Source organism: Pleuronectes platessa, chromosome 2 (assembly GCF_947347685.1).
Source record: "Pleuronectes platessa chromosome 2, fPlePla1.1, whole genome shotgun sequence".
NCBI lineage: Eukaryota > Metazoa > Chordata > Actinopteri > Pleuronectiformes > Pleuronectidae > Pleuronectes > Pleuronectes platessa.
The window spans coordinates 29,837,056-30,103,478 of NC_070627.1; the positions used below are offsets into that span (position 1 = coordinate 29,837,056).

The 266,423-nt window shown below is 40.8% G+C and overlaps 5 protein-coding genes across 7 annotated transcripts; 2 read left to right on the forward strand and 3 right to left on the reverse strand.

Annotated features, from left to right (window-relative positions):
• Positions 1 to 2,534: 2,534 nt before the first annotated feature.
• fezf2 (FEZ family zinc finger 2) lies at positions 2,535 to 5,957 on the reverse strand. The gene is made up of 4 exons (XM_053445071.1): positions 5,199 to 5,957; positions 4,837 to 4,971; positions 4,609 to 4,741; positions 2,535 to 2,782 (listed from the first exon to the last, which is right to left on the reverse strand). Exons 1-4 carry the CDS (start codon positions 5,955 to 5,957, stop codon positions 2,535 to 2,537), a joined length of 1,275 nt encoding a protein of 424 aa, XP_053301046.1.
• An 11,117-nt stretch (positions 5,958 to 17,074) lies between these two features.
• Positions 17,075 to 192,270, reverse strand: cadpsa (Ca2+-dependent activator protein for secretion a). 3 transcript variants are annotated; one of them, XM_053441612.1, is made up of 27 exons: positions 191,920 to 192,270; positions 154,686 to 154,799; positions 151,647 to 151,979; positions 131,846 to 131,926; positions 131,226 to 131,462; positions 127,842 to 127,963; positions 119,986 to 120,097; positions 119,759 to 119,898; positions 111,491 to 111,557; positions 104,575 to 104,683; positions 99,414 to 99,626; positions 92,213 to 92,349; positions 86,894 to 87,081; positions 81,847 to 81,948; positions 81,689 to 81,752; positions 81,285 to 81,408; positions 72,564 to 72,670; positions 69,405 to 69,561; positions 66,305 to 66,446; positions 61,759 to 61,914; positions 61,029 to 61,176; positions 56,395 to 56,469; positions 55,927 to 56,010; positions 54,561 to 54,593; positions 51,737 to 51,844; positions 23,253 to 23,357; positions 17,075 to 21,316 (listed from the first exon to the last, which is right to left on the reverse strand). In XM_053441612.1, the coding sequence occupies exons 1-27, from the start codon at positions 192,268 to 192,270 to the stop codon at positions 21,143 to 21,145; spliced, it is 3,783 nt and encodes a 1,260-aa protein (XP_053297587.1). In that variant the 3' UTR covers positions 17,075 to 21,142. The 3 variants fall into 3 exon arrangements, with proteins under 3 accessions (XP_053297587.1, XP_053297595.1, XP_053297602.1); XM_053441620.1 differs by lacking the exon at positions 191,920 to 192,270 and adding an exon at positions 175,711 to 175,779; XM_053441627.1 differs by lacking the exon at positions 191,920 to 192,270 and adding an exon at positions 175,251 to 175,385.
• Positions 192,271 to 198,937: 6,667 nt separating this feature from the next.
• Positions 198,938 to 213,575, forward strand: nampt2 (nicotinamide phosphoribosyltransferase 2). Its single transcript, XM_053440304.1, has 11 exons — positions 198,938 to 199,254; positions 202,052 to 202,187; positions 203,258 to 203,361; positions 203,475 to 203,603; positions 204,335 to 204,493; positions 205,538 to 205,668; positions 206,578 to 206,803; positions 207,698 to 207,817; positions 208,160 to 208,300; positions 208,787 to 208,912; positions 210,554 to 213,575. The coding sequence occupies exons 1-11, from the start codon at positions 199,207 to 199,209 to the stop codon at positions 210,713 to 210,715; spliced, it is 1,482 nt and encodes a 493-aa protein (XP_053296279.1). The 5' UTR covers positions 198,938 to 199,206; the 3' UTR covers positions 210,716 to 213,575.
• An 11,647-nt stretch (positions 213,576 to 225,222) lies between these two features.
• Positions 225,223 to 233,854, forward strand: ldlrad2 (low density lipoprotein receptor class A domain containing 2). Its single transcript, XM_053444633.1, has 5 exons — positions 225,223 to 225,493; positions 227,127 to 227,612; positions 228,749 to 228,898; positions 229,152 to 229,292; positions 230,888 to 233,854. The coding sequence occupies exons 1-5, from the start codon at positions 225,403 to 225,405 to the stop codon at positions 231,190 to 231,192; spliced, it is 1,173 nt and encodes a 390-aa protein (XP_053300608.1). The 5' UTR covers positions 225,223 to 225,402; the 3' UTR covers positions 231,193 to 233,854.
• A 64-nt stretch (positions 233,855 to 233,918) lies between these two features.
• LOC128459776 (uncharacterized) lies at positions 233,919 to 246,988 on the reverse strand. The gene is made up of 2 exons (XM_053444644.1): positions 239,667 to 246,988; positions 233,919 to 239,521 (listed from the first exon to the last, which is right to left on the reverse strand). The coding sequence occupies exon 2, from the start codon at positions 236,824 to 236,826 to the stop codon at positions 235,828 to 235,830; it is 999 nt and encodes a 332-aa protein (XP_053300619.1). The 5' UTR covers positions 236,827 to 239,521; positions 239,667 to 246,988; the 3' UTR covers positions 233,919 to 235,827.
• Positions 246,989 to 266,423: the final 19,435 nt, after the last annotated feature.

A 266,423-nucleotide genomic window follows, 5' to 3' on the forward strand; every position in this document is an offset into this window, starting at 1 on the left:
TCTCCTCCGCGGCCTCCTGCCTCTAATCTCCCCCCGCGTGGGCGCGCCTTAATTAAAGCTCCCGTTCGTCAATGAACGTGTTTGTGGATGTGGAGGCGGTTGCTCAGATGCTGGAGGTGCAGAAAGGGGGGAGGAGGAGGAGGAAGGGGAAAAGTGCAGAGAAAAGGACAACCTGCTCGCCTTTAGGTTGTTTACTGCTCCGACATTGTTGTTTGTCATGTCCCGCAGCCTGTGAGTGTGTTTGTGCGTGTGTGCGTTAGTGTGTGTGTATGTGTTTGTGTTTCTCACCACAATCATTGTTGGATAACAGTAAAACGTACAGGCTGATGATGTGGAACATCATTTCTCTCTCCGTGTGCTCAGCAGTAAATGCTGCTGCTGCTGCTGCTGCAGAACAGATAAGGTGCAGTGTGTGGATTCTCTCCCACAGAGAAATGTATGAAGATGATCCGTACGGCATCGAGTTCGTGTTGGTTTCTGTGAAAGGTTTACCTCACGGAGACATTCTACCATTTCAATATCATGTTTTCATTCTACATATCAGGGCACTTTTCCAGGCTCCCCTCTTCCCAGGAGATTTCTTTTCTTCGTCACTTATACAAGTTCTCGGATGGTGTTGGAATTAGTTTACTTGTTGTCATTCACCACTGACACTTTTAGGATTGAACAGTTAAATAAAAAAAAAAATACAATTCACTTGTGAACTAAATTTGATTTTTTTAACGAATGCATACAACTTGATGCAACTTTGCAATAAAGCAAAGTTAAGAATCCAGCTTGGAATCAAGTTCCAATGAGTTTTTGGACCAATATGTTGCGAGGCTCAGTAAACAGCCGAGAAAATAACACTGTACATTTGAATGTTACTGGAGCTGCAGTGACTGATATTGCCAGTCATTTTTCACAGTACAAGGCATTTGTACTTTTTTGAACAGATTGTCCACGAGCCCTTTAGTTACTTTTATTTAATTTGACATTTCGGTAGCTTTGCTCACCTATGTTCTGCGCCGTGTCTCTGATGCACACTGAGGAAGTAGGTGCACCAGGCATTCATGTGGCACTGTTAGCCCTGCCAGGCTTAGGCCTGTCCGACCTGGCAGAGCGCTAATTGGCTGTTAATAGAAAGAGCGCCATTTGGGTGCACGGATCTGCCTCTCGACAGAATGTGTGCAGGGATAATATTGTTCCAGGAGCCGTGCCGAGAATAACTTGTGCTCTATTAACGCAGGGGCCCAGATGAGGAGCTGCGGCCTGAGTGCTCCATTATCTCCTGTTCTGATGAGCGGCTTCGGATGCACACACATACACACACACACACACACACACACACACACACACACACACACACACACACACACACACACACGCACACACACACACACACACACACACCACCTCCTCCACTATCAAGCCTCCCGAGGCCGTTTATCTGGTTAATGTAATTCGCTTTCAAGGGCCCATGTTATCTCTGATCATTACGTCGGAGTCAAGTGTAAATGCGGCAGTATTAAGATCGTGTCTGTCAATAAATGGTGAAACAAAGTGGCTGCAGAGCATACACTAGAGCCAGACTGTGTCTATATGTGTGTTTCTAACAAAACTACAAAATGCAACACCAGCAAAGCTCAGGACACAAGGCCTTAATATTGTGGCTTGTTTGAAATATACATTTGAACATAATCATCATTTTGAAGAAAGACGCTCATCTTTGGGGCCTAGGCTGAAAACAGGTCAACATGTCTAATAAAAGGGAAAAGGGAACACAACAAACAAAACAAAAATATATCAGCAACTCAACACAACTGCTCACAAATGTCAGCAGATCTTTCAAACGTTGTTACTTTTAATGTTTGGTCAATCTGTGTCACTGTGTATTTGATTGTTTTGATTTGTGTGAGTTGTCTTTGGTCTTGTTACTTTTTCTGGAATTTTTTTTTCCAAATGTTCATGTATTTAAACATAATCACATGCACCAGTCAGCTAAAACCCCACACCAAAAATGTCTTAAGTCAAAACAACTTTCCTCAGTTTTATTTTCAAATGCCAAAAAATGGAAACAACATGGCTCAAACATTCAGTTTTCATTATAACTTATAACTTATTCATTCACATTAACAGTTGTTTATCTGTGAAATACACAACATGGGGAGGCATTCCCGGACAATTCACATTTTAAATATCATTTTTTCCATAACCTATTATTTACAGTTCCATCAAGGAGACAGACGATTGATCCCAATTCGTAACTGGCAATGCAGGATGAAATTCTGGACAGAAAAACTATAATATTCCTACAGTATGGGACCAGTGTTAAGTGTATATTGTTGTATCTTCATCTCTGGTCTTCATTCCCTACAGTGTCACTGTTGACACGAGGGTCCTAAAAGTCATCAGATTAGAAAGTTTTTGTTGAGGGCTCATTTCCAATTTTATTGGACTACCCCACCCTCTCCTTGGACTTTTCAACAGGGCCACAAGAGCCGGACACGAGTGTTTCTGAGGCCTCACAGTCCTAGGTGGGCTGTTTCCTTGGCTCAGCTCTGCAGCTGTCTGGCCTCTGTGGCCGCAGAGTAGACGTTGTCATGCAGCTTCCGGATGTGTTTCTTCAGGTCAAAGTTGCGGCAGAAGCCCTTGCCACAGGTGTTGCAGGTGAAGGGTTTCTTGTCATTGTGCGTGTGCATGTGGAAGGTCAGGTTGTAGATCTGGTGGAAGGCCTTGTTGCAGATGGAGCATTTGTACTGCTTCTCTCCGCTGTGTGTGAGCTTGTGGTTCTTGTAGTTTCCTAGAGAATTAAAAAAAGGGAAATAATCAGCACATGCATAAGAGGACAGGATGACTTAATACATGAAGACATTTATTTGAATGCAACAGTAGCTGCTGTAGTTTCAGCCTTGTTATTTTAAGTATCGCTTATTATATTATTTAACCTATAAAATGTCTTTATATGACAATAATCACATCTTAATTTCCTGGAACCTAAAGCCATATCTGTGCAATAATTCAATACCTAAAATACAAAAATACAAATCCACCTTTTGGTATTTTAACTAATAAAAAAACTTCTGACTGATCAATTCAGCTCTTAATACAAGAAACGTTTTGCATGTGAACAACGCAAAATCGAATTATTCACACTATTATTTTCACACTACATGAAAATGGAAAAATTTACAGAAAAGAATAAATCTTTCTCTTCAAAAATAAATTGAATAAATAAAGTGGAATCAAAATTAGAATGAATGCAGTTCTGCACTGACACAGACCAGCAGCTTCAATGCTGCCTCATGGAATTAAAACACACATTCATCAGAAATTACCTGTTGAAATGATAGAGCTATTACGCACCATGCAGCTTCTTATTTGTCTTGAGATCATTAAAAGATGCAGAGCAAGTCTGTTTGACTTTTTCTTAAAAAACTAAATATGTAATAATGATGGAGATGATGCTGTTGTCAAGAGAAGCTGAACAACCAAGCAGCACGTCTGAATGAAATGAGCTCACTGCTGAGACAACGACCGAAGATGGACAGTTTTTAATGGAGCGCTGAAGAGGACAGCGAGACCCGGTGCAATCCACTCGTCTGAGAAAGTGAGGATAAAAGAGGCCTTATTTTCCTCGCTTTTCTTTCCCCCACAAAGGTCAACAGTTCATGGTGAAGTTAGAGCCTCGTCTGTCCCTCCGCTCGGCCCAGCCTTCATTAATCAGGATTTTGTGTGCCGAAGTCAAGAAGTTGTCAAACTTTGTCAAAATCAAGCGCAGCGACAACGAAACAAAAAAGGCCCGAATCCCAACTTTGCCGGGGTCTCGCAGCTGACCCAGAGCAAATGCTGCGTCTTGAAGGGAGAATTAGTCCGTGCAAAGTGACATGTCCTATTTCCACTGATCGCTTCATGCTCATCGACGGGGCCTGCAATTATTTCCTCTTTCATTACACTCACAGACAACCGAGAGCTGCAGCATATGGTCATGCGTTCAGCCGCGATCCTATTTATTTCATCACACGACGAACTCCAGAGATTCCTTCACATGGATGTTTTCACTCTGTTCCACAGAAGTATAAACTGCTTCGAAAAATAAATACTCGTCCCAAAGTAAATTAAACAAAATACGAAAATTTTTATCTACACCTCTATTCAAAGTATGACTATATAAATAGCAACAATATTAATGATAAGACTCAACAAACAAATTAGCAAATTATAAAAAAATTAAAAAACTGAAAAAGAGATTTCTAAACTGATCGGGGAAAAAAAATCCAGTGACAAAAATGAAGTAAAGTGAGATCAATTTCCTTTTCTATGGAAATTATCTTTGTCTTAAAACAGGAAGATGAAAGGACAAATTACACTTCCATTTTTAAACATATTCGTTCCTATTAAAGTAAATATGATGATCTCTTTTTTTATTTTTTTCTCTCGTCATAAAAATACACAGAAGGACGAAGCAAAATATGAATTCAAAATTATACTGTATTGGCTATTTAGAGAGGAGTCCATGGCAACGAAATATTAGAGTTTTAATGATAATAATGGTATAAACTGATAGGGCAATGAAACAGTCTGACTTTAATGCTGATGTGAAGAAGACGTGAGTGATGGGGACTGTACCTTTCTGGTGGAAGCCTTTCCCGCAGAACTCACACACGAATGGTTTGTAGCCTGCGTGGATCCGTACGTGCGTGTTGAGCGTCGAGCTTCTGTTGAACGCTTTCCCGCACTGGTTGCATTTATGAGGCTTTTCCTTTATGGAAAAAAATATAACAAAAATAAAAGTTAAATATCGTTCAAACGAAGTCCGTTGTGTGATGTTGCAGCCGATAAATGAGGGATTTGCACCTGTGTGTGGATGATCTTGTGCCTGCACAGCGTGCTCGCCTGGCGGAATCCTTTGCCGCACACTTTGCACACGAAGGGCCGGGCCCCGGTGTGCACCGGCATGTGTCTGGTCAGGTTGTAGTGCGCGTTAAAAACCTGCGGACAACACAAACCCACCGAGGTTATCATTCTGAATTATGTGACATTTTTTAAGTGACAACATATCAGAAAATCTCGGACACAATCATTTTAGTTATATGTGTTATTTTTTCTTTTGAAGACAAATGTTCGTTTTAAATTCAGAAAGTTCGATTCCTTTTTTATTATTTGATTAAAAAACGCAGAATCTCAATTTAAAAATCCAACTCGTGTAAAAACTTTACCTTTCCACACACTTCACACGTGAAGTTTTTGGGTTTTCCGTCTGCGGCGCCGCTGCCGCTCACTTTGCTGTGCGTCTTGACGCCGTTCTTCTCTGCGCTCAGACCGTGGTTCTCCTTCACTATCTGGTCCAGCTGACCCGGCAGATGCTCCTTGTGCGGGTACTGAGGTGTGGGCAGTTTGTCGGCCCCAACCGCTGCCAGCTTGGCGTTCTCCAGCAGCAAGAGTCTGTGGTGCGCCGACAGAGAGGCCTGAGCCTGTGGATTGGACACCCAGTGTCCGGCCAGCAGCTCCGACTGATGGTACGCAGAGTCAAGGTAGTTGAGATAGTAGAGGGAGCCGCCGCTGGGCACGGCCACGGCCTGGTGGACGACCTGCGGCTTCACCACCCGGCTTCCCGACGTCAGCAGCGGCTGCTTCAGACTCGCCTCCGCTTTGCAGCACATGCCGCAGCTCCCTTTGCACGGAGCGGCGCCGGTGCCGCAAAAAGTTCCCCTGAAACTGGCTCTCCACAGCTCGGAGTAGTTCATCAGCGCCTTGGCCTGGAGGTCGTAGCTGAAGGGCTGCAGCGGGATCATGCAGGGGATCGGGCAGCAGAGACCGAGCAGCTTCTTCCCCTCTGCCCGCTCCTCCGCGCTCCCCTTCTGCTCCGAACTCTTGGACATGATCCGGTCTATGGAGAAGGCCAGCGACTTGGGAGCCGCGGACGGTCCGGTCCTACCGCAGGACATCACCGTCTCCTGCGAGGCAGAACTTGCCATGTTGATGTTGTTGTTGGTTTCGTGTTGTTTGCAGCAGCAGAGCAGAACTTGGTGTGAGCAACAACTGGTGTAGTCCGAGCCGCTCCTGCAGCTGCCCCGCGTCTTTTCACTCTCCTGAGCTCCCAGCAGAAAAGACAGGAGGACACATCACTTTAATAAGCACCTTGCTGTCACAGTGTCACGCATTTGCATTCAAATGGCCATCCCCCCTGCAACAATAGCATCCAGGGGTGATGGATTAATGCTCATTAACTAGTGCACACAAAATTAACAGGACATTACAGAGCTCGTTAGGGCAAAGGAAGAAGAAGAAAGAGGGAGGAAGACAGAGAGATGCAGTGATGAGGTGGAGAACGCGGGAGCATGAAGTCGGAGTTTACCTCTATTGGTCAGATGTGTGTGGAGAAACCTGCTCTCTGTCACATGTTGGCAGCGGCCGCTCCTCCTCTGCACGATCACTGTCTCCTGACATCAGCGGCACCCAACTCCTCAGCGACCGACAGGAGGCGACTTATCAACACGCACGTCACTGACACGCGCCCTTTAAAGGAGGGGCAGTGATTTATATCTGACACCTATGTTACCTACCTGCCAGTCAATATTCAACTAGTTCTCTCGGGGAAATGGTGGAAAATATTTAAATATTATGCTCAAAGTTGTGTCTCCATCTTTTAAGAATCATTTGAGCGCTTCTATAAAAGTCTTCCACTAACACAGTAACCATTCTTTTTCACTTTGGGATTTATTTTATTCCAGGAGAAAAGCTGCTAATCCTCGGTGATGGGATCCCTTCTTTTCCACGCCGGCTTATATACTTACTCAGTGTTGGTATAAATTCGAGGACGTCCAATTTCCACCTGTTTAAGAGCGGAGACTCCCTTTGGATCCCATTAAACGTTGTTCGTCCAATGCCCTCTATTCAAAAGAAGCAATTTTCCAAAGCGATTCAAGGCTCAACTCGGCACAGGGAGGAGGGAAAAAGGAAAGAAAAAACACAGGCTCTTTCACTTTTAGCCACTAAAGCACTGCGTGAACCTGGTTTTGTGATTTTTTTTTTCTTCCTGAAGTGGAGGGACGGATTAAAGAGGGGAGAGACAGGGAACAAGAAAAGACTTAGCTTGGTCAGAGGTATACAAGGACAAGTGAAAAGAGAGGCATTTGCTCTTAAGAGGCATACAACAAGTTTGCTGGAATCCACCGAGTTGTGTGGGAGCTACAATGAGCAGCAGACTCTCTTCTATTCGCCACAAGGGCCGCGTTGAATTCATGTGTTCGCAGGCCATTTTACCTGAGGGAGAGAGAGGAGCATTCAGGCTGCTCCACAACCAAGGGCGAGGGAGGGTGGGCTGTATGAACACAATTAGTTCTGACATTATAGTATTCAGTTTCACATGTTATTTTTCAAATCATTATCTAAAATATTATTAAGTTACAGTGCAACTTTGGGTGAAAACGTTGTAGCTTTTGAGATTTTCTCACATTGACACCAAACATTACGCTTTCTGACCCAGGCTATGGATATGCTCAATAGATACAGCTTGTAATAAGAGGGGTTACAAATAAGTAAATAAAGCAATGGAACAAAAAAAGTGCAAACCCTCTCCACACCCAGGCAGCCTTAATGTAGGGTCTTAAAGACGCAACTTTGTTTTAAAGGACAGTTATGAGTCATTTTAAACGAGGACCTGCATGCGAGCATGCCCAGCTGAGAACTGATTAATAGACACTTGTTTTGTGTATTTAACTAACCCTTAATACATCAGGGAGGCCCAGTGGGTCATTAGAGAAAAGGTTTACACAAAATCTGGACCAAGATCCATCTGCAACTATACACACTAGTTTTCTTATTAAAGTGAGAAACCTCTGAGAATTACACATTACAACATTACAATAAAAAAGAGGCTCAACAACTGATCTTTCACACTTTGGCAACCCATTATAAGTAAATAAACTTAAAAAATATGAGCAAGTCATTTATATGACATTTCTCCCTTTAACCATTTAAGATTTGATTAGAAAGTCAGTCTACAAGGTCCAGCTTCATGTTGCTGTGTTGACGTTATTGGAGGTCCTCCATCAGTCGCTTTGCACTGTCAGAGACTGAGGGGAACTTACTGTCCTGTTTGAGCTGCCACACACTTCACATGAAGCTTCATTATCATCATCACACCTTTAAGGGAATAATTCAAACCCTAGAGTTTGTGGCTATCAATTTTAAACATTTTAACATGCACAAATTTACCCATAAGTCATCTGGACATTTAGCTTTACAATCACTAGAATTAAAAAATTAGAATAAAAAGGCAATCATTTTAATTAATGTGTGAATTCAACATGGTTGGCAGCACAACAATTGCATTGAACTACCATATGTTACCATATGCATTGGATTTTATTGATTTAATTTTGTGGCCTTAAGAAGAGAGTTATTGAAAAAATCTGATTTCACCAATTGATCCCACTCTGCTTCTAGCCACTGACGGCTCCTTATACACTGTTGGTGGAAGGTGACGATTCACCTCCAGCTCTATAGACTTAGTGCCTTACTTAGCACAGCATGCCGCCGTCCTATAACACTAGATTTCCTATTAATAACCTTAAAAACGTCCCTTGTCTGTTTTGTTTTACACCTGCATCCCAGCATGGAAGGATTAATGCCTGTTGTCTTGGTGCTTCTCATATGGAAATGAGGCAGAAATACTCTAATTTGAGTTTATTCAGGCACAATTGCCAGCTCATCCACACAATAAACATTGATCCTATTGCTGTAACCCAGGCTCTTAGCTCCACCAGCAATTAGCTCAGGCATTGATTTAAGGGACTCTTGCCTCTTGCCTGCAGGCATGTGAGGGCCAGCATTCTGTCTGGATGGAGCAAACCCTTTCTTTTCAGTGCCAGTCTTAATTTTTTTAAATATAACATATTTTAAATACTGAATTTAGACCTAATGACAGATTTTTACGAGCTTACTTTTCTAATCAGTGATTTTATTGATCATTCCACCTACAGGCTCTGAGGAGAGAGGGGCTTTATTCCTATCATTCTGTTTTCCGTCTTTCAATGTTGTAAAACTTCTTGTCCTGTCAGAGGAAGGCCCAGAATATAAATTAAAGGTATACATCCCCACCTTAATGATTACAGGTGATATATTAGGCCTACTATATATCTGTTTTCTTTAAACCATCAATTTATTTTTTCGTGTAGAAAAGCTGACACATGAAACACTCAACAGTTTATTCCCTCTCCTTGGAACAACACTGATATTTTTGATGCATGTGCAGGTGTAGTGCAGTGCCTTCATTATATCAAATGTAAATTAGTCTTGAGTTTTCACACCTTCCTTGGTATTTTTCATACTTGTAAGAGTTAATGTAGCCTGTCTCAAAATAATTGACACCACCGTGATGAAAGGAAAACTCAACCCTCCTGCTGTTTAGTGTTCATGAAAATGGCTGTTTGGTTATCACAGGACCTATATGGTTTTCTGGTCATGCAACAGATTGTACACAGGGGCAGCAATCAATACCCCTGTCTCTGTTCCAGTATTTGTCAGGCTGCTGTTCACAAGGCAGTGGTAGTTGACCAGACTCTTTCTTTAGTTTAAATATTTTATACATTGATACACCGCTCTGTTTATGTGGGACACTATATTTTCTTGTGACTGTTGTGAATATTGTTATTTTCTTGACCTTCTGTTAAACTTCTGTTCATTCTGGAGGGACCCCTCCTCACCTGCAACTCTCTCTGAGGTTTATACAGTTTTCAACTTTTCAGTAGAGTTAAGGGCAGATGTTGTCACCTTAAGCCCTCTAATGAGGCTAATTATGATTCGTGAATACGGGCTATACAACAGAAAAGAACTAGATTTGTGTGGATGGAGAATCGAGTTTACCCACAGATTTCCCTGTGAAATGTTTCAGGGATGGTGATACAGGTGCATGATTCCCTATTGAGGTCATGGAGCACATCTTAAATTTTATGGACTTGTTTTGAATATGATGATTAGCAATTTTTCTGTGCGACTTTTGACATTGTACAAAAAGAATCAATACATCTCTCTTATTTATCATACTGAGGTTTCATCAGACTTTATTAAACTTCATTAATATCAAAATCAAAGCCGTGGTTTTGTGGCAACACAAGTGTAAGTGCTGAGGTCGTGTCCAGCAGTCTGTCTGTCTGCTTACTTCCTTCCTTTGCCGGGAAAAAGGAAGAAAAGTTTCTGGCAAGGATGCCAACGAAGAGGAAAACCTGGTGTGTCAAGGCGATGTGGTATGTTTGTGCTGGGAACAGCAGAACTGACTGCTTGACTGGATTTCTGCGTGAGTCTTTTTGGCAGCCTGGGCCTCCGTCCTGAAGCACTGTGGAGGTTTTTTCAGCCTGTCATGTGTCACCTGGCCTCCCGAACACCAACTCCACCCAGCACCCCCTCACTGCCATGTGGCCTGTCACTGCCTGGCCTCTGGCACTACATGCAAACCTGACAAGTTTGCCTTTGATGCTTTCTGCCAGAAAATCTTTGCACGTGGTTCCTGTTGAGGAAGCGTCTGTTTTAACATAAACTAGGGCCTTTTCTAAACTTTAACAACTAGTTTTGTTTCCATAGCTTAAGCTTTTGCCAGTTAGGTCTTCTGATTCCAATCGCCTTTGATATTGGACATCTGCTGATACTGAGTCCAGTCCCATTCTCAAACACATCTGCAGACACAATTGACCTGGGATAGATGTGCATGTACAATTGCAGAAGATATGCATTATGTACGGTGGCCCTGAGAGCTCAACGAACAGCAACTTAAGAAAACACATGCAAGTTAAGAAAACACATGCAAGTTGACAAAACCCAAGCAAAGTAAGAAAACATCTTCATCAAGTTCACAACACAACACATTAGAGAAACGCGCAGCAAATAGACAAACGCGCTGCAGATAGACAAACGCGCTGCAAATAGTGAAACACGCTGCAAATAGAGAAACGTGCTGCAAATAGAGAAGAAACGACAACGGAAGTGTTTCCAGAGGACAGCTAAAAGTGATGGACACTGCTGCCACAGCAGACACAAAAACGTCCAATACACCATACAAATTCGGTTCCACACATCGGTTGATGAAGATGTTTTCTTACTTTGCTTGTGTTTTGTCAACTTGCATGTGTTTTCTTAAGTTGCTGTTCGTTGAGCTCTCAGGGCCACTGTAATAATGTATGTGACACATTGAAATAACAGAAGCCATGTTACTATTGCACATTCATTTAAATACTAAACGTGCTGTTCAAAATGTTAACACTGAAAAGATATGAATGGCAATCCAACTGAGGGATGTGTCCCTCATTGCTCCGTTTTGTTAAGATTGTACAGTTTTTTGAGCAACCGTCTGGATTTTGTTAGAGCTATATCATTTATGCTGCTGTGGGCTTGTACCTTTGCTGTTTGTGAAAATGGCCAAGTTGAACCTTTAACTCAAGGATTCAAATGCTGAGTTATCTTCCTCTTGAAAAAAGTAGCGGCACAATGACCTCACTTTACAAAAATGTCCAAACACACCCACACTTGTGACATCCCGTGTGTTTGAGAGTGTATTTTCACCAGAATCTCTTTTCTTTCGCTCAGTGTGGTGTTGTCAAGTTAACAGACGCTAGTTCAATAGAGCAACCTGCCCCTCTGTTCACTTGAGCCTTCTACCCCCACCCCTCAACATTCTCCACATGGGCCACTTTTACGCTCCAGTCCCTTTTTACTCTCCTCTGCACACCCTTTTTTTCATGACCCCCTGTCTTCCCAGTGTTCGAGCCCAGTCCATTGAATGCCAAGATTTGAGTTTGCATTTGAACACATGGAGACTAGTTTTTCCCTGAGGACATTTGATTTCATTGGCCATGCAACGGAGGTTGCATTTAGGTTGCACTTATTATAAAGCTTAACTGTAGACCTACAGCGACCATGGGGGACAGGTTGTGGAGCTGTTATAGGTGAGCACTGTGACTGTCCATTGTATGACTCAGTGTCATCCGTTAAAAGTCAATTTAATATCTTGTCTGTCTTGGGAAATTCAGCATTTTAACCCTGTTGTAACACACTGCAGCACTGCTGTGAGCCGTAATGAAAGAAACAATGTATGGCTGTGCCTCAGGGGATAAAGAGAGTTGTCCTCTAACCAGAAGGTTGGCAGTTTGATCCCAGTCTTCCCGATTCCGCACGTGTCTATGGGAAGGATAATGAACCCCAAATTGTGGCCATAGAAAGTGCTACCCATAGATGCACTGTATGGATGTTGGTGTAAATGGTCATCAAGACAGAAGGCTCTATGTGAATCATACCATTTACCATTTTCTTTAAACACTTATTTTTCTAAGGTGATTGATGGAAATACTAGAAGTTCCGATTAAAATATTGAAGTTGATGCTAAATTAATATGATATGCATTCCAGGTCAAGGACTCTTGAACCTCAAGATTTGTATTTTCCTAGAGAAGAAGTATGCTAGTAGTTATGCTTGCAACATGACGAGGGCTGAGGGTGGAAAATGGTGAATAAGGGCTATACAAATACAATTTGATTGATCGATTGATCGATCTCTCTGGGCTGCTGGATCTATAGCAATACTAATATCTGAACAGAGGTGTTTCCTAGAGCCAATCATCTTAGGTCAAGTACAGACTTTAGCTACAGAGAGTAGTTTAATTTTAGCCATTATACAGGGTGTAGTGGTGCCCAGTGGTTATACTCTTGAATTATGCTTCAGAGGAAACCTGACCAGCAAGGTATAAATGTGTAAATGTGATCGTGACATGTTGCATCAATACTGGCCCACAGGGTAGACTATGGCATGAGGCATGATACACAACTCCCTGAGAACTACATGATTGCCCATTTGAAGTCAATCCTTAGACCTCAATAATTTCACTAGCATTGGACTATTATTCTCTCATTACAAGTAGTCTATGGACCATTAGTTTCTTTTGTAAAATGTCCCTTATGCTGATTTGCAACAGGAAGTGTAGGCCAGAGTGTGCCACTAATATCAAATTAACATTATTAATTAACATAGGGCGGCTGTGGCTGAGGGGTAGAGTGGTCGTCGTCCAACCTGAGGGTCGGCGGTTCGATTCCCAGTCTGACCCATCTGCATGCCGAAGTGTCCTTGGGCAAGATGCTGAACCCTGAATGGCCCCCCATAGAATAACAAAGTGCTGTGATTAGATGCACTGTGTGAATGGGTGAATGTAAAACTGTACTGTAAAGCACTTTGAGTGGTCATCAAGACTAGCAAAGCGCTATATAAATACAATACCATTTACCATAGGGGAAAGTTTGTAAATATTACTTGATAAATGTTGCCATTCTCAAATGCTACAAATATAACTATATAATAATAATAATTATTATTATTTATGAAACTACTATGATAATTCCACTATATGGTATTAACACATCTAAAAGTTATTAGATTAAAAGTGCTCGCAAATTCATCATCCTCTCTGATATGTAGGTGGGGGACTGAGTGCATACCTGTGTGGGCGCTGAACTCCCATCACTCCCTGAGCTGCTGGCGAGCAGCACCCAGGTAGTAGCATGGGGTCCTTTCTGCTGAAATCGATGTTTGGGTAGCTCTCTCCATGTTTGAATTGCATGAGACGGCAGTTTTCAATTAGTTAAACAGGTAGTCAGGTAAAGGGCAGGTCATATTAGTGTATGATGCGTACCACAGGGGATTCAGAGGTGGGTTATGCTATGCTGATTGAGAAAATAAGTGGGTTTACGCTGTTTACCTTTTTTTACCCTGCACTACACCGCTGCCCCTAATTGTGTGAGGCCAACCTGGTGAATTGATTTTATTTCCGAGAAGACAGAATGAGTTGCAAAGTGTGCTCTGGTTTACATCTTATGTTGACACTTTATTTGTATTCAGCTAAAAAAGCAAACCTGAAGTTAGGATAATTAAGGAAAACATAAGTTGTTGTTTCATCTGTACTGCTGACACAGTGAAAACACAAAATGACTCAACTTCCTTTAACAACAAGAATTTTTTGGTTTGTTGGCATCTAGTGTCACTATGTCACAGCACACCTGTACATCATTTTGTTAGTCATAAGGGTCTCAGAGAAGTCATTTGAACTGTTTGGCCACAAGAGAATTTTATGCAAAGTGCATTTTGTTTTTTATGACTGTGACTCTTTTCATCATTTCTGCATCAGTGAAGGACTGAAGCAGCCCTACATGTTTTCTCCTGATTTATTCAATCCTTATAGATCAACACAGGTGTGTGTGTGTGTGTGTGTGTGTGTGTGTGTGTGTGTGTGTGTGCGTGTGTGCGTGTGTGTGTATGCAGCCTCTGGCTCTTCAGTGAGTAAGTTGAAGAGAGCCTCCCTCATAGGTCCTTGGGCAGCAATGAGGGACAGAAGATGTCCTCTGAACACCAGTGCACATACAGTCCAGAGGCAGCCAGGGGTTTTAAACTCACAAAATGAATTGCTGCGCCCACAGGCTCTGGCTGCAAAGACATACATGGTGCAGGAATGAAGGCCTAATTGTATTTGGCGGGGAATATGCAGATGATGCATTCCTGTCCAAGTTCATTCAAATCTTGCGAATCACAAAGGTCCATTGACAGGACCAGCTCAGCCCTTTTTTGGAGCCCTTAAAATGGAATTCTTCTAAGGTATAACTGTACAGTCACAATGTAGCTTGGTAATAGTGTCATAGATCATATTAAATGGCAAGGTACATAACACTGATTCAGCTTCATCTCCAGGTCAGCAGGGACATTTAACCAATCAAATATGTCACAATATAGTGTCAATACGGTTAGAAAAGTAACTGTATTGATACTATCTTGAGATGCACATATCCATGTCCAAAGCAAAATAAAGGTTTTACATGTGTTATTTTTGAAAAAAACATGATTGATTAGAATAACCTCATTAAAAGTGTAAATCTTAAATTAATAATTTTTTCCCAATAAATAAACCTGCAGGAGAACATCTAACTGACTTGTTTCCCTTTCCCATTGATACGTTTAGCAGTTCCAGTTAAAGTTTGTGTGTATGGGGAAAATATCTGGTCAAAAGAGATGTGCACAATCAAATGTGCCAGCAGGGGGGAGGATTAACTCCTGACATCCATCTAATAATAACAGTGGCCTCAGCAGTCCCTCTTTAAGACTGTGATACTGTTGATCCCCATATGGGCGTTTACTGTATATGACCATGAAACAGGACAAACAGTCCTGTGTAATATTCATCCCTGAGGTATCACAATCTGCCCGCATGTCTTGCCTGAACATTGTGCGAGATTGCTTTAAACTGTAAGCCATTCTTTTCATGGAAAAGATCTAAAATTAATCAGCAGGCTTGTTGTCTCCTCTTAAGGCCATGATAAGAAGGTTTTGGTGCAGGGGGAGGCGAAACATAAGAGGCTTTGGGGGGGCGCTTTTAATAAAAGGATCTGACATCTACCTGCCCTCTCAAATGGCAGGCAATTTTGACACTTCTGGCACGCAAAGCAACCACATAAAAATAAACACATCTCCTGGGCCTGTAGGCCTACTCTGTTTATGTTTAAGGACACAGTGGAAAGCATTGTAAATGAAATGCCTCTTCAAAACAAATCACAGGCCAATTTATTTGGCAGCTTGAATGTCTGCACATGGGCTGATTTCTATCTTCATCTTTTCATTTTCCTGTTGTCATTATCCACACGTATCATGTCAGAGACGGTTTGATGGAATCAATGTGTCGGAACGGCTTGTTCTCACATCCGCATTAGCACACGACTCCCCGCAGTACAGCAGTGGCCTGTCAGCGCACAGACTCAGGAACAGTTCTCACTGTGACAGTCAGTTGGAGATTCTTTTTATTTTGATACTGTTGTCATTTCCCATTTCCCCACTTGATTGGGGCTTAAAAGCCAAAGAAGCTCAGATCGTGCCGGCATAAAACTCCAGGCACATTAATCCATCCTGGTGTTGCCTCTCGCACAGAACTGCCCAATCATGTCAGGCTATTCATGGGGAAATTAAATGAATAGTATTCAGAAGCATCTCTGCATATTGGATTTTAAAATAGGTGGGCTGCTTTGTGTATTTGATGTTTATTATTCTCATATGTATAGGATATGAGGGAATAGCTTCTGTAGAGACTATTAAGATCAGGAGCATGAGTTCTTTGTTGCATTAACTCTAACAGCCCGTTCTCCGTACTCTGCTTAACATCTTTCATCAGCCTTTATTTCTGTGCATGAATTACTGGGTATGAGAAATATGATGAATAGTTTACCGGCTAACATACACCAAAGGAAAATACAGGAATCAACCTTTAATGCAAGTTTCATTTCAAATACAATTGTTTAACATGTTCATGAAATAAAATGTCTTAATAATAATAATAATAATGATACTATAATAATAATACAACTTATTATTATTACTACTATTATTATTATTATTATTATTATTATTATAAGTTATATTATTATTATTATAGCCCAGATTCCAAAGGTTCTTAAGTAACACAATGTAAAGGGACATTCTCTAAATTAATGGTATGGCATTAGCCTCCTAGCTGTGACTATTATGAATGTGTATGAATAAACCTATTGTTTTGCATCAAGCTTTATCATCCAGGGAGAAAGTAGGATTTCACTTGCAATTTACTCTCATCCAAAATCCTGTTTTTCTTTGTTCTCCTAGGAGGGATTTATCCCCCCCTCATCTATGAAATAATTAAAAGATATCCTGTCTTCTTTTAATTTGGGACTATATTATATGTAATCCTCTCGACTTTTGGTCTTAGTTTCCATCTTCGGTTCTTGATTTGATTTTGGTCATTGTTGATTTGATCTCTGGCAATTCTTTCAATCTCCTTCTGGACAGTAATATCATCTCTCAAGATGTCTGATGCCTGATGCTTTAATCCAGTGCATTAATCTCAGACTCTCTTTCTTAAGAAAATGCTGCAGTGGGGGAGGGGAGGTCAGTGGCACAGATTAATAAATATGTATTTTTTTGGGAGTTTGCTGAAACATCCCTGTGCAGTCCAAGTGGTCAGCAGATTTCTCTCTAGAAATAACAATAAGTAATTTCAAGTAAACAAGTAAGTAACAACAATAAATAAGGTCACATGGTCTTTCCACATTTGCCATTTACCTTTATTTATATCTTCTTGGCATCAGTGGGTTCTTCTACAAGGCAGAAGCATGATGAACCCACAGATAACAGCAAAACACTTCGGGGAGTGAATACTGGGGACATGCAGTACTTGCATACAGGACAACACATGGCTCTAGGAGCACAGTATAGAACACAGTTGACAGAGGGAAATTACAGGCAAATTTCACTTCCTGTCATCCATTATAAAAATGTGGATAAGCCCCATTATCCACCTGAAATTAAGTAAAGGGCACTCACAGGAACATGAATAAAAGAATAAACTAACTTGTTTATACAAATTATATTTGAAAGTTTGATTTAAAACTGTTAATGTGAAATTAATTAAAAACAGGTCTATCGGTGTGAAAAACCAAACTACATGGGTATTGCCTTGCTAATGTATCTACTCACCAAAATAAAGAAAGTGACGAGATGTTGATGTGGAAATCAAAGTGACAACATCTAAAAAGTGAGACCACAGGCAGTTACTGTCTTCAACCACAGGAAAAAACTTCTGTTGTCACTATTTAACTGGAGTAAGTTTGACACTATTCTAAAATTAGTGACACTGTATCACTTTATTTGTAAAGGATCAATCCAGCTCACTCACTCTAGTGGAAGAATTTTAATCTGAGGTCCTCTCAATTTCACTGCACAAAACATACACATTACGTTCCGCTACATATTTTACACAGTTTTTAAACCTTTTGACAAATATGTGCCCTCATTTTGTTTGTGGCACAATCCCACATCACATGCAAAAAGTCATTGTGTGCGTCTACAGGTTGATCAAATTAACCTGTGTCTTGTGGCTCCTTGTGCAAGGTTCAAACTGATTTCACTATCTTAATGTAGATTAATCTGAAGTTACTGACATTGAGGATCATGACACAAATATTAATCCAAATTAATAATGGAGGTTTTGGCAGTGTCTGATTAATGGGTGGCTGCGGCTCAAGAGTAGAGCTGCTTGTCTACTAACCAGAATGTTGGTTGTTCAATCACCGGATCCTCCATTCTGAGTGCCTAGGTGTCCTTGGCCAAGATACTGAAAGTGTGAGTGATGTGTGATAGAGAAAGTGCAGCACATAGATGCACTGCATATGGATGAAAAGGGGAAACTGTGCTGTTAATGGCTTTGAGTGGTCATCAAGAAAAGCTTTAAGAATCGTTAACATTTATCATTAATCATCTATCCATCTGTCCAAAACATAAGATACATTAACTGCTATTTGCTCTGAAACCTGCTATGAATATCCCTGCTCTCCAGAGGATGATTCATTTCTGTCTTCATTGTCCTCAGTTTCTTTTCATAGAAGAAACACACAGGACAGATTTTAGACCATAAGGTTATAACAAATGCTTAAATCCTCATTGTGTTGTTTTTTCCATCCACTGCTTTCATTTTGTAGGACATAAATAATGCTGCCAGGCTGCTAGCCATTTTTCTTTGTAGTGCCCCCCCATAAACTTCAGTCACCAATATACGAAACTAGTTAAGACTAACAGAAAAACATAATTTTATTATTATTATTCTTTATTTGTTCTGGTGTGGGGTAAACAATGATGGAATGTTAATTAGTATATTTACTCATTAACTATATACAAATTTGAAGAAATACTTTACTTGAGTGTAGCCATTTCATTTTACTTTAAACATCTACTATTATTTTCAATCTATAGTTAATAATTACTTTACAAATTGAGATTTTGTGAGTAATATGATAACTACCATGGCCCCTATGTGGTTATAATCCAAATTAGACATTTAAAACATTTGTACAGACTATTATTATGTGCGCCAGTGCATTAAAACATTTCTGATCTTTTACTAAACTTAGACTGCATGACCATATTATGTAGAAATCAGCTTTTCTCTTAGTGGCCAGTCCGGCCATTTAAACACTTAATCTCAGTTAGCCAATATGTCCTAGAGTGCTACCTGTGCGTTTAAATGCCACTGCACAAAATATTGAATGTCATCACTGGCATGAAAAACCTTATGTGCTCAACATATTGATTGTTGTAGTATTCCCTGAAACTCTAGAGGGTGTACACACCCACACACCACACATTCTCTGAAGAAGTATAAAGAAGTCCTCCCTGTTTGCCATCACATCACAAAACAACATGGCTACGAGCACAGCCCACTGCTCCCTAAGTTACAGCGCCTCATATCAGAGGAACAGCTGATCTGTGTTGTTAAAAGGGAAAGTCTATGTCTATTGATTTGAAGAGCTGCTGCATCATATGGAACCGTTCATACAGCAACTCGGTCAGTTTGTAACAGAGACTGGACTTGAGAATGTGCCAGCAGCGAGGGCTGTACGCTGAGGAGGCGGGAGAGCAGGGGTCAGGTGCCAGGCAACAGTCAGAAGGGGAGGGGCAAGATGAGGTTATGCTCTTAATGGTCATATAAAGCTCAGAAAAAATGGTGTTGAATTTGACTCAAACTTTAGAAATTAGAAACAAGTCAGTAAACCCCCATACAAAAGGTGGGCTTCATAGTTGTCGGGCTCCCTCAGGCACTTGGTGCCCTACACGCAGTGCGTGAGGCACGTGGTGGGAGTGGCAGCTCTGAATGCAGCCCATTGGCTGCTATCAGTTTCTTAGTATTGTCAAGTGAAAGAGTATTTGGTGAATTCTTCTCTACCTGTAAAGGGAGAGTATAACACATCTTGATCACCCTCTTGTTGCTGAATAGGAAATAACATTTTCAAAATGTTGTTTCTGTTATTTAAGTGTTATGTGTTGACCTTTTCTCATAAGTTTGGTTTTAATTGTAATTGGTCGGGTGGGTGTTTGGGTGGGACCTTGATAACAGTGGATTGCCATATGACAAAGAGTAAGACCAGTAAATCATGATCAGTAGACCGCAGACCAGTGACATAAAGCAAGGCTAGTTGTTAACTCTGGTGCAGATTAAATGCATAGTGAAATACTACTTGAGTGCTACAGTGAAGTCAAGTCAAGGTAAGGTAATGAAATGTGAGCAAGGTTAATCAGGTAAATGACAAACTGCCATCACTGTTTGGTTCAGTGGGAGTAACCCGCCCAAGAAAGCCATGTACCAAAGTGAACCTCATGTGATGGTGTCAGGCAAACAAGGGAAAACAATGTGATGTTTATTTTAGACATGAACATTTGAAGGCTGAATGTTTTTGTAGTTTTTGTCCATTTTGTTTGTTAGATTTGCATCAGTCAGCTTTATTGTTGATAATGAACTTGATTTTTTATTTCTTGGATTTCAGGTGTGGCATGTTTTGGAAAGTTGGTTAAGAGCAGACAATCAAAGCACGTCATGAAAAACTGATGCAGACCCATTACAAAGAAAGTAATATGAGACAATTGTTACTATCCTTTTCAACAAAGCGACATAAAGTAGCTGCATCCTCTGCACATATTTGAGGATAACACAGACACACATTTCTAGACTGTAACCACGGTACAGTGGTCTGTACTTTTCAGAATGTGATAGATAATTCTTAGCAAAAGCAACAGCAAAGCTCCCATACAAAAAGACCGTAGACATTTTCGGTTGCACAAAATGAAGGTACAATGTCATATTTTGTATGCCTTCAAAAAACGTATTATTGATGCCATCACCTGCTTTTTTATCATCCTATGTACGAGGCTGCTCTAAATGATGAGTGTTCCTGGTCATATTTGTGCTGATCTCACACTATTGACCTTTTTTGGCCTCTCTTGAATAATTCTGAAAACTTTGCTCCCATTTCCCTGGAAATCGATCAGTGTGTGATTAATGTAATGTCCTATCTTGTCCTTTAGTTCTTGGCTGATTTATTTTAGTTTTGAGTTTAATGGCACACGAGCAATGATAAGACAGACTTAGCTCCTCCAAGTGATTATAGACACAACATTTATTCTAATAGTAATTATCCCGACTATTACAGGAATGACAAACTGAAAAATAAATTAATGGAAGGACCAATTTGGATGTTAGGTCAAATTTGGTATTTTTTGACCTAATGGAAAGGCTGCATGGGTTCAAAACGACATCCATTATGTTAACAGGCCTTTGGATCTAGTTATCGTTGTCCTCTTCATCACTATCCTTCATGGAAATGCCTTGCATCCCTCCTTCCCTCACTGAGGCAGTGGCTTCTTCCAGGGTCAGTCGGTTTCTCACGGTTTCATACATCTTACTGTTTAATGTGGAGTCCAGCACTCCTTGAAGGCGGAAGTCACGGTACTTTTTCTATCACAAAGAAAAAGAATTACAAGGGTGAGGGAAAGGAATTCAAAAAAGATCTTCAGCAGGTTTGTGAAAAAGATGGTGTTCTTCTGGATCGTGTTCGCTGCTGTGTGGACTATGGATGTGGTGCGTGAATCGTGGTGGCAGCTGATCGTGGGTTATGATGACATCTAGATCGCTCAGATATACACTATACTCACAAATAGGCCTACTACTATTAACGGCAATACCACTATCATTACAATTGTCCTTGCTGCTCCCTTCATCTCTATCAGACTTTTTCCTTTGTATAAATACATTAAACATTGATACACCTCTCTGTGTATGTTACTCCCTGTAAATATTGTTATTTTGCTGATATGCTCCATTATACACACCAGCTATTTCACTTCTGTCCATCCTTGGAGAGGGGTCCTTCACTTGCGACTCTCTCTGTTGTTTCTATGTTTTATCCTTGCTAAAAGTTATTTTTTTGGGAAGATTTTCCTTACCCTTGAGGTCTATAGGTTTCAATTATTTTGAGACATCAATGTTAACAAATGATCCTTCCAGATCAACACGCTGCATTGAAAACGTGGTTGTCTGCTTTCTGTTCTCATACTAACATACATTCACAATCTTTATGGAGGATGTGAAATGATTAATCAACAAAATATGTGTAACAGTGAATTGTCATGACAACAGGGACTTGTCATGGTTCCAATTGTTTCATCATCATGCCTTGATATTATCACCTCGCTTTGCATCAGTAACTGAATCACATCCAACTATAATAAAATAGGTCACGTCTCATATTTCTGAGAGCTTAAAGGATGTGAGGCCTTTATTCTCTTCATGGATATTTTCTGAGTCAGTATTGAAGTCAACATTATATCGGGTGTTAGCATGGCTCAGTGGATACGGGTTAGTGGGAGGGTCCTGGGTAGTGTTGCAGAATTCCGGGAATATTCAAAGCTGGAAACTTTCCATGGGAATTAACAGGAATTAACGGGAATAAACTGGACATTTTGTGGGTAATTTATACTAACTGTATTTACCTTGTCATATACAGACATAAATATAAACATTTTGTTTTGTCATAGGCTGATTTGAGCCCTGAAGCAACTTTGGGCACTTGACTATATGCTTCTGGATCATTCTTAAAATAGGTCTTTGCACAGTATTTGCAAATGTACACAGCCTTTCCTTCTACATTGGCTGGGATGAAATGTCTCCACACATGAGATAGTGCACGTGGCATTGTTCTGTAGAATAAGATGAGAAAAAAGCTTGTAAAAAAACACTAAAGCAATGGCAGAGATATAAATAGTTGGCCAATTGGAATCGTCTTTAAAAATATTTTACAATGAATGGCTAAATGAATAGAAATAGGCTAGATGGACAGATGAACAATCCTCAATCAGCATGCTAATATATTTTCCCCAGTAATATCATCGAAACTTACCTGACTAGTCCTGCACACTACAGCAGGCCTCAATAGCCCTGCTGTAGTGTGCAGGATGCTGGCAATTATCTGTGCATGTGATAGAGAAATGCACAGTGGAGGGTTGAAATTCAACGTGCAGCGTGTGCTGCATTCCATACATTTTTAAAATAGAGTTTTGAATGATGTTTTTTATTGCTCAGCGTTTAATTTGTGTATTTTATTTTTTTCAAAATTCCCGAGCTTAATATTCCAATTGAAAGTTTCCGGAAATTTACCGAAAATGTTCTGCCCCTTTGCCAACCTAGTCCTGGGTAAGAACAATCAATGACTAAATCACACAATGTTTGATTTGATGATTTATTTCAGAATGTGGTTTAAAGTCCATGGGAAAAATGTTATTTATTAACACATTTACCCATTCAAAAAATGCCACATTAAGCAGTAGCTTAAAAGAAACAATACTGTTTGCAATTCAAAATGTGGTTTAGAAAAGTGCTAAACAGCTGTTCTCACCTTGACAACCCTGATGAGAATCTTCAGCTGGTAAACATGGAGCTGAAGGTCCATTCGGTCAGTCAGCCATGTTCCTAAAAGGTTCATAGTGCTGGTGTACCATTGCTGTAACAGACACACACAAACACAAGGCATATCCTCATCTGATACTTCACGAGATGCACACAATGCTTTTTCACTTCAAAACACACCCACATCAAAAAGCAATGAATCCACAACCCTTCATGAACAAATGTAATCCAACAACATTTTGTGGGGAATTTGGCAGAAAAAGCGTTAGATGTCATCCCCAGAGTATGATCATGGCAATGAGTTTCCTAGTGGATGTGAGGGAGCCCCCAGAGCAGAAAGACATCTCTAATCTGAAAATGTTCATGTTATGTCAGTCACACAGCCTCATCAAGCCATTAGCAACTGATTAAGAACAGTGTGTCTTTACTGGGATGCCCACACAATCTTGCCTGGGCTTCAGAAACTACTCTTGACATGTGGGGCTCAATCAGATATAATCCCATAGGCTAAGGATATATTTAAGTCTGCATAGGGAAGATCCAGCAGTCAATGAGGCATCAGTTAATGGAGATCCTAATGAGGGAAACAGCTCAATATTCTCACAGGGCTACATTTTCTGAGACTGCCATTGTTTGTCAAAGTGCATGCATTTAGGTTGTTAGTTTAGCAGTATTGACTATTAAAGTCTCTTTATTGACAGAAATGTGTTAATCAACACAAAGTCTCAGACCCAAATCCTCAGATGCAGGCACTTGGTCAAAACCCCTTGGCATCACTTTCTAAAGCACTGGGTTCCCCTTTTCTCTCATCTTTCACTAGTGCAATATACAACTCACCTAAAACCGCAATTATGCTGGTAAAATGTTCACAGACAATGTTTTCCACCAAATATATAAACTGTTGCAGTAAAATATCCACTTGTAGTGACTTCATCATTATTCAAGTGTGTTATGGTTCTGTTTAGACTATAACCTTGAACCTACTCTGGTTTGATAATGAAACATCCCAGAGTGACATCTGGCATTTTGATTTATATTCAACCAAAACCCCAACAACATTAAACAAAGTGCTGTTATTGCCTAAAGCTAAACATAGACAACCCTTCCCCACTAACATGGAGTGAGTTCCACTCCAGTTCACACACTTTTAAACCATTCAGAGCATTTCAAATAAGAGTAAATTGGTTCAGAACCCAAAAAATTGGTCCAAAGCTGAAATAAAAAAAAGATGATTTGCAAGAATGTAAATAAAACAGCAGACACTTTACTTAATGAGTCAACAGAAGCCACATTAGGCTAAAGTTACAAAGGCTCATTTTCCAGCTCATATAAGAGGTATACAATATATATAATCCTAACACAGGGCTAAGAACAGGATATAGAATTTAACGCTGTCAGTTTGAACTGTTGTGATGCACAATTCAGTCAGATCTAATAAAGTACGGAAGTACCACAGTCAGCAGTAGTCCTGTTAATATAATGAACACAGGTGTTACAGGCTTCAACCTTGAAATTGGCTCACACCCTGTTTAGACAAGCCTTCTGTAAACAGTGACCTCTGCGAGGCACAGCAAGCTCAGTGTGCCGAGGCCATGCAGAAAGCCGAGAGGCTGCAGATGTTTCTCTGTGGGCCCTGGCTGTTGCAATCTAATTGACGGATTATGATGAGCACAGGCTGATACTAATAGAAGCAGACTGACTTCAACAGTCAGGGTCACAGCAGAGTGGATGATAGAAGAATGGGAAGATAAGGGGGGGGGGGGGGGGGGGGTAGATTATGTTGGAGAAGTCAAGTGATAATTACTAAGTTATAATATATTATTATCCTTATCAAAATGGAGTCACCTCAGAGAACTCTTCACTTCATAACTGCATAGCTTCAAGATGAAGTCTGTCCATCCATCCAATGCAAGTAGTTATAAGTGAAAAAACGTATGTAAATATAATTCTGTCAACTAACTTTTTCTTGAAGTGTTCTTTACAATGGGGTCTAAACTCTGATTCACTTTACATGTTTAGGTAGGGGGGGGAAGAACTGGCATTGCCCTTAATCTTTTCAAATAATTTAACAGACCGATTTAAAGTTCTCGTTTTTGACAGGAACACAACACCAAGGATTTAATGAGTAAGAGACGGAAACATAGACATGTGCTTGCTTATGTTCAAACATATATGTAAGGCCAGACCTAGTGTGGTGAAACTAGACTGGAGACACAATAACAAACCAAAATTATCACATCGAGTTTTTGTACATGAATTTCATTAATCTGAGTGGTAGATCGTGTTGGTTTACCAACAGTTAATCAGATCATCACTATTTCAGATCTGCAGAGGTTCTACGTAAAGGAGTAGAGCAGATACATGTAGGTCAAGCTCAGTAAGCGGAACATGTGTGAAAGAGAAGATGGCTGTGCTGAGGCAGTGATGGGGTGAATCAGTGAGGAGACCTGGTGCCAGCAGCTTCCTATCTGTCGCTGTGTGCCTGTGAAGGCTTCGGCGTGGCAGCAGGCCTGTGATCTCGCCCCGAGCACAACCCCCTGCCGAGAGGCCAGGCCTGGAGTGACTGATCCACTGACTGGCTGCTCTCCCTCTTTCCATCATTCACTCCTCCTTTGCTCGTCCGTAATTCTTTAGACTTTACACCGTGCCACACGGCTCCCATCTGCAGCCATTTTTTGTAGCAGCAGCAGCCATTTTGTGTTCTGTTCTGCCTCACTCCTCTTCATTTTATATAAAAAGAGGCTTGACAGTTATGTCTCAAGTCGTCTTACTGCCATGACTGGCATTTTGGAGGTCTGTCAGGGACATCTTGTCTACACATAATGCCTGTGATTTTCATCAACTTTAAGATCTTTTTGTTGCCAGTTTCACATTCAAAAAAATTAAAGTGACTGCAGATCTTTCAGAGGATATCTACATGACTAGCTTTGATTCTCATTAGATTTATAAAACTACAAATACAGTTTCAGGGTCCAGCTTTGTACAGAACCGTTATGTAAACTCGTGAGTTTTTGAATTGGACTACATAAATTGATGCGATTTCACTTTGATTCACTAAAACTGCAGATATTGCACTGATTTGGTGATAATCTCCCAAAATTCTCCAGAGAAGCTTGTTGTGAGAGTGCAAAATATGAGAGGCTCCTAACTTTCTCTGGAGTTTCTCCTGCCAGAACCCAAGTAAAACTCAACAGAGAATGTGTGAATGAGCTGATGTGAGAAAACAACAGAAGATTCTCCAGAGGATCTACAGGGTGGTTCTGTAGATGATTTTTCTAAAACATGAGACGGCAAACAATTTTTTTTAAAGAATACTAATATATCAACTTGGTGATATGTGAAATGCCAGTGTTCTCTGCAGAACAATTCTTATGTTAAGTCCTGCCTTTGCCTGCTGGACAACCCTTCATTTGAACGCTGTGGAGTGTTCTGTGTTCTTGTGAACCCATCTGAACACAAAATCCCCTGCTAAAGGCAAACTCAGGAGAAAGTCCGGACCCCATTGTTCAGACATTCTCCGGTTTTCATGTCTAACAGTGGCTTAGGAGAACTTGCCTTGAAAATGTTGATCAAAGCAGAAGTTTTGCAGTTAAAGCTAGGAGCCTTGAATTTTGATACTGTTCAGTGCAGTTGTTCTAAACACGCTCTTCAACCAGGATGTAAACAGTGGTCATTTTATGCTTATGTTGGTGACATTGAATCCCATGGTGTCAAGGTAAATTATGCGATACCATATATTGTCGTGTTGAGAGAGGTAGTTAACCTGACAGAAACTTCATTTCAACAAATGTTGTTTGTTCGACACACCATCCGGCACACGAGAAGACAGTATCTTTTAAATGCAGACATTACTGTATATATAATCAATCGAATACTGATAATCAAATATTTCTCCATGTAGAGAAAAACACAGATATGAATTACACCAAAGTCCTCAATCTCTGCTGTGATCAAGAGTGATTATCCAATCCCTGAATACACAACTGATGCTTTCATCCTTGTGAAGATCATTATTTTCAAGTTGTCTTGGTGAGAGTCATCTTCTTAGGAAAGCAATCATGGCGATGCTTCCATGCAGATGGGCTTTGTGCTTGAAGTTGCATGCACAATCAGGTGCACAGCTGTTCATTTTCTCAGCTGTTTCACTATAGATGACAGACTAAGTGATGCACCGGCCTGGCTCTGAATCTTAAGGATTGCCTGAAGTGTCCCTATGGCTCCACTGTGGGAGAAGACCCCTGTTTCTCAAAGTGTTTTTCCCAATTCTCTATTCAAGCTTTTATTTCATTCAATGCTTAGTGCTGCTTATCATAGTGACATGGGACTCCTCCGGCTTATGTAATAGTATTTGTATTTGTACTCTGATGGGTCTGTTATGTTCGGTCAGTATGTCTACTACGGGACACAGTTCAGCACAAAGATCCAAGATCACAGCTCTAGAGAATCTAAATTTGCTGATTAGCATCTTCATGGGCCAGGAAATGTTTTTGCACTTGTTGTCTCCTACTCCTTCTGTTCACATAGAAGTCCTCTATAAGTGCAGCGAACATTATGCATCTTGATGCGTGAGTGACACCAGAGTATTTATTTTAACAGTAGTCTGACCTATTGCTCCACACCTTTACAAATTCAAAACGACAATCAGTGGTATTCTAACTGCCGCCCTGGGTTATCATGTGAAAATTGAAAACAGTGCCCCGTGCAGTACTGTAATTGAAAATATTATTAAAAACTATCAGTTCTGAAGCTATTGTATGGTATCTGAGCATAATTTGCTTTAGGTTGACTTAGATCTTGTACAATTGAGAGTTCTTATGGAACAGTTACGCCTCACAAGCACAAAGAGCACTCGTGGATTATTATTTTTTTAAGTGGATTTATAATATGGCTTCACTTCAACACCTCACATCTACATCACAAAAATGTTCATACCCATGGGCTGAATTTGAATATGCGTGCGCAAAATCTAATGAAACTAGGATTTGACCAAACACATACATTCTGGTGTTTTTGTGGTTGGTGAGAATTTTAAGATTCCAAAATAATTTGAATAGTACTGTTGTTTATCTTTTAGTATTAAAAGGAACTGCCAGCTTGACCTATTACAACCCATTTTGACTTATTACTAAATTAAAACTGCTTTAATGCACTACACACTACACATTAGTAGTAGGGCGGCTGTGGCTGAGTGGTCATCTTCCAACCTGAAGGTCGGCAGTTCGATCCCCAGTCTGACCCATCTGCATGCCGACGTGTCCTTGGGCAAGATGCTGAACCCCGAAAGCCCCCCCACTAGAATAACAAAGTGCTGCGAATAGATGCAATGTATGAATGTGTGTGGGAATGTGTGAATGTAAAACTGTACTGTAAAACGCTTTGAGTGGTCATCAAGACTAGAAAGTGCTGTATAAATACAAAACCATTTACCATTTACATTACCAAGAGGACCTTAATGTGAGAATGCAAATTTCCGATTCGGTTGTACAGGACATTAAACAGATTTTACAATAGCACCTTCCTTGTCTAAAGACTATGTATTGTCCGATTGAGCCTTGTGTATAGAGTTGGTATTGTCTGGAGAAATCACAGTAATCAGGTTGGCATGTTGATGACTTCCTGCATGCTCTATCCAGTCGCCAGCCCTCACCTAAACAACAGCGGAATATTTCTGGTAGGTGTGAATGTACCTGACACAGACAATCTCCGGTTGGGTTCTGCTTGTGTGAAAGGGCAACCCCAAACCATGTCTGGACCTGAATCTTTCCTCGCTTTTTACAATTCTTCTGAGAAAACAGCTTAAGTGAGTGTAGCTGTGCAGATAAGATAATGAAGACACCAAAGAAACTTAGATGAGGAAATTTTGAGTTGTACAACGTTGATGGTCAAATTATAAAGAAATTGCCTAACATTCAACCACAACAAATCTGAGAACTCACTTGCAACTGCCAGGAAATACAGCAGAGGATCCAGACTTTAGGTGAGCAACGTCAACCATAAACACTTTTCTAATTGCCAACCGAACAACCACTACTGAACTTAACATTGGTAGTCTTGCAATCAGTTGAATTTGATTTGACTTTGGGAAAGTGATGGACAGTTTCTCTTTCCTCCACACACCTGACCAAACACTGCTGTGTCACGTTAGACATAATTTCTACATTTTTGTACTGATTTAACAGACATTATCACACCATTCATTTCGGTGATCCTAATAACAATCTGACACTTGATGATGCTTCCTCATTTAATTATTATTTCTGTGTTTGTGAACCTCTACCCACAGAATGCATATGCATTAAATCAATAAATATAACGAATAAATAGATAAGGCATTAAACATGTCTCTCTTCACGTAGACGTTTTATAGGTCTTCTGCTCAAATTGTCCATGTTGTTTCCTGATCTGCTCTCATTCCTAAAAGGAAGGATGGTTGTTTCTTTAGCTCTGAGTCTTCCCCCATACCCTCCAAATGGTACTCTTTACACATTTCTGGAGTGATCTTTTCACCTTCTCTGACACACTCTTCAAACTGACTCCACATCCACTAGTATATAGGCAACAGTTTCACTTCTGAGGAGGGACAGTCCTTCAGGGCAGGATTTAGACATCGTAGCATCTGTACGTTGATAAAGTTAAAAGCCACGCTGACACTTGTTAAGCTTGTCAAATGAACAGTGATGGCCCCTCTTGCTTTGTTCTTCTTGGCTGGACCCAACAAAAGAAAATTATCAGAACAGACGAGTACACCCAAGCTCTCTTTTTTAGGCTGCATGGGGATCAGCAGGGGGCTAGCACTTGCTGACAGCCAAAACAAGCGTAATATGGCTCTGAATACATAATGCCATAACCGACAGGGATCAAATCTGTGACACTCTAACGAGTTCCATCTGAAGGAAGTGCCTCCGTTTCTTCAACCGGGTTATCTTTGTGTGTGCATTTGTGTGTGTTTTGTCACCTTATGACATGCTGATGAACCTCTACCTATACACAGGCGACATGCACGTCCCACACTTTGCCACGCACACGCTTCCCACATACAAACATATACATCTGCCGGTCCATCCCCCTTCGAGTGAGAGCCGGGTGAAGGAGCGACCTCCTGCCCCCATTTGACACCAACCCACCCATCCCACCAGACCCCCCCCCCCCCCACCCACCCACTGCCACACACACACGCACACACACAAGCATTCACACCCAAGTCTTCGCATGGCGCAGGGGGGGGGGGGGGGGTTGCCACCAGCAGGATCCAATGCAAAAAATGGCACACCTCTCATATTTCCCCTCCCCATCCACCTACTCACCTCTTTCATGACCTCTTTTGCATATATTTGCCCCAGTGTTATGAGGGAACTGGCCTTTTCAGATAATCATCAATGCTTGATTCATATGACTCTACTGGTCAGCACAATTCAACACTTGGAAATGATTCACTACATGGTGGCCTTGACTTCTACTTGGTAAAAAGCTTCAGCTCGCTTTTTTTGTTTCCTTTTTTTGTTTCCGTTAATACTGCAAAACCAAATAAGTGCAGTTATTGACTGCTATTTTATTCAAATAAATCCGTACATTTAAATAGGATAGGATGTATTCAATTAAAAGACGGCTGATCAGCCCTGAGTTCAGATTTGCGGGGGTCAAGACAAGCTCCCTTGATTAGTTACATGAAACTCCGAGAGTGAACGCAGGAGTTGAGTAAGTTAACAATCAGATTGATAGCAATTCAAGAGGGAACGGAGGAAATCGGTGTAAGATCACTTTAAACTATACAAACATAAAAACATAAATACATAATACATACATTTTGGCCAGAGAGTAGATCACATCTGCATTGTATATTTCATTCATCAATTTTAAGGTGAGCAGAAAAATGTCTTGTTTTGTAGAACTTCTGGATACATCTGCAAACTCTGAATTTAAAATACAATGCTCTTTATCAAAGGTTGGATAAAGATGTCATAAAAGTGCATACAAGTGAAAGGGGCTAATGAGACACACGCACAGACACACACACAGACCCCCCCCATCCACACACACACAAGCGCACGCACACACACACAAGCGCACGCGCGCACACACACACAAGCACACACACACACACGCACACACACACAAAGCCTAGCAAGCCAACCGATTTGTTAGGTCAGAGGCCCCTCCTTTGTGGGGCCGCTCAGGAGCTTTTGTGCTGTTGAGAGCCAGGAATGTTGGAGCTGAGGAGGGGCCCCACCACAGGGGGTACACAGGGATTACAAGCAACCTGGGACTCTGCCTCTTACTGCCTCTGCTGCTCTCTCTCTCTCTTTCTGTGTGTGTGTGTGTGTGTGTGTGTGTGTGTGTGTGTGTTTGTGTGTGTGTGCAAATCCACTGCTGAATCAGAACTAACTTTCAGCTAAAGTTTTGGTGAGACTTAAGTCTTATTTACATTTTGTTTGTTCAAATTCCTACTGGTTTAATTTGGTAAAGCATATTTAACAGAAGTACAAGTAGCTCATATGATTTTCTTCTGAATTCGGATGAAATTTATCACATTTAACTGTAAGGTTGTGTATGAGTATTGACCTGATTTTAAAAAAAAATTAAAAAAACTATTGTATTGGAAACATGGTAATAGTGCATCTTTAAGTTGAACCATGCTGGTTATGGTTTGAGTAAGGGTTAAAGTTTGGCCTGCAGGGTCAACACTACATTTTGAGGCTGAGTGAAAACAGTTTCTGATTCCCTAATTTACAGGACCAAATACTGAGAAATTATCAGTGTCTAATGAACTAACCTTCATGTAGTTGGATGTACAGTCGACCCTTACTCATCCTTAACTGTGAATGGAGGAGTCAGCCCTCAGTGGTAAGGTTAAATCCATATAGCCACTCATGCTGCACTTGAAGTGTCGGCTATTTTGGAGCCACTGCAGATAAATACTCAGAAGATTTACGGATTGAACATTGTGGATACACAAAACCGGCAAGGCCCTCTCTTATCAGATTTTTAAAACTGAACATGCATGGTTTACTTTAATAAATCTCATACACAGCAGAAATCCACAGTTATTCACATGGTGATATACTGTGAGTTTTGTAGCAATGCCAGAGCAGCTGTTGGTACAGAACCATTACTCACAGCTGTGGCTATTACATCATTCATTCATCACATGTACCTCTAAACCACCTTCAACACTGGTATATCAATTAACATTATTATGTCATACTGCTTGAACCAAAGCAGTGTTACACAATCAAGGATCAAATAACACGGGGAAAATGAAAGCCACACCTGGTGTTTGGCTGGACTGTGGTGGTCAATGTACAAAACTGAGTGGAAAATAGTTGTTTAAAACTCTATTCTCACGTATAGAGTATTAACATACAGCAGAATTAATATTTTTCTTTTTCTGTCATTCCTGACTTTCTGACAATTGAACTGACGGATATATGACACATCAAGCTGATTTCAGAAGCAGGATATAATCTGATAAAATCACCACAGACACAGAAGTAAAAGACAACACCTGTCAGTTGTAATTGCAAATAAACAGAAACAGCTTCTGTTTGGATAAAACTGCTGCTCAGCTGCTCCTCCAGTGACTGAGAGAGTAGTTGCAGAGAGAGGTGTTCCTCACACTCGCGGTGCAGTACTGGTGACTCCTCTAAATTAGCTAAGGTACTGTGTGTGTGTGTGTGTGTGTGTGTGTGTGTGTGTGTGTGTGTGTGCATGTATGTGTGTGTGAGAGAGAGAGAGAGAAAGAGAGAGAGAGAGAGAGAGAGAGAGAGAGAGAGAGAGAGAGAGAGAGAGAGAGAGAGAGAGAGAGGGAGAGAGAGAGAGAGAGAGAGAGAGCATGTCCTGCTGAGACCCAGCTGTGTCTACAATTAACAGGAGGCATGGAATGATGATTGTTGGTGCGGTAACACTAATGCCAAGTGACAGGCTTCCTTGTGAAGAACGAAGGCTGCTGAGTGCCATAAAGCTACACTACTTTTCCTTTCAAACACACATGCTTACACTGGTTAACAAAGAAACAAATAAGGATGGGGTTGGTATTTTTGGAGGGGGTGTGGGGTACAAGGCATTATGCAGTTAGAAGTTTTGACAAAGGGTTTGTCTAATCCTACCTGCTCAGCTTTTGATGAATGAGTCCACTGCTGGCCTATTCTAGTGCTGCTCACCAGCTCAGCAGAGGCCCATTGATAACGACACTCAATTATCATAGTAACTCACACCCCCATTTACTTATCATTGTCATCAGTTATTACAATGAATTTAGGATTCTTCTCCCTCTCATTTGACAGAATAACAAAACTTGTTGTTCCTATCTTCATAGTCTGTTGCTCTTCATTATGTAAGTAATTTGCATGCATACAAAATGAGAATCTGTGTCTGAGTATAGATTTTATCCTCTTTTTTGCTGTGAACCATGAGGGTAAAGAAATGAAAGTTTTCAATAGTGTATTTAACATTGTACATGGTTTAAGATTGATTTTAAAATGATGATGTTGTAACCTCACAGAGTTCCCTGGCAAAGGGTTAAAGGGGTAATGAACATGCATCCCACATTCCAACATCAACGTTTTGATTGTGTATTTGGGCCTTTGTTGTGTGTCATCCCCCTCACCATCCCCTTGTTTCCAGTTAACCCTCACTATTAACTGTCCATTTTTGGGGGGGTTCTCCTGGACAATATGGTGTCAAAGTGAAGTTGAACTTTAACCTTGAGTTGAGGTTTTTGTTTGCAAATGTGTCATATTTCACTTCTGGTCAACAATGTGTTATGTGAGGTAACCTTGACCTTTAAGTGTGAATGTGCCGTATTTAAAGAAATTAGCTTGAGATTTTCCTGACAGATGCAGTGCAGCCCAAAAACATAATGTCTGTTGCAACTGCAGTTTATCTAATTTTAATATGGTGGGGTTACACCTAGGGCCCCAATTCGCTCTAGTTGGCTTCAAATGGACTAGATCATATAACCAAGGTTAAAACTAACGTTAGGAGTTGAGTATTCCAAACGACCGTACACGTTACACCTCTACTCAGCTGGCCAATCACATAAACTGGACAGGTTCTGATCAAGCCACATTTACGCTCTGTCTCTCTCGCTCTGTTTCTCTGTTTTCTTTGAAGGAAATGGTTATGTTAGAGGAGGAGGAAGGAGCACAGGGGCTCTGAAAGTAAAGTTTTGGGCTCACCGCTCTCAAACTGTTTACGTTTTGTTGGTGACACAAAAGGCGAACTGCATCTGACCATTGACCGCAGTCTGAGCACAGCTGGGATGGCAACAAAACAGGCTCAGTGGGTATTTCGGCCAGACAGCTGGTTCAGGAAGCATTGCTGAGGAGTGGAATGGCAGTCAACCCCAAGCTCAGTATCACAGGAGAAAGGTAAATGTTTATCTCAGCGCTGGATTTCCTTTCAAGACGCCAATCTAGGTCTCTTACAAAACACCCATGTCCTTCTACCAGTAAGTGTCAGTTCAATGAACACGAGGGACTAAATAAGGAGCAACTTAAAAAAAACACAGTGGTTTGGAGAAGGGATGGGTGTATATCTGGGGAGGCGGGGGCAGGGGGTTGGGGGCTCATGTTGTGAGGGACTAAACAGTTGGAATTATGGTCAGCGACCAGTCATTGAGTAAACATACAATGAGCAACAGAAAGGCCCTGTGGTGGACAAAAAGGAGAGAAAAAGCCGCCAGCTTCAGGCCCTGAGAAAAGTGAGCCATTCTACTTACAAAGAGCCGCTTAGGGGTGGACTGAGGGAAGGAAAAAGAGGGCTAAAACACTTGTGGGCTCGGGGAACTCTATAGGGGGAGTGAAAATGGAATAAGCCAGCAAGCACTTGAGGGTCCCGCCGAGCACCTGAATGGGATAGAGGGGAGGAGTGTCAGAGGGGGGTCTAGGGAAGGTGAATGGCCTTCTTTTTGGGTCCAATTTGTCTCTTTTCACCCCGCTCGCCCTGCTCCGGCTCTGACAGATGTACAAAGAGGGAGCGGCACTGGGCCACTCATCCACATACGCCCGTGAGCAGCTGTCACTTTTGTCAGACAAGTTAATCAAACAAATGCCACCGAATCTCCCTTTTTAACAAGGAGGAGGGAAACAGGGATGGAAGGGGGCTATAAAAGGGTGATAGAGACCCGAGAGATGACATGTGTGTCCTCAATCAATTCACCCTGCCGGCCCTCATCAATAAACCAGCGGGACCTGACAAAGGAGAAGTCTCCATTAAACTTGTATTTCCCTCCTCTCGCAGTGATGTTGGCTTTAGTGTCGTTAGCTGCTTCCTCCTGGCAACAAGGCGCTGGGATTGCTCATAGAGGATTTAGACCACAGAGAAACGGAGCAGGGAAACAAAATGCTCTCTCTCAGTAATTATTAAAGACTCTAAGCTGCTTATAGACATCATTAAACGGAAGTGAACCTTTTCAGAGCATGTTTTGAACAGTCACACGCAGTCAATCTAACCTATCCTGCTTGGCTGGCCTTTTTTTATTATTGTGACCCATGACTATCTTTTCCTTCTTACTGGTTGTGTAATCCTTTTACACATATTTAACTTCAACCATAAAGAGATTATTAGCATGAAAAACAACAAAAGCATGTTGATGTAGTATTGCCGTCATATTGTTGTGGATGAAAAGGTACAATTAATTGTATTCTATCGCACACAGAAGATTGATCTAAAATACCCAATCCTGTACAGCAAAATACGGCAGATTTTCTTATTAGAAATCAACAAGAAAAAACATGACAAAAATAATCACATGCAATAGGGGAGCAAGTATTCTGGAAATGAGATTGATACCCTGATGTAAACATCCGCATTATCAAATAATGATGCAGAACAAAAGAATCAAGATACGTCAACTCTGATCCACTTCCACTGCTGCTGTTGAGAGCTCATTACTTTCATTAATATCACTATAACCCAAATTTGAATGAAAATTTAAATCACAAAATTATCATCACCTCCACCGAGGAGGTCAGGTTTTCATCTGCATTTATTTGTTTGTTTGTGAGGAGGATTATTTAAAAACTGCTCGGAGATCTGTGACATGTTGTGGGGCGTGACTGAATCAGGAGGAGATTCAGGAACTTTTCTCACTTTCTTTAACCTTATATAGTAACATTTTCACAGATTTGTCAAGGGACTCATTTGGTGCAAATATATAAACAATGAATTTAAAAGTGGTTTCATAATGGGCTTGTTGGTTCTTGGCAGTGTTATGCACTCTCTTGTTGCCCTTTCAGTTCTATTTAAAATGAGAAAAGCTGTGTATAAGTGTATTCATTTGTAAATATTAAACTTTAACAAATACTGTTGCCTTCCAACTGCCTGTGTCACATAACATTCTGTTTTAATCATTTATATCAGGGAACGGTTACACTAGCTTTAGGTCCATGGATGCCTATAACAACATAGTTTTCAGAACCTGTATCTTGATCACATGTCATTGAAACAAACTCAAGTTGCGAAAGTTTTGGTCAGTTTTTGTCTCATTAATGAAAAGTTAATTTAATGTTATTATTAATATTATAGAATTTTATACTTTTACAGGTAGCTCCTACTTTACTTATTAGTTCAATACATACACACATACTGATTTTACAGTGTCTCTCAGCCTGTTTTGCTCAAAAAAGATGATTAGAGTTAAAACTTTTTATTGTTATAACTTTAATCACTTCTATTCATGAAGTTGTGCATTATTATACTGAGAGACCTTCAATTCAATTAAATACTTTTCACATTTTCCACAATGGTATTTCAAACAAAAAAATTATTTCTTATGCAGTATTTACATATATGAGTGTATTGAGCAGTATAAGATGTCTGACTGTCTGAGGGATTTAAGTTTGCTTGTTGACTGAGCTCAGTGTTGATTAAATTGTTCACTTGCCGTGGCTGTGAAGCCAGCAGTTCGTGACCGGAGCCGGCAAAGTGGTGAAGTCTCCCCCCGGACAGCCAAGTGGTATGACGGCAACTCCATCACCCAGTAGTCTGCTGGTATTTCTTATACAACTACGCCCCCCCCACCGCAAACACACAGCCGCCATGACCAAAGTACAACGACGACAACAATCTCAAATCCCCCAATCAGCAACTCAATCTGACCCCTGCCCTTACTCTGCTTCCTCCCAGTCGTCCAGGAGTTGGTAAGCAGAGCGAGACAGGAGAAGCAGCAGCGATTAAAAAGCGCTTTAACTTTCGTCACACAGAAGTGCAATTTTGCCACGCTTGTGAATCTGATAACTACCCAAGGTCAAAGGAAATACTTCAAATCAATCAATGAGCCGCGCTCCTAATCTCCTCTGGGCAAAGGCAGATTAAGTGTATAATTGACCTGCGTAATCCCAGTATCTCCAGCGACTCTAGTCCTGGGGGGTAGGGTGTGTTTGTGTGTGTGTGGAAGGGGATAGGGTATTGGGGGGTAAGATTTAGTTGTTATACAGCACCATCTCTGTCTTACTCTTCCTTCCTGCTCTCTTTGTGGTGTATCAGTGCAGGACTGGATTTGTCTCAGGCTAAAGACATGGCTTTTTTTAATCAATGATCCCCAGGCTGTGCCGTGCTAAGTCCCCCTCCAGTATCATTTAAGCACATCTGTTTTAATCCGGGCCTCTTCAGCCACTCTTTCAAGAACTAAACCGGAGAGGGGAGGGGGGAAGGGTGTAGAGGGGGAACCAAATTAATTTCTCCCTACACACACACACACACACACACACACACACACAAACACACACACACACACACACACACACACACACACACACACACATGTCACATGTCCTTAACAAAATGCCGATTTCAGTCCATTTGAATTTTGTAACAATGCTGTGAAATGTAAAAAACACAAACAGTTATACAAAATACCAACTAATGAAGAAACCAGCCTTAAACATCTGACACAAGACTGTCTATGCAGCGTAAAGAATGGCTGTGTGCTCACTTTGGAGTCTGTGACTTTATACTAGGGGGCCAGGTGAGAAAGTCCGGAGTTAATCCGGAGGCTCTCACTTTGACATTTGCATTCACAGAGGCACCTCCTCCGGAGAAACTGCAGAGAATCTCCGGAGTTCAGGGCATGTCTGAAAGCAGCTTAAGCTAACATAAGCTTTGTCTCAATTCAGGGGCTGCATCCTTCGGAGGATGGCCTACAGAGACTGGCTCATCGTGGGCAGCTTAGACCATGAAGGCCAAACCAAAATGAGACATCTGGTCAGATTCCAGTGATCTTCATCACCAGCTCATTCCATCCTTTGGATGGCTAGAAACAGAGCTGAGGCTGGCCACATAGAGAAAGTTTTAAGTGTACCGTTAGCTGTTCGGTTGAGTTGAAACCTGATACTTAAGCATTGGACATCTCGTCTTGTGCTGCCAACATTAACTCTTTACTCTCACCCTCACTGTTTGACACTGAGCTGCAAAGTGCCCTAGTGCACAGTGGAGGTCAAGGTTTGATGAAGCCAGCAGTAAAACGAATCAACAAAGTACAGATGCAGTCCTGAAGACACTATACTGGACACTCAGCCCACTTCCGCTGGAGTGAGACAGGTTCTGACCACAAACAGTGCATGCATGGTGCAGCTCGCAGTGTCCACTGCTTATGCACTTTGTTTCCTGTCATGATTGCTTTCCCACAGGCACGTGCACAGATAGATCTCTAGTGGTGCTCAAGCACCTGCCCTTTTGCCCTGGATGAGAAAAGGGCCCCTTTACAAAATTTGCGGCATAATGCCAAGAAAAGAGAGACTCCAAAAGCAGAAGGACAGGGAACTGCAGCAAGCAGCTCAGGGTAGCAGCTCTCTTTTATCTTGGATCAGGCCATCAACTTGTAAAACAGATGAGAGAGAATCAGTAACCCTACCTGGTCCAGAGGAGCCCATCGCATCACTAACCCTAACCCTAACATATTATTTGGTTATTCAATATGGCCTTGTTTTGTCTGTTTTTGCCTGTTATTCATTTATTTATTCAAATTGATAATTTTAGTTAGTTTATTAACAAAAATAAATATATAAGTTGAAAATATCGTACAGTATTTTTTATTTATTTATTATTATTGATAATTTCATAAATAATTTTGGCGATGGGTGCCCTTTTTTGGGGGTTTGAGCACCTGCCCCCCAAAATGTCTGTGCACGTGCCTGCTCTCCCATAACGAAACAAGGACAGTGTGGCTTCAAGTTACAGCCCTGGTAACCCACACTGTTACACACCCTTACACTGTAACCTCAACAAGATGGGCTAGCCCAAGGACAAGGTAATGATATACACATACTGCAGACTAGATAGACTAACTTGCATGGCCCTCCCTATCCTTGTGAGGATAGAGTTAGTTTCCTGTTTAACACTGATTCAAATCCTTGGTCAAAACCTGAAGACAGACCTGATATCAGTCTCAAATTTTTTGCAAAACAATACACACAGTCATCTGCAAAACAGTAAATACAATTGTGTCGATTGGACACAGAAGTATATCAAGATGTCACTTCCTTGCAATTCCAAAGCACTGCCTGTCAAATCACCCCTATGAGCCAAGTGGTTCAACACAGCCATCAGGTGTTTAAACACATGATTGCTCAATTGTAGACACACCAATCAGGTTTAAGCACTATACAAATGCATCAGCTGAGATCACCTGTCTTCAACCAAAATGGAGCTTGTGCTCAAAGAAGAAGAAGAGTGAGGGTGAGAGGGGGAATCCACGGAGGAGTAGAAGGCTGCGGCTGCAGCATGAGTATGTGGATGTATGTATTGCTAACTATAGCACTGTGATGTTGCATACTGCACACATAACCTTATAATGTAAATGTACTGTATACCAGACCTATGCTGAACTACACAATCTTGTCTTTGACTATATTTCAGAGTTTTACAGATGGATGTTGAGGAAATCCCACATGAATTCATTTACATAGATGAGGCAGGGTTCAACCTGACAAAAGTAAGAAGGAGAGGCAGAAATATCATTGGCCACAGGGCTATAATCAATGTCCCAGGGCAACGTGGGGGTAACATCACCTTTTGTGCTGCCATTACACAGAATGGGGTCCTCCTCCGTCACGCCAATATGGGCCCTTACAACACACCTCACATTCTCATCCATTTTTGGACCGATTGCTCAACATCGTCACAGTAGTAAACCACATGCACCAGATGCAATACATTGTCATCTGGGACAATGGGTCATTCCACCAATCTGGTCTGGTCCAGAACTGGTTCAACACCATCCACAGTTTACAGTACCATACCTTCCACTATACTCTCCGTCTCTAAACCCAATCAATGAGCTTTTCTCGGCATGGCGGTGGAGGGTTTACGATCTCCGGCCCCAGGCTCAGGTACCCTTCATTGAAACCTGTACTGGATACAGCATTTTCTGCTTGTCTAATATTTGCTGAGCTTACAGTGTTATGCACACTCCTGTAGTAGCATGGAACCTGGGACATGTTTTGTTGTGATTCTCCATTTTGACATGTTGACTGATTTGGGTATATGGAGAGAAATAGATTATATTTTCATCATTCTCCAGCATCGGTCTTGTGTAATGTTTGGTGAATTTATTATATATTTGCACTTTCTCTGTGTACTTCACTTACAGCACTCTAATCAATGATAAGTAGAATTGCAAGCTGGTCCTGGCATCACAGATCAATGATAAGTAGAATTGCTAAAATTGTAACAGCAGTGTGTAACTGGTTCAAACAGATTTGAGTTGAATGAAACGTGTGTGTTTCATATGGAAAAAAATATGATTTTGATAAATAGGTGTATAGTTTTTACAAGAGTGTTTCATTTTGCAAAGGATCTGAGGTGTTCTGCTGATTGTGTGTGTGGTTGTGCTAATTGTGTGTAGTATTTCGAAACACCGGCCCCTGTTTTGAAAATCATGCTTAAGCAATCGGGAAAAGCTGTAACTGACCACCACCACAAAACTAACTCTTGCCATCACGTGTGGATTTCCAACTTTTCAAATGAGTAAATAATTTCTCTCAATGTGTCTAATCTCCTTGTAAATGTAAACACACTGAGTTGATCAGCCTCTCCTGGTTCTCCTCTCTCTCTGTTTATCTCCTCACACAGACACACACACGTACATTGATCGTGGACACATCTGTAACGTGAAGTGGTTAAAAACAACATCATTGCCATTGACTTACAGGACAATTTGCATATAGAGCGGGGAAGTGAGATCCGATCACAAGTGGTCACTGGGGACACATTCAGCACGTATTCTAATGCCACTGTCATACTTAGAGCTGTCCACTTGGGATCAGATACCCCAGGATGGATGTAAATACCAGGTCTTAACAGAAGCAGCTCAAAAATATGAAAAGTCACTTAGCAGGAGCCGCCTCTCTGCAGGGGATTTCCACGGGAGTTTAATCACGATGCTACAGACACCTCCTATAGATCAATTCCTATATTAAAACTATACCATGATTGGATTGCAAGCCAGGATTGTGGTTAGTAAAATGGCATAAAGCAAATCTGATTCAAACACTGAAAAGTAGCACATTCTATTCTCATGAAGGTGCAAAACAACGAGTGCAAAGCATTTTCCCCTCATTGGTCAGAGAAGTGGGTCAAATATCAATTAAAAATATCCTGCTCTGCCAAGCACCCCTATCCATAAATCTATGTCAGAACATCGGTATTAGTTTTAGTTAATATTTCACAGATTATGATTCATTTCCTGACATGCTGTTGTTTGTTTAGCATTATCAGCATTAGACCACATATGGGCCTGACGGCTGTCACTCTAGACATCAAATTGTGAGTGTTGACACATATTTAGAAATGAACAGGCGGCAGAGAAATAATCTTCTTACAATGGCTGATATTAGTAGACTTCTTGAGATAAATGCATGCCTTAACCCCAATTAAAATGACACATAACCTCAGGCTTATTGTCTGTGGTGGAAATCACAACCAACCATGTTTAAGAAACCTAAATTTCAAAGGAAATTCATGCAAAGTGTCTCTGTGTAGCCTGTGTTCCCACTCCTCTCCTTCCAAACACCGCATGTGTGTGTATCTTCAAACTTGGCAGGGATGTGTGAAACAAAGCACGATCAAAGCACTTTATGTGATGATGTGATTTGAAATGTAATCTCTTTACAGTCAACTTTTATGGCACCAGGATACTTAATGGTGGCCTTTCATTCTGCATTATGGCCCAATGAAAGATTTAAAGACTTTAATCTTGTCAACCAGCATAAAAATGTGTCCTGGTGGGTCACCAAAATGTCATAAAATGTCTTTTTACTATTTAAAAATAAAAACTGGATTACATAAAGCTGGGTGAAAATTGTTTTCAAAGCACGTGTTGTTTTAGTTGCTGATTACTTTCTTGTGTACACCTTTTTTCCCCTCTTTACACTCTTCTTGAACCTTCTTAAAATTATGTGGTTTATACATTAACGTTTTTCTGTTTTCTGGATTTCTAAAATAAAATAGCAGACAAAGTGCCATGATAAGATGGAGGCAGTAACCTGATTTCAAAACTACAAACTTAAAAAAAGCATGAAGAATGCTATTTTAAACCAACGAGCCATGGGACAATAGTTCTATGTAACGAGCCGACTCATTGTGAGTGTGTATGGGACACAAGTTGTAATCCTCACCAGGGAAACAGATATAGTAAATTAAGTCACCAGTCCGCCAAGGAAAGGGAGGGGCCGCCTAACAAAGCAAAGATTAAGGGTCCATCCTGACCTTATTTCAAGAGGACAACACACACGCACACACACACACACACACACGCACGCACACACACACACACACACACACACACGCACGCACGCACGCACGCACGCACGCACGCACGCACGCACGCACGCACGCACACACGCACGCACGCACACACACAAACAAACAAGGGTATCTGCTTTGGTGGCCTGTAACACTCTAAGAGGGGGTTCAATAACATCTGCTTTTAACTGATCACTACTCATCTGATGTTTACTGCAGTGTATTCTTCTTCTGTGCCATAATGAATAATTAGAAAATAATATGAAATAGATTGAACATGTGTTGGGAACAACTGAAAATCAAATATGTTCCAATGACGTTTACACATGATGTCTTCATTGTATATAAAGAACTGACCATTATATTTTCTGTGATCTGTGATCTTTGAGCTGAACTGAGTCCAGTATCCAGCTGTTTATATATATATTTTGATAGATATACTTTATTTTCTATTTTAAATTTTGATATTCTATTTTATTCTATTTCTATTTTATTTTATTTTATAGGTTGTAATTACTTGAGCATTGCTAGAACAGAGACTGAGACTCAAGCATTTCACTGCCAGCGACTGCTTAATGTTATTGTTGTGCATTTGACAATACAAAATCTTGAATCTTGAATCACACAGATCGAACAGAACCATCCCAATACAAACACAAGCATTTAAAAATTATTCTGTTAAATTCTATAGATTGTGGCTATCACAGTTGTCTCTGAATTAAATAATCCTGCAGTTTTGGATGATTTAAATACGAACAAACAATACAACAGGTTCCCTCCAATCTGACAGTGTGAAGAGATTATGTTTTTGCCTCCACCTTTGAATTAGATTTCTTTGTATTTATTTCAGACTCCGTTCTTTCTGTCCCCTTCACACTCACTCACTGTTTTATCTGCAGCAGAAGCAGTGTATCAGTGTATTTACTTTATTAACAACATCACTCCTGTCTCATAAAATCACTCTTCACCTCCACCTCACTAACAAACAACTCAATGTCAGTGTCTAAGAATTTTGCTTCCTCTTGTCATCACTTGATGCCGTGACTCTGTCACGACTCGCCGGGGAAACCCATTGGTCAGCATGATAATTGAATATTTATGAGTTGCTTTGCATTGACCATATATGGTTGAATTTGGACGTGTACAGGGCATAGTATGAGGCAGATCCAAGTACACTGTTTCCAGGTGGATTGTGATTTATAAAGTGAAAAATGCGTTTAGGTGTGCGTGCACGCTTGTTCTGAATGCTCCAGAACAAGCTGGTCCTGATACAGTACTTTCCAGGTTAACTAGGCACACTCCTTCCTTCGATATTCCAACCTTTAAAAGGAATATTCAGATTCATTCTGTAATACTATGTATTGAGCATCAGGCAATGTTCGCAACAAGTTTTGGTAGTTTATCGGACTGTGTTAAAACAGAGGCTTATGGTTTACATTTTGTCTGTCGTCTTTTCGTCTTTTGATGGTCAGATGACTAAAGTACACATCAACATACACAATGCTGCTGTCTGGCTTTTCACACAAAAAAAGCTACCAAATCCTTCACTACCACTAAATGACCAGCTATGAGTTTTAGAACTGATGATATACGCTCCTGATCAAAATCTTAAGACCAGTTCAAAAATTGCATGAATTTGCATTTTGCACTGTTGGATCTTAGGAAGGTTCTAAACAGAGTTTCAAAATACAAAAAGAAGAAATGGGAACAAGAGCCCAAAAGTTGTGAGCAGGCAATTTATTGAAAACAACAATTTAACTGAAGTAGGCTGTTCATCAGCTGATCAAAAGTTTAAGACCACAGCTAAAAAAAAAAAAAAACTCCTAAAACAGAAATTAAAGTGTCAAAAACTGACTCAGTAATGAGTAGCTCCACCATTATTGTTGATCACTTCAAAAATTCGTTTTGGCATGCTTGATGCAAGTGTTTCCAAAAGGCTAGTGCGAATGTTGCGCCAAGTGGTGAAGATGGCTTCACGAAGGGCATCCACTGTCTGGAACTGAAGTCCATTTTTGTAAACTTCCCTTGCCATCCATCCCCAAATGTTCTCAATTGGATTAAGATCAGGGGAACACGCAGGATGGTCCAAAAGAGTGATGTTATTCTCCTGGAAAAAAGTCTTGGTCAGACGGGCATTGTGAATTGGAGCGTTGTCCTGCTGAAAAACCCAGTCATTACCACACAGATGAGGGATGCCCGCTGCAACATCTCCACATAGCCAGCTGCTGTTTGACGCCCCTGCACAACCTGGAGCTCCATTGTTCCATTGAAGGAAAAAGCACCCCAGATCATGATGGCGCCCCCTCCACTGTGCCGCGTAGAAAACATCTCAGGTGGCATCTCCTTTTCATGCCAGTAACGTTTGAAGCCATCAGGACCATCAAGGTTAAATTTTTTCTCGTCAGAGAATAAAACTTTCTTCCACCTTTGAATGTCCCATGTTTGGTGCTCCCTTGCAAAGTCTAAACGGGCAATTTTGTGGCGTTGAAGGAGACGTGGCCCTTGAAGACGTTTCTTGTTTTTGAAGCCCTTCCTTCGCAGATGCCGTCTGATGGTTATTGGGCTACAGTCAGCACCAGCAATGGCCTTAATTTGGGACGAGGATCGTCCCGTGTCTTGACGGACAGCCATTCGGATCCTCCGGCTCAGCGCCGGTGAGATTTTTTTGGGTCTACCACTTGATTTTTTTGTTCCATAACCCTGAGGATCTTATAAGAAATGCAAAATGACTGTCTTACTGCGTCCAACCTCAGCAGCGATGGCACGTTGTGAGAGGCCTTGTTTATGCAGTTCAACAATCCTACCACGTTCAAAGACGGTGAGCTTTTTTGCCTTTGCCATCAAGAGATCTTCACAGTGTGATTACTTGACAGGAAATGACATGGAATCCAAATTTTTGCACAGATTTTGGCTTTTAAAGGCTGTGGTCTTAAACTTTTGATCAGCTGATGAACAGCCTATTTGAGAAAAATGTGGATTTTGAAGCTCTACTTAGAACCTTCCTAAGATCCAACAGTGCAAAATGCAAATTCATGCAATTTTTTAACTGGTCTTAAGATTTTGATCAGGAGTGTATGTATGACTACTTCTCTGATCCATCAAATTCATACAAGTGTGATCACTGCTTAAGATCCTTTGGCAGGGCCTTACTAATGGTTCCAGATTCACCTGCCAGTCAGTAAATCTTTGACTTTACTGTAAATAACTTTAGGGCCTATGTGCTTCCTGAATTAAGTTGGATTCTTCTTCTTCTTCTTCTTCTTCTTCTTCTTCTTCTTCTTCTTCTTCTTCTTATCATTATTATTATTATTATTATTAGAATAATTATTATACAGTATAATAAGCTATAAAAGGTTAATAGTTAACCAGGACAAACTACAGTATGAAAGGCATGCAGGTAACGACTATCTATACAAAAACAACTCTTCCTCAAAGGCTGCAGTCACCAGTGCACCATCTTGTGTGTTTCCATTCTTAACCAGAAAAAGACAAGAAAGAGATAAAAAAAAAAGGGTAGAGTGACAAGAAAAGCACAACAGAGCTGCAGGAGCAGCCAGAGACACCTTCATCGGCCGCAAGGAGAACTGATACGGAATGACAACGAAGAGAAGCCAGGGGTGAGATGGATCCCGGCAGAAATGCTTTTGTGAGGGAAAGTGGTAACATAGAGAGGCAACGGGTAACAAACAGCAAACATCCAGCACCGGTCACCTCTCCGTCAGGACGAGCACAAAGAAAGAGGACAGGAGACACTTTCCACCTCAAGGCCTCAATCCAACACAAAGGCAGGAACCGAGAGATGCAACTGTTGAGTCAGCAGAGACTCTAACAAGGAGAAATACAGTCAGAATATGGTGCTGACAATTACATCAATACACAACCTGCATGATGGTCTTTCCCAGCTTCAGTTGTTTCAGCTCCTCCACCCTTCAGCCTTCACTCAAATACAGATGATGGAAGCTGCAGCTAATTATTTTTCTTAGATTTGCCTTACATGTGATTAAGCTATTCATTAATTTAAAATAACCTGTGAGTCATTTAAGATCGATTCTGGTTTTCCACTTACTGATTTAAGTGAGATCTGCTACGCAGGTTAAAAACATGTATCTATATTTTCTAAACTTAGAGTAAGCGAACATGAAATGATACAAGAAACTCAAGTCTGTCCATAAAATTAAACAAGAATAATCCATTAATAATTGTTTATAAGATACAATTAGAAAAACATAAAGAAAACACGACACAGCAAGTGTGAAGTGGATTAATTGAAAGATGAAGACTTCTCAAGTCTCTGTCTGTGGGCAAACAGTCCAACGTGAAGAGACAAAGGTACATTTATATCTTTATCAAGATGCTTAGAGAGAACTTCCTTTCTGACTCTGAGTTGGAGAAAACATGTTTGTGTGATCGTCTTCACTCTGAGCTCAAAGATTATCCCCATTCATCTTTGAGCTCAAATTACTGTACAAATTGTTTCCTGATTGCATTACATTTCCTGCACGGAGTATTTTTTTTTTCATGTTTTGTTGTTCTTGAAAAAAGAAATCAGCCTAGTTGGTTTAATAGGCTTCTGTCTCTACATTTCCACATCAGCTGAAGCCACGTTGGTTTTAATCGGAAGTTCTTTAGAGGCGCTCCTCTGTCACTCATTTTCCAAAACCAGATCCACTTTAGATACATGGTTGTGATTGGCCCCTCCAGTTTCAGGACAGATGGAAATGGTCTGAATTGGACCCATCTGTGAGAGTGCGCAAACATGAGTTGGTCTGGTGTTAAGAGGTGTTACAAGATCTGAGAGTTTTGTACTGCATTTGCTGTAGCTCAGTTTCGTCAGACCAGGGACCTAAACACAGAACTTTCAAACGACATAATATCCATTATGTAAATAAGAATCGTCAAGGCAACATACACCAGAAATCTGTAACGTATTTAAAATATCTGCAGCATTTTTTCTGTATAGTTTAGGTCCTGGGGAAGATTTGTATGCGCTTCATTTAGCGGAGAATATCTCAACTGTTATAGACTAATATTACCCCATTGAACAACGTGGGATGTGTGCCAACATATCTTTCCGGGACGAAAGTCCTGAAAATGACCACAACAGGTGACATTATTATCACACTACAGGTGAATATGACTTTTTTTTTCCTTTATAGATATCATCATCAATTTCTACCAGTTTAATCTTCATATTAAGAGAAATACTTTTTCTATTACACTTTGTCAATTTTTTTTTAATTAAAATATGCAAATGAGGCGATATCTCATTAAATATGCTTACATAAACCCTTGAAGTACAGATTTTCTGAGGTGATCACAATGTTCACAATGACCATGATTATAAGGTCATAGAAAAGTGTAAGCATTCTGATTTGATATAAATAAAATGGCTAAAAAAAGTTACAACTATTACCTATTACATACAACTAGCAACATACAAGAATTGCCAGTCATTTATTAACCTAAACTTTAAAAGCTTACATTTCCTAGCTGTTCTAAATATTGCTGTCAACATGTCATCACCTCCAACTTTTTTTTCAACAAAAGCTTACTTGGCAGCCCTAGTGACCTGAGGTCATAGCAGAGCACGTGGCTGTTTATTGAGTATGGGTGTCACCAAGGGTTCACAGTTGAGGAGCTACTCCAGCATGAGATCACCAACTCTGCATTCTTCTTGGTTGACAAAGACGGTTACTTGAGGAAGAGCGCCAAACCACAACTTGGGACTGAGCTGTTGAAGTTGTGTCAACAAATAGATATAAAAAGGTCCAGATACCCACCCGCCAACACACGTCATCATTATCGACTTCATGGCATTGGTTTAGAAAGGTCTCCTTAAAGAAACCTGATCCACCCATCAAGACACTCCACGACTTTGCTATTGCTTTGACAATTATGGTCACCAAAGCTGGAGGCAACTGTGATGAGATCCATATTGTTTTCGATACTTACCGAGAGGACAGCATCAAACATGGAGAGAGGAAGAGAAGAGGAAAATCCTGGTTGTCATTGATGTGATATCACCAAACCAAAATGTTCAAGTGGTATTAGAGAATTCTTGCTCATCTTCGACTGGCAAAACTGCTTTTCAGGCATTCTATGTTGAGTGGCTGACCACCAATTACAAAGGCACCAAACCACTATACCTTGGATTGTGTCAGCGGCGAGTGCTACTCCATTCCCTCAGCTCAACTGCACACACGAGGAAGCTGATGACAGGATGATGTTCCATATGCAGGACATTTTAAGTCACCGTACAGGATCTACATCACTGACACTGTCATCGGGTGACACAGATTTCTTTGTGTGCCTACTATACCACATAACAGTCAATTGGAGAAGTCTAAGCCTCCAAGAGCTCTGGCTTATCCGCAACTCAGGAGTGAAAAGATCAATATTACCACTTCATGATATCTGCAAAGCGCTGGGAGAAGAGCTCACACAGTGCCTCCAAGCACTACATGTGCTGACTGGGTGTGATACAACCAGCAAAATTTCAACTAAACTTGCAGCTCTGAACACTGTCCGCAAACCAGACAACTCTTCTCTGATTCTCAATTTCAACTGTCCACAGCTAACAGAGAGTGCAATACAAATGGCGGAAACATTCTTGGTCAAATGTCTCAAACCATCAACAGACATGGAGATATTTGGCGACCTGCGCATTGCTGCGTTCGATAGTAATGTCCTCAAGATGGACTTTGAGAGGACCGCTTGCACCTCAACAAATGCAAGAAAAGCGCCTATTGTCAACAGCAGCTTTGGATCCAAGCACCATTTACAGATGCCACCTCAATCTTAAATGCAGATGCTTATGGTTTTGTAAGAAAGGGCAGTTTATTAGCCCCTGAGATTTTCATCTCAAAACCTGAAGGTTTGCCAGATCCCTGTTCATGTGGCAAGTGTGCACACAAGAATTGATGTCCCTGTCGGGTAGCTGGTGTCCGTTGTTGCAAGTACTGCAAATGCAAGGGAGGCAATAGTTGTAAAAATCCTATCACTGAATGAGCTCTCATCATCCCCATACCTGGACTCCTACCAGTACCTGGACCTGAAGTGTTACCTTGCAAAACAGGGAATACATCTGCTGTTTTGTAATTTTCACTTTAAGTTAACGCTCCAATGGTAATAGCAAGGTTGGATATAAGATGTCCGTGTATCAATTAAATGCTTGTTTTCTTTCTTTAAAAAAAGTCCCGTGTTTGTATACAATTGTATATATAATCCCCCCCCCACACACACACACAGCATCCACCCTGGACATCTACAGAGACACAATTAGAAATATCAAACCAGAATTCTTACACTGTAAACATTGTGATCACCTATGAAAATCTGGAGCTTCAAGAGTATTTTTGAGACAAAGTGTAATACAAAAAGTACTTCTCTTAATATGAAGATTAATCTGGTAGAAATTGATGATGATATCTATAAAGGGAAAAAAAAGTCATATTCACCTGTAGTGTGATAATAATGTCACCTATTGTGGTTATTTCAGGACTTTTGTCCCGGATAGAGATTTTGGCACACATCCCACGTTGTTCAGTGGGGTAATATTAGTCTCTAACAGTTGAGATATTCTCTGCTAAATGAAGCGCATACAAATCCTCCCCAGGACCTAGACTAGTATCAATCTTATCTTAGTGAGCGCCCTATTTCCATTTTGTGCTATGGCTAGTGTTTGTTGCACAGACAGAGGGAGCTGGGCCTCAAATAGAGCCGACTCTATGTTTTCATAGAGTAATCCTTAACCTCAGTTTTGATGCCTTCTGCAAAACTAGCTGATGAGACAACCTGTTTGTAAGGCCCAAAAAATGTGGACAGAATCTGTGGTGGGTGGCTGCTTGTAAACATGGAGCTTAGCCAACTTACTTAGCCACCTTTTGTGCCTCTTTTTCAGTTGATTAACTGTTGTTTGCTGACTCAGAAAGAGAGAGCACCGCTGAGGATAATCCCTCCTCAAGATCCGCACACACTGCACAGAAACACCATGAGACAAAGGAGCAAACGAAGAAGGACGGTGGCATACAAACTCAAGAGTTTGATTTTGAAAAGATCAGCAGAGATGGATACACAGAGAGCTGCAACGGCTGCAGGGATTGTTACAACACATTTGGGGAGACAACAGCCAGTTTGACCCAAGAGGAGACTTAGCAGCGAGGCTTAGAGATTTACTGATTTTGTTGGTGTTACTTGACCTCATCTCACATTAGGGAGGCAAACAGTGTCATGAGACTGTTTTGCAAGTTGATTACAGCTTGGTTTGATTACAGTTTGTCAGCTGGTGGAACAGACACTGCTGCATCAGTACAGTCAGTCTCACCAAGTGACTCGCAAAGACCAGAAAGACATGAAGCTGCACGACCGAGATAAATGATTAACGTACTTCTGACTTTGTTAAATAAGGATTCACATTTTTGTCAGACTCCACTACAGGTCCATCAAAACAAAACTAGTTTTAATTTACCTTGTAACAATGAACTGAAACATACTCAATACATCAGAATATAATAAGATTAATCACAAAACATCGTAAATATTATTATCTAATTATGAAGAAAGTAATAATTATCTACACTTAACATCAAAATGTTGTCACCTGGATCTTATCATTTGACTTTAGTTTCACCTGATTTGAACCCAAGTCAGAGATTATTTTTAATCTCCTGGAGTAAATTAAACCTTGTGCTACTAAATCCCTCTTTGGTGGTGGAGGTGCTATGGTTTACTTACATCAAATAATCTCTCTATGTACACCTCCTCGTTGACCTTCTCCCGCAGCATGTCCTGGGAATGACGGACGAATGTTACATAACCGTCAGCCACATCCATCCCTGGCTTCTACAAGGCACAGGGTAAAAGAGAGGAAGCAGGAAAAGAGAACAAGACATTTGCTCAGTCAGCTCAGGGTTGAAATAATATTTTGTATAGTACTAATGAAAACATACTTTGAAAAAAAAAAATATATATATATATATATATTCCTTTCAAACTAATAACTAAAAATTTAACAAAACTGTGACAGAGACGTTGAGATACCTGCTTGAAAGATAATTAAGTTATTGGTCAACTGTAATTAAGATCCAAAAAGTTCCAAAGATAAAATACATGTTACACCAAACTTTAAAGGAAATGGTATATGTACGTTATCACTATCATCATTTTCAATAATAATAATAAGATTTGTTCAAATACAGCAACAAAACAAAGCTTCAATATAATAAAAGCTATGACAACATATCAACAATGCTGTATGAGCTTCTATGACAGGTATTGTTAAGATGTTAATATCTGCAGCAGGATTTAGTAGCATCTAGCAGTGAAGTCTAATATTATAAATACTATAATAATTAATCAGATCAATAGAGGAGTGTAGATCGTACAATGTGAACAATTAAGTAATTTTCAATATAGCACATTAGTTATTTGATTTTCAGCTTTTGGATACATTATATCAGGGCCTCCAGAATATACAATACATTTTACACATTTCATGTCAAAATTCAAAGGAGATCATCTTCTGGGCCGGCTCGAGGGCAGTTACTGTATGTTCTTTAGCCAGCTCTTGTCAGAAACTGAGCTGGGCTGAAACCCAACCCTTACAGTCTGTGCATGCGCAAAGTGAACAGAGGTGCTGCAGACACTTAGTTGGGTTTAATGGGGAAAGCAGATTGTTAGGAGGCCTGCCATTCTGATGCCTTAAATATTCATTGAGAAGAATGTATTTGTAAACGGCACCTGCGTTGTCTTTCTGACATTACCATTTTCAAGACAACACTGTTAACCTTTGTGTCACCTTTTCTCTCGCTTTTCTCCCACTGACATTTATTCCAAAAGTTATGGAAAGAACTAATCACTAACTGCTACTAAACCTAGTTAACACATCTGCAATGGTGTTACAATGTGTAAATGAGTGTCATTTTCACCAGTGAAACAAATTTTGGACATTAAGGACATAATTAACGTGCTGTGCTGGAAACTGCGACCCCTGTCAGCGTACACATTGCCTCGTCACATTCACTGACAAGGCATTTGAAATTTGGCATGTTGATGCGGCCAAAGTGTTGGCAGCTTATACGGATCTCATGCATACACACACAAACACACACACATACACACACACACACCGCCCCCGCTGCTACAATAACAGTAGAGTGGGCATGTGTTGTCCAACATGGACTCACAATGTATACTGCAGAGAGAGAGGCACGAGGCATGGCTGGCTGTCAGTGTCTGGCCACATGCATATGAATGGACATTTGGGCGAAGTAAGACAGGAAAATTTGACGTGAAAATATGACAACCATTACAATCTGGATGATGAGTCGACATGTGAAAGCACGGTCAAATATTTGTACATTCACAAGAAACGCATATAAACACACATGCATCACGAGAGAACAAAGTGCATTAATTATAATCCCTAAAACCACCTTAAAATCTTTGTTTAAAGTTAAAAATGACATGTAAAAGACCATAATTTAACCCTTAAAGGTACGCTATATTAATTCGATTGTCAAATTCTGTTACTCCTTGGTCTTCCAGCTGTGTGCTCTGTGTGCGCTAAAACTAAATCTGGATTAAATACACAGACCCAGCTCTGTATTCTGGGAAACAAAGAAAGCTGGACGACCCGGACAGCATAACACTATTTCAACCAATCAGCAAAAAGGCTTGTCACACTCGTGCACAGAACAGGGGGGCGAGAGGCAGTGGGGACGAGACGGAGAATCAAAAAACAGAAGATTTTCATAGGAATGATCATTTAAAGTGTATTCTAATTGTACGCTAACCCTTGTTCTTGGAGAGATTTTTAATCAAATCTAAAAAAAATCTAAAGCTACATTTTAAACAAGATCATGTAATTGTTCATCCGCCTTCTGCTATCGGGGGATGAAAGGACGACCTGAAAGAGTGTCTTGAGAAACTACACATCGCCACTACCATTTAAAGATTTCTCTGAAACAAACACAATAATGTTTCTCCTTGATGTTACTCGATGTTGTGGTGTTGCAATTTAAATAATTATTACTGAGATTTCAACCAATTCCCATTAATTATACAAAAACTTGCAGTTTTGTCCAATCAACATGAATTTTCTTCAAACTTGATCAAGGATCGCAATTTCACCAGTTATATAGTATGCTGCTCACAAAGTTCAGCATCACACATGTACGTCTTCAAACCCACTTCTTTGATTCTGGTTTTGAAGATTTAGACATGTGTGACACAGACATCTCACAGCTAAAAATTACTACCAAAGACCGATCAAGGCAAAAGGTGAGGGAAAGCAGTTCGATGTTTGGAACAAAAACGTGTGGACAACAGACAAGACAAAATCGCCAGAGACTGACAAATCTGTTGCAACAGTGCTTACAGATTTAATGAGTTCATCTGTCAACCCATGACTAACGAACCTCTGCACATTGGCTTTCCTGCCTGTTTTACTTCTTTTTTTTTATGTCACTAACCTCATGACAATTCCTTCTAATACATTGTCTGTCCCATCATGTAAATATATAGAAGAGAATCAGAAAGATAAATTGGTTTCACTTACAGGTACATCCACATACTTTGAAGCAGCTTTCACCTTGACAGAAGAGAGAGAGAGAGAGAGAGGTGAAAAACTGTCAGTCTCCGGCTGTGGCTCCACTCATCAGAACAAAGGCTGCTGTGGTGACACTTCTAGCTGGAAAAGTGCACTCACATATTCAATAACCTGGCTTTTGTGATACAGTGGGAAACCAGCTGTGCTGTTAAGCTGTTTGGTGCACAGGAAAATTGTCAAATTGTATAAACATTGGCATGAAAGATTAAGATGGACTGAACAGAATATTACAATCCATTTTCTTCATTTTTGCCATAGATTCTTGTGTGAAGCACTTTGTAACCTTGTTTAGATAAGTGCTATACAAATAAAGTTATTATTATTATTATTACATCTCAGAGCTACCATCCCCATACCACACTGTCACAACATTGAGATCATCTGAAGGGGACTGCTTTCTGTCACAAGATCAAGGACCCTCTGTATCTCCCCTAAACTCTGGATTTCTCATCTTCCCATCATCTGATTCTCCCCCCTCAATAGACATTTTCAAAAGTCATGTGAAAACAAATTAGTTTTACAAGCCTTTCAATTTGCCGACATTATTGTGTCGTTAATAGTTTTACTGTTGTTGCTATTGTAATTATAACTGTTATTGGTGATGGTCGTGATAATAATATTTAAAACAAATTGTCTAGTTTTTAATTTCACTGTTATTTTGTTGTGTTTTAAAGCACTTGGATAAAAAAAAGAAGTTTTTTTTTTTTAGAAGTGTAGTAATTCAAACTAAAACTTGGAAATGGCTTTGCCCTACCCTGTCTCTTTATAATTATTTATCTATAGCCTACAGCCAAACTGCAATATCAAATGTGTTTTGCAAAATTGATTGTGGGTGGATTACATGTGGTATTTGCATAATGAATGATATGTTTTTAATGTATATATAATACTGTTACAAAATAAATAAATAAATATCTGACAAAACCTGTTTACATTAACCAAAAGCATCATCTTTAACTGACCAAGAGGCTTTTGTTGTGTAAACCACAGAAAGAAATGTGGATGTGAATTCCAGTCTCGTTTTGACAGTTTTTTGTTAACCCATCTTAACCACCTAGTTAACTCCACTGACATGTATACATGTCACACTACAAAGGTTTGTTGACTGTCATCCAGTAAACATTAAAGTAGTGATGTCTTCACTTCCAGATAAGTCATTTAGATACATTTCCAAGTTGTCAGATTATACCCATAATCACCCAATGCACTGCATTGGAAAAACTAAATAAGCACCAATAAAGCTGGCAATTAATCTATTTGAAGAGGTTTGGTAAGACGAGGAAGGTGGTGATGAAACTACATATGTGCTACTTACTGTGAAAGATAGGAAGGAGGAGAAGAGTGTTCCCTCATCATATCTGGAGAGCTTGGCTAACACACTCTCTAGAATGACCATAAACTATGACAAAAGAGAATAGAACAAAATGGTTAACTGCCTTCTACAATGAAAAGTCAAAAACCATAGTTAATGCACGCAAGCAACTGTCACGTCCTCATTCTGATGTAGTGCAGTTAGTATACTGTAGCACTGAGTCATGTCGATGTCAGCTTAAAGCCATGTAAATGTGCTGTAAGTCCAGCCTTATCATGCAGCTTCAGCCTCTTTTATGTTGTGTCTCAGTCTGGTCACTTTCAGTGTCTCTGAGTCTCTTTCTAGCTGTTTATGTGTCTTTTTGTATCAGTCATAAGTCATTCTACAACTGTCTCTGGCCATTTTCTTTCCTACCGGAAATGTTCACAGTCGCTCATCCATGGTTTGAATGTGTAGTGCACTATGTTGTACCTTAGCAACCAGCAGAGTTATCATCTCCTTCACCGTCTCCTCAATTAGATCATCAATTTGGGAATGGTATTGTCTCTGCAGAGGAAGAAAATTAAAAGAAAACATGTCATTCCTCTCATTCACTTTAAGAAACCACAGTCTGACATTAAAGAGACACAATTGACAATCTTACAAAAGTTCATGAAAATGTGTACTTTGCTATAGTTGTAGACTATCCTCTGTTTAAAACAGCACCATCCTACAATGATAATATTGCCCTTTTCCCCCTAGATTTATTTTAGTTTGGATATGATGAGAAGGATAATAGCATTAACAATTATATATGTTGCAACCAAAAAAATGAAATGTGGATTACAACAACATAATCAAGCTCACATACTATATCAATGTCAATATTTAGAGGAAGTGCATAACTTTTTGCTCATGTTCAAACTGCGTGTTATTGCACAACCTTGTTTCAGGCACATATGTGCAAATCAAACATATAGATTAAATACCATTATCAATAAAAAACTACACAAAAATAATTTGTTTGCTCTTTTGGATGTAGGGTAGTCGTGTCTCACTCTTAAGCTTGAATGCATGTGATGTAAAATAAAACTGCTTGAGGTAAGTCAAGTAGACAGTTGTTCTTTCTCAGCAATCCTATGTTTATGGGTGTTCAGTCCCTGGCTCTGTGGGGGTCCCTGGATTTAAAAATAGGATTGGCAATGTCAATGGTGTGTCGTTAGGACAAGTACTATGTGTAAGTGACAAGCTAATTAAATGTGCCACTTCCTGTTTCTGAAATCGTTGAGAGGCTGTAGTGACGTGTTATCATAGCTGACTGATGGTATGTTGTATGCACTAATTGTAAGTCGCTTTGGACAAAAGCGTCTGCCAAATGACATGTAATGTAATGTAATGTATCATGTAATGATCCATAACTATGGAAAGGAGTGAATATGATGTTGACAAAAATACACAAAAATACTGATGATTTGTTGCTCTTCTGTGTTTTTCTCACTTCATTCAGCATGTGCTGCAAAGCTGCTCTCTCTAACATCCAGCTGCACTTTAGCATTTGAGCATTTAGCTCACAAGTGCATAAGAGAGAATTATCCACCAATGTGAGAAATGATTTAGCCACACCAGTGCAGCTGACTGAGGTCTACAGCTTAAATACACAGACTCAGATTTATGTCTCTCTCTTTCCTATTAGTACAGAGCAGTGCACAAGACACGCAGGTAGGTACAGTTGCAATCAGAAATATTCAACCCCCAAAGGATTTTAAGAATTTATCAATAAAAGATTTTTCAAAGAGCAAGATTCTGCTTCGAATTACTTCTTTATGAGTTGAGTGATACACAAAATTGACACGGAAAATGCATGATGTGGTATTTGTGTGTAACAGTATATTTTGTTAAGATAGCCATGTCACAATTATTCAACACCTATATAATATTGTTGTTTTTAAAGCTATCTGACAGTTGTTATGGCCTAAAGTGAAATTGAAACATAATTAAGCCTTTGGAAACACTATAATGATCCTTCACTGGCGTCAGCTGTGATGCATATATAAACCCCACCCATGAAGGTATTCACAGTGAGTTGCAATCATGGGAAAGACAAAGGAGTTTGCACAAAAGCTGAGAGAGGAGATTATTTCATCACACCTGAAGGGCCTTGGGTAAAAGTAGATTTCCCCCAAAAATGTATATTCCAAGAGACACAATTGGGAACATTATAAGGAAGTTTAAAACTGATGGAGCAGCTTCAAACCTGCCTGGCCGTGGAAGAAAGCCCAACATTTCATCAAGGGCCCTCAGCAACTTAGTCAGAAAAACTAAGAGAAACCCCTCTGTGACTGCAAGACACCTACAGGATGACCTGATGAAGGCTGGTACCATTGCGTCAGTGGCAACTATAAGACGTGCACTGAATAAAAAAGGACTTCGTGGCCGGCTTCAAGACACACTCAGCTCTTGACCACAAGGAACATCAAAAGTCGACTAGAATATGCCAGGAGGAATTTGGACAAGACGACTGAGTTTTGGGTGACAGTTCTATGGACTGATGAAACCAAACTGGAACTGTTTGGACGTATGGAGCAGTGGTATGTATGGCATGCGAAAGGCTTATGACAAGGAGAAGACCATCCCCACAGTCAAGCATGGAGGCTGGTCAAAGATGATGTGGGGCTGTTTTTCTGCAGCAGGAACTAGCAATCTTGATCGTGTACCTGGCATCATGGATTCTCAGAAATACCAGGCCATGTTAAGGAGGAATGTGATGCCTTCTGTTGAAAAATTAAACCTTGGTGATCATTGGACTTTCCAGCAAGACAATTATCCAAATCCCAACTCCAAGTCAACCAAAGCTTGGTTGAGAAAAAGATCCTGGAATGTCCTGGAGTGGCTTTCTCAGTCACCAGATTTAAATCCGATTGAAAATCTTAAAGTGGGATTTAAAGAAGGCAGGTACAACACGTAATCCATCAAACATCACTGAGCTAGAGGCTTTTGCATGTGAAAAATGAGCAAAGATTCCAATCGAGAGGTGTAAGAAGCTTGTCCGCACTTACCTAAAACGTTTGTTAGAAGTTATAAAAGCTAGAGGATGCGCCACAAAGTACTGAAGCTGGGGATTGAATAATACTGCACATGCACATGTGTTAAAATAGTTATACAATTTTCATTTGAACTTAAAAGTTAAGTCAACTTCTGTTGTCAAAATAACTCATATGTATCAATAATTATCTTTTGTTGTTTAATGAGGTTTTTTGTCATTTGTTGTCATTCTTTTTCATCAACATCACTATAATGACTATTGAGGTGAGGGGGTTAAATATTTCTGATTGCAACTGTACTCCTCATTTATGGCCTCCACTTTCAAATGCCATTGCAGACCCTCTGCTGCCACAGTATGCACTGAGCATGTCATGTCATTTTCAGCTAACACAATGAGTGTGTGTATTAAGTTCATTGTGAGGCCAACAAGGTCATCACACATCACTACTTGTAACTGTAAGATGACTTAGAGTTGGAAGGGCTACTTTTGTTTGAAAATTGTTATTGCTCCTTGTTGTAGTTGTACTTATATTCAATAACTACCAGTCAATTTACAGTGTGTGACCAGAACAGATCTGAGAGTAATCTGAACCCTTAAGAGCTCTAAACAAACATAGCATGTTGTGATGTTGACGATCTGTTTATTAGGTTGTAAACAGGAGCAGGTACTAATCTTAATTAGTTTGAAAGCAGCATGTGGATCATTATGTGATCACTGTAGCTAGGGCTTGGCTAGGCCAAGACTAAATCACAGAGAACATCCAAAGTTCTTTATCAGTTTTTTACTTATTGTGGGAATATATGACTTAACATTATGAGTCATATTAAGGACAGCACAGTGGCATTACAGAAACACTGATATTTAGACTTAGGCAACATTGTCATTTCTTCCCACATAGTGAGAGTCTGTACCAATAAGATAAGCCTCTTTAAGACATGCACTGAAAAACCTAGATTCTACGGAGTTTCTGCTCCTTTGTTGCTATTGTGAATGTTTCTGAGCAGAGAATCTCCCGTTGCATTGTTCATGTGTGCATAGAAACCTCTGGAGGAGGTCCGCCTCCAATTCTCTGGAGTGTCTCCGGAGGTTATGTCTGAAAACGTTGTAGTATCTTTATTCTGAGTTGACATTCGTACTAGCAAACTTTGTGACAAGAACTAACCAGAGTCGTTAGCTAAAATGAAAAATTTGTGTAACCTTAGGTTAAATGTCTTGGAAATTTTACACAAGACATGTGTATGGAAAGTTAAAAGGCTCAGGAGTCCACTGTAAGGATGGAAGAGATATTGAGGTCAATATACAAGTTGACTATTAATGAATGTATCCATCTTTCATTTTATCAAACATTCTATGTATTGTATTTGATTATGTTTGATTGCTATAATTTTTTAAATTATTATATCGTTTAGTTTACCAAATTCTTGTTTTGTTTCTTTCTCAAATAAATCACGGCCCAGAGAGGGACCATAAGACAAATGGAAACTGAGAGGCAGCATTGCTGTGAGGAATCCTTTTGTTTAGCCTTGTAGCGCCAACAGAACAGCAAAGGACTATGCAATAATTAATTAATCGTTAGTAACTGGTATCAGTCTCGGGATTCTGTGAAATATGAGATCTATCACTTCTATCCCATGTATATTCAATGCTATCTACACATATGCTAATGAAATCCAAACAATTCAAGTGTAGGAAGACAGACAGGGAAAACTGATGACTAATTATACATTTGGGAACTGGAGGGTGAGATTTCAATTGAATTTGTAGCCACACTTACCCAGTCTCTAAAAAACTTTCAAAAGACAGAGAGGAGAATAAAAGCAGCAGAAAAAGGGAAAAGAAAGAGGGGACATGGAACATGTAAAATAATGTGAGGGGTGCAAAAGATGTAAGAAACAAAGTAAGAAAGATGTTTTCAAGTAACAGTGAAAAACACAACACTTTCACACCTTTATCTGCTAATGCCACTCAAAATCCCAACAAATAATTTTCAGGACCTGCATGTTGTGCCTAAGGACTAAATGGCAGCTTCAATTTGTGTCCCCCTGGGTTATAAAGAGAACCAGTCTCCTATGCCTTTTCCTACCTCCTGCCCCAGGTCCATGGCACACAGCTTGGCTGACTGGGCCTTGGCATCCACCATTACGTTGAACATGGTGCAGATGGACTGTGGCACGCGGAAGTCGGTGGCCCGGCTGCTCCTCTGAAGCTTGGCCTCGAATGCAGCTCGTGTCCTTCAGAGAGGGACAGAAATGTAAAGGGCTGTGAACAGGTTTTTAAAATTACTGAGGCCATACATGAGACTTTTTAAAAGTCATCTCCACAAACATTTATCATCAATCAATTAATCAAAATGTATTTATATAGCACATATCACAAATCATAATTTGATCACATCCTTAACTTTACAATGGTGCTGTGATTAGAAGAAAAAAAACTGTTGTTTCATTAATTTGAAGGACGCCAGTCTATTCACCAGTATTGTGAGCAAAGATCAAAAGAAGCTCAGGGTCATCTGGCTGTAAGGTGATGAGGTAAAATCCAATATTTTTCTATCACTGCTTATTTCACAACTTCCTTGGAAGACTACATATTTACCTATTTGAGCTTCATTTATTTGCCAGTGAAATTACATAGTGTGCCAGATTCGTCCAGTCATCCGCTTTCTATCTGAAATTTGTAAAAACCTGAAGTAGTGTCTTCTAACTAACTATACATTAGTTGATGTTTTGAAAACCACTTTACACACTATCCAGTGGCGAATACAACACAACTCAGTGCTGTTGGCTTGCAGTAACATTTAAACAATGTCATACCGTTTAATACAGGACTCAATCATGTCACTGGACATCAGTTTCAGTCGGGTCTCCAGGTGTTTGCCAAATTCCTCCTCTGGCCAGTGGAGATCTCGGATGAAGGTCTGCAGAGCATCCAGCTTCCAGAAGAGATCCTCTGATGTCCCTGAACCATTACTGCAGAAGAGCACATGGAGGACAACTACTTTGAAAAGGAGAAAACAGTGGTGTGGTGAATGAGCTCTTTGGCTTCATGCATGTGTCAGATTGTCAATATGTTTGGAGGACTAGCGCAGACATTTGTAACACAAGAAGAACTTTTCAATAAATACTACATAAAAGACATGTCATTATGTCAAGAAAAAAGGCAAAAGACTAAATATATCTGTGGTTTCCCTGTTGTGTTCACAATGTCTTGTGCTTACACAGATCAGCTGGTGTAAATGAGAGGAGAGTTCCTAGTCTGTAATTTGCTGGTTAACTGGCTCCTTGGTGGCCCCAGGGTAGCCATGATTCAATTAGTTTCAGCAGTTCAGATGGACCTTTGCACAGACACCACCATGCAAAGTGTGATACTCTATGCACCTCAGCATAGTCTTAGGGGAAACATGTTCCATACTGTTATAAACACTACACCAAGTGAGTAAAGGTGAAAATGTCAGACATTCCATCCTGTCATTTTCATACCAAGCAATATTAGTGGGTTAGAGTGTGTGTGTGTGTGTGTGTGTGTGTGTGTGTGTGTGTGTGTGTGTGTGTGTGTGTGTGTGTGTGTGTGTGTGTGTGTGTGTGTGTGTGTGTGTGTGTGCTGCACCAAGACAGAACAGACAGGAAAGAAGGTACTAGGAAAAATGAAGGGGATTAATTTTGAAGTGTGTACAATTATGCAAAAACAGGAGCAAGAGGAACAAAGACAGATGATAGGTTATTCTTAATAAAGTCATTTTTAAGAGATAATAAGTCTTTGAGATTGAGGCATATGGATGAAAGAAACACCAATATGCTGTGAAATTATCCAATCTGCAAGTCAAAGTCCAATTTATTAATTTCTGGAACATTTTCAGTTTTTCCAACATTAAAAGCTAGACTGCCATGAATGTGTGGAAAGCCTCTTTTTGTTACTCTCATTTGGGATAGGGTGTTACAGAGGATAACTGGGACCAGGGGGAACAGTAGGACTGGAGCTGCATTAGGGGAGAGAAGCCAGGGCCAGGGTGTTTAAAACATCAGCTCATACAAATACAAATAGTATGTAGGAGTGAAAGGTTACTGCCACCTCCATCCATCCACACACACCATGCCGTGACATTGGTATGAACATGGCTTTAAGTGTGTGTAAAATACAACGAGACGGGCAACAGATCACCACATCTATGGATGTTCTCTAACAGTAACTGATGCCGTCCTTCACCTGCAGGAGTCCTTTCTGCCCTTTTTACAAATCTCTGCATCTCAAGTGGTATCTTTTATTTGCTAAGTGGACTAATAATTACAAATGAAGTCAAGGTTGAAGCGCTCATCTTTTTTGTACAATGAGAACTTCAGGACTTGTATTTTGAGTGTGCATGCACAAGCTCCAAGATGAGGGAATTAGAGATGATGTGCTGCGCTGACAGCGTCACACTCTGTGAGATGCTGGAGCTTTTACACCTTTGATCCCGGTTGTTGGTGGAGACAACGTTTCGCTTAACTTTTGAAAGTGCTATATGATGTGTCAAGTGTATATTAAGATATGCAGAGCGTTTTTAATGATAGCACTCAATTTAAATTGATTCAATTACTGGAATATATACTATTACAAAAGACAAATCGCTATTTAATCGCCCACTTTATAGTATAAATATAAAAATGGAATTAATTGGGGTGAATCTTTTTTACTTATATTAATAACTGATTTAGCGTACAACTGTTATTCTTATAGATGCAAAAATATGCATATTGATATTAAGCAATAATAATAATAATAATGTAATATTGATTTCAGTCCCTCTAGCACACATGTACTGCATACTCCAATAGTACTGTATGGGTTTGGAATTTTTTTCTTTTCATAAAAGGAAAATATTTTGGATATATGAGTTTATATAGGTAAATCTGCTTGGGGTCATATGATTTAGATGCCACATTCATACCAAGGACATGTGTGCATGTCTAAGGCTGGACAATGCAGATACACACTTTGAGTCCTGATTAGCTGTCATCCAGTTAGGTGGAGAAAAGCTGGGTATTTGTTGGATGTTAACAATTGGAACTGTTAGGTTTGGTACTTTGGCCATTTGGAGGTTGACATTTGGCAGAGTGCTTGTTAGGCTTCTGTGAAGAGAAACAGAATAACAGAAAACAGGAAACAAAGATTTTGTGTCAAAGCAGATGCAAATGAGTTATGAAGAGCAAAAGAGAGAAGGTACATTCAAGTCAGACTTTTATCAGAGATTTTGCAGCATGTCCAAATCCAACATTTTTGCAATCTTCCTACAATCTCACGACAGTGAGCTGAAAGACCTCCTGTATTCATGGTTATAATTAGTTCTGATATAAAATGTCAGTGTCTTTGATAATGAGGAAACTACATTTAGAAAAACAGCTGTTTTATAAACAGAGTGGAATAGCCATGTTGAAATGAGCACAGTGACTCTGGGGATCTGAACATATGGTACATGATACAGTATTTAAATCTGTGGCAAAATAAAGATACAGTGAAGAACAACACACAGAAAGATAGAGACTTATAGACAGGACCACTGGCATGTGCCTGCTGTGCATCGTACTGTTATTTGACAACACACATTCTGCAAGAACCCAGGTGGGTTTGATACATAACCAGCATATGAAATGTATAGCACTTTTGAGCTTTATTATTATTAAACATACACAGGTCTTGGAAAGGGCAGGTGTCTGTCACTGTGCGATTGGAGTGTCATTGTCCAACAGTCACACATTGTGAGTTTTACATTCAGTGTTCTGCTTTGTATATTTATATAGATGTTTACAAAAGCACCTCACCACTGATTTCACCTTCACTCTCTCTCTTTTACAAATACAATTTTTTTTTTTAGCCAACAGAACAACCCCTCTAATCTGTTTATGATTTAAAAAACGTTCAACCACTTCAGTTTCTGAAACAGACTGTGATTGCAGGAGTATTTAGTCTGTCCATAGTTGATTTTAGAGGAGTCAATGGATGTGGAGTTTTACCACAAGGTTTGAAGAAACAGAAGCCATTTCATGACCTGCAATGTCCGGAGAATTGGTTCCAGAATTTACCCAGAGTTGGCTTTCAAACATGCAAAACGCAGCAGAAGGTTTCATGACAGCAACAAATCTTCTATATTATTCAAGCGAGATGTCGAGCAGCTGGATGCAGCAGGCAGATTTCTGTGCAGTGGAGAGCACAGGGTTTTCTTTACAACACATAAGAGTGTCAGCTCTTATCACCACAGCCTCTCTTGACATCTTCATCCGTGTCTTCTACGGGTATTATGCCGCATTTTCTTCGAGAGAGCTTTGTTTTGTTTTGTTTTCTTTATTAGTTTTGCGTGTTAGAAGCGTCATCTAACTCACGCTACTCACTCGCGGTAAATCCAGAGTGGGATCCCCTGCAGCGCTCACACATTAAATTCTCCTGAATTTCTACTGACTTAACACTAGGAGGCACAGCTGAGAATGTCAGTTGATAATCCGGAGCCTCTCGGACATTTGCGTACACACATTCACCTCCTACAGAGAAAATAAGGAGGTTCTGTGGAGTTCATGTCTGAAAATAGCTAGAGAATGAAACAGCCATTGAACAGTCAATTCTTGACCAGGTCCTAACAAATTGATGAAGTTCTAAGACCGTTTGCTCACTCCACAATTACTGTTGGACTTTTGGGACCATGAAATAATAAGTGCATTATCATAAAGATATGTTTTTATGTATAGTGAAGTTACTTTTTGGAATTTTGTCATTTTGTCATTGGAATCATTGTGTTGTGTCATTTCCTGTTTTATTTTGACCTTCACCTCTTGTTTCACCTGTGTCTCATTTAACTGTGTCTCAATTCAGGAGTGGGATCCTACAGAGACCTTTATAGCAGGCGTTGGCTGCATCTTTTGGGCTGACGCCTCCTCTGCCTCTGCACTGGGGTTCTTGACTGACGTCTCTTCTGCTCCATTGTTGGACTATACAAAGTCTGTTGCTGATCTCCAGTCAGAGGTCCAGCCAGACAATGTTCCTAATCCTTAGTCACCGGCCCAGCTGAAATCTGCCCCTTGTCTCCAATCGGCAGACCAGCTGACCTCTGTTCCCACTCCATCTTCAGGCTGGTCCACCTCTGTTTCTGATAGGCCTTGTAATTGTTTTTTCACTTCAAAATAAACAGTGTCTAAATTGCCCTGTGGTTCCCATAAGAGGGTTATAACCAACTGACTGAAGGTGTAGTTATAATTAAATATTAAAGAATCAAGAATCAAAAGAATCAGAATCCATGCTATATCTGTACAAATATATGCAATGTGAAACTACTGAAGGAAGCTACGATAGCTGAGGAACAAAAGTAAAGGTGAAGTGAATTAAAAGTTTCCTCACTTGACAGGTTCCCAGGATTCTCTTTCAAAGCCTCTGTGAATGGACTGAGCAATGGAGGACTCCATCAGGTCCACGTATCGCACAACCAGGGGGGCATAGAGGTCCTGCAGGTGTTTGTGAAACTTCCCATTGCACATGTTATCTGAGCGGGGGAACAAAGAAGCACACTTTACCACAGACAGTAGCAGGCACCGCTGAGCGAGTTTGGGATGGAGTTTGTGATATGAGCCCAAATGGTAAAAATGTACATTCAATATCTGTTTCCAAGTAATCTAGTGAGAGATATACAGTACAGTATGCATTACTGTGTACACGTTGATGCTAAAAACACTTTTAAATGTTTATGTGCCTGTTCTGTTATGAAATAAATCTGAAAGGCAGTGAGATGAGTAACAGAGAAGATGGTGATAATGGACAAGAGTTGGTGTTTGTGGCTGGCTAGCTCTTCATTAGCATGGATGACACAGCGTACTCTCTTTCAATCTCTCCAAACAAAAGGTCGGCGTATCAGGGTATTTCTAAATTCAACTCGTCACACACATTTCCCCCAGTCTCCGCCGGCTTCCAACTGGTAAAAAGGCAACACTGACAAAGACCACAGGAGATAAAATGGAGGCCAGTGTGTGCTAATGTGATGCCTCACGGCTCCATGCAGTGTGTCTGTTTTTCCTCTCTCTCTCCCTCTTTGTTTTTCTCTCCCCCTCTGAGCATGTGTGTGTTTGTGATTGTGTGGTGCTGGCACTGGAGTCAAGGTCACTGATAAACACTAGGTGCAATGTTTGTTGTGCTCCCTGCTTGCCACTCTCCCAATTAGCCACTTGAGCGGCTGCTGTCCACTTGGATGTGTTGTGTCCAGGAGTGTGTTCCCAGGGCTCGCTCTGGCCCAGCTACCACTGCTTTAGACATCATTAACTCCTGGAATTGCTGCCCGACTTTGGCGCCTGTCTAGTGCCAAGGCTATTTACTGCTACATAAGTGCACCGCTGTGGGGCAACAGCGCAGATGACCTTCTGTGGAAAAGATGTCCCCATGATGTTATGCTTTGTCTTGCTAAAGTGTGGACTTGTTACGCTGTTTGGACGATGGGGGCCTCTGTTGGGTCTCCTCTTGGTATTGATGATGGTTTGTTTTGGGATGACCCTCTGGTGATACTGCTACACAGTAATAGCGTGGGCTGGGGCTTTGTTTGAATACAGCCAATCAGAAGAGGAAGGATGGTACACTGGATTTATTGTCTCCATTGTCTCCACTGATATCACAAATAAGGGTCAGGTTAATAATCATGACTTGTACCAATGTCTTCTGTGTGACCCTGATGTCATGTGATCTGAGGTTGGATACAAACAGATTTCCTTCATTACCAAATGAGAGGTGGACAAGGATACTGGTGAGTATATAAAAGGAAATAAGCATTTTGAGCTTAACCTCCACTACAACATCAATGTCAGGATGTCACATTCTCTGCTGCTTTAATTTGTCTACAAGCTTTAGGCATTATATATGTGTGAGAAATTGTATCCTAGTAAAAACTAATTTCCATAGTGTAAAAATCTACTCTGACAACAAAGAGCAAATCTGAGTGAACCTTTTCTTCTAAATAGGGTGCTAGCAAACGGTATTCTGTGCTCCAAATCTCAAGTTGCTTGCACAGAAATGAGGCACAGGTTTAAAACCATAAAGATAACCCAAAAACCTGGTGTAACTCTGGAAGAGTCTGAGTCTTCGAAATCACCAGAGCAGCTTAGGAAAAGTCTCGATCAAACTGCGCTTTAATATACTAGTGAAATAGAAGAGGTTTATGCTGGAGTCTTGCATTACAGCTTTTGGAAGCACAAAGTCATTTTTTGTCAGTTGGGGTTTGTGTTTAATCACCACTGTGATATTGCTAGCTCCTGTAGCTATGTCCATTGCTATGTACTTCAGTAGCAATTTTCCAACAACGGATAATATGGAGCAAAGAAGTGGCCAATTTGAAGACACTAACAAGTGAGCGTAACAAGCTATTTGCAGCCCTCTCTGCTGAGCTGAATGAGTGGCCGGCGCTCTGCCTTCTCCTTGACTCCTGCCTGACAAACTGAAAAGGGGAAGCATTCCCCAGGGACAATTAGCACCCTGCAGATTGAGTCCTCATTGTAAAAGTGTATCCTTTACAGCACCACGGACAGCTCCACAGTGTTCCTGCAGGCAAGTGCGAGCAGTTCATTAGAGAGATGACTGGCCTACAGCAACCAGCAGCATCAAGACCTGACTATTATCTTCACTTAGACACTCTTGTCTCTGCTCTTTCTTGCAAACAGACACACACACACACACACACACACACACACACACACACACACACACACACACACACACACACACACACACACACACACACACAGAGGCCAAAAGTAGACGTCTCGTATTGACAGGAATGTTTTCATAGACATTTGAGGGATGTTTCAGGGAGACTGGTGTATGCAGTCAACAGAATAAAAATAAAATAGAGCCGAGTGATTCAAATTTCATAAACACTGATAGAGACTTATACTGAAAATCTGTAGTGTGTCATCTGTCTCACGTGTGTCTAACAGAGTAGAAATGTCTATTTCAATGACTCCCACCTACGCTGCATCACAGCGTGTGCTATATGTTGCACTGTGCCCTCATGGATATGAGTATCGTTAAACAACACTGCTTAAACATGCGCAATCCTTACTGTGTATCCTGTCCTTACAGAGCTGATTTTGATGCTCCGCTAATACGCTGTTCATGCTACCCATCCTGTCTAGTGGCAGTGCAAAAGCAAGAGACATTCCGGAAACAAAGCTACTTCTAATCATTAATAGTAATGATGTTCATAATAATGTCCTGAATTAATGCATAAAGGTTCTAGAATCAGAGTAGGAACAACAGAATGCACAGAATGTATACAAATGCAGATTTGTTGCAAACAATGTTAAATGGTTGACAACATTTTATAAACATCAAGTATGCATCTAAAACCCTCATTCAGGCCTATAAACCCCCATGATCCTTCCTCACTTATTATAATCAATTGCAGCTATACTTCAGTCTCCTCACTGACTTGTATGTTAGGTATCAATAGCTCGTCACTCACAGTCCATCCTCAGGAAGTCGTTGAGCAGTTGGAAGAGGGGGAAACTGTCCCAGCTGTCCGGCGGCTGGACTTCAAGAGCTGCGTCCATGTCAGCTGAGTAGAGACACAGGAAGGTCTCAGCATGCTCCACCATCAGATCTGACCACCAGGCAAAGGCCTTCACTCAGAGGAAGGTAAAGACAGAGAAAATAAGCCAAATTACAGGGATAGGAGGGAAATCAAGAGGTTGAGAGGGAAAGAAATAAGTATATAATATTAAATACGACAGAGAGGACATATAAGTGCTCCCCAATGGGAAGAAATTTACAATTCACAGTTTAAATCTCATTTAGTATAAACACATTGGTTTTTAACCCCACTGATTCAGTGCAACGATTCGTGGTCTTCTCCCACATTTCAACCATATGAGATCAAGAAGTTGCCTCAATGACTTCACTGCACCATCTCCAGGGCAGGATTCTTCACAACTCAAAGCAGTAAAAACTGAGCTTGGGCACGGAAGAATCACACACTTTTCTATTGGCCCACAGAGGAAACAGCAGCAGCTCCTCAGCAGACGTGGCAGGGAGCTACTTAGACACTCACCCGCCGCTCCTTCAATGAGTCAATCAGAGAATAGGAGCCAGCGAGCTGTGGCGCACTCATCTCCCCATCAAACAGACACAGTGAAGTGACTGTGCAGGGACCGGTCTACTCTCATGCACATCAGAAACACTCGCTTCTCTCCATGCACCCCCACTCTTGCCAGGCCTCTTAAGAGGGACCCCCGAGGATCCATGGTGTTTGCTCATTCACATCAAGCTGTCAACGCTGTAATGTGAATGTACCCATGGGCTTACGTGGTTGTAGGTGTGGAGGGGGTGGGGGTCATGCACTTGCCATGGGAGTTCTGTTCTTGGTGTTGGGTAGGTTGGCATGAAGGTGCATCCAGTCAGTGTCCCTCATGTAATCATCATTTATAACTATCAGGCTGTTGCACTAGTGTTTTTGTAGAAACATTATTGACCATTCTCAAATGTGTAGTAAAACATGTGGAAGTCTCAGGTGAAATTGGTGATTACATGAGAGGCACAAATTGGGACCTGAATTACCAGAATTAGAGCCAAATAAGTAAAAATGAATAAAGACTGTTTGCATTGAATTGTGATAACCTTTGGATTTGAATGTGTCTACGATATGACATGACAATAAATCAATAAACAAATAAAATCATTGGAATCAACACCAATATTTGCCAGAGTTGGAGTTAGACTAGTTTACAGATGTGCTCACAACGGCTTTTTTTTTCTTTTTCCGCAGCATAGTATGGTTCACTAAATTGCATGGGTTGTGGCTGCTGAAAGATCCAATGGAGATGGAAAGGAATGGTTACCTTAATGGGAGGAGAGGTGACGTAACATCTTCCTTAAGTTTTCTTACTGAACTGCAATAAATGGCATATGGCTAAACACTGGAATCAGGTTAGCATATTTAGGGATGGTTTGGGGTAGACTCTTAGAAAGCAACGTACAGAGTTGTTCTGTTTGAGCCAAGAGGTTCCACAATAAGAACCAAAAGTCAGAACTCTGGACTTTGTTTTCTCAGAGCATAAGTTAATGGGTCCAACAAACACATTGCCTAAGTGCTTGTCAGTGTTCCTCATCAGCAAAGGCAAAACTGTTGCTAGCTTAGCAGCTAACAAGCACTGCCACAAGCACTTCATTAGCAGTGATCACAAGCTGAACAGGCTTTTAGGTCATTGTTGAGAAGGGAAACATTACTGATCCTTTGCAACAATATCCATGTTATAAAGTGCATGCACAGGACTTACAGTAAGGGAAGGGAAGGAGATGGGGCACATGGCACTGAGAATTTCACATACCTCTTTTCCCTGTTCAAACATTTCCCCCGCAAACCAAATAAGTCAGAGAGGGAGTCAATTTTGTTTTGTTTAAATAGCAAAGTGACAAAAATTTGATTTACAGTAATGTATGTACATTACATGGCAAAAGCACAAAATATCTTTAAATGCTTTCTTCATGTTTGCAGCTCATTTAATTCATCCTCTGAAACGAATCCCGAGATCGATATTTAAATGATCGTAAAACCAGAATTCGGCGGTGCAAACCCAGATTCCCTCATTCTGCATGCTGAAGGGTCCTTGGGCAAGATACTGAACCCCAATTGTCCCATAGAGAAAATGCTTCACATAAAACATAGCAACAGTGTATCGATGTTTGTGTGAATAGGTGAATGGCAAAAATTGTACTGTAAAGTGCTTTAAGTAGTCATCAAGACTAGATTAGCACTAATAAATACAGACCATTTACCATTTAATGCATTTTTAATAAAAGTGACATTTTATGTAGTTTGAAACATCACTGGTTGTTGTCTCATTGTTTACAAAAAAGAGTCAATAATAGATAATCATAATGTCGTGACATATATAATATACTATTTCAGAAAGTCATTGGAATATTTTACCAGAATTTGAATATCTTGTTATGATGTTCAAAAAGGTAAATCAGCTATCTAAGTTGATATAACAGAGATTATTAGAATATAGAGTGGAAATGCTATAGTCAAAACATATATTTTTAATGACTCAGTATTTGCAGTGCATATGTTTATGCAGTCCTGTTCAGTAATCTACCACACTACCCCTTCTGTTAAACTGACAGAAAACACACATTTTTTATGGTATGCCTGTGGACATTACATTGAAGGAAATTTTCCTAACAGTGTTACTAAACTGCTCACTTGTTTAATCTCAGGAAAATGTCTTTATTGAATGTGTTTATTGTATTTAATATTGTTACTTATGTCTGATTTGATGGAGCAGCACCCATAATCCCCAAAAAATCTCCCACGGGAGACAATAAAGGAACCTTAGCCTTAAGTCACCTGAGAAACTGAACCTTATTTGATAAGACTCTTTTCTTGATCGTACGATGATGGAATGAAGATTTTTCTCAATATGTTATGCTCATATGAAAGCTGACGGATGTCAGTGACATATCAATAGATAAACAGCTTGTAGAGGGATGACCCCAGCTGCTTTCAATAGCCCCACTTTCTCTCATTACCAGCCCATACTGCCCTGAAACTACAGGCCTGTGCGTGAGTGTGTGTCAGTGAGAAAGAGAGAGCAGATGCATACACATATGCAGGCACACGTACCTCAGCATGGTGTTCCTCGTTTTGCTGAAGGACCTCAATCACCAGCTCGGCCAGGCGGATGGTGTCCTCCAGCTTTTTGGCAGGAGTGACTAAACGCCCTACATTCTCTGGAGCACAAATGTCAAAGGTTAGTGTTTGTAGCATCCAAGTTTGATCAGTAACTCTTCTTCCATAAACTAATACTGTAAGCATGCAACCTTAATTGTATATGAACAGACTTTGTAAGATTTAGAAAAAATAATCTTTTGTTTTTAGTGCAGTATTTGGTAGGCTATACAAGTAAACAACATGCATGCTATCCTGCTTACTCCCATACACAGGAGCTAAAGGATTAAGTCACTCACAAATTTTGGATAGAGTTGCTGCCTCAAAAGTGATCCTTAGTCCAGTTTATAGCCTGAGCCTAAATCACTGGGACAATTCATGGTCATATTCAAATTACAAGAATGAAATATTAACTTATTATAATTAGGGCTGGATATCAGAGATGGGTAACTTTTAGACTTAGTTTTTTGGGTTGTTTTAAAAAATGTTGTTAATTGCCTGCTATTTTTTCTTGAAGCCACATCCAGCTGCTACGTTTAACACATTGCTTGTTCTACCCAGCCCTAGTTATACTGTTATACCAGCTCTATTACATATTTTATGTAAACACTATTCCCATGAGTGCCAAAGTTGGGTGGCAGGAAATAGTGATCCTCTGTGGTATGTAGCAAATGAATCACGTGCCAACAGCAATGATGTCATCCAGAGAGAACGAGGTTATAATGATGAGGGATGTAAACAGCATGTACATTGAACACTCATCATGCAATGATCTGGTGGGTATTTTGTGCTGATTTCCTCAGAATCTGACCTTTAAGGTTGTGAGGCTGCATCTCATTGTGTTTGTATTATGAGGAAATCTAGAGAGCATTTCATGTAATATGGACTTCAACACCATGCCTGTTCCAAGAGAGGACCAAAGTTATACCATTGCGAGATAGTGCACCTGACTTCAATCCCTTGACCAATGCCTCCTGGCTGTGACTAAACATGGGTACTTTTGAATTTAGCCCGCCTTTATTTTTGGCCATGCTAAAAGCATGATAATGCATCCCAAGGCTATCTGATATAGAAGCTTATGGATTCTGCATAAGAAATACAATGATACAAAGCAGAGTGCTTCCATTTCATCCATTGTCTTTGATTATCAGGACACCTAATTCTGCATTATCACTTACAATAGAGCAGCAGAAACGTTTGCAGGTAAGCTTTAAATGGTGAGGGTCTAAAGTGAAAACTCACTCAACTCAACTCACTGAGATTGGAAAGGTTTGTGTGGTAAATATTGATATCAACACTTAACATTTAGTATGACCCTCCAAGGATACTATCAAAGCATAAATGGCCCCTCACAATTCCTGCTTAAACTTTAGAATTGTTATTCTCCAACCTCCTCTCTGAGACATGCTGTTTTTAAGATCTTTAGAGATTTAAGAGCCTAATTTTCCAAACATCATGCTGTTTCTTTTATCTGCTTGTCTGTGAGTTGTTCGCTCTTGTCCAACAGTATAACTAGTGTGTGTGTGCGTGTGTGTGTCATGCTCATTCTGTTGGATTCGTAAGAACACAACCACTTGAATTAGCCATGTCAGTCATGACCGCCTTCAGTTCACCTACTAGCAGAGCTCTTTTGGCCCATTGAGGTTGTGGACAGCTCAGCAGGATGATGGGCAATTGTCTGGTTGAGATTAAGTCAAGCTAGCACGGCTGAGAGCTTCTACAGAATGGAACTTTATACTGATTCAAAGGGGGATTGTCAAGTAATACTTTGTATAAACTTTTACTTTGTATAATGGACTACAGTTTTTCAGATATAATTACATATTACATCTATGATTATTATGATTATAAATTGATAGAGCTTCATTATTATCAAGTATTTCTCAGTGATATATAAAGGTATCTGAACTTGCTTGAGACAAAAACTATTTTCAGATAAGGGAAACATGTTTACCCTGTTGCCTTCATATAGCTCTTTCTTGTTTTTTACTTTAGTCATTATTGTTTTTATACAAATATATTGTCTCGCACTATTATAATTTAGGTGCCCTATGTTTTAAGAGAGACTTGAAAATTGTAAACATATCTTTTAACTTTGGACTATTTGTAAGGGTTACAGCAAAAGCTGTGTATTGATTGTGATGGCTAAACACTACACTAGAAAATTTGCCATTTAGTGACATAGCAAAACCATAATAATACTGGGCCAGCAACATCAACCTGGCTTTGAAGAGATAAATTGGTAAGAATTTTAACTCTGATTATTTCGATTTTTCCAAAAGCAATAATAGTTCCTAAAAATGCTCAACATAGTTTATCTAAGTTCTGTGCCCTTTCCAGGAAAAGGCTTTAAATACCAGTCATGCAAACATTTTAATTCCATGCTTGCACTTTGCCTCTGTTGAGTAATGTATCTGCTGAAGTTGTTTTCACTGGTAACATGTGAAACAAATAAATTTCTGCATTTTTAAATCATCAAATCATTCCTGCACTTCTGTCAAATTGTTTCCAAAAAAAAAAATGGCTTACTAATAGCACTTTGTAGTTTTGCTTTATTTTTGAAGAAATTGTACTTTCTTGATTCTTGTTGTTCTGGGTTTGTACCCTCAGGGTTGAATGCACTTATTGAAAGTCGCTTTGGATAAAAGCGTCAGCCAAATTAAATATAATGTAATGTATTGTAATGTTAAAATACTTAAGCTTATTACAGACAATATCTGGTTGAGTCACATTTTTTCAATTATATTTTTTTCCTATTTTGCACCTACTTTATAGACTTTTTTTCATTATTATTTGTCCTATTCCTGCAAAACCTTCTGTGTCAATAAAGTTTCCATCTCCATTGAGATTCAGAGTAATGAAAAATACCACATGGGGGAGGGGGGCACTTATGCTTTCACAACATTCCTGACACATATCCTGTAGAGTTTCTCTGCCTTTGCTGACCAATGCAACAGGAAGATTGTGACAGGGTTTATGGTGGTATGATATAAAGTAGACTGGATGTGTTCCTGTCAGGAACAGCAGAGGTTAGGCATACAGCACAACGTCACCTGAATCCTTTTGTTTTTTCTGAGATTTATCCACTAAGTAAGGAAGTTCAATTTGGGTTGAATGGGTTGCAGGGGTGAACAGAAGGTAAAGAGAGAGGAGGGGAAGAGTCAAGTAGAGGGTGTAAGAGAAGAGATCATTCAGTAGTCAAAGCAGAGGAAATAGAAAAAAGGTGTCAGAAAAAGAGATAAGGTTAAATTGACATTTAAGTATCAATCCATTTGTCTTATGACAGCAGTCTGTAAACCAGAGAGTACTTCCTCATTTTGTAATAAAGGAAGAATATATCAGAAGAACAAACAAAAAGAAAAACACAAAGAATCTTCAATATAACGAAAATCTAATATGGGGAAAAAACATAAATATCTGTTAAAATTGTACATCAATACCAACATGAAAATGTGCTTTCATTCAAAAACAGAGGCATGTTCACGATGGAAATGTGTTATTTACAACGATGTTTCACTCAAACCTCAGAGAACTGACTAAAATAGCCTTTAAATAAATACAGGATGTGGGTGCCCTGATTGAATGTATCATGCCCATAAACACGTCGGAGTATTTACACACAAGCAAAGTAAAAATGCATTCAAGTCACAGACAGAAAAATTACATTTTGGGCAAGACATACAAGAAACTCACAGAAAGATCAGTGTATGTTTTGCTTTTGAAACATATTAAGAAACAGCTGGACTTTTAGACCTAAACAATAGGTACAAACCTAAAAACACACCAATGCAAGGCAGAAATGAGAGGTTGCTTGTTGTGGTTAGATGTGCTGGTTTTGGGAGAAAAATCGAAGTGCAGAGGTGTGGGGGGGGGGGGGGGGTAAGGCTGGGGAATGAGGAAAGTACTCACGAATGGTTAAATCCATCACTTGAGACGCCAAGCAGAAGACAGGGTGCTCATACATCTCTCTCTTTTTCCCTATAGAGAAAGAGGGTGGATACCGAGGCATGCAAGAGGCCAGGGTCAGAGTGGATGAGCAGAGAGGTCACCAGGATTAGACTGATATGAAGTTTTCAAGGCCCATGTCTGTAATTTTTGTCTTGCTAATAAGTATATTATAATTTCACAATTGTCATTGGAACTTATTGGCATTGTTAATTCAAATAAAAATGATTGTTTCAAAGGAGCAATATGTAGCATTTTGAAATCTGACTGTAATATTAGCCAGTTAATCACAATAGTGGTATTCTGAAACAAGAAATAGTCAAATACAGAACTCAATTTTATTAACTCTTAACTGTATTTAGTGTATTGTAACTAAATGAAAAAAATGTGTTAAAAGCAGAGTGCATGTCAAATACGTCTTAATAAAAAAACAGCCCTTAAAAGCCATACCTCCGTGCACCTCTAATCCTGAGAAAACAGCCTGCAAAAGCCCTGTAGCCTGTCACTACTATAGCTAGGCTGGAGCAGTCAGACCACACCACTGCTCCCAGCAGGAGCTCTACAACCAAATTTCACCAGACATAAATGGGGGGAGTTGGCTTAGCTGCTGTGCACCTATGATAGTTTTTTTCAATTGAACCTCATCCACAGAAGCAAAACACCATGACTCAGTCAGGCATCCCAGTGAAGCAGGCACCAGAGAAACAACAAGACACTTGTTTTGTATGAGCTACACAAGTATTGGCTGGAGGTACTGCAGTGTGCACGGCAGTTGTACGACAGGCTGCTGGAAAGGGTTAGTTGTTATTCTGAGAGACCCAAGTTATGTGCGTCACAATAAAGTTAACTGTCTGAACTGAAGGCGCGGTCTGCGAGTCATTCGACATAACAACGCTGGCCAGCCAATACACTGACAGTAGCTGGGCTTCACTCACAGTGATGCTATGTTAGAGGGATGGAGCATATCCTCTCTACATAGACTTCTGAAACAATGCAACATTTAAGACATCCAAAACACACTTGACACCTTCCCAATTATTCCCACACTGGATCAAACTGACCGCCAGAGCCCATCATAGGAAAATCTTCTTTACCAGAAATGTTTTGTTACAATGGAAGTTCCTGCCATTGGCAATATTCTAGCAGCTGATGGAATATATCTTAGCTGGAATATAGTGGTATATCACCCTGAGCTACATGGTTGCATACTACATTTATCGGAAATCCTCTGGTAAAGTGAAGTTTTTAATAGGCTGCCCGACTGTCAACAGTTTGTCGAAGACACTGCAGTCAATCCCCTCCATGTGCTGACCAGAAAATACAACTGTTTCTTGGACAATGGAATGCCAGGCAGCATTCAGTCTCAGGCAGCTAACCATCATACCAGTCCTGGGTCACCCTGCTCGGTCCAATTTGATACTGAACACCAAATAAAAGCAGCAGTGTCATATTGTCAAAATAAGTTTTAGGCTGTCCAAAACCAAACAGAACTATTGCACCCAGCATAGAAGTAGGCTGACAAAATGAATGGACCTCAAGCCAAGCACCTTAAGACACTACAGTAGGCATTGGGGGAAATCTGGGTTTGAATGAGACAGCTATGTATTTTAATCAAAAGACGATGTCCTTACAGCTGGAAATGATCTGGTACTATGTAAAATGGCATGTTGAAACTAAAGAATATACAGTTTAAATTGATTAATGCTATGGCAAATAATTTATAAATCTCAATTCTACATAAAGCACCTTTTACATCTTACTATACTGAGTCAATCTGCATCAAATCCCTCATATATCTTTATTGGATGATGGTTACAGTCAGTGTCCTTCATTTTCATTGAAATGCCAAGTCAGCCAAAACCATATCAGTCTACCCTTAGAGTACACAGTTTCCAAGCTGTTTGAGGAGTGTAGGGACAGGTAAGAGAGTTTGCAAGTCAAAAGAGAGAGTAAGATGGCATCGCCCCTGTACCTTGAAAAAAACATACCATAGTAAATGCAGTATGTAAACATGCATGTTAGTTTGGGGTTCAAAACCTATGGACTGATGAATTCAAATTAACCATTTGCTCTGCCAAGCAGAAGTCAATTCTGAAATATCATATTTTTCCCATAGGTCAAGAAGCCCATCAGTATGAAGGAAAGGGAATTTGAGTTTAATCAACAATCACAACTCAGACACTAAGGTTTATCCTTCTTAGTGTCTTCATGAAGGTTATAGTTTATTTACAGACATCACTGAATTGTCCATTTTAGGAAAGGTCTATCTAGATCTGATCTAGCTAGATAACCTCTCCTCGATCTGACTTAATTTATAAATCAGACACTACGTGGCTTTTATTAACACGTGTCAAAACAACAAGTGAAATTGATTGACGACAATTAAAGTAGGCCTTTCCAAGCAGGCAATTAACCACAGACAGCAATCTCATATGAATGCATTAAACATTTGATAGACTGTCATTTTTTTCATGAATGCAACGGAACTTAGTAAATAAGGACAGAGATTGGCCCTGTATAAGTTTAGCCTAGCTTAGTAGTGGGAACACAGTTAACCTAGCTCTGTTAGCAACATTAACATATAAGATTACATTTTTAGTATAAACGTTTTTTTTAACGTGTGTCCCCTAGAAATGACGTTCATGTGTTAATACACATATGCAACTCATTTATATAATGATTCTTCAAGATAATGATTTCTAATAACATAATCATATGATGTTAATACACATTTACATTTGATTACAGTTTACCAAAATCACCATCTTTCCCTAAACTTAAACTGACAAATGGCGCTTTTGCTGTCTGGACCACATAAATATACGAGCTTGGTTTCTAGGAGACAGGATTGTTTTTTTGGTTTTGTGCTGGCCAGAAATAATTGACAGGCCAGTTCATACAACTTCAAAGGATCTGTCGCACAGGAGAAACGTTTATAGAGGCTCATAAGACCACTCAAACACAAAGGGGGATAGACTAAGACATAAGGCAAAACAAAACTAAATAACAAAACAATGTCCCTTCTCATGATTAGGTAGAACCATTTAAGGTTGTCTGCTTCAGCTAGACCTCCTTTTGATGGCCAGCCATAGACTCCAGCAGCAACCCGCGGGAACATGTTTCGTGGTTTTAGTGGTTGCTGGTGCGGCCATCACATTCGGTTTGCCAGTCACAGAGAAATGTATTTGTCATTTGTGCAGGTATATGTTTTCATCCCACATTTGTAATTTGACTAAACTACTTTCATTGTCTTAATGTAGCTTCTTTTTGTTCACCTACTAAGATACATCACCCTAATTGTTAGAGATGTTTATTAGTTGTAAAAGCACACAAGTAGTACCTGGTATGGGAATATAACACTAGTATCCCCTGATATTATTTGGGACATGAAAGCTAACACTAGTTAAACTAAGACCAAATAGGTACAGTGACTATTGTCAGAATGAATAAAAAGGATTGCCAAATATGAGGTATGTTAGGTAAACTTAAAACAGTTATCTTGAAAAATTTGGTGACAATAGTTTGAATGAACAAGATGCAACACGCAAGGTATTGACTGTATATATTTTCACTTTAAGCTCAACTATGTTCTAAGCTAAGCTATACACATCAGGACCAATCTCTGTAGGCTACTGCACACACAAGGATCCATCTCTTTAACTCACTCTGACTGAGACAACAAAAGTTTTGAATCACATTAACTGTATGTGAGCAAAAACAAATAATAAAATAATGAAAATGCTGCCTTGAAGACGCTACCAGATAAGTGATCTGACTCTGTTTGGGATAGAATGGTTCAGATGTCTGCAAAATGTTTATGATGCCTACTAAAGAACCATGCAACAAAAAAAGAGTTGAACTGCCACACGGAGCCGTCCCATCATGTCTTGTCTATTGGCTTTCCTGTTTTCAAACGGCAGCAAGTGAGAAGCAGCAAAAGCCAATAGACAGGAAAAAGAGGGGAGTGAGGATGGAAGTCATCAGAGAGCAAAGAAGAGAAAGGCAGACAAAATAAAAAGAAGGAGCATCACTTCAGCTACTAGGCAGACCAGAGTGGCAGACAGATGCTGTAAAGGTCTTAGCTGAAAGAGAAGCTTAGGCATGGTGGACATAGTCTGCATAAATATTGAGTTGAATGCATTTTTACTTACTGTACATTTTTCAAAATCAGCTGAAGATAAGACATAGTACGTAAGTACATAGATTTGTTCACTTCGATCAACTATCATTCTATTAAGTGGAATATAAAAGACGATAAGATCTACTCTCTCTGCAGCTGTGAAGAAAAAAATAATAAAAATCATTATTAGAACTTGGCAGCAACTGGAAATATTTAAGTTTGTTTGTAATTTCCAAAGTCAACCCCAATATGAAATGAGAAACTAAATGCCCCAAATTCCATTTGATTACTTCTTCTACTTCTTCAATGACCAAAAAGTTACAATGTTATGTGATATTGTAATATTTTGGCTTGGCCAAGTTCACCGAACATGTTTACTCCTTTTGAGTGAATATCTCACTTGCTCTATAGGTGTCCCACTGAGTTCAGAAATCCTCTCAAACATACCTTTAGAATCTTTAACATCTGAATCCATTTGTGACGGAAACCTCTCACTACAGCTCTCCTTGACTCAGCAGGGAAGTGTTGTCATAGAAAACCATGCTGTCTAAACAGATCTGTTACTACAATGAACAAACACAGGAGAACAGTGATGGTGTAGTAACCTATACCTTCCAGCTTGGCGTACTCTGAGAGGCGTTGGTAATTGACCAAGGCTGCCTCCTCCAGACACTTATGGATCACAGCTTTGACTTCTTCTTGTGTAGCTGGAGTAACAATATCTTTCATCAGAACCTAAAACACAAAATTTTATTTAGTTACTTCAAAGCAAACCATATCATGATAAGACATGACGAATGATTAGAAATGTCAACATAACATGTAAGCTTAATATTGATTGGAGATATGAAAAACTTTAATTGGCTTCAATGGTGTTGATTAGACAGACAGTTAAAGACAGACTTTGGCGTACTGCAAACAGTATCCATATATTTCTTCATCAACATATGCAATAATTGATATATTCATAATAAAAAAAGCAGTATTCATCCGTCCAGAAATAAAGATTACTTACCCGTTCAAGCAAAGACAGAGTGGCTTTCAGCGCCCCCTCTGGCCGTCCAAATGGAAAGCAGTACCTGTGGCAAACGAGTAGATTTTAATTTGAACCCTAAGCAGTCTGGTTTGGTATGGTTTTGCAAAGGTTTGTAATTGTACATTGATAGTTCCTACCTGAAATGTGTAATCTGGTTTTCCAGAAGCACACGTAGCCTCTCCTTGATCTCCTCAAAGCGCTCCTTCTCTTCTGTCGTAACTGTGCCAATACCGTCAGGCCTGAAAAACAGCGGCGTTTACAAGTAGAGTAAAGGTTAGTCATCCCTCCGTTTGTCATTAATGAGGCAGCGATTATCATCCACTGACATGAACCAAGATGAGAGTGGTGATTATTTATGGTTGTCAGCGTTTCAAATTCATTTAATCACAGAAAAAGTCACAGTAACAGAGATGGGATAATGATGCAGTGTTGTAATGCTAGGTTCTAGGAAAACAACAATAACCCAATATTGCTGATGGCTGGAACATAGTTCAGGCCCAGGATTTGACTATATCCATATAGAATGCATGAGTTCTTGGGACCTATTAGTATTCATCTCAAGGTGTATTCAAATTGGCTGTACAGTTAAAATCTGGGCGCTGTTCACACATATAAATTTGGTGAAGCAATTTATATCCAGAGCTTGGGTCAAAAAATTTGGTCTGCACCCATAAGAGGGCATATTTTTATTAAAAGCATATTGGTTGACCAAAGTACTTTACAAAGTTGGATACAGAAGAGCTGTGTACACTTAAAGGTTCACCAAATTCACTGAAAATTGCCGTGCCAATAAGCTGATGGGTGAGGTGTTGAATCCAAAAAACACTTGGGAGTTTCAGGGGTAAACAGCATAGCAGCCAAATCCAATAATATTAAATGGCCTTGTATTTATCCAGCGCTTTTCTAGTCTTGATGACCACTCAAAGCTCTTTACAGTACAGTTTTACATTCACCCATTCACACACACATTCATACAGTGCATCTAATCGCAGCACTTTGTTGTTCTTAAGGGCAATTCAGGGTTCAGTATCTTGCCCAAGGACACTTCGGCATGCAGATGGGGAAGACTGGGGATGTAACTGCCGACCCTCAGGTTGGAGGACAACCACTCTACCCCTCAGCCACAGCCGCCCCCAAGTTACTGGTGATCACTCCTTCAAACGTAAAAAATTATAATTAAAATTAAAATAAATAAAAAAACATGCCTCTATACAGCTCCTGTGGTGTTATCCAAGTGTCTGTAAGCCCCGACATTGAAATTCGACTTGAAACAGCTAAATTTACACCAGGTTTTAACCTTAATTGTATTGGATTTGGCTTCAATGCTCTTTACCCCTGAAACTCAAAGTGTTTTGTGGACTCAAACACTTCATTTTTCATTCAGAAAAGGTGATGGGTTTGCTCTGTAGTACATAGATACTACAAACACGCTTTATCTCTTTCAGAAATACTGTCAGTAAATCAAATCTAATACCACACTCTTTTATATGGACAGTGAAAAAAAAGCAAATCACAGCGTTCACAACATTACAGCATCATATTCTCCTCATTTCAATAAAGAGACTGCAATTACAGCCTTATAAGCAGGTGTGTTAATATGTGTATCATAAGTCTTTTGATTGTTTCTGACATGGTTGGGTCACGGTGGAGTGTGAGCAGAGTGCATGTGACAGAAGAGGAGCTGGAGTGGTCACCATGACAGCATGATGAGAAGCAGAAGACATAACACTCTCCCACTTTCTCTGTCAATCCCCCAATCCCCCACCACCACCTTCAATGCCCATCCCTTTAATATGTAATTTCAGCAGACAGTGAGATATTGCGCGTGTGTTTGCTGGTATCCTTGCTGTACTCCATGAGTGCATGAGTGCTGTGTTGGATTTCAAAGGGTACAAGTTTGCTCAACATCAGCAATGATCTCATCCAGACACCTGTCACTTTCCATGGACCTCTAAACAGACACTGTCGGAGTGTCACTGCCACCTGTAGGTCTTTGCTGCTGAAAACCATCATGCTGAGGAAGAAATGTCACATTGAACTTCAGTGTAGACCCGGTTCTTACAGGAGCATGAAAATGGGAATAAGGTCAATCTTTGATGTTTTAAAAATGTCTGTGGGCTGGTCTTTGTGTTATGGATTAGGGTTAGTCTATCCATATGATTCTTCCTCAGTGTTTGGTTCCAGTGGTGACTATTTCTTGCAAGATAATCCCTGGCTTCAGCTCATAAGTTTTAACAAATTTCTGCTGTCTTTGGTAACCTCTAGTTTTGTGGTTGATCACTGGATTGTATTATAAAGACATTCTAGTACATACCACTTCAAAATTGGAGAAGCTGTGAATATACAAATTTAGAATAAAAAGCCATCTCACTTTTCACATTCTGGCAGAAAATTAAACAGAAAATGTCAAACTAATTAAGTCCTGCGGGGCTATGTCTTCTTTTTCTTTCAGACACGTGTTGTTCCTTGGCAGCTTCCTCATGTTTGCTTGACCAGATGACCTCACAGCTCCAATGACGAAAACTAACAAATGAGCCATCAGTGACAGACAGATGGTAAGCCTGCAACGCTTTCACATCTCCCTTCTGCGCAGCAGACATCTGTATCAAGGCCTTAAGAAATGTTACCATGCAACATGAAATCTCCAACCAAATATCTCAAAACTCCCCTTTCCACTCAGTCAGAGAGTAGCATACTGTTCTCTTACTTTGTTTATTTCAGAAGCATTCTTTCTTTGAACACTTTCATTTCAGAAATGTAATGTTCTAGAAATGAATTACTCTGAAGCGCTGAAGCACAATTATTTGCTTGATTGATAGAAAATGATAAAAAAATTGTATTAACTATTTATAATGTCCATGTCTATTTTATTATTGAATTTTATCTGGTTTCAGAAGTGAAAATTTAATTTAATTTAACTTAACAAGACATTTGAAAATGTCAACGTTGACTTACTGGCATTTTAACATTAAGGTCAAGAACCAAGAACTTAAAAATTTTTGGAAAGACAAATATATTATAGATGTAGAGATTAATAAAAAGTTATCAAGACTAGTGAGCTTAAAACATTGTTATCAGCAATATAGCATTTAAAATTTGATTTGAATGTATGATTAGTGTTTAGATATGGTGTCATTTCTTTATCTTTCCAAACCACATTGCATATCAGAAATCGAACATATTTTGTCTGCAACCTCTTTGTATATTATCATTGTATCACTGATAATTACCATCAGCATGTATTTATATATGTAACTTTCTTCTCGCTCTTGTAGGTCGCCACAGCAGATCTACACATTTGCTTTTGCAGATGTGTTTAGGCTCCATTGTGACAAACCGAGTTAAAGGAAGCCAGATATCAAACCAATATTGCAGGGACATTTAATTTCATTAAAAAACAGCAACATTTGTGAAAAATAACTGAGGGAATGTTAACAAATGAAAATTGGCAGTGGAATGAAAACATAAAATCCAGCATGGACCTGTATCAATCTTCAGTTGGACACCTTTAGCAGGCGACTGGGCAACAGTTCAGTCCAGCTTGATGCACCAACACCTCCAGGCCAGCAGGCTATTGGGAGGGGGGATGGGGGGATTGAGGTGTGTACACAGGGCCGAACGCAGCAGTGTCGACAGTGGAGACATCCGGCCCATCACACATGACAACCTGTCAACCTGTCAAGCCACAACCTCCAGGCAGTGGCTGGGCTGACAGAGCAGATCTCTGTTTTATGTGTGTGTACGTGGATGTGTAGATGTGTATCGCTCATTATTTTGGGATTTATGACATAAGAAAAACTACATTTAGATGTGAATTTAAAGTAAGATTTTTTCATTAGAAATATTAATAATAAGCTTTGCTCAACACTGCCCTGTGGCAGCAAGAAACAACTTTTTGATACCAGAGAATACATTACTCCATGCATTAGTCCCTAAGCCTCCATAGTTATCAATTACATGTAGTTTTTTGTCTTTAATTTGTCTGCTTCTCTTTCTCTTTCTGTTGGAGGGACTGTCCATCTGTCCATATTGATCAGAAAAGGCCTGAATGGATGTAAATTGTGAACAGACTGTATTTATAAAGCTATTTTCTAGTGTTGATGATCACTTAAAGCACTTTCCTGTACTTTTTTTTTTGCCATTCACACATACACATTCACACACATTCATAAAAGTGCTGCTATGGGCAGCCCTCTTTATCGACGAGAGGCAATTTAGGGGCAATTTCACTATCACTATAAGGACACTTTGGCATAGATGCAGACTCGGAGCGAACCACCAACCTTCTAGAGGATGACCGCTGTACCGCCTCTACCAGAGGAGGGGGGAACTTATAAACACTCCCCCTGACCCTTGCTCTCAGTGCTGCACTGGCCCTCATCTGTCTTTGTTATGCTTCTTGGGCAGACGACAGACTGTTATTCTGACAGATTTGATGTCTGAGCACATCACAGCCGATTAGAGCAAAGGTAAATATTGCAGCATAGATAGTTATTTTCCATGTAATTTCATTATGTTATTATTTCTATTGTTAACAGTTAATTCAGAGAAGGTTTAACCTGATTCGTTTCAAAACCCATCTGAGTGTCTGATCACTTGTGTTGATAAAAGAGAGAAAGAAAAACAGAAAAAGGTGAAAGGCAATTATCAGCATTTCCAGTTGGCAGCAGTTATTTTTAATTAATAACAGGGATAACGGCTAATACCTTTAAGAGAAGATGTTCATATTTTCTACCCTTGTTAGACTGTATTTCAAATTCTATGAGATAACTTACCTTCTAGTTCCTGAGAAAACGGGGGACCTTAAATCCTTTTTCTTCATGAACTCAATGATTTTGAGTTCTCTCTTAGCTGGAAGCTCAGGGACAGATGGGAAAAGGGCCTTATTGAGTTCGGCCTGAGATACTGGCCAGTTTAACAACTCACACACACGCTGACTAGATGCAGTTTAGTGGAGGTGCAGTGTTTTGGGCAGAGTGGAAGGAAGGGCATGATGTGAAAATAATAAAAGGTTAGAGGAAAACAAGGAAAAAAGACGAAAGAAAGAGGAAAAGTGAGTGTGCAAACATGCATAGTGAAAGCCAATTGACATGCAGAAAAACTTAAATCTGAATGAGGTGGGGTTGGAGGGTCAGATATTTAACTGTGGGGGGAAGCGAAAGAGCCAAGACAAGGTAGTTGTACCTGTTTCCATGCACGTGGGAGGCGCAGAAGGCAAAGCTGTAGTGCAGTAGGGTAGGGTCAATCATGGCTCCGTTCTCCGCCCTCTCCAGTAGATCGCTTAGGTAACATAAATGCCGATGGCAGCCTCGAACACCGTAACGGGCGCAGTACTCGTCCAAGACAAACACCTGACCAGGACTGAACCAGCCCTGTGGGCAACACACATGAGCACTGCTGAGTTAAACATCTGATGAGGTAAAAGCTTCATAATAAGTCATTTTGCCAAGTGCAAAGGTTAAGGCAGCCCTCTACTTGTAAAACTCTCACAACATAGTTATCTCATTAGGCCTTAACTGACTTTAAATCCGGAACACTTTATTGCACAATGGGAATACAGTTATGCTTGGTGCAGATGACTCCATTCGTTGGATGTTCCCTGGATCAGCCAAGCAACATGCTAAGATAAAATAGGGAACACGTGAAAAAAACAGTGGGCGTAGCAGGCAAGATACATTTATTTAAGATGAATACCATTTACCACAACCATGTTTTGACTCAGTGCTAATAGGTGGAGGCTGGGGTGGTGGTGGCAAGTTTCCGGCAGCAGGGCGTGAGTTGCAGTGTTGCTGAGCAGAGATCAGTGAGGAGGAGGTCGTATTTAGCATAAAGTGTGTCTTCAATGTGCACTTGTACGTCCATTTGTTGAAGTGCAGCATTTTGAATTATTCAAGTTGTTTTATTGTAGTTTTAAACTGTAAAATAATCAATACAAAGGTGCCTTTTAAATAATATAAATAAAAGTTATGAAATACAATTATATATGAGCAGAAATAATTTTCTCATTAATCTACTACAAATGAACCTTCTCCAAGGCATACACAGGCAGATGGAGCGGCTCAAAAGTAGAGATCTCAAACCAAAGTGTTATCTAGCTTGGTTGACAGAGAAAAAGGCTGCTGCGAGTAGAGATACTCCGAGGGTCAAATACATCAATTACTACATTGGTGATTGGAAGGTCCGGATTTTAACAACGCCAAGATGAAGAAAGTCCTGCCGAGATACTACCAGCAACTCAGCTGTCCGACGGGCGGAGCAAACACACTGGACCATGTTTACACTCCCTTCCGGGGTGCGTATAAGGCCCTCCCCCGCCACCCATTCGGCAAATCAGATCACGTTTCAGTCCTGCTGCTGCCTTCCTATAGGCAGAAACTCAAGCGTGACAGACCGGTGACTCGGACAATTCAGCGGTGGACCGACCAATCAGATTCGGCTCTTCAGGACTGCTTCAGAACAACGGAGTGGTGCGTGTTCCAGGATGATAACATCAACACGTATACGGACGCGGTCATCTGCTGCATCAGCAAATGCATCGATGACGTCGTACTTAGGATTTCTGTACGAACATTTCCAAACCAAAGCCCTGAATTAATGGTGACGCCCATGCTAAACTCAAAGCACGGACTCCTGCCTACATCTCAGGGGATCTGGAGGAATACAGGAAATCCAGGTATGTGCTCCGGAGTGCTATTAGCAGTGCTAAGAGACTTTACAGGGACAAAGTGGAGTCCCATTACAAGGGCTCCAACACAAGGAACATGTGGGCTAGACTCAGAACCATCACAGACTACAAAGCCAAGACCAGCAGTGCTGATGTAGTGTCTGCATCTCTCCCAGCGGATCTGAACACTTTTTATGCACGCTTTGAGAGTAACTCCCCGGCTGCGTAGATCGAAGAGGCCAAGGAGGACCGCTGCCCCCCAGTCATATCCAGGGCAGACGTGTGGAAATCTCTTAACCGGATCAACACACGCAAGGCACCTGGACCTGATGGCATCCCCGGCCGAGCTCTCAAGGTGTGTGCAGATCAGGTGGCAGATGTGTTCACAGACATCTTCAACCTGTCACTGCTCCAGTCTATAGTCCCTGCATGTCTCAAGAAGACCATCATTGTCCCTGTTCCCAAGAAAACTAAAACCCTCTGCCTGAATGACTGCCGCCCAGTAGCACTCACTTCCATCATCATGAAGTGCTTTGAGCGGCTGGTCCAACCATTCATCACCTCCTCCCTCCCTGACCCTCTGGACCCTCTTCAGTTTGCCTACAGGTCAAATAGGTCGACTGCAGATGCCATCTCCCTCACCCTCCACACTGCCCTCTCCCACCTGGACCAGAGGGTCACATATGTGAGAATGCTGTTCATCGACTACAGTTCAGCATTCAACACCATCGTGCCCCTGAAGCTCGTCACCAAGCTCAGAGACCTTGGGCTCACCATCGCCCTCCGTGAGTGGATCCTGAACTTCCTGACGTGATGGGCAGACCACAGGCGGTGCGGAGCGGCAGCACCACATCCTCCACCCTGACTCTTAACACCGGTGTCCCCCAGGGCTGCGTGCTCAGTCCTCTTCTGTACTCCCTGTTCATGCATGACTGCGTGGCCACCCACAGCTCCAACACCATCGTCAAGTTTGCTGATGACACCACTGTCATAAGCCTGATCACCCGCGACAATGAGAAGGCCTACAGAGAGGAGGTCAGAGCCCTGACATCTTGGTGCCAGGACAACAACCTCCATCTCAACGTCAGCAAACGAAGGAGCTGATCGTGGACTACAGGAAGAGACAAGGAGTGGAACACGCCCCCCTCTTCATCAACAAGACCACGGTGGAGCGAGTCAGCAGCTTCAAGTTTCTCAGGGTCCACATCAGTGATAACCTGACCTGGACCCATCAAACAGACTCCATTAGGAAGACGGCCAGGCAGCGGCTCTTCTTCCTCCCCAGGCTGCGGAAGCTCCACATGGACTCCAGGATTCTCTGCAACTTCTACAGGTGCACCATAGAGAGCATCCTGACTGGCTGCATCACCGCCTGGTATGGCAGCTGCACCGCCCTGAACCGTAAGGCTTTACAGAGGTTGGTGAAGTCCGCCAAGAACATCACCAGGACGGCGCTACCATCCATAGAGGACCTCTACACCCAGCGGTGCAGGAAGAAGAGCAACCGGATTATTAAAGAATCCTTTCACCCCAGCCATAAACATTTTTGCCTGCTGCCGTCTGGCCGACGGTACCGCAGCATCCGGGCCCGCACCACCAGGCTCAGAGACAGTTTCTTCCCCCAGGCCATAGGACTTTTAAACTCCTCTGAACTGCAATAACTCCACCAAACCAGCACTGTGGCATATTTGCATATTTGCACTATTGCACAAATTGCACTATTGTTTTTTTAATGTATTTCTCTCTTCATCTGTGAATATATATATTTAGATATATATATTTTATTTTCGATTTTGAATGTTGATATTTTATTCTATTTTATACTATTTCTATTTTATTTTTTGGGGGTTGTAATTACTTGAGCATTGCTAGAAGAGAGCCTGTGACTCAAGCATTTCATTGCCAGCCACTGCTTAATGTTATTGTTGTGCATTTGACAGTAAAAAATCTTGAATCTTGAATCTTGCTACTAACCTATACATAGAGCCTGTGAGTGACATTGTGAATATAACCCAACACGCCTTTGCTGTTGGTGTAAAACATTGTGTCATCAAACTGGACACCAGTTTTGTGATTTCGACTGGACCGACTGCTGCTCCTAGCTCAAGACGTGGCGCTGTATGGACTGATATATGAGCTAACTTGGCCTAGTCCTTGGGGCGGCTGTGGCTGAGGGGTAGAGCGGTCGTCCTCCAACCAGAAAGTCAGCTGTTCTAGCCCAGTCTTCCCCATCTGCTTGCCGAAGTGTCCTTGGGCAAGAGTCTCATGGTATAGTGATGTCTCCATGGTGGAAAGTTTGTAGTGAATCTCTCCAAGTGAGCCACTCCGCTTACTTTTGAGCTGGGAGAGGCTCATCCCAGTCAATGCTATCAAAGGCAAGTTTTGCTAGCAGAAACATTTCTTGTATGGAGATTGGTGCCACTACACAGAGTGGATCAGACAAGCTGTTCACTGTTCAGTAGCAAGCTAATCTTGCGGAGGTGTATGTTCGACATACTTTGTGCTGCTTTGCGCAAGCTTACAGCTTCAATTGTGTCAGACATAATGAGGCCATCATCAACATTGGACTCTCTGGGGAGGGGCTGTTGCCAAATACATGCAATCACGTCCTTTTGTGGACAAATTCATTAATTCTGTCATTGTTCTTGAATCTCAATAATGGGAGGGAGTTCCCTTGATCTTCCCTCACGATGAAACATCTTTTTCGATGTCTGCAGTAACAGCATTCTGTTCACGTCAAAAATGCATCAGCGCAACACTCTAACATGCTAACTTGACTTAATGGAAATGCTGTACTTTTAATAACTTTAGGTACAAGTGCACATTGACAACACACATTATGCTCCTTTGCCGTTGAAGCTAACAAGTGCTATTTCAACCAAATTAGGGTGTGCCTTACTACACACCCAGCATCTTCTGCTCCTGCACATATTTTGCGATAAAAAACATTTAAAATGAGATGAATGGATGCAGTCAACAGAAATGCTGGAGTGCTTTTTAAATTTGTAATGTCTGGACACATTCGAAACATTAAAACTGTGCTGAAGGATCATTTTGTCTCTCAACTCTGCTACGAACCACATGTAGAGAAAAACGGCGAGACCTCAAATCTTTAGAAGAGCAGCTTGACTTCCACGGCAAAACAGCGGTAAACAGGTGAGGCGGAAATGGAAAGCATGCCATACCGCAGCCATTTTTCAACACAACAGCAGCCAGTGTGGCACGGGTGTCAGGTTTAGCTGAAGAAGGAATGGTGGTGCACCATTTCACTAGGCACCAACGGGTCTAAATGGAAAAGTCATCCGAAGGAAACCTTAACTGTGACTTCAAAACTAATGTTTTAACATCTCAATAAATTAGAGTCATTTTGGAAAGTGCTTTGGACAAGCACGTTGAAACTAAGCATTTTGACCAGGTATGTGTTTGATGAACAGACAGAGAAAGAGAAGATTCTGGATTTAAATGCCTGCAGTCATTCAAGAAAATTACAATCACAATACTGTGTAGTCAGAACACAAACTGAATCTGTGTCATGCTGTGTTGACCGAATTTTCATCACTGGATAATTTTTGTCTATCATAATAGTAAATAATACATAAACAGCAAATAAATTGTATAGACAATAGCTGAGTTATAAATGGATGTTGAAGAGCACAAGTGTTTTAGTAACAGCGCAGACTCAACTCAACAACTTTCTCTCAGTGAATCCTCCAGCATTTCTGTGCTTTATACATTAGAAATATAAATCCTTTGGACAAGTGCAATCTCACAATGCTTTTTCATTCTTCCATTACTTCTGTGGGCACTAATGAGTTCATGAGTATAAAACTTTTCCTTACCAAGCAGGAGTAGGAGTCGTTGAGCCTGTGGTCCAGAGTTAGGCGCTGCACCAGTTCAAAGAGCGTGGAATGGTCGAAGTTACAGGGGTTGGCTGAAATAAACTCATCCATACCATGCTTCTGGGCTCGATCAGCATCTATACACACCAATTTACCCATCCAATGAGGACAGAGTTAGAGACAAAAACAAATGCAGATGTCAAATGTCAGAGCCTTGTTGAAAGTTAATAATAAAGGTCACCTTGTGAAAATAAAGTAACACACGTATGTGTGTTTTGGTGTAATTCTTATTTTAATGTTCTATCTGAAGCAGTCTTACAATGAGAGATACTATAATCACACAGAAAAAATTTGGTCCTGTGTCTAGCAAATGATTCCATTATGGGCCCATCATGCAGGTTGCCAGGTATAGAAAAGGTGAATTTCCAGACATCTTTCAGGAGGTGAGGGGGGATCTAGAGGGTGAAGGTTAGCTCTAAGGTCTGAGGGTATGTATGTGTCCATGCATATTCATTCATTCATCTCCATACACTTTTATTCTACACAGCTCTGGGTTTTTAAAGTAAAATTGTCTCTGACTTGACAAGTGACTAGACTGGGTTTGCACTTGGCTGTGGCTGTAATTGCCAAACTCTTGTAATTCATATAGCAGTGCACCTCCATTTTTTTCTGTTTTCATCTGTAAAGTGTTAGAAGCGTCAACAGCCCCCCCATTTTCTTGGCTGCCAGTTCAATAATGTCTGGGGTTAGGCTCTGTGCTGTGGAAACCCTCAAGATGAAGTGAAGGTGTGCATATGTGAGAAGACTCCTGTGTGAGTTTTTGTTCATCTTCATCACAGAGAAAAGATGCTCACACAGGTACTGCATTCAGTGCTATGCCAGTTCACATTTAAAACTAACTAGTTCACGTTCAAAGTTAATTTTGTACAATTTTGAACTAAGTTCATGGTTCCAAAATTGAACTAGTTTACGTTAATTTCGTCCATTTTAAGATCATGTGTGTAGTTATGAATTGTTGGTGTCAGATCATAACTGCGGGTCGCTCCGCTAATTTTAACTGTCCTGACCGTGAGCGTCACGACTCGTGTTGTACTGAGCACAAAATGCTGACAAGTCATTTTTCATGATGTTTAAATGCAGTCTGCAGAAACTCCAGGCTCTCGGTTGGACATTTTCTTTCAGACATACATCTCCTCCAGAGAAACTGCGGAGGATCTCCAGAGCCAGTGCATGTCTGAAAGCAGCTCAAGTATCCAGATGATTCACACAAAATTGTGAAAAGTTTAAATGTGATGGGCACTTCTCACTCTCAACAGTTGCCATCTTGCCAATGTAGTGAAAGGTGAAGGGCCTCCAGCATATAGGCAAGCACATGAAAATGGCAGCAGAGAAAGGATATTTTGGATGACAACCACAGTCAGAAGCTGTGATTGTCATTTCCAGTAATTATTGATATGATACAACAATACCTTGCACAACATCACTTGCACTACATGTGAGTAAGTATCTGATTTGTGACACAAGAAACTGCATTCCCTTGTGTCCTATGCAGTATACAGTTGACACAACAACTTTTTGGTATGACTTCCACAGTTGGCAAATCCTTCAACACTGTTTGATTACTGTCGTGACAACCTTTAAAAAAGAAGACAAACAGAAGTTTTTAGTAATTTATTTTCCCACTGGCCTTATTAAAATGCAGTGGTAAAACGTAATACACTCTAGACGGCCCTTATGGGAATGGGCAAAGGACATAGCAGTCTGACATTCAACCATTCTTCGTTATGCTGGCATTCATGGAGGTGTAGGCTATATGTTCTTTTGCTGGGATTTTGCTATTTCACTTAAAAATAACTAACAGCATAAGGTTTGATTTTGCAATAACTGCATGTCTCATATTAGATTCTATTTAACTTTGCTCTAGCATAGACGGTGTGGACTTTGTGGTCTGTCCCGTCACTAAGAACAAACTTGGGACACATGTGAGTGAAGGTTATACCAAGCTATACAACAGTCGAGAGATTTGTCAGCCAACGTCCTCTTCACTGCCCAGTAAAGGCACCCCAGCTGTCAATCAACAAACAAAACAAAGAACGGGATGCTGGGAGCTGATTGTGTCCCCTCAACAAGTTCCACCCTCCCCCCAAAAATCTAAAAAGGTGACATTGTGGTGCCCCTTTGGTCTGTAGCTGGTGGCTTGTCAGGTCTGTTTGATGTGAGTGAGCAGGAGAAGAGGCGGGAGGGCTGGACAGTAACAAGCAGTGACATTAGTCACCCCGTCCGTCTGGGCAGGGGAAGGACTGCCCTGACAGTGATTGATGGCTGCTATTCATTTATAGATCCATAGGAGAGGAACCGGGAGGCAGTGGACACAATGCTGGTCTTGGGTTTGATGGTCAAAAGCATTTGGGGCTATTGAGAAGATGGCCTGCTGATATGGAACCTGTCTCTCACCCAAAACCATTTCATTAAGATTTTCAACAGTATTGAGGTTAAAACATCAGAGTTCTCACCTCTTATAGGGAAATAGGCCTACTTGTGTGATATCATGTTCTCCTGCCTCAGCTCTGATAATGGCTCCAACTAGATTAACCGCAGTTGTAAGTTCTTAATGTTATTTCATTTTTCGGTTTTGCTGTCTGGACATTTGATTTTTCCTGCCAGATGACAGTCAATAATTCAAAACATGTGAAAAGTGAAAAAATGTGATCAGAAATGTTTGCAAATGTATAAAAAAATCTGAAACTAAAAACTCTTCTTATTTGACTTTGAAAAAACTATAGGTTTTCATGGGTCCTCTCCGATCCAGGTTTTTTAGAGCCCGTTGGATGTGGGTTGCTTCCCATTTCATTTAAGTGGGTGCTGCCTCTACTCAACATCATGGGCTCGGGTTCAAAATTTCTTGGTTCTGTATTCTGGGTCCCAGTTTTCAAATAATAGGCTCTGAGTAGTACACGTCTGGGTCTTTTAGACTTTGGGCACGGATTTTGGTCCCATGCAGAGTAAAGACGTCTGATAAAGGCCCTTTTAGTATCAATTGCAGATTTTGAGTCTTCCTGGGTAAGATCACTACAATCATTGCATACATAAATTGGTTAATTACAATCTTCCAACACATCCTCTCAAGATCCAGATTGGATGGAAAGCCTTTGTATGCCGACATCTACAGGTCTCTAAAAATATATTATAAGCTACTCAAGGACAGCCAGAAAATCCACTCCAGCATTGTCTTGGCATAATATTTCAGGTCAATGTCATGCTGACCGAGAGGTCACATGCACTCATGAGCAGGTTTCCTTTAAGGACCTCTCTATATTTGGCTTTATTTATTAAGTACAATGGACATCATGGTTTGGTTTTGTCCTGAATTCTGAGAAGTAATATATAGCTGTGTGCCTAACCTATGTTGTTTTTTCTTGGGGTTCATTATCAGCCTAATAAAGACTGTTATGAGGAAAATCAGGAGAGTGGCGAGAACAAAGAGTAGCTGTGTCACTGTTGTCATTATGTTAGGAGATGTGTGAACAGAATAGTGTAGCCACCTGTGCACCAATCAAGAAGTTAGATTCTCAGCAGATTTCCAGTGTAATACAGTACCTGTGTTAGCTACACTGAGTTCTATAGTAGATAATCTCCATGAATCATCACACCCAAGATAACTATTGTGAGCACCGTCAAAGTTCACAATTGAAATACAGCACTAACAGGTGTAATATAGTGTAATAGGTGTAATATGTCATAAAATGTCTATGAAATGGTTTTAGACATTGACTAACTAGACATTGACATGGACTTTTGCGTGAAGCACTTTGCAACCTTGTTTATGCTGTACAACTAAAGTTATTATAATTGTAATTATTAATTTTATCTTATCTGCAAAAATTTATAGAAACAAATATGTGGAGGAAGCCTATGATTTATAAATAAAACAATTACCTTTTCTTAAGGTTTATTTCCATTAGAGTATACTTTTTATTTTTATTTTATAAAGGAATAAGCCAGAGACTGCTATGATACATAGAAGAAGTAAGGGGAAAATAATTAGAAAAATAACTTGGCAAGACATTATTATAATCTACATTTATGATCAAGCACTTAATATGTCAAAACAAATTCAACTCTGAGTCATCCCAAGAGTCAGAGAGTCAATTGTGAAGATCCATTTCACCTCTCAGCAGCTGCAAAGAAAACACTTCATTCCCTCTTATTTGTTACAGTGTTTTAATGTACTCTATTTTGATTTGGGTCGGGGGGTGAGGCGTGGTTGGGATGTTATATTATTCACTGTACTGAGCCAGGTGTGAAGCTGCAAGTAGTTATTTGGTAACATTGACTGATTGCTGCTTGATTTAATTGTGCAGCAACCACACTGTATTATTCATGGCCTGGCACTTTTAACTTGGTAATTACCAGCTGGTGGGACTCAGTGGGATTCCTGTGGTTGTGTCAAAAACAGCTCACTCAGTAAATTCACCTCCACTACTGCACACAGGAAGCACTTTTATTTTTTTAATTAGGCAAGGGATGCAATTGTCTTTGAGGACATTTTGTTGCATTGTGCATTTGTTATCTACATATACAGTTTCCTGAAATTTTCATGAAACTTTAGTTTTTGTGTGAGTAATAAATGGCCATTGATTAGCATTGAAGCACATTCATCTGATAATCCAGATGGAGTAACAGATTCATGCAGCTGAATCCAGCTGTTTTTAGTCTGAATTCTCACTGAGACATATGCATTCATACTTCCACCACTTGTTGTATATGTGTTTCCAGAGTGATAAGCGTGGATCTGGTAATGGTAAAGTTGTCATAGTACTCTAGTTTTTATATGACACAAACATATTTTAAACATGTTAATAAATCTTTAAACTGTAATGATGTGTTTGAACACAACAGGTCTTGCCTTTTGTTCCAGTGGGAGGGGAAACGGTCCCTATGTCTATCATATTAGCAAACAAATCTAAAGTTATTTGTCACTGTCACAAAATGGGAAAAATCATGACACCAAACTGGAAACTATTATGTAAGGGCAGAATTCATCTGATGTTATTTGGTTTGCACTGTTGCCTGCTCCTTTAAGGATCTGAGAGGTTGCTATGGTAATGGCAGCACCCTGAGGGTTACAAGTTTGTGATTGTTTTGAAGACGGCAGTTGTTTTCTGCTGTTGTTAATAAAGTTATGTGAATAATTGCTCAAAGAGGTGTCCAGCAAAAATGAAAGTTTCTGTCTTCATCCCAGCAAGTGGAGACCTTGGTTTATTCTTGATGTTTTGCTTCAGCTACCGGAGTTTTGTGCGACGTGAGCGTCAGCCCTTTTTGCTCAGGCAGGGGCGCAGTTTGCACTCAGAGACATTATGCTAAATGCTATTAATTATTAATATTGTTATCGCAACAAAGTCTCATTTATCATACGGTTTTAGCGGGACAGAGCGCAGTTCAGCAATCCCCCACTAGCTGCCATGACCACTAGCTATACAAGTGGGCTGCCTTTTTTTCAGGACATTGTTACAGCAAAAGTAGCTATTGTCCTCAAGTTCCTGTGTGCTTGTGGGTTGTTGGTGGATATCAAGGGGCCACCACTTATTTGGCACTGTGACTTTTGTTCCTATGCATTTGCGCTCGATTGACTAGGCGCCATGGGGCTGTCTAGCATGCTCTCAGCTATAAGTTCCTCCACCTCCTGGGCCAGTTCCAAAGTCTGACACAGCCCAACAGTTCATCCATCACAAACCAAACATGGGATAAAACATCACAGGCCTACTACAAGGCATTATTTGTCATTCCAGGGTCTTCACCGCTGCATATGGAGGCAAAGCAGGGCGGTGGTAGCCTCAATTGTATGTTCATATCTCTTATAACTAACAGCAAGGTGGAATAAACACCTGAGCAGCATTCCTACTTTGAACAGGCTGTGTAACAGGTTCTATGTACTGTCCTTCCCTTTCTGGCTCTCTTTTTTAAATTTTTTCTCTGTTCATATATACCATCAAGTGCAGCACTTTAAATGCTCTCCCGGTAACAGTGTGAACGTTTGAGCTTGTTTTAAAACATTGCCATGTCTTCGCTCTCTCAGTAGCTGGCCAATATTTAAAACATTAAACATTCGTATATAATCAAAACCAAACTTTAAATGAATAAGAACACACTATTTCATACTCATCAATGCTGATAAAACCTTTATCCTGGTGATGTTCTCCTCTACACTTAACATCTATTGCACTTCTGTCCGTCCTGGGAGAGGGATCCCTCACATGTGGCTCTCTCTGAGGTTTCTACGTATTTTTACCCTGTTAAAAGGGTTTTTAGTAGTTTTTCCTTACTCTTGCTGAGGGTTAAGGACAGAGGATGTCTCACCATGTTAAAGCCCTATGAGACAAATTCTGATTTGTGAATATGGGCTTTACAAATAAAATTTGATTGATTTTTGCACAAAGATTTCCAAAGAAGCTACACTATTGTTTTTCATGTTTTTACTATCACACAGAACGGTACTAAATGAGGAGCGACAGATAACAAAGGAAGGAAAGAGAAAGAAAGTGGAGGAAAGCACTTACCCTCCAATCCAGCTACAAGATAGCAGGGTCGGGGTTTAGAAGAAGAAGAATAGGAAGAAAAGGAAGAAGGAACAAACAGAGAAACATAAAGACACACAGCAAAGCCACCAACACCTTAACACTACAGCAGTTCTACAACAAACAGCGAAGCAGCACACAGAAAAAGAGTAACAATAGCAGTTGAAAACATATGCAGTACACAACCAGGAAGAAGACAGACTATGACTTCATTAGCTAATATGTAAAACCTGTTGTGTGGACGACAGCACATTGGAGAGTGAGACAGTGAGCATGAAGAGAAAGAACTAGAAACTGTGAGTGATGATAAGAAAAGCCAACACTTATTTTCATTCTTTACATATTATAGTGTGATTCAAGACTTAATAGAATATGTAAAACACAAAGTTAAATGTGGCTGCAACAGATAAGAGTAAACTATGCTGACTTTTCACGTTAAGGTGCCAGTTTCTGGCATGACAGGGGCCTTCAAGGTATAAAATATTTGCATAAAGTTCAATAAGAAAGGTGAATCAGCACACTAAAATGAATGGTACATCATCAAGTCTGAAAATCATGATTTGGCAAAGCATCAATGTGGTGTGAGAACTAAATAGGCAAAGACGAATCAGGGATAAAAAACTCACAGAACTGAGATATAGGTGCATCAAGCTGCGGTGTCGTGCCCCCCCTCGAGTTGAGTTTCTGGACCTGTGTCGGAGGAACTGGCTTGTGTGACTGGCCAGTAGCTCGGTACATGGCCTGCACCCATAGGATCCGGTCCTGCTCATCATCGCTGGCAAAAATAACAGTGTCACCCTCTTTCACAGCATTGAAGAATGTCCGACCGCCATCCAGACCTGACAGACGAACAAAGGAGGAGGTGGATTTATGTGTTATCTTGATCCCAGTGTCCTATTTGTGTTCATACTTCAGTGGGGCTGTAGTGGTAAAAAAAAAAGTGGATAAACTATAATTTTCAGGCAACTCTGTCACCATGTTATTAAAATGTTGGATGAACCTCAGTCACCGATATAAGAGACTATATAGTCTAGCAGACTAAAACAACTGAAATCTAATATAGAACAATTAAAAATGTATTTGCATTTCATTATTATTCATGTTATTTTTGTTGTTTATTTGTTCTGATGTGGGGTAAACAATGATATAATTTCACATAGTACAGTTACTCAATTAATGTATACAAATTTGAGGAACTACATTACTTGAGTGTTGTAATTTCATGTTTATTTATACATCTACTCCACTAGAAATATTGTACTTTTCTCTCTACTATTATATTAGTTACCAGTAACTTTATAAATCAAGATTTTTGCAAACAAACAATAAAATCAAGATTTTAAAAGATCGCATGTGTAATAATAAGGGTGTAGTATTGTGTAGTAATAATACATAACAACAAACAGAGTGCATTCATTGTAAAAATGGCCACTTGAATGATCAGCTGGTATCATTGGAAATTAATACTAAAATGTAATTGTTAGCATATGATTCAGAAAGCTTGCCTAGATGAAAGCAGCCAATAACAGCGTCTTACAAATTACGTCTGATTGAGCTCATCATACTTCACACAGGCATGTTGTTAATCTTATTAACTAATAAACAAGCAACCAGCATTCACCATTTGCAACTAGTTGCAGCTTGTTAATATGGGGCGCCTCCAACATCCTGAGAAAAAAAGCCTCCTTAAACATGTTAAACATATTAATTAGATAATAAGGTTTTAGTTTACCCGTGAACTAAAACCGTATAGACCTGGTAGACTGTAAGCATCTGAGAGCATTCAATAGAAGTTGTTTTCAAATTGCATTCGGTAAATTTTTGTCTAAATACACGGAACCTGAGGCTGCTCTTTAATTGGTTGTTGCAGATTTTCCACGGGAGGCCGCTATATGGGCCTCAGACACCCCCACTTTAATTTACACCCAATAGGTATTGATTTATGCTTTTTTAATCTAATGTGATTGGTCAACAATCGATGCCAACTCAGGTACATCAGCCATCTTCAGGTGGAAGTGCAGAAAATCCTTTTTACAAACCCTTCACAAGAAAAGATGATAAAGGAGCTTGGACCAACCGAATTTACAGATTCAGCAGCAAGTGATCGAGGACGAGCTTACACCGGGGGCTCCTCACGCTCTTGTTTTTAAAAATCAGAGGTGACTAACTGGACGTGGTGTAAGTAATGTACTCTATAGCTTTCGCTGTTTGCTGTTTCAATGTCTCGGCACAGTGGTACTGTTGACAACAACGTGGGCGAGACCTAAAACATCTCTTTGAAAAAAGCAAACGGCAAGAAAGTTTCCACAGTCAAGGCTACATTTTTGCAGCAGGATTAGCATTGCTCAGCAGTTTGATGAAGTCTACAGGATTGACATCACCCCCCCATTACCAGCTATCACTGTTTGCAACCTATAATGTCAGTGTTTTTTTGCTGGACATTTAATGATATAACGTTTCTAACTTTTTGCAACCATCTGATTGTACCTGCACTCGTTTCATTTCTTGGTATCATTTACATACATAGCTTCTCAAGGCAGGGCTTACACACTTACACACACACACAAACACACACACACACACAGAGAGCAGAGCAGAGTAGTGGAGAGACAGTTTAAGGAAAGATGATGATTTATTCAAGAGCAATTTATTAAATTAATATGTTTAAAAGATGGACTGACGTGAATCTCACACGTCTGAAATGCATTTTTTTTAAATTATTATTTGGCTTTATTATTACATTTTTAGGGGTGATAAAGTGGCTAAACTCACCTATGACTAAATGTTACAGTGTCTCACATCGGAGGAGCAGCTGATCTGTGTATGGCTGTTAAAGGAGAAAAGTCCACCATACAGTGCCTTGCATAAGTATTCACCCCCCTTGGACTTTTTCCCATTATGTACTGTTACTAACTGGAATTCAAATAGACTTAAATAAACTTTTTCCGTTTGATCAACAAAACATGCATAGTACTTTGGAGGTGCAAAATAAATTTTATTGTGACACAAACAATAATGAGAACAAAAAAGTTGACATCTGTTGGGTGCATAAGTATTCACCCCCCTGAGTCAATACTTGGTAGAACCCCCTTTCGCTGCAATTACAGCTGCAAGTCTTTTGGGGTATGTCTCTACCAGCTTTGCACATCTAGAGATGGAAAGGTTTGTCCATTCTTCTTGGCAAAAAAGATGAAGCTCAGTCAGATTGGATGGAGACCGTCTGTGAACCGCAATCTTCAAGTCTTGCCATAGATTCTCTATTGGATTGAGGTCTGGGCTTTGACTGAGCCATTTTAAGACATTAACATTCTTTAATCCAAACCATTCCTTTGTAGCTCTGGCTGTATGTTTAGGGTCATTGTCCTGCTGGAAGATGAACCTCCGCCCCAGTCTCAAGTCTTTTGCAGACTGCATCAGATTTTCTTCAAGGATTTCCCTGTATTTGGCTCCATCCATCTTTCCCTCTATTCTGACCAGTTTCCCTGTACCTGCTGAAGAGAAGCATCCCCACAGCATGATGCTACCACCACCATGTTTCACTGTTGGGATGGTGTGCTCAGGGTGATGGGCAGTGTTGGGTTTTCGCCACACATAGCGTTTTGCATTGAGGCTAAAAAGTTCAATTTTGGTCTCATCTGACCAGAGCACCTTCTTCCACATGTTTGCTGTGTCTCCCACATGGCTTCTGGCAAACTCCAAACGGGATTTTTTATGGATCCCTTTCAACAATGGCTTTCTTCTTGCCACTCTTCCATAAAGGCCAGATTTGTGGAGTAGACGACTAATAGTTGTCCTGTGGACAGATTCTCCCACCTCAGCTGTGGATCTCTGCATCTCCTCCAGAGTAACCATGGGCCTCCTGGTTGCTTCTCTGATTAATTTTCTCCTTGTCCGACTCTTCAGTTTGGGTGGACAGCCTCCTCTTGGTAGGTTTGCGGTTGTGCCATATTCTTTCCATTTTCTTATGATGGATTTTATGGTGCTCAGAGAGATGTTCAAAGCTCTGGATATTTTTTTATAACCTAACCCTGCTTCATATTTCTCCACAACTTTATCCCTGACCTGTTTGGTGAGCTCCTTGGTCTTCATGATGCTGTTTGTTCAGTAATGATCTCCAACAAACTCTGAGTCTGTCACAGAACAGGTGTATTTATACTGAGATTAAATTGCAGACAGGTGGACCCTATTTACTAATTATGTGACTTGCAAATGTGACTTGTGAATGCAATTGGTCGCACCAAATCTTTGTTAGGGGTTTCACAGTAAAGGGGGTGAATACATATGCACTCAACACTTTTCAGATTTTTATTTGTAAATAATTGTGAAATCCATGTAATATTTCCCCCCACTTCCAAATGATGCACTATTTTGTGTTGGTCCATTACATAAACTCACGATGAAATAAATTTTAATCTGTGGTTATACCATGACAAAATGTAGAAAAGTCCAAAGGGGGTGAATACTTATGCAAGGCACTGTATATGTCTTTGTCTGTATGCTAAGGAGACTGGAGAGCAGGGGTCAGGTGCCAGGCAACAGAGAGAAGGGGCGGGGCAAGAAAAGGTTGTGTTCTGAACTGTCATTTAATGCTCAGTGTTGAATTTGACACGAACTTTAAAAAATCTGACTATAACAAGTGAGTAGCCACCATAAAAAGGTATGTTAATGGGGGCGCCCTTAGCTCAGTTGGTGCTCCAACTGAGCTAAGTTGAACTGGTGGTCCCCCCCATGGGCCTCGGCCAGCAGCGGACCCGGGTTCGATTCCAGCCCGCGGTCGTTCTCTGCATGTCACTCCCCTCTCTGCCCCATTTCAACTCTGTCTCTACACTATCAATAAAGCATAAAAATGCCAAAAAAAAATCTTTAAAAAAAAAAAAGGTATGTTAATTCTATGTTGTATTTAAAGTACGCATACAGCGTTTACGTGCTTAACCCCCACTACATCCCTGTACAGCAGAATAAATAACACTGATATGTGACAAAATACAAAAAAAACATGGAAGGACATTACAAGAAATTCCCATTGTTCAGGCCCCATGATGAAACAACACACATTTTCTTCATCATCACCATCTGATATAAGAAATCTTGACTGATAGAAACAGTTCCAGTCAGTGCATTAGAGAGGTTAGTGTGATATAGTAAGTTAAATAAGTGAGGATAAAATCACAAGTACTAGTTAAAATCGAAACAACAAACAAATGAGGACAGAGACACAAAAACAAGTACACAGTATAATGAATGTGTTCAATAATTTAAGGATGCTATACAAATTATTGTGCCCCATGCCTGGTAATTGCCCACAAACTCTCATTAGGATTTTATAAAACAAAGCTCCTCTTGGCCTACAAAAGGAAATATATTGTTTCCAATGAGACTGGGTATTAGTTTTAAAAAACTAATACTAGATTGTAAAACTGACCATTTCATCAGTCCCATTATATACCATCATGTTGTTTTGTATTGGTGTGTTGTTGCATGACTTTTTTATATGTTTGGCTCTTGTCAGGTAAAAAACACATGGAATGATATGATGTCCATCTGATCCATGAAGTAGAAGAAGAGCACTGTATGCTGTCCTATTCCAACAAGCACAGCAAAACTAACAGGATAGTGATGTTAATCAAGCCAAGTGCACATACCCATACAGTCATGAAGAGGAGGTCTAACCAGACAACATGTGTGTTCCACACCTGTGTGAACTGTGGCTGTGGCTTTGACCACAAATCATCTCAAAGTGTGACACTCGTCCTTCACTGCACAGCTGTGTCAAAGTGTTATTGTTACCTGGCTGGGGGTCTGTGTAGTCCACTGTGTAGCCGTCCAGCTGCAACAGCTCCACAGGCTCGGCCTTCTTTTCTCTGTAGCTGCACATGGCAAAGGTATACTGACTCACCTGCAACAATCACACAGAGACAGAGCATTACATGCTGTGTGCATCATATTCTGTTAAGTCAGATGTTAACTGTTGACCTACCTCCAACCACTGTCACATTTCCAAGTGGCCCTTAGGAGACCTTCCTTGAATTAATCATTCTTACACAACAACTCTCTAATGTGCAGCAACAACACCTTGAACTTTTTGAACAATACATATTTTATTAATTATTCATATGATACTTAATATTAAAAGATGAATGGTATATTGTGAGTGTTACTTTATTTAATTGTCTATGGAGAAAGAAACAATACATGTCACAAATCCAAGATGAGGCACGTTTTTTCCAACTTTGCTGCAGGAGGCAGATATGGCTAAACCAAAAAGATGATTCAAAAGCCTCCGAATCACATATTAAAGAGAGCCGACAAACAATCATCTGAATAAGAAACTTTGGAATGACTAATTCATTTTATCTACCTACTAATTCTACAAACATCTGTCAATCTATCTGTAGATGTATGTATGTATGAATGTAGAAAGGATATCTTGCAAGCCATTGTATTGTTAGTGGACTAGGGAAGTGCAGTATTAAGAGGTGGAGCTGTCATTGTTTCAAGTAAATGTGCCACGGAACCCAGGAATCCAGGATAAACAGATTGTGATAATGATAAATAAGGACTAACCAGAAAGCAACTACTTTGATGCATTGATGAAATTTTGCTGTAAATTTAAGCTTAGATATTTAAGGGGCCGTTCCGACGAAGGCTTTTTTTGACTTTCATTAAACATTTTTGAGGGGGTCCAATAGACCCCTGTACCACCACACTCAGTGTTACTAGTATCCAAAGCCTATATTTCAGTTTTCAGGTTTGTCATGTGCACCATACCTGTGGCATGTCTACAGCACACTGTAAATAAGCATCAACACATGTGTAGCTGCTTTGTTTGTTGCCTATTTTATTTATTTAAAGGTGAAATCTACCTGTGAAAATATGTGTTGCTGTGCTGCTTGGAAATTTGTGTGAGGAATATTAACTGTGTGCATCAGCTTGAAGCTTGGTGTTATAGGTGTGTTGTCGCTACATAGTCGGGACTGAATCTTAGAGGAATTGGCTCATTTTAAATGTAGGTGAGACATAGTGAAGAAGACCAGTGTACAGTTAATGTCTTTGTTCATCATGTAACAATGTTAGTAAAGGTATTTTAAATTTCTCTCTCTAGCCCAATGAAGCTGGAGTGATTTCTGACCACGGTCGCATCTGCTGCCAATATTCATCTGTCAATCAAAAGCCCAGGATTACTTTTTCATTTCTTTTGGAACTACTGCAAATCAGATTTTATTCTTGAGGTCAAATTTGAATTAAGACCAAAGACAAGACTAAAGGTAAGATTAGGGTTTCAACTGCCAATGTCTGAGAAAGTCTGTAACGCAACATTTGTAACTGTGTGGATTGTATGTATTGCAAATGCATTATAAATGCATGTGCCAGAAAAGTCAAATTGATGGCAGTTTTGTGCACTGTAAGTACGCACTGCTTTCCATACAATATTTGTATTGTTTTATTTTAGATGTTTCAGTCTGGACCCAAGTGGTGGAGTGAACAAGCAACAATATCACAAGCAACTTTGCTAGCATGGCGAAACAGAACATATAGGGACAAGTTTGTAAATGTGTGTTACATCCAACATCCGGTCCTGACAATTACATGGGTTTAAAATTGATAAATTAAATTGTTTAGTTTGAAGGTATTATCTTGGAGAATGTATTTCAATGTATTAAGCAGCTTCCTTTTCTTTCCATCTCTTTCACCATGACCGTAAATCGGCACTTTCAAACCAAATATATGATTTGACAGAGCATGTTAATGATCTCTGGAGAATGAATAATTTCCATTTTGGACTTCTCCCCTCACAAATATAAAATAAGCAAGTGTATGTATATCCTCTGCAAAACACATTCATACTGTCAGCGGATGGAGTTTTGAGGACAACATCCCTTCAGGGCCATCCTCAGGACAAGCATAGTGAGCTGTTTGCTCCATTCATTCTTTCTCATGGTGTAATGTAACGTAAACTGTACTTTCAAACCTGTTGATAAAATGCCATTAGCTATCTATACAGCAGCGGTGACCCTGGTCAGTTGCACTGTGCTCCTGCAACTGCTCCCTATGTTACAAGAAAGGAGCTGCTCTGTTGTTAGTTGTGTCCTGCCTGCTGCTACTGTAGCTGCCAGTCATACCAGCCTGTCGTCACAAATCACCAGGCTTGGCCAATCCAGTGCTGTCGCCACCTCTGCCGCTGCAAGTGGCAGCTCTCACTTTAGCTGCAGCTGCATCCTGTGTGTGTGTGTGTGTGTGTGTGTGTGTGTGTGTGTGTGTGTGTGTGTGTGTGTGTGTGTGTGTGTGTGTGTGTGTGTGTGTTGGATTCCCCTCCATGTGTGTGACAAATGAGATTCCTCACGACAGCCCTGATGAGACCTGAGGCCAAGTAGGGGATGGAGGGAACTGGACCAACTCTCCAACAGCTCCCTGGCCTCCAGGACACCACAATGGCAAATCAGAGTCTAAACTACCCCCCTGCCACCCCACAAACCCACCCACCCATACCCCAAAACACAAGCCGCTTTCTCCCAGTGTCTCTCTCTCTCTTGCAGCTGTCAGTCAGCAGAGAGGTGAGATGGAGAGACAGTGATGAAGAATGAGAGAGGGAGAGAGAGTGAGGGGGTTGCTGTAGTCGTTTATGTTCACATCATTACAGGAAACACATGGATGTGAATACTGTGGATGATTTGCCATATGTTTTCGAAAACAAACTTCAGTGGCCAAAAGCCAAACTTTGTATCCGATTCCTGACATGTGGTGGACTAGCATATATACAGTGCATATACCTCCAACAGCTCATTCATTCTGTCTGTGCAGATGTAATGTGTATCTGTTATCGAAATAATTGTATTTTTTTTATTTAAGATTTCTTCTGATGTTGATTTCAATATAACAAAACGTATGCAAGTGAATTAAAATCACTTGCATTAATTCTAAATCCAATTGTTTAGTGAATTGTATAAGTGAATTCAACTGAGATGAAATTAAGTCAATAAAAGATGAATTGAATGAAATAGAAATTTATAGAAAAAGAATCCCAAGTAGTCTCAATAAAATGAATAGAACTGAATTAAACTAAGATGAATTCAAATGAATTGAATTGAATCTAAAGCCAGATAAAGAAAAATGAGGACAGATGTGCAATTACATTCAGTCCACAAAGAGCATGACTGGACGTCTGTAATCTACTTGAATGCTCTGAGGGGCAGCACAACCACTGTACTGATTATGAACTAAAGAAGAAGAGGAGGAGGAGGTGATCTAAGGACAGAGAAGAAGAGGTTGAGGATGAAGAAGGAAGAAAAGGCCATATGTGGTGGTGTACATCTGTTTTAATTCCTAATATAAAGGTGTTTTGTATTAGGAAGCTGTTACAAACATTTTACATCTAGGACTATTGTGCACTTCTACTTTTGTTGGATAGTAGCAATCAAATAAAAGTAACAATTGTCTTAACAGCAGCATCAATACAGGTGAAGACAGATACAATAAATTAATTTATTGTGGCCTATTTCAAGCACACTGAGTCTCTTTAATATAGTGTATTTGGTATTTACTAGACCTGTCTGCTTTAAACATTAATAAATAGAGATACAATTATTCAGTGTATATAATACTATAAGCACATGGGAAGATCTACTTCTTAATTGCTTCAATTGAAAAAAAGCTCAAGGAGATAACCCTGCCAACCTTCTATAGGCTGGTTAGGTTAAAACTCTCCTCAGAGAAAATATCTGATGGTGGCTTCATTTTAAGATTCCGAAATGGGTGGTATCAGTCTTCTCATAAAACTCTATGCAAGAAGTGAATAAGCCTCTTTGTCAAATGTGGAATTGTGTTTAACATGTAACGGGTTGATCCTAGCAATATTTACTTTTCTAAACTCTAAGAAAGGGGATGAGGTACAGTCTCTCTCAGACACAGTGTCAGAGAAACAATCAGAGGGCAGTGGTCTGTAAATTGCATTCATAAAGGATTGGACTGGACTGGGAGTAAAGATAAAGAATAACTTTATGTTTTTGTATTCTATAGTAATTGGGTTTGGGTGAAGTAAAGCAGGTCAAAACTAGAATCAAGAATTGTCAGCTGATACTAACCTTGGGTGCTCAAATACACACCACAATTAGTTTAATCAGAATCAGAATCAGAATCAGAATTATTTGCCAAGTATGTTTGCACATACAGGAAATTGCTTTGGTGTCGTTCGTTGGTGCACTCAACATAAAACAACAATCTAAAAACAACAATATAGAACAAAATATATATAGTAACAAATGTTACAAGAAGTGACTGTTACTGTTTGTCATGCAGTCGTCCTGACATCTCTTTTTATTGAGATTTCTGACTTAGTATCAAGAAAAGTTGTGATACGTGAATTGAAAAGTGTTTCATTTTCACATTTAAACTTGAAATACATCATACTGTAGATTCAGTACCACCTTCCTCTGGTATCAGCAGAAGGATCACTGGAAAGTTTCTGAAATGGATTTGGAAAATTGTCTTTGTAAAAGTGACAGCTTACAGTTAGTGCTGGCTCAGGTGAGCCCTGGTTGCAAGAGGCCTGCTGGGGGATGTCCCATAATGCACTAAGCACACTCTCTCTCTGTCTCTCTCTCTCTCTATAGTAGATGATCAGTCTTCAGAGATTTGAAAGATTCTGACAAACTTTAATCCAAATTTCGGATAAATTGAAGTAAAATAGATCATAAAGATAAAGACAGACATGGGAAATAAAATCCTCAAAGACAGGACATATCTACAAGACTTGACAAGAACAAAACGGAGTGAGCAAAGGAAAAAATTGAAATCCTGAATATATCTGCAATACAGAATCTCTAAAACAGCAACAACTCAGACACACAGCAATGATCAGATAGTCTGTCTGCTCCTCGAAACATATCCATCCATGCACATACACAAACAGACATAAAAAACACACACACACACACACACACACACACACACACACTGACACACAGTCTATTGACCAGTATTTGTCACTTGCTATATATTTAGCTGGGAGCAAATGAGAGGCTTCAAGTTGGCGGCACACAGGCTTTTCTAGCTGCGAGTGTTAGGCCAGCTAGTGTTCACTCGACTTTGTCAATCCCCTGTCAACTTGTAGCTCTGAGACATATCCTCTCCAATGCACAAGAGACAGGCCTCCCCCACCCCAGCCCACCCCCGCTGCCCACTTCCTAATGCAGAGCCACCAGGAAATGGCTGCTTACACCACCAACATACATACACACACACACACACACATCTCCTGACAAAAGCCCGCCTGGCCTCTCCATCATTACTCTGACAGCTTGGCAGCATCTCTCTTTCTCACTGCATACACAACATGTGGCCACTGAAACGTCGTAGTTTCACAGCAGTGCTAATGTTGACGGCTGCTCCTGGTTCTCCGTTGGATGTGATCTACTTATGGAGCTCACTTTGCATTCACTTTAGTTTGAATTTGGTCATGAGGTTTACGGTCATGAGAGTGAGCAACGCTGCTGCTAGGAATAGGGATTCATCAACCAGTTCCGACTTATTTCAGGGCAAAGCTCAGTTTAGCAGCAGTCACCTTTACTGTTAAGGAAAAAAACTTTGTTTTACTTGATTGCACAATCTGATTATATTTACTCACATTAATAGCAACTGCTGAACAGTGCAGTAGCTTCTCATTAAAGCCTAAGAGTATATGAAACTTCATTAAGATTCACTATGTGGATTTTGAATTGCACCATATATCAAAAAATATGAACCCTCTTCTTTTAATATAGATCTTTGAATTATTTCATGTGAAATCAGCAAAAACGTCAAAAAAATGAGCCCTATTTCACAATATTTTATAAAATGAAAAATAATTCCTGGATTCCAAAAATGTTATAGTTCATTCTTGACTCATATCACATCATTAGAGTTGGTTTTAATTTGTTAAGTAGTTTGACCAATTAGTACTTTGACGTAGTAGGCAATCAAATCAAATGAATTTAAATTGAATTAAAAATTACTTCATTCCTGCTGTGCAGGTATACTTCTGTTAGACATCCTTATCTTGTCACATGGTTCTATAGATGTTAAGCACTTTTAAATATCAAACGTTTCTGGTCCTTCAGCCACAGCTTTAAGTTCTGAATTATTTATATTATCTGGCTCTATATAGGGCAGCAGTTAACAGTCTTTTAAATGTTGTTTTTTTGTGCGTTAAAAACAACATTTTGCTATCATTTAATATGGTGAAATATGTCCTTTACAGTTAACTAGTGCAGGTTGATATATCTAATGACCTAGATTTGTCCATCTAACAGTCAATAACCTATCCAAAGATAATTGATTAATTTAACTGAAATAGTTGCAGTTAATCTTTCAGTCAACTGACAAATGGATCAATTGCCAAACTCTTTTGAAAATATAACTAAACAAAACCCAGCAGGGCTCATGATGAGGATAAACACTGTGTCCGGTTTAATTTGTCTCATGTTTGTTTGCATCTGAAACAAAAACAACAATCAGTCCAAAACCTTCAGTGTTCCCATCTCCAGCAATTGCAGGTTCATCAGAAATGTATGTCATTCCTTGGAGAGTAGGAACCTTATTTACTTTAATACTGCTGCACTGTTCTGTACGACGGTAGTGAAGTTGTTTGTGTTTTACCATACAGTACACTGTGTGGCTTTTGTAGAAGTGAGAAATCCACTGCAAACATAACTTTATTAGCTTTGCTCACCTGAACCAGCACAAAGAATCTTTTCTTCCATCTTTTCCACACATTTTTGCCAATGGTCCAAAGATACCTGTGGGATGTAAAGAAGCATTCAGCTAGACAAAGGACGTTGCAGTATGACACTTCATGAAGCTGAACAGGATTACGTTTTTCTGACTGATGGCAGACTGTAGTTACAAAAAGGATTAATGAAGCGGTAGTGTTGGGCATCTACTGACACCTCCTGGTTGAATGTCATTACTGCAGTCAATCACGGGTGCTGCAGTGCATATATTTGAAGAAACCTAAATATAACATTTAAAAAAGCATTTGGACCATTTCGTTTTGTTTTAATTGACATTCTTGAAATGTGTCTAGTACTTGATTGACGTCCAACATGTCTCTATTGTCTAGACAAGATCTAAGTCATGAAGTCTCAGAGTTTTAGACAGCGACATGAGGCAAAAATGATGTCGTTGAAGTCATAGATCGGGATGGGGCTATAGAGCCATTTCTGAAGTGTTCCCAAGAGAACTATGGGACCACCAGGACTGACTGTCCATCCACATTAAGTAAAAAGGCAAGAGGTACCTGACCAAGACCCAAACGATCACTGTAACAGAGCTTAAGAAATCCTCCATCAAAGATGGGAGGATCTGTCATAAGAACGACCCTGTCAGTTTGCCAAACAGCATTTACCATTTAGAATTTATGAGGATAAAGTTTATCTGGCCTAATGAGACAATTATTGGTGTTAATTGAACCTTTTGAGTAGAAATGTAAGCATTTAATATCAATTATTGATGGTAATTGAACTATTTGAGCAGAAATGTAAGCATTTAATATACAAAGAATACCAGGTACAAATCCATCCAGAATGTCACTGACCTGCATGTCTCAGACCTGGTTTTGTAGGCCTGTCCTGTCATTACTTATGATCAAATATGTTAATACATCAATATAGTTAACTTTTTTTTTAAATGTGATGATTATTATTATGGACATATAGTGATTTAATAAATTGTGTGAAATGCATGTATGTAAGTATGCATGCATGTATGTATGGCTAGAGGGTTTGTTGAAACATGTTTGTGTTAATAATAAAATAAATCCATCTGCTCATGGGCCTCATGTGTGAAGACAGTCTGGTACTGATTATGATGTGTCCAATAAGGGGTAAATAAAATGCAGTACTAAAGTGGAGTACATGTGTCATTACACACACACATTGTCTAATTGTACAATTTGAACTTTTTCTTCCTGCTCCTCCCCAGTTTAAATCATTATGATATTTTCACTAGCCTGTATATGTGTCTCACACAGAATACACTATATCTACACCTGGAGCTGTCTACAAATCAGATGGTTTAGTTCCGTCTTCTCAAATCTGCATGTCGATGTGTCCTCGGGCTACACACTGAACCCCAGACTGCCCCTGATAACTGTGCTGTCAGTGTGTGAATTGGATGAGTGATACCCAAGTGCTAGATAGTGCTGTATGAGTGTGTGTGTGTGTGTGTGTGTGTGAATAAGTGAATGTGAACTGTAAAGTAACCATCCATTTACCATTATAGGAGAAAATGTTATTACAATATCCAAAGCGACTTGAGTGAAGGAGAACAGCCTCAGTACAGTCAGACAGCTTTAACGTAGGGAAGACCGGGGTAATGTGGGACATCGCGTAATGTGAGTCACCCCCTGTATCTAGGCAACGGAACACATTTGTGGTCATTTGATCATTATGTTTCCAAGCCCCTCCCATTCCCCCCTTGCCATGAAGGAGAAGTTGGTGCTGGTGCTGTGGAAAGTATGTTTTTTCACAAAAATGTGTTTTTTGCATGTAAAAGTAAATTTTCTTGCTTTGAACTTAATCAACTGTTGTGTCAAAACAAATTGATTCAGGTAGAAAAACTTATATCATACATGTTGGTGAACTTCCAACATATGAAGCCATGTGATTGATGCTAGCTGAAGTCAGCCTGAATTGCTAAGAGATGTTGTTTTTCTAAAACGGTGGCTGTGGGGAAAAGTGGGACACTGTCTCACTTTACCCCACCATGAAGCACAAGTTAAGTTTAGTCTTAAACATATTTTAGTGTTATATTACATTACATATGTTTTATTTTTAATGTCATAAACATTGTAGAAAAGCCATCATGCTAAGAAACTACACCAGGAAGACAACCTGGGGCCAAACACCCCTCGCAGAGATGGAGAGTGCAGCCGCTGAGGTCATGCAAGGAAAGAAGTCCTTAAGAAAAGCTGGAGGGGATAGAAATATTGATAAGACAACCCTCAAAAGATTCATAAAGAAAAAAGAGAAAAGGAAAGTAAAATCAGTAGCCTGGGGTGCAGTAGCTGAGGTGAAGAGAATATTCACAGATGAGATGGAGGAGGAGCTTGCCAAACACTTGAAACAACTAGCTGACCAGTTCCATGGCCTTGCTCCAGTTAAGTGCAGTGAACTGGCATTTGAATACGCAGAGAAAAACAAAATCCCTGTCCCTGCCAATTGGACAGAGAAACAATGTGCAGGTAAGCTAGGGACGACATGAATCATAATAATCATAAATGTGCTTAATTGACCAATCCCCCCATTCTGTTACTAGTCCGATATTAGTGGTTGTTATGGTAGTTTTAAAGTGGACCACTTTACCCCGTAGCTGGGGTAAAGTGGGACACAAGACCACTTTTTTTAAAACAATCATATTTTCACTGCCCTTTGTCCTGAAGACATTCTGATCATTTCCATTGCTAGAACATATCCTGAATTAATGGGAAAAGTGTACATTTTACTGATATATCATTTTAGCTCACCTAGAGGGGAGCAAATGTAAAAAATGTCCCACATTACCCGCTCTCCCCTACTAGATGATGAAATCTGTTCTGACTGTGGCACCCATGTGTAGCCAGTGGAGGTTTATGAGCAGACATAACATGAGCAAGATGCAACACTTACTAATTAAATCATACATTTTTTCACATTTTGATGTTTTCCACTTAACTCTTATCATGCAAGCTGGGAGACCTTGATTTATAAAAACAATTAGCAAAATGATCACTATCTTATTCAGAAATGCAGCTTATATTAGTCTTATATTGAAACATGATGCAGAAGGAGTTGGAAGTGTAGAGGGCTTTTATTGTAAAAGAACATCTCGGGTGAGGACCCCAGTTGGATCTGCCTCTGCTGCTGCCAGCCTAGCTGTGGGTCTCTCTGGTGAGCCGGCCTCAGTCTGCCTTTCCCTGGAGTCCCTCCGAGAGCTGCCTCTGCCTGTTGTCCTACATAAACCAGCATGCATGAGGTGCCACATGAGGGCCCTGCCTGTGTGCTGTCCAGATGATGAACCAATAACAGGCAGAGCCAGTATTGGCATCTAACAGGGCAACCCAGAAGCCTTCACCAAGGCACCAAAAGAAAGCATATGGAGGAGAGGAAGAGATAGGAAAGAGGGAAGGAGAGAAGAAGACAGACATACAGCTCCTGACAGCTACACACAGACAAGCAGTGTTTACCAATGCAGACAGTACTGCAGACTTCAACTGTTTAGTCAGTCATTAAACATTATTGTGTGGGAGGTAGAACACCTAATCATCTTTTTCTGTTGGGTTTCTCTATCATTTTTAAGGTGTCAACCTTAACATATAAAGTGCCTTGAGATAATGCATGTTATGATTTGCAGCTATATAAATCAAATTTCATTGAATAAAATCTGTATCTTGACTTTGCTCAGATCCAACGCTCACACATTAGAATGCCAACAGCCCCCTCGCTGAGTTTGAATAACATTTTAATGGAGGATGGACCCCTTGTAAACAGCAAGTAAAGTAGTGCCCTTGTTGACGTGTTGATACTAAGAACTTGCCAAGGAAAGCTAAATCAGCCATCCTATCACCCTGCCAGTGTCTATACTGCCCACTGGTGGTAACCCATGTCCAGGAGTGCTGCTAGTAACAGTTAGTCGCCTGATGAATGTTCACAGAAACATTTTCGCTTTAACTCTTTTTATCTTCAGATCTTGTGCCTCTAAGTACACAGTTATGTGCCAGCGGGTTCTGTTAGCAAGTGTGTCCCATGTTTGAACTAGAATTAGCCCAGTGGGGTTGTATGCCTCCGCCAACCAGTGAAATTTCTGTGTATATATTTCTCCATCCTTTTTTTCCATATTAATTTACTGTAAACTTTGAGAACTGAAACATAATCACTTTATCTTTGATTCCAAGTGAAAACTGATCAAAAGTCACAGTGACCTTACAAAACATAATGTTTAATCCATAATTACAAAAAATATGCTTAATACCTTTTCATCAAATTCCTTCTCTTCACAACACATACTATATGCGGACAGACAACTTCTTTTATTTATTGTTTAAAAACAATGGTTTGTAAAATGAAACTTTTATCATTCACTTTTCTAGTTGTAGTTGATCATTTATTTGTTAATCATGTGGATATTTAGTGTCTAATCTATTGGAAGTAATGTAAAGTCTCATCAAGGTCCAAAAAGCAGTAGGTCCTCCTCACCTGTATAGGCTGAAACCAAGGCCAATGAATTCCACTAAGTAGTAATGCTGCTAATAAACCTTAAGCCAACTAACCTTGTCAGGCATTCCTTGTCCATGAGAAGGTAGAGGTTTTTTTATGAAAACTCCTAATTCTGGATCTAGTTGCTAAACAGAAAATTGTTATATATAACGATATGATAATGATGAGTGATCATTTCTACACTAGCATCCTTTACTGGTCAGATCTGGTGCAGCAGGCACATATACATTAAGACAGTATATGGATTATGGTCTTGTTGAACCACTCAAATAAGTATACCATTCCCAATCTTGAGTTGACATTTTTTGACCAACCAACAGAAAGCAAATGTTTAACGTTAGCTAATTCAGAGTCCCACTTTTACTTACTCACAGTTGAGCATGAACCCTTTATATTTTGAATAACAGAAGACTAGGAAACCATCTACATGCTCCCCACTTAAAGATAGACAGTTACTGTTTAACAGATAGTGGAAATGAATAACTTTTTAATATCTCTCAGCACGTCTTTGACAGACAGAGAAAGCTGTCTTAGAACAAAGAATGTTCTCATTTTCATCTCAACGTGAGTCAAAAATCTGATAAATATAAAATAATCATGCTACACCTAGAGAAGTGATACTTTCTTGTACAAAAACTAAGATATGACATATTTGAACATTATTTAAATAAACAGATTTTTTTGAAAGGTGCTAGACTCAGCCTCAGATGTCACCTGTACACTAACCAATTCAGACAGGACAGCAGACATCCATCATAACCAAAAATCTAAAGTCTAAAATCTAAAATCTAAACCAAAATCTAAGCTATGAGACTTCATGCATAATGTCTTGATATTTATAAATGGGCCACACTCACTGCTGAAGGGAACATTTACCCTTGTCAACCCTTTCCCTGAATTTCAGATTACTCAATGAACTGGTGCAAACCAACATCCTACCACTTTGCAAGGACAGAGGATGTGGCAGTTCCAGTGTCACCCAGTCACGTCATTTGATTTAATGAATTATACATTTATCGACAAAATATTTTTGTATCAGCTAAATCAATGTATCAACAATACCTCCTGAGCTTCATTCCACCACTCAAGAAGACATGGCGTGAACGGATTGCTGACAGTCCCCATTTATGTAGCTCTTTAAAAGCCTGTGCTTATCAATCATCCCTTTGTATATGAATGGCCCTCCTATCAGGGCTAATCGGGGATCAGTTTTTTGCCCAAGCTGGTAATTGATCTCTCAACTTTCGCGATTTGTGACTGAACGAGTCTCCCTCCTGAGCCACACTACTATCAAGTACTGGATGAACTGTCATCTTTACCTCCCACAAAATAGAATCTATAAAAAGCTAGCTCATCCAAATGTCAATGGTTTGTTCTCACTAATTTCCAGTATAGTCTCCCTCTACTCAGTCCTCATCCCTCAATTTAACAGATGAGGGATTGAAGGACAACATCTTTTTATTCATTAGGCAAAACAGGTTCCAAAAGAATAATGAATCTGTAGATCTTGTCCGATTTGGAATAATCAGGACTTCTCTGTAAACATATGGAAACAAACCCTGTAATCAAAGATGTCACCAAGGGGCAGCATGCATAGTAATATTAATTAAGCAAGGCAGCTCCCTTGTGCCACCCCAAAGCTAATGTTGTGTTTCTCCAACACACGATCCCCTAAAACCTTCTCCATTTGATGTGATAGTCAGTTTAACTTGCATGAGCAAAGATATGGTCAATCATAGTAAATAGTCCCCTGACATGAACAGGAAAAATATTTGGACCTCATTTTCAGTTAAGTTGCTCCCATTTTTAATACTGTATCCTGCCACAGGGAGGCAGCAATGCACTTCTTAAATGTTTTATTTTTATATGTTTGTTGAGATTTTATGAATGAATCCAAATAGTCTTACTGCTATTTTCATTGTAAATGGTAAGTTTATATTGCTCTTCTCTAGTCTGACCTCAACCATTCAAACACATTCATACAGTGCATCTATGAGTATCACAGTCTTTTTCAGCATTCTGCCACCCCCAGTTGTGTTGCTTTGTAAAATATTTTTCATTGAAATATAGCTATGAGATGGATTTATACTTGTGTTTAATTTAACTGCGTTTTCTGTGTTGGTATTCTTTAATTTTCTTCTTTGAGTGTCGTGAAGGGAACTGGAGCCCTTCCCAGCTGACACTGGGCGAGAGGCAGGTTACCCGTCACCAGTGTAGCACAGGGCCATTGCAGAGCCGATTATTGATATGATATAAGAAGTTGAAAAAACACTGTTGGATACTACAAGAAATTTTTTGCAAATTAAACAACAGACAAAAGATCCAAACAAGGAAAACCAGCTGCGAGTAGTACTATCATTATCACCATCTGACATCAGACTCCTCCCCAAGGAGAACTTGAATCTCATTCATGGTTAAGTTAATATTTGTCTTATTAGTGCCAATGTTTTCTTCAATGACAAATTAGAAAGTCTTCTGTAAGAAATATCTATTAGAAAATCATGTGTGTCCAATCAAGACCAGAGCAATGAACCTAAAGTTGAGCATTTGTAAATGTGAAAAAGTTACACCAGTATGAGTAGATCATGACTAAGAAGGTTTTAACTGCACTAAATTCTCTCACATCACAAACATCCGTATGATATTTCATCACTCGTGCCCCAAAATTTACACTGTATACATTTGCATATAGCATGGGATCCATGGCTTTATTTTGGTCTGCATAAATATTTAATAAGACAGAAAATCCTACTATTCACTGTGACTAAAAATACAAACAAGTACATGTAGTGACAGCTGGGCACCAAAAGGGAGAAGCAAACTCATGTATTTCAGGTAAAGCTCCACCAAAAACACACAATTAAACAGTGCTTCTGGATGATTATAGGGTACCTAAGTTAACTGTGGGATTTATCAATCATCTGTTAACCTCCTGAGCCAAACCAACATGATAAGTAGGCTACTTTAACTTAAATAAACCAAGATGGATTTTCTGGACTTGATACTGTAAAGAGAAAGATCTAACACCCTCTTTGGTTGACAACCAAAAGAGTTTACTTGCAATACTCAAGAGCCGCCGAGAAAACAACTCTCAAGTGTTGCCAGACGTACGATGTAGGGTAATTTCCCTCTATTTTTGATAATTTTGTGACACTTATTATTAGTTGTAATCTGGACAGTAAAATATTGGTCAAGTCTGTGTTTACGCATCTCTTCTTGTGACGTCTTTCAAGCAAATCATGCATGTTATGATGAAAGTGAATATGGACCCCTGAGCCTTTATTTACGGCTCTCTTGTCACATGATGTTTTTTCAGTAAATAATGCTTGTGATGATAAACGTAACATGACATGAGTCGCGTCTTGCGAGTCGACGAAAGCAGCAGCACTCACTCATTCAGTAGTTCAGAAACGTGCAAAGACATCAACAACATCCACTCCGCTTTGTTCACTGCCCATCAGTTCACTTCCTGTCACAGATAGTTACTTTCACTTCCAACCTGATCTCCACACAGTGCAGCCCTCCCTCATGAACTGTTTTTCTTCATTTCAGTGGCTAACGGTAGCTGGGCTATCTTACTGACTAACCACGCAATTTGAAGAATTTATGTTTATTATGAAAAATTATAGAAAATCGTACTCTGAAAATACTATTACCAATACGCCTATAAAAAGGTGACCGTGAAAGTGGACCATCTCCTGAAAACCTGCTGAATCAAAATAAACAGAACATTAAGGGTCACTTACCCACAATGCTTCATGTTTTGGGGTTTGTCCATGCGAATAGCCAGCTTGATCTTGAGCTCACTGTCTGGACACCCTTTAGACACTGTCATCTTATGGAGCTCAGACTGCTTGGGACTGTTGGGGGTCGGGTGGAGCACAACCTGGGAGTGAGAAACATGGAAAAAGTGATGAGTTACACCAGATATATCGAAGTAAATAAGACCAAATTTTCCACAGTCTGTCCTTACCCTCCCAAGCTCCTTATCTTCTAGAGCCAACACTCCTGTGCTCTCAGTGAACAGCTTCACTTTGACAGCAGGTAATGGCTGAGTGGTGGAGAAGTCACCCTGGGTACCCCAACTATACACAGAGAGAGAGAGAGAGAGAGAGAGAGAGAGAGAGAGAGAGCATTGTGTTAGACATGATAATGTCTCTGGAGCTGTTGCTCTGTCACAAAGCATCTGACTCGCTTAGCTGCTTTTAACATGGTTCCGGTAAAACTGGAACTAAAAGCACTGGAGCCGAAACAAGCACATGTTTAGATGAACTGTTCCTGAAACAGATGTTTGAAGGAAATCCGTTAGGGTCTGTGCAACACACACATTTCAGAGCAACACATGGTGTATAATCCCCCCCTCCATTAGCCCAGCTCTTCACTGTATAGTAGAGTGTGTGTGAAAGGATGAATGTGACGTACCGTGAAAGTGGTGGTTACGACTAGAAAATCGCTATATATATATATTTCCAATCATAAATGCCTGTGTCGCTTTGTTGCCAAAAAGTACAGATGAGGTCCTGACTCACTGAGACTTTTGGGACTGAGCTATCATTAATCCTATTACTTAAATCAGTGCTTTTCCTTCTCTGGCCAGTCAATATCTGTGAAACTCATGAGAAAAGACAGCGTCTAACATAAATGGATAAATCTCTACACTTATGGATACATGTATACATGTCTGACAAACATGGCGGGAGCAGTAATGACAATTATAGAGACAGTCGTATTGCCAATAATGGTAGGATATGTGAATACGCATAATGGTAATCAGAATACATGTATTGTATAAAAAGCAATCTAGTTGTAATCAAAATCCACGATCTGCTGCCACCATGATCCATAATCATATTCCTGCCCTTATCCCTTCATCCTGTCATCCAGCCCCTGGACGAACCCTAATTAGGAACCTTCAGTGCCACTCGGAGGTCCCATGTTGTGGACAGATAATAAACTCCTAATATGACCCTTGATGGCTAAAAGCTACCAAACACAAGTGTTGCAGTGTGTGCTGCTACTCCTGTGAACAGGGCTTTTCATCTTGGGTGAAGTTGGGTAATGTGAGACACCTAAGCTACACTCTGTTTATTTCCTGTTCCAGCCATTGGTTTCACCCAACATGTGGAGAAGACAATGGGCAGATCGTTGATGATGAGTCTCTGACCTGCAGGACTGTTTGTTCCTGAGTAGCACCAATTTTTTTTTTTTTAAATGTGATACACCTTTAACAGAATGTCTTAAATTATTTTTTATAGTTTCTTTATTTAGGCGAGGGTTTATTATGAAACCCTTACTTTTATAAATCAATATGAATTAATGTTTTTATCCCAGTCATTTCTTTAGAATGGTTTTCAGAAATTGGCGATATTATGCTTAACATGCATGAAGCAAAGTTATCTAGTTTTTTTTACAAAGCCTAATACAAGTGTCCCAGATTACAAAGTGACCTGTCCCAGATTAAAAAATTCAGTCCGAAATTTTATTTTTTGGGCATAGAACACTAAAAGCTGTGTGATGCATCCTCTGAGTATGATATCTCCATTATTTCTGGTTTGGTAAGAAAACATTAAAAACATGTTTACAGTTCAAAACAATACACACAGTGATTTGCAATACACTAAACACAATTGTATACATTAGTCAGAAGAGGAAGAAGAGTGAAGGTGTGAGGGGGAATCCACAGAGGAGAAGAAGAACGAAGAGGAGGAAGAGGAATAGGCAGAGGCCGTGCCAGAGGTAGAGGCCAAGGTGGAGGTAGAGGAAGAGGAAGAGGTAGAGGAAGAGGAAGACCTGAAGCAGGAGAAGAACGTGCTCAAAGAAGAAGAGGACCAAATTGATCAAATGAAAATCTGGCTGAGGGAGGCTGGACTAAGAGTTCAGCCAAATCTTAGCAGATATACAGTGAAATCTGTCATTGTAACCTGTCCTGGATACAGAGTTTTCTGTTTGTCTGATATTTGCTGAGTTTACAGTATTATACACACTACTGTAGTAGCATGGAAACTGGGACATGTTTTGTTGTGATTCTCCATGTTGACATGTTGACATATTGACTGATTTGGGTATATGGGGAGAAATAGTCAGTCTGCGGCATTGGTCTTGTGTAGTGTTTGGTGAATTTATTGTATATTTGCACTTTCTCTGTGTACTGTGCCACCTTGTATTCAATTCAATTGTATTTGTATAGCGGCATATCATAATATACATTATCTCATGGCACTTAACATGTTTTGGTCGAGATCTTAAAGCAATAAATAATCCCAACAGTTCCCACGATGAGCAGCACTTTGGCCATTGTGGAGAGAAAAAACTCCCTCATTAACTTGCAGGCGGTCATCTGCCTATGCTGGTTGTGGTGAGTGGAGACAAATAGGTAAAGAGGAGAACTTCATGGGTGGCAAAGAGGGGACAGATAAGAGAAAGAGGGGAGACCAGGAACAGTTGTGTGACCATAGCAATTAAGTTCTGTCTGACTGGTTGTTCTAATGAAAATGGTACGAGACATATTTAATTTAATAATAATAATAACAACACTAATAATAATAATTGTTGTTGTTGTCATATGGATCCTGCAGCTCTGTATCTGAGGTACATTTCATAGACCAATAAAAATAAGAACATATATCTGCAATTAAAACAGGTAATATCTAATACTCCTAAATATGTATGGTATCATCAGGCGTTTATACAGTCTTAACTGACCTACTGTTGGACTCTATGAGATTAATCTTGGTCTGTGCAGTTTAATCTAAAACACTTAATTTCCATACAGCTCTTGAACACAACCTTATACCTGCTTTCAATAGTAATTATGATTTAAAATAATTTCTCTGCACACAAACAGAACTAGAATTCAGATTTGGGGTTGTTGGAACTACTTCTCCTCTTTCTACTACAAGGAATTTACAGTACACTGGGAGGATTTTATTGATTAGAAAGAGGCTGCAGTAAGTGAATTTGGGATTTAAGGCAGATCAACATGGCTGGAAAGCAGTAGCCTGCCCCAGTGGAGGCTGGTTACAGGCTTTTTATCGCAACATCCGGTTGATCAATCCACAGAAAAGCCCTGCACCAGACCATAACAGAGACAACAGAACACAATGGCTCTGAACAGGGAGGAAAGACCCCAACCAGGCCCCAAGATGTTAGGGACACACAATCAGGTCTGATCAGCATGTGATGGGCCTGCCTTATCGCAGAGGGTTTCTTGTGTTTACAGTTTTTCTCAGTTGTTAACACACAAAAAGTGAAAATTCTGCACAATTTGCACAACCTTCACTTCATGTACCAATCGCTCGACCCAGTTTGGCACTACTTCACACTCCCTTATCTGCATTAGACTCTGACTTTCCTTCTTTACACTCTGATGTCAATTACACATCACCTTGTTGTCAAAACACTACACACAATGTTCAGTTGTTGCACACACTTCTCAAGTAAAATCTCAAAGCATCAACCTACAACACACAAATACTAAAATCTCTGTTGTCAGGTCTGTTGAACAATTTCACCGCATTTACACAGCCGAACAGGAGACTGAAACTGTAGATATGGTTCGTGAGAACAACGCTATCACACTCAGACAAATAAAAACTAGGATCCTGGCTGACCATGCCACATTTAGAAACGTCCAGACCGTCAGCGTCTCTACATTGGACTGTATTCTTCATAGGAATGCCATGCGGATGAAACAAGTGTTCAGGGTCCCATTCGAACGGAACACAGGCATGAAGGAGTTACGGCGAGAGCTTGTGCTTGTAAGTACCATACATTCAGCACTGACACATGCATGTATTGTACCTGTAATCCAATATTGTTCCTTTTCTACAGTGTCTCACTGTAGCCCACTGTGTTGACCTCTCTGTGTCCATACTGTAACTTGCATTCTCATGCTGTCTGTGTCAGCGGATCCAGGAGCATGACACAGCTGATGAGTTGTACCAGTACATCTCTATTGATGAGGTGGGATTCAACCTGGTGAAGAGGAGGCGACGGGGCAGAAACGTCATTGGCCAGCGGGCCATTGTTGAGGTCCCCGGCCAGCGTGGTGGGAACATCACAATGTGTGCTGCAATGAATCACCATGGGATCTTGCACCGTCATGCCCACCTAGGGGCCTATAACACTGCCCGTCTCCTCGTCTTCCTGGATGGCCTGCATGACCTGCTGGTACCACCTGGCCAGATAGATGACCCACAGCGGATCGATCACGTTGTCATCTGGGACAATGTGAGCTTTCAAGTGCGTGAGTGGTTCCAGGACCACTCACGCACGGGGGTTGAGCAGGCCGGTTTACAGTACTGTTCTCTGTGTGTACCGAAATAAACCTTTCTTTGCTGCATATTTGTGTGCTGTTTTATGTTTGACTATGAAAAAAGTAGGTCTACACTGAGACTTTTTACAAAAGGAGAAATGGATCATTCTCCAGTCATTGTCATTCATATGGTGTGTTCCATTTCGATGATTGTGTTTTCAATTTTGCACTTCAGTGTGCTGTAAATGCTTGGTAGTGTGCAAGCAAATGCTTAGTTGTGTGTACTCAATGAATGGTATGTGTGTGTCATTTGAAAATATGTCTGTGTGTACCAAATGAAAACACGAGTTCCATTTTGTGAACAGGTAAGAGATTTGATAGCAAAGAGTCATCTTGCAAAAGGAGTGTCAGGTTTAGCATTTTGTGTGTGAGGTTTTCAGTTGTCTGTGGGCAGTTTTGAGAAAGCCGTTATTGTTTTGAAAAACGTGTGTTAACAATTGTGAAAAGCTGTAAGGCCGAAACACCCAACAGCACTAAGGTACACAGCTGATATGTTCCTAACATCCACTGGTGGTCGCTAATATCTGCTGTGATCCCTGATATCTGCTGGTTGGCAACATAACATCAAGATGAAGGGACAACCTATTTTAGTTTACAAAACACATCAGAATGATGAAATTGTCTATTTCAGTGACTTTAACTCTGTCAAAATTTTTGGTTAGATTTTTCTGAAATTTTTTATTTTCAATCACATCAGCCATGAGAGTTTTTATTCAAAATGGATCCAAAAACGAATACATCCAGTGAGCACCAGTCCTTTGAAAGAAGAGAGGTCAGAGGAGCCTGGTTGTAGCTCATAAAAAGGCTGTAGTAGCTGATGCTGGGTTGAGAAGGCATGGGAATGTTCTTTTAACACACATTGGGCCCTGAATAAAAATCAAAGTGTTCATCCCTCTATAGCCACAGTATACCATCTTATTATAGCTACTTCCAGCAGGATAATGCTCCATGTGACAAAGTATAAGCCTCAAACTGGTCTCATGAACCTGGCAGTGAGTTCAGTGAACGTCAATGTCCTCTTCAGTCACCAGATGGGAATCTATTACAGTTTTTTTCAATTGCATAAACACTCAAATCAAAAGTATTATACAATTATCAAAACCTTACACTCAAGGAGCAAAACATCGGCCCAGATTTGCACCACTATAAGCACAATATCAGACTCACACTTTTTGCAAAACGATACATACAGTGTTTGCACAACATTAACTTCACTTCCCTGCAATTCCAAAGCACTAACTGTCAAATGACCACCCCTATGAGCTAGTAGGTTCAACACAGCCATCAGTTGCGCAAACATATGATTGCTTAATTTTAGACACACCAATCAGGTTTACAGTTTTTTTCGATTGCATAAACACTACAATCAAAAGTATTACACAATTATCAAAACCTGACACTCAAGGAGCAAAACATGGGCCCAGATCTGCACCACTATAAGCACAATGTCAGCTTCACACATTTTGCAAAACAATACACAAAGTGATCTGCAAAACACTAAACACACTTGTATACATTAGACACAGAAGGATATCATGATGTCACTTCCTTGCATTTCCAAAGCACAGCCTGTCAAATGACTCCCCCTATGAGCCAATTGGTTAAACACAGCCATCAGGTGCACAAACACATGACTGCTTAATTGAAGACACACCAATCAGGTTTAAGCACTATAAAAATGCAAGTGAGTTCACCTGGCTTCAACCAAAATGGAAGGAGTCAGAAGAGGAAGAAGACTGAGGGTGAGAGGGGGAATCCGAGGAGGAGGAGAAGGAGGAAGAAGCAGAAGCAGAGGCGGAGGCCGTGTCAGAGGTAGAGGCCGAGGTGGAGGTGGAGGAAGAGGAAGAGGAAGACCTGAAGCAGGGGGAGAACGGGCTCAAAGAATAAGAAGACCAAATTTATCTAATGACATTCACGCAACACTAGTGAACCACGGATTGACGCTGAGGGAGGCTGGACTAAGAGTTCAGCCAAATCTCAGCAGATATACAGTGGCATCTGTCATTAGGACATTCGACAAGAAAACAGGTAAACAATATCTGTCTTCAGTTACAGTTATCAGCTGCTTATTGTATTCACCATATCAGCACTTTTGATACCCCATCCTGTGATATTTTACATTGGGTTACATGTATTTTTTCTACATTGGATTGAGGGTCGAGAACGACAAGGAGGAAGGGTGCCCATATTCACGCAAGATCAAGAGAGAGAGATAATAAACATGGTTTTGGCCAATAATGCTATAACGCTCAGAATTTTAGCCAATATTATCGATGACCAGGCCATTTTCAATAATCATCAGGTCTCTCAGTCAACACTGGCACGCATCCTGAAAAGACATCAGGTTGAAATGAAACAACTTTATCGAGTGCCTTTTGAGCGAAATTCAGAGAGGATCAGCTGCGGCATGAGTATGTGGAGGTATGTATTGTTCACTTTAGCATTGTGATGTTGCATACTGCATATGTAACCTTTTTACAGGTAAATGTACTGTATACCACACCTATGCTGAACTACACAATCTTGTTTTTCACTGTATTTCAGAGAGTTTTACAGATGGATTGCTGAGGAAATCCCACATGAATTCATTTACATAGATGAGGCAGGGTTCAACCTGACAAAAGTAAGAAGGAGAGGCAGAAATATCATTGGCCACAGGGCTATAATCAATGTCCCAGGGCAACGTGGGGGTAACATCACCTTTTGTGCTGCCATTACACAGAATGGGGTCCTCCTCCAATATGGGTCCTTACAACACACCTCACATTCTCACATTTTTGGACCGTTTGCACAACATCGTCACAGCAGTAAACCACATGCACCAGATTCAATACACTGTCATCTGGGACAATGTCTCATTCTCCCGCTCTGCTCTGGTCCAGAACTGGTTTCAACAACATCCACAGTTTACTGTTCTATACCTTTCACCATACTCTCCGTTTTTAAACCCAATCGAAGAGTTTTTCACGGCATGGCGGTGGGGGGTTTGCGATCTCCAGCCCCAGACTCAGGTACCCCTAATTCAGGCCATGGAGGAGGCCTGTGACCAAATCAACGCTGCAGCTTTGCAAGGATGGATTCGACATTCAAGACGGTTCTTCCCTCTTTGTCTTGCCAATGAGGCTATCGCCGGTGAAGTTGCAAAGGATCTGAGGTGTTCTGCTGATTGTGTGTGTGGTTATGCTGATTGTGTATAGTGTTTTGAAGCACCGGGCCCTGTTTTTAAAATCGTGCTTAAGTAATCGAAAAAAACTGTAAGCAGTCGTGAAAAACTGTAAATAATCATAGTGATGTGGTAAAACAGGAGATTAAAAGTATGAGTGTGCAGCAGAAAAGAGGTTGTTTGAGAACAAAGGGAGGAAGTATCCATATAGTTTTCCTTATTAAGTGCTCAGTGAGAGTTGCAATGGTTAAGGTTAGGGTGAAAGACTGGGGAATGTGTTATATGAAGGAGTATTCCTACATTTGTGTGTGTGTGTGTGTCAGTTTGTGCGTGCTGTCTGTCTTGTACATACGTGGGTTTTGAGGCCTCAGCCTGGTCTGTTTGCAGTTTATGTCCTCCCTCCACCTCCATGGTGCAATAAACAATCCTGTTTGGAGCCAACGACTTCAGACCCTGAACCTCCATGATCACCACCTGCAGCACATAGACATAGTTTGAGCAGAGGAAGAGAGGGAGAAGGAGAGTGGTTGACAGGGCCCAAAATGTTTGGACGGCAATTTAGAAAATAACTCAGACTTAACTTAACAGAAAACTCATCAAGCAAGAGACGGAATTGTTGTAAGCTGCAAATTGCATCTTTATATGTCACAGAGTTGCATGACAGAAGCCCAGGTAACAGGCCCAGTAATGGTATTAGTCACATCTGGTTAACAGGCATCATTATGGGCCTCAGTTATCACATTATATCAGACTTGTGCAGTTGTAGGTATAAACCTAAAAGGCTGTGTATGTGACAGTTGACACCTCTAGTATGTGGTTGGCTGTTTGTAGCAACATAATAAGCCTTCAGAGAACAAAAATGGGGGGCGTACGACCCCAGTATTTAAAGGGCTAGGAAAGCTATTTACCAGAGGGTGGCATTATCACACATTTTTTTAATTACCATTTTTATATTATGGGCAGATGTCTGCTTTGCAGGAAAATATTTTATCAATGAAGTGTTATGGAATTGGGCTAATTCATCAGAATATCATCTCTACATTGACATCATCCTGAATTATCTGCAATAACAAAAAAAACATGCATTTTACACATACTGTAGGTGGTCAGGCTGTTGCATGCTGTTGTTTGTTCATTAGACCTCAAAGGGATAGAAAAATGTAAATTCACTCATTATCTACTCACCACCACATGAAGTCTCAGTGGTAAACAATGTTTCGGCCAAAGTGACCTCTTCTTCAAAATAATAAACTAACAGAAAAAAACACAACAAGCCTCCATATTGCTAGTGTTGTCACCAAAGTGTCTAAGAAAGGCTAAAAAGGCATGTGTTTTTTCTATTGTTTTATTATGTCTAAAGAAGAGGTCACAATTGACTTCAATTGTATTGGATTTGGCTCCAATGATGTTTACCCCTGAGATTCCAGTAGTGTTCTGTGGACTCAAACACTTCACCCACCCCTCCATCAGAATAGTGGTGAGTAGATAATGAGTGACTTTACATTTTTCGGTGAACTATCCCTTTAATGAAAACCCATTGAATAAATGGAGCCAAACAGTAACATCAGGTCAGTATTTTGATGATGATGTGACTAGACAATGTGGGACTATTGCACTTATGAGGAGCTATTTGAATAATTGAGTAGAAGGATTCTAGCCCATTCAAATCAGACGTATAAACTAAAGTAAGTGAGAGTGTTGTTAAAGTTGTTGGTTGTCCACAAAGGCAACTATGTTTCTCTGATTTGAAAACCAGACGCAAGGGAAACAGATGGTCGAGCTTTGTGCAATTACAGAGGTAATGTAGAGAGAAAGAGAGAGTGTGTTTTGAGCCTCCACAGTGACTATTCTTTAACATTTGATTCAACAGAAGGTTTTTATCTGTTTGCTGCTTTCAAACCTGTTGGAAATCCGTTCTGGCTGTTTTTAAATTATGAGAACAGACGCCACTGTCACCCTGTTTGACTCCACTTTCAGAATTTGCTGCAGAGAGTATAGTGAAATATGTCGGTCTCGTACTTAAATCATGAAATGTGATCACAAAAAAAGCTACTTTCTATGTACATTAAACCCACTCAATCCTGTGCAGTGATTCATGCTTGCTCAATAAATTTGTTGTTAATGAGCATATATATTGTTTGAAGGGTTAATGTTGATAACTGAATAAAGTAGAGAATTACCTTAGCTTACTGAAACTGAAGCCTGTCTCCAGAGCGCAGACTCACAAACTGTGGGCAGGTGCTGCCAGGCTACAGAAAGCATTCATTGTACAGAAGAATTTATCCCACCTCACCAACATTGTAGAGATAGAAAAGTGTATTTTTCTTTATGAGATGCTAGAAAGCAAAAACAGGCAGAATAATAATCGTCTGGACTGTTATTTCTGATTGTATCTTTGTGGAGGATAAACACCCACAGAGGCTGGGCACAGGAACTGGACAGGTCATATATCATCTGAGTGGTAAGGAAATTCTATTCTCACTCTCCTGTTCCTGTTCAATAGAGAAATGTACATGCCTGTTAGCCAATTAGAGAGGGGTTCCAAAAGTATGTCAATCAGTGGCTAAGCTAGGAGACATCTCATCTCATCAGCCACTCACACACTAATCCTGAAAAAGCATCCATGGTTCTAGTGGAAAAACACTGCGAGGAGGTTTAACTGGTGTGATTTCAAAACCAAAAAAGTTCTTTATTTGGCAGTCCAGGTGACAAGAACATGTCTCTTTATGTCAACATTTCTGATATTCTCTAGAGTAGACCAACCTGACTTTAGGTAATTATTTTGGGGCCTTTCTGTCACCTTATTGTGTCTGGGATTGTGTTACACATAACACGTTCAAACTAAGTAGTTATATAAATTATAGAAATGTTTGAGTATGTGGATGGGTGAAATAAACAGAAACTTTTTTTATAGCCAACATTACAGCTACCTGGAGGAAGGTTTCACATCAGAACTAACAAAATGTATATTCAGGTTTGTTAAGCATGTATGTGTACAAAGAGCATAGTCAGACATACCAAAAGAAAAATAGATTGTTAAGTATTGTTAAGATTGATAGTTTATAATTGATTTAAAAATCAATCCTTTTTTTTATGAGATCTACACAGTAGAGCAATGGTTTTAAATGTGAGAATAGAAGTGAAGAGCAGCTTTGCAGAAAAAAAAAAATTCCAAGTGACTAAAGGTTCCTGCAGACTGTTAATTCCCTGCGTTTCCACCACTTCCTAAAGACAGGAGAGATACACAACTCACAGCTACAACATGCTGTTTCACTCCAGTACACCAAGCAGAGAAAAGACTCGTTTTTTTAATCCAGCAACATTACAACGCAGTTTGTTGCACAAAGCATATTGAAAACATCTAAAATGTTAGAATTTATGAGCTATTGCAGAGAGATAACTGAGATACACTCCTGTCAGGCATTTTCAGCACTGCAAATCCCACCCCAAAGTGTCCTGTACTTTTGTAAAGTACTAACCCTGAGCTTGGACTTTTTAGGGGGTAAAAAGATTTCTCTGAAATAATGCAGACCCCTTCTCTTTATGACGCGACTGAAAATTGAAAAAAATGTAAAGTTCCTGAAGTGAAAATATAGCTAATGATTGTGAACATCAATTATCTCTCCAAACCATATCCTCTGTTCTTACACAAATCAGTAAATGGCAATAAAATAACAAAGCCAAACAAATTAGATATTCAAAACGCATCAGAACTGTTTGATAGAATTTCACCAACCTCCAGGGTGAAGGACAGCACAACATCAGATTTGGACAGCATGTTTTCGTCTTCCTGGCCCATGTCCATTATGGATGTATTGTGGCCTCGTTTTAGCTTCTGCAGCTTAAACTCTCCCCCCTTGGACACAGGCATGCTCTCCAGATTAGCCATCAGTAGGTTGACAGAGGATCGCAGCTCCTCAATGTACATGGCCTCAATCTCCCTGGAGGAAAACTTAGGAAACCTCCCTCCGTGCTTACCAAAACAGGAAGACAAACAAATCGTTAATGAGCACTATGCACACAATATCTGAAATTAAGAGAATAACACCAGGCATATATCCCAATATACATTTTTTACCATAACCTAGCACCTGCTAAGCCGAGCAGACAGTATGCCTCAACTCTGAACTCATGTCAAACATAAAAAAATCTGTTGAACGGTGAATGGCATAAACTCTCCAATCTAATGAGAATTTCACTCATTCAAAGTTAGATGTTTTCAGTCTGATCGAAATCAGACTGAAATACAATAGTAGACCAAGATGAAAGAGCAAAATGAATGTAAAAGTCTATATAAAGTGATAACATTTTACACGGAGGAGCCTATGAACTGTGGAGTCCATCTTTTGTCCTTACCCGAGCAATCTGGTCGGCCATTTGCAGTCGTCCATCCAGCTCTCTTCTGATCTGCGCTGCCTGCTCATCAGGGTTGTCTAGCTGGAGAAACAGACACAGAATTTACTTCTGAATAATAATAATAATAATAATAACCATCATTATCATCGTAATCATCTTCATCTTCATCATCATCGTCATCATCATCATCATCATCATCATCATCCTCATCCTCATCATCATCACCATTAACATGATCATCATCCAATAATGTGAAACATCTTACATGGAATTTGTACAAGTCAGTTTAAAGTACTGGCAACATTGTGTTCCAAATAAAGGGTTTTCTTTAAAGGGCCCATATTTTACACCTTTCTGGGATTTCATTTGAGGTATTGGTACCCCTAAGATGATATATCAGTTGTTTAAAGTCGAAAACTGCTGCAATGTGCATTTCCATGTCCTCTCTTCTGCCTCTCATTGGCGCAGACAGAACAGGCTGTTTTTCGCCTGCCTCTTGGGCCCCTCCTCTGATAGGCTGACTGCACTTTGAGTGACATCTACAAAGTACTATTTGATATGTTCATGTGCAAAATGTATCTAAAAATATGTATTGTGACTACATCTGCTCATAAAAGCAGCATTGTGACTAACTATTCTCACACTGTACAGATTCTGTTTAAAGTGTATATGATAGTTTCTATTCAGTTTCTATTCCATTTCTATTTTATATCTTTTTTTCTTTTTTTCTTAACTTCTTACTCTACTGCCCTCGCCGCTGTAACTGCAGACTTCCCGCTATGGGACTAATAAAGGATAATCTTATAGTGTATCCGATCTGGATGGTGGATCATGATCCTGCTGGTTGCTGACCATAGACTATGATTGCAGCTGGACTGCTTGACATATCGTGTTGAGGTTGTCCTTCAAATTGTTTACCCTCATCAATGCTGCTAAAAACTTTAATCTTGTTGATGTTTTCCTACACGTGGCATCTATTGCACTTCTGTCCGTCCTGGGAGAGGGATCCCTCACATGTGGCTCTCTCTGAGGTTTCTACGTATTTTTACCCTGTTAAAAGGCTTTTTAGTAGTTTTTACTTACTCTTGCTGAGGGTTAAGGACAGAGGACGTCACACCATGTTAAAGCCCTATGAGACGAATTGTGATTTGTGAATATGGGCTGTACAAATAAAGTTTGATTGATTGATTGATTGTTAAAATAATGTGAATAAAATCAATAAATATTGCACACTGCAGAACGCTACCGCCGATGGCTCTGGATCTGGAGGAAAGATCCCAACTGGGCCCCAAGATGCTATGGACATGCACCCAGATCTGATCAACCTGTGGTGGGCTGGCGTTAGAAGAGGGTGTCTTGTGATTAAAAGCAATGTCCATTATATCCACTGGTGGTCACTAACATCAGATTACATCAACTGGCGGTAGGCATTAATTAGTGTGTCAGATCGTACAAAGGATATTTTCCATCTTGTCTAAAATGGGAAAGTGTTCAGTTAAAAAAGGTATAGGGGTAAATGATGTCTGATCACCTGGGGTCGGATTTATAACCGTTGCGTACACACAAAACGGGGCCTGAAACGTGCGTACGCCACTGCTCACGCCAAAGTTGGGATTTATAAAAACGAACTTGACGGGAAAATGTGCGTATTTCTAAGCAAACTCTGACCCATGCGTACGAACGTTTTGGAGACGGGAAAGTGGCGATGCAGACATGAGGTGGTGAACTGAAGCCAGATTATTGATCAAATTCATCATTTACAATAACACCAACATCTTAGTTTTGCTCGCGCGACATATCTGCTCCACCCGAGTCTTTTAATTTAAAAATATATAAAATAACTTACAGCAAATTACGTTCAGATTCTATTTAACAGTGGAGTTACAGAGCCGAGTCATTAATAGTTGTTAATAATATCTTCTAACACTGTGCGTGTATCATCATATCGCTGCAGTGAACGTGACCGTGCCACAGAGCACAGAGCGCACAGGAGATCACTTATAAGAAATGAAGACACTTTCCAAATAATCTCCCAGTGGAGGCAAGGATCCACTGATGTGAGGGAATCGTTCCAATGCTCTAAATAAATAAATACTGCCGTGACAGTGGTGCGGGGATCTGTGTGATGTGTGCATGTGAATGGAAGGACGAGGAGGAAGAGAGCGTTCAGCGATGTCTGATCTCACACATTGTGTTATCCACAGCAGAAGCGGCAGAGTATCAGGGTATTTTCTTTATTAGTGACATCACTGCTGTTCCATAAAATCGCTCTTCACTTTCATCTCACTAACAAACAACTCGATGTCAGTGTCAGAAAGTTTCACTTCCTCTTCACATCGCTTGATGCCGTGCCTCCATCAGGACTCACGGTGGAAACCCATTGGTCAGCGGCATCATTTCATGTTCGTGCCGTAGACCATTGACCATTCATGGTTGAAGGTGGGCGTGTGGAGGGCGGATTTGGAGGCAGATCCACGTACGAATGTTTCCAGGTGGACTGTGAACATTGCGTTCAGGTGTGCGTACGCACACTTTTAGTAAGAATCCTACGCAATCCTTTATAAATCCGACCCCTGAGCAGGCCACATGGCTTTTATAGTACTGCCAGACAAGTCATTAGAAAGTCGGAATTTACATCTAGCCTCAGTGTACCCTCAAGTTCAGCCTGATTACAAGGCCAAAACACTTGATGACGCTAAGGTTCAAAACAGAAGATATGTCCCTAACATCTGCCGGTGACGGCTGACACCTGCTAACATCTCCTGGTAGTTGTTAACTTAATTTGTGCAGAAGACATTCAAACGTACAAGGGATAGTCAACATCTCGTACTATAATTTAAATTATTCATTTTGTCTGTTTTGCGTAATCACAACTCTGCCATCTCATAATTGTCTTTTCGTAGTCACTGTAAAACAATTTAATTCATAAAAGTAATTCGTAAAAATATTCATAAAAAAAATGAACACTAGTAAGAAAATACTAAATAGATTGATGGTATCAGTTAAAGCTCTTGAGCAACAGCGACTCAGCAGCCAGACGAGGTAATTCATTATATTGGACTCTGTGTCATAAAGAAAAGTCCATCAGTTTTTGCAGAGTCCTCAGTGAATCAAGAAACTGAAACTAAAGTAGTGCTGTTAATGCTGTGTCCTCTGTAGGCTACAATGTCACATAAATCAGGAATAATTTGTTGCTTATGAAAATGGGTTAAAAACATTGCTATTTTCTAAAATATGCAGCTTGCTAAAACAATGCCTGTAGAGCAAGTTGCAACCAGCTGTGTCAAGGCTCATCAACCTGACCTTTACAACACCAACTGTTCACTCATGACACAAGAGCACATGTGACAATCATTGTATGAGTGCTCCTGTCTTGTCTGTGGCTTGACTAGAGGTGTGATGAGCAAGGGACTTTAAGCAGAACTTTAATTTAAAGTAAAAGGATCTGAAACTAACTAACATGGAAACAATTGGCAAATCATTGACAAGCCCCCGGTCCCCATCACAGACGAACATTTACCTGAGTTTAGTATTATATCTTAGGGAAAAAACTTATTTTGCATATCAGCAATAATTTTGTGCGAATCCGATGAGAGGTTTATAAAATGGTTTGTACCTAAAATGAAATTCAAAAATACAAGATAATTGGTCAATGTGTCACACCACTAAGAACAAACCAGTTCATACGACTGGTGCTTGCATGAGAACTCCTTTTCAGTCAATAATTGAGAAACAACTTGACCTGTAAAGTAAAATGTTACACAAAGCGGTAGTCTTTCCTGCTGATAGTGGTCTAAATGAATCCAGTTCATTGGAGTGCATTAAACCCACTCAACAAATATGTGGCTCCCTGTTGAGTATGATCAGCAGGGAACAGGGAGTCTATTGAAAAAAAAAAAAAACCCAAAACAACAGAGCTCGTAATTCTACTGTCCCTTGTGAAATATGTTCACTTACTGCATTTCCAGCTCAGCCTTTTTTCAACTGAATGAACACAGCTCCCTGACTTCCCACAAATACAGTATTTTGGAGGAGGTGGTCAAGTTGTGTAAAATCTAGAGCTGTGAAAAATAACGCGTTAACGCGTTATGATTAAATTACAGGATTAATTCGTTGTTTTTTTTTAACGCATTTAACGCATTTAACGCATGCGCAGAAGGACCTTCCAATTCCGCCGCCTCTGCACTAGTCGCCGCTCTAATGCAGTCACGCCGGGTTCACACCGGACGCGGAAGCGACGCCGAAGCGAGGCGTGAGCGCTAATCCCTAGCGCGCCGGTGCTTGGCGGTTCACACCGGGCGCGGTAGCGACGCCGAAGCGCCGCTGTTATCAGCCTGCGGTAAAAACGGCATTTAATAATTTTTTTCAAGCATATACTTACTTGTTGCTCCAAAATTAACTGCATCAGCGTCCCAACATGTGTCATTTTTAGTGTTGTCTTTATACAACATGTTCCGAGGATCATACACCTCTGTACTTCTCCACTTCAATTATTATTTTAATCCATGTTGACGAACTTCTCCGCTGTTTGCCCCGTTAAATGTCGGGTGTCGAGGGTAAATTACGTATTCTCCACTCAAGCCTATGTGGAGAATACGTAGCCCCCCCCTCCCCCCTCTCTCTCTCTCTCTCTTTATCTTTGACTGCTTGTGTGGCTGTAGTGGGCAGAGGGGGACATTTAATAATGTGGTCGGTAAAAGTGGTAAAATTAAAACTCCAAGACAACAGAACGTGAATACAAAGTATGGGATGCATATTTGATCATTTACATCATATGAATATGTCATCTATATCGTTTAAAATCATTTTTCAGTGTGTTTCCTGTCGCGATACGCTCGCGTCAAGCGGAAAAAATAGACTCGACACCGAAACGATCGCTTCACGGCGCTAGGCAGCCGCGGCACAACGCTACGCTTCAGCCTCCGGTGTGTTCAGCGCTGCGGTTTAACATGGGAGTGGATGGGAGCCAGAGGATTGGCGCTGCGCCTACGCCTCGCTTCGGCGTCGCTTCCGCGTCCGGTGTGAACCCGGCGTTAGACGGCAGCTGCCATTCAAACAAACAAACAACATGGATAATTCTGATGAACCTGAGGACCTTCTGGACGGGAAGATCGTGTTCCAAAAAAACAAAGATCGAACATTCAGTAAAACCAAGGTGATATGCACACTCTGCGAGAAGACGTTATCGTTTCACCGTAGCAATACCCGCCTAACCACCGCAACGCGAAGCATGTGTTGGTCGGCGAGGGGCGTTCAAGTGGAATGCGACAAACCAGACTCACTCGCCGGACACATTGTGCAAAAGAAGCGGTCAGCTTTACTGTCAGAGAATTTGAACAAGTTAGTTTGCCTCACCAACTGGCTAAAGACCGAGTAGCTAAGAGGGCCTTTAGAGGCATTAGATTGTATCATGGTGTGGTTAATGGTTGTGTGACAAAAAATATAAAAAATGTCAACCATCCTATGGCTAAGAAGCTCAAATAATTTCTGTTTAATTTAAAAAAAAAAGTTTTATTCAACCACACAATGGCTAAGGAGCCCGAATTCTGTTTAGGATGAAGATTATATTAATGTTCCATATGGAAAAGCAATGATAACTGCTGAAGAACTGCTGAGTTGCAGCACAAAAGAAAAGTTAAATGTCATAAATCTTGTTTTCACAAAAATATTCCGAAAAAATCGGTAATGTGATTAATCATGATTAATCCATAGAAACCTGTGATTAATTTGATTAAAAATTTAATCATTTCACAGCCCTAGTAAAATCGTAAATCATCAATACTTAATGAAGAGAAAGAACATTTCTCTAGTTCAAAGACATGAAATGAGGACCTTGAAAAGGGACAGGTCTGATGAGTCAGCCCCATATAGAAAACAAATATGTGCACCTCTTCAGGCCTCACAATGCTTCAATGGGTCATAATGGCAGAGTTGTGTCATTGTGTCATTTTGGTAACTATCATCATTCAAACACTGTATACAACATGATTTTTTTTTGCATCCACGAAAAAAGGACAGAAGGCAGTGATGCTGCCCTGAAGGTTTACTCCGAGGATAGGTGTGAAGTGTTTTTGGTTTTATAAGAGTGCTGTGGGGAAAATGATTGAAGACGTCTGAAGAACACGAAGTGTGCACTGTGGAAGGTGGCAACACAAAGCAGGTGAAGTTTTAGCACACATCAGGAATTGAGTAGTCAAATGTCATGGTTAGTCTGTTTAACTTACTAATGCATGTTGTCGGCATGTGCCTTGACAAATACAGCATACACATTTCGCCCACTGGACATGGTACTCACAAAGCCAATATAATCTGTTCAATTAAAATCTAACACTCTCCCAGTTGGTTGTAAATGTTCCAGCAGGAGAAAACAGACTCCTACACAAGACTTTATTTATGTCAGCTATTGAGCTCATTGCAATTACTGTCACTGTCTTCATTTGGATTTGTGTTTACATTATGTGCATTGGGACATTGAGTCCACAACGTTGTGTAACTTGGAATGTCTTACTCAACTGCTTTTCAAAGTGTCGCGAAAACTTTAAGGGAAAAGGGGGCACACTGTGACAATACAAATAAAATTATTAATTGTAAAATAAAATATGTATTTTTTCTAATGCCAATCTTTTAATGAAACAAAAAACTCACACCACTCAAGCCAATCAGTATTGAGCAGCCACTACATCAGAAAGTTGCTGTATGCCTGAAAACTAACTATCTACCTCCTGCAAAAGGCTAAAATGGAATTTTTCTTAAAAGAACAAGACCATCAGATAACCAGACTGAAGATGACAGCTGCAAAAGAGCCACAACCACGGAATACCACCTGGGCATCTGAAACTTGGAGGTACGAGCCATCATAAATAAAGTATGGCTTTACCACGGCAAGTAAGACAGCCATGATGTGTTCTCTGCCTCGAGATCCTCACCAACGAGTCTTTTAAAGCCATCTAAACTTGAACAACACCTGAAACAAAAGCACCCAGCAGAGGCTAACAAATAGACTTTTTAAAGAGTAAAGAAGAGCACCTAGCGATGCAGTCGGCTACACTCAGGCAGTAAGCCATCATTCCTGAGCGGGCCTTGAAGGCATCATTTTTTAGCATTGCACCACATCGTCCGTGCAAAGTAACCACAAACAATAGGAGAGGATTTATTTCTACCAGCTACCAGAGGTTGTTGCCAGCAAGATCAAGGCTGTACCACGCGGATAATTCTGTGAGCCAACGGATTGGTGACATGGCTCATGACGTGACTGCTCAGCTGTTGGAGCAAGTGAGAGCAAGTGATTATTATCGAATGACGCAGAATTGCTTGTATACATCCGATTTATTTCCAAGGACCAAGAGACCCGAATAATGGACATGGCAAATGAATGGGAGTTGAGGGTGATATTTCATGCTCTCTCACTCCCACAGTGCTGGCTGTAGGTCAAAAAAGACTATCCTGCACTTGCTGAGAGGGCTCTGAAATCCCTTCTTCGACTTGTCACCACATACCTTTGCTAGTCTGGCTTTTCAACAATGAAGGTATTGAAAACAAAGCACAGAACATCCGTCTGGCACTGAAAGACATAAAACCTAGGATTGATAAACTGTGTAGGAGCCACTAAGCCCACCCCTCCCACCAGTGAGGGATAAGTTATACACACAGAGACACACATACTGAAATGATAAGGACTGTTAATAACCTAGGAACGACAATGAAGGTAAGGAATAAATAACAGGGGGGTCTAAAGCTATATGGGGATGCTTGGGATTGAAAAGTTCGGGAACCCCTGTCTTACTCCACCCGTCGTTTAGTGTTTTTTCCAGGGACTACCATTGTTGTTGACCCATCGTATTACACCTTGTCTGTCCCTCTCAGCTTGCCTCAGCACCATGTCGTCCTCCACAGCATACTCTGGCCCAAACTAAACTGTTGACATCCACTCATCATATTTACCACACAATATTTCTTTTGGAGGGTTACTTTATTTCTTAAGCTCCTCTGAGACACACACTGAACTACATCCTGACATTCTCTTGAGGAACCGTATGTGAGAACGCAAATGTCAGTAGAGAGAGGCTCCAGATTTCCTCCAGAGTTACTAATGCCAGTAAAAGTTACGTTGACGACAGCTAAGTTTGTTTGTTTTGTAAAAGACTGAAAAAGGACTTATAGTGTGCTGCTAAAGCTCATAGTGAATTGTTATGCAGAAGCTAAAATGAAAGATGTCATGTAATGTTTGTACCTTGCAAGCAAATCAGCTGTCTGAGACAGAACAGCCCCACACCAACCCTACAAACTATTAACATAATGTTTACAAATCATGACCTTATTATTATGATGTGTAACATGTTTGGAAAATACGCTATCGGTGGGACGAGGCGTATTGGCTCATATGCTCCTGAGAGACTCAAAGAAGACTGTTGAGTTGACATCAAACCTCTTCTTACTGTTCGATGTTGGACAACATTTCTTCAAAATTGATTATAGTAAGAAGGAAACAGAAACTGAGAGGGAAATGTCACAGCATCAATAACCACTTATGGCAGAGTTTCAATTAGCATCCCCTTCTGTTGTGATGACTGCTCAGTCTGCATCAAAGTGGATGGGATTAAAATATACACAGGGTACTGCAGTTCATTTTGTTGGGCATCTTTGTCATGCTTCACAAAAAGCTGGTTGCAAACTACAATGCCGGAAATCCCTGGATTCACCATTGTGTATGTGGGAGGTAAGGTTTGGCGGCAACTAGGAGAGGCAATATTTGAATGTAAATAAATGGTCTATTGTACTGAGTGTATTTGTTAAAATGGAAGATCTGTGATCCCAGAGTAGAAATTATTATTATTATTCCTTCTCTATACAAATGACAGACAGACAGACAGACAGTTATTGATCCCAAGTTGGAAAATGACTGCATTACAGCGCCATATCAAGGGCATTGCACATAGAGAGAAGAAGCAATAAAACAGTTACGAATATATAAATTATCTCAACAGAACCTACATCTTCAAAACAATATATTCTAAAGTATTCTGATGAAATAGTCTTAATATCTTTGTTATGCAACCATAAGCTACACCAACATGGGGTAGACAAAGTCGGTAAATTGAGGTTAATACAAAGCTGACAGAAGAGATTTCATGAGGTTTGAATGTAATGATAGATCATCTGTTATCCTTGAAACACAACACTGAATTTAATGCAAAAGGAAAATCCAAAGAAGATATTTTCTCAGCTCCTTCAATTCTTTTGGAGCACGTAGACAAATTATTTTATTTGAAATTTTCTGATTCACAGTTTTGTAATTCAATATGGTAACCACTACCATCATAGCAACAAGGCTGGCCAACAGCGTTGTCTCTGACCCCAACCGTGTCCTGAAAACTGAATACAAACAGTTACCATCAAACCCAAGGTTAAGTGATCCAACATATACAAGTAATTTCAAAAGATTATTCATCTCCTGGCAAAAGACTGTAGAATACTGTACCAATTTAATGAGTTTTGATAACATTTTGTTTGGGGCAATTTATATATACACATACATTGGAATCCTCCAAATGAACATGGTGGACAAGTTTATATCCTAATTCATATTACAAAAGTTACATCAAAATGTTTGTTTTCCCACTGAATCAGTTGTCTGACGGTTTGTGTGTGGGTGACCTGTTTCAGTCGTCCCAGCAACTGATACCGTTTGTTTAAGTAAACTGTAACAGGAGTTTCTGTTCCAGCTAAAAGCAGAGAATGTGTCTTGGTTTATGTTCCTCAGTAGTGGGCCCATTTCTTTGTATGTATCAAGAAGTGGGTAATGAGCAGGCCAACAGAGTATTTACCTGTAGGTCCTGTTCAGACCTGGAATTAATGTCCGTCCTGAGAGATCTAATGATAAGTTGACACCGTCAAGTACTTGTGTTCACGCCTTAAAAAGAGTCAAAGATGTCAGCTGCAACGAAAAAATGATCTATTACACACGCTTGCACAAATTGTCTGGTGATCAGGCCTATTTGGAAACAAATGTAAACTTGAAAGACTGTATGATTAATGAAAATGAGGCTCCCCTTCAGTACAAAACCTAAACCCAAGGATTCAAAACTGCTTTACATTAGGAGTTTATAGATATTCAAAAATATCAATAATATGGCAGCATTAGTCAGTCGATCCTTAAGTAGCTTAGTGACAACTTTACATTAAGCAGAAACCACACTGGGTCCCAGCTCCTTCCAGTTCATGGAAATAACTGTGCAAACGAAACAGCTACATATGACAAATCATATCAAATCTAAATTTATTTGAAATTAAAGTTGAGCTGTCACAAACTGTACCCTATTAGCTGAAAGCAACGTTTCAGCTAATAGGTCACAATCTGATCATTTTTTAATCAGATTGTGCATCGATGTGTCGCTAGCACATAGGGAGACATTAATGAAAATTAATACAAAACTATATAATTTTATGTCCTACGAAATGTCCACAATGGGATGCTATGTTGTTGATGATATGTTTTATAGCGCACAGAACTTCCTCCATGCGTTATAGATTAAATTGCAGTGATGTGACAGTATGATGAAGATGATGATTTCCAAGTATCTGAAAATGTAACTGACTGTACAATTGATGATTTACTACTGTATGTATAGTATTGAATTAAATACACGTCTGTTTTTCTAATATGCATGACTGCCTGAGAGATAACAACTGTAAAAACAAATATAAAATGAAAATGAATAGTGTCATTTCGGCAAACATATGTGTTGACAAGAAACCTACACTTCTGTGTCCACCTGCTCAACTGATTGATTTCAGACTTGACATTTGATTATATTGATAACCACATCTTTTCTAATTCTCTCCTCCTATATGGTGTCCTCTGTCCATTATTTGAAACCATTATCTCCTCTGAATGGATTGACAAGCCCAAACCCTGATAGTGATTAAAAGAAAAGCCATCACTTGACCTTAATTCAGATAAGGGGACAGTTGGCATGACAAACAAATGACGATTGAGGGGGATGGGAAGGAAGCCTCTGTGTACAGTTGCCATGGCTACCACTGAGAAGAGGATAAAGGCCACCAGCAAGTGTTTGCACGTGTGTGTGTGTGTGTGTTAGTGTGTGTGTGGGGGGTAGGGTTAGGTTGTGTACCTTTTAAATTAGATTTTAAGGTATGTCTTCATCAGTACACATTTTATATGGTTCACACACTGAGAGTGCTGAGGTCAAATAAGGAGTTTAACCACGGAGCTGTTCTAAGGCTGTGGTTTTATTTGGTCTTCCCTCCATTTGTGTTATCAAAACAAATATGCACACAGATGTCAAGGGTTTTCACACTAATACAGTGCATTATCAACCACAACACATGTTTCCCACAGTCTTGTTTACCTTTCATGAACAGCAAGAGAGAATTTACACAGCAAAGAACAAAACATATATAAGCTTTTGAAGTGTAAAAAGCAGTGAGAGAAGGCAGGTTTTGTTGTTTTACCTTTTTTTTATATCATATCTTTGGGCTAAAATAAGCTATTAAATTTAAAATTAAAAAAAACAGAAAGACATTGAGATCCCTCAATCAAACTACGGGAGCGTTTTCAAGCATTCACTTGAAAAAAAATGTTGTTCCGAGATAATTATCTCGGAATAACCGAAAAAGGAAGAAACAATTCCACTAATACTTTTTTACTGTGGATCAGAGTAAAAGAGACACTGTTTCTGAAATGAGACATTATTGTTAAAGAAGATTGTGATTTTGGTGATTCGACCCTAACTGATAACTGAAATCTTTATTGTTAGTTTTTCTATTGATTGATGAACTAATCATTTCAGCCCTCACCATGCTTTCCAGTGTGTTGACTCTATTGTGATACGTTATAGGCTTTCAGTTGATGCTGACTTCACCATAGCTCTAATGACTAAAACCCATCTGATAAAAAGGAAAGAGCCTCTCATTGTTCTTCCCTCACTACATATCCGCTGTGTTGGCCGGGCAATTCAATTTGTCTCCCTGCTCCAGCCATCATTACTGCCAAAGGCACATCTGCTGCTCTTATGGTGTTTGCAGTTTGTTAGAAAACAATCATCTCATTTGCTGCTCTATGTGTTCACTGACCTGTTCCAACTAATGCTTCAACCAGCATCGTGCAACATGCTTGTATGTTACATGCACTTAAAGGATCACTTTAAAAGACACAAGCATGTGTGTAATGTGTTTTCATGACAAAGTCAGGAAAGTCCAGCAACAACATACAGTGCTGTGACAAAGTATTTGCCCCCTTCCAGATTTAAAATTTTTTGGCATATTTGTCACACTTAAATGATTCAGATCATCAAACAAATTTAAATATATTAGACAAAGATAACCCAAGTAAATATAAAATGCAGTTTTTAAATCATGTGTAACAGCCCCCCGCTTCCCCAAACACGACACAGTTTCTCAACTGATGTCACACGGCTCTTTATTGATCACATCATCGTGGCGCCGTAAGTTCACTGTAAAACGGCAATGAGATCAATTACACGATCTTTTAATCAATAAAACATAAACGTTAAATACAATTAACAAACAAATCACCACGTGAGGCAAGTCTGATGCGTTTAACGTAATATATATTCCCATTCCGCGCTACCTGCAGCTGAGTAAATGGGACCAGCTTCTTACCTCGTTCCGCTGGCGAGGGGTGTTAAACTGTAGTTTTTCGGTCCGTAAGGTTATAAGAAAATGCCGCACAGCCGGTGACCGGTTTTTGTTACTGTTCCTCTATGTGCCGGGCTGTACGGCAGGTGTTTTATTGCAGTGGTCCGGAAGAGAGGGATCTGGTGCATCAGTTAAAATGTTTTGGCCCACTCTTCTTTGCAGAATAGTTTTAATTAAGCCATATTGTAGTTTTTTTTTAGTATAAACGGCTTGTTTAAGGTCATGCCACAGCATCTCAATTGGATTTAAGTCCACTCCAAAACCTTCATTTTTTTTTTTTTTTAGCCATTCAGAGGTGGACCTGCTGGTATGTTTTGGATCATTGTCCTGCTGCATAACCAAAGTGCGCTTGAACTTGAGGTCCCAAACTGATGGCCAGACATTGTCCTTCAGGATTTTCTGGTAGAGAGCAGAATTCATGTTTCCATCAATTATGGCAAGTCGTCCAGGTCCTGAAGCTGCAAAGCAGCCCCAGAACATCACACTACCACCACCATGTTTGACTGTTGTTATGATGTTGTCTTTATGAAATGCTGTGTTGGTCAGCAGTGGCTTTCGCCTTGGAACTCTCCCATGGATGCCATTTTTGCCTAGTGTCTTTCTTATTGTTGAATCACGAACACTGACCCTAACTGAGGCAAGTGAGGCCTGCAGGTCCTTAGATGTTGTTCTCGGGTTTTTTATGACCTCCTGGCTGAGTCGTCGATGCGCTCTTGGAGTAATTTTGGTAGGCCGGCCACTCCTTGGAAGGTTCACCACTGTTCCAAGTCTTCTCCATATGTGGATAATGCCTCTCACCGTGGTTCAGTGAAGTCCCAAAGGCTTAGAAATGGCTTTGTAACCCTTTCCCGACTGATACATGTCAATTACTTTGTTTCTCATCTGTTTTTGAATTTCTTTAGATCGCGGCATGATGTGTTGCTTTTTGAGATCTTTTAGCCTACTTCACTTTGTCAGACAGGTTCTATTTAAGTGATTTCTATATTAAACAGGTCTGGCAGTAATCAGGCAAAATGTTGTTAATCACAATTCATTCATGATTAATCATGGGGGGCAATTACTTTTTCACATAGGGCCAGGTAGGTTTGGACATATTTTTTCCCTTAATAAATGGAATCATCATTTAAAAACTACATTTTATATTTACTTGGGTTATCTTTGTCTAATGTAAAAATTGGTTTAATGATCTGAAACATTTAATTGTGACAAATATGCAAAAACATAAGAAACCAGGAAGGGGGCAAATACTTTTTCACAGCACTGTAGCTATCCTGATGCACAACAGTTTCTGTCTGAGCTCCCAATGACTATCAAATATATGTTAGTATTACACATATGATAAGATTGTGTAACTCAATTCAGTACCTCCTAAATAATTTATATTTCTTTCCTTTGTGGTTGCAGTTCACCCTCCACATGGAGTATTATATTAATTATTTGCAAACACATTACCTGCTCCTTGAAACAACTATGTATCTTAGACTCACATTTACTGTACAATAAGGCTCTAAATAACTTTAATGAATATAAAAATTTAAGTGAAAGTCATCATGTCCTCATTTATGTACTCACTTGCTGTGTACACAACACACACACCATGTAGTATAAAGTAAGGATAATCATTGGAAAAGTGTCATTTCAGACAGAGGAGTTGAATAAATCAGGCAAGAAGAGTTTGAAGAGGAGGAGGATGTTACAAAAGAACATCAGTGTTCATTAAAGTACAGACTCAAAAATGTTCCAAAAATAGATAAAAACGTTTGACTGGTCTCAATGTGCTCTTAATCGTGTGTGAGTGGTTAGAATGCACTTGTTCATCTATGATCCTTTCTAACAGGGTCTCCACTGATGTTGCTCTCTAGAAAACTCTTAAAGGGCCCATATTGTGTACAATAAATGTTCTGGGCTTTCACTATCTGTAATTACTTGAAGGGGGTCAGTAGGTACCCTCAAAGTATGAAAATAGTCACTCCGCGGACTTTTCCATTCAGTCCATTCTAAGACATATTTTATTGAAACGTCTCCTCTCGTACTTCCTCTCCCGCATGATGTCATACAGGATCGCACTCATCTCTCAGTCATCCAATCAGAGGAGGGGATCAAGAGATAAGCAAAAACTGTCTGCAGCGGCAGAGAGAGGCAGAAGAGAGGACATGTTTGTTCGACTTTAAACCACTGATATATATCTTAGGGGTACCAATACCTCAAATTAAATCCCAGAAAGGTGTAAAATATGGGCCATTTAGGAAGACCACCTAATAACAGGAACCAATTGTGTCCTGTATGATGACATCATGTTCTGATTCCTGTTTTAAAAGAAAAATAAATTATGTGACTTTTGAAGTATAAAATAGACTATAACTAAGAAGAGAGCTCAGTAAAAATGACCGGTTAAGATATAGACCTTAAGGAAAGTAAACACTTAAATAAGTCCCATCTGAATGTCTTGGTGAAGCTATAGGGATGTTCAGCATACGGCTCATTGTGAGTGGGCAGGACAGTAGCTAATGGGGACAACAAAATGTTGCTTTGATAGATGTTGGGAGGGGACCTCTCTGTATGGCTCTTCATCAGACGCATCCAAGATGAGACGCAGGCGACAAAAGATGACGGGAGAGGACAAATCCTATTCCAGCTGCCTTAACTTACATCTGTGATTAAATGTTTGCAGCCGGGGTCATCTCAATGGTGCGTGTACACTGCATTAGTCTGCTGTGTAGCAAAGTCAAGACATAAGCTTGTGCTGTGAAAGGGGATATTTCCGTGTCTCCGATAGTGCAGGGATTTCCAAGCTCACAACGTGGATTAAAGGATTACCTCATGGAGTATGCTGGGGTTTTATGTTTGAAGCTTTTTTGAGTGATTTTTTGAGTAAAAAATATTTATTCAGAAGTTACTTAGTGTTATGTTGTCTTTTAACTTAGCAAGCCATAAGGCTTCACATTATGTGGAATTATTTTACTCTCAGTTATACAAACAGCTGCTCTTGATGAATTGAAGCTTAAAAAAACATTTCTCGATTTAATCGTAGCTTGGTACTGTTGGATTTTAATTGGCAGTTATTAGCCAGAGTGCAGCTCCCACACCAAGAAGCCAATATTTACCCTCAGCACTGATAACTGGAAAACACACAGCTCACTTAGTGGAAATTCCTTTGTTTCCTCTAATGCCTTGGACTCCCTTCCTGTCTGCCTCCTTCTAATCACCACCTCTGTTTAAACAGTTCACTCTCTGTTTATCCTCTTCTCTCATTTTACCCTCCATCCTTTTCCATGTCTTCTGCTTCTTTGTCCTGTCTTGTCTTTTCTGCAGGGACCTGAGAAGGACCTGCAGGGACTTGATGAACCATACAATACTGAAAAAAACACTATAAATGTCTGATTTTCTAATTTCAGTCCTGAGCTGATGTTAGTAAAATAAAGATTTAAATTATATTGTTTATTCTAATAAAATTAATGGAATGACTATTTGGCCAAATACAAGAAGTTGTTATTGTTATTTAATTTGTGAAATTTTTGTAAAATAATTTTGATTCCAAATAGTGGCTGTGCAGTTTGACCACCAAGTTTGTGAATCTTTATATGTACATATATACCTTGTGTTTTTTTGTGTGGGGACAGGCATGTGCTGTCGTTATAGGATAATGTGCTGAGATTACATGATGACCTGTTGCTGTGATGATGTCAAGTAATCGCAGTGACTGAATTAAATAGAGAACTAGTGAAGCAGTGAATGATGTTTTCAATCATAGTCTCTAGTGTGTATTTAATTGATGAGAAGGTTTTAGGTTGTTGAGGGATGCCCGGTCACATTTCCGTTTGATTGATTGATTGATTTCAGATGTCAGTGTGGTTGATTAAGGGTATCCTCGATATACTCTATCCCTAAACAACACAACAGATAGCAGCAAAAACAACAGGAAATAAGGGCATGTCAGAAAAAAGGCAGCATCTACCTAAAATACAGTCAAAAAGAGTAAAAGCCTTTTCTAATAATAGTCTCCCCTTAAAGTGCTCCACACACCATCTTACAATGTATGGTAGATTAGTAAACATTTCTCCAAAGATATGGCTGATAATGACAGTGCAGCTGTTGAGTGAATCAAGAGAGCAACAAAACCTTTCAAACATTCATATGGACTAATAAGTAAAAACAGCATATATAAAAATGTAACTTCTCATTCAAGATCAAAAAGCAGCATTGCAGAATAACATCCAGACCTCCTACTATCCCCTCACCCATGTCTCCTGTCAGAGCTGTATTGCAACAGACAGCAGCATATTTCTCAGCTTACAGCTCATTAATTCAGGGTAATTAGTCCAGACATGGCCATTTTCCATGTCCAGAGAAGAAGAGAAAAATCATTTTGTGCCTCAGTCTTGCATAGAAAGAGCTTTTAGGCTATATTATTTAAAAAGTTACCAAAAAAGGTTTTCTTTAAGTGACTGATTTATTTAAGTGGTGCATGTGTCTGAAGCTGTACAGTGGGTGGAGGTGCATTGCCACAGTGTTTGATTGGATTGAGTCACATATTTTACTTGTTTCTACTCATCTGGTTATTCTATTTACACCTGCATTCAAATGTGTTTTGTATCCAGATTATAACCTGATATGATTTTATTGTAACTACATCTGCACATGATATTAATGTCTTTCCTGTGTCAGCACTGAGATCTGATCATGGTCTGATCTCTGACCAGCTCATGTTACATTCTCCTCTCACGTACACAGGTCCATAAGAGGAATAAAAGAAGATGGTAGCCATATTGGAAAATGTGTAATTTTGTTGTTTTTTTGATTGGTTTCACTCTTTATTCCATCCACATTTTCTAAAAAAACTTGAGGACAGAGAGGTCCCCTTTCTGTGTTCACTGGGTGCTAGCTGCTGTTACATCAGTGGTTTTGAACAGCTACATGAGATTTTTATTTCCACCAACGTCCCTGTTCAATATGGTCACAATATGTCCCTGACCACCTCCCGATTTAGCCTCTGTATTTCTGTCTGGAGTTTGCATGTTCTTTTCATGTTTGCTTAGGTTTTCTCAAGGTTCTTCGACTTCCTCCAACAGTCCGAAGACATACAAATTTGGGTTAGGTTGATGAGAGACTCTTAATTGACGATATATTAAATGTTAGTTTGAATGTTTGCTTGTTTCTGTATGTTGGTCTGTGATATGCTGGCGACCTGTCCAGGTTGTACCCTGCCTCTCGGCCTACATCAGCTAGTAAAGCAACGTAGCTATTACTCATTTCGAGATGAGACTAGGTGGCCCCCTGAGACCTTCTAAGGATAAGCAGTAGAGATAATGGATGGATAGACCTTCATGTGGTCTGCATTTTAATGCCACGTGATAATGGTGTATTTTTGGAGATGAGGTTATATTTAGATGTAGAAGTTTGAATTACTATCAATGACCATATGGACAAATTCACGGGAATGCCTATATCCTCCAACCTGAACCACAGTTCAGATATGCACCTGTGGTTAAGGTTCGGTTAAGTTTGACGAAATAAAAGTACAAGCTTGGCTGTTTTTTCTAAAGCTTTCCATCATATCATACAGTCAAAGAAGTTTGCAGTTGCTGTGGAAGTTGATCTCTTGAGATCAAAGCTCAGCAGCTAATATGATTTTATCCATAACTTAGGTTAATGATAAAAAATCATCATCTAGGTTATGGTCCACTAAGTAGTGCTACGGATTGATCATAACATATCCATCCTGGTGACAAAACTACAGTAAAAGTAGAATAGGAAGAATTTAGTTTTTGGTTAATTAGGATATTTTTAAGGTAAAAAATGTCCATAGAGATATTTACTCAGTGGTGACGTAATAAGATATACAGGTCTACAAAGTCCAACAGCTCGGCCATTTATTTAACTTTTACAAAGATAATCCATTTTGATTGACACTGTCAGAGATGCAATGATTTAAATATGTTGAGGTTAAAGTTATTGTAGTTTGTATAATTTGAAGCACTGAACTGTATTATGTTGAAGTGTTCATGCCGCATTTACAAACAGAAAGCTTAATATTGGAAAAAATTCCCAGAAAATCTAGAGGAGTTTCAATCTTTAGAGCCAGACTGAACTTTAAAATGTGCTAGGCATTTCTACAATATTTAACATTTGTAGTAAATCAAACCTAATAAATATACATTTAAACTGAATGAAAACAATGCCATGTTGTCTTCAAACCTTCAATGTACGTGAAAAAACATTTTTAAGATATATTCCATAATAGGTGATTTAGATTTAGGACTATACGTTTTGAAGATCTACGTCCACACTTAAATGTTTAAACGAACAAAAAAATTGCTAAATTTGAATGTCTATGTTCAACAAGCGCTGTTTAGGAAACTTGCCTAGTTTCAGCCCATGACGAAAACCGAGAGTAGAGATGTGTTTCCAGCTTTAGCTAACTCGAACCGTACTCTTACGCTGTCTCCCTCAGCCAATGTTGGATTGAAAAAATAAAGGGAATAAGATAAAAGGATAAAGACACTGAGAAGGATCTCCCCCCACCCCCAACAGTGCCTTCAGTGATGGCCTGAGCACTGACAAAAGACTGAGTACCTGTAGGCCAGCCTCCAACTGCCCACAACTAGACACCATTATTACCACATCAATCTGTCTCTAAAGCCCAGCTCTCTACGCTCTCATTACCATTACACTCTACATATATGAATGACAAATATTCCATCCAACAGCAGATTCTCCATCGATGCAGTACCTGGCACTTTAACAGTAGATGGTCTGTGTATTGAAGCCTGTCGCATTGTTCATTCCCTGTGCTCAGACTGTGTATCTGCTTTCAGTTAGCCGCAAAACCAGAGAACCCGACCCACCCCCCTCTCTCTCTCTCACACACACACATCTCCTTGTGCTCCTCATGTTAGATGTGTGCACTGTGCAGATTAATAATTTTATGTGTTTTATTGCTTGCAACATGTTGTTGAATTGAACCGATCACACACTGGATGCTGCCCTATGAGACTGTAACAACAGAAAAAGATATATTCTTATTTTCCTGACATAAAAAAAAACAGGATAATGTCTAAGAAAAACTGGAGGAGAGATGGAGTTAAGTTTTATATACATTTTCCAAAATGTAAATCAGACTCACCTGGCAGGCATTGTAAAGGAGTTGGTGCTCGAACTTCTTTATGCCCAGGATCTGCTGAAACATCTCATAGAGCTGGTCTTTGCTGAGGATGAGTTCGGAAGCAGCACTGGCTGTCATTCTCTGCTGGTGCTTCCTGGGGTCCTCTTCACCACGGTAGATGGTGTCAAACTTGGCAATCCAGGAGCTAAGGACCGTCTCTTTGCTTAGGCCATCAATCTCCGGCAGGCTGCGCACCCGCTTCTCTATGTGCTTCTTAAAAACTTCCCGAGAGTCGCTGGCAGAACAGCCGCCGCTTTGCACCATCCGGGAGACACGGTCACTTTTTAGGAAAACCTGCGATCAACGACACGATTTGTGATTTGACAAATCAATTTATTTATTCAAGTCAAAACCTTTCAGATTAATAGTTTAAAGTAAAGTGAAAAAAAATTAAGATATTTAAATGGACAAACAATGTGCCTGACCATTTTAGACCATCAAGCCCACTTTGTTTAAAAAACAAATATACTTTCACCATGTTGTCAAGTTTGGTCAGACGTTGGCACATATTTTTTTGAGAGAACAAAAAGAAAGGACAAGATCATGGCTTGAGGTCAGTGGCATATCATTTAAAGGCTCAATATTTAGATGTCAAGTACATAGTTAGGTGCACAACCATACACTCTGTTTGTTACGAAAACACAGACCTACATATTACATTACTACAAATATAATCGACTTTCATTTGAGGTGGTTATAGCTCTGAATAATTACATTAAAAAAATTCAACAGCATCATCTGTTTCCTAAAAAAGTGCGCTGGCACTATGATTAATTCACAAAATACATATGAAATACTAGTTATTCAGTAGAAAGCACTTCAGAGTGAAATCAAACCGGTCATGGACATGCTGCTTCTGGAGTCATTTTTCAAAGCTGTGAAAAGTCAAACGGAAATTCCATTACCTCTACTTTGCCCAGCAGTAAAGCTAAGGACGAAAATCAGTAACAAACCAAACAGTACTGCATGAAGAGCAAGTTTACTGATATTTGAGAGGGCTGATAGTTGATGGGCTGGTTATTGATGGGAGGTTAATTCCTGTCATCTGCTGCCGTCACTGCCAAGCTCTCTCTGACCATTTGTCACTGTTTTCTTTATCCTTCTATTTCTGTCTGTCCACCAATCCCTCTCTCTTCCTGCCTCCATCAGTTTTTGGAGGTTTTAATTAAATTGGATAACCTGTGCCACCAGCTTCATCTGTTAAATATCACACCATTCTCACCTGCGTTGCCTGTGCTACCACATTAACTGATAAGGAAGTGCTTGTCAGTGTGTCAGCATCACTAGCCCAACAGAGATATGCTCCATTGTTCTGTTATCACACCCTAAGCTCCTCTAAAATCTCAGCATCTCCTTTACATCACTTGTTCCCGGATCAGCCCTCAGCAAACACATGTACAGTGAAAGAGAAATATAAAATAATATGTGTATGATGATAGATGATAGGTTTGTGAACTGTTTGGTCAGAATAATAAGTCTGAAATGAGATACTCATTTACAACTTTAAATGTAGTCAAGAGATCAAGCAATTATGGATTTATGACTCCTAAAGGTCTATGTAAATAGTGAAGTATTCAACGTAACGTTAATTGTGTCTTCGTAAGCATGGAATTTATATTTATATGTAAATGATATATGATTAATTTGACTGATTATTTCACAGGTATCAACACCGTGACATAAAGATGAGAGATGTGTGTAATGTATGTAGAGTTTCTAGTATGCAGTACCCTAAAGAGTGACTGGCTTCAGGCAAAGGTTGTATTTATTAAGAAGAGTTTGGGTTTTTATCCCGGACATATTGTATTTCAATTTCAAACAATTGTTTAAATGTTGAAAATAACATTTTCTAATGCCATTGTGCAGAATGTGCATTATGTCCAATTATAAAACCCAGTGGAGAGTGGAGTTTCATAGTACCTCTTGAGTCGAAGAAAAATAATGTATATGATTTAATAGTGCCACTTAATATTATCATCAATGTAGAGATGAGAGGTGATGAAAATGTGAAAAGGGCAGCATGGTGATGTTAGAATGGAAGGAATGGATGGAATCATCTTTGAACTGGTTGATGATGATAACAAATATTAACATATATATTTGAAAGAACACCTTTAAAGCTCTTATCATTATAGTGTCAGTTATCAGTGTAGCCATATACCCGCACTATCCTATCTAAAGTCAACACCTCTATGATGATGTAAATACCCTCTATGTCACTAATTCACTCCAGTTATCCAACATTCAGCCTGAACAAAACTATACTCTATGCACAGTAATCCAGTAACAAGACTAAGGTCTTACTCTTTAACTTGCTTTTTTGGCTTCTTGCAATGTGGACAACTGATGTGTTTCATACTCACTGTGAGACACTGCAGATACTGTAAATGTATGTCCAATGTTTTAAATGTACACTGCGGAACCACCTGGGATACAGGGAATATGCTGGCTTTTCTTTCATCACATTTGATTCCCCTCTTTATGTCTGGAGGGATCAAGCCAACTGAAGCCTGGCTGTCTGGGAGCACATTATTAACACTGCCCTGAGGAGCTCAGTTCATGCTCTGCATCATTTATCAGACCTGAGACAAGTTATCTCCACTGAGGTTTGGATACTCTACACCCCATTATTAGTTTTCCTGCTTGGACAGATTCAGTTGAAAGAAATGAGTCTCTGCAATGGTATACATCTTGCAAAAGACACTTTAGGTAACTGATATAACACAGAGTTTAGGGTTAGTATTTATGAATTTCATATTCATAAAAGTGATGAAGAAATAATGTTTAATATTGTAATGGTTTTACAGGGAAATGTTCTTTTCTTCCTCCACAGGGGGATCAGAGGTCAGATAAGGCTCTGAAATGATGCAATTTATAATAGATAAGTAAATGTAAAGGATTTGGAAAAACTCAAAAGGATTCATACAGGATTGATTCTGATTCATACAGCACTAAATGCAGCTTTGTGAGTATACAGGTGTTACTTCATACAAACTTTACCTCATAGTAGCTCTGGACAGCATTGATGAAGGCCTCATCAGCCACAATCTGAGTATCCCCGCTGAGGAATGACTGGAAACGCTCTTTGACTGTCTGCAGATGCTGCTTACTGATCTGAGGAAGACAAACAATCTGTTTGTTATAGTTAATGTAAGTCAAGAACAGAAATATATGAGAATACAATAATAATTTAAACTTAAAATCAACTAGTAAAACACGAAACGCTAATAAAAGTATCATGTAAAACATGACTTATATTAGAGGCAGGAAGCCATTTTTTTCTTAACCTAAAGGTTTATGCTTCACATTGAGAAAAGAAAAAATATCACAATTGCAGGCCAACCACGGCCCAACCCACAGGACACGACACAGCTACACACACAGTATCGACCTTTGACGGCATGGATCCAAGCCACCAAAAGGGGGGACAAAGCAAGAGAGCATTATACAGGCTTACTTTGAGAGAAGCTAGACATGTGAAGTCATTTTTCTGCCTTTAATTACTAAAATTTCTGTCCCAGTGGTTGGAAACTCTTGATAACTAGGGATCTGGTAAAGTCCTAGTCTGTCAAGTCTGTAAGACATTGTAAGGCAATGGAAGTTTTGTTCAGTGCCTGGTAAGGGAAAACCTTACTAATTGTTTTGCGTATATTGAGACCTTTATGAAAATATCTGGCATGCATAAAGAATGTTAATACCTATAAAGAGATTAAATTTGCCCCGCCTACTTGTATAATAATCTGGATATATGTATATCTATACATACACTTGTGTGTACATGTGTGTGTTTACTTGGGAATTTTATTTTTGAAGCACTTTGTAACTATGTTTTAAGAAGTGCTATTTTAATAAAGATATTATTTCTGATCTCAATACATGTATATGCAATATAGTGATGAAGTATAGGTATCTTTGAGTGTGCCTCTTTGCTAAAGATATATGACTTCATTATCAATACCACTTATTCATAGTGGGTCACATGGGGGCTGGAGCCCATCCAGGGTAACATGAGCTTTAGAGGAAGGGAACCACAGATAACCACTTAATAACCTTGATAACCACTTAAAGCCCTTTGCAGTACAGTTTTGCCACCCACATACACATTAAGTGCATCCATGTGCAGCACTGTTTCACTCAAACACATCCATCGGGGGCAATTTGGGGTTCTTGGCTAAGGACTCCTGTGCATGAGGAATGAGGGAGACTGGGATCAAACTGCCAACCCTAAACCTACGCAGCCTCCAACAGTCGCCTAGACCATGGCAGCCTAACTGAAATGAGACAGTCTGTTCTTCCTATTGCGTCACCAGCTTGTGCTGCCCTTACATACGTCACTCAGCAGCAAAGCTACTGACGAAAATGTTATCCAGTTGTTTAAACATTTTGAAAAAAGTTTTTTTAACAAGTGTACGGTTAGATGTTCTGTTGAGTGCTTTCATTTGAAAATAAATTATCATCTTTGTTTTTTCGCAACACTTTTTGCCGCAATTGCCCGTTTGAGTTTGACACTGAAGAGCAATGAATCATGGAATATGTTGGGCAATAAAGGTTCAAGGTTACTTTATTTGTCTCCCTTGGAAACACGAAATTGCTGCCTCAATGCAAAATACACACAATAAAAACAATAATTAGGCCAGTGTGCAAATACAAATTGCTTGGTTATCCCTAAGCGCCTGCCCAATTCAGCTGCTACAACCGTGGTTCTGTCTGTCCTCCATATTCATATTGATGAGTTTAATCAATAGTGTTGGACCCGCTACCTGTGTGTGCCAGCAGATCATTATCAATATTGACCCCTAAGTATTTGCATGAGGTGACCTGTTTGATTTCATGACCATGTATGGCCATAAGGCTCTGATCTCCGATTGATTTGGGGTCTATATACATTTCTATAGTTTTTCCTGTATTCATATGCAGTTGATGGTCATCGCACAAGTCTGTAAATCTGTTCTGCTGCTGTTGGAGTTGTTTGTGAGGATAACTGTATCATCAGAGAATTTCACTACATTGATCATGGTTGAGAGCTGAAACAGTGATTTGTGTACAAGGTAAACAAGAAAGTTGAGATTACACATCCCTTTGCTGCTTTCTGTTGTGTCAGAAAGTGCTGAATTGAATTTCAATTGTTGTGACCTATTTGATAAGAAAGAATAGTACCACTTTGGAGGAGCCTTCGATTTGGGAAAGTCTAGTCACCCCGCTGTGACGTATTTGGTCTATAAATGCAGCTTCCGAAAGGATACGTTGACCGAAATGAGACATAACTAACATGTCCGCTGATGTTGGGTACAGTGATGCTCAAAAGATATCCAGCTCTAACAGGAACTGAGAAACAGACTGGAACGTTATGCTTCAAAAAGCTGCTGTGGTGAGAGCAGTCAGCAGAGGATAAGTCAAGCAAGGCAGCACTGCTGTCAGCATCTGCTCAATGAGAAGTCCCACAGGATTAGAGAAAGTAGAATTGGTTTAAAATGCAATCGTTGTTTTTTCGCCTAATATCCCCTAATTCCCTCCTAACACATTGTCATTGCTTTAAAACTCAGTACAGTTTAAAATTGAGAGAATATGGGTGCAACATCACAAAAGAAAGCGTTTATTTAACAAACCTGTTGTGTTTTTCAAACATTATCAAAATGTACAGTTGAACCAAATGTGAGAGAAAAATAAGTTTGGTCAGTAACATAACTATTTTCTTATAATGGCACATGTCTGCACAGAGCTTTCTCTTTGACCTGTTGATTGTCAGAAGTAGCATTATTTGAATCACATTTGCATAATTTGGATTGATGACATAATTACTACAGTTCAGTGTAGGTTCTCTTAAGATACCTGTGCAATTTAGGTCTGATTTTCCACCATGACTTGAGTGACCCCAGACAATTGTATGTCTGGGGTCAAACAATTGTACAAACATGGACCTCATATCTGACAGATGACTTTTTGGTGGATGGTCAGTTTGAGGTGGCTCATGATGCCTGACTAGTCTCCTACAGGTACTTTAAGTGGATAGCAAAGGTTGTGTTGTAAAGTCAAGCATTATGCTGGAGACACACACTCAAATATTGATCTGCTTTGGAATTCCGGTGTCCTTTGAGGTTTTGCTATCTATGTGTCTATAGTCGTCATTATGATTCTCTTCAAGACCCCACTATGGTATGGCCTCACTATTTACAATCTGTCTATATACATGTTACCCAATTACATGTCATTATATGAATCCTCCTTTTACAGCCAAAATAGGACAACAATGAAATGGCCAATAAGAATGCTGGAACATTCAACACCCATTAGCCAGTTCTTGTCTGCAGCCCTGGTAACCATTACCATGGCCACTGCAGGAGGAAGCTGTATGAGATTACAGCTTCCTCAATGGGGGTCAGAGTTTACAGTTCAGATGAACTGCAGCAGAGACAGCTGTCCGCTTCTGATAATCCATAACACTGTGCATCAGCCCATGACTAAATATTGGTAAATAGAGGTCGGTTTGGAATGTGCAGCTGGAGAGTAAACTGTAGGTTAGGGTTAGGGTCAGTGGTGTTGTCTCACTTGGTTTATTTATTCCTTCTGATTTGTTTTGGCAAAAGCAAATACTGGAGCACAAGTGTACCATGCTCTCACAGGAATGCTCACCATAAAACATAAACAGTGAAGCATGCTATTGGCATAGCTTGTGCAGCATAATATTAAACCATGCTGTCCTTTATTGAACTGCTCTATCTTTCATTAATTAAAATGCCTTATTTGACTTTATTTAATCTTCAAATCAATACAAAATAGCTAAACCACCCCTGACTACAACAGGGAATCGTGAGACAAGTCCAGTTCATCATTAATAAGTTTTCCACTGTCCATATGGTAACTAGAGTTTTTAGCTGAGAATCATGATACAGTAACTCCACTATAGATGTGCTGCTAATCCAACAAGGCCTCATACCCTTAACAACATGAAACCAGAGGGGCGCTCTGAGAGTGCAAAACTTCGCCAAGACTAATGCAATATCTCCTAGTTTTAAAGCTGCGTTTCATATTAATAACCTAAATTGTAGCGTCCCGCCATTTTCTCTTACTTGGTGGTTTTCTCCATTGCTGCCTTGTGTAGCTGTGTGTGTACAGCATTGTTCTCCGCCTGGCCGCAAGCTCACTTGAATGCTTGTGCTGTTGTCCATATCATATAGCATTTTTATCGTCCATTGTTGTTACCATGGAAACGAATACCATAATTGCAAAAATCATGTCGGCTATGATCAGATGGTTCAGCGTTACATACCGTTTACCACAGAGCAAACATGATTGCATTTCTTACATTATGTGTTGTTTTGGAGATGAGGAAAAGTGTCAGAAAGGGTGAAATGTCAGAAGAGAAAATGAATGGGAAATTACATACATTTCTCAGAATGCTTCATATTGAGACTGGCTCCAGGAAATAGTTATATTCTAAACAATGACCAAAGCCATTACCTTCTTCCACATATTCAGATTTTAAATGTTACATAACTACAAATGGGTCATATCAAGATAAGCATGTGCAACCTTAGTGCATCTAGTGACTGTAAACAGTATACACTGTGCTGAAATTGTTGAGTACGACATACACACATATATAAGTAATTTGGCTGTTACTGATACCAGCTGCCATACAGAATCACTGCCAACATCAACACCAAACAATGCTAAAGTGAACAATTAGGGGCTTCTTGGCTTTATTTATGTACCAGAGTCAAATGTTATAATAATTATAATATACCTGATACCTGCTGCTGCCTCACTTTGAAGTTTGGTTAAAATACACACCTTTTATTGGACATTTCTATTAATAGTTATTTTACATATTGATCTATATACTTTTATCATCTCAAGATTATGTCATATTTCTGCAATTTCCATCTACTCATTCAGAAACTGAATTTACTGTGAATATCCTGCAGTCTTGGGCTGACACCTGATTTCTGTTCATTTTTAAGTTTGGCTAAAGTAGACAGACATGTTTTTTTTCTCTTCGTAAGTATTTTACGTTTTAATCTAAATACCCTTATTATCTCAACAAATGAAAACACGACAAGAGCACGTTCACAACAACTGCAACGAGATCTGATCCACCAGTTTGGGTTTGTGCGTACTGAGTCAAGCTTCAGTGAACTTTAAATAAAAACTAGTAAAAAGCACTTTGTGCAACAATGGTCGTGCTGTGACTTTAGAGTTTATATTCAATTTATGCCTATCTATCTCAAAAATTAAAGTGTGTAAATCTAACACCCATTATGATAGTGTTCACTCAGAAAACATGTTAATATGTGTTAATGAAATTAAAAAAAAAAAAGTGTAATATTGAACTTGGCATGCATTAACCCTAACCCTAACCCAAGGTGATTACCAAGTTACCTGTCACAGATGCTAAAATTATCATAACAAATTATTTTTTGGGGGATAAAACACAAAAAGCTTTGTCACGTCTCCTCTGAGTATGATATCTCCATCTTTATTCTGGTGTGGTTAGAAAACATCTGAAGGATTACAGAAATATATAATATGATAAAATTGCAAAAGAAATCCTAGATTAAACAAATTGATCCTATAATGCTACCACGTCTTTATTTGACTAGAGAGAGAAGCATCTTAGAATTTCATTGTACCCGAGTATAAATTTAAATGTAAATCTTGTTCTTATTCAGATAAGTTGAATGCATATCTTATTCCACACATAAACGTGATAATAATGGTGGATCCTGTATCGTGTTGGCATCTGATAATGGTGGTGGTGGATCTGGGTGGCTGCTGACCGTGGACTATGATTACAACAAGACTGCTTGATATATAATATTTCTCCTCAGATACTCAACCATTACTGACAATAATCCATCAATTCATTGACCTTCCATTATGTTACAAAGTGTTTATTCTAATCAATGCTGCAAATACCCTTATCTTTCTGATGTTCTACTTTACACGTGGCATCTATTGCAGTTATGTCCGTCCTGGGAGAGGTATCCCTCACATGTTTTTCCTTACTCTTGTATTATATTTAGCTAATAGATCTTTTGAACATTGTTATAAAACATAATGACATGTTAATATCCTAAGGCGTCTTGAGTCTTATGTTCGGACCTTTAAAAACTATTTCCAGATGTGTTCTGTTAATATTTCCTCCCACCTCTGAACGATTCTTTGAACTGCTTATGAAATACTAAGAAAAGGGATTGCTCTCAACAGATCCTTAAATTATAGTAACACACATTCCCAAATTCAGTCAGAGCCTCTATGGGTGACGTCATTTTTATCTCTAGGTTCCCCTATAAGAATCGTTGACTTGCAGGAGGCAAGTCAGACTTTCACTATTGGCTTGTGATGTCTCCGGGTATACCATGGGGCCTGCCCGACCTGTGAAACTTCTGTGTAATAAACTCTGTTGTAATGCAAGCTCTGGATCCGCGATGTCCTTCCTCAAACATCGACTTTGAACAACACTGCTGCTTGAGAGACACAACACTCTTGTTGAGGGTTAAGGACAGAGGATGTCACAAATTGTTAAAACCCTTACACAACTGTAGGGGGAAAATAGCTAAGCGTGGTTGAAACCTATTTTGTAGTTGAAAAGTACGTTTTTGCAGACCTGTCTAAATATTTTATGACCTGAATTGTTAATGATCTGAACTGTGTGTGACCCAAAAACGTTAAGACATTTTTATCACTTATTAACTCTCCAAAGAACTGAATGTATGCTCTATCTCCAAAGGAAACACACGTAAATCAGTTTTCGGTGTTTTGATTCCGGTTTCCAACTGCGCTGACAGAACCAGTCTGAACTGGTTCATAAAAACAGCCTTAGTTCTCCTATATAAGATCCTTGCATTTGACTGTTCTCCATCTTCACTCTGAGATTCCCTTGACTCTCTGTGTTGATCCTTTCTGCAGAATGCCCCTATTAAAATACACAAAGACAAATTTGGTGTTCCAGCCTCTTGTATTTTTAGATTTCCGTCACAAGTCCAATTGTGATTTGTGAATATGGGCTATACAAAAAAAGATTTTATGACTGATTGATTGATAAACCTAAAAATGTAAGCATACTGATTATGAATACTGTATATGAATGAAAATATATTTGAAAAGTCCCAATCAGGCTTCCGTAAGTACCACAGCACTGAGATTGCCTTGCTCAGGGTTATGCCGGGTTCACACCGGACGCGGAAGCGAAGCCGAAGCGTGGCGTAAGCGCTAATCCCTAGCGCGCCGGCGCTTGGCTGCTCACACCGGACACGGAAGCCACGCTGAAGCGTCGGGCAGCGCCAATAATATCACCCTTTGATCCAGTAGTATAAAAGCATATTTGTTTCTCCAACATTAAGCAACAGCGTCCCAACATTTGTCTTTTTTGGTGTTGTCTTTATACAACATGTTCCGAGGATCATACAACTCACTGTACTTCTCCACTTCAATTATTAATTTAATGTCATCCATGTTGAAGAACTTCTCCGCTGTTTGCTCCGTTAAATGTCGGGTGTCGAGGGTAAATTACGTATTCTCCACTCAAGCCTATGTGGAGAATACGTAGCCCCCCCCCCCCCCCCCCCGCCCCCTCTTTTTATCTTTATCACTGCTTGTGTGGCTGTAGTGGATGGGCAGAGGGGGACATTTAATAATTTGGTTGGTAAAAGTGGTAAAAATAAAACTCCAAGACAACAGAAGGTGAATACAAAGAATGGGATGCATATTTTATCATTTATATCATATAAAATATTTCATCAATATCGTTTAAAAAATCATTTTTCAGTGTGTTTCTTGTCGCGATACGCTCGCGTAAAGCGGAAAAAATTGACTCGACGCGGAAACGATCGCTTCACGGCGCTAGGCAGCCGCGGCACAACGCTACGCTTCAGCGTCCGGTGTGACCGGCACAAAGGTTTAACATGGGAGTGGATGGGAGCCAGAGGCTTGGCGCTGCGCTTAAGCCAAGCTTCGGCGTCGCTTCCACGTCCGGTGTGAACCTGGCGGCGTTAGGCCTCCCAACGACCTCCTAATGGCTGCTGATGACAGCATGCGCTCAATCCTGGTACTTCTGGATCCCAGTGCAACATTTGACACAGTGGACCACAGCATTCTTTTTAACAGACTGGAGCACTGGAGGGGTTTGCTTCATACCTGTCTAGCCGGAAGTTCTGTGTGTCTGTTAATAACTATGTTTCATAATTTTTAACTGTAAAGTATGGTGTGCTGCAGGGATCAGTCTTGGGGCCTATTTTATTTGTATTGTACATGCTTCCCCTTATGAACATAATTCACAGGCATGGTGTCTCATTTCATTTTTATGCTCGCGATACACAGCTGTACTTTTACATGCTTTTATCTCATGACATTACATTATTGTAACAGCCTTTTTACCTGCCTGAGCCAAATATCTATTGATTGACTCCAGACAGTCTAGAACTCAGCTGCCAGGCCTTCAACCGGAACTAAGAAACATGATTACATCACTCCTGTTTTAGCATCTTTACACTGTCTCCCTGTATGTTTTAGAATTGATTTTAAGATTTTACTGATCACTTCTGGCCCTTTCTGGCCTCGCCCCCAGCTACATACCAGCCCTACAACATAAACTTGCTTACCAGTATGTTGTGCCATTCACATATGTCAATACTGGGTTAGTATAATTTTAAATATACACAATCTGCATTTAGTGGCTTTTAAAACACAATTTCCCAGAAGCCAAGGACTGAAGCACAATTAAAGTAATGTCACCAGCTTGACAGACTGTGGTAAGCTATGTAATGTAAAGTGAAGAGGGTGTTCAACTCTTTCTCACTGCACTCAATCAACAGTGCTAGCAACCATGATTTAGTTACTGAAGTCAGCTGATTGATGGTGATCCCAGAGGTGATGTCAAAATGTTATCTCTCTACATTTTTATGAACATTTCTTGGAGACTAAATGCAAGTCTAGAATTTTTTAGGGGGTTATTTCCCACATAAAAGAATAGCAGTTAGCACTTTTGCATCCTACACTGAGAGCCATCTTGTGCTCTGCCTTCATGAAATGTCTGAAAATCTAAAATTCTAATTATCTACACAGACAGTGGTGCAGTGTGTCAGTGGAGTGTCTGAAGACCAGTCGCTATGGCTGCCATCTGGGAGCTCTGTAAAACCCAGATAACACTGCTGTGCCTGTGTGAGTGTGTGTGTGTGTGTGTGTGTGTGCGTGTGTGTGTGTGTGTGTGTGTGTGTCAATGTGTGAGCATATGTGTCCCTCAGTGCCTTTGTATTTCTGTGTGCATTTGTTTGTGTGTGTGTGTGTGTGTGTGTCTGTTGTATTTATGTGTCAGAGTTTAAGCAGATGCCTCTCTCAGTGCATATATATTTGCTCGTGTGTGTGTGTGTGTGTGTGTGTGTCTGCTTGTGTGCGGTGTGCGTCTGCTTGTGTTTGTTTGTGTGCATGTAAGTGCATGCATGTGTGTCTCATGTCTCTCTCAGTGCATCTATCTGCCAGTAATTGCTCCAGCCAGTGAAGCTGCTGGAATGGAGCTTGATCTGGCTCACACACAGCTGAGATCACAGCATGAAAGCAGTGGGGTATTTTAGGAGCAAATTCTCTGTCAACTTTGACATAGCCAGTAAAGTACTCTGTTGGGTTTTACTTTCAATTAAAATCAGTACACCGTAATGCAATTGTGATTGTTTCTGAAAGCCATCTTGACTAGGAATCTAGTGCTTTTTAAGAAATTCTTCTTCAAATACATGTTTTTTCTGCTTTCTTGAAAACAGTTCTCCTGGATTTATTGGCTGATCAGTCTCTGTTTGAGACTCATTTTCCACAGCTTTTTTCCACATGTCATGGTTTGGTTCTGCTTCCAAGCAAGGCTCAGTGAGGTCTTTCCCTATTGTCAGGTCCACATTAAATTGGTTGCTATCATGCTACGGCTCACTGTGCATGTCACACTGGGACTATAGAAGGTGTTTGGACCACCAGCTGATTCCTTGTTCATTAATTCATCTGCATTTAGATGTGGGCAATTCCATCAAAGGAGAATCAGCTAAAGTGATCCTTGTTTGGTGTTGTTAATGCGATTAAGCCTCAGTATTTGATCAGTTTTGATAGTCTTAGAGTTATCAGGCAAAATAACTCACAGCACCTCTATGTATCCCACTGTTTCCTTGCGCTCTTTGTTGTGTCTCCTCTCCCCTCCATAGGTGTGTGCATCTAGCTGACTAAGCGGAGGCGTGGCCAGGAGTAGCTCAGAAACTACACCGGTAGCATCCATCCTTGTCGTCCTCCCAGTCATTGCCAGACCGTTTTCCTCACTGCAGTGGTCGTCTCTCGTTCTCGGCCGCTTTGTGTTATAGTATCGTTCCCTGTGTCATTATTTTCTCACAGCTTTTTCTCCTTGTGCCTCCAGGATTCACTTTCCTGCCTTCCTTCCTCGCTGATGGGATTCTCATTAGCTCTCCACTTCCTCATCTCATCCTCAAACCCAGCTTGATCGAACAATAAATACCCTTAAACTTTAAGAACTGTGCAGTGGTCAGTGGTTTGTCTCTGCTCTGGGGTCAAAGAAAATCCTATCGTAACAAATAACACAAGTATGTTACTATAGCCGTACATGTGACCTACATTATATATATATTCCTATGAAACGTGAGCACACACACACTCTAACAGACGTTTGTTTTAACGGTAACCATTTCTCCCAATTCAACATGCTTGATCTCCCTGGTTATGACGTAACTTCAAACAGACATTTAATCCTAGATTACATTCTGCACAGCATGCCGACAAAGGATTGAGAAAGTGCTCATCAGGGCGAGGACTGCCATTCATACACTCACAAACAAGGCTTTTACATGAATACAGTGCAGTGACAAAGGCCTATAGCACTCACACAACAGATACACACAACAGTGTCTCTTCCCCTGTGCCCTGATTATCTGTTAGTAAACATGACCACACTGCAAATCCACACTTTGTTAAACTCCTTCCTGTTAAGAATGTATGAAAGCAGACAGCATTCAAACACCACCCACTCACATGGCCCATTATCAGTTGCTGACTGATAGTCTGTGAAAAGTTTAACTGCAGCCAACATCCCCTCATAACCCAATTGTTGTTGTCAGAAAACACTACTGCTACCATTTGATGGCAATAAATATACCTTTTCTGTTAAGCTTTTATGTCACAGACTGTGTAGAGCTAGTAATTTAGGAAGATTCTACTAATCTAGCACTAAGGGATCAGGGATTATTCCAAGGAGCCATCAGTAAATAGAGACTGAGAGCATGGGCATGTGTGAGTCTTTTGCTCTCTGAACTCCTGACCATCATGCTTCATGTTCTAAAGTTCACTTTACCCAAAGCACTTTAGCAGATGCATTCTCCTGTAGTAATGCAAGTTGGATTTTATTGTTGCTTGATAGTGTTTCTCTCTACATGGCCTGCAAGTTATCCAGGAGCCATAGTCTTATATTCGATTGTGTTGTATTAACCTCTGTCATGTTCTGTCATTTTAGTTTGTTTAATTTCAGTCTTTTTGTTAAGTGTTTTCTGTTTCCTGTTTTATTTTGTAGTCTTGCTTCCTTTTATGTGTTTTCTTCTTCTCGTGTGTCTTCACTTCTTGTCTGTGATTGTCTTCCCCAGTCCTCATGTGTTACACCTGTGTTCAATTGCCCCTGCCTTCCTGGTGTGTGTATATAAGTCTCTGTGCTCCCCTTTGTCCTCATTTTGATTGTTCTTGTTCTGGTTGTTCTTGTTCCTTGATGTTCCATGGGGCTGTCCTGTCCTGCATTCCTGTCCTGATCTCCTGATCTCCTGAGTCTCTTCACCTTTGTATCCCCTGTGTAAGCTTCCTTGTGTTTTTTGTTTTTCCCCTTTAGTGTTCACGTTTGTTTTGTTAGTTAAAGAGCTTGTTTAATTAAAATTACCTTTTGTTTTAAAACTCTGCGTCTACGTCCTACTCCTCCCCCCAAATCCTTACAACCTCAGACTATGATGCAATGTGATTTCAGTCAAGCCCATCCTTTTTGTTGCAGGAACAGATGGAATCTTGAAGGGGAATGGGCTCTATTTTACGGGTTATGTTTTGTTCACTAAGCACAGGGAGTATAGTCATTTGTAATCTCAGTTGGTCTAATGAAGCCTCGTCAAATTACTTTAGAGGGCCTGTGTTATGAAAGTGGGGTGTCTAGTTTGATGGACATTAGACATTTACCAGACAGTAAGGGTCTAAAAAAAGATGCTAATATACTTCTAAGAATTACAAGAAAATGTTCCAATATTTTGGAGGCTGAATAATATGGAAGCATGTTGCTTCCATTCCATTCTTTGTTCCATAGAGTAGTAGTAAATTAAAAGGGACAATATCTTGATTTTTGTCCTTATCTTATGGATATAAATATAATTTGCTGGAGATGTGGTACAATCCGGGCCAAGTGGTTGAACAGGGAGAGACCATCAAAAAGAAGTACCACACCATCAAAGCAGAGTATTCAACATACCAGAGCCACCTTGTACGTACCAAGGCATACAGTAAGTGTGGGAGGTTTTCTGTCATAGACTATTTTAAGTGAGTAAAACCACTTCAGGGGAGAGAACAAACCTCTATATTGTACTCAATTAAGTCTTCAAGTGCTATTGAAGACATAAGAGAACTCCATCACCAGAGGACCACACACAAGACATGCATGCTCCGCCGCTGCTGCCAGACATTCAAAGAATGCAAAGAATGTGAAAAAAAATCCTGGATCTGTCCATACATTTTGTTCAGCTCCGAAATTTAAAAGGTTCTTCCACTCAGAATTGTTGTAATCCAGTATTGTTCAATATAATTCAATTCAATTTTATTAAATCATAATGTACATTATCTCAAGGCACTTTACATAGACGGTCAAGACCTTAAAGTTTATAGAGAAACCCAATGAGCAGCACTTCAGCGACTGTCGAGAAAAAAATCCCTTGTTAACAGTAGGACACCTCTAGAACTGGTTCCCAGGGGGGCGCGGACACTCTCCAGGGTGTCACAATGTAACAGACAAAAAAAAAAAAAAAAAATACCTGTCACTGGTTAAATGCTGGGGGCTGGACTGACACAAACAAATCAAATACTGTTTCGTTCCTGATCCACCAATCAAAAGAGGAGTGTTATCATTTGAACGCGTGTTGCACGTACGCTTCAGAGTATAAAAGTAACTGAAGGCATGGTCAGATATTCATTGCTTTATAAACAGTCTTTTTAAAGACTCACTCCTTCCTTAGTAATACCTTCCTGCACTTGCAGCAGGCCTATTCGTAGCCTAATCTAAGGAGTAATTTGCTCCACCGTCTTGCGTCTCCTGTGCGCTGGGTCGCTCTGTGCGCCTGATTGCTCAGTCACATTCGCTGCAATGAATTATTGATACATGCACAATGTTAGAAGATATTATTAAAACCTGTTAATGACTCAGCTCCATAACTCTGTGGTTAAATCTAATCTGAACGTAATTTGCTGTCAGTTATTTCAGATATTTTTTAAATGAAAAGGCTTGTGTGGAACAGATATGTCGCGCGAGCAAAACTGAGCTGTTGGTTTTAATGTAAATGATGAATTGGATCAATAATATGGCTTCAGTTCACCACCTAACTCAGTCGCCACTTTCCCATCTCCAAAACGTTTGTACGCATGGGTCAGAGTTTGCGTGGAAATACGCAAATTCTCCCGTCAAGTTTGTATTTATAAATCCCAAGATTTGCGTGAGAAGTGGCATACGCACGTTTCATGCCCCGTTTTGTGTGTACGCAACGGTTATAAATCCGACTCCAGGTCAGCTTTTTTCAAAAGGCTTGCTTTGTCAGGGGGATGGGACAGTTTAAAAGTGACAAAGCAGCACTCAGACTGATAATTAAAAGAAATATGGTATGAAATAGGCTTTGCACTGTGGTATTGTATGTATAGTATTGCATGCAAGAGTGAGGTAGATAGTCTAAATGAGAGCAGCCTATCCAGGTGCTTTGCCCTTGGGTCATGTCCTCACATGTTTGGGTGAAAACAAAATCTTTATACTGTGTAGTTGACGATCAACTATGGTCATTATTAAATAGGGAACAAAATGAAAGGCATATTTTTGCGGCTGGGGGTAATAAAAGGTTTGAAGCGCACTCACTAGTGGATGCTAGTAAGGATAATTCTCAATAATCTAACAGTTTGAGTAGAACATTATTGGGAGTGAATGACAGAAGGATAAGTCAGTTAATTATAAGTTTAGCTCCACGTTTGTTAAGTTTGTTATCCGTGTTGCTGAAGAATTACGATTTGATGGAAGAAGGAGTCTACACCACCATCGCTGAAGATCGCCCTGTGTCGCTGTTAAAAAAGTATAGCACGTTGTAGCGTGAGGCGGGATGTCCTCGCTAGTTAGTAAAGTGTGGTTAAACATTTAGAAACTAGCTCGTTGCCAGCATCGGGGACCTCACCACGCAACTACCGCCCTTGATGTGCCCGCAGCGTTGGGGACTTCACCACGCCAGCGAACAAGGACAGCTTGCCGTTTCGCCACTACAGCCCTTGACGGCCCACAGGTCACTTGCCTGGTTCGTGAGTATTACCCTGCCACATGTGACTCCACATTGTCAACGAGCAGCAAAGTGTCCGGAACGGTAATGTCCATTTTGGGAACAGTTCAATACACTTTGAGGACCGTGGCTCGACTATTTTGAACTGAACGTGTAAAACTGTGAACTGCGAGTGAACAGACTGAACGGGAAAAACCTTGAACTTTGATTGTGAAAGATGTTTGCTGTGCAAAACGATCTTTTGTTATGGGTTTTTGAATGATGTAACTGAATGTCTTTGCATTTTAGTTAGAAGAAAGAGTGTTAAGCTTGACAGTGGATAAAGTGTATGTTGGTACGGGGCATTGATATTTTGTGTTCTCGTTAATGTGCCCTTTATCAGTTATAAGAACTCACCGGTGAGTAGGACAGGTGTCTCTGTTTAGAGAATTGTCTTGAGCAGGGGGAAGAGTTTCATCGTGAAACCATTGTTCTAAGTTTCAATTAAAAAATAGATTATTTTATTTTTATTTGAATTCCTATGGTTGGTTCCACCTGTTACATATGGTAAATGTAATGGCCTGGAAGGCTCATCATATCATTGATTGCTCTTGATATGACCTCACAGGTGAAAGCTTGTGGAGAATTAATTTTTTTCCGACAGTCTAAAAGGCCAAGGACTCTTCATACTAATTGCCCTGTGGCACTATAAAGATGAGTATCATATTAGAGTCACAATAGATTGGATAGATATGATGACTCACCCTCAATCTAATTACAACACATTCATTGCTTTCTGTGATTGGATGTGTCATAGAAACCCATACATCGAAGCATGTGGTGTATGTTCAAGTGTGTACTGTGTGGGTGTGCGTTTGTATATGAACACAGCAGGCCATCTGACAAGGCTTTCATCATTATTAGCAGCCTACATGCTGTCCTCGTGAATTATGCAGGCAGTAATTAACTGTTTCTATAAAAAATATACAGACACACACACACGCAAAAAAAATGTGCTGTGACGATGTGGTGGCATATTTCAAAAAGGTTATCCTTTCTTTAACCGCCTCCTTTGCGTTGCCAGACACACTGACAGTGACAGAGGTGGGAATTTGAAAGTGTTTTGGGGGGGGGGACTGTTTACAGCTTGATTTCAGGAATATCACTGTTGTTTCAGGTATGTTTTTAATGGCTTGTGCCTTGTCTGTGCCCTATTATTTTGTTAAAAAGCCAAAATCGGGTCAGGGAGACAATTTTGATGTACTCTAAAAAGAAAAAAACAATTGGTTTTCATACAGATAGTCAGATGTGGAGAAGAAATGTAATCATTCTGCAGTTAAATTGCAATAAAGCAGAACTCGCAGGATGTTCTCTGGTTCGTTTATGCATCATGGAGAGCCTCCAAATGATCTGCAGACTTTATACTAGGGGGCCAGGTGAAAGTCAGGAGAATCCGATGTGAGAACTCAGCAGAGGATCCCAGCTGGATCACAGCGAGAGAGTGGAGAGGGTTAATGATGCTTCTGAAATGCGACAGATGCAAAATAAAAAAAGAAAGCAAAAATATCTGGGTGATAAATCTATGAACCCCCAGATATTAATATTGTTTGTCACTGTTATAACTTTGGTTGGCTGTTGTTGACTTAGCGAGTGATGTCCCAATTCCTAGGGAAAGATTTTCTAGCCATACCCAACGGTTTGGTGGGGACCCTACCTAGCAAGGGTCACTTCATATCCATGGGCAGGACCAAGGGAGAGGAATTGGGATAAACACTCAACACTGTCAACTTTGGCCATGAATGGAGCGATGCTTGTGAGCTAGTTCAGGCAGCCAACTCGAGCTGCGTTACTTTAATCATGTGACATTCCTCCCTCTCTACAATCATCTTTATTACACACCCACCCTATTAGGCGGTCTATTTAAGCAGAGACAGTTTCCAATCACTCCCCTTGCTCGCTCCGCTGCTGCGTCAGTATTCCTGCCAGTTGCTTCAGCCCCTCAACCACCCCATCATCCACCTGTAGGCTCCAACAGGGGATTATAAATAATTTATTATCGCTAGAGCCTGGACGTCAAACACTAACATGCTCTACTGTTGCAATAAACATTTGTAAACAGGAGTTGTATGACTGAATGTGATTAAACCATGTGATTACAAGCAATGTAAACATTTCACAAAGACATATATTTAGTATTCCCAGGGACAGATAAAAAAAAAGTCTGATAAAAAAACTCATTTAAATTATAATGTGCAAATTGTAAAAGATATTTTGAGACTCCTACTAATCATCATCATACTTACACCTCTCTCCCTCTGAGGTTTCTATAATTCTTTCCCCTGTTAATAGTTTTTTTTTGGTTTAGGTTTAAGGAAAGAGGATGTAACAACAAATGTGATTGAGTGATTGATTATCTTGTTAACTGTTTACCTGCTTTCAATTTATTTCGTTTAGTTTCTTAGATCTTAAAACAAAACAAATTCTTGTGATTTTGATTTTGAAAGTCAACATTTTAATAAATAACTTTCATGATATCAGTGTCTCTAATTTCTTTCTACATCATACTGACATCTACAGCATAAAAAAGCTGATGCCCTATCTCAACATATCAAACCTGTGTTTCGCATTAATAAACTAGACTATGAACAAATAGGAGATCTTGTACTGTATCTTGGGTACTGCAACTTGTAGCCCGATTGTCTGTGTGTTCACTCACGATATAGTTCATAAAGTTGTTACTATCCATCCAGTCCAGACCTCAAAGTTTCAGCTGCACTTGTGTGCATACCATGTAATACAGTTCTTTCTCTCAGACAAGAACTTCTCTTATATTCTTTAGTCTGTGTGCCTGTCATCCGGAATCGGGTTAGGGTTACGTGCACACCCAATACCACCATCGATTTAAGTATTTCTTTGGGAAATGTTGCATAGAAATTGCTAAATAAATCCTGGATACACTCTTTTCTGGGCCATGTTCCACCTCCTCTGTAACTGTGGGTATAGAATGAAATATAGTGGTGCATTGAACAGGTACAGAGCCAGAGTCCTTCGGGAGGTGGTGACAGTAACAAGGCAAGGCAAGGAGCAAATTAATATATAAAGCACCTTTCATGCACAGAGGTAAATTCAAGGTGCTGTGCAGAGCTAAAAATGAGGGAATATTGGACTCCCGTGCATCGACACAAATGTAGCTCTAAAGGCTGTTCTGTGTCTGCTAAATGTGCAAATAGGTAACGTCCCAATAACAACTTAATTAAGTGTCAGTGTTGTGTTCATGGTTAATGGCCTACCTTCTTCTGCCAAGTAAAAATGTTTGAAACTCAGTCTTCATTAAACAGGTTTGAACATTGAAGAAATTGGCTACATCTCTTTCAGCCCACAACATCTAAAGCCCAGTGCAATACCACCCACTTCCCAGCTGACTGGCAAATGTGTTTGAGAAGACTTTCACTCGACTTTCATTCTTTGTCTACCTCAGTATTTTCTCTTGTAACACACAAACAGATTCTGACATTTTGTCTGAACTGTGATGCTGACATATTTGTGAATGGCTTACATTCAGGAACATTTAAAGCAATTCCCTGCTCTCTCTAAAAGTTGCTTGAACTGATAATTAAATATTTTTGTCCTGCCGCCCTCTTCTCCATTCTAAAATCACAATCTGTCAGTTGTCTGTTTTGCTAGTGATTAATTAAATACAATGTTTGTGTCATCTTTGCTACCTGAACCCCAAAACTTTGATATGTGTTAAATATTTGTACGTCTCCTGGTTATGGGAAATAAAGTGTGAAATGTGTCAGACTTCTTTCAAATAACTAATAGATTATCATGATGTTCCAGAGATATAGAAGATTCAAATTTGCCAAGACACATGTAAAGTCGCGGCCAAACCAAAATTTATCACCATCATCCAGCACCTGTGTCAACATACTCCACCCTTCCAGCCTGACCCTTTTTTTCTGTCAAAACACTTAAAGGGGACATATTATGCCCATTTCACCACAGTTGATATGGTTCCTTGGGGTCTTAATGAAATGGCTGTAAAAAAAATTGGTCAAAATACCACAAGGATAATTTAAAACAGCACCTTTTTACCCTGTCTAAAACAGCCCTCCTCAGATTGAGCTGTTTTGAGTGCCCCCACCCCCGACAAACACACACACGCACACACACAGTTTCACGTCTTAAATCGCCATAGCATATTTAAGGTTGTTAAAATCATTTTAAGTCACAGTCCTACACATATATTTCAGTATCCGTTTATTGTGTTTCTTCATTGAAGCTACAATTTACTAAACCTTCTGATAAAGATGAACATTATTTAAATACATGCATTAGATATGTGAGTATACAGTATGTAATTGTATGTGTATATTCTGAGCACACACACACACACACACGCACACACAGTGTAAGGGCTACAGCTCTGGAAGCTAACACTGCTGCAACTTTTGCGGCGAAATGCACTTAAAATCCCGGGTATAAGTTTATTTTAAAGCGACAAACGGAGGTGGCAATGAGCTGCTGGTGACCTCTGTATGCTTCTCCGAGTCTGTTGCGGACTGACGGACGAATGGAGCAGACGGACCCTTTTTGATTTATAGTTCTACGAGCCTTTTTGTTGTGAAAACAATTCACCGCCAGAACAGTAGATGGCGCAATGGAAGTCGAGCTTAGAGAAGCCTACCTCATGAGGTATATAGAAGAAGTCCACGCTGGTTTATTTACGTCCTCCCGGCTCCTCACACACAGTGAACGATGGCAACTAACAGAAAAAGGATGTTGATGACGTGACAGTTTTTGCTGAATAAAGTGACACCCAGCGGGTCAAAATGCTTTTGTTATCGTGTCTTAACGCAGCGGTTCCCCGGTCTTGTTTCCAAACTGCGTTGCTAATTCAACAGCTGCAACAGCTTGAATCTACACGGAGGCAGCTAGCTTCCCCCCCCAGCTTCCACACACAGTCAGCACGGACACCCGATACTAACTACTACCAAGTGTTTGCTTCTAACCTGACGGTGTTTGAGAAACAGTGTCATGAGAGCCGTGGGATTAAAGTCAGCGGGTTTTTGCGCTGTTCCCACCGCAGTTAGCATGGTGGCTAGCCCGCTAGCCCCGTTATGAAAGTGTGTTATAACCGTATGTGACCGTACACACATGCCGTAAGTGCTCTAACCAGCCACCGTCAGCCGGACAACGCCGCTGGCTTAACACACTTGTCACATTAATCATAGAGTCGTAGTTGTGATTTTGGTTTATTGTGATGTAGGGAATGGAACAGGAAGTTTGAGGTCCCGAAATGCTGGCGTTAGCGGACCAATCACATCCAAGGGCTATCCGTGGGCTCTCCGCCATTTCCACGTGTAGTTAGAAAAATGAGAGCTGCACGAAAAGCTCTCCGAGGAGCCGCGGAGAGGCCTGGAGAGGGCGTTCCACGTTGGAGAAGGCGGTCCTATCTGTCCGTCTCCATCTCCGTCAAAACGGAGAAGCATACATTGGCCTTAATGCGCAGCTCTCTCCCCCCCTCCTCCTCCTCCGCTTCGCCGCCCGTGCATCACAGGAGAGGCTGTCTGCTGAGCGAGCGCCAAAGCACGGGTACAATGCAGCCGGAGACCGGGGGGGGGGGTCCTGGAACACGTTCCGGTGCTATTTTATAACAAAGCTCGACAAACAGCTGTTTTAAGTTATACCTGCTGTTTCAACCGGGGCGACACACACAGAAGCAACGACTCAGGTTAGCCTCCGAGTGCATTGTTTTCTATTTATAGCTGTGCTTCTACCGGGGCGACACACACGAGCTACGACTCCGAGAGCATTGTTCCTCCACTCCGGACCCGAAATGAGATCTCTCCCCCAACCTTCCAGTCCGATGCTTCCCAGCCGGGGTTCCACATGCAATACTGCTGTAAAACGTGCACAAGCAGCCATTCCAGAAAGTGCTACAACATTAAACACAAACTAACAGCAAGCTAGCGTTAGCTCCCTGCTGCTAACGCCACCTAGCTTACACGCCACCGTCAATTACCGAAACAAAACTGCTTTTCTAGTTGAAGACACTCACTGCGACACGAGACACGCACTGTCAACGCTCCCCTGTCCGTGGGGAGATCAGTCAGGCGGCTGCTGCTAACCGTAGACAAACACCGACAGGTCCACCAGAAGCGAGCCGCAGACATGGAGCCAGCAACCCGAAGACATCACCTAGCGAGCCCGAGCTGAGGAGGGGGCTTTGGCTCGTGACGTACCCCGGCCGCAGGCTCTGCTTCTTGGCCAGATCTCCGCTGCTTCCCGGTTGGGCTGCCACATGCAATACTGCTGTAAAAACGTGCACAAGCTACCATTCGAGAAAGTGCTGCAACTTTAAACACAAACTAACAGCAAGCTAGCGTTAGCTCCCTGCTGCTAACCGTAAACAAACACCGACACGTCCCCCAGAAGCGAGCCGCTGACATGGAGCCAGCAGCCCGATGACATCACCCAGCAAGCCCGAGCTGAGGAGGGGGCTTTGGCTCGTGACTTACCCTGACCGCAGGCTCTGCTTCTCGGCCAGATCTCCGTTAGCATCCCCCCTCGGCTAGCTTCCCTGATAGTTTCTGACAGAGGAACCACAACAAATCGCGGGAGTTGTTTTTTTCCAGAGTTTTTGGGACGGTAGACATGCCAGATACCAAAATTAACGTGTAGAAGCACTACAAAAGTGGAATTTTCATAATATGTCCCCTTTAATAATAACACCTGATATCCCTAAGAATTGCATATATATTGACTTGATTGAGTTTATATCCATTAAAAAATATCTAAAACAATACAAAAAGTAATGTTACGTTTAATTCGTAAGGTTGAAATTAAGGGTAGGAGGATTAAAGAAAGAAATGAAAAATGATTGATGCATTTACATTTACAGAACGTATTAATGTTGCATTGGCTTAAAGTAAACCTACATATAACTACTTTATATACTGTGGAATAGCTCTATATATAACGTGCATCATAAATACACAGTATAGTGTTTGAATAAATGTATCTTAATGTTAAAGTATGAAATAAGAAATAAGTTCCACTCACCAAGGTTACACATATTTGTATGAGACTATATGGCAAGTGGCTGTAACCAACAAATGTGCTTGTAAGTTAATGCACAGCGCCCTTCATCATAAATGAGGATGGTAAGGTGAGCCCCTCGCTGCAACTGTTAGCATTATCCATGTCCCTGTGGGGGAGACTCTGATGGAGACAATGAAGAGGATACAGTGCAGCATGATGACACCAAAATACACATACAGACATAACAAGACATTTAGTCAGCACTGTAGGGGTTGATCTGCTGTCACCAGTGCCATTTGTGTAGAAAATTGAGTTAACATGAAGATGAGCTTTACCTGATAGTAAACACAGTACAACTCAGGCACTGTTTGCCCCATTTCAACAGTCTAAGCTACCAGTGTGGGGAGAAACTGCCTTAGGCTGACTGCAAATAGCAAAGCAGGTGTAAAACACTCAATAGATGCATACCTATGCCGGGGCCTAACAGTCCCTGTATGAACCCACATTTAAATTAACTAGATGAAGATTTTTAATCAGATCTGCAACAAATTGCGCACTTTGTGTAATTCTGCTAACAAACAAACAAACTGACGAAAACACTATCTCCTTGGCAGAGGTGACTACAAAAGATATGATGTGCCAGATGTTTTGTAAAGGCCTTTTCACATACAAAATAACAACGGCAACCCTGTGCCCCAGAAATATTTTCTAACTAAATCCACCATACAAGGATGTTTTTTAGTGTTCCGACCAGAGCCCGTTGAACTTGACTGGGGCGTGCTGTGTCCTTCCTAATGTTGTCTTTAATCTCAACAAATTTCACTGACATCCAATTCCATCCTAATGTTTGCCAAATTTCAGGAGTTTTAGCAAAAGAAGCTAACTAAAAGCTATTTTGTTCTAAGATCAGGCAGGCTGCGATACCCAACAATGTGTTTAGACCTATGAGTATCCAGTTGTTATAACTGCATTATTATAGGGGTCGACTATATCTGACTCTTGGTAATCCAGGTCATGGTATCTTCAGAAGTTGTCCATATATTCCCTGTGTACACATGTAAAATTATGCGAGTACCCAGGTGTCAATACTGAATTTGATCTGATTTGCTACTCTAAAGGGCCTTTTTTTATGCGTTTTCTATTCTCTATTTCCTGTTTTACTTTTATATAGTTTTCTCAGTGTGACTTTTGTTTTACAAACAGTTTTTTTCTGTTTTCCTGCTTTTGTGTTCAACACCGTGAAGTGTTTCACCTGTCTCCAAGTATCCCTGCTTCCCTTGTGAATTTGGGTCTCCCTTCTCCCAGTCCTCTTTGTCAGTTCATCTGTTCACTTCCTTCACTGTAACATTGTATAAATGTTGGTACAGTGAATACATTTTGATGAGAAATAATGAGTCTAGTAGTTCCAGTTTGTAGATAGGAAGGCAGATGAAAAACAGGAAATCTAACTAAAAAACACACAAGAAGCCTACCACATGAGAAGACTAAACAGCAACACAAATTCAAAGCATGTCTTAACATTCAATCAATCAATCAATTGAATTTTATTTGTATAGCCCATATTCACAAATCACAATTTGTCTCACAGGGCTTCAACAAGGTGTGACATCCTCTGCCCTTAGCCCTCAACAAAAGTAAGGAAAAACTACTAAAGCATAATCATAATCCATAATCAGCTGCCAACACGATCAGGATCCATGGTCACAATCCACGCTCCACCATCACGCTACAAAACTTTGGATGGTCACCCACAACATCCATGGGTTTACTCAGGAAGTTAGCCCTCTATACCAAATAATGCCAAAATTATCTGTTTGGCTGATTTCAGTGTTCAGAGTTTTGCAATGGCTTGTTTTTTAGTGACCAATTTGTTCTTGCTAGTAGCAAGTGTAACAGAGTTAAGAATGCACTGTATTTATTTTATTTATAATTTGTATTTGTGAATTTTATTAAGTTATTATTTTATTTTGATAGTGCTACTTGTGGAGGTGATGTCGTTGTGCACCACCTTTTGTGCTCCCCGAAAGTTTGTTACTTCCTGTTGGCCCTTCCCTCCCTCAGTTTAGTTTTTCATCACTGAGGGTGAGTCACCTGTGTAAAAGCTCTGTGCTGTTTTGTAGTTTTCCTTGAAGGAATGACCGTTGTGGATTGTATGTTGCGTGTATGAGTACAGTGTGCTGTTGTTTTGAATGTTTATATGTTTTGACAATGTTGTGGTTTGAAATCCACGGAGATGTTATTTACATAATGTGGCCGCCATTTTGTTTTTGCTCCGCGGATTTCGGCAGCCTTTGATGTCAATTTGTTCTGTTTTGTAGACTTTTGTATGGAGAAAAAGGAGGTTTTAACAGCAAACCTATGTTGTTGTCTGCAGGTATGTGAGTTTCTTTTAGGATCTAATAACTGTTTCACCAATAATGTGCTACTGAGCAGTTTAGTTTTTCATCACTGAGGACTTTTGTATGGAGAAAAAGGAGGTTTTAACAGCAAACCTATGTTGTTGTCTGCAGGTGTCTGCAGTTTTTGTAGGTGAATAAAGTCCCAAAAACCAAGTCCTGAGTCACATTTCTACATCCGTTACACTGGTGCCGTGACCTTTCGGATCATCAGACCAGCTTGATGCTCGTCGCCGTGGATGCTGTGCTGCCATCCTGATCCACGTCTCAAGATTATAGTGCGGTCAGAACTGTAGAAGACCCTTGATTGGGGAATAGCGATTTATATATATATATATTTTTTTTTTTTTTTTTTCTCTTCCCCTCAAGTGTGTTGACAACTGTTTTCATTTCTAAATATCTGTGTACTTCTTATTAACCTTTCTTTAAAAAAAAAATATTTTTATATATATATATATATTATAATTTTTTTATTTTTTTTTATATACACAACGCAAGTACATTTCATGGTCAAGAGTTGTTTTAATTAACAATGGATGATTTTTCTAGTCCTATTCTGCCAAAAGGTAGAGGTGCATGGATCAGTGCTATTAATAACAGTAGGGATGTGGGACGCTCAACAGCAATGCCGGATGGCTATGCAGATACTGGGTTAGGTCAGAGCCCGAGTTATACTCCCACTAGTGTGCCTACAGGGGGGGGGGTCCACATACTTCCACTCCTGGCAGTGATGTTGATGCCATTCACCATCTCAAAGACATGGTAGGACAGTTAGGAGCTCAGATTGGTGAGTCTATTGTAGCAAAGCTGATGTCAGCTGGTGTTGTAAGCTTAAATAGTGGTAATCATACTGCTCCTATGACTGAGAACAGACCTAGTGACACTACCAGACATGATGTTCCACAAGTGACTGTACGTGTTAAGCCTGACAGAGAACCACAGACTTTCAGAGGTGACAGCACTGACAAAAACTCAGTCCAGGACTGGATTGACATGACTAAGACTTACCTCAGAAAGCAAGATGTTCCTATACAAGACCAGGGAGAAAATTATAAGTCACTTAATGGGCAAGGCCAGGGATGTTGTGAAAATCGCCCTACGCAGTAACCCAGCTCTTGACGTACGACAGAAACCAGAACTGGTGTATGACATTCTTCTCCAGTATTTTAGTGATGCTTCGTCATGTCTTCCTCTGGCAGACTTTTACGCCCCTCTGCCAAAGCACAAAGAGAACCAAGTCGATTACTGGATAAGACTGAATAAGGCAGCAGATCAAGCCAATGAGGGCCTGCGCAGGCAAGGGAAGCAGACGGAGGACATGGTTGATGAAGTGGCCCTGATGTTTGTCAAGCATTGTCCAGACCCAGAGCTCACTAGCATCCTCAAGTGTAAACCAGTCCATGAGTGGAACTCGCGTGATGTTCAGCTGAGGATTGATGACTATCAGAGGGAGTTGAGAGCTAGTAGCAGAACCACCAATGCTAGTCAGCTAAAAAGCCACACTGCCTCTGTAGCTCCTGAGCAATCCACACCAGCAGTGTCCGAGCAGCATCACACCCTTTGCCCCTCTTCAGCGTCTGAAACAATTCAAGGTGAATCCCGTCCGGCTCAGAATTATGCTCCTGTGCCAGCTGTGGCACAAAATCTACAACAGTCAGAAGAGAGGCTCCTCACTCGTGTAACGGACATGTTTCAGGAGATGATGGAGAGAATGCAGCAGCGCAGTATTAACCGCCCAACTCGAGGAAGTAAGTTTCAATATAACCCTCGCGACAGACGTTCCAGAGAGGCGTTTTGCAGAGTGTGTAACGACTCTAGCCACACCACCACTTCGCACTGCATAGCCGAGAGACTGTGTTTTGGCTGCTACGCCCCTGGCCACACCCGGCCAAATTGTCATGTCAAAAGCTCCTCCCCTCCTCACGCTGAGGGAAACTAACTGGCCTGTATTTGGAGGGAGGCAGTACAGGTTTCACCAAAAACTTCCAAACTGAAGATATGTCTGATGCTGAGACTGTTTACATATCTGCGAAAGACTCATGTAAAAACTCTACAGTTGTTTATCAAAATATTCACAGAATTGGCAATAGTGACAGTCTTTTCTACACACCTGCAGTGGTGAATGGATTAGTGATAGGTGGTATATTGGACAGTGGTTCTATGGCCTGCATTATTAATGAAAAGGCTGAGATGAAACTGAGAAATGCTGGGTCAATTACAGAGCAGACGTGTGTTGACGTGAATGTAGTCCTTGTTGGTTGCGGCGGGCTTCGTGTTAAACCCAAATGTGCTTTTGATGTGGAGATGGAAGTGTATGGCTGTAGGATGTTGGTTCCCACACTAGTTGTTCCAGGACAGCATGACGAGTTGATCATAGGGACTAATGTCATAAAACACGTCATGCATCAGTCTAAGCAGCGTGAATTATATTGGGACACAGTGTCTGGTCCCTGCTCAACCGTTGACTCAGAAACGGTAAATTTCGTGTCTATGCTCTCTGGTGTGAACCCTTGGAAAGGGGAAGCAGTTCCTGACAAAGTTGGAACGGTGAGGTGTAACTCAGCCACATGTCTCGAACCTGGTCGGGAATATCTCATCTGGGGAAAATTGCAGAAAAACACTGTTGTTTCACCTGGCAGTGCTGTCATGTCAGAGCCTACGTCATCACGATCAATTCCTAGAGGCATTATGGTTGCGAGACTTGTAACTACACTCTGGGGAGACAGATGGGTCCCACTCAAGCTAGTCAACACAACAAGCAAGTCTATAGTGCTGAGGCGCAACGCAAAACTGGCTGACATCTTCTCCTGTGTAGCACTTGAGGATATGGATGTTGCTGATAGCCCTGAGGTTGCCCTCCCCAGTTACACTCAGTCAACTGTGCCACTTGCTCCTGAAGCAGATTCTGTCAAAGACCGGCTCATGTCAGTTAGACTCAGTAATGTTGACATTGAGTCATGTGAGGTGTCAGCGGATTGCAAGAGAAAAATTACCGATCTTGTCTTGCAGTAAGAGGACATATTTTCAAAACACCACCTAGACTGTGGTGAGGCGAAAGGTTTTGTTCACCGTATATACCTGTCCGACAACAGACCATTTAGACTCCCATACAGAAGAGTGCCCCCTGGTCAATACCAGAAACTTCGCCAAGTGTTGAACGAGATGGAGGAGAAAGAAATCATTAGAAAAGCATCGCCTCTGGTGCTTGTGTGGAAGAAGAACGGAGATCTCCGCATCTGTACAGACTTTCGGTGGTTGAATAGGAGAACCCTGAAGGACGCCCACCCTCTTCCTCATCAAGGGGACTGTTTGGCAGCGCTTGGAGGCAACTGTCTGTTCAGTACAATGGATCTGACCTCCGGCTTTTACAACATGCCCCTTCACGAGGATGATAGGAAGTATTCTGCCTTCACCACACCCATGGGCCTGTTCGAATACAACCGTTTGCCACAAGGTCTCTGTAACAGCCCAGGGAGCTTCATGCGCATGATGACCAGCATCTTTGGTGACCAAAATTATCTGAGTCTGCTGTGCTACTTGGATGATCTGCTGGTGTTTGCACCCGACGAGAAGACTGCCTTGCAACGGCTGGAGTTGGTGTTCAGTAGATTGCGTGGTCATAACCTAAAGTTGGCCCCTAAGAAATGCTTCTTCCTCAGGAGATCCGTAAAATTTCTTGGTCACATTATAGATGAGAATGGCGTTTCAACAGACCCATCTAAGGTTGACAGCATCACAAGCATGACGAGCAAAGACTTGATGGAGCCTGATGGCAAGACACCTTCTCAGAAGAGAATTAGGTCATTTTTAGGGATGGTGAATTACTACCAACACTTTGTGCCCAGGTTCTCCGCCATCGCCAAGCCGCTTTTTGATCTGCTGAAAGGTGGAAAAAGGAAAGGCAAACCGCTCAAGATCAAATTGTCAAGTAGGAAGCTACATGAAACTGACTGGACTAGAGAGCAGGATTGAGCTTTTGAAGACCTGAAGGACTTGCTAGTTTGAAGTGTCGCCTTGGCCCACCCTGACTTCACCCGACCCTTCATGCTGTCGACTGATGCATCACTGGATGGCTTGGGAGCTGTGTTGTCCCAAATCCAGGAAGGCGATATGCGTGCCAGACCCATTGCTTTTGCCAGCAAGTCATTGTCTCAGTCCCAAAAGAACTATCCAGCCCACCAGTTAGAGTTTCTCGCTTTGAAATGGTCAGTTTGTGACAAATTCAGTCACTGGCTAAAAGGCCACAAATTCACAGTTTGGACAGACAACAACCCGCTGACTCACATCCTGACTAAGCCGAAACTAGACTGTTGTGAGCAACGCTGGGTAGCAAAGCTGGCTAGTTATGAATTTGATATTAAGTACGTCCCGGGTCGGCAGAACATTGTAGCTGATGCTCTTAGCCGTATACCATTTGTCAGAGAGGATGTTGGTCACAGACTGCTTGCTGAGCCTTACGAAGGTCTTCTTAACGAGGTCTCAAATGTGTCTAGTGCTTCTGTTCAGAGAGCCTTCTAATCTTCCAGTGGTCACCATACATCCCATTTGGATAGGAATGACATTCAGTCCACGTGCACTCCAGTTCATATGCAAGTTCAGTCTGTTGTGATGGAGGACGTGTCTGCCGTGCTGCAGTCACACATTGAGTGGGACACATGTTCAAGGGTCCGTGCAGCTGAAGTGTTGCAGCATCTACCTCAGTTGATTCCGCCTGGGCTGGACGCCTTACCTGCTTACACCAAGAAAGAACTTTGCGATAAACAGTTGGAGGATGAGGCCCTCTCCCGTGTTTTGTTCTATGTTGAGAGGCATCGGAGGCCTTCCAGAAGAGAAAGGTTTAAAGAGTCTGTCTCTGTTACAAGGTACTTGAAGCATTGGGATAGGCTGAGTGTCAGTAACGGTGTGTTGTACAGGGTTTCTAAGGACCACAAAACTAAGGCAAAGCGTTTTCAGTACATTGTCCCTGATTCACTGAGGTCTGTGGTCCTGCAAGGTGTTCATGACAGAGCGGGTCACCAGGCTCAGTTCAGGACTCTAAGTCTGACTAGTGTTGTGCAATAGTAGGAGTAGAATTGACGTTGGCTAATTATTAATAATCATGAAATATGATTATTAAAATAACAATTATTTCTTAAAAATAATCAAAAATGATAAAGCTATTAATTAAGAAATGTAACACATTTAATTAGAAATGATACGGTTATCCATAATAATAGTTAAAATAATTAATGAAAACAATAAAATTATCAATTAAGAATAATACAAATCTGTAATCATTGCTTATTGTCGCGGGGCACCACCCTGGTTACAGGGACCAACGATACAATCTATAAATATCAGTCTCATAATGATAAATGTCAAATCAATAATCTCAATATTTAATATTAATAATTATTTAATTAACAGTGAAGGCTACTAAGTTCGAGCACAGGCAATCATAATCCAGCTGCAATCACATACATATGCACAAATAATCACAGACTACAGATACTTTAATTACAAAAGCATTTATTAAAAAGGGGAAATAAAGTTAATGTTATTCAATGATTCATCATTTTAACAAGCTCCGATATTTCAAAGATAAACACAGCAGAAGCACTTATCACAATTCAGAAAATACATGTAAAACCGGCGGTCTACCTATGTATGTCTGTCTCGGTGTGTGTGTGTGTGTCTGTGTCAAAGTGTCTCTCTGTGTGTGTGTCTATGTGTATGCATGTGAAATAAAGTTAGTGTTATTTAATGATTCATCATTTTAACAAACTCCCATATTTCAAAGATAACAACAGCAGCCGCTTATCACAATTTAGAAAAACACATGTATTCATCTATGTGTATCTGTGTGTGTATCGGTCTGTGTCTATCAATGTGTGTCTGTGTGGGTGTGTCTGTGTGTGTGTGTGTGTGTGGGTGTGTGAGAGAGCGAGAGAGAGAAAAAGAAGGGGGGCGTGGCGATGACGCAGTCACTTGGTGACGTCACATCTAAGATGGCGGCCGATCATGATTCGTGGAATCAAGGCCTAAAAACTCTCAAAATGGCGGATTGACTACAAAACAAGATGGCGGAGCCGTTATGAATTTAGAGCCAGAATGGGAGGAGAGGGAGAGAGGAGGCGTGGCAATAATAGATTCAAAATGGTGGTTTAACTTGCGTTATTCAAAATGGAGTCTATGTTAATGACACCATGTGGCCGGAGCTCACACTGGTGGTCGTCACATGAATTACACCAAGGGATTTTCAGACAAAGAGAATTCTTTGTCTCTGCTTTGGCGTTCGGCCGCATGGCTTCCAGATGTGTCCAGCCTCTCTGAATATAGATTTAACTATGTTACATGAACTGTATTCTAAATACAGATCGGATGTATGTATAGGTCGGTTTAGAAGGAGAGAGAGAGAGAGAGAGCATACAAGGAGAGAGCAAAGCTCTTAAAAGCACCGTCAGAGACAAGTTACATTTACTTTACCACTCAGCACCCAAGTGGCGTTGTGTGCTGAGGTTTGACCGGTAAAGTCTCTTTAAAGTTGTTCAAACGGTCACAATGAGCTGGAGACGCTGCTCACGGCGCTTAAAAACTGTGGCACAAGGCCGTAACCGGAAACCGGAACTGGCGAGTCGCCGCTAAACATTAGAGACTCGGCGGTCTCATACAAAACAAATACATTCAAGTATTAAAACAAATACGCTACGTATTAGATTAACATCTGCCCAGACAATAAAGCCTCTTACTGTACCACCCTCGCGGTGCGCGTGCGCGTCGGGCCAGTGAATCACGTGGTCTCTCAAGCGGTCTTCGGCCGCTGGACCGGACAAACAGCGGATTTGCTCGTGCTGCTTCGACGAGATGAACGTCGTCCTTCTTCTTCAGGGATGTGGAGCTCGTGCTCCTCAGCGGAATGAATCTCGCGCTTCTGCAGGGGACGGCTGTGGAAGCCGTTTGTAGATCGTTGGGAAAAGAAAAAGTCCGTGGGGAACGTGAAACAGTCTGAGATTGTTCCGTGTGCAATTTCCTGTTTGGTCTTTTCAAGTTAAAAGAGCAAAAGTCCTTTTGAAAATAAAAACGTCGACTGAATAAAGAAATGAAAGAAATGGCTGATAAACTAAAAGTTAAGGTTGCCCCCTTTTAGCAACTAAATCAGCTGGGAGGCCCCGAAGGGGGCCTGGTGTTGTCTTCAGAGCAGGGTAAAATGGCAGCGATGTTTGGGGTCTCAGTGGTTTTGTTCTACCTGAGAGGTCCTCCTCCTTGAGGAGTTGGTCATAGGATGATGCTGGCTTTAAGCCAATTGAGTGTCAGAAATGGATCTGAGTGGGCGGGGCTTGGAATTGAGCAGGGGTTTCTGGGAAAACCCCAGGACATTTTTCCACCACCAGGGGGAGATTCTTGAGCCTGCAGGAGGATGTTTTCCCGCCCAAAGTTTAACAACCCTTTGTTCCTCTCGGCTCCAGTGTCTGGTGGCACCCCGCTGGGCTCTGGCCCAACACTAGACAGAGGTTTTTCTGGACAAATCTTGATAGAGACGTGAGAGATTATGTTCGTCATTGTCAGCGATGCATTGTTAGCAAGACGGTTGAGCCTGAGGGTAGAGCCCCGTTGGAGAGCATCACATCTACAAGGCCGTTAGAATTGGTTTGTATTGACTTTTGGTCAGCCGAGGATTCCAAGAACAAGTCCATTGACGTCTTAGTGGCTACGGACCATTTCACAAAAATGGCTCAGGCATTTCCATGTAGGGATCAGACAGCCAAACAGGTTGCAAGAGTTCTCTGGGATCGTTACTTTTGTGTATTTGGTTTTCCCGAAAGGATCCACAGTGACCAGGGTGCTAACTTCGAGAGTCACCTGATTAGTGAGCTTCTCAGAGTCTCAGGCATCCGGAAATCCCACACTACCCCCTACCATCCTATGGGAATTGGGAGTTTAGAACGTTTCAACCGTACCTTGGGTGGCATGATCCGTGCATTGTCCCCTGATGAAAAAAGTGATTGGCCAAGGCGCTTGCAGACTCTGACATTCATGTACAACTGCACTGCCCACGAAACAACGGGTTATGCACCCTTTTACCTAATGTTCGGACGTGTCCCCCGTCTGCCTGTTGATGTTCTTTTTCGTACTGTCCTCCATGACTCTGCAGTGACAAGCTATGAAAAGTACGTTACATGTCTCACTGAAGATCTGAAGGAAGCGATGGAGATTGCCAAAGACCATGCTGGTAGAGAGCAGTACAGGCATGCACAGTTGTACAACAGGAAAGTGAAAGGTTCCGACATTAACATCGGTGACAGAGTGCTCATGGCCAACAATAAAGACAGGGGTAAAAAGAAGCTTGCTGATAGATGGGACTCAACCATTTATACTGTAGTGGACATGAATGAAGGGACACACACGTACAGGATCCGTGACACGATCAGTGGTCAAGAGAAGGTTATCCATAGGAACTTACTGATGCCAGTCAATTTCCTCCCTGTTGGGGACACAAGTGAAACCTCTGAACCTGCCTCGTCTGAGTCTGTTATGGGATCGTCAGTGTCAGGAACTGTTAATGTGGAAGGAGCCGGAGAGACCCAGTTTGAGAGTGACAGTGTGTCTTTTATTGCCAGTGGCAGTCTTGATGCTGACGATGATAAAGACTCACCTGCATCTGATGTACTTAGTCAGGGTGTATCGACTGAACTAGAACCTGTAGATTCTGAGAGGAGGACCATAGATTGGATCACTCAACTGTCGACGCCATGTCCATCAGTAGTGGCTATTTCTGACCACCCGAGCGTGACCTTTGGTTCCCAAGAATCCTCCGTTTTACAAGAGGACAATCTGCTAGCTGACTCAGTTATTTGTAATGTCAGCCCTGTGACTGCTGTGGACAATTCAGCACATGTGAGGGAGTCGGACTGTGATACTGTGACAAAGACTTCTCATACTGACGTGGTACATACTGTAGACCAGACTTCACAAATACCCTGTGACCACTCTATTGCACAAACTCAGGTTAGATCTAGATTTGGTCGGCTGGTTAAACCTGTTAACAGGTTCCTACAAACCATGTCTAGGCAGGATGTTGTTCAGGACAAGTTTGGTGTGTAGTCTATGTTCCAAGCGTTCAATGATTAGGGTTGTATTCAGCTAGTCTACGCCTTAATAAGTCTGAATGTTTTGTTTTGGTTTAATACTCCATTGTTTTTGTTTTCTGCTATGCACAAGTTGCATTACACAATGTGTTAGGGTCTTGTGGGGTGTACAAGGCACCCCGTTGCCAGTTGATGGATTGAGGGTTAACCTGCCCTCATGCCACTTCATCCTTATGGGATACTTTTAATGATGGTTTTCTTTAAGATGTCCCTCAGATATTTGTTAAATTGTAGTGTATGATGGGTACGTACTGTGTAGTTGGTGCTTCACTTCGATAAAATTCAGTGGGGGTGGGTGTAACAGAGTTAAGAATGCACTGTATTTATTTTATTTATAATTTGTATTTGTGAATTTTATTAAGTTATTATTTTATTTTGATAGTGCTACTTGTGGAGGTGATGTCGTTGTGCACCACCTTTTGTGCTCCCTGAAAGTTTGTTACTTCCTGTTGGCCCTTCCCTCCCTCAGTTTAGTTTTTCATCACTGAGGGTGAGTCACCTGTGTAAAAGCTCTGTGCTGTTTTGTAGTTTTCCTTGAAGGAATGACCGTTGTGGATTGTATGTTGCGTGTATGAGTACAGTGTGCTGTTGTTTTGAATGTTTATATGTTTTGACAATGTTGTGGTTTGAAATCCACGGAGATGTTATTTACATAATGTGGCCGCCATTTTGTTTTCGCTCCGGATTTCGGCAGCCTTTGATGTCAATTTGTTCTGTTTTGTAGACTTTTGTATGGAGAAAAAGGAGGTTTTAACAGCAAACCTATGTTGTTGTCTGCAGGTATGTGAGTTTCTTTTTGGATCTAATAACTGTTTCACCAATAATGTGCTACTGAGCAGTTTAGTTTTTCATCACTGAGGACTTTTGTATGGAGAAAAAGGAGGTTTTAACAGCAAACCTATGTTGTTGTCTGCAGGTGTCTGCAGTTTTTGTAGGTGAATAAAGTCCCAAAAACCAAGTCCTGAGTCACATTTCTACATCTGTTACACAAGCTCCAGAAAAAAGAGAGAGAGGATATGTAAAATACACTGAGACGGGTTCTGCATCATAAATCACAATTATCTTCATATGGACATTAAAACAAATACAACTCTATGAGAGTGTAAAATATGCAACATTTAATCTCTCAACCAGAAATGTAAAAAATAACATTTTTTAGATTTGCGTTAAATGCTGGAATATATGACCAGTCATAGCTGTAGTGATTGATGTCATTACTACTCCAGTCCACAGCCTCGATGCTGATTTCTTACAGCAGCCAACTGCGTTACTCTGACAAACAAACTCTCTGGGGCCCACAAAGAAGTTTGTCTATGGAATGCAATTGGAAAAGAGACTCTTGACAGGTCACCTCCAACTGCAAGCTCGGTCAATTATACCTCCTTTCTGATATTATCATGATTTTTCCTTATTTATCCTTACACCTTCTTATTTGTTAGTGGATAATAGAGAAGAAACAAAGGTCGAGAAGGGGCTATTGACATGAAACAAAGGTCGAACTTGGGGATGATGAATTAATCTGGTGTGCACCACAACTATGCAGCTGTCAGGACACCCAAACCGCAACTATAGGTTCTACAAATTTAATGCAATGAAGGCAGGAACAAGGAATCCAGGATCCAACAAATAGTTTTTGACTGGTGTACCTGGAGGGCAATTTTCATTTTGGCACTCATCTTATAACCTATACTTTTCGGAACCACACACACTCCGACACTACCCTCCAGCACAACACTGCTCATAGGATCGGACATGGATCAAAATCCACTCAGCTTTGGTGATATATCATTCCAAGTAATAAGAGTAGCATGTGTTTTGTCTCTCCTTGTTGTCATAAACACCTTTTGTGACTTTCTTCCCACCCATTTACATGATTTACAATACTGCGGTTACTCTAAAACAACTGACATCTATATAAGAGGAGAACTTCTTTTTATAATGTATTACTGGGCCCTGGAACCATATACTAACTTTAAAAAGCTTTAATGGAAAACCTGTTAAACCTGTTAAGTTGTTCCTGTACTGAATTTGTAGCTTCTACTTTTAAAATCCCTTGTTCAGATTGATGTTGCAATCAGACAAGATGTTTTTAGTGGGAGAGTAGTGAGTGCAATTTGTTTTACATTTTACATTTTCTGCTGAAACTGCTTCATTATTGATTTAATTTTACAGCAGAATTAATACAAAGTTGTTTAAGTTAACTTAAACTGAGCATTATCACGTTTCTTTCTTTTCAGTAAGTGGCTGCCAGACAGTGATGATTCCCTGTAAAACTCTATAAACACTTAGGTATGTTTCTAGAAAGGTTCTACTTTTGCCTCTTGCAAAGGAAGAGCGGTTTCACATGACATTGTGTCAGAACCTGTGCTTAGTCTTATTACTAACTGCCTGTGCTAATGTAAAGTGCAGTGTTGAAGCCACAGATCTGGACCCACTGACTGTCCTCTCCGGGCCCACACCTATAACCGATAAATAATAGAATGTTGTCAAATTTTGACATTGTTTCTATTTTATAGCTTTGTTAGCCTTCATGGCACTATTGGTGGCCCAGGAAACGTAGAGACCAATTGCATCTCTTATGACGCCACTCAGCCAATCAGTGAACAATTGTATGTCCACTATTCCCCATAACATGTGGAGTTTCCCTCTTGTGTTCAACGTAAAGAGTCGAGATGGATAGAAATGCCAACACAAACCTAGGAGAGAAGGTATTTTTGTCCTTTTTTCAGTATTAATAAATATGAGCTTGGAGCCTTAATGAGACAAAGCAGGACCATTATAATGCACAACAACAAATAACCGAGGAGGTTAGCCTTCCAGAATGTATCTAGTTTTGTGAAATATTTTGCAAAAAGATGGAATATGCATACACTCTGTGTGTCATTCAGCTAACATGCTACTGTTGAATAAAATGAGCCATTGAACCTTTGATTTGTGGCATCAGTCTGAAGTCTGTTAAAAAACTTTCAATTTAAAATAGTTCATTCTGGACCAAACAAAACAGAGATCATGGAGGTTCCCTTATGAGTGAATGTACTTTCAGTAGAGACTAGCATGCTACACAGAGCTCTGAGGAAATGATGTGCTGGAATGAGTGCTGTATGTGAGTGCAGCTTTGTTGCATCACTGGTGCAGCCAGAAACAATAACAGTCTGCAGTTGCTCTTGCTTACAAGTTACCTAGACTGGTGTAGAAAAGGTGTAGGATAAACACTAACTTTGAATGTGACCTTTTCCCATGGAATTTTTTTCTGATTACATCTATGATCTGACAAGTACAGATACTGTACATCACACAATATACAAACAATTAAATTGTAAGTATGTTGACACCATCCTAACTGCAGTTCCGCTACAGACCAGCGGTGGACTGCAAATAACCCCCCTGTGTCTCTGATACAACAAAATCATAGAGTCTACCTAATTCATATATTAGACCGGTAACACTATAAAGCACCTATCCCATAAGACCTGCTTACATCACCACTGATAGACACATCATTATATGGTGAGTGATATAGATAAGCCATTTCTCACGTGCTGGCTTGAGTCAAGCAGGAGGGGGAAACATCAGTGATGCTATGCCCAGAGGCAATTCTCATTTGTAAGAGCTACTACAATGGGTGGGAACGAAGTTAATTCACATACTCTTTTAGCATCTACTCATGGTGCCAACCCTGTCTGTTTAGTTCAGATTAACATATCACATTGCTCCTGAAACCGTTTTCACCTTTTAGCAGTTTTTCATTTAATCTTTTTCAATTCTTCATTACAAGATGCTGGGTGTATGGACAAAAGAAAATATTTTCAATCGGAAAACGACTGCCTGTGGAGTCGACATTTGTGAAGTTACCGCCATAGATGCTTTCTGTGCAGTACCATCCACCATCCTGTCTAGTAACAACCTTTCCTAATAAAAGTAATGGATCGCCGTGTGGTGTGATGTGCATTTGGAAGCCTGTGATCTGTGGATTTGTCTCTAACTATAAGGCTGAGGTGAACTAAATTGTGTTTTCTTGCTCGACCAAAAGCCAACATGGTGCGACTCCGGAAGCAACAGTTGGTGTCGTGTATCCTAGACGACCCTTGTAGATGTGAACGGTGTATTTAAATCACAGCTTTGGAAGTTAGGTTCGGGTTTTACTCATTTTTAACGATGATCTTACCTTCTGCTGCCTCCTTGCCATATCAGTAGGTTGTTTTGCGTTGAACGGATAAGCGATGCATCGCATCACAAACACATAGAGCTGGAGTCTCTTTTTCCTCTCCTCCTCTTCCCTCTGCATCTTCTCCAGGTCCTCCTTCTCCTTTTCGCTGCCGATTGACGGGCTGGGGCTGGAGGGTCGGCCACCGCCGCTCCCGCGGCCCCGGGGCTGAAGCCCTCCTCCACCGTGGCAGTCCGCAGCTCGCCCCGGTGACAGTCGGGCTCCTCCTTGGCTCTTCGGGGCCGCCACCTCTTTGCGTTCCACCTCCAGTACATCATCCCCTTCCTCCTCGCTGGAAGAGGGGTCCAACATGCTACTGAGGCTGTTGAGGTGGCGACTGTAGGCCTACCTGCAGCAAAAGTACAACTGTAAAAGTAGAAGAAAAAAATACCGAGCCGCTTCAGGGACGAGCACAGAGGGAGGGACTCGACTGAAGCTGCTGCGGAGACTCACAACCTGACTGGTGAGCGACTGTTGTTCCCGAGGAAAAACTGTCGAGTCTGTCTCGGCAAGAAAAATGAAAGTGTTGGTGTGGAGTTGGTATCGTGATTTCCAGACCTGTCAACTCTGCCAGTCAGTGGTACACAGGAGGGATTTACCATGAGCAGATATAAAGGGGGAGGGGTCGCAGCGAGGAGTGATGATGATGTGTTGATGCTCTGCTGCCTGCGGAAGGAAGAGGCAGGGCCGGGAGCTGACCACGGTGCTGAAACCCGATCCCCGGCTGCTCCGGGATCAGTTAGATTAGCCTGCGAGCACAAGAGATGAACAGCCACCTGATGAGCCAGCTGAGTCTAAGGAGGTCACATCTTTACAGCAGCAACCCGGATTCAAAGGGCTGTGGCTTTCACAATCAAAGCTAATTTCCAGTGATTTCATCAAACCAATAATGTCTCAATGTTGAAAACATGAAAATGTTTGAAATATTAAGAATAGGGTTCTATTTACTATCCCTGTGATGTTTGGAGAGACAGCAGCTGGTTCAACACGGGTCTGAAACCGTGCCTACCATCAATTGTCTTAATAAGAGCATATGAAATAAGTTACATTTATAAAGTAATAACATTGTCTTGTGTATATATAAACAGTATACAGCAGTGTTGTCATGAAGTCCCTGGCTATGTTTTTGAGGTGATAAAATACTGATTTTGAGATTGCTTTAATGTAACTGGTACGGTTAAGGTTAATACTAGCAGGGCTTACTCTTTAACTGTATAATTTCAAAGGGCTTCAACTTTACTCTTAACTGTAGAGAACCCTGGGATAATGTAACATGTGCTTTGATGTTTAATAAACATTTATTTGAAGAATATCAGGATCAATTTACCGTAGCGCAATAGTTGTAGGCTAGCTAATAAATGGCACCTACCTATGAATTTAAAAATATTATTATACAAATCTAAACATTATACTTTGAAAAAAGTATTCAAGATTTGTTTTAATTATGTGCATAATAAGAGCTGATTTTTTCAGTGAGAATTTTAAATTGGATTATAAACAAGGTTAAGGAAAATGTATAAAATCAAGTAAGGACATTCTGAAGGCAAACTAAATGGCCCCAAAAGTGCACAATTGTTTGCAGCTGCAGCAATGCCCAAAGTCACTGCAGGGACAAAGGTTGTTTTCCCTGGCCAGGATAAAGATAAACTGTACCCTGTAATGTCTAATCCAGCCTTGAATGGTTCCTATGGACACATCCTCACAGGCCTTCCCCGTGGAAATCAAGATGCTCTGTCTTGTTTACAGGTTTCTGTTACAACCTCCCACCCAGATGCGGGACAAATGTCCTTTACCTCATTGAGAAGTGGGCAATATGATAGTAAAAAAGGTCTGAATGTGGGCTGGTCATTGAACTAGGTGCAAACCAGAGCCACCCAATCGAACCTTACCTAATCAAGATGAAAATGTGTTGGGGCTGAGTTGAGTAAACAAAGTGTCCAAATGGCATGTTGTTGAAGGACCCCTTGATTGCAGTCACTTTGCTTCTTCTCTGGCAAGGAACCTCCACAAATTCTGTTTTGTTACCTTCTATCCAACGTTGTGAAGTTCAACCATGCCATCAACAAAGATGCTAAGATTGCATTTATATCAAAGAACATCTATGTAAGTAAAACAAGGGTAGAGTAAATACAGCTATGCATCAACACGAGAGGCCCACTACATTAACCATACATACAAAGGTATGCCATGCCTAATGACCATGTCTGCAATAGTAGTTTCACGACATCTGTCAGTAGTCATTGGAACAAATACAGATGGTTAATGCTCTTTTTTATAATGGAGCTGTAATAGTGAGTAATAAGTATAGTTATAGTCTGTACAGAAACAGTTCCCACGTGCTCAGTTTATGAAAGGGGTTCCCCCAGCAGACTTTAGCAGCATAACTAAGGGATGTTCAGGACTCACCTGATCCATCGCTAACTATAGGCTTTATCAAAAAGAAAAAAATTTAAGTTTAACCTTAAATGTAGAAATGGTGTCTGCCTCGAGAACCCAGAGTGGGAGCTGGCTCCACTGGAGAGGAGCCTGGTAGGTGAAGGCTCCACCTCCGATTGTACTCTTAGAGATTCCTGGAGCCACAAGAGAGCCTGTATGCTTACAGGCATTTAGTCCTTAAACTCCAATGACAAAAAACCCTGAGGTGCACACTAGTTAAGCCATACAGCACCCAATATGGTGACTGGTGTAACCACAATATAACCACCAGGGGGACAACCTAATAATCTAGACCTGCCTGAATTTATTCAATTAAAATGAATTACCAGCACAGTCACTGTTTGTAGGGCTGTGGCATGGTGCAGAAATTGACAGTTAACATATTGATTTGCTCAGATAAGCCCACGCTGTAGTTACGGGAGCTTGAGACACTTTTATGTCAAATATGAAGTATTTTGATGGTTGAATTGCATTTTGGACCAACATGTCAGGTTAATCACTGTCATTGAAGTCTTCAGTTATAATGACGTGGATTTTATTCACAAACAGTCACTAGCCATTGCCATGATGAAGTTGCCTAATTACATAACTGCTGAGAGACCATGGTAACATGCTGTGTTCATTTGTATCAGTACATCTCACCACATCTCCCCCTTTTAGAAACACAAAAGGCCTACTAAAGGAACACTTAGCTTAGGAAAATTATCCCTTAAGAATTCTCACTATCCTACTGTGTATCAATACAACATTTAAGATACACAACAGACTGGAAAACTATGACTTCGGGATAGACTGCCCTCCGCCAGCAATAACCTCAGTAGTTGTTGTTACTATTGAAGAACAATATTTTAACTCAAAAGTCTATATTGTCCCTCTCTAGGTAGGGACATTTCATTTAATTTGTAAAATCACAAGTAAAGTGCATTTCAAAGTTCGATATAACATCTCCTGGCTAGTGGTACAAGAGCCAGTCAGTACGGATCTGCCTTCCTATCATGGGCATTGTTCTGTAGCTCATTTAGACCAGGTATGAGTTAGGCTGTTTGAGAGTTTGGTCGGCTCTTTCAACTCCCCAATTTCCCTGACGGTAAATAGGGCTAGAAGTAGTGTGAGTAAACCCATACTCTTTACAAAAGTCTCCAAACTCAGCTAACTTAAACTGCATGGTGTGGTCACTGACGAGCTTCAGAGGCATTCTCCATACAGCTTTTAAACCGGTTAATGACCTGAAGGCTTGACAGCGTGTTTGCTACGACCATCTGTTTCCCCGGGCCGTGTACGATCGTGGCATTGAACATCTTAGGGCTCATCCAAGTTTTTCGGCATTGCATTGATGCTTTGTCCTGATCATAGGCTTTGATCAGCGTTACGAGTGGTTGGTAGTATGGAGGCAGAAGCTGTCCATTCCTTGTAGATAGCGTGCAAACCTTTCACAGGACCACACCACTGCAAAGCATCCATCTCTATCTGTGACTATACCTTCTGGTAGGATGCATGAGCAGAAGCGACTGGTCTCAGCTCAACTTTGTGTTCCTGCAGTAGTTCAGCAGCCACGGCGTTTATGAAAATGCGTGCATAAATGTAAAAGATATATATATATTTTACATTATATTATATATATATTTATATACAGAAATATGATATATATATATATATATATATGCACAGCCACCAGATGTATTCTTCAGTTGTCATAAAAACTCAAACGGTGTGAGCAGTGTACAGTCTGAGCTACTGTAAAAAAAACATGGCGACCTCCGTTGAGAAGACCTCAATTGGCACTAATACCCTCCCAACAACAGATATCTCAGAAACGGCTGAGAATCCTACCCATTACTTAGACAGCTTCTCTCTGATCACCCGTGATCAGTTTACCAAATTAATCTCAGGTTCTAAACCTTAGATCCCATTCCTACCAAATTACTTAAAGAAATTCTGCCCCTAATTGATAGTTCGTTACTTAACATTATCAATCTGTCATTATCATCAGGTTATGTACCACAGTCTTTTAAAATAGCTGTCATCAAACCCCTACTCAAAAAACCCACCCTAGACCCAGAGGTTTTAGCCAATTACAGGGCAATATCTAATCTCCCCTTCATACCTAAAATCTTAGAAAAAGTTGTTGCCAATCAGCTGTGTGAGTTTCTCCGGGAAAATAATATATATGAAGACTTTCAATCGGGGTTTAGAGCCAATCACAGTACAGAGACAGCCTTGGCAAAAGTCACTAATGACCTTTTAATAGCCTCAGATCAGGGACTTGTGTCTGTCCTCGTTCTGTTAGATCTCAGTGCAGCATTCAACACAATTGACCATCAAATTTTATTACAAAGACTTAAACAGTTAATTAACATTAATGGAACCGCCCTTAACTGGTTTAAATCGTATTTTTCTGATCGCTCCCAATTTGTGCAAATTAATGATGAGTCATCTGTGCGCACCAAAGTTAACCATGGTGTTCCACAGGGCTCTGTGCTCGGCCCAATTTTATTCTCATTATATATGCTTCCACTAGGAAACATTATCAGGACACACTCGGTAAATTTCCACTGCTATGCGGATGACACCCAGTTATATTTGTCAATAAAACCTGAACAAAGTAATCAATTAACTAAACTTCGAACATGTCTCAAGGACATAAAAACCTGGATGACCCGCAATTTTCTCTTATTAAACTCAGACAAAACAGAGGTTATAATACTTGGCCCCAAACACCTTAGAGATGCATTATCTAATGATATAGCTGCGCTAGATGACATTGCCCTTGCTTCCAATGAAACAGTCAGGAACTTGATCCTGATTTATCCTTTAATAGTCACTTAAAACAAATTTCTAGGACCGCTTTTTTCCACTTGCGTAATATTTAAAAAATTAGAGATGTCCTTTCCCAAAAAGATGCAGAAAAACTAGTCCACGCCTTTGTTACATCGAGACTGGACTATTGTAATTCATTATTATCTGGCTCCAGCAGTAAGTCGTTAAAGACTCTACAGCTTGTCCAAAATGCAGCAGCACGTGTCCTGACGAGAACAAAGAGAAGAGAGCACATTTCTCCAATATTAGCATCGCTACACTGGCTTCCAGTTAAATCTAGAATAGAATTTAAAATTCTTCTCCTCACCTTCAAGGCCCTTAATAATATAGCGCCTTTTTACCTTAAAGAGCTGTTAGTACCTTATAAACCCGCTAGAGCACTCCTCTCCCAGAATTCAAGCCTACTTGTCGTCCCTAAATTCTCTAAAAGTAGAGTAGGAGCCAGAGCTTTTAGCCATCAAGCCCCTCGGCTGTGGAATAATCTACCACTTTCAGTTCGGGAGGCAGATACCATCTTTTCATTTAAGAGTAGGCTCAAAACCTTCCTTTTTGATAAAGCTTATAGTTAGAGCTAATTAGTGCGCCAGAACGTTACTTGTTCTATTTTATGACACATGACACACGGAGCTTCTCTTTCCAGCTTCTCCTTCCTCTTCTCCATCCCTATCCCCCTTCCCCGGAATCCCTTTGCTTTATCACCCGCAGATCCAGGGCCTCTGTGGCCGCACCATGGATTGCGGTTTGTGGATCGCGCACCGGGGGTCGCGGTGTTGGATCCAGTGTGGCGGATTCTGAGTCATGTGGGCTGATCGTGGTGCTGGTGGCGGACCCTGTGTCGCGTTGGCATTGGGCACAGGCGGTGGACCAGGACCGCGGTGGTGGCTTGTGATGGGTCCTGGTGGGCGGCGGTGGACGGTGACTGAGGACTGGAGTGGCGTCTGGTCTGGATGGTGGATCGTGGTCTGGATGGTTGCTGAGCATGGACTGTGCTTGCAGCGGGACTGCTTGGCATGTCATGTTGGGGTTGTCCTTCGGGATGTCTACCCCCATCAAATGCTGCTAGAGACTTTGATTATTGATGATGTTCTCCTGCACGTGGCATCTATTGCACTTCTGTCCGTCCTGGGAGAGGGATCCCTCACATGTGGCTCTCTCTGAGGTTTCTACATATTTTTACCCTGTTAAAAGGGTTTTTAGTAGTTTTTCCTTACTCTTGCTGAGGGTTAAGGACAGAGGATGTCACACCCTGTTAAAGCCCTATGAGATGAATTGTAATTTGTGAATATGGGCTATACAAATAAAATTTGATTGATTGATTGACTTACACACACACAAAATAAATATCCAAAAACTTTTTGTAAAAGACAAGAAAATATATGTAGGCTAGCTATAAAATTTGGTTGGCAGCCTTGATGGAGTTCGAATCTCCTGGTCTTCTGCAAGTGAGTATTCGTATGTCTGGAACGGAGGGGCTCTCCGTCACAAACAGTACCGGGTAATTTACGCATTCTATATTTTCTTAAAAATACATTCAGTTTGAATTGCAAGTGACTGATATTTATGTAAACATAGAATGAAAAAATAAATATGGATAGAGCGCGTATATAATATATAACTGAATAGCTAATAAAAAGTGCTTAATGCACTTGAACGCCGCATGACGTCAGGTGACGAACGCGTTGAGAGAACGTGGGCGTGGCCGTGCGTAGTGAAACCCGCCCCTCTCTAACAACCCCCACCCCACGGACTGGTTTCTGATTCACCAGTTTCTCGGAAACTGGCTTCACCGTAAAAACTCGGTTGTTCAAATCACCACAAATCGCCATAGAACTCGTACTTTCCTGCAACCGGAGCCCCAGTTGGAGTGAGCCCAGTTCACATCCAGCCAGCCCCACACACATGCTGTGGATCCCGGGTCACTTTGGTTAACTTGCTACGAGGACGCAGAGCCATTACATTCGGCTACGTTCGCTCATTCATTCAACCACAACAACAATGGCAGCGCAGGATTTTAATTTCTTGCTTGCGACGGATTCCTACAAGGTGAGTGCAGCCGCTCTTCCTGCTGTTGGCCTCTGCCCCTGCATCGAACTCCGTCTGTTATACGAGATATTTAACCACACGCATTTACCACTTTCTGGACTGTGCTTACATGCCGTACTGTGCCGTACATATGATCACAGGGTATGCGTTCTGTTTACACTCGTGTCTTATCTAATTCAGTCTACAAGTCACAGCACAAAGCCAACTATGTTCGCTGTTACAGTTTGGAGAATCGTCAATATTACATTAATATACACTGAATGGTGTGCACGCTGCTGTTATCCATGGCAACTAGCAGAGGTTGTGACCAAAATGTTATCCATGAAACGTCATCTGAGAATAAATGACTTGACCATCTCGTGCCAGTTTCGTCTGAGTTTCATTTTGACCACATCAACCCACTCCTCACATCCTGTTTTTATTGTGTGTAAACGTATTTGCTAAATGTATTTATGCAGATACTCCGCTACGAGAGCTTTATCACAGCGTGACTATGGGACAGACTCGTTTTTGAAGCAGGATTCATGAACAAGGCTTGGGAAAGCCTTTGCTGCCAAATTTAATAAGTGCCCAGCAAGTGCCCAGCATTACAATAATGACAGGGTCCGGACATGTGGACAAAATGCTTACAAAATACATTGTACATGTACAGTACCCCCTGTAACTTTGTGCTAGTATTATTGTATGCAGGTGCTCAAGCTATTACAATCACACGATATTTCATGTCCACTGTCGGCCTTGCCCCTTCATGTCTGCCTTGGACAACTTCAGGGCCTTTTCAGACATAAGACTTTTCATTGACATAAGAGTACTGTTAAAAGTAGAAACAGTCAGTATATCAGTACTACTTTGTGTCAAAGTGCTAACCTCAAGGAAATGTTGTGACAGAGTTAAATATTAGTTTTTTACTGAAGACTATTGAAGACCACGATCTCTCAGGAGTACCATGACTCCAGTTTAAGGAATCATGTTCTAAAAGGCAAGTCCCAGTGTGATAAGTCTCATTAATATGCATAGCCAGTAATGCTCACTCTCATAGTCTGTAGTTGTGTTTAACATAACCTAACCCTCCACTGACTGTTTTGCTTTCATTTTCATGGTAATGAAACTGGAACTGGATTCAGTGTTTAATGACATTTTGTAACCTGAAACCAGCTGTGAGTCAGTGCTGTGCTTGAGAAGGCACTGCTGGCATATACAGTATGACAAATGCCCTCTTTAGTAGAGTTAAATGTCAAATGTCACTGTTAGATGTCATTGAAAGGTCTGCACCGCATTCAGATTGCAGAGGTCTGCATGCTGACCAACTGGCCTTTATACTAGCTCCAGTGACTCCTGCAGAAAAGTCCATAGCAGCACCACCACCAAGAGGATGCCTCCAATGGGCCTGTCATCACAATCACACAATACATCTCCATGAAGTTGATTCCAGAGAGATATTCATCGTCAGCAGAAGATGAATCATAATCGCTGTGTTCGTTTTCTTTCATTTACCACCAGCTGGGCATAATTTTCACTCATCTCAGTGTCTACTGAGTGGCTTGGTATTTTTTTGTTACGTCTATGAACCCCTCACGTTTCAGTGCGGTCAAAATGTAATTGTCCTAAATAGTGACATTTTCATAAGCCTCAGCTGCAAAAGAAGATATATTTAAATCCTTACAGGAGTCATGATGCTGATTACGATGTCGCCTGCATGACTACATGCTTTTTCACTTGATCCCTGGCATATCAATGTGACTGGCTTTGTGTTTTGTTTCCCTTTGAGCTTCTCAGTTGCATAACTTGTGTCATTATTAACAACTATATCCAATATGCACCCACAGCACAGCTGAGAACAACGTGATCTTTAGCTTTAACTACTGAAGTTTCTGAAGAATTGTCTAGGATTTCATTTTTTTCTTGTGCCTAGCTACATGCAACCATAGTGTTTACACTATATACACCTGCTGATTGTCATTCATTTGTTTTCCTGTTCTTTCTCTGTGGTTTGTTCTGGGTCCTACCCCCATCATCCCTCCTTAAATGTAAAAAAAAAAAAATCCCTGTTTACAGTGCAGGTAACATTCACCCATTCACTATTCACACATTGATACAGTGCTCCATTCATACACTGTCAGCACAGCAATGTGTGGTTCACCATCTTGTCCAAAGACACTTCAGAATCATCAACCATCTAGATAGTGGACAACCCACTCTATTTCTGAGCCACAGCCACCCACTTACATAGTTAGCCTGTAGATAGTGTAAGGGTAATATATGTGGAAACAGGACAAATATTAAAGGTCTTCCAGTAAAGATAGAGCCTGTGCTGGAAATGTCCATGTTTCAGATTATGTTGGAAGGAAGAGAAGAGAGAGAGAACTCAAACTAGTGGCAGGATGAGGCAGAAGAATCCAGAGTAAATGCTCCTTGTAGTTATTTCTTCCAGTGACTGGTGGATGCTGTTGATTATTCAATTAGTGCTGAAGGAGCACAAAGAGAGTCTTGTACTTTAAGGTTTCATTATTCCTTCCCACTTGAATCCAGAAAAAATGCTTACTATAAGCAAGCATCACATAGTGCAGACAATCCTTCACTTTACAGATTATCCCCAGTGGACTTACTGTGGTTTTATTTCATGCTGTTTCAGAAATATAAATCTGTGTGGTGTGATGAGATTAAGAAGTGTTGGGTGGACATTACAGATACTGTGGGTGATAATTGGAATTACATTGCAACATGTTTACTCAATGAAACTGTTTTGGGGGTTTTGCTTGTCAGTTGCTTGTGCTTGATTTCTGTCTGTTTCTTCCAGATCACACACTACAAACAGTATCCTCCAAACATCAACAAGATCTATTCCTACTTTGAATGCAGACGCAAGAGGGGTTCCCAGTTTAGTGAGGTGGTGTTCTTCGGACTTCAGTATCTACTGAAGAAGTATTTGGAAGGTAGATTCACCCCTTTCCCCTGACTGAGCGTTACAGCACTGTGTCAGATCTCGAGAATGGTCTTTTTCTGCTATAAACTTGACTTGTTTGTATTTCTTAAACCATTCCCTATTGTCTTGGGGAGCGCCAAGCCCAATATGCAACTACCGCGTCCCCCGAAATTTGCACGTAGGGAGTTGTCACTAGAGCCATTTGCAGACATGAACTGCGGGTTAAGGCCGTAGAATTGGGTCCAGAGTTTGCCTATCACACATGCACAACTCAGCGAGAGGTTCTCTGCGCAGGCGCATTATTCAGGCGAGAGGTGGAGCAGCCGGGTGCCACAAGCAGAGATGGGAAGAGACCTGTTAACTCCGCTGCTCAGATCACGTGATCTTCTTAAAACACACTGGCGTCGGCTCTTCCCGCAAAACTCTCTTGGCACCTTTGTCGATGTCTTCAATGTGTGTGTCAATGATTTTCTTAATGAAATTTTTTTTTTATTTTGCGTCTTTCCACACTCAATTCTCCTGGATGTCGACTGACGTTATACTAACCCAATAAAGATAGTCCAGAGGCTCTCACTCGGACATTTGAATTCACACATGCACCGCGTCCAGATAAATAACAGAGAATTCAGTTTATGTCTGAAGGCAGTTTAAAATATCAAATTCCCTGCAATAAAAATGCAACAAAAAGCAGAAATAAGAGGTTTTCAAACATGAACTCGGGAAGATGTCTGGAGAATTGGGTCAGGACTTTCTTTTAAGTTTGCCTTTCACACATGAACAATGCTGCAGACATTCTCTGCTTAAACGCATTCACAACAACACAGAAAAATTATAATATTAATTCAAAAATACACTGTCTCACGATTTACCATAACGTGCAACAGTAAATGTTGATGGTACCCAATAGTACACTGTAGTTTGAAAAGTTCACTCCTTTAACATGTGATCTGGAATCGTTTGGTAACTCCAGCACCATTTATAAGTTTGATTTAAATTGACTACAGATTAATCAATATTCCTCTATGTACAGTAGTTTCTGCTTGTGACTGATGTTGTAGTAACTTAGATTGTTCTCTACAGGCCCTGTTGTCACTGAGGAGAAGATTCAGGAAGCCAAGGTCTTCTACCAGATGCACTTCAGACAAACTGTGTTTGATGAAGAAGGCTGGAGGAAAGTCCTTGAGGTGCACAAAACGATTTCAACTGTCCCTTTGTCCAGACAGATTGAGATAGAGAGGCATCTATCATTATACACACGGTAAATAACTTGACCTAAATATGCTTGTTACCTTTTCAGAAACATAATGGCCGTCTTCCTATCCGGATAAAAGCTGTCCCTGAAGGCAGGATTGTACCGAGAGGCAACGTGCTCTTCACTGTGGAAAACACTGATCCCAACTTCTACTGGCTCACCAACTACATTGAGGTAAATTGTGAATATGCTGAAAGCTTTAGTGAATAAGAGAGAGAGCTTAGTTATAAGTGTCCTTCCAGTTTCATATTAAACCAGGAGTTAAAAAACCAATAACCACTTTCTGGAGTTTTTAAGTTCCCTAACCCATTCTAGCTACTCGTCATACAACTGTATACAAAAAACAACAGTATGTCCATTCCCCATGTGAGGAAATTATGCTTTAGGAGCATCAGTCCCTATCTCCATAGCTTCATTATTGTCACGTAATCTTAACACTCATCAAAATCTGGCCCTTCCCTCCTTCTTATCCATCTGTTTATTTTTCTTACCAACTGATCACTCGCTATGCCTCGCTGTTCTTTTTGTTGGCCGGAGGCATTATCCGTCTGTTGGTCCCATTCTTGTGAACACAATATCTCAAAAATACCTTGAGGGAATTTCTTTAAATTTGGTAAAAATGCTCAGTTTGACTTGAGGTTGAATTAGTTATATTATTGTGTTCAAAGGTCAATGTTGTTGTGACCCCATAAATCATTTTTTGCCTAGTGAACGTTTCTTCTTATAAATGTATTTTATTGGTTAAATGCAAACCAAACCCAGTTAGTGCATTTAAATGCCATCTGGTAAAAAGGTATAAAACTTTAAACTGTAAGAGACAAGGTTCAGTGGAAGCATACAACCACAGGGCAGTAATTCTAGCTTCTCTCTTTTTCTCATCCAACCCTCCCTCTTGTGGACTGTAGACCATGCTGGTGCAGATGTGGTATCCCATCACAGTTGCCACTGTATCCAGGGAGTTTAAGAAGATCCTGGCCAAGCACCTGAAGGCCACCTCAGGAAGCCTTGAAGGCCTGGACCTGAAGCTGCATGATTTTGGCTACAGAGGCGTCTCCTCACAGGAGGTCAGAAATATGTTGGCCCTTTGTAATTATTTTGTTAAAACTCAGCTCTGAGGCAAAGCCAATGGGGTTTCTCATTTTATTTTTGTATATTGCAACATTCCTATGTTGTGGCTTCAGAGTATCCACAGGCACTATGTTTGCACATTGGCCTTACTAGTCATTACTATCATTGAAACTCTGCTTGTAAATGCTCTTTGTTGCAAGTCGTAATCTTGCAATATCTGCTCTGTGATTATGGCTGTATCATGCTGAAGTTATCAAGTTATTGCATAATGTACTGTTCACATGATTGATTATGGGCACAAAGGTTAGATGACTGAACATCATAGGGAAACACTTTCATTGGAACAGGAAGCTGAATTAAAATTCTTATGTCCTACATACTATTGGGAGGTTTAGTGCACAGAGGAACAAAGGTTTGAACATTCTCTCTTCAAGCTGAGCTCAGTGTACTGAATCACCTAGGCATATGTCACTCTAAGAGCCATGTCAACAGCATAGTCCTGCTGGCTTTCAGAGGGACCCACACATCAAACCAATCACTCAGTCAATCACAGAATTTTTAAAAACAAAATGTGTTGAGGAATATTCATTAAAAAAGGAGAGTAGAAAGGGAAATCTTCATATTCACTTCCACGATGTACAAAAATCTTGTCAAGCCTGAGGTAAGGTAAAAAAAAAAGCTAGTTTTTCTCTGAGGCAGTGAAGAGCATCCTCCACCCTCTATGATTTTCCAGGGTTTGCGATGAAGATAACAGAAGTTACACTCTCTCATAATGTAGTCTTGATAATATTTGTCACTTTTTTTTACACCCAACTGACAATATTTTTTTATTTTATCTGTAGTCTGATGTGAACAACATGGATAAGGGTTAAGCTGCAGAGCTCTCATCTCAAGTGTCTAACTACCTGCATGAAGCTCACTGCAAAATGTGTAATCAGGATGTAATAACCCTGCTGCATATGTGCTGTTGTTGTGCTGTAGCTCTTTAACACTGCCTGAATTTGGAACAGTGATTTATTATTCCCACCTGTACACCCCAGTCTGCAGCATTAGGGGGAGCAGCTCACCTGGTTAATTTCTGCAGCACTGACACAGTGGCTGGACTTCTGATGGCTCAGAGATATTATAGCTGCCCGATGGCTGGCTTCTCCATTCCAGCAGCAGAGCACAGGTAGAACACAAGACTCTCTCTCGGTCATACCAACACACACACAAACAGACCAACTCACAGTGACATCGGACATGCTTGGTCTTCATGAACAGAAATGTCTATAGTGGGGAGGTGACGTCTGATCTGAGATCCGCATATGGGGTCACATTTTAATGCAAGATGTGAACACATGCATTCAGAGCTGTCCATTTTTGATCACATCACAAAAAAACTATGGTAATACCAGGTGTGACTTCAGACGACATTACATCAACTTATATTGATTTCTTGGAGACTTACTCTAAACGTAACCATGGTTGACCCTTACCCTAACCAAAGACATATCTCAACTTAAAATGTAATGATCAACCTTAAAGAGACTTGCTTTTCATCCCCATAAGGAAAACATCACTGGATGTGTAAAAAGATTTCGATCCCCACAATTAGAGTAATACCTCGACCACAACAGACACTTTCTCACAAACTGTGTTGTCCTTTGTTTCATCAGAATATTTTTGAAAAGATCCTACATTCATTTGAGTTTTTATTCTAGAATTAATGTGATTGATGTCTTGTCTATGTTTTGGTCTTATCTGAACCTCTCCCTATGTAAAGATGCTTCAAACAACCAACTCAACTGTTGTACAGCACAGCTTGACCAGTTTAATGTATCCCTTACTTATCTTCACAATGATGTTAAAATCCATTTTCAGAGTAAAGTTGTGTTTGTAATGTGGAAGTGAGGCATTTACATTTTTTGTACTTGCATAAATTTAATGAATATCCCATTGTTCAAATCTGCCCAGTTGATGAGTCAGTGAATTGTAAGTAAACTGTAACACCATCAGCAGTTGTATTTTCAGATATAAGAACAAATTGTAAGATTGCCAGCACCATGAGACTGTTCCTTTCTTCCTCTCTGTTATCCAGCACCATCATCTCTTGGGGGAGGGACAGGGAGAAGGAGGCGTTTGAGCGAGTCCTGGACCAGTTCCCCTCTGGACCAATCTCCGTGGTCAGTGACAGCTATGACATCTTTAACGCCTGTAAACACATATGGGGAGAGAAACTGAAGGAGCGAGTGATGGAGCGCAGCCAGGACTCCTGTTTGGTCATCCGTCCGGACTCTGGAGATCCTGCAGAGACCCTTATTGAGGTAAAGAACAGGCCTGATTAGTCAGTGTTGGACAACCAAAGCAATTGTACTATTAATAACAAACGGTCTATTAGTTCACACACATTTATTACTGGAAATTTCTTAAATATAGATGTCTGTATATATATCTTCTCTGCTCCATTTCAAGTGTAGGTGACTGCATTTACAGGATATAGCACTTTTTTTGTGTGTTTCATTACATTAGGCCACTTGTCTTTTCTATCACACATCATTTACACTTGATGGAATAGCCTTCAGGAAAAAACAGTTTAGTGGACTGTCTGATTAGGGGATGATCTGCTCAGCCACAATTAAATCCAGCCTAGAAGGTTTAGTTGGAAAAATCTGTAGGCAGTATCTTCTTAGCTGCATTTTAGAGCTTTAGAAAAAACGCATCACACGACTGTACTATTACAGCTTCTTCTTTACCTTCCCACACAGCACTGTAAATCACGGCCTGAGCTTTAGGTTGTGTGGCATGATTGTAGACAGATGGAACACATATAATCATAAAGGAGACTCAGTTTTATAACTTTTCTAAAAGAATTTGATATACAGTATATTAAACAAAATCTGTAAAATATAATGTGTTCATGCAGTGACTATATGAATAATTGATTGTAGATACAAGTTGAGAATGATAGTTTTTTCAGTATCGTTATCACATCATCTGATGTTTTTATTAGAGATATGATTAATATATGTTATCAATAGTTATCACAATATGTTTGACAGTAACGATGAGAAAGCAGTTTGTTGGTCCATTAAGATGCAGAGTGACTTGTATTTCTGAAATGCAGATTTTTGTTCAGACTGCACCAAATTAACGTGCAGCTTTTAGCTATACGTATAAATCAAAGTCCCCCCAAAATATACACTTTGTCTGCTTTATAGGTCATCACGATTTTAGAAGAGTGTTTTGGCAGCTCTCTGAACTCGGTTGGATACAAGGTGCTGCCTTCTTACCTGCGAATTATTCAGGGAGATGGCATTGACCTCTGCTCAGTGGACGAGGTAAGAAGAAGATTGGTTGTTGTAGTAGTTTTATCTTAACTGTTATTTATACATTGTTTTGTTAGTTATGAAGACTTTTCACTTATATTTTTCATTGCTGAGATTCGGCTGTGCTGTGACACACCACAGCTTTATAGTAGAGATGACAAAGAACCACAAGCAGAAACAAATTCCAATTTAAAATTGCAACATAAAAGTTATCTTGCACATTTGATCTCAACGTTCTTTCTAAAAAAGACATTTCACTATGATGAATTTTGCAATTCCCCTTCCAAGTGGGAGATGAGAAATCCTGAATTGTTGTGATTGTGTTTGAAGCTGTAATTTCTGTGTTTGCTGAAGATCCTTAAGAAGCTGAGAGATGAGGGCTGGAGTGCTGAGAACGTATTCTTTGGATGTGGCAGTGCTTTGCTTCAGAAACTCAACAGAGATACACTCAACTGTGCCTTCAAGTGCAGCTATGTCGAGACTAATGGCAAAGGGGTAAGTGGAAGGGTTTGGGCTTGATTTGAATACTGTGACTGAATTGTTGTCGAGATTATCACTCTTAATTTACTGGCTAATGTTGATTGAAAAAAACACTTGCCTGGTCAAATAATCAAAACCCTTCAATGATGAAGTCTGCACACTGCCGTCTGTTGCTCTTATAGTTGGAACCATCGATAACGGTGGTTACGATAACTGGTTCTTTACCAGAGGAACTATGGAGGGGGCACAACGACAAACCCAAACCTTAATATATAGTAGTCATTATCTGGTGACAAGAAGTGTGTAAATGTACAGAGGTAGATGTGAGATTTTATCTAATGAAGTAGAGTTTGTAGAACTACTTTCTGGTTCAGCTGTTATTGTGCTTTCTTGTCTCATGGGTACCCGTACTGGAATCCTCATAGAATGTCGCTCTCAATTTGCTCATCAGTATGATTTCCATTAGTTGTCTTGAAACTAGTTATATGTCTCTCCCCCCAGATGGACGTGTACAAGCAGCCGGTGACCGATCCATCCAAGGGCTCAAAGAGGGGTCGGTTATCACTGAGGAGAAACTCTGATGGCTTCTTGGAGACGATAGAGGAAGGAGCAGGCAAACCTGAGGAGGTTAGTCCAATCATTTCACTGTTCATTGACTAAGTGTATTTTAGTAATAAAATTATTTGGTTGATATGTAAAAACTACAATTACATAATTTGCTCTTTTTTGTACCACTCAAGGGTTTCTGAACATGTTACCCTTTTGATAATATTTGGTTTTCAGTGCTTTATTCGAATACACGTAAAAGCACAATTCCAACTGAATAACTAAACAACAATGTTTTGCGTTCTCACATACACCTCTTCCTGGGAAACTGCAAACTCACTGGAGTTCAGTGCATCTGAAAGCAGCTATACACACACAAGTGAAAGTAAACACAGGAGACATATAAAAAAAATAATGTTTAAAATAGGGCTGTCAAACGGTTAAAATATTTAATCAGATTAATCACAGGGTAGCCGTGAATAATCTGATTAATCACCATTTCTTAATCCCCGAAAAATTCTCATTTTCTATGTATTGTTATGGTAACTCAAAGATAAATGACAGAATGCGGATATATACATTTGTTTTTTTATTGATGACCAGTCCAAATCATAAAGTTATTAAGATTGAAAAATAGTATAAAATCGAATCAAAATATACCACACCATAATTAAGTTTTGCTGTGTCTTTGCTATGCCTCGGAGCAAACATAGGATGATGTTATTTAGAACTTTTTATTCATCAAACTCAAAGATAACCTATATCCTAAACAATTGCTCTTTTTTTATCTTTATCAAATATAGGATGGTTGAATAAAACTTTTTTTTAAATCAACAAACAAACAACACAACAAACCAAGCCTTTAGACAATTCAATTTGAAATCTGAAACTGAGCCCATCTGTAGAAGCAGTGCTGAGCCAGTTGACACTTAAAAAGAATGAGTTCCAAGTTCAGTTCATGCAGATGAAAATGAACTAGTTCACGTTCATAGTTAATTTTTTATTAGGAGGATTTAGGTGAAAAACGTACGGTCATATGTTCGGTAATGAATCGAGGTGTCAGATCATGTCTGTGGGTCGCTCCGGTCACTTTAACACTGAGTCCTGGCTGAGTGTCAAGTCTCATGTTGTACTGAGCACATGTTGACAAGTCATCTTCATGTTTAAATGCAGCCTCATAAACTCTGGAGCGAATCAAACAAACGCTAAGTTACTTCATGTACTGATCAGGTCCTGATCATTAATGATGAGTCTTTATTAGTTCCAGTGAGACACAGAAACTCCAGCTCGGTACAAACCAACTACTCTGATCATGACGCAGCGGCGCTGATCACTGAGTAGCTGAGACCAGAGAAACTCTGTGTTTTACTGTTCTTCTACAAAGTCACTGACCGGCTGCTAAACGTGAACAAGCTCTGATTTCACTGCGTGTGTCGTTCCGAGCGAGTGAGTGGGGCGGGTTTGGGTACATGGACCAGGTCCTTCTGCGCATGCGTTAAAGCCTTACAAAAATGTACGCGTTTATTCCACAAATTAATCATCCCGCATTAACAAAGCGGCTCAAGTCATGACAGCCACTGGTTACATTGCACAACTGACTTTGGTCATGATTTTAACACAAAGTTTCACAAGATAAAGTAGCTGGAGGTCCAGTCGCTCAGTTTGAATTGGTTTAATACCTGCTCCTCCTGCATGTGATAATGAGCGCCCTGTGTTTCCCAGGACCTACTGGTGACAGTTTTTGAGAACGGCAGCCTGGTGCAGGACTACTCCCTGGAGGAGATCAGGAAGAACGCTCGGCTGCGTAACGAGGAGCTGAATCTCCCCCTACACAACCATGAACAGGAGCAGCTTCACAGTCGTATCATCAATGGGATTCATTAGATCAAACACAGTCTCTAACCATGCATAAGATACTTCAGTGTTAAACAGGATGCACTGGAATGAAGGCTGCTGTGTGATAGAATGACAGCCCTGTAAGAATAAACTGATCATGTTGAAGGAGAGTGAAAGGCTATTTCTCATAGCAGACACTACCAGGCACTACCACTACCCCCCTGCCCCATTCCCCTCAGGATCCCTGTGATAATAGGTAGATAATAATTCATTTCTCTCCTCATTCTGAACACTCTCTTGCGAGCAGAGGGTTTATCTGCCCTGGTATGGCCATGACAAGAATTAAAGCTCAGGGTCAACTTTAATAAGCTAAATTAGTTTTTGCTTTTTCATTCTTTGATTTAAATATACATCTCATGTTGTGGTTTTCGTTAGGAACAACAAAATGAGGAAGTAGGTCTTTCTTGAGCATTTTAGAGCTATAATGAACTAAACATCCAAATATTCCATTTTATTTCTGTTAGCATAGAAAGGGCAGAAACATTTACTAAGATAGATAGAAAAGTAGCAATATTACTGATTGTTGTAATAACACACTTTTGGATCGGTTTGCACTGAGTACTTGATGCAAATTATTACGTTAATGGTCAATGTTCACTCCATTTTCAGCAGAGCAATATATAGCGCTAGCCTTAAAAAACTTTTTCCTTTACTTCCACATAGATTCATAACAGCAATTTTTCCTTAAGCAGGTTTGCAGTGCATTACACTTGAGATGTCAGATGAGAAAAGGAAACACATGCATGAATGTGAACCCTTTGGGTTGCTCATAAAGTTGTATCTGATCTACATCTAGGTCACATGTGAAAAAAACAAGTTATCAATCAATCAAAATGTATTTGTATAGCCCATATTCACAAATCCCAATTTGTCTCATAGTGTTTAACAAGTCCTAACCCAGGGATTCCCAAACTTTTCAGTGTCCAACCTCTAAAAATAACAGGGACAGAGCAACCCCAACTACCTCTAGACTTGGTTGAAGCACACCGGCATATAAACGTGTAGTTTGCAAAAAAGAAATTACCTACCTGCACATATTGCTGTTTCCTGTGGCGCTACATATTGACCTGCTACAGCTGGTACTGTGGTCATGTCGGGGCAAAGAAAAACAGAAGGCTGAAGGTAGGGGAGAGCGGGGTAATGTGGGACATTTTTTACGTTTGCTCCCCTCTAGGCGAGCTAAACTGATATATCAGTAAAATGTACACATTTCCCATTAATTCAGGATGTTTTCTCGAAATGGAAATGATCAGAATGTCTTCAGATCAAAGGGCAGTGAAAATATGATTGTTTTTAAAAAAGTGGTCTTGTGTCCCACTTTACCCCAGCTACGGGGTAAAGTGGTCCACTTTAAAACTACCATAACAACCACTAATATCGGACTAGTAACAGAATGGGGGGATTGGTCAATTAAGCACATTTATGATTATTATGATTCATGTGATCTTTTGCACACCCTAGCTTACCTGCACATTGTTTCTCTGTCCAATTGGCAGGGACAGGGATATTGTTTTTCTCTGCGTATTCAAATGCCAGTTCACTGCACTTAACTGGAGCAAGGCCATGGAACTGGTCAGCTAGTTGTTTCAAGTGTTTGGCAAGCTCCTCCTCCATCTCATCTGTGAATATTCTCTTTACCTCAGCTACTGCACCCCAGGCTACTGATTTTACTTCCCCTTTCTCTTTTTTCTTTATGAATCTTTTGAGGGTTGTCTTATCAATATTTCTATCCCTTCCAGCTTTTCTTAAGGACTTCTTTCCTTGCATGACCTCAGCGGCTGCACTCTCCATCTCTGCGAGGGGTGTTTGGCCCCAGGTTGTCTTCCTGGTGTAGTTTCTTGGCATGATGGCTTTTCTACAATGTTTATGACATTAAAAATAAAACATATATGATGTAATATAACACTAGAATATGTTTAAGACTAAACTTAACTTGTGCTTCATGGCATATTGTCCCACTTTACCCCGAAGCCACAATTTTAGAAAAACAACATCTTTTAGCAATTCAGGCTAATCCTCAGCTAGCATCAATCACATGGTTTTATATGTTGGAAGTTCTCCAACATGTATGATATAATTTTTTCTACCTTAATCAATTTGTTTTGACACAACAGTTGATTAAGTTCAAAGCAAGAAAATTTACTTTTACATGAAAAAACATACTTTCCTCAGCACCAGCACCAACTTCTCCTTCATGGCAAGGGGGGAATGGGAGGGGCTTTTAAACATAATAGTCAAATGACCACAAATGTGCTCCGTTGCCTAGATACAGGGGGTGTTTCACATCACCGGATGTCCCACATTACCCCGCTCTCCCCTACTTAATGTTTTCATGTTTTTTATTTTCAATGTTCATATTTTAGAACAATTGTGGCTAAATGTGCCATTTCTAATAGTTTTTAAATTCTCAACACTGAACACTGATTTCATTATGGAAAAGAACAATGATTTGAGTGTTATCATTTCAGATCAATTGTGCTATGTTCATAAATGATAGGGTTCCCTTGCTTTTCCTTGCCTCTGTAAATTAAAATATCAGCTGTACGAGTATTACAAGTCAAATAAAACTGATTATACAGTACTGCCACGGTTTGGTAAAAAAAATTGTGAAACAATACCTGTAAGTTTTCTTTTCAGTATTTCTGATGCAACTGATCCACAACACACTCTTTGTGGAACCCCTGTTATATTCAATATTTTATATACAGAAATGATCAACACTATAAATAACCAATAACAAACATTTAACCAACAATAACCAACATTTGATAAATAATTGACAAAATTATTGTAACTCTTTATGAAATGTTATTTCGTGATTTATGTTTGAAATAAAACTGTTAAAATACTTATTGTTTGATATTTTAAAGATAGGTTTCTTTTTGCATAATAGTGTCAGTTTACTGCCTCATGTTTCCCCAGACCTTTTTCAGCTACCACCTTAAACCGCTGCTGCCAAATGTAGCCACTTTGCTGCTGTTAGCTCTGGCAACAACATCATCCATGTAGTCGTGTAGTTAACCCCAAAAAGATTTATTGCCTTTAATAAGCAACATATAAAAGTATCAACTACACTTCTCCAGCCTTTAAACCTTAGTTTCACCAGGCTGTTCATGCTTCCTGCCTCTAGTGAACTAGCTGAGCTCAGCATCACAGTGAGGAGACCGTGTCAGCAGTGTAAGTCAGCTCCTGTTGTCTGGAACAGTTGCAGTTGTGGTCGATACTGACCTCTCCTCACAGCTTCTGTCCCTGTGTCAGCACTTCATCCAAATATTGTTCATGTCAGACTGAGTTATTTTTAGTTTACATAACTCCAAGCAAATAACAACTGTAAATTATTCTCTGACTGAAATTGATAGAGGCACAATCACATACACGGTTTTCCACTTCCATTTAAAGACTTGAACTGTTACTTTTGTTAATGTATTTTGTTTTAGTGAAATGTTTTTTTGTTGTTTTTTTTAGAATAGTAACAATAAGTAATTGGCTGATTTGACAAAAATGGTATGCTGAATGCTACAGTGAACATGGCTCATTTCATCAGACATTAAGATAGAAACACATATTAGTAAAACACCACTCTATGTGGTTAAGGTGCTTGATTGCTTGTTTGGCCTTTTGACCTTGACCTAGACTGGCCTCCATTAAAACAGTGGTACTCCAAGAAAGAGTGGTGCAACAATGCAAGTGATTATGAGGTGTGATGGCGGAGAGGTCTCTATGAATGATATGATGATATTTAACCATTTCGGAATTAAATTAGCACAGTCTTTGAGATGATGCATTGATATTCTCTCAGATTATAAAATGATTTAGGTGATGATGCAGTGATCATGCTCATTTCACTAGTGTTTCGCCATTTACTGCTGTTTCAAATTTTTTGTATCATTTTCTGTTAATACAGTTTTCAGATTTGACAAATCACTTGTTTTTGCAGATGAGCCTTAGACAGAGCAAACATTAAAAGGCTTTTGCTACATCTCGAAACAGGCGTATGATTGTGCAAGGCTAACATGACAGGGGGAATTCCACATCCCTGGATGAAAAAATACAGGATGAAACATGTATTTAAAGTTAGGTTTGATTGACAGAGGAAATGTTTGATTTTTATATTGAAAAAAAAAAAAAATCTCAGAAATTATCCTACACATTAGTGCACACCTTAAATGTCTGTGATGTTCACAACATTCCTCCAGTTGTTGTATGACATTTTAGCAATAAGTCTAAATATACCTTCCTCTTTAATTTCCCAGAATGCCTTTCAACAACGTCAGCAAGAGGCATTATTACTTCAGTCAAAATGCCAAATAAAAGTGCATCTCAGGCGATTCTCACTGTTGTCGCAGATGATTTTAATGTATCATCTGATTACCTCCCTTCACCAACACAGTGTCAAAATATATTGAATCATTAAGTGGCTCCTACTCGCTGTTCTGTGCAGGTAAAGGAAATGCTGCCTTCCTGTACAGGAACATGTGTAAGAAGCGTGGGGCATATTTGAGTGACACATTGTTTCGTTGAGTGAGACCTTTTAGAAACCTGCTGTAAACCATTCATTTGAAGTGTTGTCATATTTTCTGTTACCTTTTTTGTGTTGAGTGTAATTGTGTTTTTCAGAAACATATTCCGCAACAATCACTTCAGTGTCTGACAGCACTAGTGAAAGCAAGTAATGATGTACACATGGTCTACCTCTTGTGTAGTTCCAGCACTAATCATTGTTGTATTTATATTTTGTAAATATGCTTTTGACTCTGATTTTGCTTTTAACTGATCTGTATCTTTTGAATGTGGTTTATCTTTGATTTTTGTTTTGAAAACTGAACTTTTTATAAGATTAAAGAAAAATAAATAAAAAAGCTTCAAACTGGGCAATTTCATTTGTTAAACTACAAACAACTACACCACCCTATAGAGGAAGAGGTTACTAAGCAGGAAGTAGAACCTCTGCATGACATCACATGGATGATAAGATACATACAGTATCACTCAGAAATGAGCACACATGACAGGGGTGGAGAGATTATTTATGACAGGTTTAGCTATCAGCTAATTTCCATATGCGGTCCATGGGCAGGTACACTCTAAATATTTCATTGTGTTGTGAGGGGAGACCATAAACTGAGAATTGTTTTTAGGTGCAATTCCAGAAGGGGACAGGAAAAAATGTAATAACTGAAGGATTGTAGCAGGATGTTTCGTTGGTTAAATACCCTCAGACACATCCTCACTGGTTGTAAGGTGACATTTAAAGGTAACCTCACCAATACCTTAATTGCAGTTTTGACCATGTAATTCATATTTGTTAGTAAGTAAGATATCTTACATTTACCAGGTGCACCACCAGTTTGCCTCGCTTCTCTCCTCAAGAGGGCAGCAGATTCACACAAAGCTTGGTTTTGTGCACAGACGTGGTGCAGCTGAGGTATATGTTGTCATGATGATATTCTATTTCTACATTATATGTGGACTGTATTCATATAGGTTTTTGCAAGACTAAAATAAAAACTTTAACTGGTCAAACTTTAAATCATGAATTAATGTGCACTTTCATTATAATATGATTTGTATCAGTCAGTGGGGATCGAACATGTCTTCTTCTATGTCCTCGTATAAACTTCTGCCAAGGGAAATAACTGGGTCAAACAATGGGTCAAAATTGCTGCCAGATCATTTTGATAATTGGATTATTTGTATTTAACCATATCAGACTGAGACAGTCATTCATAGTTGTCACGGGTGCTGATTTATGTCACAGCAGCAATATTCATACATACAAAGTTTGAAATAAATCATCAATAAATTAAAGGGGACATATTATGCCCATTTTATCACAGTTGATATGGTTCCTTGGGGTCTTAATGAAATGTCTGTAACATATTTTGGTCAAAATACCACAAGGATCATTTAAAACCACCCTTTTTACCTCTAAAACAGCACTCCTCAGATTGACCTGTTTTGAGTGCCTCCCCCCCTCACCGCCCCACCCCTCCTCTCACCAACAACCGCCCCGCCCCCGCGACACACACACACACACAGATAAAGGGATTGAGAAACAGTGTCTTGACAGCCGTGGGATTAAAGTCAGCGGGTTTTTGCGCTGTATGTGACCGTACACACATGCCGTAAGTGCTCTAACCAGCCACCGGCAGCCGGACACACTTGTCACATTAATCATAGAGTCGTAGTTGTTATTTTGGTTTATTGTGATGTAGGGAATGGAACAGGAACTTTGAGGTCCCGAAATGCTGGCGTTAGCGGACCAATCACAGCCAAGGGCTATCCGTGGGCTCTCCGCCATTTCGACGTGTAGTTAGAAAAATGAGAGCTGCACGAAAAGCTCTCCGAGGAGCCGCGGAGAGGCCCGGAGAGGGCGTTCCACGTTAGAGAAGGCGGTCCTATCTGTCCGTGTCCGTCAAAACGGAGAAGCATACATTGGCCTTAAGCAAACTCTGACCCATGCGTAAAAACGTTTTGGAGACGGGAAAGTGGCGATGCAGACATGAGGTGGTGAACTGAAGCCAGATTATTGATCCAATTCATCATTTACATTAAAACCAACATCTTAGTTTAGCTCGCGCGAGCAGATATGTTACAGAGCCGAGTCATTAATAGTTTTTAATAATATCTTCTAACACTGTGCGTGTATCATCATATCGCTGCAGTGAACGTGACCGTGCCACAGAGCGCACAGAGCGCACAGGAGATCACTTATAAGAAATGAAGACACTTTCCAAATAATCTCCCAGTGGAGGTAAGGATCCACTGATGTGAGGGAATCGGTCCGATGCTCTAAATAAATAAATACTGCCATGACAGTGGTGCGGGGATCTGTGTGATGTGTGCACGTCAATGGAAGGACGAGGAGGAAGAGAGGGTTCAGCGATTTCTGATCTCACACATTGTGTTATCCACAGCAGCAGCAGAGTGTCAGTGTATTTTCTTTATTAGTGACATCACTGCTGTTCCATAAAATCGTTTTTCACCTCACTAACGAACACCTCGATGTCAGTGTCAGAAAGTTTCACTTCCTCTTCACATCGCTTGATGCCGTGCCTCCGTCAGGACTCACGGTGGAAACCCATTGGTCAGCGGCATCATTTAATGTTCGTGCCGTAGACCATTGACCATTCATGGTTGAAGGTGGGCGTGTGGAGGGCGGATTTGGAGGCAGATCCACGTACGAATGTTTCCAGGTGGACTGTGAACATTGCGTTCAGGTGTGCTTACGCACACTTTTAGTAAAGGCCAATGTATGCTTCTCCGTTTTGACGGACACGGACAGATAGGACCGCCTTCTCCAACGTGGAACGCCCTCTCCGGGCCTCTCTGCGGCTCCTTGGAGAGCTTTTCGTGCAGCTCTCATTTTTCTAACTACACGTCAAAATGGCCAGCCCACGGATAGCACTTGGCTGTGATTGGTCCACTAAAAACATAATTTCCGCCCAACGTCATTTCCGGACCTCTAACTTCCTGTTTCATTCCCTAAATCACAATAAACCTAAATCACAACTACGACTCTATGATTAATGTGACAGCCACCGGCTGACGGTGGCTGGTTAGAGCACTTACGGCATGTGTGTACGGTCACATACGGTTATAACGAACTTTGATAACGGGGCTAGCAGGCTAGCCACCATGCTAACTGCGGTGGGAACAGCGCAAAAACCCGCTGACTTTAATCCCACGGCTCTCATGACACTGTTTCTCAAACACCGTCAGGTTAGAAGCTAGTATCGGGTGTCCGTGTGTCCGTGTGTTGCGGGTGGAAAATCAAAGGAGAGGAGTTGTCGTTCTCAAGTTGAAATTAAGCAAGTTTATTCAGAGGTCACAGGTCAGGAAAACGCGGTGTCCAGCAATTGGACATGCATGGGTCTCTAGTTCTATGCAGAAGGCTACACAGAAAAAGAGGCGCTTAAACAGAGTGCGCACATAGGTTATATATTGATATATTGGGCTTGACTGGGGTTCTTCTTGGATTGGTCAAAACTAGATGGAGGCCGCTGCATCTAGACGGGACAGTGCCTCATCCTCTTGGAATGTCGCGTGATGAAGATATCGTACGTACACTCCGTTGTCGTGGTTACCAGAGGTCATAATGTTTCTGTCTCAAAGCAGCTGCCTTAGTGTGTTGTGGGGGAGAGATTTTAGCCAAGGTCTGCTCCTTATCTGCTGTTGGTGTTCTACTTTGTGTGTGTGTGAATTAAAACAGGGAGCTGGGATGTGTGGTACAAAGTGTTGACTGTTCTGCAGAGTGTAATAATAAGGTATAAGGACATGGTATGTGTGTCTGACCACACGCTAAAGTGTGTGTATTTCAATACGTGCTGACTGTGTGTGGAAGATGGGGGGGGGGGGGAGCTAGCTGCCTCCGTGTAGCTTCAAGCTGTTACAGCTGTTGAATTAGCAACGCAGTTTTGAAACAAGACCGGGGTACCTCTGCGCTAAGACACGATAACATAAGCATTTTGACTCGCTGGGTGTCAATTTATATCAGCAAAACTGTCGCGTCATCAACAGCCTTTTTCTATTGTCATCGTTCACTGTGTGTAAGGAGCCGGGAGGACGTAAATAAACCAGCGTGGACTTCTTCTATATACCTCATGAGGTAGGCTTCTCTAAGCTCGACTTCCATTGCGCCAACTACTGTTGTGGCGGGGAATTGTTTTCGGAACAAAAAGGCTCGTAGAACTATAAATCAAAAAGTGTCCGTCCGCTCCGTCCGTCCGTCAGTCCGCAACGGACTCGGAGAAGCATACAGAGGCCTTAAGAATCCTACGCAGTCCTTTATAAATCCGACCCCAGAACACCCCGGAGAGGGCGTTCCACGTTGGAGAAGGCGGTCCTATGTGTCCGTGTCCGTCAAAACGGAGAAGCATACATTGCTTATGTTATCGTGTCTTAACGCAGCGGTTCCCCGGTCTTGTTTCCAAACTGCGTTGCTAATTCAACAGCTGCAACAGCTTGAAGCTACACGGAGGCAGCTAGCTTCCCCCCAGCTTCCACACACAGTCAGCACGGACAGCCGATACTAACTACTACCAAGTGTTTGCTTCTAACCTGACGGTGTTTGAGAAACAGTGTCATGACAGCCGTGGGATTAAAGTCAGCGGGTTTTTGCGCTGTTCCCACCGCAGTTAGCATGGTGGCTAGCCCGCTATCCCCGTTATGAAAGTTCGTTATAACCGTATGTGACCGTACACACATGCCGTAAGTGCTCTAACCAGCCACCATCAGCCGGACAACGCCGCTGGCTTAACACACTTGTCACATTAATCAGAGAGTCGTAGTTGTGATTTAGGTTTATTGTGATTTAGGGAATGAAACATGAAGTTAGAGGTCCGGAAATAATGATGTCCCGAAATGCTGGCGTTAGCTGACCAATCAAAGCCAAGGGCTATCCGTGGGCTGTCCGTCATTTCGACGTGTAGTTAGAAAAATGAGAGCTGCACGAAAAGCTCTCCGAGGAGCCGCCCGGAGAGGGCGTTCCACGTTGGAGAAGGCGGTCCTATCTGTCCGTGTCCGTTAAAACGGAGAAGCATACATTGGCCTTAACGCCGGGTTCACACCGGACGCGGAAGCGACGCCAAAGCGTGGCATAAGCGCTAATCCCTGGCGCGCCGGCGCTTGGCTGTTCACACCGGATACGGTAGCGACACCGAAGCGCCGCGCATTACTAATAATATCACATACTTCTGCTGTTATCAGCCTGCAGTAAAAACGGCATTTAATCATTTTTTCAAGCATATACTTACTTGTTGCTCCGACATTAAGCAACAGCGTCCCAACATGTGTCTTTTTTGGTGTTGTCTTTATACAACATGTGCCAAGGATCATACAACTCACTGTACTTCTCCACTTCAATTATTAATTTAATGTCATCCATGTGGAAGAACTTCTCCGCTGTTAGCTCCGGTAAATGTCGGGTGTCGAGGGTAAATTACGTATTCTCCACTCAAGCCTATGTGGAAAATACATAGCACCCCCCTCTCTCTTTTTATCTTTATGACTGCTTGTGTGGCTGTAGTGGATGGGCAGAGGGGGACATTTAATAATGTGGTTGGTAAAAGTGGTAAAATTAAAACTCCAAGACAACAGAAGGTGAATACAAAGAATGGGATGCATATTTGATCATTTATATCATATAAAATATAGTTAAAAATCATTTTTCAGTGTGTTTACTGTCGCGATACCCTCGCGTCAAGCGGAAAAAATAGACTTGACGCTGAAACGATCGCTTCACGGCGCTAGGCAGCCGCGGCGTGGCGCGGCGTGGCGCGGCGTGGCGCGGCGCTTCAGCGTCCGGTGTGACCGGCACAAAGGTTTAACATGGGAGTGGATGGGAGCCAGAGGCTTGGCGCTGCGCTTACGCCACGCGTTGGCGTCGCTTCCGCGTCCGGTGTGAACCCGGCGTTACACTGCTGCAACCTTTGTGGCGAAATGCACTTAAAACCCCAGGTATGAGTTTATTTTAAAGAGAGCGACGGAGGTGGCAACGAGCTTCTGGTGACCGGCACCGGTTCGTGCAGCTCGGGGTGCGTGGAGCAAATCTGTACGGGCCACAAAAGTTAAGGCGCAGCTCTCTCCTCCTCCTCCTTCTCCTCCTCCTTCGCTTCGCTGCCCGGGCATCGCAGGAGAGGCTGTCCACTGAGCTGGCGCCCAAGCACGGGTACAATGCAGCCGGAGACGGGGGTCCTGGAACACTTTCCAGTGCTATTTTCTAACAAAGCTCCACATAAACAGCTGTTTTCTATTTATACCTGCTGCTTTGCCATGTAGACTGACAGTGCCATCAATTCTGGTTGTAATCCCATTCGACGCACTCTAGCGTATCGTTTCTGACATAGAGGAACCACAACAAATCAAGGGAGTTTTTTTCCAGAGTTTCTGGGACGGTAGACATGCCAGATACCCAAATTAACGTGTAGAAGCACTACAAAAGTGGATTTTCATAATATGTCCCCTTTAATTAATTATTTAAATACGGGTGTCGTCATGGATAGGAGGGGACAGAGGGGGGAGGTTCAGCGGGTCTGAGATAGTGATGGAAAGTTCGGATCTTTTTACCGTGTCGGTTCTTTGAATCTCGTTCAGTAAAATGAACGAATCTCTTTTTGAGTCATTTGTTCGTTTCAAGGGGGGGGGGGGGGGGGGTGCAAACGATCCAAAGACTCGTACCCGGCAGATGAACGAATTGTTCAACTCCCGACCGTGTGTTTGGATCAATGATCGGGTTCATCTGCCCAGGCGCGGCGCGTCCCATTGGGCAAGTCGGGCAGTTGCCATGGGCCTCGGCCACCAGGGGGCCTCGTCGTATTTATGATTTTTTTCTTTATTTTTCAAATAAATCACTCCTCATGTCCTCCTTCATTCAATATGAACCCAATAGCAAGACAGGCTTCATCGTACTTTCTTTTCAACTTGGTTTTTGAACACTGTGTCTTGTTTGTCACTGACCGGTGTCGTCGCCAGGCACTAAACTTGACCTCGCCTCCGGCGATTTGACAAACGTGTTTGATGATCCAGGATTTGAGAATAATTAGACACTTATACATGAAGTTCTGGAAATTGAACATTTATTGTAAAATAATGAAATACTTACAGAGAGTCTCCTAAGTCCACAGTATATATAATCAGACACAGGGTGGGCACAGAGGCGGTTCTTTTTCCCTGAGGGAATTCAGCCATTGGCCAGATGTACACTGTTTCCTCAAAGTGCAGTTTTTTGCAAGCACATCACTTTCAACTGACCAGGTGTCCCACTACTGTGGCCTTGGCAAACAGGGAGCTTGCTACAGTGGAGAGACCCAGCAGATTAAACATTTCAGGAGGATTTCATATCTTTTTCTCACCACGTTTCATGAAGCACCTCATTGTATTAGTTCTGGCTGATACAATGAATTTCCATCACACACTTTTCTCCGAATTGTATTTTGGGTCAGATTGGCATTCAGATTGATACCTGCTCTTTCAGTGGTCGTGCTCTGGGCCTGACCCTGCGTCTGAGTCAAAAAGATATACATCATTCCAAATATAAGAAACAGTTGTAGCATTATAGATTATATGGATTAAACAGCTAATATTTGTTCACAGGATATAGGTAAAATATAATCACAAAATACAGAGAAACATAGATATCTCAACACCGGCTGCTTAACAGGAACGAGCTCTGATCTCACTCTGTGTCTCTGAGCGAATGTGAGATGGCGGAGCCCCGGGGCCTGTTTGTGTGTGATGTCTGGGGACACACACGCACACACTCGCCCGCACAACACTGTACAGCAGACCTGGGCATTGTACGGCCCCCGGGCCGCATCCGGCCCTTTGGCTGTCTGTGACCGGCCCGCGTGAGGTCAACGGAATATTAGGAATCACATGTAAATAAGTGAAATTCATGCAGAGAATACAACAACATTTCTTTTATTTTGAAGGTGCCTTTTTTTAACTTTTAAATACTAAATTTAGTCTCTTTTGCATGTATACACTGAGATCTCACAAAATGTTTGGTCATGGAAAGTTGGTTTAAAGATATGGAAAGTCATGGAAAAGTCATGGAAATCCATGGGTTAAAAATGTGTATGAACCCTGTGTATTATACATCAGGAGGTGTTGTGTAAGTCAGTGCTAAAAATGAATCATGTTACTGATGTTGTAACTAAATTAGTTAACTTTATCAGAGCAGGAGCTGAATCACAGACAGTTTGTTGCACTTTTGGAGGAGCATGAGACTGAACATGGGGACATAGGCTCCCACACAGCTGTCAGATGGCTCAGTCTGGACAAAGTGCTTAAAACAGTATGGGACCTGAGAGCAGAGATTCAAGAGTTTTGTGAAAAGAAAGTCAAGGACAGCCCAGAGCTCTCAGATGCAGACTGGATGGAAGATGAGGTAAACAGAGAGTTTAATTCTGCGTGGACAGATTAATTTGCTTTCACTGCCAACGATGCAACGATGCAGGTGTATGACAATTCACCATACATTGTCATACACCTGTATGCTTGATATGTGGCAAGGAATTAGCAAACAATATGAAATGTCATGTTGAAAGACATTTCCAGAGCGAGCACACAGCATCTGCTGAAAAGTACCAAGCTGGAGATGAGCAAAAAAAGCAGAGTTCTGTGTTTCATTTAATTCAAAGTAGGCCTACACATGTATTATGTTCTCCTCTTCATAAGAGTTTGGTGTTTTCCTTTTTTGTAACAGGTTAAAATAGCAGTTAAACAGTTTTTTTTATTGTCGTTCTATAATTTAATAAATGCGACAAACTATAGTTTTTATATATATTGTATAACTATATATATAACTTTATAACCTGTGTTATCAAATATTTGTTTGGCTCCAGGCAGATTTAATTTGGGGGAAGAGGGGGCAAAATGTCTCTTTCGATAGTAAAGGTTGACTATCCCTGGGTTAGTATGACACAAACACTAACTCACTCACTCACATGTCTCCCTTTCTCACACACTTATTTAATCACTTTCTCTCTCTTTCTCTTTCTCTCTCTCTCTCACACACATACACACACATAGTCAAAATAGATTTTTTTTTTTGGGGGGGGGCCTCAAAATTGTTCTTTGCCCAGGGCCTCCAATTAGCCAGAACCGCCCCTGCATCTGCCCACAGAGTCTTCGGCCGACGTGTCGGCCACACAGAGCGAGCTCATGTGACCGCCGGTGACCGCGGTGCGGGCTGCGCACGGGAAAATCTCCCGGCACCTCCATACCGCTGCACGTCCACCCGGACATGAACGGGAATCTATGGAGCTGCTGATCCACACGCTGCCAGCACATCCAGCTGGCCCGCCGCATCCGCGGACACAGAGCTTAATCTGCTGCTGATCCACTGACTATAACAACGCCGCATTCAAATAAAATGTGGGAAAGAATATTGTACAGTATCTAATATTGTGTTGGTCATATTTAAATCATTCATTATTTTTTTTTGGGGGGGGGGGGGGGAGAGGATAAAATAAAAGAATCGCATATTAAATCTTAATCGTTCAGCCCTATTCAGCCCTATTTGTTATTTTCACTTTACATTTACACTTACAGTTTAGTGCAGTGTAATTATTTCCCGTGATAATTAAATGCCAGTGTGACAATAAATGACAATTTAAAACCATACAAACAGTCATGTTTTACTGTATTTAATAGAGGAGGTTTTCTTAAAAAATATATGAACTGCCACACAAAGTCATGGCTGCTTTTTAACAGCGGTCACGCGAAAGGGGATGAGGTAACTGTTTCCTCTTCTGAGCCTATGGAGGTCACGTAGAAAATGATCCAAAGACTCGTACCCGGCAGATGAACGAATCGTTCACCTCCCGACCGTGTCGTCAGATCAGTGTTTCGTTCTTCTGCCAACAGAGTCTTCGGATCCGTGATTCGTTCATCTGCCGGATACGAGTCTTTGGATCCTTTTTCACGTGACCTGCATCAGCCTATGCAACAGTCCCGATGCGCGGCCACGAGAAAATGAACGAATCTCTCTTTGAGAGGACTCGTTACTCCCGAGTCCTTGTAAGGATTCGTTCAAACGAACGAATCGTTCACGACCGACACATCACTAGTCTGAGAGGCAGCGGACAGAGGCAGTGATGATGGAGAGCAGAGCTGAGGGGGGAGATGATCCGGTCACCGTGATGTCCCGTCAGTGAATCTGAGTCTGCTGGATGATGGAGCTGGGGAATTGTTGGCAGCGTGTGATCAGGCTGCTCCTCCTGCTCGGCTTCATGTGTCTGCACAGCTCGGCCATCGAGACCGGTAAGACTGGAGCCACACTGTCATCACGCTCCTGTCCCGGCACGTAGCTCTGAGTGGAGCGGAAAGAGGCGCACACTCGTCTGGGTTGGTCTTTTTGGTTGGCATGTGGGATGGCAGCGGAGAGTAGTGGCGGTGCTTCAGTAACGGATCTGGAAAGTTAGCCTGCTTTCTCTCCATCTAGATTTATTATATGTTCATGTGTGTTCACCTCAATCTGCTACTGAGAGCTTCACTCACAAAGAGCAAAGAACATTGCCCTCTTGTCAAACCATAATATAGGGAGGAATAAGTTGCTCCCTCGTCTTCACTGTAGTTTGTTTATGTTGAGCTATACTTTTTACTGTAGAAGCTCACTTGCATTAAACATTGTGGGAAATAGTGCAAAGAAATTAGGTGTATTGATAGAATGGAATTTATATGGTTTTTCGTTTTTGAATGTGAAGTATTTGATTCCCATGAGAAATGCAAGATAGTGATTTATTAGTCCATGCAGCATTTCTAAATTATTCAGTATATATACCTATCATGATATATATCAATATTGTGAGTTGAAATTGCAAACGCTGTGGTTCATTGTTTTTGTAGATGAATTCCCCCTCTTGGTGTGAATCAGTTTGTTCATCTTAACCACTGTGCTACTCATGTACTTTGTTTGCAGACTGGATACGTTTCAGTGTAAAGGGATTGGTGTGTTATAAGGACACATGGATGGAAAGTGAGGTTGCTTCCCTTTTCCATACAATACTGTCTCAGAGACATTTCTCACTACAGTGTGTCGCTCAGGACATTGAACCCCACTCACCCTCTGAATCTTCTCCCTGAAATGGACTCCATTTACAGTCATAGTGTTTAAAAAGACTCAAATTATCAGCCTGTTAAAAAAAAAGTTTACCGGGGACTTGGCGTCCTCTGGTCCTCCATGTTTAGAACAATGTCTCTGTGGCCTTGTATTTACTTGTTTGGTGAAGCTGCTTCCCACCAACAGGGGCTCCCAGGCTTGGGAACATTCCTGGAGGTCAGTGCAGGAGGATCTCGTTGTCTCCCAGGGTAACAGAGCTAATAAACTCCAGGGGTGGTTGTAAATTTTCTCATTATTTGGCCTGCAGCCCAGAGGCAGGGGGCACTGGGTGGCTGGGTGTGGGCTGCTGAAGCCAGATCTGCCCACCCATCTGTCCTGGTCCTGCATGAGGATGAGCAGTGAGCTGCTTCTCAATCTATCAACAACACTGATCGCATGGCTGATGTAGGTTTACACTTATGTGTACATGTTTTTACCTTGCATCTATATGAACTCAAGAAAAAAATAACTCACTGAAAAAGTAACTCTCAGCTTGTTCTTTAACATCACTGGAATTTTTCCTTTAGCTTCCCTCTTTGTCCCCACATCGGAGATTCTCCATCCGGGTATATGACGTTCCACTCATCCCATTTTGCCCCTGATTTTCTACCTCTAGATTCAGCAGTAATATAACTAGATTTATAAACCGTTTGTTTTCATTACCAATAAATGTACACAATCAACAGAATAAAAAAATCCCAATTATACACAGTTGTCCATTTGCAGTTCGATTCATTTCATTGTTGAACAGCGCCATGTATCTGTTTCCTCTGAGAGTTGTGTTTTCCTCTGCAGTAAATGTGGTGGACTTCTGTGGCCAGATGATCCGAGGTGACGGCATGATCGTGAACTCGCATCAGGAATCCAAGAAGTACTACTTTGTAACCATGGGGACTGACTGCCACCTCACCATGCAGGCTATCTCTCCTAAAGACAAAGTCCAGTTCCACTTCCGTTTCTTCCTGGTCTACAGTTTACTGCGAGTGGCCCCTATGAGCCCATCCCCTCTCTTCCCAGAGTCCCCTCGTGACCCTATAGCCCTCAACCCGAGACTGGAGCCCACCTCTGGTGAAAACCTGGGGGATCCGTGTCACGCTGGCTCATACATTCAGTTTTATGATGGGAGGGACAGGAGTTCACCTCCCCTAGGGCCACCTCTTTGTGGGAAGAGCCCACCCAGGCCAGTGCTGTCAACAGGAAACTACTTGACCCTAAGGCTGGTGACCCGGGGAACTCAGCCCAGAGTCGATTTTGTGGGAGACTTCACCTCCTTCAGACTTGGTAAGTAAGATGCAGACTTGGTTAAAGGACAGCTGTCTCCTACATCTGACCATCTGTCCACCTTCCAGTGGCCTGTTTTTAGAATTTGTTTATTGGGAAATTTTAGATGACTCTGTGTCAATGAACCAATACAAGGGTAGAGGTTGAAATGTTACAAATATTGGTATAAAATGGGCCTGCTACTCTCACGTCATTACAACCAATTTCTGTCACTAAGATTCTGGAAAAGCCACGTATAAGATCAGTGTAGGACAAAAGGTGATTTTAAATGTGTTTTAGGAAAAACCCTAGACATGGCTTCAAGTGGAGTTCATGTTAAGGGTGGTGCAGCAGGCAGAGGCAGGATGAAGGGTTCATTAATTCCGCTGCAGAGATCATGTGTTTTTGTCTACAGCACGTCTCCGCTTTGCTGTGTCCTCTACTTGTGTGGCTGAATTATTTCATCCAAAAATATATTTTTTCTTCTTTTTTCGATCAGTACAATTTTATTTGTATAGGCCATATTCACAAATGCCATTTTTCTTATAGAGCTTAACAAGGCATGACATCCTTTGTCCTTAACTCTCAACAAGTGTAAGGAAAAACAACCCCCAAAAAGACATTAACAAGGGAATAAGATCGACATGTGAGGGATCCCTTTCCCCGGATGGACAGAAGTGCAAGAGATGTCAGCAAAATAATATTAATTACAACATTGATATACAACAATATTTTATATCATGCAGTCTTGTAGTAATCATAGTCCATGGTCAGCTGCCACCACGATCAGCCGCCACCATGATCAGTATCCACCACCCTTTTTGGCATCTGCTATTTGTTAGAAATATCATCAACGCCACCAGCCCATGTAGGTCAGTGTTTTTTTATTTTTATGAATGTTACATTATACTAGTGTCAGTGATTCAATGTGTCATCTCAGCAGCTTGTTTTCATGTTTCTGCTGTTTTTATACTTTTTAGAACATGGTCTCTGAGAAATGTTTGTTTCATTAATGACAGATAAACAATTCCACGCAGGAAAGTATATCATAGCCCAACCAGGATTATTGTGGTGCTGCTGTCCAGCCGTCATCTGAGGTAAACGCATACAGGTCCTTCCTCTTTTGCGGATTCCTTGATTGCCATCTTCCTCCTCAGGTTTCAACCAATCAGAGTGCAGCAGTGACCCCTACTTCACCTGCAGGAATGGCAAGTGTATCCCTCTCAGCCTGGTGTGTGATGATAAAGGCATTGACAACTGTGGGGATGGAAGTGACCTGGAGGAAAACTTAACCACAGGCTGCAGAGGTCAGTTAGGTGATGAGGTGGCACCTGTAATGCTGGCTTTTAAAGACATGCTTCCTAAAGTTATTACCCCCTGATCAAGCAGCACTCTCAAAACCTTACCCTCAATCCTTCAAAATAAATGTTCATAATTTCAGTGGTGTTGGGAGGAAATTCTGGGATTCTGAATTGTCATAACATATTAAAGGGAGTACTTTTGTGGTCTTGATTACTTTCGGTACCATTTAATAGTTGACACAAGTTTGTCCTTCATCAGCAGGTCAGTTACTACCTCCTGAACCTCCACCACCTATAGCCACACCACCCCCATCTTTTGGGAATCCACCCACAGTGCCACGTCCCACACATATGAACTGTGGCATGCCAGACAGCGCTCCCAGCCATGAGTCAGTAAAAGGTGAGTGACCAAAGTACTACTGTAAATCTTTGTTATATTCAGCTTGCAGGAAAATCTCCCATTCCAGACTAGATTGACTCACTGTGTATGCAGTCAGTTGGTTGGTCAGCAAATTAACTAGATGCAAAGTAGCCTGGTGACTGGGTATAATACGGATGGAGGTGGCTATTGAGTTGTTAATTTCAGCTGGTAAACCAATGGGTCTTAAAGGATTCTCAAAGCAAAAAGCAGCCTTTTGAGTTATTAGTCTCTATCCCAGCGTCAGAGGTGCAAACAGAGACTGTCTTGGCCAGGCCGTCATCTTCTGGCGGCTTTTAAGACCCGGCTGGTCTGAGAAAACAGCCATTATTCTTTTGAGACTGTTCAACAGAGAGTGGGGGATTCACATTTGCCTGCTGTGCAACGTGGCAGCTGTTTATTAGCTGAGATACATTTAAATAGACCCTTGTCTGCCCACAGGGAGGAACGATTGCCTGGGTGAACCAACACACTGTTTAGTAACAACTTGTTTGACTGTGGCTCAATTAGTGAGTGGGCAGGCAAAGAAGGCAATTGCCAGGGGCCCTGATCTGAGACGGGGTCCCTGAGAATGGTTGACTATGTTAGTCAACAGCCACCACAATTTTGATACACAAATCTAATCCATCTGTATTTATATTTAAAACAGGTAAACAGTAGAGAGAGTTATATATGTGTCTGATTGTGGAAGTAATTTTAGAGGCTCTGTCGGCTTTCAATCACACTTTCTGAAGTTGTAGAATAAGTTTATCTGGACCCTTCTTGGAACTGTTGCCTCACAACACAATTTTATGGTTCAAATCCCAGTTCATCCAGGGTCTTTCTGTGTGAATTTTGTATATTCTCCCTATGTTTTTGTGGATTTTTTCCAGAATCGTTTACTTCCTCAGCCTTAAAGGGATAGTTCCCCCAGAAATGAAAATTCACTCATTATTTACTAACCATTATGCCAATGGAGGGGTGGGTGTAGGGTTTGAGTCCACAAACGACTTCTGTAGTTTTACAGGTAAACAGGGTTGCAGCCAAATTGAAGTAAATGGCGACTGATTCTTAAAATGTAAAAAGCAACAGAAAAAAACATACATTTCTCCATACTGCTCCAGTGGTTTCAGCCCCGACATTCAAATTGGATTAGAAACAACATAATTTTCACCATGTTTTCAGCCTAAATGTCCTCTATTATCCTGCTCTGGAGCCGCGTTGGAAGAATCAATCCCCATTTACTTCAATCGTATTGGATATGTTTACCGGTAAAACTCCAAAAGTGTTTGTGAACTCAAACCCTTCACCCAACCCTCCATCGACATAGTGGTGAGTAGATAATGAGGGAATTTCCATTTTTTGGGTGAACATTCCCTTTAAGAAATGCAGTTTAATTGAAGGATTTAAGTGTTTGTGAATGGCTGCTTATCTTGTTGTCTTGTGAGCACGTTTAGACTGCCTCACACCATGTCTGTTGCACTCAGAACCAAGCTCATGGTTTCCTGCATAAAATATAAATCTATAGTTTTTTAAAACAGCTGAGCACTGTAGGTCTATGTTACAAGAAAACTGTATTGTATCTATTTTATCTCCAGACTCTCCTTCCTCCCTGTCTCTGTTGATCCTCTACATCATCCTGGCTGTGGTAGCAGGTGGCTTGGTGCTGTGCTGGTGCTGCTGGTCACCTGGCTGGTTCCTGTGGCGTGTCAGCATCTGTCGCTTCTTACCCTGCTGCAACTTGGCCTGCGCCTCTTGCCAGATGTGTGCCCGCAGCTGCATCCACAGCAAGGAGCACCGACTGGCAAAAGTCACCCCACACACACCTGTCAATGGGATCCCGACTGGCACAGCAGCCACTGGCAACAATGCTGAGGAAAATTTTACCACAGCTGATGTTTAGAGCAGAAGGACTGACATTGAATGTCTGATCAGTGGTGAACATGAACAGTTTGACATGACCAAGAATCCTTTTAGTGCAGAATGGACTCATATGGTCCAGTGTATCACACTGGAAAGAGCAGAGCTAAAGGGTATTGTTTAACCTGTGGTTTGTGTGCTTTAAATGAGATGATGCAGGTGATGAGACTTTTTTTGTTTATTTTGTTTTACGAAGGTAGAGCAGGGTACAGTGTGACTATGGATTGTATGAATGTATGGATGTATCTTACAAGAAAGGATTAAGAGTTCTTAGAATCACTTGAGAAACATTTGTGTTCACAGCAGGCTTTACTTGTGTTGAACTGTTTCTCTTACATATTATAGTGGAAGCACCATCAGTTTAAATGGACAGTTCACCGAAACATTTTTAATTCACTCACTATCTACTCACCACTATGCCGATAGAGGGGTGGGTGAAGTGTTTGACTCCACAAAACACCTCGGGAGTCTCAGGGGTAAACAGTGCTGCAGCCAAATCCAATTCTTCAGTCATAATAAAAATAACAGAAATAACATAAAATGCCTCCATACTGCTCGTTTGCTGTCATTCAAGTATCTGAAAGCCCAGCCATTCATATCCGGCTCGAATCAGCGGCATTTGCACCACGTTTTTAGCCTAAATATCCGCTGATAGCCTCCTCAGACACCCGTTCACGTACGAACAAGCACACAGGAACATCGCAAACACTCTTGCCCAAGTGGTGGACTTGTTTTCTGGATTCCTCCACCCCTCTATCAACATAGTGGTTAGTAGATAATGAGTGAATTTTTCACTTTTTGGTAAACTAATCCTTTTAGAGACGGTTAATGAAGCTTGAGAAGTTCAGCCAGTTAAGCGTCTCCAGAACACACAATGGCGTGTATTAGGTTATCAGTGTGGATAGTTTTACATATATTTTTATAGATTTTGGTTTTGTTTCTTCTAAATGTGTTTTTATGTTCTGTCTTAGAAGTAACAATTTAGGTAGACAGTGAAACTACAGCTCCAGTGTACAACTTTGACCAAAGGTCTGCCATGGACACATGTTGAGGACACAGCCACAGAACAAAGTCAACTAACCACCTGGTGATAGCAGCTGTTCTCCGATGGAGAAATTCCTTCAACCACTTAACTCTCCTCCCAGCTGCCCGCTGTTGTTCGTAATAATGTACGAGCCAATGGGATGTCTGGACACTGGAGCACAAAGTCATCCAGTATCTAGCGGTCAACATGCTGAAGAGATGTACGTTGTGGTAAAAAAGTATTATCTCCTGAAAAGTGTGTGTTCATAACATACAACAAATTCAAAAGAAACATGCAAAACGACCTGCTTAAATACAATTGAATTAGATCTTATCTTTTTAGTGCCAATCACAACATACGTTATTTGAAGGCACTTCACATAATAAGATAGAGACCTCACAATATTATAGAAAACCGAACAGTTCAGTTTATGAGGCAGTACAGATTGCAGCCCAGTGTGATAAGATGATATATTAACTTGAGGTTGTGAAGCTCACCAGGACACAGCACATTACACTCCTGATCTATACCCTTCACTCGTCGTTGAAGGCTCTCGATCAGATGTTGGGACCTGGCTGCATGGCTTTGCTCTTATTCAGACAAAAGAGCATTAGTCAGGACAAACACGAATGTTGAGCGATAAAGCCTGACTCAGTCAGCGCCCCAGTTCATCCGGACAGTCAGATTCCGCTAAGCCAAAATGGGAAAACCATTATGGTGTTGCCTTTGTGAATAGGGGACATTGAGACATTGATACATACATAAACCACCAATTTGGAGATACTTTTGTTTGATTTACTCTGATTAAGGCTACATATAGTGGTGTATACATACTCTTATTGTATTTACTTGTTATTGTTTATTATAAAACTGAAAACAAATAGAAATCAAGATGAAAACACACCATACTATAATATGGGTAATTTATGTATTGTCCCGAAGTCAATCAAAATCTAAATATCTGGTTGACGTCTTTCTTATAGATTCTTCTGTTGTCTTCCTGACCTCATGTACAGTAAATACTAAGTAAAGTAGAGTAGTCACTGTACCCAGATTAATAGTCCATGGGAGGGGTGACTAGTTGATGTGTTCACCAGGCAAAATGTCTTTATGGCATCCTTGGAGTAGCTCCATAACCTTTCCTTTCCACTGCCACACTGTGTGTTGTGTAACCACCTGCATTACTGTCTTTTAAGTAGTGCATGTTTAAGACACAGGGCCACATACGCTTAAACAAACCTTGTGTTTCCAGGTTGCTCCCCACTGAAAGCATGCAGACTTCATGCAGATTTCATGATCTATCTCGCTCTGCTCAGACTGTACAAGAATGCAGCTGCCTCCTAACACCCATCAGACAACATACACACAGTAAAATACACATACCTTGAACTCTCACACACTCAGACATCCATGTGCGTCACTGTGGCGAAGGTCAACGCTCCAGCTGGATGTCCCATCCAACTAAACTTTTCTCGCATTTTACTTTAAACTTAAATTTTTTTATGGTTTCTACTGTTACGGGCTGAATTTAACATTTTGTGTAAATGTCAACATCTGTAAATGTCAAACAGTGTTTTATTGACAGAAATATCCCACAGGCTGTAATACAACAATAATTAAATTAAAGGGATAGTGTGATGGAAATTCATCTTGACATTTGAAAAAATGAAATTCTCAGACCGGAGTTCCTTTTGAGTCTTTATAATAATAAGCTCTGCAGAGTTTATACAACAAGCACAGGCGCTCAAAGTGGAATAACAACAACTGGCTGATAGGTCACATAAGCCAGAACTTATACAAAGAGGCGTTACATGAGAGATGATATTAAAAAAAAGAAGACATCAAAGACTTGAAAGACATGAGATCATCATCTATGTCTTATCAGATGTGTTCGTTCATCCCCGGTACCAGTTAGAAGTAAAACATCACCATACCGTCCCTGGTACCAGTTAGAAGAAAAACATCACCAAATAAGGGTTCCATCCTGTCAGGTAGACAGTATCACAGCAGTGAGACAACTAGTAAGGGGATTTCCAATACCTTAGACACTGGTCAGTGATATTTTCCATTACACTCCCCCCTTTGATCATCAAAAAATATGATCACTAACGAAAAATAATCAAGAAAAATCATAATCAACATCAGTAACAAACATCAAATCATAGAAGAAAATCGACGAGTATGCAATCCTACATACAGAGTCACTGGCGATGAGGCCACAATAAGTAGCCACTGCTGTTTTTGTGAAAAAAAAAAAAATCCTTTTCCTGTAATTGAGCAAACATTTACAATGAAAATATAAGAAAATCAGGTCAAACAAAATCATCATCACGTTAGCCATTATCAAAATCTAATATACTTTATTGATTGGCAAAAGTAACAAAATGTAATAAAACGTTAAATGTCATTATATAGTATATCTAAGGTTGAAAATATATCCAGTAAAACCTTTTTAAAATTCAAGCCAGGAAGTAAAATTGATTAATCAATCAAACAATCAGATTTCATTTGTATAGCCCATATTCACAAATCACAATTCGTCTCATAGGCCTTTAACATGGTGTGACATCTTCTGCCCTTAACCCTCATAAAGCGGAAACTAATCCAAAATCCCTTTTCACAGGGTAAAACCTTAGAGAGAGCCACATGTGAGGGATTCCTCACCCAGGACGGACAGAATGTATGTATATATAATTAAGTATGTACAAACTTCATAAAGTAACACATCAACCTTCAAAATTCAGAGATTTAAATTAAGGCATCATAAAATATGAAGTTGAAAGCATTATTGCAGTAGCTGTTTTTGTCTCGTGAAATCACTAAGAAACACATAAGCAATATGGAGGGAGAAAATAACATAAAAAGAAAATTAAGAATTAAAATAGTAAAATAAAACTAAATTTGAGTATCATCATCAGAATCATCTGTGCTATCAGTGTCCAGGTAAGTAGGGATGGGGAATAAGTCAGGAACATTAGCGACAGAGGAGGGTATGGGCTGATATGACAACATAGTCTTAGTTAGACTTGCATTAACTATACGGGTGATGAGGCCACGAACGCAAGGAATTATACAACATCCACAGAGGGCAAAGATACCAAGGAAGAGAGCAATTATAGCGACAAAAGAGATAAGCATGCCTTGCCAGTTATCGAAAAATGTCTGTACGGACTGCCAATCTAATGGGTGGGCAGCGCCGGAATTCTCTGTCCATTCTTTACTAAGGGATTCTAAGGCATTAATGGCTCTGGAGACAGAACCATCAGGTGCCGTGTTGTTAGGAATGTAGGTACAACAAGCGTCTCCGAACATGAAACATATGCCACCTCTTTCAGCAAACAATAAATCCAGTCCCATCCTGTTTTGCCAGGACACAAGGGAAGTGGGGGACAATTGGTCCGCAAGACCTTTGATAGCGTCAGTTGTTTGGTTAATGAAACATTGCTGATTGTAGTAAATATAATTGATCCATTCTGTGTTCTTCTGAACTTCAATAGAAGCACCAATGAACGGAATCAGGTGAACAAACCCACTAGCAATTTCGTTGCGAGCCTTATATTCATCAGGAACGCCTCTGGGCATACCAATGGCATCTTAGGTAACGGCGTTATCAAAGCTGCCAAAGGGAACCACAGCATGCTTGGTGATATGGTGGCGGGACTGGGGAGGGAGAACAGACAGATCACTAACAACATTTTCTGAAATCGGTATAATGTGAACTTCCTGAGCTAACATGGCTATAACACACAAACCATTCCAATTACCAGGGAGGGAACGTCTAATATCATCACAAATCCAATACAAATCAGGATACGGATCAATACCAGCATCAAAAGCATCACGTTTCCATCTTCTACCAAAACTGCCATCCTCTTCGATTTCCAGGCCAACCTTGGAGGACTGGGGATTACTAGCAGATCTGGGTCGATAGAGGGTGTGAATTATGTGACAGGGTACTGAAGTGGCACCAACACTCATGCTACCGTAGGTCCGATTGAAGCAGGTAAATGTCGCATTAGGTGCAATCAGTATCTTAGTTGAGGCTGCCCGCGGTGGTGTTGGTGTTCTAAGTGATATGTCAGGGCAGTTACTGAAGAGAGTGCTATTATAGTGCCAACGTGTTTGTCTAGAGGCGCGCACAATAATGCAGTCTAGGGGGCAAACTGGTTTGCCCCTCCGTCCCTCGAATTGACATGTGCAATTATCAGGGAAAGAAACAAGAGTTAACGTAGTTCTATAACCTTGACAGGCCAAACAAGATGAGGCAAATGACGTATGAACAGTGTAATTTATGTGCTGAAACCATAAGTTCCTTTCTAACCAGGACGGGGCCCAATTAGCGCTGTATGGATCCAGGGGACCTGAATCACTTCTCTTGTGTCTGGTCAAATCTGCATGTGCTGGATGGTTCTGAAAGGACACTGCAGGAAAAGAGAAGTCTGTAACATCATCAGAGGCTTTTACAGGAGTGTTTCTAGACAAAATAATGGGCAAAACTACAATCAAGGAGATCATAGATAACACACATAGTGAGCCTCTGAGGCCACACAACCCTGAATGTCGAAATGGATGCCAAGGCCGTGGCCTGTCCATCGTCTCAGTTGTCAGGCAAATTTCTTCTGTGTTGTGGCAGAACGCTTGTGTAGTTATCAGTGTGTATCAGTGTGAGTGCTTTCAGTTGAGGGCGTCAGCTGGTCCGATGGAGCTGGTACTCGTTTGCAATGGCTGGCGTGGATCCAGGTGGCTCTTTCAGCAACTTTCACGGCTGTGTAGGTTGTGAGCAGTATCTGGTAAGGCCCTTGCCACCTGCGTGAGCGCCAATTCTTTCTCCGGAAGTCCTTGAACACCACGAAGTCGCCTGTCTGAAAGAGACGAAGTTAGGTTAGCACAATAGGACAAAATGTCATCATCACACAAGTCTGTGGATGAAAGCGGAGAAGACGGAAGATGCCACACCAATGTGGGGAGGAGTTGCAAAAAGAATCTCATAAGGTGAAAGATTAGACCCGGTTCGTTTTCTCATCCTCATGTACATCAGCACCAGAGGCAGGAATTTTGTCCATGCAAGACCTGTGTGAAAACTATGACTAAATCTATTTTAACTTTCGTTGACGAGACGAGACGAGACGAAAAGGTTGGTGGTTGACTAAGTCTCAATAATTTTTTTAAACATCATTGTATCAGGCCGTCATGAAGTATCAGGAGCGGGAGAGTGAGTGTGTGTGTCTGTGTGTGTGTGTGTGTGCCCCAGATAGCGCACCGGTCCTGAGGCTCCACCCCCCGCCCCGCTCACTCGCTCAGAGACAGTGAGATCAGAGCTCGTTCACGTGGAGCAGCCGCTCACTGACTCACCGGCTGCTACTTAACTATGGAAACAGTGAAAACACAGAGTTTCTCTGGTCTCAGCTGCTCAGCTTCTTGATCAGAGCAGAAGCTGCAGTTGGTTTGTACAGAGTTTCAGTTTCTGTGTTCGCCTCCAGCCTGACCTGCTCTCACTTTTTGTTTTCACATTTAAAACTAAATATATATTTTTAAGCTATTAGGCGGCAGCTATCTGTTTTTATTTATTTCAAAATAGGGTACTTCTTATTTCATACATTTCCCACAAATACGGGGAGGACTCAAATAGCCCTACAAAGTTCTGTGTTTAATTTAATTCAAAGTAGGCCGACACTTGCCTGTGTATTTTCTTCTCTTCATAAGTGTTCGGTGTTTTCCTTTGTTGTAACAGGTACAAATAGCAATAGAATGTCAAGAGTTTTCTTTATTGTCGTTCTATAATTTCGTAAATGCAACAAACTATAGTTTAGTATAGTATAACTTTATATTAAACTTTATTAGCTTTGTTATCAAATATGTTTTGTTGCTCCAGACAAATTGGATTTGGGGGAAGAGGGGGAAAAATTACTCTGCTTTAGACCTATGCTGGTAGGGATATCCAATGGACAACCAAAGTACTGCAAGCGAGTATGCAGTTTTAGACACAATACAGGGTCCCTGGGCCTGAGAAGGGAAGAAAAGGAGTTTAATGTGGCTATTAAATGTGACTAAAACTAGACTAAAATGTAATTTGTTTTCGTCGGTTAAAACTAGACTAAAACTAAGAAGGATAAAAATGACTAAATGTGACTTAAAACTAATATGCATTTTCGTCAAAAGACTAAGACTAAATAAAAAATAGCTGCCAAAATTAACACTGCTTCTGATGGTGACAGCTCTATGATGTCCATCATCAAATGTTGAAAAGGTCGAGTAGGTGGTGGGTGTGCTGCCTGGCTGGTTACAGCCACTGGCCTGCCAACATTGTGTGTGGCGCAGATTACGCATGCCTGACAGTATTTTTGAGCATAGGTGGAGGAACCTTTCGTAAACCAATGTTCTGTAATCATAGATAACATCCCCATTTTAGATAAGTGATCTTTGCCATGAGATAACTTAGCATTATGGGGAAAGAAATATTTTGGCAAACAGGGTTTGTTGTCAGGACCATAGCACACACCAGCTCGGAAAATAGCAGCGGACGTCTTCCATAGGGAGATCTCAGGAGGAGTAGCAGTGGACTGTACTGCAGAGAGAGAGGAGGACATGTCCGATGTGAGTGCAGCCAATTGTGTGTGTGAAAGAGGAGGTGGTAAGCGAGCTGCAGGTTTAGCCGCTTTGTCTGCTTTGGCGTTTCCCCAAGACACCACATCCGTAGCACGTGTGTGTGCAGCACATTTGCATACAGCCACCGTTTTTCAGAGCAAAATGGCAGATAGAAGATCTGTGATGAGACCATGGTGTGCTATCTTTTTACCAGAGGATGTGAGGAAGTTACTGTGTTGCCAAAGGGCGCCAAAATCATGAGTTACACCGAATGCATATCTGGAGTCAGTGTAGACTGTGAGTGTTTTACCAGTAGCCAGTTTGCATGCTTCCATGAGTGCGATGAACTCTACTGCCTGTGCTGAGAGGTGATGAGGAAGAGAACTCGAGACGAGGTCTTCGCTATCTGAACAATCAGAAAAACCAACACAGTAAGTACCAGAGACAGGGTCGCGTGAGGTGGACCTATCAACATACAGAATCAAGTCAGAGTTAAAAAGAGGTTCGTCAAAGAGGTCAGGTCGTGGGGAACAATGGACTTGAAGTTCAGCCACACAGTTGTGTTCTTCCTCATCATCTGGAAGCGGAAGAAGTGTGGCTGGGTTCAAAGTTGAACAGCATTTAACTGTGATGTTGGGCATGTCATGAAGAACAGTGTGATACCGCAGCCAGCGAGCAGCAGAGAGATGTGAGGTCTTCTGTTCTGTAAGAATGAAAGACACAGCATGAGGAACGTGAGGCAAGGACGGATTTTTCACATGCGGCCATTGCACGCAAACAACGTGGAAGGCCAGCTGCCACCGGATCAAGTTTGGCGGAGAAGTAGGCGACAGGGCGAAATTTGTCACCTTGAGACTGAAGGAGGACGGAAGTCATGCAGCGGTCTCTCTCATCCACAGCCTGAACAAAGGTCTGTCAGGGTTAGGGAGAGCAAGAGTGGGAGATTGCTGCAGCGTCTTCTTCAGTGTGACAAATGCCTCGTCTGCCTCTGGAGTCTAAACGACACGTTAGTGAGGAGTGAGTGATTTGCCGTGGTACAGAGCACCTAAGGGGGCTTCAAGAAGAGCAAAGTCAGGAATGAACGTTCTACAGAAAGAGCATGTGCCGATGAATGACATGAGTTGTTTCTTCATCAATGGTTTTGGCATGTTAACAATAGCTTCTACTCTCTTATCAGACAGGGATTTCCCATCTTTGGTGACGACATGACCCAGAAACGTGACAGTTTGTTGTACAAACTGTAGTGAGCTGAGGCTGACTTTATGGCCCTCACGAGCCAGATGCCTCAGCAAAGCGATCGTATTTGTTTCACATTGCTCCTGTGTGGGACTGGCAATTAGTAGATCATCAACATACTGCAAGGGGGGGGCGCTAGTGAGCACCAGATGGAGTAGACGTGTTTCTCTTGAGCTCCTCTCCATGCTATAAAATAATTCGGTATTTAATTTAAAATACACCAGTTTACTCGACCTGTTTTTGATTCAGTCAACAACTAAAAGCGGGGAGATGCGATAAGCGAAAACTGACCGTGGAAAACTGCAAGATAAAAGCCCAATCAAGACTAAAACTCAGCCCTCGCCGGAGCTGGGGCTAGCACTAGCACCTGTCATGACGGACCAGGTGGCTAGCAAGGACACTTATGCAGAGTCGAGCAGCATTCTTCTGGCAATAGAGAGCATGAACAAAACGATGACTGATCGATTTGACACATTAGAGGCAACCCTGGCATCCACTCAAGCGTCTTTGGTGAGTCTTGGAAACCGTATGACTGAAATCGAGGAAGCTAATTCCAGCTACGATCTCCGCCTCTCACAAGTTGAACAAGCCTGTATGCAAATGCAGACGGAAAACCATGCACTCCGCTCAAAAGTGATTGACCTGGAAGCTCGCTCTAGGCATCAGAATATTAAAATTGTTGGCCTACCTGAAAAGATCGAGAAAAATCGCCCTGTTGAGTTTCTGGAGAAGTTTATTGGATCGAGCACACCGTCTAGGGAAGCAGTCTGCGGTGGAGGATGCGAGACCGCGCGCAATGATAGCCAGGATTCACCACTTCCAAATCAAGGAGAAGATACTACAGCTTTCTCGCCAACAATTCCCCCTGAAGTACAACGAAGCGGCGATCCATTTCTTCCCCGATTTGCCAGTGGAGGTGATAAAACAGCGACAAGCGTTTGATGATGTGCGTAAAAGGCTGAAGGAGGCTGGTGCGAGGGTTGGTTTCATCTACCCAGCCCGGCTGAGGGTTACCCTGGGTAATTCGGAGCAGGTAATTACCTCATCACAAGAAGCCGTGCTGTTTGCAGGGTCTCTGTCCTGAACATTATATGCGATTTGGATGGCTATATTTTTCGATATGTGGCTTTTTTTGGGTTTGTTTTCCCTGCAATCACGCAGGTTGGGACACTCTCATGAACGTTGTTTAAATGATGTTAATAATTTTGGAGAGAGCACAGGGCTCTTTTGTTAGCTTAGCTAAACTATCTTTTCCTATGGTCCGGCAGCCTCTAAGCCTATTTGTGGGGAACGTGTTCTCACTTTGTTTGGGAAAGTGGGGCGGGGGGGCAAGTTTTTATGTGTGTGTTTTTTGTGTTGTTCTCCTTTATGCGGTTATCAGTGTGTTTCAAGGGCGTTACATGTTCACATCACTGTACTTAGATATGCATCCTAGTCTTTCTTTAAGAGGTGGTGGCATTACTTTTACTAGCTGGAATGTCCGTGGATTAGGGCATGCAATTAAAAGGGCAAAAGTATTCTCTCATTTGAAGTCCTTAGCTGCAGACATTATATTCCTACAGGAAACTCATATTAAGCCCACTAGAGCAAAGTTGCTTAGATGCCGTTGGGTCAATCAAATATTCCAGTCTACATTCTCCAGTAAAGCTCGTGGAGTGGCTATTTTGATTAGCAAAACTATCCCATTTAGACATGTTTCCACCACGTGTGACCCAAATGGCAGATATATTGTAGTGACGGGCCACATTTATTCACACCATGTCACACTTTTAAATGTATATGGTCCTAATTCTGATGACCCAGATTTTTTCTGTAAGATCTTCAATTTACTGCCCAGTCTCTCAGATACGCATGTGATCATAGGTGGCGACTTCAACTGTGTGCTTGACGATTTTCTGGACAGATCAGCCCAAACAAACCTGGGGCCTTCTGCTGCCTCCACAGCCTTGAATAATCTAATGTTATCCACACATCTAGTTGATATATGGAGGCTTCAGCACCCGACACATAGGGATTATTCTTTTTTCTCACAAAGGCACAAATCTTTCTCTAGAATCGACTATTTTTTGCTTGACTCAAACTTGATTTCAAATGTGATCTCCACCTCATATCATAATATTCTAATTTCTGATCACTCTCCGATATCATTGGTGCTTGACCTCAACCATAAGAAACAGCGCTTTAGTTGGCGTTTCCACCCTTCGCTTCTCTCCGACTCCTCGTTTTCTCAGTTCATTTCTGCTAGGAGCTCAGATTTTTTGGAAACAAATGATAATCTAGAGGTTACAGACTCCACCTTATGGGAAGCTTTTAAGGCTGTGCTTAGAGGACACGTTATTTCTTTTGAAAACTCAATGAGGAAAAAAAAGAAGAAGCGCCTTTTAGAAATTGAAAAGGATCTAACGCAACTAGAAACTGCCTATAAATCTTCTGCTGACCCTGTCACCCTACAGAATATTCTTAAACTGAGGTATGAATATAACGATATACTATCTGCCCAGGTACAGGACCAACTGTTTAAATTGAAACAAAAGCAATTTGAACTTGGAGACAAGCCCCAGAAGCTACTAGCCCGACAGCTGAGAGGTTTGCAGGCTAGCAGAGCTATACATAAAATCAAATCAAAATCTGGGGACATTATCACTGACCCCAGCAATATAAACAAGCGCTTCAGGGAATATTATCAACAATTATATACATCCAAAGCTAAAGGGGACACCTCTGCGTGGCTAAAGAACCTGAACCTCCCCAGGTTAAATGACGAGGCATGTGAAGCGCTTAACGCTGACATTACTGCTCAAGAGCTTCTGGATGCTATAAAATCCTTTCCCAATGGTAAAAGTGCTGGCCCAGATGGTTTTGGAATCGAACTATATAAGAAATTCCCTGAACAGCTGACTCCATTCTTGCTCAGGATGTTTAACCACTCATTTGAAACTCAAAACTTTCCAAACTCCTTGTATGAAGCCAACATCTCACTTATTCCAAAAGAAGGGAGAGATGAGATTGAAACCTCATCCTATCGTCCAATTGCATTGCTGAACTCTGATATGAAAATTTTTCTAAATTGATGGCAAATAGGTTAGGCAAACACATCGCCTCCATTATTCATGCAGACCAAACTGGTTTCATTCCTGGTAGGTTCTCCTTTTTTAATGTTAGAAGATTAATGAACATAATGTACCATAACTACAGTAAGGATCAGAAAGTGGCAGTCCTCTGCTTAGATGCGGAGAAAGCTTTGATCAGATAGAGTGGGCATATATGTGGAGGGTATTGGAGGAATTTGGATTTGGTGACCGTTTTGTCACATGGATTAAAATATTATACGCCCACCCTTCCTCTTCCATTTTAACAAATCAAGAAAGGTCAGCTCCATTTCCATTACATCGTGGGACGCGCCAGGGCTGCCCCCTTAGCCCGCTTCTCTTTGCGATTTGTATTGAGCCCCTTGCTATTAGTATCAGGCAGCACAGCTCTACTGAACCCATTCACCTGGGAGATGTGGATCACCATCTATCCCTATATGCAGATGATGTTGCCATTTTCATGTCACAGCCTCAACAGTCTATTCCCATTCTGTTAGACCTCATAAAGTCATTTGGGAAAGTTTCTGGATACACAATTAACTGGCAAAAAAGTGAATTAATGCCTCTTGGGGATAACCATGAAGCAGAATTTCTGCATAAACTCCCATTTAAAGTTACAGACAAGCTGAAGTACCTAGGAGTTACCCTTCCAAAGGATCCTAAATTAATATTTAAACTGAATTTCCATGAAAAGGTGGAAAAACTAAAAGGAGATATTGGCAAGTGGCACACGCTCCCGCTCTCTATGGTGGGTCGTATAAATGCTATCAAGATGGTTTCACTGGCAAGATTCCTATACCTCTTTCAGAACCTTCCTATTTTCCTCACAAAGTCATTCTTTAAGTTACTGGACTCAATAATCATGCCTTTTATCTGGGGTTTTAAAGCTCATAGAATATCAAAAACTCATTTACAAAAACCCAGAGAGAAAGGTGGATTTGGGCTGCCATGCTTCCAGCATTACTACTGGGCGGCAAATCTTAGAGCTCTTGCATTCTGGGGTGATGGCTACAACCAGGAGATTTCAACAAGCACCCCTGCGTGGGTAGCCATTGAAAAGAAACATGTCAAAGACAGTTCACTCCCAGCTCTTCTTTTTTCAACACCTGGGCTGCCCTTCACAAAACTGAAAAATCGAATAATTATTAATTCTTTGAAAATATGGCAGCAAATTAAGAAGTGCTGCAAGTTACCTGGTACCTCTATCTATGCTCCAGTGTGTCATAATCATGCATTCCCCCCTGCTCTCTCAGATGCAACTTTTTATAGTTGGAGACAAAAAGGCATCGTAGTTCTAAAAGATTTGTACATTGACAAACATTTTACCTCATTTACTCAACTAAAAGACAAGTTTTCCCTTCCGTCAACACACTTCTTTAGATACCTTCAGATTAGAAACTACGTCCGCCAAAGCCTGACTAAATTTGAATCTCTCCCTGACGAAAGTAGGATTTATAGTCTCTGGCTTGGCCCACCGGATTCAAAAGGCTTGATTTCAAGCTTTGTCAGGGTATTCTCTGAACAAGTGAACTATGCCACCCACTCTTTGAAAAAGGCTTGGGAGGAGGAACTGGGTCTCCAGATTGATGACATTGTTTGGCAGGAGGGTCTCAGCAGAATCCAATACTGTTCTATTAATGCCAGAAATCACTTAATCCAGTTTAAGGTTACGCATAGACTCCATTATTCGAAAACCAAACTACATAGAATATATCCTACTGTCTCTCCTTTGTGTGATCGATGTAAATCTGCTGACGGATCCTTAACCCACCTTTTCTGGACATGTTCAAACCTGAGCCAGAGGTGGCACTGTTTGGCTTCTCCCTGTCTCTTTTGCCTCGAAGTATTCCAGTACAGCACACCATCATGTCAGGAATGTTAATTGCAAGGAGACTGATTCTAAGGCTGTGGAAGTCAGAAGCAGTGCCACTCTTCAAGACGTGGCTATCAGAACTTTTTTCTCTATTACATATGGAGAAGATCCGATATAGTTTGACAAACAATCTTAAACAATTCTACAAGATCTGGCAGCCATTCCTGGACCATCTTGCTCAATTTGATGGAGATCTAGAGCAGCTATGAGACTCACACTAGGCCATCAACTCTTTTGTTTTTTTAATGTTTTTAGTATACTAGTGATGCATCAATACATTTCATTGTCTTGAGTTGTACGCCCTGTTTGTTAGTTTTGTTTGTTTGTTAGTTCTGTTCTGTTTTTATGCCTTTTATTTTATTTTATTTCAATTGACTCTTTTTTCTTTCTTTCTCTGTTCCTTTCATTTTGGCATAATTTATTACTTATTCCTAGTATTTGTCTAGTTGTACTTTACTACCTGAAAATGGAGACTCACAATAGCCTTGACATAGGCGTATGAACTTGTAGGCCTTGTTTTCAAAATAGCAAACCAGTACTGGCTGTCCTTGTGGACAGGAACACTAAAAAAAGCGTTGGATAAATCTACAACCGAAAACTACACTGCATTAGGCGTAAGTTGGGAACAATAGGCTATCGTAAAAATTACAGCGTCATTCACAGCCTTCAAATCCTGCACAAACCGCCACTCAGTAGGTTGACCTTTGTCTCTGATCTTCTTAACTGGGAACAGTGGAGTGCGGACCGGTGAATCAGGGCAGGGGACAATTACACCAGCCTGCAAAAAGGATTCAAAAACAGGACGTATCCCCTCCACTGCTTCTTGTCTGAGTGGATATTGTTGTTTACATGGCCTGTTATCAATTAAGACCTACATGGGATTTTCTCGCCGAAACGGGATTATTGCCTGGGAGTCAATAATGGATTAATGCAAGTACTGAACATTTCTGGGCACTTGGAAGGTGGTGAGGACAGCGTTGACTTTGTTTGGATTGTTTGCGACAACTCACCACGCCACACCTGCAGTCTTTTTGTTTGGGACATTGCTTGGGGATTATGTTATGATGTTTTATTTATTTAAGTATAGTGTAAACTTTTGTTAACAGTTCATTTATTAGTCATAGTTTTAAGTGTTTTGTATTTATTTATATTTATAATCTACTTTAAACAGTTCATATATTTGGCAATAAAAAAAGCCTTTCTTAAATGTCGTCAAGCGTTATTTAAGAAAGGCGTAACGATACCCATCCCTAGTTGTTAGCGGACCAATCACAGCCAATGGCTATCCGTAGGCTCTCCGCCATGCCGACGCGTAGTTAGAAAAATCTGAGCTGCACGAAAAGCTCTCCGTGGAGCCCGGAGAAGGCGTTCCACAACAAAGAAGGCTATCTGTCAGTGTCCGTCAAAACGGAAAAGGCCTTAAGTCTGGCCACTTGTCATCATGAGACTTGGAGAGCGAGATGTGAGGGCTGGAATTCGAGACGCGAAACAGTGCCAACTGCTGGTCAGTGAGTGAGACGGCAGCTGCACTTCTGGAACCAGACCAAAAAAGATTGGACACTTTCAGAGAATCATCAGAAAAAGCCAAAAACAGAGATTCATAAACGTGATCTGCTGTGTCTGTCACATGTGAAGTGCAATGCAATGAATCAGTGTGCATAAAATCTGAAAAATATGTGACAAGTGAGTGTGACGTGGAGAGCAGATAAGTGGTAGCCTGACGTTGTCAGACTCACAATTCTAGTCAGAATGTGAGTCTGAGACCGCTCCATTGGGCTGTGATTATGGGGCGTGTTTCAACTGACCAGGAAGTAAAATTCTTCTTCGCTCAATTGGATAGACCTACAACCAATCAGAGCAACGTAGTATGTGACCTATGCTAAGCAACGCATTGTGAGTTATTTACTAACGCCGGGTTCACACCGGACGCTTCAGCGCAGCGCCAAGCCTTAAATAACAGCTGGCTCCCATCCACTCCCATGTTAAAACTTTGTGCCGGTCACACCGGAGGTTGAAGCAACGCGAGGCAGCCTTGGCGCAGCGCGGTGCTTCAGCCTCCGGTGTGACTGGCACAAAGCCGTGCAGCGATCTACTGGATCAACGGGTGATATTATTAGCGCTGCCCGGCGGTTCAGCGTCGCTTCAGTGTCCGTTGTGAACAGCCAAGCGCCGGGGCGATAGCGATTAGCGCGGTGCTTTGGCGTCGCCTCCACGTTCTGTGTTCCTCTTTCAAAATGAATGCGCTGTCGATGTCTTCTAAAACAGACTCAATGGCAGCATCTACACATCTCAGCTCGCCAGCGGCAGGCATGTTTGTTGAAAACGAATTCAACCCAAGGGCACTTTGATGACGAGGTTGATTACGTTACAGTTGATCATCTGTCAATCATCGTATAAAGCCCGCCCTGACAATCTGATTGGCCCGGTCGGGCATAATTTTTTCCCAACGAAGCGACTCCAGACCGAACTGCCCGACCAAAAATGTTGTGGGCGGGGCTAAGTTAGTCTGGCATCCAGGCTAGATAAGTGGAGGCATTTATAGGAAGTTGCCACTTATATGCAAACAGCTGCTCATGTGTGGTCTGTGACATTGTGAATGTGGGTGAAGAAGAATTGTGTGTAACCATCACTCCTTCAGAGGAGGATACTAAGTTGAGGCCTAACACAATCATCAAATCTCTTCCTAATAGATTAATTGGGCAACAGGGAGACAACAGAAAACCATGTTCAAACCTTGTGGGATGTTTGTCTAACTGAGTGAATATAAAGCGACCCCTCATTTCAGGGGATGTGGGCAAATCTGACATCCTAACCACAGAATAACCTGCACCAGAGTCAACCATGAAATTAAGTTTGTGACCGTTAACACACAGTTCGAGTTGAGGCATTTTCTTAAAAGCATCACTATTGTACTTAACATAAGTACCACAAAGATGTGTGTGATCTGGTGTGTGTGTGTGTGCGGTTAATTTGGCAAGCGTTTCTTCATTGCTGTAGCTTGTTTGTATTTGTTCGGTTAGTTTGGCAAGCGAATACTTCATTGCTTTAGCGTCTGTGTGTGTGTGTGATTCACTTTCCTTTCTTTGATCCTCTGCGGGTTGATTGGTCGTCTCCTCCCCGTCGGCCATCTCCACCCTTTCTCTATTTCAGTCGGCAGTGAAAGTTCTTGTCTCTCCCTCCTCTCGCCGTTGGGGGCAGTTCTTTGCCCAGTGTCCTTTTTCTCTGCAGATCAAACACTCATCTCTGGCAACTGGGTGTCGACGTGAGAAGCCTCTCCCACGACCACGTCCCTGCCAGCGCCCCCCTCTTCCTGGTTCATTGAAGTTGGCTCTGCTATCAGTGTTATCTTGTCCGCTTGGCCTTGACAGGGCTGACACAGCTTGCATCATAGTTAGCTGTGCTTTCTGGAGTTGTTGATCCTTTTTTTGTTTTTCTCTGTCTTTGGTTTCTTTGTGTTGGCGTTCAGCATGTTCAGCATGTTCAGCATGATGTCCGATCTCTGTCACACCGATGATGTGTTTCATAAGCCCCTGGCTCATTGCCAAGGTTGTCAGGTATGGGGATGCCGCTGTGGTGATTAAACAGGACAGTCAGACGTGTGAGGAAATCTCCTACGATTTCCCCTGGTTGTTGTTTGCACCCCGTTATTTTGGACATGTCAATTTTATTGGGGAAGGCGGTCTTCAGGGCGTTGAGGAGTGTGTTGAGAGCGTTGACATATGCTGCATTTCCCGCATCCTCCCAGCCTGGTGAAGTCAGACGGAGGTCACCTCAACAGTGCTGACGTATTTTTGCAAAGTCAGTGGGGTCTAATTTCTTCTTTAGAAGTCTTCTGATTTCAGACACTGTTGACAAGAATTCACGGCAATGTTTCAAACTGGAGGGCAAATGCTGTGCCAGAGTTCCGTGGGAGGTGATTCAGTGCTTCGGTCATGTCTGCGTCAGTCCAGGGGCGGTAGACGAGGGCTGGGCCGGTTGGTCCTGTGACGTTTATCATAGGAGCAGTTATCACTTCTCCCTGCTGTTGACGAGTTCTATTTGCAATGGGAGAGAAGGAATCGGAGCCCAGAGATGAACAAGAGGTGACGTCATCGTTCAGTCCTCCAGCTGCCCCGTCTCCATAGACTAGGAGAGCGGTGGGTGGAGGCTGGGATGGGCTTGATCGTTGATCGGTGGAGTCTGGTATCTGCACATCATATGGAGGAGGGTTTTGTCGTTGGGGAGGAGGGAGGCAGGCGTCGAGTAGAGGCCCTTTAAACACTGTAAGGGGAGGATAAAGAGATCTATATGATTTATTTTGCTAAGGTTGAGTGAAGGTTTGGACCCCAAAGCAGACACGGACGAGTTGTTGGAGGTAAATGAACAGAGTTTATTTGCAGGAGAGGTAGATGAAGGCTGGAGCGGCAGGGTGCTGGCTGGCTTGGAGATCCTCGTTGAGAAGAGGATGAGGAGCCGAGCGGAGAGGCACACGAAGGTTCTGGGTTGAAGGAAAGCACAAAGGTTAGAAGACATCCAAAGGACACAAGGGTCGAGAGTTTCTGCAGCGCAACAACTACCATAGTAGACGGAATAATCTGGCACTAAGGTGGTGAGTAGACCAGGCTTTTAATGGAGGGGATGATTAGATGGATTGGGAGCAGGTGTGCCTCGACCTGCTGCAGCCACGAGCCAGCCACGCCCACCTGCCACACACAACACACAGGGAGAAACCAGAAGGGAAGGAAGAGACACAGCAAAAAAACACAACACCAAACACAAACCCCACATTTTTTCAACTTTCTTTCAACATTCTTTTCAACATTCTCAGTTTCCTTCTCGTCAACCTTAGCCATCTGTTTAAAAGTTTTTTTCCTGTCCCTACACTCTGCCTCTTTTTCCCACATTTCAAGACACTTTTTATTGTCTTCCATGTCTTTCGACACTGCGACCTTGACTCTTTTCTTGCTTTTTAACTCTTCCTCTCTCTGGACCATACTGGAAGAAATGTCACACTTTCCTGTCCGTGTCTTTCAATGTCTTGGATTCAATGTTGCTACAATGTCAAATTAAAAGTTACATCAACTAGGAGTTGAGTTAAGACAAATTAGACTTGAAAGTTGAGCTAACTGAATCACAAAACTTAAAATGTTAAGTATAATTGCCTAATTTAGAATGTCACTGAAGTTTGTTGCCTTATAATTTTGAGTTGACACAACTTTTTATTCTTAACAGTGTAGTTCCACAGGAGAGGAGCCTGGTTGTTGAATGCTCCACCTCCTATTCTGCTCTTACAGACTCTTGGAACCACAAGAGAGCCTATGTTTTGGGAGCAAAGTGATCTATTTGGACAATACAGTGTTATGAGTTCTTTGATATATAAAGGGGCTTGATTGTTAAGGGCTTTATATATGAGGAGCAGGATCTTGAATTCTATGCTGAAATTTACAGGGAGCCAATGCAGAGAAGCTAAGACAGGAGTAATATGAGCTTCCTTCTAGTTTCTGTCAGCACTCGTGTTGCAGCATTTTGGACCAACTGGAGGCTTTTCACAGACTTACTGGGACATCCTGTCTAGAGGTAGCAAATGCATGAACTAGATTTCCAGCATCCTTCTGATAGAGGATATTCCTAATTTTCACAATATTGCACAGGTGGAAGAAAGCATTCCAAGAGATTTGTTTTATATGTGTTATGATCTTATTTAAGCAGACCCAAAAAGTGCAGAACACGATGGATGGATGGCAGTAAAAGGTTTTATTGTTAGAGCTGGAGCTAGGGTGGTGGTGGCAGGCAATGGGGATGCAAAAAGTCCAGGGAAGGTAAGGCCGGAGCAGATGAGTCGAACCAGTGGAAGGTAAGAGCTGAAACTGAGGCAAAAAGGGAGCAACGGGTTAACAGGTATCATCAATAAGAAAGATGTAGTCGCTGAGCCGAGAAATCTACCACACAGGTGAACGGATGATCTGGCGATGACAGGGGAGATGAGCCAACGTTTTATGGAGTGGAGGTGGAGTTGATGAGATGAATTTCAGCGGCACTGGTATTCCACACAAGGCCACTCCCAGCTCCAGGTTGAGCCACACGGGGAAGGATAACAGTGGGGGAAGGGAAAACAGGGTGGTGGAAAACTTGGTCCTGACAATATGTGGGTCCAATGACATGTCCTGGTCAAACATAACTCCAAGGTTCCTCACACAGGACCTACTTGCCAAACCTACACCTTATAGGTGATTACCTGTGCAGACAGTGTTTCTCTAAAATGTTAAGGGCCAATTACAATGCCCTGAGTTTTTTCTGAATTTAGAAGTATTCATTTTTAGGTCACCTTGACGTTCTTGATACTTTCCTGAAGTTAAGGCTTCATGTAACAGTCCTGCTCACCATTATTGGCACACCTTAATTTTTTGCACAGATGTACACTCCTTAGGAAATAAATGGAAATGTACCAAATTAATATCATCAGGATCTTTTAATTGGAGGTCCAAAGTAACAAAGAAAATAGTTTTTTTAACTTGCATATTGTAAATTCAAAGAAGAAACAGAAAAAAACATCATGTACAGCAATAACGGCACCCCTCTTTAATATTTGGTTGCACACCCTTAGGCATTGATGACAGCCTCCAAATGTTTCTTGTAGCCATCTATAAGCTTCTTGCACGTCTCAGCTGGTATTTTCTCCCACTCTTCCTTGGCAATTTGTTCAAGCTCTTGAAAGTTTGCAGGGTTCTTTTCCCCAATAGCAGATTTCAGCTCACGCCAAAGATTTTCAATCGGATTGAGATCAGGACTCATTGCTGGCTATTTTAAAACAGTCTTTTTTTCCCCTTTTCATCATTCCTGCATGCTTTTGGATGTGTGCTTTGGGTCTTTGTCTTGCTGGAGGACCCATGATCCTCGACTCAAACCAAGATTTCTTACACTGGGTAGGACATTTCGCTCTAAAATCTCTTGATAATTCTCTGATTTCATGATTCCTGTGATATGGTCACGGCCCCCAGTACCAGATGCAGCAAAGCAGCCCCATGCTACAATGAAGCCTACAAGGATGTACTTTTCCTTGTAGGCTTCATTGTGTCGTCTGTAAACAAACTGTTGGTGTGCATTGCCAAAAAGCTCTATTTTTGTTTCAGCTGTCCACAAAACATTTTCCCAGAAGGACTGCGGTTTGTCCAGGTACTCTTTGGCAAAGATCAGTCGTTCCTTTTTATGCCTTTTCCTCAGCAATGGTGTCCTCCTTGGCCTTCGCCCATAAAGCCCTGTTTGGTTTTGTGTGCGGCGTATGGTACTTGTTGAAACCATGACTGTTCCAGGTTGGCCTACAGGTCTTTGAATGTTTGACGTGGTGTTTTTTCTACCATTCGCACCAACCTTCTAAATCTTCTCTCATCAATTTTCTCTTCCCCCCATGTCCAGGGAGGTTCTTGACAGTTCCATGCTTGGCAAACTTCTTAATAACTTTACGCACTGTTGATACAGGGATACCAAGGTTTTTGGAGATGGCCTTATACCCTTTAGTGGTCTTGTGTATGCTAATAATGTACCTTCTGATATCCTCAGACAGCTCTTTTGTCTTCACCATTGTGACAAAGGAGCAGGGAATAACAAGTGGCTTTTTAAAACACGGAAGTCATCATTCATTGGCTAATTCATGTCACATGGGCACAGACAATTCATCAAAGATGATTCTCATTGGTGATTTACCACAGGTGAGTCATAATGTGTTTTCATACTGATTTACAGCAAAGGGTGCCAATATCAGTGACACAGCAAGCTTTAAGTTTTTCTATTTTTACCCCTCATTGTTTGTTTTAAATTGTTGTTTATCATTTGCTCTTTTTTTATCAAACACGAATGCTCTATAGAAAAAGTTGTTTTAACCAATAATAGTGAGCAGGACTGTATGTTCAGCTGGGTCTCTGTGTAACAATGGAAGTGTAAGTTGTGCTTTCTGAAGATGTTGCCTAAAGGGAGCATATATATATGCTGCTAAAAACTTTAATCTTGATGATGTTTTCCTACACTTGACATCTATTGCACGTCTGTCCGTCCTGGGAGAGGGATCCCTCACATGTGGCTCTCTCTGACGTTTCTACGTATTTTCGCCCTGTTAAAAGGGTTTTTAGTAGTTTTTCCTTACTCTTGCTTAGGGCTAAGGACAGAGGATGTCTCACCATGTTAAAGCCCTATGAGACAAATTGTGATTTGTGAATATGGGCTATACAAATAATATTTGATTGATTGATTGATTGATATATAAGGTGAAGAGTATCGGTCCAAGGACAGAACCTTGTGGAACTCAATGACTAACTTGTGCATGGAGAAGTCATTGTTAACATTAACAATTTGAAATCTATCTGACTTGAATATTAATTAAACCAGCCCAAGGCTGTTCCTTCAATCACTACATGTTGTTCCAGTCTCTCTCAGAGAATCTTATGATCTATGGTGTCAAATGCTGAACTAAGATCCAACAGGACAAGTATAGAGACAAGTCAATTATCTAATGCAATGAAAAGGTCGTTTGTAATGTTTAATAGTGCTGTTTCTGTGCTGTGATGGATCTAAATCCTCACTGAAAATTTTTCAACGGACCATTACTATCTAAGTAATAACAAAGCTGGTTAGCAACAGCTCTTTCTAGGATGTTTGCAAATGAAGGGCAGGTTTGATATGGGTCTATGATTAGCTAAAACCTCTGGATCAAGAGTGGGCTTTTTAAACAGAGGTTTAATTACTGCTACCTTAAAAGCTTGTGGTTGGTAGCAGGTTAAAAAAGACACATAATCTGATATAATATGGAACTTGAAACTTCCATAAAATGTCTAGTTGGGACAGGGTCTAATAGACAAGTTGTTGGTTTAGATGATGAAACTAGTGACGTCAATTCAGGAAGATAAATTGAAGAAAAGTAAATCTGGTGCTACAGGTGGTTTCTGGACTAGACAATGTATCTGTGCTATTCATTTGGAGGTGGTGGTGGATTTTTTTTCCTGATGGTTATAATTTAATTTGTGATGAAGTTAATGAAATCATTGCTTCTCAGAGTTAGAGGAATATATGGATCAGTAGAGCTATGATTATGGGACAGCCTGGCTACAGTGCTGAAAAATAACCTTGGGTTTTTCTGCTCCTGTGGTGTCATCCATGTGTCTGCAAGCCCCGACATCCATATTCGACTCAAAACGAAATCATTTACACCGTGTTTTAAGCCTAAATGTCCACTGATATCATCTGACGAGTCGAATATAAATGTCGGGCTTGCTGAGACTTTGATGACACCAAACCAGCAGTATGGAGACATGTTGTGTTTTTTCTGTTGTTTCATTACATCTGAACATTTGTTCTAAGTTACTTCGATTGTATTGGATTGCAACAAAGTTACCCCTGAGACTCCTAAAGTGTCTTATGGACTCAAACACTTCACCCACCCCTCCATCTGCATAGTGGTGAGAAGATAATGAGTAAATCTGAATTTTTTGGTGAACTATCCAATTAACTATGGATGGGCAAAGTGAAAGGGTTAACTTGTAGTAATAAATCAATTAGAAACAGGGTTCGTACGGTCATGGAAAACCTGGAAAAGTCATGGAATTTTAAAATGTGTTTTTCCAGGCCTGGAAAAGTCATGAAACAAATAATCTCCCAAAAGTTTTGGAAAAGTCATGGAATTTTGTTATATTAATATTTTCATGTTGTTCATTTTAGGGATGGACATAATTAATAGACGATTAGTTTCGTCGATGACATTATTTTTTCATGGATGAAAACTATTGCATGTTCGCTATGTGGCAGGACGTCGGAATATCCGAGTTGCCTTGAACGCAGCACAGCGAGGATGTTAGCATTTGGAGAAAGCAGCCCGGAGCTAACCTGCGCTGCTCGGCTTCATGTCCGCACACGGACCGTCAGTCCACCTGGAAGGGAACCCGGACAGACCCGGGTCTGTGTCAGGGGTTCCGGGAGTTAGGGCATGACAATAACTTGACTGAGAGGGCGAGAACAGTCAAATTCAGCTAAGCTCCAAACGGGGCTTAGTTTAGAGTACAGCAGCGCATATTTTCAAGTATTTCCAGTGAACAGATCTCGTTTAACTGCCACAAGAGTTGTTCATCTTCGAATAAAGATCTCAATGAGGAAACACGCTTTGTTTTTTTTCTATTTTCACTGCGTTTTAATATAGCCTATAAATAGTGAATATTAATATGAAAATATTAATGATTAATCGAAAATCGATCGTTAATTCTCCCAACGATCGATTAAGACCATTTAATTGAATGCCCATCCCTAGTTCATTTACGCTGAGTTTTAAATAATTCATATGCTTTTAAAGAAATACGCTAAAATATAAGCAGGCATACTTGGGTTTGTGTAATTTAAAGTATACTGTATCAATCAATCAAATTCAATCAAATTTTTATTTGTATAGCCCATATTCACAAATTACAATTCATCTCATAGGGCTTTAACAGGGTGTGGCATCCTCTGTCCTTAACCCTCAGCAAGAGTAAGGAAAAACTACTAAAAACCCTTTTAACAGGGTAAAAATATGGAGAAACCTCAGAGAGAGCCACATGTGAGGGATCCCTCTCCCAGGACGGACAGAAGTGCAATAGATGCTACGTGCAGGAAAACATCATCAATAATCAAAGTCTCTAGCAGCATTTGATGAGGGTAGACATCCCGAAGGACAACCCCAACATGACATGCCAAGCAGTCCCGCTGCAAGCACAGTCCATGCTCAGCAACCATCTAGACCACGATCCACCATCCAGACCAGACGCCACTCCAGTCCTCAGTCACCGTCCTCCGCCGCCCACCAGGACCCATCACAAGCCACCACCGTGGTCCTGGTCCACCGCCCGTGCCCAATGCCAACGCGACACAGGGTCCGCCACCAGCACCACGATCAGCCCAGAATCCGCCACAATGGATCCACCACCGCGACCCCCGGTGTACGATCCACAAACCGCAATCCATGGTGCGGCCACAGAGGCCCTGGATCTGCGGGTGATAAAGCAAAGGGATTCCGGGGAAGGGGGATAGGGATGGAGAAGAGGAAGGAGAAGCTGGAAAGAGAAGCTCCGTGTGTCATGTGTCATAAAATAGAACAAGTAACGTTCTGGCGCACTAATTAGCTCTAACTATAAGCTTTATCAAAAAGGAAGGTTTTGAGTCTACTCTTAAATGAAAAGATGGTATCTGCCTCCCGAACTGAAAGTGGTAGATTATTCCACAGCCGAGGGGCTTGATGGCTAAAAGCTCTGGCTCCTACTCTTTTTTTAGAGACTTTAGGGACGACAAGTAGGCTTGAATTCTGGGAGCGGAGTGCTCTAGCGGGTTTATAAGGTACTAACAGCTCTTTAAGGTAAAAAGGCGCCATATTATTCAGGGCCTTGAAGGTGAGGAGGAGAATTTTAAATTCTATTCTAGATTTAACTGGAAGCCAGTGTAGCGACGCTAGTACTGGACAAATGTGCTCTCTTCTCTTTGTTCTCGTCAGGACACGTGCTGCGGCATTTTGGACAAGCTGTAGAGTCTTTAACGACTTACTGCTGGAGCCAGATAATAATGAATTACAATAGTCCAGTCTCGATGTAACAAAGGCGTGGACTAGTTTTTCTGCATCTTTTTGGGAAAGGACATGTCTAATTTTGGAAATATTACGTAAGTGGAAAAAAGCGGTCCTAGAAATTTGTTTTAAGTGAGAATTAAAGGATAAATCAGGATCAAAGATCACTCCCAAGTTCCTGACTGTTTCATTGGAAGCAAGGGCAATGTCGTCTAGCGCAGCTATATCATTAGATAATGCATCTCTAAGGTGTTTGGGGCCAAGTATTATAACCTCTGTTTTGTCTGAGTTTAATAAGAGAAAATTGCGGGTCATCCAGGTTTTTATGTCCTTGAGACATGTTCGAAGTTTAGTTAATTGATTACTTTGTTCAGGTTTTATTGACAAATATAACTGGGTGTCATCCGCATAGCAGTGGAAATTTACCGAGTGTGTCCTGATAATGTTTCCTAGTGGAAGCATATATAATGAGAATAAAATTGGGCCGAGCACAGAGCCCTGTGGAACACCATGGTTAACTTTGGTGCGCACAGATGACTCATCATTAATTTGCACAAATTGGGAGCGATCAGAAAAATACGATTTAAACCAGTTAAGGGCGGTTCCAGTAATGTTAATTAACTGTTTGAGTCTTTGTAATAAAATTTGATGGTCAATTGTGTCGAATGCTGCACTGAGATCTAACAGAACGAGGACAGACACAAGTCCCTGATCTGAGGCTATTAAAAGGTCATTAGTGACTTTTGCCAAGGCTGTCTCTGTACTGTGATTGGCTCTAAACCCCGATTGAAAGTCTTCATATATATTATTTTCCCGGAGAAACTCACACAGCTGATTGGCAACAACTTTTTCTAAGATTTTAGAGACGAAGGGGAGATTAGATATTGGTCTGTAATTGGCTAAAACCTCTGGGTCTAGGGTGTTTTTTTTGAGTAGGGGTTTGATGACAGCTATTTTAAAAGACTGTGGTACATAACCTGATGATAATGACAGATTGATTGTGTTAAGTAACAAACTATCAATTAGGGGCAGAATTTCTTTAAGTAATTTGGTAGGAATGGGATCTAAGATACAGGTTGTTGGTTTAGAACCTGAGATTAATTTGGTAAACTGATCACAGGTGATCAGAGAGAAGCTGTCTAAGTAATGGGTAGGATTCTCAGCCGTTTCTGAGATCTCTGTTGTTGGGAGGGTATTAGTGCCAATTGAGGGCAGGAGATGGTTGATTTTATTTCTAATAGTTTGAATTTTATCATTAAAAAAGGTCATAAAGATATTGCTATTTAGGGATCGAGGAATACTGGGTTCGGTGGAGGTGTGACTCTCTGTCAGCCTGGCTACAGTGCTGAAGAGAAACCTGGGGTTGTTTTTATTCTCTTCTATTAGTTTTGAATAGTAGGCGGCTCTTGCTTTGTGGAGAGCCTTTTTATATTCTTTAACACTATTCTTCCAGTCTATTAGGTTTTCAACATTGTTGCTGGAGCGCCACTTCCTTTCTAGTTTTCTTGATAATTGTTTTAACTCATTTGTCTGGGAATTATACCACGGAGCTAATTTACTATGTTTGACATTTTTCTTTTTTAGAGGCGCTATTGAGTCTAATGTTAATCGTACTGAGTCTGCAGAGCTATCAACGAGGTGGTCGATCTCAATGGAGCTCAGGGTTTTAAAGAATTTGTTGTTTATATCTACTGCTAATACGGGTTTAAATGTAATTGGGATTATTTCCTTAAATTTAGCTACAGCACTATCAGGTAGACATCTAGAAAATGAAATTTTTATTAGTGGCATATATTCAGTTATTGAAAAATCAAAGGTTATTAAATTATGGTCTGATAGAACTGGATTGCGCGGAAGTACTGTTAAATTTTCAATTCCGACACTGTACGATAATACAAGGTCAAGTGTGTGGTTACCACAATGAGTAGGTTTGTGCACACACTGACTGAAACCAATAGAATCTAGTATTGAAATAAATGCTACGCTAAGACAATCTTTATTATTATCAACATGAATATTAAAGTCACCAACAATAATAATTTTATCGGTCTTTAGGACTAAGTTTGATAAAAACTCAGGGAATTCCTTAAAAAATTCAGTATAAGCCCTGGGAGCACGGTAAACTACGGCAAATATGATTGGCTGTTGGTGGTTCCTGGATTGGCATGGAAGACTAAGAACCAGACATTCAAATGATTTGTAGCTGAGTTTAGGTTTAGGATTAATTGATAGACTGGAGTTAAAAATAGCAGCAACTCCACCTCCTCGCCCAATTTCTCTAGGAACCTGTGAATTGATATGACTGGGGGAGTAGATTAATTTAGACTGACATATTCATCAGGATGCAGCCACGTCTCAGTGAGGGACAGTAAATCTATGTTGTAATCGGAGACTATTTCATTAACTAAAAGAGCTTTTTTTTCCAGTGATCTAATGTTTAAAAGACCACATTTAAAAGTCTGGGTTTCCTGTATTGTTTCAGAGGTTGTTTTTATTTGTATTAAATTTTTGTGTGGAGTTCTCGCTCTGTTATTGTTTAATTTCAATAATTTAATCGGACGGTGAACAGACACAATCTCTATGGGGTTTTGTGATTGATCCAGAGGGAGCGCAGAGAAGTGTTTAGCACTGCAGCTCTGCTTCCTGGTCCCAACTATGGGCTGTCATGTAATAGACTATTCCTAGATAAGAGAGCTGCTCAATCCCAAGTGGGATGAACGCCGTCTCTCCTAACAAGACCAGGTTTTGTCGAAAAAGTTAGCCAATTATCTATAAAGCCCACACCGTTTACAGGACACTGTATGCCTTGGAATTCTCATTGTTAGTTTGAATACTACATTGTCACTTTTTCGCGAATACACCGAGATTTCACAAAATGTTCGGTCATGGAAATTTGGTTTAAAGTCATGGAAAAGTCATGGAAAAGTCATGGAAATCCACAGGTCAAAATGTGTATGAACCCTGTAGAAACCAATTTTGGATGGTCAATGATTTTTACCACCTACCTCATTATTTTGGTTTTGTTTTGTTTAGCTTTGTTTCCAGTAGCAGCTGTTCTCAGAGATAATGCTGTATAAATTCACTGTCTAATTTACATCTGACATGCAACAGTAGAGAGCAGCTGGTGAACATAGTGGAACATTTAGCAGAAGTGGTGGAAAAATAAACAGCGCTAAACAGAGATGGAATATTTGACTTATATTCTTCAGGTAAACAAAAATGGGATTTCAATTTAATGGCGAGTCATTAAATGGTGATGGAAAATACACCAATGTGCAGTGAGTAGAGTAAAATCACTTAAGCTTGATTGTGAAATTGCAGTGGGTCAGAGAATGTCAGCTCAATGGAAGTTCCTCATATGTGGCCCAGGACACATTTGTGTTCAAACTGGTTAAACAATGAGACCACATGTCTCTGAGACCACCTCCTAATGTGGGACACATTAATGAATATTTGAATGAGTTCACACATGTACTTAAGTATGACCACTTGGGATCAGATCACTAGGCCTAAACAGGTACTAAATGTCACTGGTTCACCATCTACACTAATAAGCATATTTATGGTAAATGGTTTTGTAATTATATAGTGATTTTCTAGTCTTGATGACCACTCAAAGTGCTTTAAACTACAGTTTTACATTCACCCATTCACACACACATTCATACAGTGCATCTATTCGCAGCACTTTGTTATTCTATGGGGGGGGCATTCAGGGTTCAGCATCTTGCCCAAGGACACTTCGGCATGCAGATGGATCAGACTTGGGGATCGAACTGCTGTCCTTCAAGTTGGAGGACAACCACTCTACCCCCTCAGTCACAGCCGCCAACATCATTGGCTGATGTTTTCTTCCTCTCTGCTTCTTTCCCCCTCTCTGTGCTCATACATATAGTATTTTAATACAGCAGTGCACCAAAGCCTTTCTCATTCATATTTTTCTGTTCCTGTTGTCAGACAAAAAAACTTCTGATAAAATCACCCAAAACTTCTGTTCAAGCTGTAGTTTAATTTCAGCTGTAAGGTTTCAGCTCAGGTTTGTCCAATCACCTACTAGATTCATTGGTAAACAGTGTGCTACATAGGCATCACTGGGCAGTGGGAATCTCCAACACTCCAATGACCAATTCTGGAACTTCACTCAGTCACAGTGCTTTCAGCAGATCAATCATCATTCAGTGTGGACAGGGGGCTGGATCCTGCTGCTGAGATCTAAATAAAGTTAATTTATTCACACCAGGTTCATTTTAGTTTTAATTAAATGAAAAGATTGTTGAATGATATGAATTATTTCAATGCAGTCAAGTTTTTGTCACTTTCCAATGGAGTTCCCCCCCCCCAAAAAAAAATCAATGCACACAATTCTGCACAACACAGTATGTTACAAATGGCCAAAAAAATTAAAGTGAATGATGTGCGCCGCAGATGATGTGTGGTGATGATTTGCGCCGCACGATGATGTGCGTGATGATGTGCGCTGCAGGATGATGTGCGCATTAGGATGATGTGCGCATTAGGATGATGTGCGCCGCACGATTATCTGCGCCAGGATCATGTGCGGCGTAGGATGATGTGCGGCGCAGGATGATGTGCGCCGCACTGTTAAGTGGGGCGGCATTGCTAGCTCTACGTCCAACCCTCCTCTTTTATCCGGGCTTGGGACCAGCAAAATGAGCCAAAAGAGACACTCTGGCAGAGCAAGTTTTTTTTTTTTTTCAGGGTCCTGAAAGGATTCAGTTTCTCCACGTTCCACAGTAGAGGTCTGGAAATGTCTCGATTCTGAGATGCATCACGATGTGGACTCTGCATTGATGAAGAGACTGAACTCAATGACTCATGAGGTGCTGTCATTTGCCAGTGTTAAGCGTGTTCGTTTATCCTAAATATGAGAAGATGAGCCAAACTCGGTTTGTTCAATCAAGTATTTATTTAGAAAGCAATGAAAGGTAACAATCAGCAAAGCAATGGGCATCCAACAAGTCGCATCAGAACACGAGACCCATCAGAACGCATCAAACAGCCGGCGCCTGTCTATTTTATAACAGTAGATCTTGGTTGTTCCTCTTCGAAAGTGCGCAGGCGTAGCCCCTCCTTCTTGGCTTTGGAATAAGGAAGTGACAAGTCTCAAAATGTTCATCTCTTGACCAGCCTTGACACAGCTGATGGCATGTGGGCCAACGGTGTTGACAATTGGAGAAAAGATTATTGTGTTCTTGCTATATCAAAACAATGTTCTGTTTGTACAGACATTCAAAACAATTTAACCAAAACAACGAAACAGAACTGTGACGCAGACACATTCTAATTTTCAAGATTAAACACTTGGAAGGAAAAGGTTATTATTAATCATTTGCGTGAAGGCCTTATCTGGCTCAAACTACTTCTATCTTTATTCATTTAGAGTTGAGTTAGACACAGACTATAGCTAAAATATTGAAATCCTAACAAACCCTCTTTTCACACCATTTAATGGTGTGAACCACCTACTGGGGATGTCCATGTACCCCCAACCTTCATCCCATCCAGTGCAAACCCGTCCTATTCCTCATCATCATCATCGTCCTCAGCATCACCTTCGTCCTCAGCATCTGCATCACCGTCATCAGCATCCTCTTAATCAGATCAGCTGGGGGAATGAGGCATGTTTTCCTCCATCAGAGCCATGGTGATGATTCTATTTATCAAATTCAGATTCTGCAGACATGTCTTGTCATGGTGCGTAAGGTGGAGAGGGCTCTAGGCCCAGCCACCAGGGGCGGTTTGGTTTGGAAAAAATGTATTTCAAGAACTTCCTATCATAGTGCACACATTGGTTCTATGTGACCATAATGGATGTGTGGGAAAAGCTGTTCAGATTTCAGCTCCTATCAGATCTGCTCCAAAAAAAAAAAAATTATTATAACATCAGTGCGATTTTTTTTGGTCCATTTGGTCAGTGGAGTTTAAGAGTCAATGATCTGGATCTTAGCCTTGTGAAGATCCTTTTGTGGAATTGATACTCGCCGTTTGTCGGGGTAGAAGAGGTGCAGTTGTCACTGATCGGGAGTGGGTTGTGGAGACATGGAGCCCAGATCCCAGAGTTTGAAAGGAAAACAAACAGAAAAGTGATTAATATTCTGATTCGCGTAACTGAGTTTAAAGTAGATTATATAAGATTATATTTGAAAAGGAAAATAAACAAATAATCAAAACAAGACAAACATAGACCCTTCTTTTGTGGTCAACAATTTCTTTAAAATTTTGAGGAGTAGTAGCCAAATAAGTGGACAATAAAAATAAAAGATTCAAAAAGTGGCAGAAAAGTGACATAAATCTTTGGCATTTCATAAAATATTTAATGATAAACAAGCGGAATTTCAATAAGCAGCAGATTGGTCAGCGTTTGAGTATATGTGTTCAAACCGTTTTCCAAAAGTCATCGTCTGCTTCATTACATGATATCACATACAAAGGACAAATGTGTGAGACAGCTGAAACAAACAAAACAAAGTTAATAAAAGTCATTCTGCCACACTTTCCTTCATAAAGAACTCCCTATATTATATAATCAATATTAATTTATAATTATTATATTATTATATAGTAATTTCCTCTTCCAAAGTCTTTATTCGTAACAGCCTTCCGTTATTTGTACCAGATTGAAACAATGATGTGTCTTCTTAGTAAAGCTCCTGTCTCGTAAGACCAGGCCAACTCCTACCTGCAGAATGACAATAATATTTTTATGATCTCGACGTCTTAAATTTAGGACCGATTTAAGCAACGGTGGTTCTGGCTAGTCAAGCACCTCACTTCTGTGTAGGCTTCTCAACTTCCTCCAGAATCCTACACTAACTAACTTAGTTGGCAGAGATGCAACATTTGCTCAAGTCGTCTTTCTTCTTTTAGTCCCGATCACCAGTGTGTCTCTTCTCTAATCTGAATTAGTTTTAAGGATTTGTGCGTCACAGACTTATCTGTTGCGCCAAGACTCTGCACTGTTTAGACGTATTGCTGTTACAAACAACCTTTGTTCATTCCCTTGATTAACATTGCTTTGCCGTAGCCTTTCACTGCCTCCTAAAAATATTACACATATTATTTTACCTCCTTTCTCCTCCCCGCACACTCAGAATCCATAACTAAACAGAATTTGTTTTCTGCTTACCTTTTGGTTTGAGTATGTGGAGAATCGATAGGAGCAGCCTCGGACCTTGGGGGTCTCCGGTCTTTCTGGTCAAAAGACTTCTTTTCAGGATCTCGTCATCGAAACTTCTCTTAGGAATCACGTCGGGGTCACCAAATTGTTAAGCGTGTTCGTTTATCCTAAATATGAGAAGATGAGCCAAACTCGGTTTGTTCAATCAAGTATTTATTTAGAAAGCAATGAAAGGTAACAATCAGCAAAGCAACAAGTCGCATCAGAACACAAGACCCATCAGAACGCATCAAACAGCCGGCGCCTGTCTATTTTATAACAGTAGATCTTGGTTGTTCCTCTTCGAAAGTGCGCAGGCGTAGCCCCTCCTTCTTGGCTTTGGAATAAGGAAGTGACAAGTCTCAAAATGTTCATCTCTTGACCAGCCTTGACACAGCTGATGGCATGTGGGCCAACGGTGTTGACAATTGGAGAAAAGATTATTGTGTTCTTGCTATATCAAAACAATGTTCTGTTTGTACAGACATTCAAAACAATTTAACCAAAACAACGAAACAGAACTGTGACGCAGACACATTCTAATTTTCAAGATTAAACACTTGGAAGGAAAAGGTTATTATTAATCATTTGCGTGAAGGCCTTATCTGGCTCAAACTACTTCTATCTTTATTCATTTAGAGTTGAGTTAGACACAGACTATAGCTAAAATATTGAAATCCTAACACCAGCACCTTGGCACACAAAACACACTGAGGACGTTGCTCAGTCGTGCCAGTGACGGTGAAACCAAACTGCAAATAGCTCTCGTCATATTTGCAAAGCTTTGGCTTCTTCGCAACTGGCGCACCGGTTGCCTGACTTTTACGAATCAGAAACTTGTCCATGGTTGTGTTTGTTTGCTGATACAGTGTGTGTGATGTTAATAAAGTTGTAATTGCAACGTCGTGGTCTTGTGAAATGTGTTTGTATGTGTGGCTCAGAGCGACTTGCACACGAAAAATGCATAAGGCAGCGTGTGTCTCTGAGAGAGTGAGCGAAGCGGGGGGCGGAGCCCCTGCGCCAGTGTGTGTGTGCTGTTCGCGACACTCACAACACTGTTCAGGAAGCCACTGCAGAGGAGCGATTTGTTTACTGCTCCGCCGTTGAAGAGATGCGGACGTTAACACATTGGGCGCGCCACACAGTTTGATAATCACTGCTCTTTACAGTGGATCCCCCGTGCCTAAAACCGCAACTGACCTCTATGTAGAAGTAAAACAGAGACATTGATTTTAACTTATGCAGCATAAGTGTAAATAATGAAGAACTGTGTGAATAATTACTGAGATAACAAAAACATAACTTTTATAACTTATAGGGTATGTATTGATATGTGTGGTATACGATGTTAAGTTTTAATAAATGCTGCACAATGGAAACACTGTTTCTTCTCTTTCTGAATTACATACTTTTTCTTCTGCCGGTTGAGATTTCAGGAATAAAATAAACAGTATCAAATAAAGTAGCCTTTATGTCGTAGGGGTTTTGTCACTTTCATCACTTCACTGACACAAGTCAACGCTTACATTTAGTGAAATATTCCAAACAAAAGATGACTTTCATTAAATGGGAAATGTTCTTGACTAGACCTAACACCGAAGTTTTATGGATTTAAACAAACCTAATACAGAGTTTAGTTTGCAACACGTATGTTTTCATCTGGATCAAAATACAACTGATCTTGCTCTTCATGCCTCATGTGCTTGTTATAAAGCCAAGCTCACAATTCAAAGCAGGATGTAATCAAATCCTGGTCTGCAACACTGTGCCGAGTCTGATTCAGAGGCTGCTCCGTTGACACTGGGGAGGACTTGGCACACTGTGTATGTTGCTTCTGGTTTCCACTGGCAACCTTTCAAGTCATATCCCTGTTTCTATGAAAGACCGAGCGGAATCTTTCTAAACCGTTTTGTCACTTTGATTTGAATTTCTGTAACCTTTTGACCCTTAGTTAAATTGCTATGTTGTGGTACTGGAGGGTAAGGAATTTGCTCAGAAGGAAACATTTTAATACATGGTTCTTTAATGTTATTTTTATGTTTTTAAGCTGAGCTAATATTGCATCAACTCTGTTAACTCATCTTTTTAGGTTAAATAGATGAAAACAGGGTTAACCCGCCTGCTTCAGTCTGTGTGAATAAATAACTACACACTATTAAACAGAAATAAACAAAAAACACTGACACTGTATTCAATCCCCCATTGAACTCCTTAAACCTGTTTATTAAAACATTTAAAAGGATCCAACAGCTGAAGCTGCTATTCTGCCTTTTTATCCTGAAAGAAACTTAATTTTCCACAAACAGTAACTAACACAAATGTGAGGTTCTCCTCTTTAGTCTGGTCACCCTCAAATTATTTTCAGACCAGAGTACTGTGTTGACTCAGGGTATTGGCCTCCCACTCTTGTGTGTTCATGTGTCAGGCGGCATTGTTCCATTGTCACACTGTGCTATCTCAGCCATGCTGCTGGATGTGTTAGTGGCTCAGCTGAGATGTGTTTCGATCCTATAAACTCTGTAATAAGCCACCAAAACAGACAGACAGATAGATAGATAGATAGATCTCCAACCACCAGATTGTACAAGATGACACCAGGTGATTTATTGAACATTTACAGCATTCATCTTTGAACATTCAATCTTAAAGTAAAAAAAATTAGGTTAAATAAATAAAATGATC

Bases quoted from the DNA above. Each gene is read 5' to 3' on its own strand.
- nampt2 (XM_053440304.1), top strand. From the start codon at position 199,207: ATGGCAGCGCAGGATTTTAATTTCTTGCTTGCGACGGATTCCTACAAG. The intron at 199,255-202,051 runs GTGAGTGCAGCC...TGTTTCTTCCAG, and splicing joins TTGCGACGGATTCCTACAAG to ATCACACACTACAAACAGTA. The intron at 208,913-210,553 runs GTTAGTCCAATC...TGTGTTTCCCAG, and splicing joins GAGCAGGCAAACCTGAGGAG to GACCTACTGGTGACAGTTTT.
- fezf2 (XM_053445071.1), bottom strand. From the start codon at position 5,957: ATGGCAAGTTCTGCCTCGCAGGAGACGGTGATGTCCTGCGGTAGGACC. The intron at 4,742-4,836 runs GTGCAAATCCCT...TTTTCCATAAAG, and splicing joins ACAAGATCATCCACACACAG to GAAAAGCCTCATAAATGCAA. The intron at 2,783-4,608 runs GTACAGTCCCCA...TTAATTCTCTAG, and splicing joins GAAAGGCTTCCACCAGAAAG to GAAACTACAAGAACCACAAG.
- ldlrad2 (XM_053444633.1), top strand. From the start codon at position 225,403: ATGATGGAGCTGGGGAATTGTTGGCAGCGTGTGATCAGGCTGCTCCTC. The intron at 225,494-227,126 runs GTAAGACTGGAG...TTTCCTCTGCAG, and splicing joins CAGCTCGGCCATCGAGACCG to TAAATGTGGTGGACTTCTGT. The intron at 229,293-230,887 runs GTGAGTGACCAA...TTTTATCTCCAG, and splicing joins CAGCCATGAGTCAGTAAAAG to ACTCTCCTTCCTCCCTGTCT.
- cadpsa (XM_053441612.1), bottom strand. From the start codon at position 192,270: ATGTTGGACCCCTCTTCCAGCGAGGAGGAAGGGGATGATGTACTGGAG. The intron at 92,350-99,413 runs GTGAGTTTTTTA...TGGTGTGTATAG, and splicing joins TGCACCTATATCTCAGTTCT to ATGCTGATCGAGCCCAGAAG. The intron at 56,011-56,394 runs GTACAACATAGT...CTTTTGTCATAG, and splicing joins TAACTCTGCTGGTTGCTAAG to TTTATGGTCATTCTAGAGAG.
- LOC128459776 (XM_053444644.1), bottom strand. From the start codon at position 236,826: ATGGACAGGCCACGGCCTTGGCATCCATTTCGACATTCAGGGTTGTGT.